The sequence below is a fragment of the Pelodiscus sinensis genome, chromosome 4, assembly GCF_049634645.1.
Source record: "Pelodiscus sinensis isolate JC-2024 chromosome 4, ASM4963464v1, whole genome shotgun sequence".
NCBI lineage: Eukaryota > Metazoa > Chordata > Testudines > Trionychidae > Pelodiscus > Pelodiscus sinensis.
The window spans coordinates 51,412,779-51,701,000 of NC_134714.1; the positions used below are offsets into that span (position 1 = coordinate 51,412,779).

At 41.6% G+C, this 288,222-nt stretch overlaps 4 protein-coding genes and 1 long non-coding RNA gene across 7 annotated transcripts; 2 read left to right on the plus strand and 3 right to left on the minus strand.

Annotated features, from left to right (window-relative positions):
* Window positions 1-5,450: 5,450 nt before the first annotated feature.
* LOC102461144 (opsin-5-like) lies at window positions 5,451-24,088 on the minus strand. Its single transcript, XM_006116384.4, has 6 exons — window positions 20,609-24,088; window positions 15,536-15,741; window positions 15,029-15,128; window positions 14,574-14,678; window positions 13,736-13,959; window positions 5,451-6,760 (listed from the first exon to the last, which is right to left on the minus strand). The coding sequence occupies exons 1-6, from the start codon at window positions 20,700-20,702 to the stop codon at window positions 6,293-6,295; spliced, it is 1,197 nt and encodes a 398-aa protein (XP_006116446.2). The 5' UTR covers window positions 20,703-24,088; the 3' UTR covers window positions 5,451-6,292.
* On the plus strand, window positions 13,849-19,215 carry LOC112544691 (uncharacterized). The gene is made up of 3 exons (XR_003088020.2): window positions 13,849-13,978; window positions 15,829-15,932; window positions 19,108-19,215. It is a non-coding gene; the product is annotated as an uncharacterized LOC112544691 (long non-coding RNA).
* A 1,717-nt stretch (window positions 24,089-25,805) lies between the features above and the next one.
* On the minus strand, window positions 25,806-131,235 carry SCFD1 (sec1 family domain containing 1). Of its 2 annotated transcripts, none has more exons than XM_075926991.1 (25): window positions 131,095-131,235; window positions 127,468-127,538; window positions 126,283-126,371; window positions 125,432-125,522; window positions 124,447-124,569; window positions 122,908-122,995; window positions 120,863-120,952; window positions 116,839-116,894; window positions 115,203-115,288; window positions 105,510-105,609; window positions 96,293-96,432; window positions 94,786-94,876; window positions 90,439-90,512; window positions 86,904-86,985; window positions 81,137-81,233; window positions 75,963-76,030; window positions 72,058-72,137; window positions 71,046-71,108; window positions 66,203-66,278; window positions 51,830-51,883; window positions 42,377-42,429; window positions 35,355-35,388; window positions 33,930-33,995; window positions 27,141-27,209; window positions 25,806-26,051 (listed from the first exon to the last, which is right to left on the minus strand). In XM_075926991.1, the coding sequence occupies exons 1-25, from the start codon at window positions 131,123-131,125 to the stop codon at window positions 26,028-26,030; spliced, it is 1,896 nt and encodes a 631-aa protein (XP_075783106.1). In that variant the 5' UTR covers window positions 131,126-131,235; the 3' UTR covers window positions 25,806-26,027. The 2 variants fall into 2 exon arrangements, with proteins under 2 accessions (XP_075783106.1, XP_075783105.1); XM_075926990.1 differs by having other exon boundaries at window positions 75,963-76,033; window positions 131,095-131,233.
* A 1,163-nt stretch (window positions 131,236-132,398) lies between these two features.
* On the minus strand, window positions 132,399-196,068 carry G2E3 (G2/M-phase specific E3 ubiquitin protein ligase). 2 transcript variants are annotated; one of them, XM_075926988.1, is made up of 17 exons: window positions 195,911-196,068; window positions 176,669-176,755; window positions 172,744-172,807; window positions 170,202-170,299; window positions 167,369-167,470; window positions 166,364-166,488; window positions 165,190-165,355; window positions 164,372-164,478; window positions 162,318-162,434; window positions 152,965-153,089; window positions 152,716-152,848; window positions 147,450-147,581; window positions 145,934-146,244; window positions 143,873-144,054; window positions 143,365-143,537; window positions 142,191-142,390; window positions 132,399-141,927 (listed from the first exon to the last, which is right to left on the minus strand). In XM_075926988.1, the coding sequence occupies exons 3-17, from the start codon at window positions 172,778-172,780 to the stop codon at window positions 141,695-141,697; spliced, it is 2,241 nt and encodes a 746-aa protein (XP_075783103.1). In that variant the 5' UTR covers window positions 172,781-172,807; window positions 176,669-176,755; window positions 195,911-196,068; the 3' UTR covers window positions 132,399-141,694. The 2 variants fall into 2 exon arrangements, with proteins under 2 accessions (XP_075783103.1, XP_075783104.1); XM_075926989.1 differs by lacking the exon at window positions 147,450-147,581.
* On the plus strand, window positions 180,487-183,696 carry LOC142829039 (uncharacterized). The gene has a single exon (XM_075926109.1). The coding sequence runs from the start codon at window positions 180,487-180,489 to the stop codon at window positions 183,694-183,696; it is 3,210 nt and encodes a 1,069-aa protein (XP_075782224.1).
* Window positions 196,069-288,222: the final 92,154 nt, after the last annotated feature.

Genomic DNA, 288,222 nt, shown 5'->3' on the forward strand with positions numbered 1-288,222 from the left:
ATACATCGAGGCAATGTTGTCTGTCAATACCCTGAACACAGTGCCTATGATACGGGTGCGAAAGTGCTTGCATGCATGAAAAATAGCTCTCAGCTCTAAGAGGTTTATGTGGAGAAGTCTTTCAGAGTCTGACCACCTGCCCTGTACCTTCCTCTCATTCATGTGTGCACCCCAACTGATGAGGGAAGTGTCTGTGCTTATTTGGTAGGAAGGTTGCAGCCGATGGAATGAAGCATGAGGTTGTGAGGCTTCATCCACCATGTGAGGGACTTGCGGACGTAGGCTGGAGGTGCTACTATCTTTTGGATGCTGTGTCTTGAAGGTATGTATATGGATGCTAGCCAATGTTGGAGGCATCGAAAATGTAGCGGTGCATGAAGAACTACAAAGGTAGTAGCGCCCATATGGCCCATCAATTTTAGGCAAGCGTGTACTGACACCGTGGGAGCATTGATGAGCATGGTCACAAGGTCTTGTATTGCGTGAAATCTTTCCACTGGTAAGTACGCTCTCGCAGTAATGGAGTCAAGTGTGGCACCTATGAACTTTATGGTCTGAATAGGATCTAAAGTGGACTTTTTTTTGTTGATTATAAGGCCCAGGGAGTTGAAAGTTTGAACGGTCAACATAACCATGAGTGCTGCCTCCTGTTGCATTCTGCCCTTTACGAGGCAATTATCCAGGTAAGGGAATACCATGACGTTCATCCGACGAAGATGTGCCGCCACAACCGCAATTGTTTTTGAAAAAACCCTAGGAGAGGCTGCTAGACATAAGGGTAGAACGTGATATTGGAAGTGATCGCTTCCTATTGTGAAACGAGGGAATCACCTGTGTGCTGGGTGTATGGCGATGTGGAAATAAGCATCTTGCAGGTCGAGGGCTGCAAACCAATCCCCATTGTCCAATGATGGGATAATTGAAGCTAGCATCACCATCTTGAACCTTTGTTTCCAGAGGTAACGATTCAGTCCCCACAGGTCTAGAATGGGTCTCCATCCGCCTGACTTCTTTTGAGTTAGGAAATAGCGGGAGTAAAACCCCTTTCCTCTGAATTGTTTCAGAACTCTCTCTATTGTCCCAATGGAGAGAAGACGGTGGGCTTCTTGTCATAAGTGTTCCTCGTAAGATGGGTCCCTGAAAATGGACAGGGTTGGTGGGGTAGTAGGAGGAATGGAGGTAAGTGGAATTGTGAATCCGGATGCCACAAGTTCCAAAACCCATCAGTCGGATGTTATTGCGGCCCACTGATGGTAAAAGGGCCGTAATAGATGGTGGAACAAGGGAGGAATATGATGTTGGTTTATGACAATGTGAGATGTTTGAATGCCCTCGACTGAGGAGTCAAACCTGCTGCTTCACGGAAGGTGGATTAGTCGCTTGTACAGGTTGAGGCTGTCTACGCTGGGGTCGCTGTTTTGGATGTGTCTGTTCGTATGGGTGCGCTGTTGCCTCTAATACTGGTGTCTGTATCTTCTTGGGTACAGATAATACTCCTTGCACCTAAATGGAGTGGTGTACATCCCTAAAGTGTGTAAGGTTGTACGGGAATCTTTTCCAGAGTGGAGGACTTCATCCGTTTTCTCTGCAAAAAGCTTTTTGTTTGTCAAACGGAAGGTCCTCCACCTTGCCTTGCAGCTCTTTGGGGACTCCAGCTGTGGCTAGCCAAGATGCCCTGCACATGGAAATAGCTGTGGCCGTGGAGCATGCTGCCGTGTCCACGACATCCATTGCAATTTGAAGTCCTGCCCTAGATGCATTATAACCTTCATGTACCACTGACTTTAAGATTGGCTCCTTGGAATCTGGGAGATAATGAGCCAACTCCGTTAATTTTGAATAATTATTGAAATTATGATTGAAAACTAGGGCAGCATAATTTGCTATACACAGAAGTAGGGTGGCAGAGGAGTAGACCTTCCTGTCTAAGATATCGAGTTTCTTTGCATCCTTGTCTGCACCAATGGTTCTGAATTGTGACGCCTTCAACCTTTGTTGAGCCGCATTCCGAACCAGGGAATTAGGTTGCGGGTGATTAAAGAGAAACTCAAGGCCTTTGGATGGGATGAAATATTTTTTGTCTGCCTGTTTACTAGTTGTGGTTGCAGAAGCTGGGGTTTGCCATATTTCATCTGCGGCCTCCATGATTGCCTCGTCAATTGGAAGAGAAATTTTTTAACATTGTTGTGGATGGAGATTCTTCAGCAGGCGATATTGCTTGGTTTGCACCTCTGCCAGCTGTACCTCCTGAGACCTCTGCCAGCTGTACCTCCTGACTCATTTGAACAGTTCTTGAAACTGTTTCAGGTCATCTGGGGTGGGGAACATATCCTCAGGGAAGACTGCCTCATCGGGAGAAGATGAAGACTGGTCTGTCGGTGATGTCTGCTGAGGTTGATCCTCAGCTTCAGATATCTGTCCTTCTTTGGGTTCAGACTGTTGTGCCTGAGGACTGATTGAAGGTGAGGGATTGTATTCCTTCTGCTGTGTGTGAGATCCTGCTGGAATGTGTCAATAGTCCAGGGAGTGGCAGCAGCATGTAGGTTGGACATAGGAGCGGGACCTATAGTAACTGTGAGATCTGTGGTAGCGATCATGGTAATGGTCAGAGTAGGCTGGGAAAGAACTATAATTTGATGTCTATAATTATGATGTCTATAATAAACTGTGCAGGGAGAATGCCTTGATGAGCATGGTAAGCGAGGCGAACATCTTGCAGATAATGGAGGTAAGTATCTATAATGAGGCGACCTGTGGTGCCTCAAAGATCTGGGACTGTGTCGCAGTAAGATCCCTGAGTGCTGCGGTACTGTCTGCCCCCATGTATGGGGGAATAGTGCCTAGGAGGCGAAGGAGATGGTGCCGGGGAGGAAGTTGGAGATGGAGAGAGAGATGACAGGCGCATGGTTGTTTTACAAGCAGCTTTCCTCGGTGCCGCAACTGCGCCACTGTCTGGCTCGGCATGGTCTCCTTTGTCATGCACTATCAGTGCTAGAGACTGTCGTGATTCCCCGTTGTGTGGTACCAGCAATATACAGTGCCTCCAGGGTAGCTGTTCCCCGTGGTGCCGATGCCTCCAGTGCCGCCAGCTGTGCTGGTGGTGTCGCGCCGTCTCTATGCGCAGCTCTTGGTGCCGGTGTCTGCTGTGCTTCCGGTGCCCCCAGCTGTGCTGGTGGTGCCGAGCTGTCCCTGCACTCGACTCTCGGTGCCGGTACCGATGCTGCCCTCCATGCCAGCATGGCACTTGCCAGGGTGGCTGATTTTTTTGCCATAGCTCCGGTAGTCGTTCTAGGGGCAGCGGATCCTGACATGCTCAGCTTGTCCCCTCTGCTGACCCTTGTCGAGGGTGCAGCAGGTAGTGAGTGAGTGGGAGATGCTCTCGCTCTTTTTGAGGATGGCCTGGGGGACAAAGTGCTTCTCTTTTGTGCCCCCATAGCCTTTGAAGCTGGTGGTGGAATGCCGCTTGAAGGCTGCAGGGCTTTATCAAATAAAAACATCTTCAGGCGCATTTCTCTCCCTCTCTCTGTGCCCTGGTCATTAGATTTAGGCAGTGCTCACATTTTTGAGGGATGTGAGCTTCTCCCAGGCAGCGGATACAAGCTGCATGCCCATCCAATGCCAGCATAGCTTCCCGGCAGCGGGAACACTTTTTGAAGCCTGAGGAGCCAGGCATGTCAGTTTCACTTGATCAGCGTGAACCCGTAGTCAATTTCAAAGTCCTTGTTTTTAACTAAATAACTAACAACTAACTAACTACTGTTAACTATTAACCTAACATGAAACTCTATCACTTTTTAAAAAAAAAAACACAGAAGCTGCTTCAGTGAGGAGAACAGGGAAGCTCCGCCAGCAACTGAGGATGGTTGAAAGGAACTGGCGGGAGCTGGACCACGAGATCAAAGGCACGAAAGCTGCAAGACACTGACAGTGCATGCGTGATCCGGCTGACAACTGCTACTGAAAACCTCTGACCAGTGACGCTGGGACAAGCTCGAGACCAAGAGTGGAGCACCCATGAGGACCACTCGAAGAAACACCACCACTTATACTGCCTCATTCATCTCCTTTCCCTTGGGCCATGTTTTTGATCCTGCATCCTTCAGGAGGTGTGTAACCCACATATCTGGTGTGGCTCGCTATTCCATGTTGGGGCACTTAGACCAATTACAGTGAGAGACAAGAACAAAGGAGCTCTGCAGCCTAAGCTGAGAGCCAGCTGACTTTATCACTCAAGCTGTAGAGCAGTGATCTCCAACCTTTTTACACCCAAGATCACTTTTTAAATGACAGACCAAGCCAAGATCTACCACCCCGCCCCTTCACTGAAGCCCCTCCCTCTTTATTCTCCTCTTTTCCATCACTTGCTATCCCCAATCCTTATACTGCTACTTAAAAAAAAATTCCCACCATTCCTCGCAGCTCCTCATCTGTGCTGTTGCTCAGTGAGTAGCTGCTCCTCAAATGAGAAAATCTAATGTAAATGTATTGCGCAGGCGCACAGTTCAGAGGGGGCTCAAGAGCTACTCTTAGAGCCTCCGAGATCTACTGGTAGATCGCGATCTACTGGTTGGTGACCACGGCTGTAGAGGCTCCTACACTAAGCTCCAGAGATTCTAGGTTCAAATCCACCTAGTGGTGGTTACAGATGCAGCACAGAATCCAGCTGCAGGTCTTATTGAATACTCTCTTGCTTTCTTCCTCACTTCAAAGACAACATGATTTGGGCAGCCATGAGGAGAGACTGAGGGATTTGGGTTTGTTTAGTCTGCACAAGAGAAGAGTGAGGGGGGATTTGACAGCAGCCTTCAACTTCCTGAAGGGAGGTTCCAAAGAGGATGGAGAAAGGCTGTTCACAGTAGTGACCAACGGCAGAACAAGGAGCAATGGTCTCAAGTTACAGTGGGGGAGGTCTAGGTCTATTTCACTAAGAGGATGGTGAAGCACTGGAATGGGTTACCTAGGGAGGTGGTGGAATCTCCATCCCTAGAGGTTTTTAAGTCTCGGCTTGACAAAGCCCTGGCTGGGTTGATTTAGTTGGGATTGGTCCTGCCTTGGGCAGGGAGTTGGACTTGATGACCTCCTGAGGTCTCTTCCAGCTCTATTATTCTATGGTCTGCTAATGAGTTAAACTAATATTTAGACACTCTAAAAATGGATTGTGAGGCGTCAGGGCTTTCAGGGAGTGGTTTCTGAGACACCAAAGGTTACAAAATAATCATATTTAAATACCAAGTAGGGGTGCAATGAGGATGAGACAGAGAGCACTACCTTCCCCTTGACTTCTAACTGGACCTGGAAATTTGGTCCAGCTGCTCCACAATCATGATGCCAATTGGCATTACAACTTTGACTTCCTACTTGCCTCCTCCCTTTGTGGTTCTTCTGATGCCCCAATTCCTAGGGAAAAGCAGAGATGGGGTACCAAGGTGCTACTCTCCAGAAGGGCAGGATCCAGTTTTTTGGTACTTCTTGAAAAAGTGGAAATTCACGAAGAGGTGAGGATCTGGGGCTCATAGAACTAGTTGGCCCATGATTGGAATGGAGCTCTTTTGCCTTTCTGGGTAAGTACTCAGGGCTGGGTGCAAGATGAGGACAGCACAGGGATGGGTGTTGGAGAGGTGGTGGAAGGAGGCATATATGGGGCTGGGTTTAGGGCAGTGAAGGATCAGCTCTGGGTCCCTTATTAGGAAAATTCTTGTAAACTGTGTAGCAACATATCTAAGATGGAATGTGCAATGATCTTGACCTGTGAGGCTAGTAAAATCCACTTTATATTTCACTGAAAATCTTCATCTTCATCTTTGTGGAGTAGTACAAAACATGTGTCTCCCTGTGGCAGTTTAGGAGATAGTGGATCTTGGCCTGTCACTGGCTTCTAGCAGAGCTCAGCATATTTAGCACTAGTCTTAGGCTATATACAGTAAGATCCTGGGTTCTGGACCAGTATGTAATCATACCACAGAGGGGAAAAAAAGGAATACAATAAAATAGGAATAGAATTGGGATCAATTTACAGGACATATTCATTGACAGTCACAATTTGCCAGGAATAAACAAATACCTTAATTATAGTAATGTGCTATTATTTTTTTTAAAGGAGAAAACTAGGCTTCATGAACCAATTTTCAATTTTGCTACTTTTTTATAGTATTTGGAAAATTGTACATGAGAAGTTTTAAATATATGTGAAATATTAGCTGATTGATGAGGACAAGGGACAAAGGTCATTTGCTGTGGAAATCTAATCTTCAGTGAAAGAAGTAGTCCTTATTTCACCTTCTCCAGATCAGAGTCATCCTGATCCACTCTGTTTCCTTTGAACTGGTTTTATTTCAAAAGTGGTAAGTTGGTTAGAAACAGGAGAACAAAATGTAGGGTTCTCCTGTGCCAAATGATTATCTCTGGGCACTGAATCCATTTCTAAGCCTGGTGCTTCAGCCTCATAAACTTTGGACACAAAATCTCTCTGTAGGTTTAGGAGCACAGCTGCCTCATTTCTTTGATTGAATATCAATACTGGCATCTGTAGACTTGAGTCCTTGTTTCGGCTGAGACACTGGAAAAGGTTTCTGATGTCTTTACGGAATTTACAGCTCATGCCCATGTAGATGAATGGATTGTAAAAACTGGCAGATTTGGCAAAAAGGCTGGCTAGGATATTGGCGAGTGTTGGCACTTGAAACCCACATGCTGACCACATAGAGATGACTGCATATGGAGACCAAGCCAGGAAAAAGGCAAAACAAATTACAAATGATACCTAAGAAGGAAAAAGAACATGAGAGCTTCAAAACAGCACGTCTGTATGTCATGATTTTAGAACTATTTCAGCTTTTGGAACCTCTTCTGCATTTTGTAACTACTAAAATACCTAATTAGCCAAAAGGCATTTTAATAAAGCCATAACCCTTATATACCAAAATTAAAGGAAGATTCTGCCTCTCTTTCTCTCAGCTAAGCACAATCAATTAAAAAGCTATGGAAGAGTATCTGAGTCTCCTACAAACACAATTGGACTATAATTTTGGTCATTCATTAACTGGAAAATGGGTCTGGAAAAAAGACGACAAATTAAGTGTAAACTTCAATGTACAGGCAGTCCCCGGGTTACGTACAAGATAGGGACTGTAGGTTTGTTCTTAAGTTGAATTTGTATGTAAGTCGGAACTGGTACATATTGTAGGGGAAACTCTAGCCAAACATTTCTCCAGAGCTGTTTTATTCTCTCACACGTCACTTCCCTCAGTCCTTTATTGTCAAGCTGAGGTGTCTGCTGAGAAAAGTCGCTCTGCGTCTCCCTGGTCTGCTGGGGGGAGGAGGAGGAGGCACTAGCTTCGCGTCTCCCTGGTCTGCTGGGGGGAAGCAGCTAGTGCGGGGTTGCCTCACCCCATTTGTAAGTAGGGATCCGATGTAAGTCGGATCCATGTAACCCGGGGACTGCCTGTATAAGAAAAAAGCTTCCATCACAATAATTCTCCCTTTATGTATCAGTTAGGTAGAACACCATTGACATGGTTACAAAGTACATGGACTTAATAGACTTATGTGAGTATTCAAATGTACCAGGTATTTCTTTTACAGATACTATATTTCATAATCAAAGTGATCTAAGAGAATGAAAATAATAAAACAAAACCTGTATGATGGAGACTTTTTTGGTTGACTGAAATGATGTACGGCCAGCAAATTGTCGTCATTATTTGAGAAATGTCTCAGAGATTATAAGAACATGCAATGTGGTGGCAATAAGAGCAAAGCAAATCTTTAATCAAGTACAAAAAACATTGAAAAGTCTAATTTGAACCTGAAATACATGAATTTTCAGAGGCTGGGTAGGTTAGAAATGCCCATTCATAAAGAGCTCTTTGCATCAAAGAAATGAAATATAATTTAAAATTTCCAAGACATTTAGTTAATTTATGGATTTTTAGTATGGTCAGCATCATACTATCTAAGATATTACCCAGATGGAGGTTTCCTTATTTTAACAGTCACACCAATAGAAGAGGGTCTTGATTTTTTTCTACCCTTGCTCCTTGTCTTCAAGGATATCTAGCTTTATTATTCATTATTATTATTTCTCTCTATATATAAAAAAGTTTTTTCTGCTAGATGGCTGAATGTTCCTGCTGGGTGACAGAATGATGTCATCACATCATCAGCATACTCAGCGTCAACAGCAAAATGGAAAATGAAAGTGGCCAGAGAGAATGGATGTAGGTAAGCATAGCAAGCAGAGGGTGCAGCCCCCTAGTTAATTTATTAAATTATATATGCTATGATATATGATTATTTGGGGGATGACGTTTACTAAAGATTAGTTTAAAAAAATCAAAATTTAGTTGTCATGTGTTTGTACCTGCTCCCATCTTGAAGGTGCATTTGGGTTGGTCTTGGCCATACCAATGAGAGAGGCAGCTGGAACATTTGATATGAACCACGGCCATTCTGTGGTATATAGTTCCAGTTTCACTGCTACCATTGATGAAATGGCAGATTCTCAAATTAGGGTGCTTTTTTCCATTTTTCTTGTTTCTATCTTTTCTTCCTTGTGCCTGACCTTCCTGAAGACTGACTGGTTCCTTCAGAACTCTTTGTTCCCTAGATTGTATAGCCTGTCACCATTACTTCTGCCATTTGTCATGGCCTCAAGTGGCAAAAGAAAAAGTACACCTGCAAAAAAGCCTCAATATTCTCTGTTACCATAGGGATCAAGATAGCTCTTGGGCTACCTCCAGACTGCATCCCTCTGCCAACAGCAGGATGCAAATCAAGCACTTCGAAAGTGCAAATGAGCCTGGGATTTAAATATCCCGGGCTTCATTTGCATACTCACGTTCGGGCACTGTGCCAATCAAGCGCCCTTTCGAAAGTGAAAGTAAAGTCTAGCCGCGGCTCTGCTGACAGCGGGGAGATCCTGTATTCCTCTGTCAGCAGAGGGGTGTAGTTTAGACACACAAGAAGCATACGCTAGTTTTGCAGGGGATGTTTCTATAGAAATACATTATTACTGTTTATGTATAATCTTCATAGCCAGAGAAGTGCTGTGGGATCTTATGATTAAATTTGTGGGCCAGTACATGTTAAGCCTCCATACAAACTCTACAAAATAAGTGTCGTCGTTTTTTCTGATATTTCTTATTTTTGGTTGTGGGATTCAATCTTATCTGCACCTACTACCCTTGGCACTATTTACTACATCACAACGGTAGCTTCCAGACTGTTGGTGATATAAATCCAGGAGAATGGAGAATGTACCCAGTTTTGTATACCTACCAATCCAGAGATTCCATGCTTTTGTGGAAAACTTGCATATCTTCCTCATAGTCCAGTGTTAACTTCATAATTTCTGCTTTTGAAGAACTCACTTGAACATGGTGGCAAGTGATTGATAGCAAATATAGTATGTATTGAATGGGGAAGCCAAACATATAGCTAGAATAATAGATTCAAAAGACTGGAAGGGACCTTGAGAAGTCATCTAATGCAGTCCCCTCCTGTCATGGCTAGACCATCCCTGACGGTTGTATGTCTAAGTTGCTTTTAAAAATCTCCAGCCTCCCAGGCAATTCATTCCAGTGATTTATCATCCTGACAGTTGGGAAGTTTTTCCCAATGTCCAACCTAGACCATCTTTATTGCAATTTAAGCCTATTTCTTCTTATCCTAACCTCAGAGGTTAACGAGAACTATTTCTCTTCCTCCTCCTTCTAACAACCTTTTATCTACTTGAAAACTGTTATATCCCCCCTCTGTCTTCTCCAGACTAAACAAACCTAGTATTTTTAATCTTCCCTCATAGGTTGTTTGCTACACCTTTAATCTGGCACCCAGACCTGAACACAATATTCCAGCTGAGACTTAATCAGTGTATGGAAAAGGGAAGAATGATTTCTAATGTCTTGCTTACAACATTCCCTGCTAAAATGCCACAATGTTGTTTTGGCAACACTGTTCCACACTGTTTACCCATATTTTGCTTGTGATACACTATGACCCCTAAAAGCCTTTCTGAAGTACTCTTTCCTATGCAGTCATTTCCCATTTTGTATGTGTATAATTGTTCCTTCCTAAATTTAGTTCTTTGCATTTGTCCTTATTGAATTCCATCTTATTTACCTCAGTCCATTTATCCGATAATTTTGAATTATAATCCTGTCCTCGAAAGCACTTGTAGCCCCTCTCAGTTTAGTATTGTTCACAACATTTATAAGTGTACTCTCTATACCATTATCTAAATTTGTGATGGGAAACTTGCTGGTGAGTGGGCCACATGAGTGGTCCTCCTTCATCCCAGTGGCCACAAGATTGTTGTAACCAGGACAGTTTCTCTCATCGGGTAGTTTTGCAAACTGCATTTGCATACCTAAAATTTGCAGGGCATGCCAACTGAAACATAGCAGTGCTTTGATCAGATGCAGAGGGAGTACATGGCTCTCCCAGTCACTGTTATGTGCAATCAGCACAAACTTCACTTCACATGACCTTGCTTTACAGGTGTGTCACGTTAGTAATACCAATAGGAAAAAACTTATGTGGATGGAAACCAGCAGAATCTGAGAACCCTGTGTGTGTGGGCAATGGTAAACAAAATGTCTCATGGGCCAAACATAGAACCCCATTGGTCTAAATTATTGACAAAGATATTGAATAGAGGTGGACAGAGGGACTCCATTAGCTATGCCCTTTCATTTTGAGTGTGAACCACTGACAGCTGCTCTCTGCAAATGGTTATAATAGCTTCCTCTAGGAAGTATTTCACTACTTAGATAATGAGAAGGGTATGTGAGACAGTATCAAAAGACTTCCTAAAGTCAAAAGATACCACATCTAATTCTTCCCCCATTTACAAACCTTGTTACTTTGTCAAAGAAAGTTATTAGGTTGGTCTGACAATTCATTGTTGACAAATCCATGCTGGCTGTTACTTATCTTATTATTTTCTAGGTGTTTGCAAACTAATTGCTTAATTATTTTGCTCCTTTATCTATCCAGGAACAGAAGTTAAGCTGAGTGGGCTGTAATTCCCTGGTTTCTCCTTCTTTCCTGTTTTGTAGATTGGCACTGTAATTGCTCTTTTCCAGCTTGACCTTATCTGATTGAAATATTAGTCATAGCTAGAAAGGTTTAATCAGCTCATAGGCTGACTGACCCAGGGTAGACCTTTAAAGACTTGTTGGTAAGTCACATAAACGACAAGTGGGCTGTTACATTAGGTTAGAGTAGAACGTTGAAATGTAAATGTGTACATCTAACCGGGGGTGGGCAATAATTTTTGAAGGAGGGCCACATCAAATATTTTTGTAATGGTTGTGGGCCACCCCAGAAGAGGCCGAGTCTTGGACGGGAGGGGCAGAGCATCGGGTGGAAGAAGAGTGCTTTTAAATAGCAGGAGTTGAAAGGGCTTGAGCTTCCTCTGCAGCTCCCAGGCATCATGTTCATGGGGGACGGGAGCTGCGAGCCCTTTCAATTCTTGCTATTTAAAGGTCTTGTTGCCAGCACATTGCCTGGGAGCTGAGGATGCTAGAGCCCTTTCAATTGCTTCTATTTAAAGGGCTTGTGCCTTCCCTGGGGCTGTTGAGAGTGAGAGTCCTTTAAATAGAAGCAGCTGAAAGGGCCTGCGCGTCCCTGGCTCCCAGAGGGCTTGCACCTACTGGGTGACTGCCAGGCAACCCAGGCATGAGCCCTTTAAATAGAAGCAGTTAAAAGGGTTGTAGCTCCTGGTACCACTAGCACATTGCTAAGGAGCTGGGACTTGCAAGCCCTTTTAACTGCTTTTATTTAAATGGCTCACACCCACAACACTTTGCCTGGCAACTGTGAGGAAGGTGTAAGCCCTTTAAATAGAAACAGTTGAAAAGGCTCGCACATCCTGGTGTCTAGGCAACAGCCTAATGCTTCTAATTAAAGAGCTTGTAGCTCTGACATCACTAGTGCGTTGCCAGGGAGCCAGGACCCGTGAGCCCTTTCAACTACTTCTATTTAAAGGGATCACACCTTCCCTGCAGCTGCCAGGCACTACGTTGCCCAACAGGAGTGGAAAAGGTGCGAGCCCTTTAAACAGGAGCAGTTAAAAGGGCTCGCACATCTCTGGCCCCCATGCAATGGGCTAGGGAGTGGGACCTGGAACTGCTGTGCAGGCCAGCTCAAAGCCCTAGGTGGGCTGCATCTGGCCCACTAAGAGGCTTTTGCCCACCCCGATCTAACCTCATTTTCACTGGCATTTGCCATATTACATGTCCAATTCTTACTAACATTTTTAATGAAAACTGATACAAAAATTCATTTAGCACTTCTGCCATTTCCACATTTTCTGTTATGGTTTTTTTCCCATTTAATTTAATAATGTGTATACTTGTGTTTGGTCTCCCTTTTGCTTAAAATGTATTTGTAGAAATTCTTCCTGCTACCCTTTATGTCTCAAGAGAATTTAATCTCGTTTTGTGCGTTGGCCTTTCTAATTTTGAGCCTACACATTTGTGTTATTCTATTTATAGTCATCCTTTGTAATTTGATCTAGTTTCCACATTTTGTAGGACCCTTTTTTTTAGATTCAGATCACTGAAGATCTGAGTAAGCCAGGTACAGTTTCTTGCCATACTACTTCTCTCTCCTGAATAGTGGGACACTTTGCTCTTGTGTCCTTAATAATGTCTTTGAAAAACTGTCAACTCTCTTGAACTATTTTCCCCCCTTAGAACTGCTTCATATGGGATTTTACTAATCAACTCATTGAGGTTGTTGAAGTCTGCCTTCTTGAAATCTATTATCTGTATTATGTTTTCCCTTACACCATACCTTAGAATCAAGAACTCTTATTTCATGATTTTACCATTTCACTCAAGCTACCTTTCACTTTCAAATTTCTCAGCCAGTTAGTCCTTATTCATCAAAATAAGATCTAGAAAAGCCTTTGCCCTACCAGCTTTCTCCACCTTGTAAAATAAAAAATTATTTCCAATACACTCCAAGAATTTGTTGGATAATCTGTGCCCCGCTGTGTTATTTTCACAGCAGATGTCTGGGTAGTTGAAATCCTTCATCACCATCAAGGATTGGGATGATTATGCTTGAGATAGTTTTGTTGTTTTAGAAAACCTCATCCATCTCTTTTTCCTGGTGAGGTGGTCTGTTAGTAGACCCCTATCATGATATTATTCATGTTTTACCCCATTTATTTTTATCCAGAGATTTTCAACATGTCTGTCTCCTATTTCCATTTCAAACTCAAACCGAATGTATGTATTTCTAATATATAAGGAAGACACTATTTCATTTGTGTCATTTACAAACACTGTAAATGTTAGGAATTGGCTGGCTTAGGGGGTTTAATAATTATCTACCTCCCATCTAGGTCACCAGTTCAAAACTGATCTGAGTCAATGGAAATCAGGTCTGCTCAACAGTCTACGTGAAATGAGGTAGTGGTTTCAATTTGTGTTGCTGAGAGGAGTATGTCACAACTTGTACTCATTAATAACCGTATTGGCAGACTCAGGAAGATGACTGAAAAATGAATGAGCAATGAGACCAACTGTCCTCTCATCTTTAAAAAGATTATTGTATGTCGGTAGGGAAATGTGGTAAAATTGCAATACCAGTGGTGTGCCTGTTGCAGAATTGTTAAAAGGATTTTGGTTTTCTTTTCTGTCAAATCTAGCATTTGTTCTAAAAATTAAATTACATAAAATATGCATGTAACATTCTATATTGTAGGCAAAGATTTATCTTTTACCTGTGTAATATTTCGTTCCATGTGCTGCTGCCTTTGGCTAATTTGTTTACCTCTTGTAGTCCTATGACTTGATTTAACAGCCTTTATTATTGACATGTAACAGAAAATTATGATGGAGACAGGAATAAAGAAGCCACATATGAAGACTCCAATCACATAAGACTTATAGACAACAGAGAATGTTGCCTTGATCCAGTCTATTTCACATGTTCCATATTTGTGATCTGGAAAAATTGAACATAAGTAAGTATGATGAAAATCTTTTTATGTGAAACAATTATGGATTAAACTGATGTGCTCTTTACAAAGCCTTTATAGAGGCATATACAAGAAAAGCTATGTTTTCCTCACTTTTATGCTTGGTGACTATTTAAAACAAAATTGATTCCCCATTTAAGATATACAGACTATATTATTTTTTAATATTAACAAACTTTTTGGAAAACAAAATTCTAATTTACACTAAGGCAGTATGTACTCCATTCTAGCCAATGCCTTAAAGTGGGCATAAATTAAGTTCAAACTACCAGACTGTTCTAAAGGGGACTTCTTCCAAATGAGATTCAGACACATCTGACTTTATGAATAAACTATTACGTACAGAAATGTATATTAATTCCTTGTTTTTCTATTCATTAAGCACACTGCTTAACTATCAAAGGAATGTGGCATTGAGAAAATAAATTAACTATTGGTTTCAGTATTACCTGGTTATTCATTCTCACACAGTCCAGTAACATTCTGTAGAGTTGCACAATGATTACTACTGTTTTTAGTGGACACACATGCTATATAAAATTTTTCTCCATTTGGAAATTCTGTAGAAATGAACACTCACCTGTATAGCTACCCCACCCTAGAAGTGGTGCACTGGCCCAGAAAAGAGCAGTTGCCCATATCACAATCAAAGTCAAGGTAGTATTTTTTCTATCAATTTTGTGAGCTGTAGGTAAAAGATAACTAAATTAATCTCCCTGGAAAATCTGGGATTCATGGTCAAAAACACACACACAACTCAACATAGCTGTTGCTACCATATCTCCTATAAAAAGTGTTTTTCAGCAGTGGGACAATGTTTAGATTTTCATAAAAGAACAAAGCTTAGTATGTTAATGAATGCATCTCAAATTATACTGGAAATGTGAGTTTAAACAAGATAAAAAAGACAACTGTTCATACATTTTCAATTTAATTCTTAGGCTTGATTTTAATTATATCAAGTATATAATATTGTCAACACATTTAATAAAAATATACATGTGAGGTGTATATTTGTCAGAGAAGCTAACATACCTTGGTGAGGCTGGCATCCTTTAATGTATCTGATGACACTGATGGCTGTCAGAGTATGAATACTGATTAGACCAAAAAAGAGTATTATAAATCCATCCATCTGACAACAAAAAGGGGTGGAGAGAAGGAGAAAAAAAATCCAAATTCCTGGCATAAAGGGCATATCTCAAAGGTAGAACACACAGAAAAAAACACGACACTGAGTATTAATATTGAGTACGTTCCTAATGAGTATTTTCTACAGGATTTTGTAAGATTATTTTAAATATTCACACTGATTCTAGGTTAACTATGTTCTTGCATGCACAGAAACATCTTGCTTAAGGACAGCAATTGAAAAGGATTATTATTTTTTTCCCACAGGAAAAATCCAGCAGCAAGACTAAAATAAACCCAATTACCAAATTAATTTTTTTAATAGAAATCCTTACATTCTCCTGTCACTAGATTAGGCTCCCGGTGTTCAGTAAAAGATTAAGACTCTGGAACTGTAAATAATGCAGTTACCTTGCATGTCCATACTGAAGTGATTAGAAAGCCGTCATCTCTCAGAATATTAAACAGCTCTACAATGCCCCTTGAATAGCCAAATAGAGAAATGCCTGCATCTGAGACTGCAAGATTGAAGGTGAGATAGTCCTGAGGATCCAGGGAATGTCGTTGGTTGTACAAGATGAAGATCACCACTCCATTGCCAAGCCAAGAAAGCCAACCTGTGCAATTAAAAGTAAGTTCTGTAGGACAACTGGAGAACAATTTGAAACAAATGTTAATTGGTATTTTGCACTTCCTTTTTGCAGGGAAAACAGGGGCATGTCATTGACTCATCTCATTCATTAAGTTTTATCATTGACTTGGAGTCCCATCAGTTTTGAACTACAGGATAATGACTGTGACAGAACAGGTAAGAAATATATTGAACAATAATGGAAGGAATTTCCAGAAGTCTGACAAGAGCAGAGAGAGTCTCAGGTGGCTGCAATTAGTAAATTAAATCTTCATTGCAAATAATCTCCAAATGAATTTACAATTTGTGATGAAAAGTCAAGAGACTCAAGCAGACAATGTGGTCAGACTAATCTTCCTAAGATCTCTGTGCTTTTGGGAGTTTCCAATAGTGCACACATCTTCCCAGCTAAGTTCCCTGTAAGCTGCGTGGCTGTGCAGCTGTTTTCTGAACCAAGCTCAGAGGTTCAGAACTCCTGTGCAGACAGGGAGCTCAGCTAACGGGGGACCCTTTCGTTGTCCACAAATCAACCGGAGGCCCTTTCTGGTGCAATCAGCTGTGCCTTTTATTGTCAGTACTAATTTCGCACCACCTTCTATTTACAGAGCTTTTATGTTTGCAGCAAACTCAGCTAGCCTCTCTGGTTGGTTGGGGAGCACATACAGCCACTCTCTGGCTCCTCCCCTTTCACTTCCCCTCTGGCTGTCTTATCTAGCCCTCTAGCTAATGAGGCCTACAGCTGCTTCCCATTAGACCCTCAAGCATTGTCTTGATCAGCTGGTTTCCATTGCCCTTTTCAGCTAGTTTGTAGTGACAGAGCTCTGGCTTAGCCAGCAGTCTATCACAGATTCTTTTAACAGATTTTTTTTGTATTATTTAAATTCCATGTTAATTAATTAATACACATCATATTGTATTGCATTAAGGCTAGATCTTTGCTATGTGGTAGAGTTCTGGCTCTTGTGAGGGTAGGGAGAATACGCAGAGCCCCTTTTAACTGTGCTATGAAGATACCAATCCAGGGGCCGATAGAGGTGCTCTATGGATACTGGTAGGGGAAAAACTTCTGGCACCAATGTATGCAACAAGCACGTACACCTGTTGTGAAATGGACATGAGCAAGCACTAGAAGAACAGCCTGTTTTTCAGATTCACAAACAAAATAGCAATTGATCCAAGATCTTGTCCAGGAATTAAGGAACAGAAGCATAACAAATTGCCAACACTGTATTTCCAATTTCTACATTTATGGAGCAGAGAATTCACTGTTGCTAAAAAAAAAGCTTTTTTGTAACATTGAAAATGTTCAGAGAGGAGTTATCTGGAGACTTTTTTTAAACAACTAACAATATAATCCAAAGTCCAAGATTTGGTGGTGATGGGGGACTTCAACTATCCAGATACATGTTGGGAAAATAACACAGCAGGGCACAGACTTTCCAATAAGTTCTTGGACTGCATTGGAGACTTTTTATTTCAGAAGGTTGAACAAGAAGTTAGTTTAACTTCTGTGCCAGGGAAGATAATGGAGCAAGTAATTAAGGAAATCCTCTGTAAACACTTGGAAGGTGGCAAGGTGATAGGGAACAGCCGGCATGGATTTGTAAAGAACAAGTCATGTCAAACCAATCTGATAGCTTTCTTTGATAGGATAACAAGTCTTGTGGATAAGGGAGAAGCAGTGGATGTGGTATACCTAGACTTTAGTATGGCATTTGATACGGTATTGCATGATATTTTTATCAATAAACTAGGCAAATACAACTTAGATGGGGCTACTATAAGGTGGGTACATAACTGGCTGGATAACCATACTCAGAGAGTAGTTATTAATGGTTCACAAGCCTGCTGGAAAGGTATAACAAGTGGGGTTCTGCAGGGGTCTGTTTTGGGACCGGCTCGGTTCAATATCTTCATCAACGATTTAGATATTGGCATAGAAAGTACACTTATTAAGTTTTCAGATGATACCAAGCTGGGAGGGATTGCGACTGCTCTGGAGGATAGAGTCATAATTCAAAATGATCTGGACAAATTGAAGAAATGGTCTGAAGTAAACAGGATGAAGTTTAATAAAGACAAATGTAAAGTGCTCCACTTAGAAAGGAACAATCACAGTTTCACACATACAGAATGGGAAGTGACTGTCTAGGAAGGAGTATGGCAGAAAGGGATCTAGGGGTTATAGTGGACCACAAGCTGAATTTGAGTCAGCAGTGTGATGCTGTTGCAAAAAAAGCAAACATGATTCTGGGATGCATTAACAGGTTTGTGGGGAGCAAGACACGAGAAGTCATTCTTCCGCTCTACTCTGCGCTGATTAGGCCTCAGTTGGAATATTGTGTCCAGTTCTGGGCACCGCATTTCAAGAAAGATGTGGAGAAATTGCAGAGGGTTTAGAGAAGAGCAACAAGAATGATTAAAGGTCTAGAGAACATGACCTATGAAGGAAGGCTGAAAGAATTGGGTTTATTTAGTTTAGAAAAGAGAAGATTGAGGGGGGCATGATAGCCATTTTCAGGTATCTAAAAGGGTGTTATAAGGAGGAGGGAGAAAACTTGTTCATCTTGGCCTCTGAGGATAGAACAAGAAGCAATGGTCTTAAACTGCAGCAAGGCAGGTTTAGGTTGGGCATTAGGAAAAAGTTCCTGTCAGGGTAGTTAAACATTGGAATAAATTACCCAGTGAGGTTGTGGAATCCCCATCTCTGGAGATATTTAAGAGTAGGTTAGATAAATGTCTATCAGGGATGGTCTAGAGAGTATTTGGTCCTGCCGTGGGGGCAGGGGACTGGACTCGATGACCTCTCGAGGTCCCTTCCAGTCCTAGTATTCTATGATTCTATGACTCAGCAATGCAAATTACACTGAATGGACTTTTCACATCTCCAAAACCTTAATAAAAGAATCAAAGCCACTTTGAACAGTTTATGAGAAAACTAGAAACAGCATGAGAAGTCTTTCCATCAGCCATCAGTCTAGACAGTCACTCTCCCAAAATACAAAGAGAAAAATGTTTCTAGAAATTTGACTCAAATGTATTGGACTTTTAAATACTGTGGTGTTGCCCCTACCCAGAATTGCTGGAAAGTACAGCCTTCCATTGGGATCTCATAATATATGGTAACTGTGGGAAGATATTGTTTATAGGAGAAGGGAGAGGAATGTCAAACTAGCAGCTTGTTGCCGTTCAGAAAAATTAAATCACATGATTTATGGTGGCACATATACCATATTCTGGCCTTGTCTGAAACTGTTGGGGTTTTAGGAAGGGTACAATTTTAGTGTTACTTCATTATTGTTGCTGGAAATTAAATCCAAATATTTAGCATACATTTTGGTTTTTTTTGCAGAATATACGGGTTTCCATAAATTAGAAATTCTCTGTTTGCTGTTGCTTGCAAAGTTTCTTCAAGTGTAATGGCCTGCGTGTGATTCTCCCAAACCTGATCAAATGGCTGTCAAAACTGTTCCAGTTTGGGACTTCAAAAATTAATACATTTTAGAGATTGTTTCCCCAGCACTACTCTGTTTAAGGAAGACAGTGAAGACACATTAATAGTTATGAAAACTTTGGCATGAAAATAGACTACATTTAAAAAGTATTTATGGCTAGACTAGGTAAAAGAATCCATAGGGGCACATATATTATACATATCAAGAATCCAGGATCAAAATTGGGCAGGTCAAAGTTAATTAAGATTCTAAAAGGCCTACTTGAGGTCATTTTGAGTCTAGCTCATTCATATTTGGCATCGAGGAAGCCATGATGTAAACTAAACAATGGCTTCACACACATTTTGCACATGAAACTATTTATCTTGAGTTAGAAAATAATCCTACAATTCCAATTCACCATTATAGACTGTGTGCTTTTAAAGACAATGAATAGATTTCTCTATTCAGTCTACATAGGAAGAAGACGACCTTGTATATTATTCTTAATTTCAAAATCCTGTTCTATTTTCTGTGATTTTTTTTTACTCATTCCGTGAATTAAAGTAGATTTAGGTTTGCTATTTTATAAAGCTATTCATGCATGTAGCTATTATTGTACATAATTGAAACAGAATGTAAAAACTACTCAGTTCAGGTTTAGTAGTAAAGCTTTTGGAATCCAAAATGTTTGATTCATATCTCCAGCAATAAACAAAGATCTTTCCTACTTAACAGTATTGTAGGTTTGTGGCTTGTATTCCAGACCAAAAAAGAACAGATGTTTTTGATAATCCTCCCAGATGGTTACAGATAATGTGGAACAATCCCAGCAGTTTTTGATAACTACTTATTCTCAGGGAAAGGAAGAAAATTCGATTTTCTTATTGTGAAATCCTATGTAGTACTATGCTATGAAGCAGCAGTGTAGCACCATGCTATGAAGGGCATGAATGTAAAGAACTGGTCTTCACTTTTCATTCCCTTACCCACTCATTTCAAGTTTCTATTTTACACTACTGAATACACTTTTAAATTAGACTTTCAGACTTTCTGAAAGCTATTAATTTCTCATTTATTTTTAGCTGGATTTTTATAGTGATAAAGTAAACAACTTGAAATATATCCAACAAAATTTAACAGCAGCAACAAATAACAATAAATAAATAAATTATGAGTTTCAAATTGTGAATTAGTCTGTAGATAACAAATATACAAGCATGATGATTGGTAAAGTCTGCTTCCTTTGTTTTTAAATAATTGCAATTTTTCAAATTACCTAAGAGTCAACTTACCCTTGAGAAGGCACAAGTATTCTGATTTACAACAAACTCATAATGAGCAGACTGCATGTCTCTCTTCAGAGCAAACAACAGAAAATAAAATTTGAAACGCAGCATAAACCTGCTTTTTACTTACCCAGCACAAGTAAGTAGACTCCAATGAAGGTTTCCCAATCCTCTGAGACAGCAAACCCAGACTTGTTACTATGCAATAAGCTGGAGCTGTCCATCAGCACCACTCCCTCAGCGTCTGAAAAGTTGTAATTCAGAAAACAGTAGATTTTTTCCTCTATATTTTTTTCCTCTCTCTTTTAAATAAGTGTCCCACAGAAATTCCTTTAAGTTTTCTTTATGGTGTAAGATAGCAGCAGCAAACTATGTGGGAAGTGCTACAGAGGAAGCTGAGCAAGAACTGGTCTGACATTTACGGAGCCTCAGCTGCCACTCAGCATCAGTGTAATTAGCAAGATCAAAAGTGCTGAGCTATTTGGTTTAAAGTCTTAGGGTCTTATCCATTCATGGCCCAAATCTGTCTTTCACATAAAGGGCTTTGAAACCGTAAAGGATGAGGTGACTGCATGGAAACTGACTGTGGTAAGGGGCTTGTGCTCTCTCAACCTCAGTTGCCTCTAGAATGAAGGAGGAGACTAAGTGGTTTCCCTGCAGGCTCCCTTGCATTCCTTTTCTGCTACTGATCTCTTTTGGAGACGGGCTGCTGAACAGGAACAAGAAATATTCTAGTGATGCTGGAAAAACCAATAAAATGCTGTAGGAATTTTCACAAAGAGATGCCTCAGTAAAATACAGTAGAATCATAATGTTACAAGCAACAGTTACAAATTGATTGGTCCTTTGGAACTGGAAATACACAATCAGGCATCAGCATAGAGAAAAAAATGCAAATTCATTGCAGAAACATGTTAAACGTACTCTAGTTTAAAAAAAGGAAAAGTTTAAAAAAGATTTGACAAGGTAAGAAAACTGCTTTTTTCATTTAAATTAAGAAGGTTAAAAGTGGTATTTTTCTTCTGCATAACAAAGATTCAAAGCTGAAATTAGTCAGTGTTCAGCTGTAAACTTTTAGAAGAACTGTAGCATTTTGTTCAGTATTATGAACATTTCAGAGTTACGAACCTCCATTCCTGAAATGTTCATAACTCTAAGAATCTACTGTATGTGGGTTTCGATACTGACACAGAACGTAAGGTGTGGAATATATCAAACATGAAAATCACACTGTGTGCATTTTGGGGGAACAATACATTTAGTTAGAAATATATTAAAGCTTTATTTAATAATAAAATATATGCACCACTCAAGTAGCAAATCACCAAGTATATACAGCAAAGCTTTAAGGGGCAGCTGTGAAGTTGCTTGTAGATGCTTGGAAGATAGGAAATGAATTTTGCTGAGTATTTGACAACCTGTCCCATGTCTAAAGAGTTAAACATCTCCCTTTTCGAACTTTTTTTTTAAATGAGGGAGAAAAACAAGTTAAGGAGAGAACAGGTGACGACAATGAGATATCCCATATGGTTGATTTCTATTGATCCTGGAGAGCAACCAAAGAGAAATCAGAGATTATAAGGTTGCATAGAGATGAAAAGATATCAGAAAACTGGATACAAGTGAAACCACAACTTTGGTGATTTAGACAGTACTAGTCACTGTACTGTTGGAAGCACGTAGCTTAATCATACTCAGTTTGGCCTGCAAAAAGGGATGGTAATTATAAGGAAGGGTAAATTTGTCTTGGTTAACTGGGTTCTACATAATTAGGAAATAAAATGACTACGTGAATCACTCATGGAACAACAGATAACTCCAGAACGTGTGAAATGGAACTAAGTTTGCCTAAATTGTGGTTTAAATATTGAACAATATTTGAAATTAAAGCTGCTTGACGCATATATATAAATTGAACACTGTCCTAAACAGATTTTAGCCCATACATAAGCAGCTATTCATAGCTGGACACATCCACCCCCACCCCAGAAAATAAGGCATTTGCAGAGTTTACAGTTCCAGTCCAGTGTCTTTTGAAGATACACAGCCACAATTGGATGGTTCAGTCCATAGTTTAGGAGTGCTCCTGGATTATTTGCTAATGCTAAATGTTCACATAACAGCATCCATGAATAATGCTCTTTGCCAGCCACAGATGCTAAGAAGGCTCTGTCCCACTTTGGCATATCACCTGGGATCAATTATACATGCCTTTGTTACTTCCTGATGTGAACACAACCACATCAACTCTGCGTGAAACCATAAGGACCGTAGAATGCAAAGCACATATCCTCAACAATCTGGGTTAAATGATCACAAAGAATGTAGTTGAAAAATTCAAAGGTTGTGGGGAGAAGCAATCCTGAAAAATTTACACCTTTAAAACAAGGAATCACACAATCTCACAGTTCTTAAATAAAAATATTAAAATATGCATGCGTGCACACACAACACATGTAAGATATAAGATAGTTGCCTCCTTTCTCCAAAGAACTCCACTCAGGAAGAACCACCTCTAGTTTGATAAGTCGTGTACTTATTTCATTTGAAGAAATTGCCTCCTCTCAAGTGCCACTGCTTTGGTCAGAGAGCATTCAATTCTCTGAGGTAGGGTAGGCTGAGAGCTACCTCTTGTAGAAGTATTCTATTTTAGGGAAGTGGCAATATTAATTCAGCCATTACAGGCTGCTCTAATTAAGAAATTCCCCTATGTATTCTGTGGCTAAGCCCACCTGAAAAATTTGCATTAAAAATATTCCCTGAACCAACTTCTCCCATTAAATGCTATAGTTATAATGTATTTCAATTTTAGACTTACACAGTAGTAAGAGCTGTTTTGTGATTTTTGAGTATTCATGAAGAAGTTACATTTTAAACAGTTTTTGTTACAATATCCAATAAAAACATCTACACATTTAATGATACTACAAAAAAAGATAAATATGAGTTAGGAGGAGGACCATGTTTCATGCTGAAATTTTGACTGGACAGGCAGATTAATGAGCAGGTTAACAGCTGAAAAAAAATGTCAGAATCTTAATACACAGCCAAATGAACTGCATTGAAGACTTCTGAAAAACTAATTAGCAAAGAGTTCACAAACACAAAGGACCACATCAGAGACTTATGACTGGAGCTACCTAACATACACAACTACCGGGTAAAGCAAAAGATGGAACAAAGGCAATTTAAAAAAGCAGATGATATTTGTGAAAAAATGAGATAAGTTTTTGTCTGTAATTAAGACTACTGTAGATGCTAGAAGGGGAAGCAAGGAGGCACCAAAGAGGTCGAGGATCTTAAAACTGCTAAAACGAAAGTTTTTACACAATGCACAATTAGCCAGCAGAAACATTTGCAACAAAATATTGTATCTAAGATTCAGAAACTGATGGGGTATTTATATGGATAAGAATGTCTGAAGTTATAATATTCCTATATATTTTAGAAATGTGTGTGTGTGTGTCTGTCTGTCCATCAGTCTTTGAATCCATTTGTTCAAGAACTCTTCCTAAATGGCACCACCAAATTTGATATGATGCTTCCTTTTATCATAACTAAAAAAGCAGAAGCAAAATACAGGACTATGTAGCACTTTAAAGACTAACAAGATGGTTTATTAGATGATGAGCTTTCGTGGGCCAGACCCACTTTTTCAGATCAAATAGTGAGTCTGGCCCATGAAAGCTCATCATCTAATAAACCATCTTGTTAGTCTTTAAAGTGCTACATAGTCCTGTATTTTGTTTCAGCTACACCAGACTAACACGGCTACATTTCTATCACATATACACCAAAGGATACAATTTAAATAAATGAACACATATGAAAAGGACAAATCAAATTTCAGAACCAAAGAGGAATGGCGGGGGGGGGGGGGGGGGGGGGGGGGAAGGTAGATGTCTGTGAGCTAATGATATTAGAGGTGATAATTGGGAAAGCTATCTTTGTAATGGGTAAGATAACTAGATTGTTTGTTGAGACCGAGGTGTGAAGTGTCGAATTTTAGCATGAATGACAGTTCAGAGGATTCCCTTTCAAGTGCAGATTTGAAAGGTCTTTGAAGCAGGATGCAGGTGAGTAAGTCGTTGAGACAATGTCCTTTCTGGTTGAAATGGCAAGAAACTGTTTTTTCTTTGTGATCCTGTCTAATATCTGTTTTATGGGCATTGATCCTTTGGTGAAGTGTCGGTTCTGAAATTTGATTTGTCCTTTTCATATGTGTTCATTTTTTAAAATTGTATCCTTTGGTATATATGGTTGTGACTATTTTCTTCCACTATTTGATCTGAGGAAGTGGGTCTGGCCTACGAAAGCTCATCATCTAATAAACCATCTTGTTAGTCCTGTATCGGAGGAGTAGCCGTGTTAGTCTGAATCTGCAAAAGCGGCAAGGAGTCCTGTGGCACCTTATAGACTAACTGAAGTTAGTCTATAAGATAGTCCTGTATTTTGCTTCAGCTACACCAGACTAACACAACTACATTTCTATCACTAAAAAGCAGAGTAAGGTTTTGGCTATGCCAAGACAATGGGATGTGCTTGGAATTTGATTCTTTCTTATAAAACAGAAAGGGAGGAGTCTGGTAGGAGGGAGTTATATTGTAGAGAAAGAATATATTTAAATGAAGAAAAGGAAAACTTATTTAAGGACCCAAGCAACTCCAGATAAATCTTCTAATAAGAAATATTGTAGTTTTGGAAATTCATTTATTTCAGGGCAAAAGCTGATCTCTAGCATGGGTTGATAGACCGAGGCTATAACCTTCTGTAGAGTTTGTTGTTGCCTCCTTTGAAACATCTGGTTCAGGCCACTGTAGGAGACAGGATGGTAGACCAGATGGACAACTGGTCTGATTCACTATGGCAATTCTTATGTTCATATGAAATGTTTAAAAACATCTAAAACATTTTTCATTTGTTGGTATCACGAAGCATATCCATAAGGTTCTTATGATTTTACTATTTCCCTTTCTTGAGACATTGTTACTGGAATTCTCCTGATTTTCATGATAAACATACTTGTCTAAAAATGCAGTTTGGACTTCTTCCATTCTTTTATATAAAGATGGCTTTCAAAAGGAGAATATATTTCTTTAAGTTAAGCAATTTTCTCGTAATTTTTCAATTTTTGTTTAAAACTATTATGACAGTTACTGTAACAAGTAGTAAGGGATACGTATGGTACTTGATAAATGATATAATCTGCAGGGAGGTCTTGCTTCTACTACATTTGCTATTGCACTGAAGTCATACACATACCACAATTACATATATTTGCAATCTAAAAAATGTAAAAGGCACCAACCACACACGTTAACAGCAGATAGAATACACATTAAGTTTTATTTTTGAAATGTTATTCTGTTATTCATATACATTACATTAAGTACAGTCTTTCCTTAAAAATTATCAGATTAATGGAACGGTTTAAGTTTTAATGTTATAACAAGTTTATAGGTATGAAGGGGTCATCTGATTGTTGTCATGATCTTTTTCTTCACATTTCCACATTGCCAGGTAGTTTCAAATAATGGTGTTTTTGAATCCTATTTCTGCCCAAGTTGGGACAGCTAAATACAAAGAGACAAAAGAAAAAAATGTCATGTTGCTAGGATTATTCTTTTAGCCCAATAAATTCAGTTTACCAAGCACATTTTGTTGTGTTACAATTTTGCTTACTGTTTACAAACAAAAGCATGCCAGTTAAGAGAAAAATGTAAGGTATAAAATGCATCAGTTTATTTTGCTCTGAAGCTATAATAAAAATGAACGGCTCTGGAATGTCTATTAAACAAAGCCAATCATTCCTAAAACAAAAAATGTATAGTCACACAATTTAGTACAGTGGTATTGGCTTCATAGTGTACACTAAGTTCTCTCATCCCTTTGCAGCAAGTGTATGCTTAGGTCTGCTAGACATGTATTTAAATATCAATTCATTTGCTTTAACAACAATAAAATGACTAACAAAGAAACCCGAAAAACTTTAAAAAAAAACCAACAAAGAGACTGGTAGCACTTTATAGACTAACAAAACATGTAGATGGTATCATGAGCTTTCGTGGACACAGCCTACTTCTTGAGATGACCCTTCTTCAGAAACCTAGGTGATGGGTGCTACTGCAGTACTAAGAAATGTTCAACAGGGTCAGCTTGGCTGGGTAGTTGTGTATTGTTGGAAAGTGATATTACTCTTAAATCTCACTGTCATTTATGGCTGATTCCAAAAGATATGGAGAACCTGCAACACCCACTGAAGTTCATGGATGTAGCACTCTCAAAGTCAGACACTAACTATGCAAAGTTTAGGACAAAGCTTTCAAAACAGTGTCAGATGTTGATGTTTACCCAATTGGAATATTTCAACAGCTAATATGGGCTGACATTTATAACTTGGGCTTCTTATTAGAAGTTTTTACTTTTACCAATTGATCTATATTCAACTTGTGTCAAACTGTGTCTGTGCCCATGAAAGCTCATGATACCATCTACGTGTTTTGTTAGTCTATAAAGTGCTACCAGACCATTTGTTGTTTTTTAAGTTTGTGTGTTTCAAATAGTTCAATTTCTAAAACTGAATCCAATAAAAGCAGTGATGGGATATTAAAGCAATTAACTCGAAGTACTGAAAGTTTAAAATCATGTTAGTGGTAACCTACCTGTTTTATAAACTGGGTAGCATTAAAAAGTTCACTGCAGCCATATAAGACGTGTTTGCCTTGTTTGCCCTATGCAAAGACAAGATAAAGAAAGATCAGTTTTAATAGAAAATATTATAAAGATATTTTGGATAAGATGGCTTTATGCACATTAGGTCTTATCTACCCAGGTACTAAAAGGTGAACATTTAAGAATTAAACTAAACCAAATTAAGGACATTTTAAATCTGAAGAGAATCAATGTAAGGGATTGAGGTAGTTTAACTTAGTATTCCCATGTAGACAAGCCCTGAAATGAATCCACTTCCAAAATGGACTAAGCAAAATTAGTATAAAGCCTTTTAATTTTGGAATAAGAATACTCATATAGGGACCAATTAATCAGACCCAGCTTCTCATACACACCATCCCAGAGTCTAATTACCAGGCCTTTGTTACAATTTTTAAAAGGATATAAAATCTCCATCTAAAGGGCTTCCTTTCTATCTCCCATGGAAAAATCATATATCTCTGTTTTATAATATAAGAAGGCATTGCTCTAAGAATGGTAGCAATGCATATGCATAGCAATATATTACAGTGAAGCCTAATATCCCCTCTCTCAGTCTACAGCCTATTTGCATGACAGGGAAAAGTCTAATTACAACAGTACACTGATGATACAATCTCTTACCCAAGACCAGAGATACCACACTTATGTCAATCCACTACACAAGTCTTGTTCATTTAGATACAGTAACTATGGGTAAAACATTTTCAGTTTGCAATGACTATGAACTGTTTTTGTTCCAGCAATATTTTCCTAATAACATCTAAGTCTGCAAACTCATCCGGACTCTTTATAGGCAAACACAGATTTGAGATCCTCCAGTACTTTCCAGTAACGGTATTGATGTTATTTTGCTTTCTCTCAATTTATATCCAGTTCACAGTGACTAGGAGGATGGGTCTACTTCAGTGTTGTCTCCCACCTATGAAAACATGAAGGTCTACTCTGCTATTAGAAGAGAGGTCTGCAAAACCTCAGGCTCTCTCTATACTGGCAATTGAGGGACAAAGCTTTTGTCTTTCACAGATGCTTAAACTCCCACCCCAAGTCCCTCTAAATGACAAATGACAGAAAAGGCAAACACAGCTCCTGGGGCGGTGGAAGTTTTTTGTTAGCAAATGAATCAACAAACAGCATTTACACTACCCAACTTTAAAGCTGTGTAGTGTAGACAAAGCCTTAGAGAGGCGGCAGCCTGCTTTCTTGCTCAAACATTTTATCATTTTTAAGACAAAGAGATAATGTATTATGTCTTCCTGAGAGAATTAATACTGAATTTAAAATCCAGTACTTTCTTTACTTGTTCAATCCAAGATTTTACAGCCACACAATTATTGGAGATGAATTTCAAGTCAAATAGTTTGACTGCTTTTCACACTAAATTCCAAACTCATCATGGCAATCAAACAAAATCTAAATGTAAAGTCATATGGAAAACCACACTGGATTTAAATCTCCTGTGATACAATATACTATGTGACTTGTGTAAGGACTTAGACTTAATGGCATTCAATCATGTAAACAGGGATATAGTCTTAAGCCATTTTAAGGTACTAAGAGCTTTATTACTAATACTCAATGCATAAGGTTTTGTCTTTTAAACAGATCACCAATATTAGTGATCTGCAAAATCAATGACCAAAAAGTTTTTCAATAGAAAACACAATTTGTCTTTTTATGGTCTTGAAAAGAAACTACGAACAATGCTGTGTTTATGCTAATTAACCTTATGCAATCTTTTCTTCTATTTCCATATATGCATCAGATTACTTTAATTCTCCTTAATCCTCAAGGTCTGATATTAACCTTCTTTTGCAGCTTAGTTAATATTGCTACAGGCAAATCAGATGAGCAAGGCAAAGCTATCCCAGAACCATTGGTTTAGTCAGTCTGCAACTTTATTCTTACATTTCTGGGAGTACTTGACAACAGTGCAGGTAATTCCACAATCACTTACATATACCAAGGGTAAGAGAACTGCTGCTAGCTCTCCCTTTTACCCATCCAGCTCCCCAGCCAGCCCACTACTGGGACCTTGCCATTCCCTCTTCCCCAAAAAGGGATTAAGAGTTACGAAGGAGGGTGCCTTGGCTCCCTGCTGTACCAGTCATGGGAGGAGGCCCCAGGCCTTCCGACAGGGGAGGGAGGAAGAAGGTGGCAACTGCCCCATAGCCTGGGCTTGCGGCCACCATTGCTATAGTAATGGCAGCAGCAGTGGCCGGGAGCCCTGGGTCTTTTAAATTGCCCCCATAACCTCAGGGGGCTTTAAGGACTAGCTGGAGTGGGAGGGCATAGCTGGGTCTGGTTGATGCTTATGGCTGGCTGCCCTCAGCCCCGCCCCTTTTGCCCAAGTTCCCACTCCTCCCAGGAATGCAGAGCCTCCTTCCCCAACTTGCCCAGGGGCCTGGCAATTCTGTTGGCCCCCATTGGAGGCCCAAACCCCACTTTTACTCCCCACATTCTTTACCAGTTCATTTTACCTGATCACTGTATCCCTTTTCACGTTTTACTACACAATATTTGAGTTACACATTCTCACCTGCAGGAGCTTTAGTAGTAGAAAACGGTTTTATTTTTCTAATTCTATCTGCTCCTTGCAAATTAAGGTAGCCACACACAATGATGTATTTATATCAATCAACCATATTCACCAGTATGGCTGGAAAGTCTCACAAACATGCAGGATTGATAGCCTCTCTCATGAGTTGTCTTTGTGGGGGGTAGAGGTAAGGCTATGTTTTAGTCACAGGTATTTTTAGTAAAAGCTATGGACAGATCACACACAACAAACAAAAATTCACATTCCATGACCTATGACTTGTACTATGTACCCCTAACTAAAACATGGTCTAAGAGTGCTGTGCGGGGGTGGCCCTGGACTCCTCCTGGTGCTGGGAAGGCGGAGGGATGGTGGGGCTGGAAGGCTGACTAAGGCTCTGTGCAGTTCTCCTGAAGCGGCTAGCATATCCCTGCAGCTCATAGTAGGAGGGATGCCTGGGGGGGGGGGGGGGGGGGAGGTCCTGCTTGTGTTGCTCCCGAAATAAGAGCTGCTCTGTAGCCACATTGGCTGGGAACCATGGCCAATGAGAACTGCGGGGGCAGAACACAGAGGAGACACCTTGGCCTCCCCCTAGCAGTTGATGATTACTCCCCACCCTCGAGAAAAGTGTCACACTGCACCCCACTCTTTTGGCCCAGCCAAGTCCCCTCCAATCCACAATCTGCCTTAGCAGTGGCCAGTCCAACTGGCGAAGGGCTACTTAATCTGCCCAGGAAGCCCCATCTGCTGCGGAATTCATGGAAAGTCATGTAGCCTTAGTTATAGGATCTGTTGATTGATATACCAGCTTTATATCTCTAAGAGTGTACTCGGTCTTTCAAGATGGCTGATTGTTCTTTATCACATTTTCATTTGATAACCATAGTAGTATCTGAAAGCATTTGTGGTGATTCTCACTTAAATGTGTTTCCAATTACCACTTTAAACTTAAAATTAAATTTCTGCCAGCACCGCAATCTTCTGAACAGTGACTAAAGCATGGTTTCAAAGAAGCCTTCTTCCAAGGAAGCCACTGTTCCCAAACTCCCAAGGGATTGGCAGCAAGAACTGGCCTACCACTTGGGGTGATAGCTGGGTTTCAGAAATCAGCTGAGAGGAAAATATGTATAGCTCATTTTCTTTTAAAACCTTCAGAGTAAAAGCCCAAGTGATGGTGCTTCCTCCCCTTGATTTGAGGTAAGTAGAAAAGTTAGGAGAATCTCAGCTTTGATTTGAAAACTCGTTTCTAGCTTCTGTTTGAGAAAACAGTCTTGAACAAGGTGTATTGCTAAACTAATCATTATTGTACTCTAGTTCTGCAGAAAGTAACTGGGCTGAGTTCCAAAGATATGCTTTGCCCATTCAAGATACCTTACATAAAATGAGTCAGTTTAGGTTATATCTTAGAACAGTCCTATTTTATACCACAGACCAGCAAACTCATTCAAAAACTTTTGGTGGACCAGCGTGGAAAGATTTGCATACTTATTATGGTAATTTATTTTAAGCGGTCGTGTGTTATTTTACATTACAGCTGTACACACACAATACATATCATTGTGTGGATGGAAAGATCAAAATCATACATTGTTAAACAGATGGCATGCTTTGCAGAATAGTTCTGGTTGCCTCTCCAAAAATGAGTGAAAAAGTGCTACAGCAGTCAGGGCAGGAAAAGAAGAAGAAGAGAGGGAAAGAAAAGAAAAGGGGGACCAAGCCAGGAAGAGGCTGGGCTGAAAGTAGCGGGGTGCTGACCCCAGCTCCTGCTTTGACCCCTCATTCCTTCCCACCCACTTGAGAAGTGGAGGCCCCTGTTCAGTCCCAGTCACTCTGCCAGGGATCGCCAAATCAGCCCCCAGGGCTCATCCCAGCCCAGGTGGCCCTGCTCTACCATGCAGCCCAGCTGCCTCCAGAGCCGTCCTGCTCTGCCATGTGGGCAGGTTGTCCCCAGAGCAACCCTGCTCTGCCATGCGGCCCTGCTGGACAGGACACCTGGCTGCCGTGGACGTGCTTGTTTCTCAGCAACTTGTGGGACATGACTGATCCAGTTGAGATGCACATTCAACAGCAATGCCTATATTCCAGGAAGTCAAATGTGAATCAGTACTGTTTTATTTTAAATTTCCTTTTCCAGACTGAAGCAACTGTCAATTAGTTCATGTCTTTGTAGCATATAGTACAGATGGAAAGCTATCCTATCCTATCCTATCCTATCCTATCCAGTTTGTTCTTTGGCAAAGGAAAATATCATGCTGCTTTTCACAAAATCATACAAACAATCCAATAAAGTTTACTGGGTAAATGACTTCAGTAAATTCTTTAGGATTTGTCTACACTACTAAGTTTGGTCACCAAAAACTGCCTTTTGGTGACAAAACAGTAAGTGTGTACACACCGCAGTGCAACTTTTGTCAGGGGAAAATTCCTAGTTTTGTGACAAAATACTTCCACCCTACAGAGACTTTTGTCTTTTCCATTTCATTCATTATTGACAAAGTCAGTGTAGACACTACATCTGCCTTAATCACTTTATTTGACTCCAGAAAGTGTCTCATAATGCTCATTCTGACTGCTCTGATCAGTAGTTTGAACTCCACTATCCTGCAGCCAGGTAAACCATCTGCCCCTCCCCCATACAAGCTCAGAGAATTTTAAATTCCCTTTTCTGCTTGCTGATTCAGCGTGGAGAGGTTTCATTGAGTCTTTCCAGGTGACTAAAGCTAACTATTGCACCAAACACTCTCCTGTTTGGACCGCTGCAGAGCTGGTGGATCTGATAAGCAAATGAGGAGAGGAGGCTGTGAATAGGGTTGCCAGGTGTCTGGTTTTGAACCGGACAGTCCAGTATTTGAGCTTTTCTGTTCGGGAAACAAATTGAGAAAATATAAATGAGAAAATATAAATGTCTGGTATTTTCTAAGTAAGATGTAATGTAGGTGGTGATGTAATAGCAAGCATGTCTGGTATTTTTGTTGAAACCATCTGGCAACCCTAGTTGTGAAGTCCCAACTGCACTTGAGCTGTAGGAACTGGGATACCAATGGGCACATATCTTAAGGCTTGCATGAAGAACAGCTACAAGAGGGACGTGCTGCAGTGCAGAGTGAAGATAAATGAGATGATGCAGATAGACCATAAGGTGAGAGGGGCAAACCCTCGCTCTGGTATTGGCACCTAAGGCCTGTCATTTTTATATATAAGGAGCTGGACTATCTTTGATGGTAACCCCCACCCCCACCACAAAGTGTGCTTTTGATAGGCACAGGGCAAGGAGGCAAGAAGACTAAGCCAGAAGATGAAGTTATGGATGAAGAGGTGGAGTTATTCTTCTAAGGTGAATTAACATCAACACACTTACGGATGTACTGTTAATCTCCATGTATATTTCAACAGTCAGTTTGGTGTTTGTAATATATTCATGATTTGAAACATTAACTGTCACCCCAAAATGAGGCTACTGTAAAACAAAATGCCATTATCTGCAGTCCTTGCTCTGAATAGATTACAAGTGCAGAATCATTCGCAAAGCGCTGTTTGCTAATAAGCACTTCTATGCCTGCAGATTAAAGTTATTAGAGAGTATTTCTGGTTGGTAGCTAATCTTTACTCACAGGTGGCTACAACTGCTTTAACTACTACCAATACCTAGTACTTCTGACAATTACTAGGCAATAAATATTCTTTTAATATTGACGTAAATGAAAACTGCACTGTGATTCAAAGCATCCACGATAATGGTCAGCAGTTAGTTGATAACTCTTGACAACATTGTCTGTAATCAAGATTTAAGTAATTCCTCTACTATTATAGTTACTCTTTGAGCCTTTGCAGTTGTAAAAAGGTCAACATTTAATTCAAACAGTAAAGAGAAACAAAGTTAATAATCAATTCATCTTCTTCACAGATTTAAATGTTTCTATTATGTAAAATATCACTCTAGGTGAAACAATGTGCCATTATGTAGCATAGTACTCATAATTCTCAGCTATACTGCAAGTTTAGCGGTAACAAAACTGCACTTAGAGCTAATAAGCATTCAACATTTTAAGTCTAAAAACCAAATTTTCTACTTTGTATAAACTAAGGATTTCAGATGAATTTAATGTAACAAGCTCCTACAAGATTGGGAAGGTAAATTACATAGGCTACAATTAGTTATAATCAATTAATTACAGGATATAATTGGCAAAATGTACTTAACCTTTATGTAATCAACAAGATTTTGATATTCAATGTAGTTGCCTCCTCCAATCACAAAAACAATTGCCTAAAATATAAGCACATAGAAGAGATAATTAGAATATGCAATCAATTTCCTTTAGTATATTGAGTTTAAGGTAAACCAATTTTTAAAACAGCAACTCTTTTTTTTTAACACGGTGATTTCAAAAGCAAAAAATAAAGTGATAAATAATTTTGTCTGTCTGATATTCTTACAAACCTAACTCTACATAAGTATCTATTACTAAGGGTATTACTTGAATTTCCAATACTATAATTACTGTCATTTAGGGGACAGAAAATCACAGATTTCAAACACAAAACAGGATTGTAAAATTTTCCTCATCTAATTTAGCTTTTCATATGCTTTTTCACATTTCAAATATGTCTTGATAGAAGAAAATGGACGACTGTGAGTCAAGGAGTTACTAATTTCTACTGATATAACCTTTCACAGTACCAAAACAATTATTAAAACTATTTTCACTAGCTAAAAATTAATTTGATAGCGATGTCTATATTCTATCACTGCTGTTACTTTTAGAATTTCAATTAATATTAGTAGGTTCAATAACACCAAACAACTACCTGTTCAATAAAACTGCTAAGGTGGATGAACTAGTAGCCTTTTTTTCCTATTCATGAATGATCAAAGAACGGATTGATTTTTAATAATTTGTTCAATATTCAAAAATATTTGAATAATTTATGTGAACATAGCCTGTAAGTTATATGCAACATTTTCACTTTGACAATTTACTATTTAATGTATGGTTAGTGAAGTCACATAGTATTGTTTTTGGTTTCCAAGTGAATATAAACCAAAAGAGAAGAAAAACCAAAGACATTTCAAGATGGCCGTGTAAACATTTTCATCACAAATCTTAGCATTAATTATTAATGTATTGTAATAAATAATGAGTTTTTTTAGAATAATTTCTACAAATATTTGTGCAAAATGAATTAAAAAGGCAGCAAATAAATAAATAAAATTTGAGTTATTATTGGAACTACTGTTTATGAATACTTTTTTGCAATATTGAGCTCTGTAAGGACTTACGGACAACTAAACTTAGAAAGGCAGTGTGTTCTAAAAGACTAAGTATGGGACTGGGAGTTTAAAACTGCTGTGTTCTAATTATGGCTCTACCATTAAATCCCTAATGATTACCTTGCAAGGGTAATGTAAGAGTAGTTAATGCTTATAAAATCCTTTGAAGATGAAAGAAGCGCTTCAGTATAACTGCTAAGTATAATTAATAATGAATATAATTAGATTAGTGATTTCGCAAACAGAATCTCCCAGTTTCTGAAGTCATGATGATAAAGCGATGGAACTTTTAAAAATGCTGTTAAAAGTATGCAGACCCTGATTTGAAGAACACATGATTTCTGCATAACTTACCTCCTGGAATGGATTTTTGTTTCTTGGAACTGAGCTGTAATAAAAATGAACTGCATTATAATGAAATCATTATGGTATTAACATTGGAAATAATGTCTAGATAGATGGTATTTCTGAGCCATACTGGGAAACACAACTGAGGAATAGACTGTGGTTGAGTTAGTAGGTCACACTTTTTGAGCAGCTGTTTATGATGATTTATACATTCAAAATATACCCAGTCAAAGGTTGGGTGAATGTAATCAGGTTTGTCAGTGCAGAGAAGAGAACACAAAGAAATAAAGGGGTGGACTTAAAAACCAAAGGCAGCAACTTGATTAGCCTTCTAAACTTTAGGGGTGTGTGTGTGTGTGTGTGTGTGTGTGGGCGCGCGCGTGCGCGTTTGCATGACAAAGAGAAACCCTCGGGGATTTACTTCAGTTCAGTGTGTATGTTAAATGGCCTGCAAGCCAAATAACCAATATTCATGGCTGGACCCCTTTAGCTTAGGATACAGCCCACTTCATAATCTTCTTACCCCCACTCTCCAAAAGAGGGGATGAGGATAAACGTGAAGGGTATCTCCTTTTTTTTGCTACAGGCTAATAGTCCCTACAAGTTATCTCTGGGGCTCTTGCTCAGGTTGATCTGTGGGAATTGTCTCTTTGAACTTCTTATCCACACAGATCATCAACAGCACAAGCTCCGCTTATAAACTTACAACTTTTAAATTCCTGTCCTTACTCTTTGTTGTCTTGAACCTAGCCTCCAGACTGCTGCAAGAAAGGTAAAAACAACTGCTAGACACCTTGTGACTCTTGCCATTGGGGAAAAAACCACTCCTGATCCCTAAATGTCAGACTCATAGCATGCTGGAAAGGCAGTGCAAACTATATTTTCATTACAATATAGTGAAAGTGGGGCTGCTACATGTTCTGAAGGCTTCAGGGACAGGGAAAGGTGGGGAAAGCACACAAGATTATCAACTCTATCTCCTCCAAGTTCCTAGACAGTAGGCAGCTGGGAAAATGAAGATATCTTTTTTCTTTTCTGAAGCCCCTTACATGTACTTTTTGAGGGAGGGTGGAGGGAAGAGATGGCTCTGGAGCATCAGAGTCTATCCTACTTTTTCTCACTCTTATGTCCCGAGGGCTTAACCAAACATTCCCCTTGAGGACTCGCATGTAAGCTGTGATACGAGGACACAGTTCATGGAATGTTGACCACATGAATTGCCTATCTTTCAAATATTCATTTTCAATAACCCCAGGGCTCTAATTATGTTTTGAATAAATGCCCTTTTTTACAACAAGGGTACAATAACCCTTCTGTCTTTTGATATGGATATATGCAAAACACCACAGACAGGAACAAGAGCCTTATCCAAAGTCAATGGAATCACAAACATGCAGATATTGTAGTTTTTAGAAACCACAGTTATAAGGATTCCAAGTGAGGTTTGAGGAAAGAAATATCAGACAAAGCAAGATACAAGTATAAAGGAAGCAAAGAATGAATTGATTTCTCACTCACGCTTCAGAGGTAGCCGTGTTAGTCTGTACAGGATAAACTTAAAAAACAACAAATGGTCTGGTAGCGCTTAATAGAAAACATGTAGATGGTATTATGAGCTTTTGTGAGCTGTTGCTCTTTGTCTGTGTAGATTCTTGCGTTAGTACCCTTCCTATGTAACTGCTATCCTATGATCCTTATCTGCTTCTTTTAACTATCCAATCTTTAGGTTACTAGTTCTGCCTACTTGTTTTTCCCTTTGATATTTTCATACCCTCTGCTCCTTGTTTCCCCACCCACTTTCTTTTTTTCCTTCCCCTTTCTCCCCTATTTATTTTGGCTCTGCACATCCTAAACTCAAAATTCCAGTCATCTGAAGAAGTGGGCTGTGCCCACAAAAGCTCATGATACCATCTACATATTTTGTTAATCTATAACGTGCTACTAGGCCATTTGTTGTTTTTTAAGTTTATCATTTTTTCTATAATTCTTTGCAATTTCCTTAAAATGGTTGAATAACAGTTCAATCAATATTGCCATTCTTCATTCCTGTATACTGGAATTAATCCTTTATTACAGTTGACATTCTGGAATGAATGCAGTAGCCTCTTTATTCTTAGTGTTGCTAATATAATTCTCCCTTATTTAAATATGATCTTTAAAGTCACACATATTCAACTTTACTCTTCTGGTCAAGCCTCACAAATACTGATAGAGGAATAATGTTGGAAGAGAAAATTAGCTTTTCTGTGAATGGATTAGTATAAAATAATTATTGTATACATTTAAAAGGAATAGGTAGAAACTCCAACAGTCCACATAATAGAAGGATATGTTGAAATGAAATTAGTCTTGTGTTAAAGAATATCTCAAAGATATATTAATAACAGCCTTTCAGTAATCATACTGCTGAATAAATTTTTAAGTTGAGTTTTCTGGCAGCTACCTGGGTTGGTTTCTTGAATCATTTTCAGCTGTTGAAATAATAGTGTTTGATTTGTGCAGCATTGTTCAGAAGGCAAGCATGAGTATAAACAAAAGCCTCTGCAGCCATACTTATTCTGCTGCCTCTGTTATTCTACTTGGTTGGGTAGTCAAGTCAATACTTGACTAGTCGCTCCCCACCCCTTGCTGCCTCTCTCAGTGGTTCCCCTCTGCACCATCCCCATGGGAAGGTAGGGGAGGCAGAGGTGCAGCGAGGGACTGGGTGCAAGCTGATCTCAGACTCTGTGCCTCTGCTTTTTAAATGTAGGAAGAGCTGCCAGGCTCTTTCTACATTTAAAAGGCAGAGGCGCAGCACGGGACGAGGAACAAGCCGGGAATCAGCTGTCCCAGCTCGCACCAATGTCCCAGACACTGCACCTCTGCTTTTTAAATGTAGTAAGAGCCACCAGGCTCTATATTTAAAAGGCAGAACTGCACCGAGGTTTACTCCTGGGGCAGTGTGAGTGGGGACTGCTCAGTCTCAGCTTGCACCACCCCAGGGAGCTAACCCCACTGTGGCTCCTACTACATTTAAACTGCAGAGCTGCAGCAGGGTCGTGAGCGCCCCCCCCCCCCACACTTTTCAACTAATTGAGTAGTCAATGGAAATGTCATCAACTCCTTGATTAGCAGATTATCTGCATTTTAGTATTCCTACTGAAGATCATTCCTGCATGCGTCATGGAATGAAGAAAAGAGACAAGAAGTTGTTTCCAAAAATTAATTTTTCTGAATTATATGCACAAAATCTTGCATCTGCACTGCATGTTGCAATATGATGATGCATGAAAGCACATACTTTCACATACAAATTGTAGTATGATTGCATAGAAGCTGTGATATCGGTAGGTGCAAATTCGGTACTAAAATCAATGTATTTTTTGTTTCAGCCAAAAATAATAATAATAATAATAACAATAATAATAATAATAAGTTTGGCTTGATTTTAATAAGTTAAACTATTTTTTCTTATGCAAAACTGCACTCAAACCAGATGTTTCAGAGTAACAGAATAAAACAGTCTGAAAGATGTTGCTATATTTAAAAAAGAAAATAAACAGTGCTGCCAATTTTTACTGACAGCTTTCAACACTAATTTTTAATCCTTAAAGCTTCTTCTGAAAGCTCATGTACAATGTATAAAACAGATACTTATACGCTGAAAATCATTTTTCATTATTGTAAATGTGCTTGTCAGGAGTGAAGAATACTGGAAAGAGGACAGCAAAACTCTTACTGAATGCAAATGGCCAAGGACAACATTGGCCCTGCCTTCCCTTTATTATTCCAATGATAAATCCCACAAAACAAATGACCTTGATGTATTCCCAGAACCAAAATGGATTTTTTTAAAAGTACATTAAAACTAAAGATCTCTCTTTCTAAAGAGTGTTATTGCTGAGATTAGCAGCTACAGATATTCATAAATGTAGCAGTTCAGGAAACAACTTATGACATTTTTGCTGCAAGTTCTGCTGTTTCTTCCTTTTTTCTTTTTGAAAAAATTGTCTAGACAATTCTCCATTTCATTGAATAAACAAGGAATCTCTATCTTACTGTCCTTGCAGTTTACATAACTACTGTACAATTACATCAAATTGCAGGTTAAAAATGGATGGAAATATTTACCTTTTTAGTAACAGGTTAGGAAATTTAAGTATATTGTTAATGACCTACAACTTAAGAAGTTAGAGATGAAAAATTCTGAGCAAAAATAATATTTTTGTAAATGATTCTAATACTCCAGATTAAAAAAGTATCACAAGAATTACTGCTTAAATGTTAGACTTCCTTCATCTGTGCAGGTTATTTGTAACATATTAGTTGTGTTCTCAGGTGAGGGGAATAAGTGTTTTAAATGTAGTACCACAAAAATCTATGACCGCGATAGATAATCAATAAGTAGGAAAAAGCTGAATTTAAAATGACAGAAAAGTGTACCAAAACAATAAAATTGATAGTGAACAAAACACCCAGAAATAATTTTAAAATATACATCTTCCATCCAAAAAACAATATACTTGTGATTTAGAGCATTATGTAAGTGCACAAAAATATAGACTATAACTGCAAAAGATTCTGTAGATTTTAAGAATACTTTTCTATAAATTAAGTTAATGGAGTTATTTTAAAAATGAGTAGTCCTGTAGCACCTTAGGGTATGTCTACACTACAAAGTTAATTCGAACTAACAGACGTTAGTTCGAATTAACTTTGATAGGCGCTACACAGGCAAACCGCTAGTTCGAACTTAATTCGAACTAGCGGAGCGCTTAATTCGAACTAGGTAAACCTCATTCCACAAGGACTAACGCCTAGTTAAAATTAAGTAGTTCGAATTAAGGGCTGTGTAGCCACTTACTTCGAACTAGTGGGAGGCTAGCCCTCCCCAGCTTTCCCTGGTGGCCACTCTGGGCACCACCAGGGAAACTCTTCTGCCTCCCTCCCGGCCCTGGAGCCCTTAAAGGGGCACAGTCTGGCTACGGTGCCCGTGCCAGGTGAAACCCTGCCAGCACCCAGCCAGCAGACCCTGCACGTGGCACGGCACGAGCCAGCCACCCACTGCCACCCAGCCCTCCGCCTCTTCCCGGGACCAGGCTGGCAGCTCCCAGGAGCCTGCCCGGGGCCGCAAGAGGCGGGTGCCCACCTGGTCTAGTGCGGACATCGTGGATCTCATCCACGACCTCCGCACTAGGCACAGGAAAGTGGCCGTCTAAGGCAGGATAGCTGCCAGCCTGGCCACCCAGGAGCAGGTTTGCATGAAAATCAAGGTGGTCCAGTGAGACTCCCGACCCTGAGCCCTGAGCTTAGAACGGCCATACTGGGTCAGAACAAAGGTCCATCTAGCCCAGTAGCCTGTCTGCCGACAGCGGCCAACACTAGGTACCCTGGAGGGGATGGACCGAATACAACAACCAAGCCATTTATCTCGTGCCATCCATCTCCAGCTTTCCAAAACAGAGGGCAGGAACACCATTCCTACCCCCTGGCTAATAAGCACTCCATGGATCCAACCTCCATGACTTGATCTAACTTCTCTTTAAACTTTGTTCTAGTTCTAGCCTTCACAGCCTCCTGCAGCAAGGAGTTCCACAGGTTGACTATTTGCTTTGTGAAGAAGAACTTTCTGTTGTTAGTTTGAAGCCTCTTACCCATTCATTTCATTTGGTGTCCTCTAGTCCTTCTATTATGGGAACTAATGAAGAACTTTTCTTTATGCACCCTCTCCACACCACTCATGCTTTTATAGACCTCTATCATATCCCCCCTCAGTCTCCTCTTTTCTAAGCTGAAAAGTCCCAGTCTCTTTAGCCTCTCTTTATATGGACCTGTTCCAAACCCCTGGTCATTTTAGTTGCCCTCCCCTCTCCCACCCTCTGTCTTCCCCTCTCCCACCTCCTTTTCCCAGTCTCCCCGAGTTTTGTTCAATAAAGAGAGTTTCTATTCTTGAACATACGTGTCCTTTATTTTGTACATCAGGAAGGGGGGCTAGGGAGGGGAAAGTGGAAGGAGGTGAGGGAGGAATGGGGTCCGAACCCCCAATGGGGAGGACTGGGGTGGCTCTGCGGGCTCCTCGGGGTGGAAGCTCTCCTGCAGCCCCCCAATTGACCCCACCCCCGCAGATGGCAGCCTCCGGCAAGTGCAGCCGGGCTGATGGCTGAGTGCTGTGATGTGCCGAGAGTGGGCACTCAGGGCACTCCAAGCAAGGACTGCTTTGCAAGCGGGGAACCCCTGAGAACTGTCTGTCCGGGATAGGGGTTGGGTCCCTTTGAGCACAGCCCTTGGCTAGCCTGAGACAGCAGCTCCACGCTCTAAGTCCTAATCTGATGCCCTGCCGACACTGCTTCCGGCCATTCTTAACCTCGGTTCAGGGTCCACTCAATGTGGACATGCTAGTTCGAATTAGCAAAACGCTAATTCAAACTAGTTTTTAGGTCTAGATGCACTAGTTCGAATTAGCTTACTTCGAATTAACTAATTCGAATTAAATTAGTTCGAATTAGTGCTGTAGTGTAGACATACCCCTAGAGACTAACAATAATATATATTATCATGAGTTTATATGGGTAAATCCCACTTCATCAGATGAGCTGGAGTGGAAATAACAGAAACCAAGATATATATGATAGCAAAAAAAGTACCTGTCAATTGTAAGACCAGTACTAATGAGGCTAATTAAATGGGTTGGAAATGTCCCATTCTTAGCCTTTTGATATAAAAATGAAGTTGTTAAAGCCAGAGGGCACTGTTTTATAATGGGGACATCCAGTTAATGTCTTTGTTCAAACCCAGGGTAACAGTGTCAAATTTGTAGATGAATACCAATTCTGAATTCTCTTTCAGTAATTGGCTGGTGAAATTCCTTTGTAGAAGAATGGCTACTTTTAAATCCATGATTGAGTGACCAGGCAGGTTAAAATGTTCCCCTATAAGTTTGTGTGTGTTAACATTTCTGAATACAGTTATGTTATGAATTAAGTACAAAACATGTACTAGCAATTCCAATATATAGAAGGTAACAAGAAAAAAAATCATGGCAAACTTACCTGTCACTGCCTCGCAACATCTTGGGGTCAAAATACCTGTAGTCATCTGTTTCCTATTAAAAAGAAGGATTATTCAAATCAGTACATTTTTATCTAAAATACCATAACACTTTTGATTTTTGGGGGGGTAAAAGTTTTCATTAAACCATTTTCAAATTAAAGTATTTTTACATTTAGAAGCTACATTATATAAACAAAGTTAATTATGGGACTCATGTATTTTCAAGGTTTGCATTTCATTAAAAAAAAAACATGGCATAAATTCTCATTCTCCTTTGGCTATAAAGATGCTATGAAGGGTGCTAGGAAGCTCAGTCTTTGTTTTTTACTCATTTGAACGATCCAAAATACACAGGTTGCATAATATGTCCCAACACCAAAAGCAACATGCAAAAAGAAAAATGAAGGTGTGACTAGCCTTAGAGGTCACATACTATAGTTTGTTCCAGAAGTTAAAAATGTTCTTGGTCACAATAGGATCTACTATCTATTTAAAATAATAAAAAATCATTGTGGCACTGAATTTTAAAATAGAGTATAGATCAGACCATCAAGTTTCCATTATGAGACTTATGCTTGTACAATTTCATGGTATGATTTATAGCTACTATTAAAACAAAATTAAGTTTTGGTACAAATAAGGGTTTTGACTGGTTGAAGTTATTATAGGAAAGGATATTTTCTTCATTCAAAGCATTTCCACACCATAGCCAATGTTTTTATTGGCAGTGAGCAAGACTTTTGCCAAATCTCACAGGGGAAAAAAGAGAAAAACAAAAATTCTACTTAACTGTTTTTGACAATTAATTGGCTTTCGCCAATTTCCACACTAGCTTTCATCCTGATACTGCAAAGTTTAATGTGTAGATAGAAAACTGTGCCAGGAAGGACCCATTAGTTTCACAGAAGCAACATACAAACATAGCAGTCTACCCATATGGTGGTACACATTTCAGGATTGGGTTTTCCAAGTCTTGTTGATTCACTAAAGCATAACAATTCCTAACTCCCTCCTTCCCCCCCCCAAAAAAGATAATTACACGAGCTTAAAAAAGGGCATTTTATTCTTAAGAGTAGGGCTCTCAAAACTCAGTTGAGATCTAGTGTCACAATGAGCTTCTATACAGAGGTTTAATATATTCTACTGGGAATGTTAGCAGCATGTGAGGAAGCTGGCAAGATTTTATGATTCTGGAAGGCTTATATACAGTAAAACTCCAATAGCCCAGCATCCAATTGTATGGCACTCCTGATAGTCTGGCATCAAAATGGCAAGAACCTAGTGAGTGAGCTTCGGCAAAAAAATGAGTCACAAGGCAACAGCGGCAGCAGCTGAACCAAGTAAAAAGGGTAAAAAAGGATTAAAAAAACTAAAACATCACAGTATATTGTATACAGTATGTACAATAAAAAGTTAAGAACACTTTATATACAGTATATAATGTATACAGTATATATATATATATATATATATATATATATATATATATATATATATATATAAATATAACCATCCTATAATACCTCCTGATAGTCTGGCATATCCGATAATCCGGCACCACCTACGTCCCAAAGGTTCCGGATTATCGGAAGTCTACTGTACCAACTTTAAAGTAACAACATTCTCTATTAATATTTGTCAATGCCTGATTTTAAAATTGAAACTTCAACCTTAAAAAAAGAATTTCAGGTTTGTGCTAATTGGAACTAATTACTGATTAATGTTAGGTAAAAAAAGCATACTTAAAAATCAATGTATAAAAATTCTCAGTGAGCTTATTATTGCTGTATTTGTAGTGTGGTGTTCTAAGATAAAATAGCTGATGAAAAATCAAACATAAAAAACAAGCTGGTGAACTAGAAACAGGCTGGCTAAAATAGTTTAAATATTTACTTGAATATTGCTGAAATCAGATCATAGCCCGAGAAAAACATTACTTACCCTGTGCACTAATTGTGACTCTTTGAGATGTGTATTCCTACAGGTACTCCACTGTAGATGTGATAGTGCCCCTAAACCTAGCATCGGAGCTCTTTAGTAGCAGCTGCACCATGCACTCCACATCTCATATTGTAAGAGGAATCGATATAGCACTGTGTGGTCCAACCATCCTCTGTTCCTTCTCCACTGCATAGCCTACATTTGAACTTTAAAGCATAGGGGAGGAGGCAGATAACAGAGCACCCACAGGGACACAGCTCAAAGAACCTTACTTACTGCACAGGATAAGTAACCTTCTCTTCTTTGAGCAGTGTCCTGATGTGAGCTCTACTGTAGGTAACTGCAGAGCAGTGCCCCTAGAGGGAAAGCTGGAGCTTCAGAGTGATGCATACCAAAGATGACCATACGGTGTGTCCTAGTAGGGCATATGATGCCTCATTGTGGGAAATGGCATAGTGTTGGCTAAAAGTATCTGTGGGCACCTGGTGATATCAGTAATCGACATGTTTAGAAAGGCAACTGAAGCAGACAGCAAATTAGCGGAGTGTTCACTTTGTTTATCGGAGCATCTGCAAACATGGCCACTTGCAACTGCCAGTAATCAAAGTTTTCCGTTAAGGGTGATGCTGAACAGTTAACTGGTTAACTTTTCACATCCCCACTCACCAGAGGCTAGCCCTGGCAAACCACATCCGTCCCATGGGCCGCTTATTGCCTAAACCTGGTTTAGATACTTGTTTCTCTAAATACAAAGTAGAATTAAGGAAGTTAAAAAGAGGTTAGTTGATACAATATTTATCGACTACACGATTAGTTAATGAGGGCTGCTCTGCAGAACTATAACGTGGGTAGCTCCTGGAGCCGCTGTGAGCTGGGACTGCTCAGTCCTGGCTCGCACAGGCTCTGGGACCACTGCACTTCACTAGGCCCACACTACATTTAAAATGCAGAGCTGCAGCACAGGCAGCTCTCGCGCAGGCCACTTCAAACAGGGGCTGCTTCACATCATAATAACTGCTGTAGCCATCGTATAAGCCAGAGTCCACGGTGTCTAAGGTTGCTTGCAGCACCATATACGAAGCTACCTTACCCTCTTCAGACAGGGCCCCAAACTCCTGTGTAGACTCCTGTGGAAGGAGATCTTTAAACTTGTCTCTGGCAGACGATGTGTTATAAGTATCTGCTCAGCATCGCTTGCTGACTGGTGATGCGCAGTTGTAGGCCCCCAATGGAATAGGTCTTCCTGCCCAGCAAATCATGGTTTTATGGGTGCTTGCTCTTTAGTGTATGCCCAGGCAGACCCTGCCTCTCCTGCTGCTTGGACCACCAGGGAGCCTAGGGCATCATGTGCAAAAAGGTGTTTATGTTGCAACTGCAGGACAAAATAGCACCTTTCTACCCCTTTTTGGGTAGGTGATATGAAGGCAGGTGTTTGCCACAGAGTTTTTACAATTTTTGCCACTGTCGTGTTGAGTGGTAAAGCAATCCTGGCAGTGGCATCTGCCATTAATATGTCCATCATCGGGTCTGAGTCCTCCAGAACCTCCTCCACTTGCACCACTAAAATGGCTGCAAGCCAGGGAGAAGATCCTGGTGTGCCCTGGCATCCAGCACAGGCATGGGCCAGTGCCTTGTCCGGCGACAAGGAGGAAGACTCCATAAACTGGCAGCTGTTCGTAATGTGCCTCTACCACCTGCAGTGGTGGCACAGCCGAGGGTGGAGCCTGAGCTAGGTTACCCTCATCCTCCACTGGGGGAAGAAGGGTGGTTTCACCATATCCTTTTAAGAGGAATGGATTAGATCTATATGAAGAGGCCTTGGAACAAACAGGCTCAGTCTCTAATTTGGATGAGTAGTCCGAGGCTGACCATGGCAGTACCAATGACGGTTCCGGAGAGCGGCCTGATGAACCTATATTGAGCCATTGCTGCCAGTTTCCCCAGGTGGGTTGGTGTTGGTATTGATTATGAAGGCGGTGCCTTGGTTGGCAGAGAAGCAGCCTACACTGATGGTATCAGAGATGCAACTTGGACCAATACACTCGGTGCTGAGGGGTGTGACATTGCTGCAGAGACAGGATCTAATAGAAGTGGTTGCTCTCAGTGCCAGGCAGTCAATGCTGGCATTGGTGTCCAAGCTGAAATCCGCCCATGCCAAAATCTGAGGCTGTACCAGATAGCAAGATAACAATGGTCGGACTGGTTCTAACCCCATCAAAGACCTGGGGTGCATGGCGTCAGCCCCTGGATCTGGGCCTGGAGAAGATGTGAGCTCTATGAGTTCACAAGCCAAGTCAAAGGTTTCAGGGGTTGACAATTGCCGGAACTCTTCAGTCTCGATGTCTGGCACTGGACTCTCCATGCACATCAACCTCAACTGGTACCTAGCCAACATGGCAGCATCCTGGCACATTGCTGCAGATGAGTGCCCTTCCCCATGGCACACAATGACTGTGTTTTGAAGGGGATCACCCCTTGTGCTGCCTCTTCTTCCTCAGTGTTGGGGACTGGGATTGGTGCCTCGGGGCCAAAGACTTGGCCGGTGCCTCGGCATGCTTTGGTGCTGCTGCTGAGTTCCTGCACCGAAGTCGGTGCACTCTGTACCCCCGGTGCAATGTCTGGTGCCACGAGTTGGAGAGCAGCCTCCAACAGAATGAGCTTCAACCAGGAATTGCATTCTCATTTGGTTCTTGGTTTGAAGCTCCTATAGATCTCGCAGCTGTCTATGAGATGGTCCTCTCCTAGGGTATGTCTACACTACCCCGCTAGTTCGAACTAGCGGGAGTAATGTAGTCATCCGCAGTTGCAAATGAAGCCCGGGATTTGAATTTCCAGGGCTTCATTTGCATGAAGCCGGCTGGCGCCATTTTTAAATGCCAGCTAGTTCGGACCCCGTGCCGCGCGGCTACACGCGGCACGGACTAGCTAGTTCGGATTAGGTTCTAATCCAAACTAGCTGTACGCCTTGTGGAACGAGGTGTACAGCTAGTTCGGATTAGGCTTCTAATCCGAACTAGCTAGTCCGTGCCGCGTGTAGCCGCGCGGCACGGGGTCCGAACTAGCCGGCATTTAAAAATGGCGCCAGCCGGCTTCATGCAAATGAAGCCCTGGAAATTCAAATCCCGGGCTTCATTTGCAACTGCGGATGACTACATTACTCCCGCTAGTTCGAACTAGCGGGGTAGTGTAGACATACCCCTAGACACTTTAGACAAGAATCATGTGGGTAGGGCATAGGTTTCAAGCACTGAACACATGGCTTGAATTTGTGTGGACTGGGCATCCCCTCCACAGGAGGGGAGAGATAAGAAGGGGGAACTCCCCTAAAAAGAACGACAAACTATTAACAACTATTTACATTAAACTAAGAACTTCAACTAACACTATCTATAGAAGGCTAAGGGATAAACTATCTGCATAGTCAAGCACTCCAGCTAAGGTCATGGGCGGTAAGAAGGAAATGAAGGGGTGGAGGACCAGCAGGGGTATATTTGTGCCGATGTAGTGACACCACTCCAGGGGGCTGCCTGGCTGGCCCAACGGATACTGCTAAGGGAAAAAAGCTCCAGGATCCCTGCATGCAGCATGCACACACTTAACCGGAATGGACATGAGCAAGTACTTGAAGAAGAACATGTTTTAAACCATATTACCTTTTCTTAAGATTAATATTTTAACAAACTTTGTAACACAGATTACACTTGCAAACATTAAAGCAAATTATCCCAAAACAATGAAAAGTAGCTACTGTGCACTAAGATACATACATTATCAAGAATTCACAAACAAAATCCTGAAGTTATGACTGTTCATTTTCACTTAGTGTAATATGACAAATGCAAAAGTGTTTTAAATCCTATTTTTGATCAAACAAATGTTAAGACCCAAGACAACAGAATAGATCACACTAATTTTATCAACAAACAAAGTTACTGAACTAATGTGCTAAAATATTCTAAGGAAGAAGTGCCATTATAGTCAACCAATCCAGGCATAAATTAAAAACATTACAGAGTAGTTTTATTGCCCCTAAGGATTGCTACTCAGTTCCTGTTTCAGTTGAAAGGACCAGAAACCACAGATGGAGCTCATTTCTCCTTCATAGCTGTTCCTTCGGGAGAGGAAAAAGAGCAGGGAGCAGACTATTTGAGCAACATATAATATCATACTGATGTGGACTTAAGAGAACTCTATCTATTTTGCTCAGCAGTGTTCTGAAAGTCCAAATGGGAAAAAAATTGCACTCTGAAATGTATTCCAGGATAATTTTAAACTACAACTGACAAAGTAACTTGTGAATACTGGAAGTAGAAAAGCTTTTACATTTCACATTACTTTAATGTAGCATTTTATATTTTGCATGTTATTTGAATGCAGCTATATAATTTGCAACAATTAATGTATAATTTCTATATGAATAGTATTTTACTTGTTTTCCTATACAAGACATTTATATCTATATACGTTTCACACAAATACTCTGGGGCCTAGCAGGTAAGAGCCCAATGCACTACAAAGGAGTTTCCTCAAGTTCTGTGGAAAAGGCCAACTTTTCAGCTTTCTTTTATGTATCTTATCTTTTGCTAGCAGGGCAACTGGCTATTTTTGCCTGTTTTGGGGATAGGAAGGACTCTATGAATAATGGCCATACAGGCAGTCCCCGGGTTACATGGATCCGACTTACATCGGATCCCTACTTACAAACGGGGTGAGGCAACCCCGCACTAGCTGCTTCCCCCCAGCAGACCAGGGAGACGCAAAGCTAGCGCCCTCCCTCCATCCCAGCAGACCAGGGAGACGCGGGGCAGCTTTTCTCAGCAGACACCTCAGCTTGAGAATAAAGGACTGAGGGAAGTGAGGTGTGGGAGAATAAAACTGAGCTCTGGAGAAATGTTTGGCTAGAGTTTCCCCTACAATATGTACCAGTTCCGACTTACATACAAATTCAACTTAAGAACAAACCTACAGTCCCTATCTTGCACGTAACCCGGGGACTGACTGTACTAATGTAATTTCATATTTCCTTCCAGACACAATTTTACTTTTCTACAATTTTCTCTCCTATTGCAAGCCCAAATATTTGACATTCCCCAAAGGCTACTTCATGCCCCTCTTTTAATTAGCCAAAAGGGAGTACTTGGTCAGCAAACTACCGTCTACCTTTCACATAAGGGTTAAAAGAATTGCTCTTTAGGGCTTGCCTGGCTTGAAGAATGAGATTTCTGACATTGGTTCTGAACCCTAATCTCCAACATCGAAGCAGATCATGTTGCAATTCTCCAAGTGAATGAATCAACAATCCCTATGTCTTAATATGATCTAATGAGAATGTCAATCTATGCCTTGAAATTATCTTAGTGATCTTGGCTATTCTCCATGACAATACAATGTGAGAATACCAAGACAGCATCAATAAAGAATATTCAGAACTTTACAGTTTTTGTTTTCATTTATGGTCTGTGAGCCTCATTTCTTAATTCAGGTTCTCCACTTTTCTGCTCTGAGTAACACCTTCTAGGAGATTACAGAAAAATTCCATGAAGTGTTTTGTCTTTAGAAGTTACTAAAACATAACCTATATCTTTCATGAGAGACAACCTTCTAGCTTGGCTTCATTCACTGAGTGACAGCCAGAGAATTGGCTTTTATTGTTTGTGATTTAGCTGTCAATTATATTTACAATGGGCTAGTTTTTGTATTCAGTTATTTCCAGGTTTGTTCTAGTTATTTCCCTGCACATCCCCACCTGATTGACATTTGTGAGAGGAGAAAGGTTACAGAAAAGTAATATGATGTTATTTTCCTGGGTTTGCCTAACTAACCACCCTGTGCAAGAGGTGGAGATGGAATGGTGGTTGGAAGTGGCCCAGTTCTGAGTATCCCAGAACCTGTCAGCTAATTAGTTGAGAGGGACAATGTTTCTGCAAAGGGTAAAGAAACATTCTACGTTGGATTTTTTAAAGCACATGGTTGTTTGGGAAATCTGGTGTATTCAATTTACAAAAATTTGGTCTGATATCTCTAGATAGGATTACTTTGCAACATTTAGAGGACATGAAGACTAACACCGACAAAGAAATACCTCTCATCTCATCAGTTTGAACAATGTTTTTTATGAGATATCAAAATTGTATAAATATATATTTCTCTCTCTTTTTTAAATAAAATTCCACTGGGCTTAATAAGAGGAAAAAAGTAGAAATACACATTTTTTTTTGAAAACACTAACATTTCCTAAAGTAGTTGGCCTGTAAAAACATATGGTATATACAAAATAGAATGGTATGGTATAGAAGTTCAATTAACATTGGTGAGTAATACAGGACTCTGTCAAATTCATGTTAGCACAATACAGAAACTGAATCACACAATATTATCACACACTACTTATATACAATAATGGCAGATTCCATGTTATGGAATTCTTTTAAAGCAAATACTGCCACCAGTGAGAGTCATTCTGGGAATAGCAAGGCAAAGAGGCAAATTTTATTTTGCCCTTTGAATACTGTCATCTATGGGCTTGTTCTCATTTTTTCCTAGTTCAGAACATGTTGAATATTTTTCTCCTTCGCTTTACTCCTTTCATTTTTGATTGTTAGCTTTGGTTTCTTTACCTCAGTCTCAGCATCTCTTTTAATTTCTCTCTAGTCACTATCTTTATCTTTACTTTCCCCCTCTTTCTTCTATTGACTTTTACCTCTATTCTACTGAATCATCATGCCTTCTCTTCCCCAAACGTTCTAATTATCCCCTCTGCCAATCAAAAAAGGGGCTGCTGGTGGTCAGAAGTTATGGTGGCCAATGTGTTCAGGCAGGAACTAACTTGTAAATTGCTTTTGGACTTGGAAAGGTCAGGAATTCCAGTCACCATCAGAGGAAAGGAATGAAATCGAACCACAGGAATGTACTCTCTCTTTCAAGAATGAAAGGCCTCTTACACATTGTTAAAATGTTGTCTCTCCTTTCCTCCACTCATCACAAAGCTGGCCCTGCATTTTCTTTTTCCCTGTAACAGTGGGTGTATTTTGGGGAAGCTTTAGCCCCAGGATCCAGGAATCTGTGCTACTAATGCAACACTGAAATCTGTACTTGCCAAATTGGTAGATATGGTTACCGTTAGATCTATGAATGGAAAAAATTAGCTACACTATTCCAAGGAAAAACCCCACCTATGTTAAAGAACATTGAGGTTTCAAAATTAAGCACTCAAAGGTTAGGAAATGTCACCTGTGAAAACTTAATTTGGCTCCCTTGTGCATATGTATCATAATATTGTCTTTAAATACATCACAGATTATTGAATATGATCAAATTCTTTTTTGACTCAGGACCCCTATAGAAACAACACAATTGTGAAAAAATGTGTACTTTAAATCAGTATACAAAGAGACCAGAATTAATTGACACTTCATTATTAACACTTTGTAACAGAAATATTATGTGCAACACAAATGAAAAGATCTGGTTTTACATTTCTCTCTGCCTAAAATTAATACAATTATACTCACAGGATTTGACTTCATCTCCAAAAGGTTGTCTAGGATACGTGTGACTGGTAGATTCTGTGGAAGAGAATTTGAAACTAGTTGCAATAATGTTTACTAAGAAATATGCAAAAGCTATTCTGTAGTTCAATTATATTATGTACAATGTTGAATTTTGTAATTTACAGCACATTGAAATCCGTTGAGTTGCTTTACTAGAAGGTTATGTGGGGAAAATAACTGTTCTATGTTATTTTCTATACAGAATAGTTAATAGGTCCAGAAATTTTAAAATAAATGTCAATCATATTTTCAAAAAAATAGGTAAAATTGCTTTTTTTTAAAAGAGTAACCGTACTTGCAGTATAAATGATTTAAATTAAAATAAAATGAAACAAAGAACTAAAATAAAAATTGCCATAGAAGAGTATAGTGCATCTCCTCTAGCAGACTGTATTTTAAAAAAACATGCTCCTTCCCTTTCCTTTGCCTCCAGCAAAGAAAAGACTTAAATTTCCAATATATTTCAGAATTCCCACCCCCCTACACAAATCATAACATTTACACAAATACATGTACCACATTCTTGAAACTGTTTGCCAGACCATAGGCCTATTGAGGTTGATCGTATTTAGCTGTTTTTAAGCAGTGCAAGGTCATGCTTTATAAACTTGATTTGTTTAAAAAAATCTGCAGTTCACTTCTCTAGATATACAATTTTTTTCAAAGAATGTGGCTGAATCCTTAGCTGTAATCAGTAAACTGAGGCAGGAGCTATAAAGAATCCATTTGCAAAGTTCTGGATCCTAGGGCCAGTTTTATCCACTGCATAGTTTAGGGCAGTCCTAGATTGCAAGTAGGCAAGAGATAACCTTGGCTTAACCAGGAAATCTTCAATGATCAAAAAGGAGTCATATAAACAAAAGATGAACATAAACAACACAAGCATGTAGGGGCAAAATTAGAAAGACGAAGGCACAAAACAATCAATCTAGCTAGAGACATAAAGGATACAAGAAGACATTCTACAAATATATTAGAAGCAAGTGGAGGACCAAATATAGGGTAGGCCCATTCCTGACAGAAAAAATTGAAATGACAGCGGTGCTGAATGACTGTTTCAGTTTTCACCAAGAAGGTTGTGTGAGTGGATGACTAACACAATGAATGCCAGAAGTTAAAATAGGAAAAAAAAGTTAAAAATGACGTAGGAAATTTAGATGTCTTCAGGTCACCAAGGCCTGATGAAATGCATCCTAGAATACTCAAGGAGCTGATAGAGGAGGTATCTAAGCCATTAGTTATCATCTCTGAAAAGTAGTTGGGAGATATTCCAGAAGAAACTCTCCCAAAAGAAGTTAGGAGAGATTCCAGAAGTAAAAAAGAACAAATATAGTGCCCTTTTATAAAAAGGGAAATGAGGACAATCCAGGAAACAATAGACCAGTCAGCTTAACTTTTGTGCCAGGAAATATACTAGAGCAAATAATTAAGGAATTCATCTGAAAACATTTGGAAGATAATAAGGTCACAGGTAACAGTCACCATGGATATGTAAAGTACAAATCATGTCAAATCAACCTGACAGGTTTCTTTGACAGGATAACAAACCTTGTAGATAAGAGGGCAGTGGTAGACGTGGTATACCTAGACTTTAGTAAAGCATTTGATACAGTCTCACCTTATGATCCTATCAAACTAGAGAAATACAACCTACATAGGGCACTATAAGATGGGTGCATAACTGGTTGGATAATCATTCTCAGAGAGTAGTTAATAATGGTTCACAGCCATGCTGGAAAGGAAGAACAAGTGGGGTTTCACAGGGGTCAGTTTTGGTACCAGTTCTGTTCAAAATCTTCAACGATGATTTAGATAGTGGCTCAGATAGAACATTTAAAAGTTTACAGATGATACCATGTTGGGAGATGTTGCAACTGTTTTGGAGGACAGGGTAATAATTAAAAATGATCTGGACAAACTGGAGAAATGGTCGGAGATAAGTAGGATGAAGTTTAATAAAGACAAATGAAAAGGACTTCACTTAGGGAGGAACAATCAGTTTCACACATACAAAATGGGATGAGATTGTCTAAGAAGGAATACTACAGAAAGGGATCTAGGGATCATAGTGGACCACAAACTAAATGCGAATCAACAGTGTGACACTATTGCAAAAAAAACCCAAACATGATTCTGGGATGCATTAACAGGAGTGTTGTGAGCAAGATATGAGAAGTAATTCTGTTCTACTCTGTGGTGATTAGGTCTCAAATGGAATATTATGTCCATGTGGAAGTCTGAAAGAAATGGGATTGTCTAGTTTGGAAAAGAGAAGACTGAGAGGGCACATGATGGCAGCTTTTAAGAACCTAAAAGGATGTCACAAGGAGGAGGAAGAAAAATTATTCTCCTTAATCTCTGATGATCGGACAAGAAGCAATGGGCTTAAATTGCAGCAAGGGAGGTTAAGGTTGGACATTAAGAATGAGTTCCTAGCTGCCAGGGTGGTTAAGCACTGGAATAAATTGCCTATGGAGGTTGTGAAATCTCTATCATTGGAGATATTTAAGAACTGGGTAGACAAACATCTATCAAGGATGATCTAGATGGTGTTTGGTCCTGCTGTGAAGGAAGGGGACCCGATTTGATGACCTCTCAAGATCTTTTCCAGTTCTAGTTTTCTATAATTCTATGATTATTTTGGCTTGAAGTAGTCCCAGAAACTGATACAAGGTTAAGGATGGCAACAGCCCCCCTCCACTTTGGCACAAACAGAATTTTCCTGAGGAGGGGGTCCAGAGCTTTCCCTCTACTGTATCTATACCCAGCCCTGAACTCTTCCCTGTCACTTCTTCACACCTAGACCTGAACTCTCTCATGCTACCTCTGCAATCAGAACCATGCTCTCTTAAAGTGCTACATTGTCCTGCATTCTCTTCACTGCACACTGCTTCATAATACTCCCCTCCCGCTGCCTTTCACTCTTTCCCACACATTATCCAGTACCCAGCTCCAAACTCTTATACAGACAAGCTAATCTCCTTGTAAGCTGCGTGCCTGCATGGCCAGGCAACTGTTTCTTGTGCTCTGCTCAGAGGTTCAAAGATCCCGCGCAAGCAGGGAGCTCAGCTGACCAGCGGAGAGAGGGGCGTTGTCTTGCTGAATAGCAGCTAAATAGAGTTGCTTCATGCTTGAAACTGAGCAGCTCCCAGAGCACATAAAAGGAGATAAGGGGAGAATAATAGGCTAGATCAGTGGTCCCCAACGCGGTGCCCGCGGGCACCATGGCGCCCGCCGGGGCATTTGTATGCGCCCGCCGACAACCCGGGCTGGCCCCGCCCCCCGGCACACTGGAGGCGCCGGCCCCAGCCCCGGGGCACATGCGGGCGCGCGGCGCCGGTGCCGGCCCCAGGCGCGCAGCTCGGGCGGCGGCGCCAGCCCCGGGCCCACAGCACACGGGGCTCGGGCGGCCCTGGCCTTGGCGTGCCCCAGGACGCGCGGCCCCACCCCCAGGCGCCCGGCGCGTGAGTGGCCCTGCTCCCGGGCGCCCGGGAGTCCATAAAGGTTGGGGACCACTGGGCTAGGTGGAGGAGGAGGGAGAAAGGGAGTGAGTAATTGGCTGAGGAGGAGGCAGGGGGATGGGAGTTTGGAGAGTCCCATCTGCACTAGGTGAGAGAGGCAGAAACTCAGCACTTTCAAGCCTCTTGGGAAGGGGGAGATAACGGGCTGACTGCATAGGTTAGGTGGGGGAAAGTGTTGGGTGCTGGTATCTGTGCAATGAGGTGGAAGCTATGGGGGGAGGAGTTTGTTTGAAATGTCCCTAACTCACTTGCTGCAGTCCTCTCTCGCTGGCTGGGATGTGGAGGGGAGAGGGAGAGAAAGCAGGCATCATGGGGTGTGTGTATGTGTTCCAGGAGGACATTTGCAAGATTACATTTCAAACGAAGTTTACATAGGTCAGGGTGGGCAATAATTTTTAAAAGGGGGCCACTTCATAAATATCTGAAGTGGCCCGAGGACACCTGAGAAGATGTGGGGCCTAAGGCAGAAGGGACAGGGCCAGGAAACGTCTCGTGCTCCCCCACCCTCCCCGGGGTGGGGAAGTGTATGAAGTCTCTCTCGGCCTCCTAGAGAGAATCATCTGCTGTTTTAAAACAGCTGGAGGTTCCTTCTAGGTATCACAATGGGAGGAGACCTTGTGCACTCCCCCGTCTCCAGGCCAATCAGGTCCTGGGGGTGGTGAGAGTGTGCAAAGTCTCTCATCCCCTACCCCTGCTCTGCCAGGGGTGTGTGGCAGCTAGAGAGAGGCTGCCAGCTGTTTTAAAACAGCTAGCGTTTCTAGTTGCCGTGCACCCTTGGTGGGGGGAGGAGACCCCATACGCTCCTCTAGCTCCAGGTCTGGATTGGCCTGGGGTGGAGGAGGAGCAGAGTGGCCATGGGCCGGATCCGTCGGCTTGGCAGGCTGGATCTGGCCCAAGGAGACCCCCTTTGCCCACCCCTGACATAGGTGTTAATGGCTTAAGGTAAGAAAGAAAAAGATTCTTTTAACATAATTTTTTTTGAGTTTTGCAGATGTCTAAAATTCCAATCTTCATTATTTTTTTAAAATCCTGTGTTACAATTTAAGACATGGTTTGTTGTATTGCATTAAGGCCAGATCTGTGCTATGAGGTAGAGTTGTAGCTCTTATGTAGTAGTAGTAGTGGTAGCAGCAAGTACTAGGTGTGATACTAGTTGTTTTGTAGGATGAAACCTTATTTGCAAACTCTTTGAAACATCCATCTGTCTACAAACCCTGAAGCCACGTGTTAATTTTTTGTGGAGCTTCTATTCTGAGTTTTGTTAGTCTCTAAGGTGCTGCAGGACCATTTGTTGTTTTTTCAGTTACTGACTAAAATGGCTATCCCTCTGAATCTTTGAGTTGGTGACACACAGAAGATGAAAGTTTCAAACCAGGAGAACTTGTATCTGCTCTTACAGCATGGATCTTAAACATTCCCCAGATAAACTGTATAAGTCTTAGTGAATGCCTTTTACTTTACTTTCCAGTATCAGTAAATATTGTGTTAGTCATGCTCTCCTTGCAAATATTATTTCTAGTTGACTCACAGATTTCTTTAGCATCTTAATGCTGAGCTATGTGTGGATAATATGCATTTTGGTGTGTTTACTAGCTTGAGTTCTTAGAAAGGATGATGATACATGTACTCCAAGGGTCGTAATAATTTTCTTTTGTACTTCATTTCATAGTAAATATTATAAGCCCTGCTCCTTGTTAATTATCCTTTGTTTTAATATATTTTTCTTCCACAACATGGACTGCTTATGTGCATGTGCATTTTGTTTGTATTGGTGGTACATATCCAGATACTACCTCAATATTGGTGTTGCACATAAGAAATTTCTGCCCACCCAAAAGAAAATTAATCTTGCCAAGGATAGAAAATGTTAGAGGAAAGATTGCAGATAAGTCCTTCCATGCTCCTGTTTCCCTCCGTATGCTTCTCCCCAGGGTTTTTCAGTGCCCACAGGTGCTGAAAGGAGTACAAGAACGTGTGTGTGTGTGTGGGGGGGGGGGGGGGAGGAGGGGAATGCAGGTGCATAGATTTGTCATGCCATACAAATTTATCCCGGTTCTCCTGTGTCATGAGAGAGGGTTGGCCAGGACATATTTGAATGATTGGTTTGAGAGCTAGTACAAAGGTTTGCAACACTGAATTTGATCTAGAAGGCTCTCTGTCATTCCAGCCTGGATTCTGTTAAACACCTCAACTCCAACTGCAGCCCCATGGCCATCCCCCTTCCTTCCTCTTGTTGTATCCCTGCTCCATGGAGTTAAAAAGGGGACAGTGGAATAGAACATCTTCTCATGCCAGAGAAATCCTCATTTGCCATCTTAGGATAGCCTTGTGACAAGGAAAAGGCTGACATCTTCTGTTAGGAATTACAACATTTAACAAAATATATTATCAAGTTTATGAAAGATATTTATTTCTTAATATTGGGTTCTTTCATCAGTTATGTCACAGATGTATAAAGAACAAATTTATATGAAACTTCTGTCTGAAACACTGGCAGATGATATAAAAACCAAGCGAAGACAATGCTGATACAATAGATGGTTAAGACATTTATGAAATGTGTGCTGCTTCTGAGCTTCTCCTATAGGCCAAACTGGTTGAATTTCAGGAAATGTGTTCAGCCAGATGAAAGATATCATATCCAAATGTATTTACAAAGTTCTTTTCTAATGGCCAACACAAACAGAAGTCTGGAAGAGAAACTCAATGAGCTGCTTTAATTCTACTTTCCTGGGACTAGATAAGAAAGAATTTAAATATAATCATGCAAATAAGATCCCAGTAATCTTCCTGATAGACCTTTGACACTAGTCCTAATTCTATTTCAATGGGAGTGTATTATATAATGAGCTACATTTATGTATTCAAATATTAATTTTCTTAATTTAACTCATTTGTAAAACATCCACTGAACTTTTTACCATTACTCTACTATTGCATCATTATCTTTACCATATCGAGTAGAAAGCTCTCAATAAAGCCAGAGGGTTTAATTATGTATTTATTAATCATTATATTATTATACAATATACCAAATGAAATACCAATTGAACAACATAGGATGGGATTCTCAATGAAATCTACGATCCTTAGCCAGTCAATATTAAACAATTCAAGTTTTAACTGTACTTATTTTCTGTAGTGCCAAATTTGCCATAAACACATCACAATATACTGTTGGCAACATACATGTGGCATATAAAATGTACTACATGGTTCTGCACTTTAACATGTAATTTTGACTGTGTCATCTGCATTCTGCTCAACAGTCCCTAAAACTGAGGCATAACGAATGAAACAGAGGCAATGAGACGGGCAGGAGCAAGTGACAGGGAACTAGAAAAATGGGACAAAATATTTCTTCTTTAAACTAAGTAGATGTACAAAAGCTTCAGAGGGGTAGTCAAGGTAGTCTGTAACTGGAAAAACTTAAACAACACATAGTCCTGCAGTACCTTAGAGACTAAGAAAACATGTAGATGGTATCATGAGCTTTTGTGGACACAACCTACTTTTTCAGATGAATGCAGTTATTAAAGGTCCAGTTTCTAAATAAATAGGGGATGGGATGGGATGGGATGGGATGGGATGGGATGGGATGGGATGGGATGGGATGGGGAGAAGGAGAAAAAAAGGGGGAAGAAATGGTGAATTAGGGTGTCCATGCCACATGAAGCTGATAGAGAAAGTACTAATTGTTCTTAAGTACCTATTGTATCATTAGGATGTGGAATGTAGTAGGTCATCCAGCCAATGTCTTTGTTCATACCTCTATGATAGGAATCAAAATTGTGAATGAAGTTAAGTTCTAAGGTTTCCCTGTGGAGTTGACTTGTGGAATTGGCCTGGAACAATACAACGACTTTGAGATCCATTAATGAGTGCCCAGGCAAGCTAAAATGTTCCCCAACAGGTTTCTGTGTGTTGCCTTTTCAGATATCAGATGTGTGTCCATTAATTCTCTCTCGTAGAGACTGTCCAGTATGGCCAATATACATGGCAGAGAGGCATTGCTGGCATAGATCACATTAGTGGAGGGGCAGTTAAATGAGCCTATGATTTGGAGGTTTATGTGGTTAGGTCCTGTAATGATATTACTAGTATAGATGTGTGGGCAGAGTTGGCACTGGAGTTGACTGCAGAGGTGGATTACTGGATGAGTATGATGGAGGTGTGTTGTGTGGTTACTAGAAAAAAATTGTTTAAGATTAGGGGGTTGTCTGTAGGCGAGGACTGGCCTGTCCCCCCCATTTATTTAGAAAATGGACCTTTAATACCCCCATTCATCTGAAGTGGGTTGTGCCCACGAAAGCTCATGATTACCAGCAACCACAGGACATACCACACTAATACCAACCCTGGTACCTTCCCTTGCAACAAACCCCGTTGCCAGCTTTGTCCACATATTCACTCTGCTGATACCATTATTGGACCTAACCAAGTGAGTTATAAGATCAAGAACACATATTCCTGCGCATCCAGAAATATAATTTATGCTATTGTGCCGAAAGTGTCCGTCTGCTATGTACATTGGACAAAAGTCTCAGACACTTTGCCAAAGGATTAATGCCCACAAAACAGATATCAGACAGGATCACAAAGAAAAAACAGTTTCTTGCCATTTCAACTAGAAAGGACACTGTCTCAACGACTTAACCACCTGCATCCTACTACAAAGACCTTTTAAATCTGCACTTGAAAGGGAATCCTCTGAACTGTCATTCATGCTAAAATTTGACACTTTACGTCTGAGTCTAAACAAAGGATCTTGTTATCTTACCCATTACAAAGACAGCTTCCCTAATTATCACCTCTAATATCATTAGCCCACAGACATTCACCTTCCCCCCCCCCATCCACCTTCTGTACTGAAATTTGATTTGTCCTTTTCATAAGTGTTCATTTTTTAAAATTGTATCCTTTGGTATATACGGTTGTGACTATTTTCTTCCACTATTTGATCTGAGGAAGTGGGTCTGGCCCACGAAATATCATCTAATAAACCATCTTGTTAGTCTTTAAAGTGCTACATAGTCCTGTATTTTGCTTCAGCTACCCCAGACTAACACGGCTACATTTCTATTACTATTCTCCATGTTTTGTTAGTCTCTAAGGTTCTGCAAGACTATTTGTTGTTTTTTAAAGTAGAATGTACAGTAAAACTCCATTAGTCCGGCATCCAATGCTCCGGGACTCCTGATGGTCCGGCACCATCAAGAACCCGGAAGTGCTGGGGCAGCCGGACAGGCTTCCCCCATTCAGCTGCTGCTGAAACTGACCAGCAGCTGAATCGGGGAAGCCGGGAGCAGAGCACCTGGGGTGCTGCCGGATTGGTCCCGCAGCGTCGTCCTTTGGCGCTGCGGGACCAACCCGGCAGCACTCCAGCTGCTCTGCCCCAGGCGTCCCCAAGAGCAGCTGGGGTGCTGCCGGGTTGGTCCCACAGCCCGTAGGGGCAGCGTTATGGGACCAACTGGGCAGTACCCCAGCTGCTCTGTCCCAGGCGTCCCCAAGAGCAGCTGGAGTGCTGCTGGGTTGGTGCCGTAGCGCCGCCCCTTGCCGCTACGGGACCAACCCGGCAGCACCCCAGCTGCTCTATTGCAGGCATCCCCAATTCAGCTGCTGCTGAAACTGACCAGCGGCGGCTGAATCAGGGACGCCTGGGGCAGAGCAGGACTATCGTAAGGGGGGGCTATGAGGGTCTGGGGTGGCATCCCCTCCCACCCCACTCCAGACCCCTCATAGCCCCCCCTTCTGATAGTCCGGCATATCTGATAGTCCGGCACCCCCTGGGTCCTAAAGGTGCCGGATTATCGGAAGTTTACTGTAGTTTGTGAACATTTGCTACTACAATTTTATAGCATCTAGAAAACAGTGAATCCCAAAGTTAAAGATACAACAATGTTTTTTCCAGATTTTAATCTTTTTATTGTCATGGACCCCAAAATTTTAAGAACTACCCATCTGAAGGAAAAAGGAATGAACAAAGTGGTAAAATTTTAAGTAAGAGATTGGAAGTCTGGAGATGGTAAATGCTTGCTCTATAATTGAACAATAACAAAGTCAAACTAAAATAAAAACATGGTAATCTAAGGCTAGGAATATGGTAAAACAAATTCAAGAATGTAGCCTTATACTGTCAAAGGGTGAAAAAAACAAAAATGCACTCAAACATATGGTGCTGGAAGAGAGGCAATAATTCCATTTGGAGATTTGCTAAGAGAAGGAAGATCAGAGGTGAAGGCTAGTCCCATGGTTAAAGCACTAGCCTAGGACTTGAGAAACCTGTATTCAATTCCCTGATCCACTAAAGAGACTCGTGGGTGATGCTAGGCAAGTCACTTGTACTCTCAGTGCCTCACTTCCTCATCCATAAAATGGGGACAATAGCACTTTCCTCCCTCACAGGGAAGTTGCGAGGATAAAAACATTAAAACAATGAGGGGGTTATATAAATAGCTGCATTGCTTTCTGAGGAACAAATGGCAGAAAAACATTTGAGGGAGACAGAAAGAGAACCAATCCCACTGGAATGGACTGATAATGATACCAATACAAAACAAACATGAAAAGGCAAGACTTAAACTGAGGTTTAAGCAGTGGTCTCTTTTGAGGAAATATATTCTGTACAACTCTCATAAGAATATTTGATTTTGATACAACTTAAAAGACATGGTTTGACAATGCTCAAAATTCCTCAAACTCCAAGTCAAATGTTTGAGATTGCAGGAGTTGGAATTAGAGGTGCAGGTTTATAGAGTTTGGTTAAATGGCCATCAGCACCCCCCGCACCTCCATTATAAAAATTGTTTGAGTGCCTATTTTGAGAAAAAAAAATCTGAAGTGGGTTTGATATCTGGACATGAGAGTTCTGTTCCCAGCTATGCCTCTGACTTCCTGTGGGTATTTTTTAGTTTTAGTTGTGCTTTTAACATCTTACCAAATCCTTCTATTCCTTTTAAATAAGTATTAAAATTAAAAAGGAAAAACAAAAAGTTTAAGAACAAAGGACTTATTAATTATTGTCTTCACATTAATTTTACTAATATTAAAGCAACTTTTGTGAATTTTTTTGTTATTTTAGCTCTCTGTTATTTAAATGGCACTAAAGATATTAACATAAAACTTGTAAACAAATTCCTGCTTAAGACAGTAGTTAGGCTGCAAAGTTAGGTTTACTGTAACTCTTAAGTGAGGTAATTTTATTAACTCATGTTTTCATTTGATTACATTTAAATTTGTTGTGCTAGGGATTATTTTTTACCACTGAATAATATGGATGAGTTAAAACTTGTAATTTACTTTTTAGCAGGTGCAGAGTCTTTTTTTTCCAAACACCATAAGTAAAGTGGGATTTTTATTATTATTAAATATTTATAATACAGTAGTACGCAGAAGCTGTGGTCAAGATCAGGAGCCAGGTGCTGTACAGAGATAGATAAGAGGGCCAGCTCTGAAGAACTTGCAATCTAGGAGGGCAAGTAGCACATTAATCTTGGGAAAAAGTAAGGCATATATACAGAATTATGGTATAGAGATTCACATTTACTTTACTTTTTTTGGCTTTATAATTATTTAAATATCAACTTTCATCAGCTTCTCCTGATCCTTGTCATTCCATGTGGCTGATTTATTTTATGTGTTGTGGCAGAAGCAGGTCTTGAGGGGAAAAAAAGGACAGTAGCCTTACAAGTCAATTCAAGGGTGAGGGTGCTAATTATTAGTAAACATTTATTTTATGGTAATGTCCAATCCCCATTATATTGGGAACTGGACATAAGTAAGAAGTCATGACTGCTCTGGTGGGCCTTCAATCTAGAAGATCCCAAAACATATGCACATGTTGATGAATTGGCACAGCTTCATTAATTACATTGTGTTGTTTTTATTTTACTTTTCAATGTTTTAAATTGGGAATGCAGGTACGGTGAATGGCAGGAATGGGGAAGTTTAGTAGGAGTAATGGAGCAGGAAATGGAAGAGGGACAGTCATAGCTTATCACTTGCCTATCCAGAACTGGACAGCTGTATAGATTATATCATAGAGCTTCCCATTCAAAAGGGGCACATGGAAATAAATGTGCAGATTTTTGTGGGAGGTGCAGACAAGGTTGTTCTCACTTATGAAGCAAGAAGCTGAGGTGCGAGAAGGAAGCATAAGACAAAAACAGAAATGCGAAAGTATGGGAGAGAACTGAAGATGTGCAGATATTATAATGATGAGCAGGATATAAGAACCTATATGTAGAATAGAATGCCTTGAAGGTTAGGACAAGAAGCATGAATTCGATTTAGTGGAAGAATGAAAGTTAGCAAACGAAGATGATCTTAGCAACTATGCTTGAGTAGACTGGAAGGTAGAGATGAGGTTGTAAGGGAGAAGTGGTTGCAGTAATCAGGATGAGATGAAGGCCTAAGAAAGAGTTACGATGAGCTCTGGGAGAATTCCAGCAATGACTGAATTGTCAATCTCTTACTGAAAGAATATACATCAGAAAAGGAAATTCCAAGGCATTAGTTAGATACAAATTAAATTTAAAAGACGTTGAACAAAAAATGTCAAATCCATGCTTCCCAAGAAAAACCGTGCTTCCAAAGAAAAAAAATGCTCATATTAAAACAAATGCCACAGACAAAAATTGCAGCATGTTTAAAAACTGCAAAAAGGCATCTTATTTGGCTATCGGAAGGAGCCTTAACATATATAGTACTGGGCACAAGCGTTAAAAGCCAGATCAGAAACCTTATAAACTTGCATTTTATAGCTTCTCAGTCAATCAATGAATCAGACAACAAATTCTGTTTCAATTTTGTTATCAACAAAGCTATTAGATTTTAAAGCCAGGTATGTGTAGAAGTTTATGTAATTTCTCTCAATGAGAGTCAGTCACCGTGGCTCTCTCAGAGTATCATTATTAGATACTATTGGAAGAAATAAATGTTTTAGAGAGATCTTCAGCAAACAATGTAAAGCAGCACTTTAAAATATTTTGTTAATTATAAATATTTTATGATTTCTTACTGGCATAACCTCTTCACAATCACATTCCAGCAGAATTAACCTCATAAAATGCTTTATCTTAAAGCTATAACAGTTCTTTGTGATAGCTGATATTTTTGACGCACAAAAGGTATTCTGATCATAAAGCAACAGTATGAAAAAATACTTATAATCAGAATAGAAGTCAAACTTATTTTTTTTCCACTTTTGCTCAGCTATTAGATGAGCCTTTTCAAAGACCTTCTATTTGAAAAAAAGTTTTAATTTTATTTAGTTTTTAGTTCTTGCAGAACTAAAGTTATTTAAAACATAATTTGCATTACTAATTTAGTTTTATTGAAATGTGTTTATTTCATTCATTCATTTATGGTCCATCATTGTTAATGGTATATTGCACCATTTTCATCATACAATGTTCGGGACATTTTAAATTAATGTTTCTTAAAACAATTTAATCAATCTACACCCCCCCCAGGAGTTGACTTTTAACTTGTGATAACCTTACATTGAGTTTAAGATTTCAGCCAACAAACCAAATTTACATAGAAACTACATAAAGGCATTATTATATTTTATGAACCAACTCATGATTAGCAGAATCACAAGTGAGTTATACTCAGGGCTCGCCGAACCGCAGCAAGCCCCGCTCGCCAGCTGCGCTGTCCGGCAATCTGCGCATGCGCAGATCGTTCTGTGCATGCGCAAATCACCGGAACCCGGCTCTTCCAGGTTACAATCTACTCGCCATGGGCGAGTAGATTGTATAATTTGTCGAGCCCTGGTTATACTATACAATATTTTTCCTCTTAAGTGAAGCACAATGTTGTAAGATAAGCCACTGAGGATAACACACTAAAGTGGCACTCAGGAAGCCTGGCTTCTGTTCTAAGGTCTGCTGCTGGTCTGTTGGATGACTTGGTGCAAATAATTTAATTTCTGTGTGACTCAGTTTCCCCAAAATGAGGATACTGATATTTGATCTCCTTTATAATGCACTTTGAGATCAACTGTTTAAATGCACTAGATAAGACATAGGTATTGTTATTACAAACTTGTTACTCTTTTCCATCCTACAGGTCCTTCAAGGCTGAGGTTGTTCTGTATTTTCAATGCACTAAATTAAGAAGGGCTTTATAGGCGAATGAACAGAAGGATCAAAATAGTGTTACACTTTCAATAACTTTGGAACAGTTACTGTCAATGACAAAACATGAGATAATCTAAGGAAAAGAGCAAAAATGCATATATTCTCTGTGTTTATGTGGGTTTTGGGTTTTTATTAAAAAAATACCTGAAGAGACATATATACTGTTTTAACCGTGCTTAAATTAGTCTGCAGAGGGAACTGTTGGACTCAAGATATTTATTACACTTTTTGGGGAGCATATTGCCACTGAAAATAGGGCCTCACAGAGATCACTCAGGATATTATTCATGGACAATAAAATTCTCAATAGTGAGAAAGAATTTGTTTACAAATTAAAAGCTACGAATATTTTAAAACATACTTATAATATATACATATGGAATCTTAGAAAACATCTACAGGTTGAACCTTCCTCGTCCAGCACCTTGGGGACCTTATTGGTCCTGGATAAAGGATTTTGCCAGACCGGGGAGGTCATTTCTGGCCCCCCTGCCTTGCCAGCCCGTGAGGCTTCCTGGCCTCCCCCTTCCCCACCCTGCAGCAAGCCCAGCTGAGCTGTGCACTAGCTCCTGGCTCCCACCACAGCCAAGCTGGTGAATTGTTTTTCTGAAATGTGCCATCAAAGCAGTCTAAAACTATCATTAATTGTACTTTATGCTTAAACTCACTTGTTGTTTCAATACCAAATTCTTCACTCCTTCCATCACAAATTGTGAGCCAGTATTCATAACACGTGAAAACAGGCTGAAAAAACAAAATAAAGACAACACAATGTATGAATTTCTATCTTTCAAAAATGATCAAACTAAGAATGCTCATTGTCTTGGCTTCATTTTTACTTAATTGAGAAGGTCTTTGAGCAAATTTGTGTTCAGAATTGTCATGTTACAAGGCTGCAGAAGTTTCATATATTTTTCATATATTTTAGTGGTTCTTGAATCTCAAGCTCCTATAAAAAAATTACATCAAGCAGAGAGGGTGAGACTGAGATGCTTAGCCTGCAGCAGGGGGTGTGGGAATATGGTAACTAGTGTCCTGGAAGGATTAATACTGGGATCAAACCTATTCAACATATTCATAAATGATCTAGAGAAAAGGGTAAACAGTGATGTGGCAAAATTTGCAGATGATACAAAACCGCTCAATATAGTTAAGTTCAAAGCAGACTGTGAAGAGCTTCAAAGGGAATCTCACAAAATGAGGTGATTAGGCAACAAAATGGCAAATGAATTTGAATGCTGATAAATGCAAAGTAATACATTTTGGAAAACAATTACAACTATACATCCAAAATGATGGGGAGTAAATTAGCTGTTACTACTCAAGAGAGAGACCTTGGAATCATTGTGAATAGTTCTCTGTAAACGTCCACTCAATGTACAGCAGCAGTCAAAAAACCAAATAATGTTTTGAATAATTAAAAAAGGGATTGAGAATAAGACCGAAACTATTTTATTGCCTCTATAAAATTCATGGTACGTCCACATCTTGAATAGTGTATACAGATATAGTTGCCTCATTTCAAAATAGAGATGTTGGCATTGGAAAAAATTCAGAAAAGGACAACAAACATTATCAGAGCTTTGGAAGCACTGCCATATCAGGGAAGAGCTAATAGATTGGGACTTTTCAACTTAGAAAAGAGACTAAGGGAGGATATGATAGAGATTAATTAAATAATGACTGCTGGGGAGAAAGCAAACAAGGAAAAGTTATTATTTACTTGCTCCCATAACAAAGGAAAGTAAAAGGTAGCAGATTTAAAACAAACAAAAGGAAGCATTTCTTCACACAACACATAATCAACCTATGGAACGCCTTGCCAGAGGATATTGTGAAGACCAGGACTTTAACAATGTTCAAAATAGAACTAGATAAATTCACTCAATTATTACATGTTCTGTTGATTCTCTCTGGGGCACCTGGCATTGGCCACTGTTGGAAGACAGAACACTGGACTAGATGGACCTTTGATCAACTCAGTATGGCTATTCTTATGTTCTAATTTTTTTGAACCCTCTTCCTGTAGCATCGTGGTTCATAGGGTCGGCAGTGGAAAAAGAACTGAGCCCTATTTCTAGGTCTAAATGATGGGCAGTGAAACTTCCTCTGAGGGGCAGGCATGCATATCCCTGGTGAGCGACAGTAGCTCTAGAGCCCTGCAGGAAATGGCAGAACTTAACCTTGTTTTGGTTAAAGACCCACAATTAATTGAAGAGGATGCCCTTGATGGTTTTCTGGACTTTCTTAGGAAAAGTCTGATGCATGGGCCATGAGTCCTCGTGCATGACAACAAAGCAGCCATATATTTGGAGGAGAGATCAGTGGCATTGACTATGGATTGGAGAACATTTTGGCTGCATCTATCAGAACTTAGAAATGAGCTCTGTCCTGTTGTCTTGCCTCTGTCCTGTTGTAGAAAGCTATCAGTAAACACAACAAAGATAGTATAGTTCAGGAAGTTGTATTTAGCTATTAGTGCCTGGCAACTGGCTATCCTAAACTGAAGACTAAAAAGATGACGAACTTTTCTTCTCAACATATGCAGGTGTTTGTCCTTTTTATTCGTAAGAGTAGACTGTGGATGTTGCTATCACTACCAGGGCCTTTTAGAAGCAGCCTGGACCACCAGTGAGTTAGGAGTGGGTGAGAAAAACAAAAATTCCACCCCTTTTCTGGGACTTAGTAATGCTTCTGTGCAGGAAGGCTGAAAGAATTGGAGTTGTTTAGTTTAGAAGAGAGAAGATTGAGGGGGGACATGATAGCTGTTTTCAGGGATCTAGAAGGGTGTCATAAGAAAGAGGGAGAAAACTTTTTCATCTTGGCCTCTGAGGATAGAACGAGAAGCAATGGGCTTAAACTGCAGCAAGGGAGATTTAGGTTGGACATTAGGAAAAAGTTCCTAACTGTAAGGGTAGTCAAACACCGGAATAAATTGCCCAGGGAGGTTGTAGAATCCCCATCTCTGGAGATACTTAAGAGTAGGTTAGATAAATGTCTATCAGGGATGGTCTAGACAGTATTTGGTCCTGCCATGAGGGCAGGGGACTGAACTCGATGACCTCTCGAGGTCCCTTCCACCAGTCCTAGTATTCTATGATTCTATGCACTCTTGAGGAAATGCACTCTTGAGGAAACGCATATGGCAGGGCAATGCCAAACTGTCCTAGGCAATTCCAGCATAACTTCATTAACAGGGAGAGCTATTCTGTTGCATCTGGATAAGTAGAGGATGTCTAAGAGTCTGTACTGGGAGTCATAGATCTCTTCAAAAGGAATCTGTAGTTGTCCAGTAACTCTCTGACGATGGTCCTGGTACTGTCATCAAGAAAAAACGAATTAGGGGTCATCATTTTGTATGGAGACGAGAGTGGTAATCTTTCTGGCTCTGACAGAACTGCCTGATCTAGTGTGTAATTCTCCTTTGCAGGATCAAAGGACAGAACAGAGAATACTTTAGAGGGGAAGCAAGCGATGACTCCCTATCAGACTAGATCAACTCTGCAGGGGACAATTGACCCTAAAGTCCCTGATATGGCTGTAGGACAAATCAATACCTGGTCTTGGAGGACCCCACATGAGGGGATATCGATAGCTCTGAGTTAGAAGAGATAGAGATTGGTCCCAAACAGGTGCAATCTTTTGGGCAATTGAGGATACACAGGTTATGGAAGGAAAAGGTTCACTGGGTGGTGCAAAATCTTCCAATGAAGTACAATTTTAGTTCCAGTAGTGGTACTCTCAGGTTACGTCTACACTACAAGTTTTCTCGGCAAAAAATATACTAATGAGGAACTCATCTGTATGAGTCACAATCTCATTTGCATATTTTCTGCCGATCTGTTTTTGTGCTGGGGTTTTTGCGCAAAAAGAAGCAGTGAGGATGTTTTCTTTTTGTGCAAAAACCTCTTTTTTCTGCAAGATCCTTATGCCCCAAAAAAGGAGGTTTACTAATCTTGCAGGAAAAGGGGTTTTTGCGCAAAAAGAAAACGTTCACACTTCTTGTTTTTGCGCAAAAACGGATTGGCAGAAAATATGCAAATGAGATTGCGACTCATGCATATGAGTCCCTCATTAGCATTTTTTTGCCGAGAAATCTTGTAGTGTAGATGTAGCCTCAGCGCTGTTGAAGGAGAGTTAGATTCTCTGTTTGGGATGGGTGAAAATCTCCTTCTAACAATGGTTTTATCTCTCTGGAGATGGGGGAACACAATGAAGGAGGGCAATCCAGATCTGGGAGAGTGAAAATGTCCCGTGGAGTGGCAACAGATTCAGATCTCTCTGGTGTGAAGCAGACTGTACTTGTTCAAGCCATTGGTGCTGGAGCAGACTCTGTAGTCTATGCTGTGAATAGGCAATGCTCATAATGATTGATCTTCATTGGTTCTGTCAGACCTCTGGGTTTGGTAAGTGCTGACAATGATGGTACTGATGGATCCTTATCCATTAACAATGTAGCCCAATCATTATGGGCTTTCTTGTCATGCCTCTGGGACTTAGGATGTACTAAGTCTTCATGAGCTGAGCTGATGTGCTTTCTTAGTGCTGAATTTGACTTCTTTGAAGTGGATTTAGAGGAAACTAATCTCAGGCTTATGAGATTTTCTTGAATTCTTAACAAGATCCAACTAGAAAGTCTTGGGGGTGGGTTCTCTTGCGCCAGAGTCAGATTTTGCAACAGGAGGCACACTCCTTGCTGAATCAGAGTGCTGTACAGGGCTAAGGGTTTCCCCTGGTCTGGGTCCAATTCAGGCCTCATGACCTTCTCCATGAGGTATTTTGGGAGATAAAGTTCTTGCTCGTCTCAAATATGATGGGGAAACAATTGGGAGATCCTGTATCTTGCTGTGAAGTGGGCTTTCTGTAGGCAGAATAGACAACGGTGGTGGTCGTTGCTGATTGAGGATTATGGGCAGGAAGCGCAATTTGAAGCGTGAGTCCTGGGCATAGGCTGATACCTGAAGGGGTGGGGGTATGCTGATGAGGAGAAAGTGTATCCCCAGAAAAAAATCTAAAGAAATCTATAAAACACTACATTTTAATCTGTAAAAACTGTACAAGATGTTAATACTATTTACAAAACTAAATCTAAGGTGTCATTTTCTAAGCCAAAAGCTATGAACACTGGAGGTTCTGACCCAAACCACAGAACAAGGAGAAGAAGCTGGAGATACAGTTATTCCACCTAGCCTTTTAGCCCCCTGGATGGCGGCACATGTGCAGACTAACGAACACTAACTTTAAATTTTCCAGTTCCAGACACATGCGTAAACCCACACTGAAATACATAGGATTCATCATTCAAAGGAGAATTAAAAGATTTAGCTTATATTTTTTAAAACTACATATAACTAAATTAATTTCAACTGTAGTTTCAGCTTTATTAGGTGGAATCTGATAAAAACAGTTGCTTTAAAGCTTATTTATTACAGAACGCTCTGAGTGCTTATAAAATAAATCAAAGAATAAAAGGTTTACTAGGAATTTTGGTAGATGAATTAAAAAACTTACCCCATTGGTTTTGCTGTAGCATTTCCATAGCTGGTAGGAGCTGAAGCCATCTTGGCAAAAGCCCTATGAAACAAATGTTATAATCAAGTGCTTAATTTGTTTTCATTGTTATAATATTACATCTTCTTTTCCTATGAAGACCACCGTGGAAGACCTTTGGGTCATCTGAGAATGGAAATGGCTCTGCCTCTAAAAATTTGTCATCAGGTAATAGCACAAACTATAAACATCTCTCTCCCTTTATTAAAAAAATGAATCTCTCTCTTTCATAATTGTGACAAGGGCCCCTCTTATCCAGGCTACCGCCAGGGCTTGCCTCTCACTCCCAACCCCAGAGTTTGGGGTTTGTAGCAGGTCTTTGTGGTAGGGAGCCTGGCCACACCTCCTTGGACTCCCTCCCTAGCTGTTTCTGTTCTAGTGCTGGTATGAAACCTTTTTGGGCTGCCTTTCCCCCCCTCTGCAGCAGGCTCTCTGGCTTGACCTTGCCCGATAATATTCTATCTTTTGCCAATCTAAAGCCTATAGCTATGAGTTACAGTTAGAAACCCAAAGGAATTAGCGAGTAGTACCTAGAATTCAGGGTCAGGACAGATAAAAGATAGATTTCTCTTATTATAAGATCTAAGCTCTAATATTTCATAGATAAAGAAGCAGGTTGGTCCACGAGACTGAACTAAGGATATAAAAACCCCAGGAATTCTGAATTTGAACTAGGCTCTACTGAATTGCCATCAGCAAATTACTTAATTTGTATAAAGAAAAACTTATCAAACATACTGTTCAAAATCAAGTTTGATACCATTCTTACATATTAGAATTTGGTTTAGAAGTGTTCACATGTATTGTCAAATTAATGAGAATCAATGAGAGCAAAATTATGTAAGAACCACAATTTATCAGATGTAAAAAGTAATTATTTCCACAAGTCCTGCTTGCAGTAGTTGTTTATGTATCTGTTTTCAACTTCCCCCCTTAATGTCTACAGTTCTATGGAGAGAAAAAATTAACTTACTTCCATTGTTTTATGTAGTTCAAGGGAGTAAGATTACATCCTGCATCCATCAATGCTTTTTTGTATTGCTCCAAATCAGCCTGAAATCATAAATAGGAGAACTGCAAATGCTTTGCACTATTCTAAATCAAACTAGCCTTGCACAGAGAAATGGCAAGCAGATACTTTTCTCCTCTAAACATGTTCAATAAGCAGTATGAATGCAAGTTATTTTTGTTATTGAAAAGACAATTTAAAAAATTCAAACTAACTTTAGAAGCTGGCAAACAAACACTATGTGTAGAGTTGGTTAAGACTGTACCAGTACACACCCTTAAAATTTTCACTTCCATCTCCAATGGACACCCAAAAGCAATACATATTCAACTTAATCAAGCTTGCAACTTGCAAGCCTGAAATTCAAATCTAACCATGAGTGTCCTCATATGTTTCCTATCAATTATATCAAGGCATATCTAAACCGATTCTTTGCATTTGTGACATTATTTTGTCTGAATTAACTAATACAATTTTGTACTAGGGTGCAAGTTTGATAGGAATTTCATGCAACTAGCATACCATTTCCCTCCACAGATCAGCCATACAGCTTCCCAGCTGGAATGAATGGCTTTTTCTTGATCTTATTCAATACCCTCTGAATCCATAGTATCATAATTAAGGATGTGAAGGAGTAGTCGAGTAGTTGACTACTCAATAAGCAGAAGCTTATTGGGTAGCACTATCGACTACTCAATCATTCCTCCCACCCCTGCACTCTTAAAGGGACAGAGAGGAGCCAACGTCCAAAGACGCTGGTTCATTCTCTGATCTCCTGCCAGGTCTCAGGACAATCCTCACGCTGCCATCCTACATTTTTAAAAGGGACATAGCAGCTGACCTCCCCTACCCTTCCTAAGCTGCCCCTCTGCACTTTTTAAAGGGATGCAGCAGTGGCAGCCTGTTCACTTGTCTGTCTCAGCACAAGCTGGCTGCTGCTGCTGCAACCCTTTTAAAAATGCAGAATTACAACATAAGGGTTGTTCTGAGACCCAGCAGGGGACCAGAGAATGAGCCGGCATCTTTGCACACTTTTAAGTGCAAAGCGGAAGCTGGGAGTTGTGCTCAGATGCGGCCTGAGCCGGAAGTGAGTACTTTTAAGCACCCTTAACAACTAATTGAGTAGTCAATGGAAATCGACTACTTGACTAGTAAATGAATTGATACTTAACATCCTTAGTCAGAATATATGCACAGAAAAAAACCTTTATCCAAGGAATGATAAAGGCATCTCTGAAAGATTGATGACCCAGACCTGCTCTTCAACAGAATTCCTTGCATTTTCTGTTGACAGCGGTCACAAATAGGTCCACTTCCAGAAACTCCTAGGTATGGGAAGTGTGTTTGAGGATTTGAGGGTCCAGCTCCCACTTGTAATATAGGGACCAAAATGTCCTTTCAGATTGTCAGCACTTATGTTTTGCATGACTGGAAGATAAGAGGTTAACATGAAAAAGTGGCTAAGCCTGAGTTTCACTGCTTTGTTGCTGTTGCAGAGACGGAGGTATTGCATCTCCCTGACAGTTTACATGGAACACACAGGCAACATTGTCTATTATGACTTTCACAATGTGGCAGTTAAGTAATGAAAGGAAGTGGATACACATGTAAGACTGCTCATAATTCTAGAAGGCTGATATGTAAATGACTCGAGGCTACCATTTGCCTTGGAAGGTATGTTCCCCAAGGTGAACTGCCCATCCCACAAGTTGTGTGCTCAAAGCTATGGTAATGAGGTTGCGGAAAGGAACTCTTACACGGATTTTGGACAGGCCCTTCTACATATCCAATGACTCTAGCATCCAATGAGAAAGTCACCAACACCAACCTGTCTAGACTGTGCTTGATCCAAATTGTTCTGAGATAACCCTGGAAGCAGTGAAAATGTAGCTTGGTGTATTGTTTTATAAAAGTACAAGTTGACATAGCACTCCGAAGCTGAAGGCTTATTTGAATCTTGGCAATAGGTCTTGTCAGTGTCATAAATCTATTTACAAGGCAGTAAATGCTGATGTCACTGCATTCAGAGAAACTCCTAGAAAATCTACTCGTTGAATGTTAGTTACAAGGCACTTTCAATATTGAGTTGATGGCCTAAGCCGTGGAAAAGGGACATGGCTGTCTGTATCACAGAGAGGATTTGGATGTAGGACCTGCTCTTGAAAAGCCAATTGTGAAAGCAGAGGAAGATGATTATTTCCTGTCCATAAAGGTGAGTTGCTATTAGTGCCAGGACTTGGGAAAATATTCTTCAGGCTAAGCCCAGCAGGAGCTCTTGTTATAGATGATGATCCTGGCTGACTGTGAAACAAAGAAACCTCTTCTGAGAGTGGTGAATGGTGACATGAAAATGTATATTGAAGTTCAAACCAATCCCCAGAAACTAAATATGGAATTATAGTTTTGAGTTTCCATTCTGATTTTCTATGATTTCACAAAGTTGTCTAGAAATTTGAGATCTTTTTAGAATCCAGAAAATACCTGGAATAAAAACCCTTTCCTTTGTGCTGGACTGGAATTTGTCCCATGGATGTTATATGGTCTCTTATATCAGCAAATGTTCATGAAGAGTCCAAAGAAGGAACTCTATTATTTCATGATCACTGTCCCCTATACTGTCTTCCACTTTCAAGTTCTCAACTAGTTCCTCCCTATTTGTTAAAACCAAATCCAGAACAGCTTCTCCTCTGGTATCTTTTTCAATCTATACATGAGAACATCACCTCAATCTATTCCCTTCTTTTTTCATAAAAGGGCAAAAACAGCATAAAGAGACCCTATAAGCCCTGAATATGGCCGGGGAGATTTCCTCTGGATGTCAAGCTGAGTAATATAGCGGTAAACCTGCCTGCTAAGGATTCCTTTGCAAGCCCCAGTGAAAGATGTGTGCTGAGAGCTGCAGCACTCAGTACAGCAGAGATTTGGGGCAATGCTGTGGTTTGTAGGGTATAATTAAGGTTGTCTAAATTATGCTTGGAATCTGGCCAGACCATGGAGCAACCCAGGATCAGAAGTGTACAAGGTATCTTAAAGTCACCATACGCCTCCACAACTGCTGGGCTGTGGGTTTTGTGCTGAGCCTCAGACATAGCGTAAGAGCATAGGATTTTAAAATGTCTTAAAACAATAGGCTGAGACTTTCAAAGGAGCCTTGGGAAGGCAGACACTCAAATGGCAATGAAATTCAAGCTGCCTAACTACCCTGAACTGTTTTGAAAAAAACCTTAACTTTAACTATTTCATTATTTAATGTTATATAAAAATCGAAAATTAAAATTTAACAAAAATATTATTTGTAATTCAGGCTGGATCTATTTTAAAACCCAGTCATACTGAAATTCGATGCAGTAGATTTTAATTACATTTATTTCACAGGAGCTGTATGATTAAATCCTGCATACTAAGAATTAGTAAATGTGTCAGATAAAGATTTCATAAATAAACAGCATAATACTAGATTGTACTACTTAGAACAAAAATTATTTAATAATATTCTTACACAGATTGATTTCAGAGGAAATATATGCAAAAAAAAAAAAAGTTTCCTGAATTACTCAGGGATCACCTCAATATTCCAATAGCAGAAATTGTACCAAATGTTGCTGGAGTAAACTTGATTTAAATATTTTGAAAAGTGATATTCTTACTATTTGAAGCATATACACATTATCGTGATCCAAGTGTTTAGCTATATTTCATAACTGGGCAGAAATATCCCTGGTAGTAATAAATAATTCTTTAAAACTTTAACTGTAAATAAACTCAATCCTACAAGACTATACTGTATTTTTTTAAAGTAGATGTTTGACAAAGGTATTCACAAATATTGCACACAATTATTTATTTTTATTAAGATGCAAAGAACATACCTCTGAGGGTGCCTGCACTGAATTTATGTAATAGATAAGAAACAATCGCATCTTGTCTTCCGGAGTGCCTGCTGTGGAGGAAAAAAAGAAAGAGTTCCTTCTTTTCAAATCAAGTTATAAACTACACTAATACTATTCTGTATTTTATATACTGAATCCATCTTGCAGAGCAATTAGCAGCTTGCAAATGCTCTATAGTAAGGGTATCCGCAAGGTGTGCCGGATTCAGCCCAAGGCGCTTGGCAGGCCAGATTCGGCCCACTAGCCACCTCTTACCACCTTGCTCTTTAAAAAATAATATACATTTCATATAGACTGGAAATAGTACTACAGCACATTTATAGAAGTAAAACAAATTTTAAAAGTGTTACAAATTTGCTGGTAGGTTAACTACCAATTATGTATACGTATGTGCCAATTCTCAAGTCCACTGCAGTTTTCTCTGGGAAAAATTACTGACACTATGGAAGTTGATAATAAAACACCACCTGGATAATGCCTTTATGGATACATTATTATCAATTGCACTCAAATGCAAGTCTTTGAGGGGGAAAATAAATGATACATGGTACAAACTTCTTCCTTCCCCAACGTTTGTCAGTCATTGGTATTTCATTTCAAGCTACCTGTAAACTTAATGCACATTGGATTCAAGTCTTAGCATCTGCATCATCTCCACATTTTTGTGCATATATTATCTTTTAAAATCACACATCTAGCATTTATTAGCATAAGTTATTTATGTGCACAAATATGATTATTTTTGAAGTACAGTTTAGGAATCCCCATCAGTGACCGGACCTCAATTGTATGAGACACTGCAAAAAGTTCCTGCTCCAAAGAGTTTACAATCTATAGATAAGACATGACAACATGTGAATATGGACAGATAAGGGATAATAGGAATAGATTATAGCCTAATTTCTTTATCTCAGCAAGTTAAAGCATGGCAAAGTGCTTTACAGAAAGACATATTACCGGTGCTCATTATCAAAATGTAGTTCCAAAGTATCTCTGATTCCAACACTCCCTCCCCCTGGTGACACTCTAATAGCGTTGATATCTGGCTGCTCAAAATCAGCAATCAGGTGATCTGCCTCTATGCTCCACTCCGGGGAAAACTTTTCACTCTTAACTCTCACAATTATGATGCAACACACAGAAGGATGCTATGGAAATGGGTCTGTTTTCCTTGTTTAAGGTCTAATTTACCATAAAGGCAACACCAGCATGCTTTTAATCTGCCATTTGACATTCATTCTCCAGCAGATCATCCTATTGGTGAGGTGTGTTTTGCTGCTGTCCAGGCTTCATGAGCCACGGGAGTAAGGGGTTTCCCAGGATCACAATGGGCATTTCAACATCCCCGCACTAGAATCTTCATGGCCTGGAAAGAAAGTCCATGCTTGGATCTTTCCAAACAGAAGATGTGTAGATTCCTGAAGATGTGTATGTCATTCACTTACTCAGACTTCCCTCCATTTACATCAATGAAACATCCATGGTAATCTACCAAGCAGTTGCAGTTCCCTTTTCTACTAATATATTCTGTCACAAGATGGTATGGGGCCAAAACTGGGATATGTATGCCATTTGACACTCTGCTGCAATTAGAGAATCCCACTGATGCAAAACCATCCACTATTTCATATACACATTACCAAGAGTCATAGTCCTTTGTAACAGAATGCAATTAATGGCTTTACACACTTGCATTAACACTGCCCCAATGGTGGACTTCCCAACTCCAAACTGATTTGTGACTGACCAGTAGCAGTCTGGAATTGCCAGCTTCTCCAGTGTTTCTCCATGTGTTTCTTCACTGTGAAGGCAATTGTCATGTGGCGTCCTTGCATCACAGTGCTGGGACGAGCTTCAAACACAGTTCCTGGAAGGTGTCTTTCCCTATCCAAAAGTATTGCTGTAACTGCTCGTCATCCCAATCCTACATAACAATGTAATCCCACCACTTACTGCTTGTTTCCTGAGCCCAAAAGCAACAGTCCACTGTCTGTAGTTGCTCTGTAAATGCTAAAAGTTATCTGGTGGTGTTTCTTGCCCATGGCATACAGCTGGCAACTCTGATCCTGTTCAGACTGGAAATTCATGATATACTGCATGACCATCCACAATATGTTCATGACTATGATCACAATAGGAGAGTGCAATGTGGGATTCATTGTTTCAGACAGAGGTGGCAGGCACAGATAAGCAGTAGTTGAAAAATATAATGAAATACTGATGGAACATGCTGGAATGATCGAATGGATAACACTATATCATGGGAGGTTAAGCACGCATCATAATACACTGCAATCCACTCTGCCTTCCCATAACTCCTAGGGTACATCTAGACTACGTTCTTTTTTTCGAAAGGAGATATGCAAATTAGTGCCAAATTTGCATATCTTGGTCTGATCGCTTTTTTTAAAGTGTTTTTTTCCTAAAGTGAAAGCAGGTTTTTTTTGAAAGAACCCTGTATGCCTCATTTTTTAAGGAAGAAGGTTCTTTCGAAAAAGGGGGGGTTCTTTGGAAACTCCCCCATCTAAACTGCTTTCACTTAAAAAAAATGCTTTTAAAAAAGCAATTGGAAGATATGCAAATTAGTGCTGAATTTGCACGTCTCCTTTTGAAAAAAGAACGTAGTCTAGATGTACCCCTAGCTACAGAAGATGGTTAGTAGCACAATGTAATAGCTACCCACAGTGCATTGTTCTCCCCGTTGATGTTAGAGCACCAACTGTGGATGTGCTCTGCCAACATTCATAAGTGATGCAATTATACTGGTTTTTGATCACTTGTCGAACTTGCGTTGCCTGTGTGGTGTAGACAAGTCTTCAGTCTCATTAGCTTTCCCTGACCCAATGACTATTCATTATCATTAATCCTGGTAATGCATAGTAATTCATGATTACATGAAATAAACCAACAGGCTAAGATGGAGTGACAATTCCTCTTTAGCTATAGCATTCACCTTAGATTTGGGACATCCAAGTTAAAGTACCTGCTCCAATTACTATTTATACAAAATATAACTGCTCCAGTAGGACAGACTGAGAAAGGTGCACATCAGAATAGCCCACTGCATAAAGCATTACTGCAATGTGATACACCACCTCTTCCTACTGCTGTTTTCCTTTCGAGTTTAGTTCCTTCCTTATCAGGTGCTGAACTGCAAACTTCAAAAGAAGCTTTTGCTGAAGCACTACAGGTCGAAGCTCTCTAGTCTAGCACTCTCTGATCTGGCAACATCCATGGTCCAGCATGAGTTTAGGTTTAGTTTATTTTTCATGGGTGTAAACAAGTTTCCTGTGGTCCCATAAAATGTGTTTACAGATACCAAGTTCTGGCTCCCAGTGTTCTGTGCTGATATTTAGCTCTAATTTATCCCAAATATAGAAGTGTTGGTAATGCTGCTAGACAATATTGACCTCCTGGGTCTGATAAATTCTCTGGTTTGAACCAGTGAGGTCCCAATGTTGCTGGACTAGAAAGGTTCAACCTGTACACTCTCACCAGTTATCACTTTATAATCCATAACTCGACTCCACTGAGATTTCCTCACTAACCCCTTAGCAATCTGGCTTCTCTTTGCACTAAATATCGGCTAATTAAATTATAGATTAACTTCATGAATTCTTATCAGTTAGCCGACTATTCTATAATCCTAAGGCAGCCCGTTTGCAGGGAGAAGTCTGAGCTCCCGGACCTGGCACGAGCTGAAAGTGAGCCAGGCTGACTGCCAGCCTGGCTCCCAATACACTTTAAGTGCAAAGCCGCAGCGGGGGTAGGTCCAGGGCCCAGGGACTGAGCTGGGCTGCTGGCCAGCTTGCTAAAAAATTTACTGGCAAGTGGTGGTGGGGCAATACATGTAGTCTATAGCATTAACCTATAAGCTTTTGCTTATCGGTTAATCGACTATATTATTATAGCCCTACTTTGCACCAATGATGTACATAACCAAATGTTTCCCCTGTGGAAGCATTTACCCGTTATCATCCATTGGTTGGCAATATACATATATATATTTATACACACACACACACACACACACACACACACACACACACACACACACACACATCTAGGAGCACTTTCTCTTCCTCATTCACAGTGCCTAAGTTGCATTTGCCTAAACACATTTCATTTTTTTGGCTATGCAGGACACTGCTTTCCACCTCACTTTGCTCTAACCACTAGTTCCCAACCTTTCAGAGGACTGTTCAGATTCAGCTGCCAGGCTTGAGGAAGGCAAACTTTTGTCATGGGGTGAGATGTCCTCTCACTGTTAGCAGTAGTTGCTGGTAGGCATACAGCCCAGACTCACCCCTCCTTATCACTAGTATCTTACTTATGTCCTTGGACAACTTGATCTTGACACACACACACACACACACACACACACACACACACACACACACACACACACACAAAACACCACACCCTTAATGCTTGCATTGCCCTAGTCACCTTGCACTAGACCTATATAATGTGTCAGTTGGCATGTCTAACAGTGTAAGACCACCTTTTTTCAGTTGAACTTAGGGCTTCACTATGCTACAAAGTTAAGTGAACATAAGGCAGCTTATGTAGACCTAACTACAGATGTGTACATAGAGCAATGCTAGTCTAATGCTCCTGCTACGCTGACACAATAAAAATAAATCTTGATGAGAGGCATAGAGCTTATGGTGATGTAGTCAGAAAGACACAGAATCAGGGTAAACATTGCATTGCTTATGTCATCCTAAGTAACCTTCACAATGCACCATGACAACTCTGTTCACCATTTTGATCCCTGCTGCCCTCCAGTCAAGTACCCAGGCATATACCCCTCCCCTTCTATAGCTCAAGAAAATTTTGAAATTGCTCTGTCTGTTTGGTATGGAGAGCTCACATAGCAAATGCGCTTCTTCCTGGAGTACACAGGAGGTGCTGGATCTCCTAGGTCTGTGGAGTGATGAGGCTGTGGGTCTGTGTCTAGAAATGAATAAATTCCCTAGCTGTTGTAAAAACCTCTTCTCATTACACATCTAGTGTATTGTATATGCACTTGAGTAATCTGACTGATCATAATGTGCTATAGAAATTTACTCAATGAATGGGCCTACTTGATTCGTTATCAAAACTCAAAGAAAGTTAGTTAATACCAAATTCAGATTTGCAGTACTTACCATCAGGGTCAGAAATCATGTCCAAGAGAGATTTATCAAGAGTGGACTTGCTCATTATTTTTTCCTCATACTCAAAATACACATCCAGTTTCCGTGCCTGTTCAAGAATAAGTGTTATAAATAAAATGATTCAACTGTGAATATATACTTCTCTATTTTAACAGACAGATTAATTGATTAAAGCTACTTTCACATTATTCACTTTTCCTACTTGGTGAAGGAAAAAAAAATCAGTCAATCAGTGATCTAAACACAAAAATACTCCTGTGCCACCTTAGTGAAGAAAATGAACCAATCCTCTCAATAATCTTGTCCAGTATCAGTATTACTCCTTAGAACCAATATATTAGGGTACAGAACACAAAAACTTAAAAATAACCAAAAACTACTGGGTTGGGCAAAATCCAGACAAACTTAAGCTGGACAATAGGAGTGGATCAGAGAGTGCACTGTATTGTTACTTATGGTGCTTTATCACAATCATCTCAAACAAATCTATCAGAATGTTGCAATATATCATTGTGAAAGATTAGGTTAAATCCACAACACACTTTAAATGAGTCTGTCAACAAAGCAGTTATCTAGTGTGCTATCCACAGGCCTGCCAAAGGGGGGTGGGAGAGAGAAGGCAATTGCCCAGGCAATTTGAAAGAACCTGGAGTCCCTGGCTGTTCCCACTGGCAGTGCAGTAGGAGTAAGGCAAGCTTTCTGCCCACCCTTGCTCCACACTGCTCCCAGGGTGGCCAACATGTCCCTGCAGCCCTGTGGGGGGGGGGGGGGGGGGAGTCTCTGTGCCCTGCCCTGACTGCTTACTCCACAGCTCCCGTAGGCTGAGAACTGTAGCCAATGGGACCTGCGGAGGCAGTGAGTATGGGGCCAGCGCAGAGACATCCTGGTCCTCCCACTAGGAACCACAGTGAAAGGGGTGTGCTGGTCACTTTCAGAAGCAGTCAAGGTAAGTGCTGCCCCCCTATCTCAGCGCAGAGCCTGAATCCTGAACTCAAACTCTCTCCAAGAGCCCAACCCGTCACTCCCTCTGCACCAAAACTTCCTCCCAGAGGCTTCAGTCTCAACCTCCTGTCTCAGTCTGGTGAAAGTGAGTAAGGGTGGGGAAGAGCAAGTGACAGAGGAAGGGGGAGGGGGAAAGGAGGGAGTGAGGCCTTGGCGAAGGGGTGAGACAGGGCATGGCCTCAGGGAGGTGGCATAGTGGAGGGTGGGGCAAGGGTCTTTGCATTTGTGTAATTAGATAGGTGGCAGCCCTACTTGGCTTGGCGTGGAATTGCTGTCAGTGGACCTGGCTATCCAGATAAACATAGGAAGTCTCTAGACAGAAAAACATGAATTCCCGTAGTCTTCCATATAAATCATGAAGGCTAGCATTAAGAAAATTATGTCACCTGACCGTATATCAAGACTTCATTAATATTCAGGCACAAGACTTGGAAATAATGTTGTTTGGCTTCATCTGGAAAAGGTGTTTCTCACTATTCCAACACCAAGTCTTTATATAATCATTAGGACAAATTCTGGTTATCCTTTCTTAGGGAAAAACAGGCACCCACCACTTGCACTGAGCAATGCTAGTGTCCCATGGATAAAACTGTATGTTTTGTGATCATGTCATTAAAGAAAATATCACATGTTAAGAATGAATAGGAAACCATACAACCAGCATTTTGAAAATTGAAAATATCTTCTGAGCTATGCTGTGTATTTTTAAAATGGAAGTGTTTGACTCAGTCCCATCACTACAGAGAGAAGGGCAGGCTGCACCATCTTCTGCCATTTTCTCTGGAGCCTTACTATCAATCTATATACAAACTTCCCCATTGAAATTAACATGTAAAAATAGATACCAAGATATGACCTCATATTAACACAATTAATTAATAAAGTATCTTCTTTGATAAGGGCTGAGAGTTTTCAAATGGCAATTTAATACTTTCTATTATTCAGAATGAACATTTTATTCTTAATGTTATTAACGTCAGGCTATCTTCCTTAAGTCTCCAGCCTCTAAAATGAAAAAATAACGAAAGCAAAACAAGTCTTCATTTGTTCAGAGCTTCAGCAATAAATATTTGCCAGTCTACTCTGTGAAGAACTGATGCATTCTTTCCAACTTTACACTAAATACTCAGATGCTCCAGAAAACTGCCAAGACATCAGAGCAGGTGATTAATTTCTGGTTTCCTCTTGGTGTGTTTTAGAAAATGATCCAAGGCAATGGGGAAAGCAGCTGTAACTGGACATCATAATCATGAACACTAAATATCATAAAAATTAAACTCATGAAGTATACTAGCAAAGAAAATGTGAGCTATACATTTCGGACTGTATAATTATTCAGAGGAGTTTTCAAACTGATTTTCATTAAATAAATATTTATAGTAGATTAAAGATGAAACAAATTCTGTCTCCTGCATCTTATTTTGATTAGGTTTAAGATATTTAAACTTAACACAGACATTTATCACTGCCAGTTATTTGGAGAGCAAGGAAACGGCTCCATCTGGATCTAACAAAAAGGACACACAGAAAGAAGTTTCATCAGCAGATTGATGATATTGCATGTCATGATATTATTTCATGAATATCTCCAGCAGCTGTGCATACAAAAGAAGGCAGTAAAAAACTTGAGATTCTTGAAACCTCATACCTGAGAACCCTTTAAGAAGAAAATAAGTCATCTATCATCATTCTCTGGGAGCTTACCAACAGGAGAGAGAGGGACCATCCTATGGTAAGTCCTTCTACTTCGAAGAAATTACACAAGTCAATAGCACATAACACAGAATTAGCAAAAACATGTGACTTCTGTCCATTGCCATGAGGGGAGAATCAACAGACTAATGTTATTTCCATTCTACATCCCTCTCTGAAAGCTGGTTGATTTCCAGAGAAACAGAAGATGTAAAATGCCGTTGGAACTGGCTTGCCACCACCTTTTCAATTATCCTTCCAATAAAAAGGAAGTTTTTAACAAGACGATCATATGAAAAGTCAACGTTGCAAACTATCATTTTCTATAGCACTACTGTACTGCTTTTCAATTATTGAGTATGAAAGCTGGCATTTAAGACTCCATGCCAGTTTTTGCAAGAAAACATAATATAGGTCACCTGGTTAGTTGAACCAAATTCAAAGAAACATTAAAAAAAAAAATCAACCTAGCAATAACTAATTCATTTATAGATATGATATTTAATATAACTTGAATATCAACTTTCACTCAATGTTAGTACAGGGAGTCACCACAATAAATCCCCCCGGTATACATATGTTTTGCACTGAAGTTGTTGACACTTGTGTTATAACTGATGCATTATAAGCCCTCCCATTCCCCGCTCTTAAGTGTCGCAACCTCCCCCATATCAATTTGCGCAAATGAAAGTAAGCTGCAGGAAAAAAAATTCCTCACTTTAAGTTGTTTCGCTATAAATCCGTTGTTATCTGAGGAGTCTCTTGGGAGAAATCCGTAGATTGACTGGGGACACTGCAGGGGTCTCCCCTAGAATCTCATCCAGCTCCTCATGGAAGCAGCATGTTTGCAGTACTGACACAGACCGTCAATTTGCCTCCTTTGTCTTCTGGCATGCCTCCCTGAGCTCCTTTATGTTTATGCTGCACTGGTGGGTGTCCCTGGTGCATCTTTTCTCTGCCATGCCCTGTGCAATCTTGGCATAGATATCAGCATTTCTTTTGCTGTTTCATAGTGCTGCTTGAACAGATACTTCTCCCCACATAGCAGTGAGGTCCAGGATCTCTTGCACACCCCACGCTGGAGCTCGTTTGCGACCCTGGACATTCATAGTCAAGTGTGCTGCTATGTTGGCGAAATAGGAAATTAAATTCAGATTTTCCTAAGCCTTTTCCTATGCACCTGGGGAGCAACAGAGTTGAAAGTGCTAACCAGAGCAGTCACACTGGGGCACTGTGGGACACCTCCCAGAGGCCAAAAACATTGACTTTCACAGCACTGCATCTGCACTACTCTAAAGTTGACCACGTAAGGTTGAATTTACTGTTACTCCTCATGAAAAGCAGGGTTACTGAAATTGACTTTAACAACCCTTGAAGTTGGCAGATCAGGCTTGGTGGTGTAGATGCGGTGTTTAAAAAAAAATCAACCTAATGCAGCTAAGTTTGACCTAAATTCCTAGTGTAGATCAAGAGATTGTGGATTCTTTATAAGGCAGTCTTGAATTTCTTTCTGTAGGGATTTAATATAGTGGGCATTATGACCTTGTGTGACCTTGGCTAAGGCATTGAATTTTTTAGTAGATACTGGACCTCCCTGGTCAGTCACCCTCAGGATCTGACCGGTCATGGATGAGGGATTTTGACAGACCAGGAGAGGTCATTTCTGGACCCCTGGTTTGGCCAACTCCCCACGTCTTGCCAGCCCCACTGGACAGCCATTGCTGCAATGGCTCTGGGACCCACTGTGTGGCCACACATGCCATATTGGAGTTCTGGGACCTACTGAGCAGCTGCACGCACTGCACTGGAATTCTGGGACCTGCTGGGCAGCTGTATGCGCTGTGTTGGAGCTCTGGGACCCGCAGGGCAGCCATGCACCACAGCTCCCAGCCCCACTGGGCAGCCCCACTGCCACATATTGGGTGTCCCCACTGTCAGCTGCCCACTGCCCTGCCTGCCCCACAGGGATGCTTGCCACTGGCCATCCACCAGGACTCTGGTCCTGTACCATCCATGACAGACCATGGATGTTGCCGGACCAGAGAATCCCAGTTAAGAGAGTTTCAACCTGTAGCAAATCCCTAAAAAGTTTTTTGGAACGTACTTTGGACTTATAGCAAGGACAGCCTGTAGAAGCAAGCCTCAAATCACTTTACCCCTTGTGAGGCAGGTAAGTGTATGGGATAACATTTTCTGAAGTGCCTAAGAAACATGGTACCTTACTGACTTCAATTGGCCCAGGCAGATGTCATAGGATCAGGAACCAAGTGATTCAGTCAACTCGTCTATGGCAGAAACAGGACTAAAACCAGTCTCCTGAAGCATTGGTCCACACCTTAACCACTTTTATCACCACCTCTCTATAGGTCAGTTTATGATATAGTTATGAACTTCTTTCATATCAGCACTTTTGGATAAAACACATAATATAAATTTTTTTGAGAAAATTAATTAATTAATTAATGACCTAATCTTAGGGGCTAACTAAAGCATAGCAAACACATGCTTTAAAATACAGCCAATCCCTGACTTACGAACGAGTTATGTTCCGAGCACTTGGTCGTAACTTGATGTGTTCGTAAGTTGGACCCCATTCATTTCAATGGTACCGAGCTGTTTGTAAGTGTGGATTGCCGTTCGTAAGTCGGGGCCATGCTTAATGGGAGGCAGGTCGTAAGTGTGGTTGGCCATATGTCGATCCATTTGTAAGTCAGGGACCGGCTGTATCATTTGTACATGCTTCTTCCCACATTAACATTTCAACCCTAGAACTTACCCATCACAGATAAATGAACTAAATCCGTGAGCAATTCTGACTCAAGATTGCCATAATACATTTATTTTACCCATTTGTGCAAACACATTGAAATTAAAGTTCCTCTCACTGTTACATCTTTCAAGACCAAACAATGTCATACAACATGCAACTCTTTCCAAGGTATTATTTTTAAAAGACATGTCATTCTGATGTTTCTCTCCTGTTTTATGTAAAGTAAATCATATAATGGTTTAACAGAGATAAGATGACTTATAAAGGAGTTCTATATTTTATAAGTGGTGGTACCTTTATATGCTCCAAAACAGCAGTTGCAACATTTGTATGAAGATCAATGAGCCTTTTCTTTTCAAGTAATTCGGGAAGAGAACTGAAAAAATTAAATATAAGCCTGTTGAGTTGCATATTCTAGTAGAATTCCATATTCATTATAATAAATGTATAAGTTATACTATGGTGAAGATTACAAACTGAAAAACAAAGGAGTCAGGAAATACAAGAGTTAAGGTTCTCTTATATCAAAGAATCCTGTGGCACCTTGACCTAACAGATTTATTAGGGCTTTTGTGCATAAAACCCACTTCATCAAATGAATTAGAATAGAAGTTAAAGAACTGGAGTTATATATAAGGAAGTAGTTATTTGTTTTAATGAAGCTAATCAAGTCAGGATAGAAGTGGGTCATTCAAAGCATTTGGTATGGCGATGTGAATATCCAGAGAGGGGAAAGAGATAATCACTTCTCACAGAAACATTTACAATATATTAAATGTGGGTAATTTAAATAGCTGTTGTTTAGTGATAGAAATCAACTAATGTATTATATGGTACAGGAAAGTAATACAGCTAAATATAAATGTACTGTATACATCTAGGAATAAAGAATGTTCCTTAGTAGATCATACTAACAAGATGGGGGAACACTAGTCCAGGAAATTAGGTTACTCTGAAAAAGGGGATTTTTGGGGGCAAGATAATCAGCCTAACATGAACATGAACGTATGACAAAAAGGGCTAAAATGATCCTTGGATGCATAACCAGGATTATCTCAAGTAGAACTAAAGAGATCATATCACCTCTATATTTGGCACTGCTAGTTCTGTATCTAGTTCTGGTGTATACAATTCAAGAAGGACTGATTAGAAACACTGTACTGGTGATTCACAGACATGTTGAAGGTGCCAGGTACTGGAATCTGAATAATCACTTAATTAAAGAGATAGCCAGTAGAGATCAGGATCTAATTATCAATAGGAAGTGGGAAGAGTATGTAGCCTCACTGCAAGCATAAATTTAGGTCTCCACAGGAGCCCATTCTTGAACTGAGAGCACATGAGAGAGCAGAAGCAATTGAGTGAGATGTCAACATAAGGAAAAGTTTGGCTTCTAAGAGACAAGATCAAGGAATAACAATCAGAAAAGCACTGAATCCCCCCAAAACCTAACTTACAGAAGAAACAAAAACCCTGCCCCCCTCACCTAACATACATACCCTAAAAGGCTACATTAAAAAAAGGCACAAGAATTCCCTTCCTCTCTCAAACACTGTAAGTATATCAGCAGCAGAGCAGAAGCCCCAATTTATCGTGCTGAGTGCAACATGTATGAATACCTGTCTTGGAGGCAAGTGATGAATGTATATGTGCAGTGCAAGCAGTTCAAAGCACACAGAATACAAGCTCATGATCCCAGAATGGCAGAACTGGAGGAGCAATGAGACAGTGGGATACCCAGAAAAGACAAAGTACAGTGGTCCCACTTCCAGTTCAACAATCCCTATTCTCTTACGGAAAAGAAAAGTCTTGGGGCAGGAGACCATTAAGCTAGAGCAGAAGGAAACAATCCCATAGCTGAGATCCATATTCTAGATGTAATGATATCCTCTGGCACCGAAGATATCCCTCTGGGGGAAGGGTCTCTACTTATTAAGAAGAGACAGGCAACAGTAGGGGAGATCTGATTACTAGAATCACAATTAGTTGGGTTTATGTTGACCATGAGAACCGCACAATGAATTGCCAGCTAGATGCAAAAATAGCGGATCTCATGAGACACTGAGACAGCCATATAGGTAGCACTGGGCAGGAACAGGTGACTGCTGCATGTCACTATCAATGACTTGGGAAAGATAGGAGAGAGGTACTAGATACCATAGTTAGGGTGCTAGGTAAGACATCAAAGTTCAGGACCACCACAGCAGCATTTTCTGAATTGCTTTCATTTCCACAAGCAGGGCCAATAAGACAGGCTGGACTGCAAAATCTCAATGCATGGGAGAGATGATGGTGCGACAAGGAGGGAGTTAGCTTTATTAAGAATTGCGGAATCTTTTGAGGAAGAAGTAGCCTAAACAGGAGGGACTGGCTCCACATAAATCATTATGGAACCAGACTGCTGGTATATAAAATTAAAAAAGCTTGTAGTGGATCAAAATCTGGGAGAGAGCTGAAAAGTGCAGAGAAGCATACTGTTCAGGCAGATATCCCTCAGGAATTTTCAATGAGGAATTCTATATCCTGTTGTACCTCCTCCCCTCCCCACTCCCCTTCCATGGCTGTGCTCTCTCAAGTTGACAGGGTCATGGACAGGTGCTTCTTACCTAATTCCAGGCTGCTGTGATGAGAGAGGGCTGGAGTTGTCCTCTCTCCCCAAGGCAGCTTGCATACTGAACCTCTCTTCTCTAGCCCCACCCCAGAGCAATGATTTAAATGAAGAAAAACAAAACTCATTTGAGGTTAAGAACCTGAGCAAAATTGGATAAATCTTCTAGTAGGTCCCATAATTGTATATGCATAATTGGTATTACATTTACTTTGCATTTGTCAACATTCAATTTCATCTGCCATTTTATTGCCCACTTAGCAATTTTGTGAGATTCCTTTGTAACTCTTTGTGTCAGCTTTGGACTTAACTATCTTGCGTACTTTTGCCCTGTCTGCAAACTTTGCTACTTCACTGTTTACCTTTTTTCCAGATCTCTTATGAATATGTTGAACAGCAACGATCCCAGTACAGATCCATAGGGAACTGCACTATTTGCCTGTCTACATTCCGAAAACTAGCCCATTATTCCTGTCCATTTTTTTCCTTATCTTTAAATCAGTCACTAATCCTTGACAGGATTCCCTCTTATCCCCTGACTGCTTGCTCTGTTTAAAAGCCTTTGGTGAGGGACCTTGTGAAATTTAATATTTTTGCAATTTCATATTTGAGTTCCCTCAAAACTCTTGGGTCTCCCTAAGCATCTAAGTACCTGTTACTGGGGGTAACTTCATACTTAAATGGAATTCCTAGTGATTAATCTTATTATTTTGCCAATAGTTGTTAAAACTACAACAACTGTTAATTACACTAACTATTCAAGTATGATAAACTAGCTTAACAACTAGATGAACAGCGTGCAGAGTAAAGTGTGTTGTTCAGTATCAAGCCCATAGGTGATAAAAAGGAAGCTAAGGAACTTAGAGGTAGTTGGGCCCACTCTACCCTTTTAATCCTTGGGTAGGGGCATGGCATGTGATGATATCTTAGTTCCAATGGATTCTACTAGCCAAAAGGATCCAATCTCAAACAAATGGACTGCATGGGCTCTGGAAGTGGAATCCTTGCAGATAATCACTGAAAGAAGAACAATTTTCTCCTAAGTTTAATTTTTGAGGTTCTGCCATACTGAGCAATAAACACAAACATTTTTGCATAACATTGTGAAAGGTATTTTGAAAGTTGGTAAAATCATCAGGAGATATTAAAATCAGAACAGCAGAAAACTAACTAATGGAAAGCTATTTTACCTACACTACTAGTGCTTTATAAATTACTTACCTAACAGCTGAAGTTAGCTTAGCTGTATTATCAGAAAGCATACTTATTGCTCCTTCATCCTCCCCTTCAATTCCCTGTAGAAAGAATTTCATAAACGTATAACCATGTATATTCTAGACAGAAAACCATATTTATAAATATGGTTAATTTATTTCTTCTCTATTTTCTCACACTGCCAGTGTCTTCAGAATAATAATGCTATTGGGCACATCCACAAATAAATTATTGGCCAAAACATTTTAATTTATAATTATTAAGTAAAATGTTTAGGAGTTAGAAATACCATATTGTTCAGATGTCATTTGAAATAAAAAGGAAGGTGGGCTTCCTAAAGGCCATAATCCATTTTAGATAATAATTCAAAGAATTTCACATGAAGCTAACAGAGAACTCTCTCACTGAGTTGGATATGGTGCTACAGTAAGAAAATTAACGAAGTGTTTGGATCAAGGCCAAAGTCTGTCACCACCTTTTGAATGAATTTAGGAAGGGCTATTTTCAACATGTTTGTTTTCAAACCAGATAAAGAGTAAAAGTGCTATGCATTTTTGGAGGGGCTCTTAACATATGATCCTGTTTACCCCATATTACAATTTTTTTTCAAATAATTATTTAAGTTTCTTTAAAAGCACTGACCTCACAGTGTTTATAACTGATTATTTACAATAGACGTTCCATAACTCTGAGTCACTGCCTACCTTTATTAACCCACTCTTCTGAGACTCATTAGGAAATGCTGCAATGTTATCACAATAAATTTAGGCACACAATCATGTTTATTATTTACAACAGTGTATTCATTTAAGAGAATAAAGTGAAATTTCACAATGGCCTGAAATCTTCCACGTGCATTATCATTTATTAATTTAAATGTTCTTAAAACCTGGTTTTAAAGTATATCTTATCTAGCTGTATGTTAAAATGTTTATTTTCCCCCAACTCCATGGCATCTTTTGCCCTATCATCATTTTATATGCAAAGTGCTTCCCTTCTAAGAATGTGTCAGTCCAGCTAGCAAGACATGGCATGAGCTAAAAAGAAGGAAGTGACCTACTAGAATTGGAAACTCTTTGGGATTTGTGGTTCCTAGGTGGGTTCCAAGCATGGGTGCACATTTTTGCCATGTGCTGGAGCTGGAATTGTTCACAGTAGGGTCCACTGACCTGCGCATGCGTAATGCATGGTGTATCTGAAGCTTTAAGAAGTTGCATGGGTCAGTGTTGCTTCAGTTCCCTCTTATCAGGCAGTAGAAGAGCTCAGAGCAAAGGGGAAGAAGGGAAGCACTGGAATCCAGATAGGGACCATACACCTCAAAGAACTTTCAGTTAGCGCAGTGGTTCTCAAACTTTTTGGCCTGTGGCCTACCTGGCCGAATGCAAATCTTTCTGTGGACCACCAGTTGCTAATGGAAACTTGCCATTAATTACATAATTATGCCCAAGCCATTTTGCTAGTGCTGCAGCTAGGGAGAACAGTTTAATTTAACTAAGAAGAAAGGATATATTAATTTAAGTTATAAAACAGATTATGTGCTTTAAGTTTCTCATGTTAGTTTATCGAACTTCATTTTAAATAAAATAAAATATTCATTTTTGTCCAACACAAAAGGTTTCAATGTTCTATTTATGGTAAGGATGAAGAACCATTTTTGTAGAGGCCACTGACCTACAGAAAAATTAGTTGGGGAGCATACAAGTGAAAACAAAACCCCCCTCCAAGCCCCCTCCCCCCATCCTCATTGATATGGCCCCCAACTGAGACCTCACTCTGGCACTCCAGGTCCATGGGGTGAATGGGAGGGATAGGGAGGACAGAGGTTCAGGGCTTCCCATGGGCTGGATTTACTCTTCCGGCGTTCTGAGGTTAGTTAATTTTGTGGATGCCCAACTAGGCTCTGGGGTGGGTATAAAATGAGGGGTTCAGTGTGCAAGACAGGGCTGCCAGTGAGTGGGATGGGGATGCAGGATCTGGGCAGAAGGTGGGGGTGAGGGAGCAAGGTCTGAATGGGAGATAGGGTACAGGAGCAGTTTGGAAGTAGTGTGTCTGACCAGCGGGCAGGAGGCAAGAGCAAGTGAAGGTGCAGTGTGTGGCCAGGAGGGAGGATTCAAGAGCAGGGTGGGGGTAGGGTGTCTGGCCAGAAGGGAGGGTGCACAATCAGGCTAGGAGAAGGGTGACTGACGGGGGGGAGAGAAGAGGAGAGGCCGCAGGAGCAGGCTGGGGGTTGAAGGATAAGGGTTTATGGACAAAAGGGAGAGTGCAGGAGCAGGCTGAGGGTGCAGGATCTCAACGGGTGGCCGGTAAAGGTACAGGGTGGGAGCACTTGCTTTTGTGCCCCGTACTGTTCCCAGGCATTGTGTCCCAGGCCCAGCCTTCCACTGCTTCGATGAGTCACAACTCTGGCCTATGGGAGCAGTAGGGAAAGCCTCCAGTCTGCGAGTTGCTGTTTCCCCAGGCAGGGGCGGGGGAGTGGCAGCATGTGGAGCCACTTCTAGGTCCACTTCTTCCCCACGAGCCAGATGTGGAGGGGGGACTTGGGGCTTCCCCCCTCAGAGGAAGCCAGTGTTGGCACTCCAGCCAGGCAGGGTGCAGAATGTCTGCACAGGTGGAGCAGCAGTATGGGCTCTCTGGCTGTGGGGAGATGGAGGGAGGTTGGAAAAGGGGGGGACTGAGCTTGAGCTGCGGACCATCTGGAAGGCAGCAGTGGACCATTAGTGGTCCAAGAACCAGTTTGAGAACCACTGAGTTAGAATAAGTAACCTCCTCTTTCCTTCAAGTGATGATCCCTATGTGGATTCCAAACATCAGAGAGTAGCAAGCAAGACTCAGATAGGAGGTGTGCACAAGAGCTTGGAAGACGTGCAGAGAACATGGTGGCCCACTCAGCATCCACTGATGTGGTGGGGGCAATGGCATAATGTTTGGAAAAGGTGTGGACCGAGGCTCATGTGGTCACTGCCAGATGTCCTGCCATGGGACAGAAAGGTGGATGTAGCAGCATGAGTCTGCATGGAGTACAGGAGAGCATATAGCAATCTGTGATGCAACCAGAAATTCATTTGGAGAAGCAGTGTGATGAAAGGGCAACATTCTGCAATAGGGGAAAAAAACCCCAAGGAGATGTCCAAAAGTGATGGGTGTCCAGGAGGTGAGAGGCCAATGCCCAACAAACATCTATGGTGTGAAAAGCACATTCCTGGGGGAGGCAGTTGGTTTAGGGTAAAAGATAGGAAGGTAAATATAATGGAGGTGATTTTGGGATGGAGATGTAGGAAGATCTTGTCCTTGTGAAAGACTGTAAAAGGGTGGTCCACCATTCTGGTTACTAGTTCACTAACTTGTCTAGAAGAGTTGATGGCCACCAAAAATACTGCCTTCACAGAAAGATGCACAAGAGAGCAGGTTGTGAGTGGATCAAATGGCAGTTTGGTGAGGGCTAAGAGAATGAGCTTAAGAACCCAAGGAAGAGTAGGCTTCTGGATGGTGGGAAAGGTACCGAGAAAACCACAAAGGAAACATAGGTAGTGGGGTGAGTGACAATGGAGAAACCATCCACAGGAGAAAGGAATTAATGCTGCCAGGTGATGATGGGAGTGCTTTTTGTGCACATGGTGGGCTTCAAATGAGTGTATCAGTGCTGGGTGGGAAGGTTCCAGAGACGTTCTCATCACTGGCACTGAATGCCATTCCAGTGAATCTGTGGATCTCAAACCTGGTAGCACAGATGGGAGCATCACCTCTTCTATGGGGTGTTTTCAGAGATGAAATTCTCTGGCCTCCAGTGTGTGTAGCAGGAATGATTGGCAGATGGAGCACAGTAAGTAATGTGAGCCTCGCCAAGGTAATAAAGACAACATTACTTAGTGCTCACAGAGGAGGAGTGTGGGCATGAAGTGCAGTATTTAAACCCAGCTTGCTAGGCCATATTCCCCAAGCAGTGGAGAACTGCAATAGAAAGTAATCAACCAAATGAACAGACAACTACTAAAATAAAGAAAAATGGTGCAACAGACAGAAGCAGCTCTTTTAGCAAGCTAAGAGCACTGAGGAAGAGGGGTTCCGCCTGGCCAAGCAGTGGTAAGAGAACTGGAGTCACATCGACCTGCACAACCTCTTACAATTTCAAATGTGTCACACAGCCAATGCATGTGCTGGTCAACAAACACTACTACGAACAGTTCTGGCTTCGCAGATGGTGAGCATCTAACCCCAATCCATATTGGGACCATCACTCGTGGAAGAACATTTGTTGGTGCAGATGATTTCAAAGCATGAAGCAAAGCCTTCCATGAGTATTCTCATACTTTATATAAAGTTAAACAAAAAATATGTATGTTAAACAAACCTTACCATAATACTTTTAAGCCTCTTGACTTCATCTTCTTGGGCTCTGTAAGATTCTAGCTCTTGCTGAACAGATTCTGCTACCTCTGGGAAAGGACTAAAGCAATATTATATATCAGGTTCTGTTAAACAGTCAAATTTAAGCAGTTGAGCCATTTGGCTTGTATGCTCAAAATAACTGTCAAAATGCCTTTTGGAAATGTTTATGAAGCACCAACACACTACTATAATAATGAAACCTCAAATACACAGAAAATAATTAATATGCCAAAGTAATCAAATATATGATTAAGCTTTCAGTACAAATATTCATTACTTTTTATGTGCTTTATTAAATCCACTTATAAAAATAATATGTAGTGATGGCACCACAAATGCATACTCTGTATATAGCAAAAAATATCCCCCCGAAGTCCTCTATTTCTTTATGATTACAAAGAAATAAAATGACTAGCATACCAGATCCACAAACATCAGTTTTTTCAAATTGTTATATAGATTCAATATATTTCCACAAAATCTTAAAAGTAAAGCTACTGCAATAGGTAAAGACTAATATAAAGCAATTCTTCAACTATTTTATCTCCATGCACTACATCTGTAGGAATTAAATCTATTAGCTGTGAAGATTCCAATCCTAAGGAATTTCCTTTTCATAAACAATAAAGTATTGGGTCTCAGAAGTATAATCGTGTTAGTCTGTAACTTTAAAAACAACGAGCTGTCGTGTGGCATCTTAGTTAGATTCTAAGGTGCCACAGGATTGCTCGGTGTTAGTAAAGTTCTGGAATATCCAAATGAATCAGAGGACATCTTTCCTTAAATCTAATAATCTTTAATATGACCAGAATATATAATATAACAGAGTTTGTTCCTCTAGAGCTGGCTGCAGACAACTTGGCTTTCAATTTCCATTCTTTTATAATTTGGTCACAAAGAATTCTTTCTTAGCATGTCAAAAGCACTCTACTGCTCTGTTTGTCAATCACAGAAAGTAAGAGTGATTATGTTTAATTTAGTATTTTCCATATTACTGAAGAACTCCATTCTTATCCAATCTTATTTTTTCCTTTAATTGAGAGCACATTTAAAGTTTGTTCATAAATGAAATCTTATTCCACAGATACATAAGAAAGTAGGCTAACGGGGACTTTACAATTAAATAAAATGTATGTACTAAATTTGCAAGCAAATTTGTCACATGTATACTTTATACTTGAAGATTCAAAGTAGCTGTCAAACATCCTTAAACTGAGAAAAATTGCTAGTGAATCCCTTAAAATTAGATTAATTTCTTTACACTATTTACATAGATTGAACTATACCAGACATACCTAATTTTATGAAAATACACAGACTTCTTTGCGTAGAGTACTGTGGCTTACAACTCCCATTTGCACAAATGCTCTATCACACTTCTTCAAAGACATGGAAAAAATATTAGTATGTTAAGGGTAATTATTCAGTAGAAACAGATTCATTTACATATAATATCTGGAATTGTTCAGCTCACCTGCCTTTATGCTTTTGCCAAAATTTATCAGCTGGAGTTAAGTCATATGATTTTTTATTCTTTTTCTTTGGTCTAGCCCCTGCTGGAGAATTTTCCATTCCCGAGGATTCTTCTAGATTAACTCTGTTCAAGTGGAAATCCTAGAAAAGGGTAATCTTAATTAAACATTCACAATTTCTATCAACATTGATAATCAAAAGTATTTTTACCATTAACCTACATAACTAGAAGACCTTTGCGTATTATTTATTTTGAACTCCTGAGATAGATCTTCAAAATGAAACAGACATTTCAAAGCCTCTGTGAAAATCTCTAGGTGTGTGTATAATTTTTTTTCTTTAAAGAAAGATTATACTTTAAAAATCTACTCCAGTGAGCAAATATTTTATTTTACTATTTATTCTAGTACAGCAATTCTCAAACTGTGAGTTGTGACCCATTAGTTTTTCCATGCTGCAAAAAGCCCCACAAGACGGGCCCAGATGTGATCACTGGGAGGAAAATTCTAGGGTTACACACAATATTTTCAACAGTTTATTCTGTTTGAATAGTCGGTATGGAAACAGGAGAGATTCTAGCCCCCAAACTACAGATCTCATTCAGAGGACACGGCTGGCATTTTCCCACAAAGCCTCTTGTAACTCATTCTCCATTCCCTTGCTCGTATGGCATCTCTGCAGTGACTATGATGTCTGAATGGCTTGTCCCTGTTTGATGAGGTGGAAGTAGACAATGTCGGTAGCACATGAGCACACTCACTCCCTACAGAAAGTTCACGATCAAAATGGGCATGGAGAATGAACTGCCTTGTCATACCTTAAAAGTCTTGTCAGAACACTGTTGAGCTATAATGGCCTGCCAGTGTGAAAATGAATGCTTGCTGCTGCTCACATCTCACCTATTCTATTCAGAGACCTTAGTCTCAATAGCTACTAGTCAGGCACAATGAGGACAATTCAGTCAAAATGACTAGATTCAAATTATAAAACTATGCACATGTGTGTGCAGTTCCAGGCATCTGCCCTTTGAATGCCTGTATTTTATTAATCTGATTTATATAAAGGTACTTGCACAAACTTTTTACATTAAAATTACAGCTATACCATAAATTGGATGGACTCAGTTAGCATGATGTAATTCAAAGAAATGTGGTACTTCACCAGCAATTACAAATAATCTTTCCCCCTGTATATGTTAAAGAAACCATGATTAGTATTTAAAAATGATGTAACTGGTAATTTAGTCAGTAAGTTTTCGTGTCACAGTTGAACATTAAAATACCAGGATAAAGACTCAGTCATCAAACACTAACTTAGAAAAATAACTAGAAAAAAAAGAAAGTTAATTTTAATTTTTGTTTAGAACAAGTTTGAGATACTAGTGTTAACTTTTAAAAGTTAAATATCCTTTTATACATATTTTAATTTTGTTTTGCTGTTTTGTCTTCAATGAGAAGTAATGTCTTTGAATACTTTTGGAAAGTTAGCAGACTTATTTTGGAATAATTCACTATGAACATTTGATGCTTTGAAAATACAGCTGTGCAAACAACTTTCAATTTGTTGGCAAATCTGAAAAAAAATTGAGTTCACTGCCACAGTTCTTGAGTGCCTATGTCTTTAAGTCACCTTATCATGCCCTGCTTTTGGAAAGAAGGAGTTTTTCTTATGGCTGTTGCATGCCAACTTCTCAACAGAACTAACTTTTTAGCCACTCTAGCACTCACCTCTGGGCTATGCCAGCCCTAACTTTGCCTTGAATATTAACAGGTGCATCCCAATCTGAAAGTCCCTTTAAATCATTCCCCTGTGACATCCAGTCCTTGAAACAGGCCACTCTAAGAAATCCCAGATTTACTGCCCCCAATCTCAGATCCACCAGTGTGACCCAGTTTACCAGTTTTACTTTAAACAACCACTCCGCTAACCACACAGAACTTATGATAAAACAAAAATAGACTTAAGAATAAAGATTTAACTAAAAATGAGACAGTGGTAGAAACCTAGGATTACAATACAAATCATAAAACATAATCCTGGGCCAACATTTATCAGTAATGATCTTTCCTTTATAAAGCCATAGATTTCCCACCCTAAAATTTAGTTTATTGCAAACCTGGCTGGTTTCTTTGTTTTGATTCTAATGTGTTTCAATTATTTGTTGGTTCCTCTGATGGTTTTTCATTCATAGTTCTGGAAGAGGCAAAGCTAGTCAAACTGAGCCTTGCACTACCCTCAGTGGCTTATTAAGAAGGAATAACAAATTGCTCGCTTGGATGGGCCATCCCCAAGTTCTGTCACTTCTAAGGCACGTACTCTAAGGCCTGGTCCACACTCAGAAGTTAGGTTGGTAAGCTACACAGCTCTCCTGAACACCACAGTTAAACTTACCTACCTCTGGAGGTAGGCAGCACTACGTCAATGTGACCTAGGTATGGCATTTCAGTGAGGTGAATTACTTACACCAACAGGAGAAGCCCTCCACTGGGGTAGGTAATATCTTCTCTGAAGTGCTACAGTAGCACAGCTGATTTTTAAGTGTAGACAAGCCCTTATTCTGTAAAGCATACTTTCAGTATCAACATGTTATCCCTTAAATATTATCCTTACATACATCCTTCAAGGATTATGAGTTTTGACAAATTACAAGCTTTCTATAGCACCTCAGATGATATCCATTATGGATAAATATCCTGCAAAATACATGTTTGTTTTTACAAGTCTGAGGTGACAGTTGTTTACAAACAATGGGACCCTTTGTCAAGGAATGTCTGTTTTACATTCACCTCTAAACGAAATAAAAAATTCCAAAATATTCCAGTGAATCAAAAGTCAATAAAAATCCTTTGGAGTTCATCAACACCTTTTGTTTGACCTAAAAGTAAAAGCCATAAAAGCGAAGGAAATGAAGGGAACCACAACCTCTATTATAACTTTCAATAAAAGCAGCATTAGCGTTTTCAAGTGGGTTCAATTTCCTTCTCCACCTGATGTGGAGAAGGGATTTGGGTTTCCCATACTGAAGTATAGTGCCCTTATCATTGTGGCAGTATGATGCAGGTGCCTCAATCTCTCCTGTTAAAGTTGTTCCACGGTAGCTAAATAAAGAGTTATTCGAGCAAGGCCATGAACTTGAGCCTCCCATAGTCTAGTGAATGCCCTGACAACTAGGCTAAAGGGCAGTCTAGGTTGGGCGTGTCAGTCTTTCATGGTAAAGCTGTTCCACTTGGTATAAAATACCTGAACAGAGACCGGGACACAGAGAATGATTGTAGCCTTGCATGTTAAAAGAAGATTAATGACTTTTGGAAAGAGTAGTTTTAATTATACTGGAAAAGGTAACATGTGAACAAGAAGAATTAATCTTGTGATCTGGCTTTTTATTCTGTATGGGAAATAAAAAAAAAAAATCAGCATTTCTCTAACTCCACCACCATAGCACATCTTTCTCTTTCCCTTTCTACTTCATCTTCTAGTCTCTGCATTTCCTTCCTATTCCATTTGTAAAGCCCGCATTTGCTAACTCTGAGTTCCTTCTTTTTTCAATTTCTCTTCTGTCATTTATTTTTGTGCCTGTTTGGAATAGAGATCTTGAAGTAATTCTAAGCTGTTTGCCTCTGCAAGTTCTTCACATACTTGCTGCAAGAAGAAACTGACATGTACTACAAAGGAAAACAAAAAACTTTTTTAAATCAGTCTCTCTTTTACAACATACACAAAAATAGTTTACAGAGGAAAACTGACCAAAGTTAACTATTAACTACAGGGATCTCTGCTGAAAAACAAAAATCAAGCAAACCCTTGAGCCTTTTTCTGAAACTCCATTTTTCCTGGTGATCCTAATGGAACAGACCAATCCACTTCATTAGCAAATTTCCCTATTCCTCGCTTTCTAGGACTCTATCTGACATTTACAAAGATAAATATACTCTGTTTTGTTCAAAAACAATCACATCTTTGCTGTGAACCAAAAACACAACACAAAACAATCAATTTCTTATTCAAATACTTTCCAAAGAATTAGTTTCAAGTGTTTTAAACAAGAATTCTAAAATAATTGTAACTTGGCATTAATCATTCACTAGCCAATATTCTCTATCCATCACACATTACTGGAACAAAGGAACATTTTTTCCTGTGTTACCATCTTATTTACTTTTGTTTTCATCTAAATAGCTGTTATAATATTTTTATCTTCAGTGTGCCATGTTATAAACAGACTGTAGTCTACATGGAAGATGTTATTTCTAATTCTCTCTTAAGAACATATTATGCTTTTTAAAAAAATAGGCATTTGTTATAGGGACCAGACTGATTGTATTAAAACATCTTCATATTTTTGTATATTTTTCATGTAAATTACATTACAGATTTGCAGAAATTATACTATATAACTAGATATTCTTTCAGAAATTAAAGTACAATTAAGGAAAGCTGTGAAGAATTAATTTATGAGAACCATGTGTCCTGGAGTTACAGAACAGATTTTGTAAGTTTATACTTCTATTTTCACCTAATTTCACCTCAACTGGCCTCAGTATCCATAACGCTTGAATAAGTTTCCTTCCAATTTTTTATAGATACAATTCATTCTCAAAGCCCATTTTTATGGCTCATTTTCTTAATATTTTAATCACTATGGTTCCATTCCTGCAACAAATGCCGTCTAAATAGACACCTATGCATACATATGGGCTACGTCTACATTGGCCCCTTCTCCGGAAGAGGCATGTTAATTTCCAGCTTCAGAACAGGGAAATCCGCGGGGGATTTAAATAAACATGGCCGCCACTTTTTTTCCGGCTTGCGGAAAAGCTGGAAAAAAGCATCTAGACTGGCGCGATCCTCCGGAATAAAGCCCTTTTCCGGAGGATCTCTTATTCCTACTTCAAAGTGTAAGAATAAGAGATCCTCCGGAAAAGGGCTTTATTCCGGAGGATCGCGCCAGTCTAGACGCTTTGTTCCGGCTTTTCCCCAAGCCGGAAAAAAAGCGGCGGCCATGTTTATTTAAATCCCGCGGGGGATATTTAAATCCCCCGCGAATTTCCCTATTCTGAAGTTGGAAATTAACATGCCTCTTCCGGAGAAGGGGCCAATGTAGACGTAGCCATGTTGCTTATCTAACTTCATGATTGTGGTGATAATTATCAGAGGGGTAGCCGTGTTAGTCTGAATCTGCAAAAGCGACAAGGTATAAATATGCAGGCCAGAATAAGGCTAGAGATAATGAGGTTAATCCTGCCTCTTGAAAATTCCACTACATGCATCTGACGAAGTGGGTCTTTGCCCACGAAAGCTTATGCTCCAATACATGTGTTAGTCTATAAGGTGTCACAGGACTCCTGGTTGCTTTTGCATAATAATAATAGTCACTCATCTATCCATATCTACCTACTAGTACTGAATCTGTCAATAATCTAAACAAAAAGAACTCTATTATGGTTGCAGCTGCTTCCATTATTTCACATTGAAACCTAAACTGTATGTTTGAGTCAGAGTGATGTTTGGGCTTATTGGGTGTGCATTAGGAATGTTAACTAGTAGTAATTGTGTAAACGTGTAACTGATGAAATTTTAGTAGTTACACGTTTACATACTAGGGGTGGGGTGGGGGAGGAGGCAAGAGTCGGTGCTCACAGTGAGCTGGCTTTTAAGTCAGAAATCCCACAATCACCAGTTCTCGCCTGCCTACCTCTGCTGCCTCTGATAAAGAGGCAGCAGCATGGGAGCAGGTGGTTCCATAGAAGCCGATATGCATGGGGAGCCGGCTTGAAAGCCGCTTCTCTTGTGTACCAGCTTCTGCTTGCCTCCCATTCCCCACACCGCTTCCTCTCTATCTGCGGTGCTCATGAGGAGCTGGCTTTTAAGTTGACACTGACTCCCTCTTACCCTCCCATGCTGCTGCCACTGTGGGATACCAGGGGGAGAGAGGGGGAGGAGGGGAGGCGGTGCGGAGGCTCCACAGATCTGGCAAATCCAGAGAGCTTAAAAGCCAGCTCCCCATGGCACTGGGTCCCACCTCCCCCCTTGCTGCCTATGATACAGAGGCAGCAAGGGGGCAGCGTTTACTTGTTAAGATTAACGGATAAGCCCAGGCTTATCATTTAATCGTGTAAACAGCTACACACTTACATCCCAAGTGTGCATTTGTGAGCATGGCTACTAAATTGTGTGGGCTATAAAAAGTTGCTTAGTCTTTGGGCTTACTGTTCTCTTTTAACAGAGCAGCAGGATTCAGAGGTGGCATGAGGGAAACTAGCTGTTCCGGGTTCCCTTTACTTACTGGGTATTGTGAATGTCAGAAACACAAGATAAACCCCCCATCTAAATACCTGCATCAATAGGAAGATAAGATAACACAGACCTCCAAGAACATTTCAGCGGGCAGAGAAAGACACTCCCCCCAATTTAAATAGGAAAGATGATCAGAAAACACATTTTAATACCTGTTGATTTTGGGAAATAAGGACAATTGGTGCGCATAACATGGAAAAAGAAACAGCTGCCTAAATGGGAAGGAAGTGATCTGGGAGAACTTTAGCCAAACTCTAGTCCCTCTGGCTGCAGGTATTATCCATGTGTCTTCAGATTTAAAAAAAAGAAGAGGTTGTGTATGCCCTCTCTTCTCTTCCCACTGCAATTAAAGATATTTTAAAGGCTAAAACACTGAATGAAGCTTGTTCCTGTTTTAGGAAGAAGGCACTCTAAAGCTCCCCAAACCTCCACTAAAAATATTGTTAGTTGCACTCATATTACTGGTGTAATAGTAAAAGTTCACTACTTTTTCTTAAGAATAAAAGGGAAAGGGAAAGTCGTTCTTATCCATAATATATGTATTCTATTTGGCTGTTGTCATATCAGAGAACAAGAGCATGAATTGAAGTCTCAGACTGCTAACACCAAGAACAAACATTAGGTTACTGAGACTAGATACATTTTGTGTTGTTTCTCTAGATGCAGTCTGTGTATGGAGAGGCTCTCTTAGTATGTAATTAACATGAATAATGAAAATTTAGAATCAGGCATGGGGATTAAGAGGTTATATTAATCCATTATCTCTACACATTCGTATAAGGCCTTTGCTCATGGTTTCCATAAAAACATTATTCTGATGGACAACTTCATATGAGTGAATAAGTTAAAGGAAAAAGGGAGAGAACGATTACTTCATTAGCAGAAAATTCACATACCATTGCTGTTCAACGGGTCCCTCTCTGGGATTACTTTAGCAGCTTACCAATTACTCTAAAGTTTCCCACTCCTAGGTTGTTTATTCAATCAGAACTTGCCCTGATACGTACACGGCACACTAATCTCTCGACACCTTCGACTAGAATAGATTTTCACCAGTATAGGACACTTCAGATGAGCCTGTTTATTTGTAACATCAGGTTTATTATTACCTAAACAGACAACACACTCAGATTTGTGGTTAAACTGGCCTTTAGATTACCATCCAGCAGATTCCCTAGGCTCCTGTAGTTGAGAGTGAAATGAAAACTGATTTATCTGAAAGTACAATTTATGTAATCATCAACTTGGTAACTATGTTCCTGTTACAGCTTAGGGTCCTTTCAACAAAGTAATTCTAGACATTTCATAAAATGTTGTGCTCATTCTATGAAGAGCTTGACACACATTTTTTTTCAACTGGATACTGCGCCTGTTTTGAAATTAAACTTTCCCCTGATAGGAAACTAGAAATCACTCATGCTTCCAAGGGGTGTTGGCTCATGATACAAACTAGGCATCATTTTTAAAAAGGTGCACATTTAAAATATGCTGATGTTTATAAACAATCCTTCAGTCTCATAAAGATAGTTACTATCCATCAGCTGAAAAGTGCACATGCAACATACACAGATCATGCACAATTCTCTGTGCACAGTAGAATTCGATGAAAAAGATTTTAAATGATTAAAAAATGTGGTGATGACAATTTTTAGAAATTGCATATACCAGTCTATAACTCTCAGTATCTGGGCATGTAGGCATGTATACTGCAATTTATCATGACTACAGACAGAAGGTGCATATCACAACCTCAGTAACAAATACAAAACACTCTCAGAGAAGTTACACAAATAAATCACAAATAATTCATTTTAACTCATGTTAAAATGAACTGATATTCTGCCTGATATTTTTCTGTTCAGTTAAACTTATGTATCTATATTTCTATGTCTATATTTATTTCTCAATTTAGTAACAAGATTACCTTCCATACAAATGAATTTCCAAAAATAACACGCAACTGAATTAGGAAGTGGGTTGCATATAATTTTCCCCATTAATAATGGAGTTCTAAGACATATTAGATCAGTCGGTAATTTATAGAAGCATGTACCCAAAAAAAGCTTTCATTGCAAGTTGTTTTATAAAATCAGCTGTAGCAAAAGTAAATGTTCTAAGTTCCGTAAGACTTTCAAAACAAAATAAATATTTATAAAAGTTCTCTAGGCAAGTTCATTTACCAGATGATATTTCTCTATATAGGCCATCTGCACCATCTTGTGGAGTAGAATGGTAAAGAAATAAACCTCTTGAAAACTCAAACTGATACCAAGATCTATTTTAAAACTTAAAAAATAGTATAAAATATTTACATTTCAGAATAAATAGAATCAAACAACAATAATTTGTTAATTTCATAAAACATCCAAACAGCAAGATAGCAGCCACTTCCTATCATCACAATTTAGTGTTATAAGAATGTGTCTTTGTAGATGGAATGAAAGAACAGAAGAAGTTGTGCCCATGAACGCTCATGATATCATCTACTTTTTTTTGTTAGTTTCTAACTTGCTACATGACTATTCATTGTTTAAGTTTTTTCAGTTACAGACTAGCATGGCTGTCTTTCTGAAACATAAGATTTGTGTATATGATAATTAAAGAACAAACTTCAGGTATTCTTATGCTAGAAAGTGATGAAAAAGAAAATCAGTGACAAAACTTAGATCTGATTTATGACTTTTTTTTCATTAAGAGAAAGAGCTTACACAAAAACTTCTGAAAAATAGCCCTGCATAACTCAATTACCAGTATCTTAATAACCAGAGCCACATTTTAAATGTTAAATGTTTAAAAAGGTCCTGCAACATCAAAACTCCCAACCATTCACAATAAATCTTAGATTTTGATTAAGGATTTGCACTAAATCTAAGAGTAAACTGCAATTGTACTTTCAATGGTAAAAATGAAATTTATTCTCTTACCAGTACATCATGCACTAAGGCCTGATATGTCCAAGTATGGTGTAGAGGAGTTGCTATATCTATGTTTCTGTCAACAAGGACTAACAAAGGCCTTTGGAAGCTGTAAATAAAAGACACTGTGTCAGTAACACTTTATACACATTCAGAAGAGTCTCTCAGACTCTTCAGAAATATCAGATAGCATTTGGAGTTTTCTACACTGCCAGTCTCCTTAAAATCATACTGAGACCTCAGTGGTTCAGCAGTCAAATCAGCAATCAACATTACTACAGTACATATTCAAATTTAAACAATATGATAGGGGAAAGCGGCGAGGAGTCCTGTGGCACCTTATAGACTAACTGAAGTGTAGGAGAATAAGCTTTCGTGGGCAAAGACGCACTTCGTCAGATGCATCTGACGAAGTGGGTCTTTGCCCACGAAAGCTTATTCTCCTACACTTCAGTTAGTCTATAAGGTGCCACAGGACTCCTAGTCTGAATCTGCAAAAGTGGCGAGGAGTCCTGTGGCACCTTATAGACTAACTGAAGATGCATCTGACGAAGTGGGTCTTTGCCCAAGAAAGCTTATTCTCCTACACTTCAGTTAGTCTAATAGGTGCCACAGGACTCCTCGCCACTTTTGCAGATTCAGACTAACACGGCTACCCCTCTGATACTACGATAGTGGAAGTATTCAGTTTACATATATTATTCCTCACATCAAAATGATATTATGATTTTATCAGTTACAACTGGTTAACATATTAAATAATCAGAATACTTTTACTAATTAAATCACACAGTGTTTTAATACCATGTACTGCAAAGTGGCACAGGAGACACATTAAAGAGCCACTTGCAGCTCAGGAGCCTGAGTATCACTGCTTTAAATATTATTGTGCAAATTGTGCATACTACTGTGCTGAATTTACAACTTTAGAGATTTAGTCTTAGGATAAAATGACTGAGATAATTCACAAACATAAGATTCAGACAAAAAAAATTCAGCAGTATTAAAAAAAAGGACCAAGTTAAATTAATATTCTAATAATCCATTTAAAATCCCAAAGATATATAAAGCTTCATTTTTCAAAGCAAAAACCAAATCCTAAAAGATAGGTATTAAAAAGAAACTTTCTGTATAGGCAGATTATTTCATAATTTTCTATTACAGAGTATATTTCACCTTTCTCTGAAGCATGTTGAGGCTGTCCACTGCTAAAAATTGGATACTGATTAGACAGACTAGTGGTCTGATGTGATAAAGCAACTCTCACGCTCTGTACTAACTAAAGAGCTACCACACACAATTGTTAAATCCAAATCAAATATCCAGTAACAACCAGCCTTGTTAGTTAATAGCTTAGTCGCAGGGATTGATGACTGATTATTGAATAGAGGCTGTAATGGTATCAACCGGTTATAATCACCATCTACCAATGGACAATAAATATTCAGGATGATTATATTAGATTAATCAGTGGCTTCTGAAACCACTGACTCATCCACAGAAAGAAAGTGGTGAAGTGAATGGATAAAAAGATTTCTAGCCCCCACACTCCATAAAGGAACTCACATCTGTAGTCTCTCTCAGGGGGCCATGACATCACCTCTCCTGTTTGATTTATATATGAAGCCAAAAAGGCTGTGTCTAGAGTGCATCCCTTTTCCGTAAAAGGAATGCAAATTAGACACATTGCAATTGCACATGATGCGGGGATTTAAATCCCCCTGCTTCATTTGCATAAACGTGGCTGCCGCTTTTTTCCAGGTTGGAGCTTTGCCAGAAAAAAGCACCAGTCTAGATGCGGATCTTTCGAAAGATCCCTTATTCATCTTAAAATAAGGAATAAAGGATCTTTCGGAAAAGGCTTTATTTTCCGAAAGATCCGCGTCTAGACTGGTGCTTTTTTCCGGCAATGCTCCGAGCTGGAAAAAAGCGGCAGCCATGTTTATTCAAATGAAGCAGGGGGGATTTAAATCCCCGCTTCATTTGCAATTGTGATGTGTCTAATTTGCATCCCTTTTACAGAAAAGGGATGCAGTCTAGACACAGCCAAAGAGTGTATGACTTTTACTCATACATTGTCAAAATGGTTATACTCAAGCTCTCAGACTAAAATTTTCAAAAGTGCTTAGGTAGATTTAAACTCCTAAACAGGTGTTTGTTCCTATTTCTGAAAAGGAGACTTCAGCACCTTTCACATCCTTTTCAACAATGTAAGTGATGTAACAGTCATTATTTCCAAACAAAAAGCAAAAGAATGCAAGAATAGCCATATTGGGTCAGACCAATGGCCCATCCAGCCCAGTATCCTGTCTGCTGACAGCGGCCAATGCCAGGTGCCCCAGAGGGAGTGAACCAAACAGGTAATGATCAAGCAATCTCTCTCCTGCCATCCGTCTCCAACCCCTGACAAACAGAGGCTAGGGACACCATTCCTTACCCATCCTGGCTAAATGTCATTAATGGACTTAAATTCGTGGAGGTTATCTAGTTCTCTTTTAAACCCTGTTATAGTCCTAGTCTTCAAGAGGCAAGGAGTTCCACAGATTGACTATGCACTGTGTGAAGAAGAACTTCCTTTTATTTGTTTTAAACCTGCTGCCCGTTCATTTCATTTAGTGGTCCCTAGTTGTTATATATTGAAATAAGTAAATAACTTTTCCCTATTTTCTCCATACCATTCATGATTTTATATACCTTTATCATATCCACCTTAGTCTCCTCTTCTCCAAGCTGAAAAGTTCTAGTCTCTTTAATCTCTCCTCATATGGGACCCATTCCAAAACACTCATCATTTTAGTTGCCCTTCTCTGAACTTTTTCTAATGCCTGTATATCTCTTTTGAGATGAGGAGACCACATCTGTACACATCTGTATTTTCAGATGTAGGCGTATTATGGATTCATATAAGAGCAGTAAGATATTCTCCATCTTATTCTCTATCCCTTTTTTAATGGTTCCCAACATCCCGTTTGCTTTTTTGACTGCTGCTGCACACTAAGTGGACGTCTTCAGAGAACTATCCACGATGACTCCAAGATCTCTTTCCTGATTAGCTGTAGCTAAATTAGCGCCAATCATGCTATATGTATAGTTGAGGTTATTTTTTCCAGTATGCATTACCTTACATTTATTCACATTAAATTTCATTTGCCATTTGTTGCCCAATCACTTAGTTTTGTGAGATCTTTTAGAAGTTCTTCACCGATTGTGTAGCACTGGAATTGGAATTTTGTAACTAATAAGTCAGTTATAATAAAGGTACGTTATAACAAAAGGTTTGTATTAAACTTAAATACAAGATGTAGGCCTCAGACAGGGTCAGGCAGCTTTGTTAACTTCGCTCCAGCTCTGTTTGATGTTAGCATGTTAAAGTGAAAGGATGGAATATTGTAATATATTGTGATGTTAGTGTTAAAAAGAAGTTTAATGTTGAAAGACTTTGTAAAAGTGGCTAGAAATACCCCTTTGTTCCATGCTGCAATTCTGAAAACTTATTGTTTGTGTGAATATGAGAGACAATGTTTTAGGAGAGATAAGTGTGAAGGCCACTGCGTGTCCAAATGGTCAGAGGAGGGGCTGGAAAGTCAGTCAGGCACCAAACAAATCATCAATTAAGTTGAATACTTTGAAGATGGAAATTGGACCGGAGCAGAATCAACTAACCCTGACGTTAATGGCAACCTCCCTTTGACAGGGAACCAATAACAACTTTCACAAGAAGGGCAACACCCCCGAGGAGTTGTCAATATATGACTGTGAGAATAACTTCTTCCTGATAAGCACATGTCCTAGGAAAATTGATTGTGATGCTGAATGACTGATTAAGGCCTGATGAGGCAAAATGCATAGAATTGCATGAAAGGAAAGTCCTATAAAGGATGGGGTGTCTTGTATGATTCTTCGGATTCTGTCCTGCTAAGATCAAGACCAAGAGGGGCATCAGTCCGGACTGACACGAACCCGGCTCCTTCCTTGCACCCAACCTATCTGGCCAACAGGTTGGGCTGAGCAACAGATTGGTAACTATTCCATCAGCAGGATGTGTGTTTGTGTGTAAATGCATATGCTACTTTGTTATATTGTCAATAAATGTGGCTTATACCCCTGAAAAAGATCCTGTATGCTTCTTTTAAGCATAACATCTGCTCTGGTCTTAAACTATCTTGAGCAGTTTAGTATGGTCTGCAAATTTGCCACCTCACTGTTTATCCCTTTCTCCAGATAATTTATGAATAAGCTGAATAGGATTGGTCCTAGGACTGACTCTTGGAGAACACCACTAGTTACCCCTCTCCATTCTGAAAATTTACAATTTATTCCTACCCTTTGCTTCCGGTCTTTTAACCAGTTCTCAATCCATGAAAGAATCTTCCCTCTTATCCCATGACAACTTAATTTACATAAGAGCCTTTGGTGAGGGACCTTGTCAAAGGCTTTCTGGAAATCGAAGTACACTATATCCACTGGATCCCCCTTGTCCACATATTTGTTGACCCCTTCAAAGAACTCTAATAGGATTAGTAAGACATGATTTCACTTTACAGAATCCATGTTGACTTTTGTCCAACAATTTATGTTCTTCTTGTGTCTGACAATTATATTCTTTACTATTGTTTCTACTAATTTGCCTGGTACTGACGTTAGACTTACCGGTCTGTAATTGCCAGGATTGCCTGTAGTGGATTGGCATTACATTAGCTATCTTCCAGTCATTGGGTGAAGAATCTGTTTTAAAGGACAGGTTACAAACCATAGCTAATAGTTCTGCAATTTCACATTTGAGTTCTTTCAGAACTCTTAGGTGAATGCCATCTGGTTCCGGTGACTTGTTACTCTTAAGTTTATCAATTAATTCCAAAACCTCATCTAACACTTCAATCTGTGACAATTCCTCAGATTTGTCACCTACAAAAGATGGATCACGTTTGGGAATCTCCCTAACATCCTCAGCCATAAAGACTGAAGCAAAGAATTCATTTAGTTTCTCCGCAATGACTTTATCATCTTTATCACTGGCTGTTTAGCAGGCTTCTTGTTTCTGATTTACTTAAAAACATTTTGTTATTACCTATTGAATTTTTGGCTAGCTGTTCTTCAAATTCCTTTTTGGTTTTTCTTATTAAAGTTTTATACTTAATTTGGCAGTGTTTATGCACCTTTCTATTTTCCTCAGTAGGATTTTACTTCCACTTTTTGAAAGATGCCTTTTTATCTCTCACTTATTCTTTTACATGGTTGTTAAGCCACGGTGTCTCTTTTTTAGTTCTTTTACTATGTTTTTTAATTTGGGGTATACATTTAAGTTGGGCCTCCATTCTTTTACATGGTTGTTAAGCCACGGTGTCTCTTTTTTAGTTCTTTTACTATGTTTTTTAATTTGGGGTATACATTTAAGTTGGGCCTCCATTATGGTATCTTTGAAAAGTGTCCATGCAGCTTGCAGGGATTTTACTTTAGTCACTGTACCTTTTAATTTCTGTTTAACTAACCTCCTCATTTTTGCATAGCTCCCTTTCTGAAATTAAATGCCACAGTGTTGGGCTGCTGAGGTGTTCTTCCTACCACAAATGTTAAATGTTCTTATATTATGATCACTAATTCTAAGTGATATAGTTACCTCTCAGACCAGATTCTGTGCTCCGCTCAGGACTAAATCAAGACTTGCCTCTCCTGTTGTGGATTCCTGTACCAGCTGCTCCAAGAAGCAGTCATTCAAGGGATCAAGAAATTTTGTGTCTGCATTTTGTCCTGAGGTGACACGTACTTAGTCAATATGGGGATAATGGAAATCTCCAACTATTACTGAGTTCTTTATTTTCATACCTTCCCTAATCTCTCTTATGTGTGTTATGAGCAAGACACAAGAAGTCATTCTTCTGCTCTACTCTGAACTGATTAGGCCTCTGTTGGAGTACTGTGTCCCGTTCTGGGCACCACATTTCAAGAAAGATGTGGAAAAATTGGAGAAGGTCCAGAGAAGAGCAACAAGAATGATTAAAGGTCTAGAGGATATGAGCTATGAAGGAAGACTGAGAGAATTTGGCTTGTTTAGTTTAGAAAGGAGAAGACTGAGAGGGGACATGATAGCGGTTTTCAAGCACCTAAAAGAGTGTTATAAGGAGGAGGGAGAAAAATTATTTTCCTTGCCCTCTGAGGATAGGACAAGAAGCAATGGGCTTAAACTGAAGCAACGAAAGTTTAAGTTGCACATTAGGAAAAATTTACTAACTGTCAGGGTGGTTAAACATTGGAATAAGTTGCCTAGGAAGGTTGTGGAATCTCCATCTCTGGAGATATTTAAGAGCAAGCTAGATAGACATCTATCAGGGATGGCCTAGATGAGTATTTCTTAAACTTTTTAAGACTGAGAAACACCAAGGATTTTTTGTTGAGAAGAGAAAAAAAGGTAGGGGAGGAGAAGGGTCGGGGAGAAAGTTATTGAGAAAAAAAAGGCGCCTGCCCCTTTAAGGGCGGTCATTTTGAACTCTGTTCTCCGCAGCGCAAACAGTTTGAGAAACACTAGTCTAGATGGTACTGGGTTCTGCCGTGAGGGCAGGGGACTGGACTAAGTGACCTCTCGAAGTCGCTTCCTGTTTTAGTGTTCTTTGATTCTACTAGGTGTGCAAGGCTTTTTTAAAACTAACATAACCATTCAAAGCACAGGACTTGGTAGTGATGAAGGACTTCAACTATCCAGGTATCTGTTGGGAAAATAATACAGAGGGACACTGATTATCCATCAAGTTCTTGGAATGCATTGGAGACAATTTTTTATTTCACAAGATGGAGAAAGCTACTAGGGCAAAGGCTAAGCTAGATCTGATTTTGACAAATAAGGAGGAATTGGCTGAGATTTTGAAAGTGAAAGGTAGCTTGAGTGAAAGCGATCATGAAATGATAAGAGTTCAAGAACAAACCACATCAAACCAACTTGACAGCTTTCTTTGATAGGAAAGCAAGCTTTGTGGATTGGGGGGAAGTGGTAGAGATGGTACATCTACATTTTAGTAAGGCTTTTGATACAGTCTCTCATGACCTTTTCATTAACAAACTAGGAACATATAACCTAGAAGGAGCTATTATAAAATGAGTTATATAACTGGCTGGATAACTGTTCCCAGACAATAGTTATATCTGTGGTTCACAGTCATGCTGGAAGGGCATAACAAGTGCGGTTCCACAGGGATCAGTTCTGGAATCTGTTCTGTTCAATATCTTTATTAATATTGGAGATAATGGCAGAGAGAGAGAAGTTCTGAGGATGACAACACGATGGGCTGGGCTGTAAATACTTTGTAGGATAGTAAATCAAAATTCTCTGGACAAACTGATCTGAAGTAAACAGGATGAAATTCAGTAAGGAGAGATGCAAAGTACTCTACTTAGAAGAAACAGTGGGTTGCATGTATAAAAACATCTTAGTAAGGAATACTGCAAAAGGGATCATAGTGGACCACAAGCTCAATATGAGTGACACTATTGTAAAAAAGTAAACATCATTCTCAGATGTCTTAAAACTATTGTAAGTAAGAAACTAGAAGCAATTCTGCTTGAAACCACACTGATTAAGCCTCAAACTGGATTAGTGTGTCCAATTCTGGGCATGTCAGGAAAGATGTGGACAAACTGGAAAAAGTTCAGAGAAGAGCAAGAAAAATTATTAAAAGTCTAGAAAACGTGCCCTATGAGGGAAGATTGAAAGACTTGGGTTTGTTTAGTCTAGAAAAGTCATACTAAGAGGCACTTGATAACAGTTTTCAAATATCTAAAAGGTTGTTACAAGGAGGAGGGAGAATTACCTCTGATGATAGGATAAGAAGAAATGGCTTAAACTACAGCAAGAAAGCTTTAGGTTGGACATTAAAAAAGCTTCCTGTCAAGGAGATTGAACACTGGAATAAATTGACTACAGAGGTTGTGGAATCTCCATCGTTGAAGATTTTTAAGGGCTGGGCAAACACCTGTCAAGGATAGTGTTTGGTCCTACCATAAGTGCAGGGAATTGGATTTGACCTCGAGGTCTCTTCTAGCCCTATGATTCTATTTTATGCAAGATGCTAATGTGAGTTGTTATAAAAAAAGATTACAATTTACGAATATGATTATCGTACTTGCATGTACGCATCATTTGATATGTGAAATTAGGAACACTGTCTATGTAGCTATTACAAATGTGTTTACACCTGGGGAACAGGTAGGCAAAAGACTGTCAGTCTACATGGCTGGCTGAGAAGGGCCATTAGGGAGAACAATAAATTTTAGAAGCTGAACTCCCACTGGGGAGCCTTCCTGAGGAAATGACAATCTCTGACTTATGGCTATTACGACACAGTGGGGTCATATGACCATGTCATCTGGTACTCCGTCTTGGAATACCAGTGTTTTTCCACAGAAAGGCACGGGAACCAATCTTGAAGACAATGGGGTCTTGCCATATGTTAAAACTACTTAAGGCAGAGGAGTGACCTCACCAAGGTTCTTCGCTGCTTCCCCACCAAAAGGAGACTCTTGGAGACACCTGAGGAACAAGGACTGAACAGGAAGGAAGCATTGGACCCAGCCTAGAGAGATTTCTAGCCTATGAATGGAACACCTGGCATTTCAAAGCTGCAAGCCAGCACAGTTTGCCCCTTAATATGCAGACTGCATAAATCATCATTTAGGGTGAGGATTTGCTATTCAGATCTTATCTGTGTTGTATACTGATCCTACTTTGAATGTTTTATTTATCTGAGAAGGTAATCTGTTTTGATCTGTTTGCTTTCCTTTATAGCAGGGGTTGCCAACCAGTTAGACATGAAGAACCAAAAGAGCTGTGGATAGTAGAGCAAGGAGCCACACATCTCTCCCCCACAGCCAGGCACCCCCAGCTCTCCCCACTCTAACTCAATGCTCTCCCTCTCCCCCCACAGCCAGGCACCCCCAGACTCCTCCCATTCTAACCCAATGCCTGGGTCTCACTGGAGCTGCCACCCCCACAGCCACACACTTCTCCCTCCAGGAACTGGGGTGCATGCACAAAACAGGCATGCATCTCCGAACGAACCGTAACCCTGAGAGCCACATTTCTGTGAGCAAAGAGCCTCATGTGGCTCAAGAGCCACAGGTTGGCCACCTCTGCTTTATAGTCACTTAAGATCTATCTTTTGTAGTTACTAAATTTGTTATTGTCTAAAATCAATGTGCATGGAAGTCATAACTAGGGGCAAAAATTATGTATATTCCTCTCCAAATTAAGGGAGAAGCTGAATTTCACAAGATTCACTGTGGAATGCAAGATGATGTAATTTTGAATTGGGTTGAGCAACTAGATAATTCTTTAGCTAAAGCTTGCCCATGAAGAGCTGATCTCAGAATTTGCACATCGCTGAAACTGGGAGTGACTCGTATGTGTGCTGGAGGGGGCTTGAGAGCCTGTTACTACAGCACAGTGTACAGGGAACCCAAGATGGAGGGAAGGGGGGGGGGAGGGGTCAGGCAGGCTCAGTAATACCTCAGTTCCTAGAAAAGGAGGGAACCCACTACATTATTTTCCCTAATATTTCTGAAGACTTCATAAAAGCAAGATACTCTAAGGCACAAACCATGTCTCTGTATGTGCCTGTACAATGTCTAGCTCAAGAGACTCCCAAGCTCACTAGGACCCTTTAGTGTTAATGCAATAAATACATAAAAATAATGAAAAATACAGTAGCACACTACCTGAATTGTCCAGCCCCAAGCGTATCGCCTGTGAAAAGACTGTTTCTGGCATCTCTTAGGTTCTCTCGGAGTTTCTTATCTAGTTTCTAAAAAATGTAAAGTATCTTTTTACACACCTGTGAGATTAGCGATTATCTCAACCATTTTATACAATAGACAACATTTAACACAGATGTGAGCTTTTACTGATGTCAAGACAACAATTTTCTAAATTTTAGTATTTCTGTTACTCATGCCACAGCTTAAGTCACACTAATTTTTGACACATTTATCTTACTTGCCATATTGCTATCTTAACAGTTCTGGGCAAATTCCTGATTTTACTACTAATCCAAAACCATCTTCAGTGGAGATTCTCTCTCTAAGCACATATTAGTTAGGTTTAAAAAAAGTGTAGAGAGTCATGCAGTTTTCAAAGTCAGACACTTGAAAGTTAGAAAATGCTGGATTTAAGATTACCCATGCAAACTGAATTCTGCCTCCTTTGTGTCCAACTTGTGCACTGCATGAAGCAGGGCTCCTGTGGAAAAAAATGTGATTATGTAATTAAAGACTGTATTATAATGCACGTGTACAAGAAGAAGAATTAAGTTTGCATGGACAACTGTAAATATGGCATTTTCCAGCTTTCAAACAGGGTACGTGTTCCCACTACAGCCTGCTACTTTGTATTTACAATGTTATTGTTTTGGCATTCTGCCAAAAAATAGTCCTATGGACAGGAAATGAGAGAAAAGAAATGCTGATTTTTAATAGTTTCTCTTTCAACAAAAGCTGAATGAAAGGAATTTCGTGGGACAAACAAAAGGCAATTCTCTAGCCTGAGACCTGTTTTCTGTTACAAATATTAAAGATCTGCTACTGTAAATAATTGGGAAACTTAATAAATTATGTTAATAGGCTGATTTTTTCCATAGACTTTTCATAAGCCAAATGCAGATACAATCTTTTACCACAATTTTATCATTTATAATAATGTGTCTAATTAGGTCATATAAACCATATTTAAACAGGGATATTGTAGTTCAAATTAAAGTTATATTAGCTTAAAGGGACAAATCTTTTCCATTACTAAGCAATATTTCAGCGAATGAAGGCAGCTTTCTCTAAAGTTATCAACAAAGCAATAATCTACTGTACTTATTCTCCAATTACTTTGTTTACTATTAGCTCATTCCCCAATTTACACACACAAGAGCACTTCATTCTATGATCACTGCACAAATTCTGCTGGATCCCGAGAGCCAAACAAACTCATAAAAACTATAACCATGAACTAAAAGGTATGACTACAATTATTTACACATACATTTTACAAAATTCTAACTACTGTCTGAAACAGTAGCCAGGGATCTATTCCTTGAGTGCTGTATCTAGTGGAAAAGGAGACAATGAGGGTCTGTTTGGGCTAGAGAGAGACATGTGCACCTCCACTCATCAGAACCTGTTTTCAAAAACATCTCTGGATGTGTGACACATGGCAGGGCTCTTTGGAAGAAAAACCAAGAAGGAGAACCTAGACATTTTCTTTCCGTTTTCTTTCTGATATTATAGTCACATTTGTAAAATACAGAAATAAAAAGCTAATAGGATATTTATTTTTAAAAATCAGATATTTGATGTTTAAAATTCTTACCACTGCCACCATTTCTGCTGCAGTTCCTCTTGAACATCTGATTATAGGAATAGCCCCTATTAAAAGATACATTTACTTCCATTTACATTACAATTTCCAGGTCATAAATAATTATACTGCATAGTTGTGGTTTTAATTTTTTTAAAGCAACTGATCTGGGTGTCAATTTTTCAAAATACACTGTCTGGGGTGGGCAATAATTTTACAGGGAGGCCACTTAATGAATTTTGGTAGGTAGCCGCAGGTTAGTTCCATTCCCAGAAGGTGCAGGGCTGAGAACTAGCCTTCCCCCAGAGTTTTCTGGGGCCAAAGGCTTTGAATTAAAAACACAGCAAAGGGCTCGCGGCTCTCAGCCCTGCCACTACTAGGCTGCCTGGCATTGCTGCCAGCATAGCATCACAACCAGGAGTTGAGAGCCATTTAAATAGGATCTGGCTGCCTGAGCCATCACCTAAAAATTCGGTATAATCGGCAGCAAGATATAAACAGAAAGCTGCCAGATGCAGTCTGAAGGCCAGATAAAAGTTTTAGGAGAGTTGGATCACAAAATGGTTTATATCAATACATTTAAACAAAGTATTATAAAATCACAGTAAGAATGATAAATATTTAAAACCATGTTAAAAATGTATACTAGCAGTACATTGAAAAATCTATTAAACAACTAATAGTCTAGAAGCACCTTAAAACTAACAAAACATGTAGTGGTATCATGAGTTTTCGTGGGCGCAACGTCTGTGTCATCTGAAGAAGTGGGTTGCATTCACGAAAGCTCATGATGTCATCTATATATTTAGTTAGTCTTTAAGATGCTACTAGACCATTTGTTGTTTTTAAAGTTTTTCCTATTACAGACTATCCCTCTGTAGCAGTACATTGAGAGTCATAGGGACTGTTACCTAAAATATTAAAAAAACTCAAACAGTTCTCTTACTATTCCACATGCTACTATTAAAAGTTAAGAATTTTTACATTATTTATGTTGATCATTTACTTTTTTCATTTCTCTCTCATTAGACAATCAAATAGATTAGTCAATTTTGCTTTTGCTTAGTTGTTTTTGCTTTTGGGTCACAGGGTCTCTTCTGTTATAACAATACAGCAAGAGCTGGGCTACAAACTCACTGCAGGGGAATATTTATTTTTCATTTGGATTTTCAGGCTTCACCTGTACTACAGTGAATTTTTAAATACAGGTTACTTGAAATGTTGAATTTTTAAGGGATTCTACTAGATACACTTTACTTCTTGTCACAAACTAGAGCATTCAACAGGTTCAAAGGATCTTCCTAATTCTGAGTGCCCCGGGGACTGCTAAACTCTCCTCATCAAGAAAGTTGCAGTTTTAAGGCAGTGAAAAGGGAAGTAAGTCTGAGAACTGTCAATTTAGCACGTCAGGGCTTGTAATTTTATACATATTAAATGTTACGCATGCAGTTGCTATTAAAATGGACATGTACACCCTTCAACAATATATCTGATAGTTATCTTGTATGTTATTTAACAAAATTACTGCATATTAGCAAATATTCAGACAGACAATCTCTCAAAATTTCAGAATAAGGGAGATTTTAAATTGTTGGTTGTCATCAAGATTGGCTGTCTATCATGGCAAAAATGACCATCATTTTATTATAAGCAAAACAGAAGCCAGGAAACATAATATTTTATTTTATAATATGAATGATTTATAATATTTAACTAATATTTTCATAAAATTAAAAACACTCCATGATCAAGCTAGTTATGGTGTTATCACGAATTTTTACAAAAAATATAAAGGGTGTGAATTTCAAGTGTGTTCATCAGGCACCCAGCTCTTTTCCTACTATGCAATTTCCTGAATGAAGCACTGAGGCAGAAGCATTTTTACTGCTGACCTAAAAAGCAGCAGATTTGTGCCAACAATAAGCACTTTTGAAAAGTCCACCTTAAAAGTTATGGTTTGTATCAGAGGTTATGACTATGACATACAGAGAGGTTTAGAAATAGTTAAAAGTTGTTGTGAGCAAGGTTCCTTGTAAGCTGCACACCCAGGCACACAGCCTTTTTCTGAGCCCCATGCAGAGGTTCAGAGCTCACCATGCAGGTGGTGAACTCAGCTGATTGGCTGGGGAAGGGGTGAGGCAGGGCACTCGCCCTCTCAGAGGAGTAGGAGCAGCAGCAGCTGCTGCTGCTACCTGCTATAAATGGAGAAGCTGGCTCCAGCCTCTACTCTAGAGCTGGGCAAAAGATGATCTGAAGGCTGGATCGGGCCATGAAAGCCTCAGCTAGCTCCTTGCCCGCCCTGCTCAGCACTCTGGAAAGGTGGATTCAGGGCCATGTAAATGTTTCTGAATGCTGAAAGCCTAGAGGGAGGAGAGACAGGCTTCTCATGCTGCCCCTGCCCCAAGTAGCTCCCACTGAACAGTTTCAACCAATAGCAGCTGCCTGTTTGCAGAACAGTCAGCATGTGATGTGCCCCTCCTCCCTTGGGCTCACAGCATTTAGCTTAGAGCAATAAACATGGCTCCTGCAGCTCACCTGAGCGCGTACAGAGGCTGAAGGACAGGGACCCTGGATAAGGAACATGATGGGCTGCTGGCTGAAAGGCCGTATCTCTAGAACCCCCAAGCCTTTCCTCCCCCAACCCTCTGCCCTCTTCTTTCCTCCTACCCAGCATAACCCAAACCTTCTGCACCCCTGCTCCAGTCCCCATACACCTTCCCAGACACTGCATAACCTCATACACCTCCTCCCCAGGTCACAAACCCCTCTCAGATCTTGCACCCCAATCTGCTATCACTGGTCATAGTCCAAATCCCTGCACCAGATCACAACCCCCTCCCAGGCCCTGCACCCATTCCTTAGCCCAGTCCACTGATCCAGGTCATGATCCCCTACTTCACCCAAATCCCCTCCCACATACCACACCCCAATCCCTTACCCCAACCTGCCTTCTGCACTCAACCTTTATCCTAGACCCCTGTACCTCCTCCATTAATAAAATGAAAGAGTGTGGCCCTCAATCACTTACCAAATTCTTGGAGTGGACCCTCATCAAAAATTATTGCCACCCCTGTGTTAAGATTCTTTTAACAGAAGTGTTTTGAGTATTGCAGATATCTAAAACTCTGCTCTTAATGACTTTTTAAAATTCTGCGTTACTAATTAATACATGGTAAACTGTATTGTATTAAGGCCAGATCTTTGCTAACCGGTAGAGTCTTGCTCTTAGAGTCAGAAGTCGCAAGTACTAGGTGTGATGCTAGCTGTTTTGTAGGATGAAACCTTATTTGCAAGATCTTTGAAACATGTTAGAGTACACATGAACTCCAAGTCTCAGAGGGGTAGTTGTGTTAGTCTGTAACTAAAAAAAACCATAAACAACAATGGACCTGTAGCAATTTAAGCCACTATCCACTTTAGCCCAGGGTAGTGTTAATTTTATTTTTATTTAATTTCAAATTAAACAATCATAAGCATTGCTCCTTGTTAATTATCCTTTCTTCCGCAGCTATAGACTATTTAAAATACGTATTTATATCTATAGTTTTTGTTTGTACTGGTGGGTGCACATCCACATACCACCTCAATATTGAAGTTGCACATAAAAAATTTCAACCCTCCCAAAAGAAATTTCAAACTGCCCAAGGATGGAAAATCTTAACGGGAATGCTGGTTGTGAGCTAGGACTTTGATTTAAAAGAATATCTAGTTTTCAGTGAACAATATTAAACCAACACCTCATGATTCCTAAAGCACCTTTCATCCATCTCAAAACTAAATTTTTCAGACACTAAGACTCCACTCTTATATCAGGTGGGAATTACTCCCTATTCAACACTTTTTTCAGAGCAACACAGGGGTTTAGTGACAGACCATAACTTACATATCAAGCACAATCCACAAATCTTGCATTGACCCTACTTCCTCTCCTGTGATGCATATGTGGAAGTTTAGAGTCTTACTATATGTAATTGAAAATGCTGTTCCCTGTAAGAGACCTGCAAACTGAGAAATATACCAGACCGTATAAACTTACCAAGTGTAACAAAAAAGCAGAAGAGACTGTCAACCACAGTGTCCATAATGGCCTCCATTTCAGTGTCTGTTATATCTGGTCTGTTAATGGCTGAAATATTGTAAAACAGAGGGGGAAAATGGACTTACAGTCTAAAGCAATCTCTATAATATACAAAATTCGCAGAGAGGAAATCTCTTACAGCAGCTAAACAGAAATTATTAGTCATCAACACTGAATAAGTGACCAAAGAAAGAAAGCCGTGATAAAGGCCCCACATAATGTTTCCATCCTGCTGTGAATTTTTCTTAAAATCACGAACAATGGAAAAAAACAAATAAGAAATTAGTTTTACTGGTTAGATCAAACCAATATTCTTCAATCTCCTTCTACATCTCTCAACCAGACCTGACACTGTAAGTACTGTAACTATGAGGAGATGGAAAAATCAAGCCAATATGTTGTGGTGATTATGGACTAACATCCACTTGGAAACCAATTTTCCAAGGTGGAAGCCACTGTGTCATCTAGAGAATAAAAATTCAGTATTTGTATAACTATTACACCGTGTTATTTTATATATGAAGGAAGTTCCAACTAAATGGTCTGTAACATATATAATAATTTCTCCATTAATACTTTAAAAACATTTTACTATCAATTGCAATCTGCATGGCAATTTTCTGATCCAGGGATAATTATGATGTGTTTTTATATACGTATGGAGATACACATATACACAAGTTTAAAACAGAAACACAAATAATCCTTCCCTATAGTTGCTCTACAGTAGAAGTAATAACATTTAACTTTAACTATTATTTCTGGTTCTAATATAAACTATTAGACAAGCCAGGCTATCAAGTTCTGTTCTGTTTGTTTAGGATACTGTGGTAACCATCCTCATTTTGCACAACTAACCAAAGTTGGTTATGTGTATATTTTTTTTGGTGGGAGAGAAAAAGATGAAGTTAGTTTATTCTTGAGCATAATATCTTAATAGAAATCTATGAATATTACAGCATTTGAATTTTGAAAAACGTATTTGTTTAAAAATTAAACAAAAACTTGGGTGGATCTATGCTAACAAGCTGTCAGGGAAAAAGTATGTACTGACTGGGTCATTACTTAGATGACCCGAAGTATCTCTGTCATAATTATAAAACTCTCTTCTCTCATATTTCCAACCTCCTTAGAAGATCACTTGGTACAAGGAAAAAGCAGAGCTAAAATATCTGCATCTCAGATTTTTAGGTGCTTCTGTTCCAAAAAATGATGTTCTTTGTAACTAATACTAGAATAAATATGCAGCATGCACATGTTAACAAAACTAATTAAAAATGACTCTCTATATTCCAATACTCCACATCTTTGAGAAGAGTCATGTAAGTTGATGGGAAAGCATCTCCCATTTACGAACTCAGCAAAGATACCACAGTAAATTGACCTAAGATATGTCAACTCCAGCTACATTATTCATGTTACAGGAATAGGGTATCTTAGCTCGACTTACCCCAGCAGTGAAGACAAGCCCAGGTTGTCTATGGAAGGAGTTATTCAAGAATACCTGTTCCTGAATAACTCCATATATAAATAAGCCCTGTGAGAGTGTACAAACCTATATTCTAAAACCTCAACATTAGATGTTGCTATTTGGAGCACTAATTTCAAATGTATTTATTTATTTTTAGAAATGTTCAATAGTTTTTAAAATATCTAAATTTGAGACAAGTACTTTTCTGTCATTTAAGCCCTCCCACATATTTACACTCAAGATCAGAATAAACAAGTGGTTAAAGCATTGGATTTAAGATCCTATTAATATGTATCTGTATGATTTCTGAATCCTACTTCTAGAACATGTTTGTGAGGTCAGATTAACTCATAATAGACGTCTCTTCTGGGCTTAAAACAGATTAAAAAAATTTAGATTTATATATCGGCTAAATTGAAAATCTTCAATTACAGAACAGAATTTGTTTAAGATTATCATTAGACATTTTGATTTCAGAGTAAGATTACATTTTCAATTATAACAAATGTTACATAAATGAAATTTTACCTACCACGATATGAGATGAGCTCCTTATTTTGATTGCACAATATAAACATATCATCTTCCAAAGTAATAAAATTGAGATATTGATCGAAGACCTACAAATTAAAGGACAAAAAAATGTGGTAACTTCATGGAGTTTAGTTCCACCAATGGCTTTTACTCAAGATGGTCAGGAATCCAAACCCATCGTTGGGATGACCCTAAATCGTTGACAAGCAAGGAGAGGAAAATAGAGGTGAATGACTAACTGGCCTGTTCTGTACACTACTGTGAAGCTCTAATACTCGAGGTATCAGAGACAGGATAATGGTCTAGCTGGATAACTGGTCTGACCCAGAATGGCAGTTCAAATGAAAATCATTACAATACGCTAAAAATAAATTGTGAAGCTGTCTTGTCTTACATATATACATATTAATGACCTATTAGAGCTTTAATCTGAAACCGAACAATAATCAATTTCTATCTATAGTAACTACAGCATAATTTATAAGGTATGATATTCAAATAAAGAAACTGAGTAAGATACAACTACAGCTGAATTATCTTAGAGGATGATGTTCAGAACAATTAAGAGAAAACACATTTTAAATACTTCTATTTATTAGTAAAAACTATAATATAAAGATTTGGCTTTACCCGTTGTTGAAATGCTTAGCACTCAATCTGGCTGAGTTGAAAGATGTTCAGCTTCACAAAATGATGAAATAATTTCAACATTACCATGAGCTTGTTCTACAACACCTTTTGTTTATTCACATGGTCAGAAAAAAAATACAATACACAAGTATCTGTGTAATGCATAAAAGGGCGGAAACAGATACTGGAGCACAAAGCCTATGTAGATAAATGAATTTATATGAACTGAGGCAGTGCCCTGGGGAGTTTACTGGTATTTCTTATTTGAGCTGAAGTAAAAATGAGATAACTTTCCCACTCTCCAATAGTAAACTATAAAAATAAGATGATAAAGTGAATAATGTAATCTGAAATTAAAAAAAAATTCTTCAGAAATATACAACTTCAATATGTCTGCTGCACATGTAACAAAGATGTTGGAGTATCTAGAAGATGTCAGTCTTTACTCTTAAGTTTCCTAGTCTTATAATTTAGCAGACAATTTTAAATAGCATTTGTACATAGACTGCCTAATCTAGTGGCACATTCTCCATTTGCAACAAAGATTGCAATCACAAGTTATGTATGTCAGTTTGGGAGCAGAAAAATGGAGCTAAAAGGATATATAATATTAGGACAGCCCAAATGAAATCAACATTTACTTTTCATTACCAGGGCTCGCCGAACTGCGGCGAGCCCTGCTCGCCAGCAGTGCTGTCCGGCTATCTGCGCATGCGCAGATCACCTGAACCCGGCTCTTCTGGGTTGCAATCTACTCGCCATGGGTGAGTAGATTGCATTATTTGTCGAGCCCTGTTCATTATAGTTTTAATGCTAAATGCTTTGTGAAACATTAAAACCCAAAGCAAACACAGAGTGTTTGAAAGAGAAGGTCCTTTAATATCAAAGCCTACAGAAAATTTCTTACCTTTGCTACTTGTGTTACTGCACTAGCCCCTAGGGCAGCATTTGCAATATCTTCCAGTTTACTTCTTGAAATGGCAGATATAAAATTTAAATAATATGATTCATAAAGCTGATTTCGAAGATCCTGAAAGGAAAAATTTGTAGCTTTTACTCTGAATAGGTACTAAAGAATATCTTGCTAAAAACAAAGTTATTTCTTAAAAATCTGAGTCTTTATTATGTAGTGTTCTAGTTATCATTGAAATTAAATGATTCTAGTGTGCTTAGATGACTGTGGACACATAAAAACACTGTACTGCATATTAACTGAGATTGCTATGAAATTAAAGAAATAAAGTTCTTAAGTTTGCTTTAAAAATAATATATTTTCAGGTAAGTAGGAAAAAAGCCCTAATGAAAAAGACATGAATGTTGTGTGCAAAGGATGTATAGTTAAGAAAATGTAATAAAATAAAAGGCTTCAGTAAAAACAAAAAACAAAAACAAAAAACAACTTGTCTTAATAAAAAGCAATCACAAATCTTCTCATTGTCTGCAGATAACCAAGAAGGGGAAAAAAGTAAAACAGGAAGACCTTGGAGAAAGAGAAGTATCAAAGTAACTACTTCAAATTTAGGTTTTTACTAAAGGTATTAATTTAGTTAAAGCACAGAAAGAGCTATGAATCTGAAGATTCTTTGTCAAAACCACACCAATTTTGCAGAGATAAACCAGGATGAAAGAACTATTCTCTGGTTTGGTCCATCTATGAGTGATCATATACTCACATACGTGTTACTCTATTGCTCTCTCTCAAAATTCTGGGAATTCTTAAAACAGTTTCACAAATAACAATTTGGATACAACAGTATTTTTATAATAAAGAATTTCTCTTTGTGGCAAATATTAATGTATGGAGTATGTTAAAATTTGAGAAAAGGTGCACTCAAACTCACATAAATGTACTGTAATATGGACTTAAACTTAAAAGTGTACAAAGTAGCTACCTGGCACATTCTGTCAATATTTTCTTCTGTTGGCATTACGAAGTATATTGCTGGAACATCTGGAATAGGATCTCGATCAGAATGCAAAAGCCTAAAGGAAAAAATCAAAACTAAATTAGCTTTCTAGTTACTGTTACTACTATTCTTATTCTCTCAAAACTATGAACATCAGAAAACAAATGCTTTGGATGATCTAAATTTCTAGAATTCCTCATTACGTCTTATGAAGCTTGATTTAAGCAATATTCACACACGCAATTGTAAATTATTTCAAAAATTAAAAAAAAATTACTTTCTAGACAAACAATAATGTAACAATTAAAGAGATTCAGGGTAGTAGATGGACACTGCTAAGCTCTCTCGCCCTCTGCTATGGAGGGTAAGTAGTAACTGAGAGATGTTAGGGCGCACTTAGTCCTTTATGAGAGCCAGAAGGAAATGCAAGCCACATATGATGCATGCACATCCTTAATATACCCTTGACAAAAATATCCTCTCTCGTAAACATGCAAACTTGCAGTGGGATCAATGGGGATAAATACCTGAAGAAGAATATTGAGTTATTTTATTTTAAAGTATTTATTTGAGAGGCAGCTCATCTTCAACTGTGTAGTAAATTCTTCTGACTAGTTTTGATAACTTTGCTCATCCTTTAGCCACAATACTCCACTGATTTTGAGCAGAGGTAAGAAAGGAATATTCAGTTAAAATTTTAAGAGCATCTTTGAACTTTGTGTACCGATTCAATAGATTTTGTATGTAATTTCTTAGAATATAAACATCTGGAGTTTTTATATATGGTTTGAAGTATAAACAAACAGATATAACAAAAGTATTCACAAAGTACTCACAAATGCAAGGTGATGCCCATGTCTCTCAGCTCTTTCACTGATAGCAAAGGAGAGATGATATCTTGGCCAAATCTGTCATAAATGAGAACCTATAAAGCACAGAATAGAAAACTGTAAAATATTTATTAATATGAAAATTTAATTAGAAGTTGTGATTTCTTCCATTCCTATCATTACTGTTTACTAAAGAGACAATAAAGCAGGACAACACTCTAAGTGATCAGAAAAAAAAATAGAGACATCTTGCTAGAATCAGTGCTTCATGACAGTCAAACAGGAGAGTAAGTATTGTGACATGCAAAGTGTCACAAAAAGAGGAACTCCACTGACCTGAAAAAGAGAAAAAACTGAGGAAAAAAAAGAAGGAAAATACCATTTGGGGGAATTAAAATTATTCCAGAAATGCCATAATGAAAAAAACAGCAAAGCAGCAATCATGGGCTCTAACTGAATTAGATTTCCTATTTAAACAATTCATGTCTAATAGGTTTTCCTAGAACTTTATTTAAATACTGTCTACCTTAGGATGCTGCACTTTTAAACATGTATCTTTTTCATCAACTAAAATGTGTAATTTTCCATATTAACAGCGCACAGGATAAAAACCCTTATAGAGGAAGAGAATTAAAGTACAAAAACAGCACAAAGACTATTAACAACACAAAGGAAAAGAGCATAGCCACTGTTTAAAAATAACTAAGCAGTCTACTTAGGTTGCTCAGTTTTTCTTGTTCACATCTTAATTATGTTTGTCTCTGGAAATGTGGCATTAAAGAGGTATATTTTTGTAACAAAATCTTCAGAGGATAATTGGTGAAAGTAATCAAACTGTGCACAAAACTAAAACTAAAACTTTAAAAAAGGAAACAAACACTTTCAATGATGTGTTACTATCTCCTCCCCATCTGTTCTTTTGCTTCAGTACTATAGTTTGTTTCCAAATGTAAAGAAATTAAATTATTTTAATAATTTAAAGTGTCAGCTCAATGTAAAGATAAAGTGCCTATAAAGATTACTTTTCTCAAGGCACGAAAAGTATCAGAAATTGCAGATTACTACTACAATATGTCAGAAATATGTCTGATGTTTACCGAACAGTTGCAAGTTTTTTACCTCCAATTGGTTAAAATCTGATCATCTAACCTTTTGGACGTGCTTCAGAATAAGACAAATAGGTTCTCTTACCTTCCATACAGGCTCTCCTGTGCTGTTTTTAATAGGAGGAACATTAAAATTCAACATACGCTTCAAGGCCACTGAAAAATAGTGAGATTAGAATATCCAATTACTACTGTGCTAGTTTTACTTTTTAACTTCATAACTGTTAAGACAAAATATGTACTGTTGAGACAAAATATGTTTCCAAAGATGATAGGTACTTTGGGAGGTTAGTTCAGTACTGGTTTTGACCAAAGGTCCAAAGCAAGACAACACAATCTGCATGTTTCCCCCAAAGACTCACTGACTTTAAAGTCACAAGGGACTATCAGGATCATCTAATATGACCTCCTGCACATGAAGTCCTCAAATCATGATTTAAACACTTCCACCAAAATCCAGAAAATCCACCATTTACACTAATTTAAACCTGCAAATGACCAATACCTCATGCTGCAGAGAAAGGGGAAATCCCCCCAGGGTCTCTGCTAATCTGACCTGTGGGAAAAATTCCTTCTCAATCCTAAATATAGCATGAAAACATGGGCAAGACCCACCAGCCAGACACTTAGGAAAAAATTATCTGCAGTAACTCAGAGTCCTCTCCAACAAGTGTCCCATCACCAGCCTTACAATCTTTGAGTTAAGTCAAGAATAATAGCTCTCAACACGAAACTATTAAGTTCTATTAAGTTCAAATAGCTATTGCTGACAGAAAATTAAAAAAGAGTCTTTAAACCTGAAAATAGAATTTATTTTTCTTATCAATGGGACAAAATGTAACGTAGTGACAATTTAGTTTATTAAAATATCTGCCAGAATGTTTCCTATACCTCAGCTCAATTCTGTCCATTAGACCTCTAGATTCCCAGGCTCTTAGCAAGTTTGCATCTTTTCAGAAGGAAAATTATTTTTCTATCATTTCCTATAGCAGGAAGAACACAAAACATAGGGCCGAAACGTTTCTGAAGACTAACTCACAAACAGATGGTGGGCACTGCCATACTGAAAAGTGGGAGCATACCTGAATGTGTACGCTTTTAAAGAACATAAGAATGGCCATACTGGGTCAGACCAAAGGTCCATCTAGCCCAGTAGCCTGTCTGCTGATAGTGGCCAGTGCCAGGTGCCCCAGAGGGGGTGGACCAAAGACAATGATCAAGAAAACTGTCTCCTGCCATCCTTCTCCAGCCTTTGACAAACAGAGGCCAGGGGCACCATTCCTTACCCCTGGCTAATACAGGCAGTCCCCGACTTACGCGGATCCGACTTACGTCGGATCCGCACTTACGAACGGAGCTTTCTCGCCCCGGAAGTCGGGGCGAGAAAGCCCCGTTGATAAGCTGCTCCGGTGCCCCTGGTCTGCTGGAGACCGTCTCCAGCAGACCAGGGGCACCGGGCGGGTTCCCGCGCTTCTGAGGCTTTGCCAGAGCAAAGCCTCAGAAGCGCGGGAACCGCTGCTGCTGCCCCTTGAGACCCGGTGCCTGTGGTCTGCTGGGGACGGCCCCCAGCAGACCACAGGCACCCGGACTGAAGCCGCAGCCGCGGGGGGGTCCCGCGCCTCTGAGGCTTTGCCAGAGCAAAGCCTCAGAGGCGCGGCACCCCGCTGCTGCTGCGGCTCTGCTCCCCGTGTCCCTGGTCTGCTGGGGGTGGGCGCAGCTAGTGTGCTCCCCCCCCCCCCCAGCAGACCAGGCTTTTGTTTTGGACTCTGGGGCAGAGCAGCTGGGGCGCTGCCGATTGGTCCTGCAGCGCCCGTGGGCACTACTGGACCAACCCGGCAGCACCCCAGCTGCTCTGCCCCAGGTCCTGATTCAGCCGCTGCTGGTCAGTTTCAGCAGCGGCTGAATCAGGACGTCTGGGGCAGAGCAGATGGGGTGCTGCTGGGTTGGTCCAGTAGCACCCCAGCTGCTCTGCCCCAGGCGTCCCCAAGTCAGCTTCTGCTGAAACTGACCAGCGCTGACTACAGGAAGCCCCAGGCAGAGTTGCTCTGCCCCATGCTTCCTGGAATCAGCTGCTGATCAGTTTCAGCAGCAGCTGACTTGGGGACGCCTGGGGTTCTTAAGTTGATTCTGTATGTAAGTCAGAACTGGCGGTCAGTTTCAGCAGTGTCTGAATCTGGATGCCAGTTCCGACTTACATACAGATTCAACTTAAGAACAAACCTACAGTCCCTATCTTGTACGTAACCCGGGGACTGCCTGTAGTCTTTTATTGACCTAACCTCCATGAATTTATCTAGCTCTTTTTTAAACTCTCTTATAGTCCTAGCCTTCACAGCCTCCTCTGGCAAGGAGTTCCACAAGTTGACTATGCGCTGTGTGAAGAAGAACTTTCTTTTATTAGTTTTAAACCTGCTACCCATTATTTTCATTAGTTCTTATATTATGAGAACAAGTAAATAACTTTTCTTTATTCACTCTCTCCACACCACTCATGATTTTATATTCCTCTATCATATCCCCTCTCAGTCTCTTCTTTTCTAAACTGAAAAGTCCCAGTCTCTTTAGCCTCTCCTCATATGGGACCCATTCCAAACTCCTAATCATTTTAGAAAAGGTTCAGAAAAGAGCAACTAATACCAAAATATCTTTTTTGAGGTGAGGAGACCATATCTATACACAGTACTCAGGCATATTATTCACATAGCTGAAGTTGCATACCTTAGGTAGACTTACTGAAGTGGTACAGATTTAGCCTAAGAAAAAAGTTGATGCATTAGCCCTATTATCAATAGTAGTCTCCCTAATGTTCATCCTATTTAACTTCATTTTTTTCCCTATCTCCTTGACTCTCCAGGACTCATATACTTCCCAGGTGTTTTGTTTAATGCTAATAGCAAATACATGCACCAAAGACTCATATTTCTGTCTTCACACCTTGTTTTCAGCCTGCTCTTGTCACAGAGTCACAACAAAGAGAAACAGTTTCCAGAAGTCAACAAATGTACTAACCACTTTCTTTTGCATAATTTGTGCCATCTCACCCATTCACTTGTCTACTTAGTTTGCAACAGGAAAGCCAAAGTCTGGGGATTTTGGTGCCCTGGGCTCTATGTAATTATGATTTTTTACATTCCAGAAGTCTCTGCAGTGCAGTCCTCTATCACAGTAATGGTTCCAGAAAGCCCATTCTCAACTATTTCCAGACATTCTACTCGCCCGGATCGAGTAGGACTAGTCAGGTGAGCGCCAACTCGCAGCAGAGTTGGGGCCTCTTCTAGGAGAGCGGATCAGGGGCAGGCGGAACTCAGTGGGGCGCTAGGGGCTTGACGAGGTGGGTCAGCTGATGGCCAGTGGCTGGGGCTTCTGGGCGAAGTCGTGCGAGAGCCCCCCCCCCCCCGCGGGCGGGGCTTCAGAGGGGTGGGTGGAGCAAGAGTTGACAGGCCCCCCCTCAAGAGGAACGCCCGGACGGGGAGGGGGCGCTTGTTACAGGCCCCGCGCTGCTACCCTTTGCCCGCGGGAGGGTGAGTGAATCCCGTGCTCCCGCGGCCGGAGCGCTGGGCAGCACAGCTACCAGCCGCTGCACATCTTCCTGTAGCCGCAGCCAGGTGCGGCCCCGAGTCTCCTGCTCACGCCCCCGGGCTGGGGCGGCAGCTGCGGCGCGAGCCTCCCGTGACACGGCTGCGCGGCAGGACTAGACAGGAGAGCGCCTCACCTGTCTGCTTCTCCCGGATCCCGGCCGCCATCTTCACGGCCAGCCCCGCCCACTTTCGCGTACGCACCAGCCGGCGACGTGGCGCGTCTCCTCAGTCGAAGCAGAGCGGGGGGCGGGGACAATTGGCGCGCCGCAGCGTCACGCGCCGTGCCCTGCCCCTGAACAGCAAGCAGAGCCAAGGGGCGGGGCTTGGCGGCGGTAGCTTCTGCGACTGGATGGATAGTGAAAAATTGTGACGTAAGCACTACCGATAAATAGGACTTGTGCGCAGCGGGTGTTAGGTAGTTAAATACTTTTGAACACCTTCACTGTAGGCATTTCAGATCTGCCACCGTGCTCCTGTTACTACGGTAGCTGCTACACTAGGAGTGGCCAATAATTTTTGATCGGGGTGAGCCTGCCAAGAATTGAATAAGTTAAGAGACACACTCTTCAATTATATTAATGGAGGAAGTGCCGGAGGGCTGGAAGACCACCAAGGTGCAGGAGGAGGTAGAGGATCCAGGAGGGGATATGAATGCAAGAGGGGCTTCTGACTTGTGCAGGAAGGAGTGTATGGTGTTAGAGGGGGTTGAGCCCTAGGGCAGGCAAGCAGGAGGGTGTGCAGGTGGGCTGTGACCTCGGATAGGAGATTGGGGTGCAGAGCAGTTGAGTTACATAGGGTGGGGAGGGGGGGAAGAGAGGAGAATAGGGTTGCCAGGTGTCCAATAGTGGCAGCTTATGTCCTGTAAAAAAATCCAGAAAGTACCAGGCATGTAAAATGTATTTTCTGATTTTCTTGGACAGAAAAGTGCTTGGGACATTCTTCCCCTGCCACTTTTGGTAGGGGCAAGGAGGAGTATGATTCTGTTTTTGTGTGGTTGGTTTTTTGCTCGATTTTGGTCCCTGGGTTTTTTTTTTGGGGGGGGGGGGGAGTGCTCAACAGCTTTGGTCCCCATCTTTATTTTTTTTTTGCTATACCAATTTTTTTCCCCCACCCTGTTTGGCATTTTTTGTGAAACTATCTGGCAACCCTACAAGAGAACAGAAGGTTGGAGAGAGGGGCTGAGGTGCCAAAGGCAGGCTCTGGCCTAGAGGTGCTTACCTAAACAGCTCTTGGGCAGCAGCCCAGCACTTCCCTCAGGCAGGCTCCCTGCCTACCATGCTTCCATACAGGGCTCAGAGCTGCCCCTCTGGCGACCATGTGCTGTTCTGACTGACCATATTTTGCCTGCCCCTGTGCTACACCCTGGATGCCACAATCACTTCATTTTCTAAATGAAGTTTAACTGCTTTTGAAGAAAATACACTTTTAATACAATTGCTTACTAACTGAATCAGTTATTTTATTGCACTTCAAAAGATTTTATACACATGACAGTTGTCTCCCACAATTAATGTATTTATTTCATGGAGTAACATTGACATAGATGCTAAGTATGGTACTTGAAAGCTGCAACAGATTTCAGCTACTATATACTACAATTATGGCAAAAAAACAAAGCTAAAACTAGTTACAAAATTCCAAAGTTCTGTAATGTGTATTTTAATAAACATGGATGTTTTTCAAACATTCACTTTGTGTTACATAACATGCTAAATGTTAGTTTAACCAGAAGACATTAATTTCCACAATTCAGATAGTCTTTAGGAAAAACAAATATATACATGCTACTATTCATAAACTAGTCTTTGATTCCCGTTTTGCTTGTATGCAACTGACAACTTCCTTTTGTTAAACCAATAACAGTATCACAACTTTAAATGATTTACTATATACCAATAGAGGGAAACAAAGCTACCCTTTAAAAAAAAAATAAACCTATTTGCAGCTTTATGCATCTATTCAATTTATTGCTTCTCTAGTTGAAAAAAAATACCAGTTTATATCAATTGGCACTTTAAAAGTATAAATCATAGAACTGGAGGTAGATTAATGATCCTACTCAGGGCATTTTATGCTGTCCATATTTAAATACTTCTTCTCTTCAAATATTGAACTATGTGGCTGCATCTAGATTGGCATGATTTTCCGGAAATGCTTTTTGGAACAGAGCGTCTAGATTTGCGGAAAAGCGTCTGTGCCAATCTAGACGTGCTTTTCCGCAAAAAAGCCCCGATTGCCATTTTCGCAATCGGGGCTTTTTTGCAGAAAACAAATCTGAGCTGTCTACACTGGCCCTTTTGCGCGAAAGCTTTGCGCAAAAGGGACTTTTGCCCGAACGAGAGCAGAACAGCATTTCCGGAAGAAGCACTGATTTCTTACAGTAGGAAGTCAGTGCTTTTGCAGAAATTCAAGCTGCCAGTGTAGACAGCTGGCAAGTTTTTCCGGAAAACTGGCTGATTTTCTGGAAAAACTGGCCAGTCTAGAGACAGCCACCCTGTATTAGGGATGTAAGAGTTTAACAAACAATAAGCATTAGCTTATCAGTTTCAGTTGCGCTTAAACTCTTCTGCTAGTGTGTGCTGGTTCCTGGAAAGCCGGCTGCTGCGCTGAGCTGCAAGCTCTGATATTGTGGGCTTTGCAGTATGGGGCTGGCACATATCAGCTGCCTTCTAGGGAACTGGCTACGCTGCAGGCTCCCACAGCGCATGAAACCGCTAAGATTTTTAATGGTTACTTTTTAAAAGCTTTTTATATCTGTAGTATATATTCCCTATTGTAAGGAAGAACTGTAAATCTACTTTGTTGAAAAGATCTGCATTGCATGTAATGCTGTGGTGCTGGAAGTAAAATATAAGGTTGGTTACTTCACACACTGAATATAATTACAGGCAGTCCCCGAGTTACGCGGATCCGACTTATGTCGGATCCGCAGTTACGAACGGGGCCCTCTCCCTGGTCTCCAGCAGACCAGGGAGAGGAAGCAAAGCGGCGGAACACGCGGGCAGCGGACAGCCCAGACGCTTCTGGGCTGTCCGCTGCCCGCGTGCTCCGCGGCTTTGCTCTGCTTTGCTCCCCGTCCCCCTGGTCTGCAGAGCAAAGCAGAGCAAAGCCGCGGAGCACGTGGGCAGCCCAGACGCATCTGGGCTGTCCGCTGCCCGCGTGTTCTGCCGCTTTGCAGCCCCGTCCCCCTGGTTTGCAGACCAGGGGGACGGGGAGCAAAGCAGAGCAAAGCCGCGGAGCCCGAGGGCAGCAGGACAGCCACGGCGCGTCTGGGCTGTCCTGCTGCCCCCGTGCTCCGCGGCTTTGCTCCGGACGCCTGTGGTACAGCAGCTGGGGCGCTGCCGGTTGGTCCCGTGGCGCCGCTCTGGGCGCTACGGGACCAGCCCGGCAGCACCCCAGCTGCTCTGCCCCAGGCTTCCTGATTCAGCCACTACTGGTCAGTTTCAGCAGCGGCTGAATCAGGACGCTTGGGGCAGAGCAGCTTGGGTGCTGCTGGGTTGGTCCAGTGGGGGCGCTACTGGACCAACCCAGCAGCACCCCAGCTGCTCTGCCCGAGACGTCCCCAAGTCAGCCGCTGCTGAAACTGACCAGTGGCTGACTACAGGAAGCCCCTGCCCCGGGCTTCCTAGAATCAGCCACTGATCAGTTTCAGCAGCAGCTGACTTGGGGACGCCTGGGGTTCTTAAGTTGAATCTGTATGTAAGTCAGAACTGGCGTCCAGATTCAGCCGCTGTTGAAACTGATCAGTTTCAGCAGTGGCTGAATCTGGACGCCAGTTCCGACTTACATACAGATTCAACTTAAGAACAAACCTACAGTCCCTACCTTGTACGTAACCCGGGGACTGCCTGTATAACTAACACTTTAAAAAGAAAAAAAAATAGGAAGTTTTTTTTTTTTGGCAAGACTTCCTCTATCAGCTAATTCTGACTGATGGAAGTTCCAAGCTATCTTATTTGACTTGATTATTCCTATGTTTTTAAAATGTAGAGCCAAAGTTAAAAAAGCTACAATGTTTTAAAAATCTGTCGTCTATTAAATTAAAAAAAATTTTTTTTAATTAATGGAGATTGCCTATTTCCTAGAACTGGAAGGGTCATTGAGTCCTGTCCCCTGCCTTCACAGCAGGACCAAGTACCATCCCCAACAAATGTTTTGCACCAAATGGCCTCCAAATCCCTAAATGGCCTCTGCAAGGATTGAACTCACAACTCTGGGTTTAGCAAGCCAATGCTCAAACCACTGAGCTGTCCCTCCTCCCCAAGATTATTTGTAATAAAATTTAAGATTATTTGTAATAAAATTTCTAAGAAAAGCAAGTAAGTTGCTTATAAAAGATGACAGATCTAAAACAAAAGTTATGGCCTTAATGCAGAATTTAATGGGTGAGGTATGATCTGTGTAGGATTCGGATGAAGAATCATTCTTAATAGATGATGCTTACCAGGTAACAGTTAGCCTGTACCTGGGAGCGACCCAACTGCGGGCACAGGGCTGCTTCAGCCCCCGTGCAGGGCTGCTGGAAGCTACAGCAGCAGTGACAGCCCCCCCGGGGGGGGGGGGGGGGGCGGGGAAGATGAGAAGCAACTTCTTCCTGTAATGGGGCTGCTCTAGCCCAAACCCCTTTAAATCAGGTAAACATAGTGCCAATACTACATTTAACTTTTTAATTAAATGGAATTTTACATCCCTAGTGTATGAAGGTGAGACTAGATGACCACGATGGTCCCTCTTCTGATCGGAATCACTAATCTCATCCAAGGAATGTTTATTATATAAATGGTGTACTAACTAGCTTTTCTATTGTGTGTTTAACAGATAGCACTGGCTAATACTGGAGGTTTAAAATAAGCAGCATTCTTAACTCCTAATTTTGCTTTCATGTAATATTTATTTTTTTTGTATAATGGTAAATTACTGAGCATATGCAATTTAAATGACCAAGTTCAATCAATTAAATTTTAGGAGTTGATTGACATAGAAATAGTGAGAAACTTATATCACTACACCATAACTTTCTAATGAATGAAACAATTTTGTACTTCACAAAGATAATTTACTTTTAAATGTAGTAAAGCCATTTATTCTGGGAATATGAGAAATTAAGTTGAAAGTGATAATGTAATTTTTATATATATATATATGCTGGAAAATAAGCACAAAAAGGACCAATTAATCTCAGTGTTAAGTTCTTAGGAAGAAACAAGAATTGAAGCAAGGATTAATTTGGGTTTACAATGCTTAATTAAAGCAAAATATGCAATACAAGAAATGCTTTATTTTTTTACCAACTTTGCAAAGTCATAGTACAAGAATGAGAACACACACCATTATGAAACTTTCAAAAACTAAATCTTTCAAAGCTATATTTAGGGCCCTGAGTATTATAAAGTTGTAGAATTCTTTAGTGTGTCTACCTTTTGCCACACAATTGTGCATCAGAATCTCCATATAAACCATAGTGAAAAATTCTTTTGCTTATAAGATAGCCTTTTAAGTGAGATAAGCTATTTACCTGTTGCCTTAAATCATCAGAAAACTTGAAACAGTAGCACCCAAAAAAGTCAGATGTATATTGCTTCCATTCATTTCAATTTGAGGTAAAAATTCAAATTCTAACACTTAAACGTCATTATCCATATTATTGCTGATCTTTTAAAAGAAATGACAGAACCACACCACATACCTTGCATTCAAGTGCCTAAAGCCCAACAGTTGTTCTTTTGATAAACCACAAACTCTCCCGTCTTTACATTTGCCCCCCTCCCAATAAAATTAAAATAAAAAACCCCTGAAACCTCAAATTAAGCAACAATTAACAAGGAATACTGCACTAGCTGCTGCATTTCTTGTTTAGTTCAATGTAAGTATATGTGTTTGCTGCAGAATTTTAAACAAAAGGAGCACCACACAAAATGAGCTACTTTTCCATGAAAGTTAAGAGAGTTACCAGAACACATAGGCCTTCATTGGTAGTAGACATTTCTGAAGTCACTTTTATATATTATTACTCATCTCCACAGTTAAGATCATCAGAATAAAGGAGAGGAAAAACATGGAATAGTTTGAGGATACAGAAGAATTAAAATCAAGAACACTGTGTACAGTAACAGAAAAACAGAATAATATTTTCTAATAACTAATCAGTGGAACTCAAGAGATACAATCAGCTTTATTTAAAAAAAGAGAGCTTACCAGACTTTTTGGCCCACAACTAGAGTAAGATCCTGTCCTACTAAGTATAAAACATTGTTAAAAGGGACACTACTTTTGAAGTACTTAAAGAAATAATGGTGTAGATAAATACAAATAAATGTCTATACTTCAGACATTTTCAGAGATTCTAAAATGTAACATTAAAGACTAACCACACCCTACAGACTCCTCCCGATAAATCTGTAGTTTGAACAACTGAAAAAAAATTCAGGGAGAAACTTGAATAAACCACTGTAGTAGTTACAAGAATCTTGAGAAAAGTAGACTTTTTTTGTAATGGCTAACAGATAAATCGTACCAGTTATTAAAATACTTTTCGGCTATCCTAAATGTTTAATTAAGCCAGTTTGAGCCTGAGCATTGACTTTTTTTTTGGTAATGTGCAATTTCAGATTCCAGTCATATTTGCAGAACACTTCAGTGGCAGGTACAAATCATGAATTCAAGATACTTATAGTATTTATGTACATTTTATATGCATTTTAATACAATCTAGTAGCTGAAAACAGAGGAAAGCTTGCAACTAATTAGCTACAATTTACATAATAATCCGTCCTCAGTAAGTTTGAAAAACTGCATCAGTTGAGCTTCTTTAAAATTCATCCATCCTTTGGATTGCTTAAAGGATTTTCTTTTCCACAAAGAATTTCTTTGGCCCGGGGTGGGCAAGAATTTTTGACGGGCCACTCCAATAATTTGGAAAGTGGTGGAGGGCTGCACTATTCCATGATATTAATGCAGGAGGTATGGGGTCAGGGATGGAGGTTAGGTGCAAAAGGGAGCTTGGGATAAGGAAGAGAATTTGAGTGAAGGAGGCAGTTGTGACCTGGGACAGGGAATTGGGGCACAGGAGGGGGTCCAGGAATTTGGGTTGTGAGCTAGGGCAGGAGGGGGACTGTGATCTGGGGCAGGGAATTGGGGTGCCAGATCTGGGAGGGGGTATGGGTGCAGGAGGGGGGCAGAGGATTTGGTTATGTGGAGTAGGAAGGCAGAGAGCTGGGGAAGGGAAGGGCTGCGGCGCCAGAGGCAGGGTCTGGCCAGGAGACTTCCCAGCATGTACCTCAATCAGCCTCCCTGACTGCAGCCACGTGCTCTGTGAATAACTACAAGCCCCTTGTGCTTTGTGGTGCCTCTTACTGAAACAGGCAGCTCCCATTGGCCAGTTTCTGATGAGAATCTGGCCAATGGGATTGTACGGGGGGGGGGGGGGGGGAGAGGAACAGCTCCTAAAGCTTCCCCACTGGGCTCAGATTTTAAAGTGAAACTGCCCCAAATCTGCGTTTCTGAGAGGCAAGTGTGTGGAGCAAGGCAAGTGGGGAGTCTGCATGGGGCTCCCTGCAGCATCTGCGGGCCAGATCTGGCCCATAGGCCATAATTTGCCCAGACCTGCTTTGAACTACATTGCATTTGTGAAGGTTTTTTTTTTCGGGGGGGGGGGGGGGGGGGAGAAGAGGCGTATAGCGCTTTGGTTTTATTTTATTTGTTTTTAGACACAAAGTGTTGGATCTTGCCTGTAATCTACAGGCAGTCCCCGAGTTACGCGGACCCGACTTATGTCGGATCCGCAGTTACGAACGGGGCCCTTCCTCTCCCTGGTCTCCAGCAGACCAGGGAGAGGAAGCAAAGCGGTGGAACACGCGGCCAGCTGACAGCCCAGATGCGTCTGGGCTGTCAGCTGGCCGTGTGTTCCGCCGCTCTGCTCTGCTCCCCCTCCCCATGGTCTGCAGGAGGTCAGACCAGGGGGAGCAGAGCGGAGCACGCAGCCAGCTGACAGCCCAGACGCGTCTGGGCTGTCAGCTGGCCGCGTGTTCCGCCGCTCTGCTCTGCTCCCCCTCCCCCTGGTCTGCAGACCAGGGGGAGGGGGAGCAGAGCAGGGCAAAGCCGCGGAGCCCGAGGGCAGCAGGATAGCCACGGCGCGTCTGGGCTGTCCCGCTGCCCCCGTGCTCCGCGGCTTTGCTCCAGACGCCTGTGGTACAGCAGCTGGGGCGCTGCCGGTTGGTTCCGTAGCGCCGCTCTGGGCGCCACTGGACCAACCCAGCAGCACCCCAGCTGCTCTGCCCCAGGTGTCCCCAAGTCAGCAGGTGCTGAAAATGACCAGTGGCTGACTACAGGAAGCCCCTGCCTCGGGCTTCCTGGAATCAGCCGCTGATCAGTTTCAGCAGCAGCTGACTTGGGGATGCCTGGGGTTCTTAAGTTGAATCTGTATGTAAGTCAGACCTGGCGTCCAGATTCAGCTACTGTTGAAACTGATCAGTTTCAGCAGCGGCTGAATCTGGACGCCAGTTCCGACTTACATACAGATTCAACTTAAGAACAAACCTACAGTCCCTATATTGTACGTAACCCGGGGACTGCCTGTATTTGTTATGAGTGAGCTTGCTTCAAAGTGGCTAATATTTGATTTTTTAAAATATTTCTAGGAATCAGAATAGTTAAGAATTCATGTTTTAATATAAATAAGATGGTCTTTGTTTGAGATATAGAGTAGATAATCAAATTAATAGAAAAAAACCTAAGTCACAAAGGACAGCTGGCAAAGAATAAGATCTACAATCTATTTTCCAATGATTGAATACATTTAAAAAAAAAAAACAGCTTTAAGAGAAATATCCAAAAAGTAAAACAAATCAAGTAACTTTAAGTATACAATCTTATTTCTCGTCAACATATTTCTGTATAGATACATTATAAAGTTACTCATCCTCCTCTTAATTAGAAAAAAAATTAAAATTAACATAAAAATGTTTCCTGTACTATCTTAATTGTGAGCTACAGTGCATCTCAGTAAAAATTAAACATGAATTGATCCAGATACCCATGGCAACTGCGGTATATTTGAGTAGAAAATGGGATTATATGGTACCACAATTTACTGTAGAATTGTAAATATTAAGTTTGTTAAATGTATCTTCTATAGTTGATGGTGTTCAAAAGGCAGTAACAGTTGAGAAAAAAACAGTGTTTAACATGAGGGCAAAGAAAGGAAGTGTTTACTTGACTAATGGAGTTTTGGGGCAATGATCAGGAGAAATAATAATAAGCAATTATGGTGCTAATTGTTTTTAAAATTACTCAATCCAGTGCAAGTAAAATGTGAACTTCTTGTTCTAATGAGCAACATTGGGAATAAACTGTAGAAATAGCTGTAAGGCTAAGAATTTCACATTTAATTTTTAAATCACAATTTTTAAGAGTCAAACTTTCAGATTTTCTTCATCAAATTTTATTTCTTTGATTCTATATTTTATAGTGTAACACTGATATATTAAAAAATCTATGTGCAAATGACAAAAATTTAGTTCTCAAAACTTCATTATTTTGCCTCAGTCTTCCTGGAATTATGATTCATTCTTACAAAGGTATAATACCCTTAAACGCCACATTTTCTGTCTTTTGTGTACTTAACACATCATTAGTATTTTAAAAGGAAAATATTAATGTTATAAAACTGAAAAAACATGTATAGAAGTGATGCAGTGACCCATCACCATTATTTCAAAAATATTATAAATGTCTAGAGTGATCACCATAAACATGTGCCTGCTTTGATTTTGATAAATCATGTAACTTCAAAGTGTTAAGCATACTTACATACAGGATAAGGTTATAGCACTGAAAATACTTAGGTAACCATGTTTATCTACAGCAAAACTGGCAATTTTTAAGTGCTAAGCTGCGAGTTCCTTTTGAAATCAAGATCAAAAGGAACATGACTCAACAGATATTAAAATGTTATACCCCATTTGAGCTTAAAAATGTCTTCATATCAATTTTAATTTCTACAACTTGTAATATCATTATCAAAAGTTCGGTACACAAAAGTAAGTACTACTGACTTTTCAGATTTAAATTATTTTCAGCCCATTGCTCTTGTGACTTGTTTTTTTTCTTGTAGAAAAACATAAAAATAAACTCAGAACAAGTTTGATTTGTAAGCATATGGATTAAATCAGTGTTTCTCAACCAGTGGTACGAGTACCCTTAAAGGTACTTGAGAGAAGTCTGAGGGGTATGTCAACAGAACTGAAATTTGGAGAAAACTGAATTTTTGTTTTGTGTTTTACAGCACTTCATTATTTTTGTACTTTTTACACACAAAAATTTCATCGCCTGCTCAGCTACGATTAAGTTATTTAAACAAATGTGTTGCAATAGTAGAAAAAAATTGTGTCTGCAACTGTAGGTACTGGGGATACTTAATTTTTTTTTTTAAAGTGGTACTTTATAAATAAAGGTTGAGAAACACTGGATTAAACAAATACAACTTGGGCTCCCCTCGCCCCCAGTTTTGTAGCTTAAAATGACCAGTTACAAAAATATTGTAAATATCTGATACTCTAGTTTGGAAGTTAATATTATGGCCAAACAACAAAAGCAATTTCATGTAAACCGGGGGAAAAAAAACTGGGACGGGAACAGAGGCCATCAATACTCAAATGTAATAGCAGCTTGTAAGAAGGTACATCCCACAAACAGAAATATTGAATTTGCTATATAGGCTTTAGTAACAAAAAATATTTATACTCCTGTTAGTCTTAGTGCGCTGCTGATGGCAAAGTCCATTTTGTTTTTAAACTGTTCATATGTCTTTGTTATTGGAAGTTGTAAGCAGTTAGGTTGTCTGTTTCCAACAGGGTATTTTATATACATAAATTCAACTGAGGGTTCAGGCTCAAAACCAATAGGTGGGATAGAACTGGTACCAGTTGCAAAAACCAGAATGTCTTCTAGTGTTGCTGCAGACTCCCCACCTAAAAGAAAAAACGTTGAATGGTATACAAGTCAGTCATTCTCAGTTACTCACAAATTACTTAGACATTGGCATTTTGGTGAAGAACAGCGATTAACAAGGAATCAGTGTTTTGCAGAGAAATAAACTGAACTAAGAGACAAAGATAACATTTTTCTTTCAGTGCGGAAAATCAGAGATGGTGATGCAGAGCAAAGATTGAACCAAAAAAACATTCCTGTGGCTAACTGGATTGACTATGGTGGAAGAACGGAGTTTACTTACCTTCCACATCTTGTAAATAACCCATCCAGAAATCAACACCTTTCTCTCTGTTTAAATTTGATACGCAATGGATTGTGAAGAGATCACCAAGAATTTTTGCTGAAAGTCTCTCAGGTTTGTGACATAATATGCTAGAGAATGCATCTGGATGAGACTGTAATTTTTCCAATACACCAAGAGTTTTCAAACCTTGTCTAAAGCTGGAATAATAAAACAGGTGGCATTAGAAGGTCTCTACAGAACAAATTTTGCCATAAAATGTTTCACAATACCTTTTGTTTTATGGAATATGGTACATACATAGTTTCTGTGGTACATACACATTTTCTGTAATTATGAGATTCTTGTCTATGAAATAGGTTATTTTTTTAATGAACACTTGTATTTAAATTAGAAAAACACTATGTTGCCAACACTAGTTTAGATTGTTTAAAATGTAACAGTTTTGAGAATCCTATTACAAGTAGAAAGGTTTTTTCTGTCTCTCTCTTAGCTTGCACAATAAAAACCACAATGAAATCTGTCATTTTCAGGTTCCTTGACTGCCTGAGAATATTTGCTTTTAATTTATTTTTTTCAAAAAATTGAGGGGACATCTGTTCATCTTAGGTTTTATAAAATAATATATTTAGAAATTTATAACTTTAGGGGATTCATTCTTTTAGGAAAAGCTATATAATTCTTAAATATTGAGCTTCCTTAATTTCTTCCATAGTGGTCTCTCTCGTTTTCTTTGAAGCTATTACTAGATAAGAGAAGTTTATAGTGATTGACAAGTTTACAAATCTGAATTTTCTACTATACGTTGACAGATTATGTTTCAAACTTTGGTTTTAACTGAATATGATAGGTATATAAAAATCTAAAGTAAGTTTCAAGGGAGGGGAGTTGGGTGGGTAGAAATCCAATATAATTAACTTTATTTGGCTACCCAAAACAACTTTAGAAAAATGGATAATGCAATGCAAAGCCTAACTTTCAGCGTGCATGGTTCCATGCCCAAAAACGTACATGCAACTGTACACAAAATCTGCACACACAAATTTGCATACACTACTCTCCTACATCGAGTAGTTCCTTATTCCACAACTAAGTATAGCAGTTTCAATGAGACTTCTCAATAGTTTAAGAAAAAGTAAAAATGAATACTTTAAATTTTCACAACCAAACAAACCTTTCAAAAGGTGAAAGAACTCGCTTAATTACATGATAGATCAGTATGTCGTTCACCAACATATCCTTGTCAGACAAAGTTGTCATAGGTCTTAAACATCCAGTAACAGTAAGATATTCATAGCAGTCACTTATTGTAGATTGTAAGTGGGCCAGAGTTCTTGATGATTTTATCTACAATAGGAAACAAAACAATTACTGGTTTTTTTTTTTTGCTTTATATATATTTCATCATTAAATGTAAAAGGCAGAAGTCCGGAATCAATAATCTCTCCCTAGCAAGTACTTCTATGACTCCTATCATGTTAGTTTCTGAGCATCTTTGGCTGAGGAATATGTATTGCCAACAAGATACAGATTATGTTAAAAGAATCATCATGCACTGAATTTGATCAATCATATGCTATTTGTCAATACTTGCCAGAAACACGCCTATCCAAAGTCTAAGTCCAACTAGCATATCAAGGCTCCAAAGCAAGAGAACACTATGGGTGTGACAGTTCATTTACCATATTTATTGTTTGTGCTACATCAGAATCTGCAACATCTTCCTCTGTTGGTTTCACATTCTCTGGTCCATAAGCAAGACAATTAAAGAGAGTTTTGGAAAAGAAGCCAGGAGGTGGACCACCGTGAACCAAAGAAACTGCAATCATTTTGCCAGCTTCATAGTATAAATTCTCTTTTATAGCTGTAAATAAAGTATATTTGAATTAATAATGACCTGTGATCTGCAACAATTATCACTACCCTCTGATATTAATATGCATACAAGACAAACTTTTATACTGTAATTAAGTTTCTCTCAACACAAGGAGCACAGCCATCAGGTTGGTCACATCTCAGAGACAGAAAATAGACAAAAATTCATGGAAATGACCAGATGAAGGAGGAACTTGCTCCCTGCCCCATCATTCTGCCCCCACTGAAGCCAAGCCCAATCACAGTGGTGTGCTCTTTCCTTCTCTCCCTTACACAGCTGTCAGTACGGAGGCATGGAAGAAGCACTTCAGACAGCTGTGGAGGAGTAATAAACAGAGTGGAGGGGAGAGAAAGAGAAATAGAGGGAAGGGAAAGTGAAAAGAAGAAAGGGTACCTGTTTGAGAAAAGTTCCATTTACTCAGGTCCAGAGAAGTTTCAAGTTTGATTGTAAATCTACATCCATATGGAAATATTACTACACGTTGAACATTTAAAACCCGGGACACTGATTCTGTAACAGTCGTGGTCCTACAGGACCACAAATATTGTTGGATCAGAGAGCCCTGGCTGTCCAGGTTCAAAAGCACAGCCTGGGCTGGGCTAGTAGTAGGGAGTTCAGCCCCAGTGAGGCAAATGCCATGGAGAGCACAGCCCTGGCTAGGGCTGGCAGCAAGGAGCACAGCCCGTCAGGGCTGGAGCCAGCGGGGCTGGAGGACAGGAACCCAGCCTAGGCCGGGGTTGTGGGGAGCAGGAGTGGAGTCCTGGATAGGGCTGGCGGTGGGGAACTCAGCCCCAGTCAGGGCTAGAGTCAGCTGGGCATGCCACCTGGGCTGGCGCTGTGGGGGAGGAGGTGCAACCCCTGCTGGAGGCAGCGGGGTCGGCCCCTGTCCAGGGCTGGCACAGTGGGGGATGTAGCCCTGGCCAGGCCTAGTATGGTATGGAGGAAGGAGACAGCAGCAGACAGCAGGGAGTGCAGCCCTAGCCGGAAGCAGAGCCTACAGCTGGGTAGGGGAGCCTTAACCTCCCCTCATCTGGCAAACTCTGTTGTTCAGGAACACTCAGATCCTGAGGGTGCCATACAAGGGAGATCTGACCTGTATCAAATATTCTGGTCACACCAAGTCAATACAGGTTGGACCTCCTTCGTCTAGCACTCTCGAGACCTGACAGGTCCCGAACAAGAGGGTTTGCCAGACGAGGAAAGGCCCATCTGAACATGAGTTGTATTGCCCTGCTGCGCCCGGCTAGGACTCCAGCCCAGCTCTGCTGCTGCCTGCATGGCCATGGCCTCCCAGGCTGGAGCTCTGTGGCTACCACCAGGTCCAGAGCTCTGTGGCTACTGCCGCCACCTCCAAACTCCACAGCTGGAGCCGTAACTTCACAGCTGCCATTGCTGGACCCCAAGCTCTACGGCCGGAGCTTTGCAGCTGTCGCTGTCGGTCCCTTGCTACTGTTCAGCCACAGGGGCTGGAACTCCCTGCTGCTCCTCTGCCCCGCTCTCCATCCCTACGAGGCTCCCGGCTGAGTTGCCAGCCTACCCTGCTGCTCCTGCCCCACAGCCCGACCTCCCTATACCTGGGCTCTGTGGTCCAGGAACATCCGTGGTCTGCTAGACCACAGTCCTAGTTAAGGGAGGTAACAACCTGTAGGAAAGAACTCAGACAACTTTTTTTATTGCCCAGTTCTCACCCCAAAATATACATTTTAAAAAGAGTAAAGAAAAATTAGTTTGGTGCACTTCTAATTCTATTTTGTGGGGCTCCTGGTCATATCTTATCAGAATTAATAGGATTTTTTCAGTTGTTTATTATATTGAAAATTACTTTTGACAGAACTATGTTTTATTGTAAAATTCATGCTGTATTTACCCTGAGAATCAAGAGATAAGTTCTTTGAGGAAGAGCCCTCAAATAATGACGAGATCTTAAGATGAAGCATTAGTAACTGGAAAAACTCATGCTTTGATCCATGAAAAGTGTATGTCTCTGTTTTATCCTTGCAATTTGTGAATTTTATTTCCATAGTGTTTGCAGGATTGAAGTTTCGCCCTCTGAATCCTTTTAAGGCACTACTCCAAATATCGTCTCTGTTGATGTTCAGTCTTGTAGTTTTTGTATTAATCTGTGACTTTAATTCCCTCAAAATATTAGAAGCTTCTCTTTTTTGTATTCTTAGTTGCCTACAAGACACAAACACACATTTGTGAATGAAATACAGGATATGACTATTGACAATTATAGTACAAGAAACCTCAGATGTTTTCTGAATCAGAAAGTTTATCCATCACCCTATCTGTGGATACTGACATTTTAGCACGTTTCTGTCACTCATTACAAGCCAATAAGCAGATTCACCACCTGGAATAGTCAAAATAAAGCCCAAACATTCATGTTTAGTGCCATGTCTCTTTTCTCAGGGCTGATTTTATTAAATAACAAAAGAATCTCCAAGTAATACAAGATACTGGGTAATGGAGGCTTGTCTCACTTTCCACCAGGGAGGTAGAGAGAGACTAGACCCTTCCCTCTTGGTAGTTCTTCTTTACAATCTTCTGAGGGCATTTTCTCAATTTCTGTTCCCCTGAGAACAAGCCAAGAATTTTCCTTTATCTACTCTCCAGCAAGCAGTCACATTATGCTTGACTGATACTTTGCTATCATGTGCCCTACTTGGAGACTATAATTCCCTGTCACCTCAGTGGTACAAAAAAGGGAAAAAAAGTTCATCTGAGCTGATCCTGAGCCCCTGAAACTGGACAACTAGTCATGTATACCAAACACACTTGGAAATTTCTCAAGACAGCTACCTCAAAAGGATGATTTCAGGGAAAACCTGGACAAGTGTCAACCCAACAAAGGATCACAGACTTGGAATATATTGTCCTGATGGAAGTTATATGAATATTTTGGAAGCTAGTAAAGATAAACACTTTAATCACATACTGATATTGGGGAGTGGGGGGAGGGGAAGCGGGGAGGAGGAGGAGGAGAAATCACACTAAAAAAACCCCTCCATTTCAATTATTTCTTAGTTACACTAAAAAAGTTTCCAATGTTTCATAAATGTTGTTTTTTGAAATGTGTTGCTCACGCTGATTTCATTCTAGCATGAGCGTGGCCATCAGAGATTTTTGCCTGAGCAGTATTTAATAGGATCAGCTGCGATACCCCATTGAGTGCCATTTTCATGCATTGGTATATTAGGTGCTGGTGACTATGCCCTCAGTTTCTTCTTGCTGGCAACTCTGACAGAGGGACAAGAATATGGGTAATAGAATGGACATGAGTTACGGATAATGGAATGGGCAATGGAATGGACATCTTAAAGAATGGTTACAAAAGGTATTTAGAGAGTCTTGTTCAATATAAAAAATATTAAACTTACATTCTTCTTACTGATAGACTCCTTGATGAGGAATTGATCAGGGGGGATATGGACATAGCCATCTTATTAGATGCTGGGAGGTCTAATAACGTACAAGGAGTCAAGCTGTTCTGGCACAACATCTTTGTTGATCTGGAAAAGGAAAAGCTATTACAAAATATTTTCATTCTGAAGTTAACGTAAATATTTTCAAATGAATGAATAAGAGTAGATCTGTTTACCTTAAGTGTGATTTAAAGAATGCTACACTACTATAAACTACTACTATAATCTAGCTGGTTTTATACTACAATTTTCAAAAACAACAAGGAGTCCTGTGGCATAAGATTTGTTAGGGCAGAAGTTTTTGTGGGTAAAACCAAATGATTGCCTCAGTGACTAGAAGATACTGCAGTAAGTTGTGTCATCAGTGATTTACCTTGCATTCCTCAGATTCTCCTCTCATTTACATAATTTAATAGTTGTAGAACTCTATAAATGCTCTAAAGCTTCAGAGGGGTATCAGTGTTAGCCTGTAACTGGAAAAATTTAAACAACAAATATTCTAGCAGTACCTTAAAGACTAACAAAACATGTAGATGGTATCATAAGCTTTTGTGGGCACAACCACATTACCATGACCATTCAGCACTAGGAAAGGGGGGGTGGGGGGGTGAAAATCTGTCCCTAGAAATGCAACTTTCATTTTTTACAGTGCCATTCTGAGGTCAGAGCCTTGATCTCCAACTCGTTTCACTGATGTCCCAACCACCAGATAGGAACCCTTCCAGAACAAGTAGGAAAGAGAGCAGGATCCCAGCAACTGAAAGGGAGGCTCAGTGAATCCGGAGAGGACCAGGGTCATGTCCCATTTCAGGCCAGGGTCTTGTATCTATGGGTAGAACCATTCAAGACCTTTTAGGAATCTGACTGTCATGTCATGGGAGAACACGGTCTGCCCCTGTATCTGCTTGTGGAATGCGGAGACGGCTGCAAGATGCTCCAGACCTTGGTTTCTGAACCATAGCAGGTAGTCCAGAAAGGATTTCACTGGAGAGCATGAGAAGATGCTGTGATCTGATGCCCAGTGAGAGAACCATGTCCACTTGGCTAGGTAAGTCTCACGGATAGCTTCCTGCTTCCCTGAAGGGCCTACTGGCTCTCCACCCAACAGGTGCATTCCCGCTGGGTAAGCCATGGAGCATTCACAGTGAGAGGTGCAAGGACTTGGAAGTTGGGGTGCTGGTCCCATCCGCAGTCCTTCAGCAGCAGATCCAACCTGTTGGAAAGGGGCCAGGGAAGATACAGCTCCATGTTCATGAGAGTGCTGAACAAGCATTGGCAAGGCCATGTTGGAGTACTCATGATAACCTAGGCTTTGTCTCTCTTGGTCCTTACTAGGACCCGGCTGATAGAGGAATTGGTAGAAACACATACATCAGATCCTTGAACTACGATAGAAATAAGGTGTCTGAGAGGGAACTCCTGCCCTGCCATGGTTAGGAGCAGAACTGATGGTGCTGCCTCTTGTGTACGAAGAGAAGACCCTATCTCTGGAAGATCAAATGGGCCATCTTTGAAGGGACTGACCACTCATAGTGACAGAAGTCCATGGTAAGGTGATCTGCCAGGACATTTTGGGCTCCAGAGGTGACCTACTTCCAGAAGGATGTTGTGGCTGCGCCTCTTGGCATAGAGCCGACGAATGCATTCCTTCTTGCCTACTCATGTAGAACATTGAGGCTCTGTTGTTCAAAGACTCACATTAATCTGTCTGACAGATGCAGCAGGCAGACCCCGCAGACCAACCAGACTGCTCTGAGCATGCCCATAAAAAAGAAGCTCTGCAGGTATTGCTACGTCTCTGCTGACAGGAGCAAACAGATGCATAGATATGGCTGATGCTATCATGCATTACAGAATCTATCATGTCTGATGCCTCCTCGAGAATTGCTTTAAACTCCTCTCTGGAGTCTTCAGGAAACGATTCCTCAAACTTCACCATGGTCCTACTCATATTAAAATCATAGTTGCCAAAGAGGGTTCAGTGATTCACCAGCCACAAATGGAGGCTGGAAGACTAATAATTTACTAATAATTTTTTTTTGCCTGAACAAATCTTGTCTCTTGGAGTCTTTGTTCTTTGACATCATCCTGGTTGACTGCATCTACCATCAAGGAGTTAGGGGCTTGGTAAGTATAAAGGTATTCATGACCCTTTGAAGGCACAAAGTATTTCTATTCAGCCCTCTTAGAAAAGGGAAGCAAGGACAAAGGAATTTGCCCGAAGATAGTAGAGATTTTCAAAAACTCCTCATTCAGGGGATAAAGCCATCTTGGAGGGCACAATGAAATTGAATACATCAAATAGGGCATCCGCTGTCTCCTCGAGTTCCTCTGCATGCAGATCCAAGTTAAAGGAGACCCTTTGAAGGAATTCCTGGTGCCGTTTTTTATAGTCTTGTGGTACTGGATAAGAGGAACACACAATAGCATCATATGGGAAGGACGATGCCAGTGTCATGAGTTCTGTCCTTGTTCCTGTGAGGCGAGTTATTGATCTACTAGATTTCCTCCTCAAAGGCCTGTACCTACTTGGGAAGGCCAGAACACCAAAGTTGATGATATTATAGACACCCCCAACATCAGCTGGGCAGTCAGTGTAAACACACACAGATTTCAGGGATAGGTAGATACCAACCACCATCCCTGTAGCCATGCTAGGAGATGAGGTGCCAAAGGGAGGGGCATCACTGTTGGCATCCGGTGCCTGACCCAGTGGCAAGGAGTCCTATTCTGTGCCAGCTTCGGAGGTCTCATGCCCCATTGCCAACGACCAGGAGAGGGAGGGCGTTAGATACCATCATGTGGGAAACTAAGTACTGCAAGCTGATGAGGATCCTTTTGTGCAGGGTGAGTCTGCCGCGGGACCTCTGAGAACACTGGGGCAGACAGATTGGCGATGGGAGCCCACAACCCTGAGCGAGACTAAGAGTCCAAGTGAGTCTGGCGGCCTGAGGACTGTTGAGACCACCAGGAGTTGTGTGAGAGAGGACCAGTCCTGGTGCAACTGTGACCTATGACATTGTTTATCTGAATGATCCTGGGAACAATGCCAAGGCCTCAGAGATGCAGGGGACCCATCTCAGTGCCCATGCCAAAGAGTGTACGCCTCAGTAGGTCTGCTCCATGGATCCAGCAAGCATCACTGAGTACTGCCTTTGACACCCATAATTTGGGGACTAAAAGGGCATTCGCAAAGTCTGCCTCCCAATGTCTAAGGCCCGGTGCTTTGAGCAAGGGTCCACTGGTGGGATGATCCCTTAGTCAGGGAACTGGGCTGCCTAAAAGATGCCTGAAAAGATCCAAATGTGAGGTTGCCCTAGAACCATGACACCACCAACGCTAGTGCCATCAGCACTGGTAAAGCCAATATGTCCTGTGCTATCTACAAGGTGTCAACGGCACCTCCATTTGTCAGAAGCCTTCATAACTCCTCAGTGTAACCAGCCCAGGTTTCATCTCATTGCCATTGGTGGTAAGTGGGAACTAATGGTGAATTGTGGACATTTTGCCCTTCATACCCTTGTATGGCACACAACATATTTGCAGATGACACTAAAATGGGTGGAAAGATAGATAAGCTGGAGGATAGGGATAGGGTTCAGAGTGACCAAGACAAGTTGGAGGATTGGGCCAAAAGAAATCTGAGGAGGTTCAACAAGGACAAATGCAGAGTCCTGCACTTATGATGCAAGAATCCCATGCACTGCTACAGATTGGGGACCAACTGGCTAAGAGGCAGTTCTGCATTAACCTGGGGATTATAGTAATGGAGAAGCTGGATACGAGGAGTCAGCAGTGTGCCCTTGTTGCCAAGGAGCCTAATGGAATAGTGGGCTGCATTAATAGGAGCTTTGCTAGGAGATCAAGGGAAGTGATTAATCCCTTCTATTCAGCATTGGCGAGGCCACACTAGTGTACCATGTCCAGTTTTGGACCTCCCTCTGCAGAAAGGATATGGACAAATTAGAGACAGTTCAGTGGAGGGCAACAAAAATGATTAGTCACAAAAATGTGACTTATGATAAGAGGCTGATAGAACTGGTCTTATTTAGTTTGCAGAAGAGAGGAAAGAGGGCAGATTTGATAGCACCCTTCAGCTATCTGAAGGGGAGTTACAAAGAGGATGGAGCTAGGCTCTTCTCAATGGTGGCATATGACAGAACAAGGAACAATGGTCTCAAGCTGAAGTGGGAGAGGTCTAGGTTGGATATTAGGAAAAACTATTTCACTAATACAGTGGTGAAGCACTGGTATGGGTTGCCTATGTACATGGTGGAATCTCCATAGTTTCGAAGGCCAGGCCTGACAAAGTCCTAGCAGTAATGATTTAGTTTGGGTTGGTCCTGCTTTGAGCAGGGGGCTGGACTAGATGACCTCCTAAGGTCTCTTCCAACCCTAATCCTCTATGATTTTATGACAGCTCAAGGGACATGTATGACCTTAATGGACACTGCTAGGCAAAAGAATCTGATAAGGCATGTGTGCCCGTATAGTGGGATTCACATGAATCCATTTGAAAACAAAACATATTCCTCCAGCCTGTCTGATCTTTATAAGTGCTTTCATTAATTGTTTAGAAAACAAGCAGACAAAATATCATGACATACTGCAGGCAAGAGATTCTTAGAACTGCCTAAAGAGTAAATGAAAGCACTTTATACATTCAAAAGTAATAAAAGCAGTCCCATATTTTTGAGCTACAAGCCCTTATAAACTAATATTTCAGTTGCTACGAGAACCATATCAGTTGCATTTATTTTAATTTTGCAATGGAACTATGACATATTACTTTATTAGTAAAGAAATTCTGTATATATTTTAAGAGCTAATTTTCCATTGTAGTATTAAAACGTATGTGAAATACCGATCAGCTAAAAATGTCCCTAACTTAAATATTTACGTTTCTTTTAACAATGTTTTTGTGGAGGAATATAATTTAATGCTCATCGAAAGGATTATTAACTCTAAAAAAAAGACAAATTTGCATACCAGCCTCTGGTTTGTGAACTAATACTAGAATCTTATGGTCAATTCATGAAACACGTACCACAACTGACTACTTTACTCAAATATGGATGCATAATTGTGCAATTCAGTAAAGAAAGTATTTGTTGCAGGATGATAAACAGACTTCATAAAACAAATTCTCTCTTCTATTTCATATTATAAATCACTCTAAGTTTTTCAAGCAGCTGCTTCCTCCCCATGCAACATTACACACCTGAGATGAAAGCTGTGCTGGGATCCAGGTGATTGTCTGGGGCACTTGGGAGAGGGCTCTTCCAACAAACGACCAGTAACATCTATTTTTTCTGAGTTAGTCAAGGAGCGTTTTTTCTGGTTTTGATAATACCCTGTATAATTAAATCCCCATTATTTTTCTGAAAAATATACTCGTGTCAAGTTACCCCAAGACAAATGTTAAAAAAAAAAAAATCAAAGTAAGTAATGTCTCAGCATTTCATATTACCTGACTTAGCGAAGATACTTCTGCATTCCATACATTCCCAGTTTTCTTCCCATGACTGCATTGGAGAACAGGCCAAATGAGTTCCACAGGAACCACAACACTGACAGCGTTTGATTTCCCATTTACTAAAAGAAAAAAATATACTGTATTTAGAATTATCAGAGGAACGACAGAAATAAAAACGAAGGCTATTCAGCAGTAAGTCTGATCCACCAACCTAAACACAAATCCCATATTATTTACTGTACTCTAGTTAAATGATGCATAGTTATCTCCTTGGTTTGCACAGTATCCTCTTGCAAAAAAGGTTCACTCCCAGTTCACACTAAGGGTATGACTACACTAAAAACTTACGTTGACTTATATTAGGTCACCTGACAGACACCACTGGCGTACTTCCAGTGATCCAAGAGGTGCAGTCTGGAGAACTGAGAGCTTCTTGTCTTCCCATTCCCAGCCAGGAACAGGGCCCACTTTCCTGGGCTTCTCACTACAGCTCCCTACGAGAGTGGGCTCTAGACACACGGCTCTCCAAGGATCGGGGGCGGAGGGGAGGGGGAAGAAAGCAGCTGTGCTCTAGATGTAGGTCTTTCTTGTCAATTTCATGGCTAACAACTCAGGCAAATATCACAGTATTTGTACAAGAATCACATCATCCTAACTACATTGACACCAGTCCTATGCCTCTCATGGAGGTGGAGTTATAACAACGTAGTAGGGCACTCACATTGGCAGGACAAGGCTGTAGTGCAGACACATCAACTTAACTGTTTAGTGTATAGATCAGGCCGAATTCTGAATGGAGTGATTAGAATGCTAGTCCCCATTTCAGGATATCCTTTTTTTAAAGAGGCTATGTAACATTTTAAGCAAACCAATTTTCACAGTCAGTATCCCCTTCACTACTTTCTGTGATCCATGGCTCAGCTTTTATAAAGTCCTCTGGCTGTTATTTCCAAATCGTATTTTGGAAGATGCAATATCTGATAACCTCACCACTTTCCAAAAGCTGGGACTGTTCTGTAAAAAACATTTAGCCATATTTTTGTTAAGTATCTGCCTAGATCTTTTTTGTTTGCAGTAGTGCCCATAGTGTACTAGAGCAGGGTTTCCCAACCTATGGGTTGGGACCCAAAGATGGGTCGCTGTTACATTTCAAAAGGGTCACCAAATGTCTCCCCAGGTAGCTCTGCCCTCCATTTTTTAATTGCCTTGGGTCACCAAGTCTTCTTGAATTGTCAAAATGGGTCCCCATCTGGAAAAGGTTGGGAACCGCTGTGCCAGAGGCTTTCCAGACAAAAAAACGGAAAAGCATGCTCAACAGAACTACAAAGTAAGACAATTACAAAGTAGTGTATATATAAATAGAATAAGTCAGCATTGTATTTAGCTACATCTTTACAATTTTGTCAGTTTAAGTCAAGTATATTTCCAATAGGTAGTATAACATAAAAGGTTTTCCAGAGGAATTTAAATGTGGAGAGGGGAGGGGCCGTGTTGCTCAGCTCAGAAAAGTTCCATACTGATGGGAACTGTGGATGAGAATACTGAGACATTTATGAAAGAACGCAACAAGTAGACTAAATAAGGCAGGCATGTCCAAAGTCCGGCCCGCGGGCCAATTGCGGCCCGTGTTCCGGTTTAATACGGCCCCACAGGTAATTTGGCAAGATCTATCTTTTATGGCTCCCAACGAATCCATATGTATTGAGATGAATACATTGTAAAATCTCAGTTAATGTCAGTTGGTCTAAATCAGTTATAAATATATTTGGACACAACATGTATACTTGGTGTTATGTTCCTGTTCATATCTTTTGAACTTAAAAGTTGACAGACAACCTTTATTACCAATAATATGTAATGTACTTTACAATGTTCCTGACATATTTCAGCTTCCTGGATTTTTTTTTCATTTGGCCTTCAGATATGAAAGGCAGAGTGATTTAACACCTGTTTAGATTTGTCATCCATGTGACGAAATGAAAAGTATGCCGTTTGCAATAAACTTTGCATAAAATAGTTAATTTGCATTTAATTTTAATGGTTCAAAGAATGTCAGGCAAAATGGTCGGCCCTCACGCATGTTCACTTCATCAAATCTGGCCCTCTTTGAAAAAAGTTTGGACACCCCTGAAATAAGGTAAAGCAGAAGGTATATGGCTGGTGATGAAAACTGATACAAAAGCAAATAAAACAGGAATTTGTAGGCAGAGATAAGATGCTTGAACATTGTTGAGTGATGAGAAAGGGTGAACTGAAAAGTAATTTGGAGGAAAGAGATGGAATTGATTTAGGAATTTTAAGTTATCACAGGCTAAAGTATGAGAATGGATAGACAGAGACAAATGGGTTGACAGGCAGATATGAGAATAAAAAGAAGGCAGATAAAACAAGTATAAGCAATTAAACTTTTTTCTAAACAAAGAAAAAAAAAAGGACAAATTCCTGGGGCTAACGGAAAAAGAAGGAAAACCCATTGAAATAAATTCTGAACAAATGGTCAAACGTGGGAGGGAAACCGAGAGGAGAGTATCGTGAAGGCCCTGTAAAGAAGATTACCAACAGTGCTGAAAACAGCAGGCAGTACTGACAGAATTTTATGCGTCTGTGGGTTCACAGAACTCATAATTTGCATATGTATTTGCCCACTTCCATGCAGAAAAATGTGAAAATAAATTTATGGGGAGATACGTGCCTCTTTCCCAACTGCCCAAGCAGTGCATCTGTTCCAGCATGCTCAGAGCAGCCTCAGAAATGCAGATCACTATGCTGGAAAGGGGCTTGACATTGAAAGAGAAAGAGACAGAGACTCTGTTTGTGCCTACACTGGGAAGTTTTGGCGACAAAAGTGCTATCAACATGCAGAAGTCACCAACAGTAAAAACTGGTCAAACTTTTTTTCTGCCTCCCATTGTCAACGTTGCATAGAGAAAAGTAATGTGGGTAAGTATTCCACAGTGCAGTGTTGTAAGCAGGTAGAACTGATCTCTGTGCTGCTTAGGATTCCCCTGTAGCTCTGTGAGCTCTCTACGCTGAGGAATGTCAAAGCAGCATAGCACTCTCTCCAGCGCTCCCACTGCAGTAGCAGTCTGCTTGTTGCTGTATTCGCAGTGCACAGCAGAACGAAGCATTCCAATGATTTGCTTGTTGTTTTCCAAAGGGAGCAGCTCTCAGCAGTTAGGGTATGTCTACACTACAGCGCTATTTCGAATTATCTTATTTAGAAATCGTTAATTCAAAATAAGCTAAATCGAAATAATGCATCTATACACAAAACCTATTTCAAAATAGTGTTTTGCTATTTCGAAATAGCACATCCACAGAGTGGACCCTGAACCAAAGTTAAAGCTGGCTGGAACCAGTGCCGGCAGGGCATCAGGTTAGTACTTAGCGTGTAGGGCTGCTGCCTGAGGCTAACTGAGCTCCTTGCTTAAAGGGACCCTCCCCACACCCTGGGCAGACAGTTCTCAGGGTTCCCTGTAACCTTGTCTACCTTGATAAGGGACAGCAAAGCACTCAGCCACATGGAGCCACAGCTGCCCCTGGACATGACGTGCATCCTGTGGGGTCGTTGCCATCAGCCTGGCTGCACTCGCTGAAGGCTGCCATCCGGGGGGTCCAGCGGGGACTGTCAGGATCCAGGAGGCCCTGCGGGAGAGCGTCCACCCCAAGGGGCACTAAGAGCCTCCCCAGTCCTCCCCACCAGGGGCTCATGCCTCATTCTTCCCTCACATCCTCCCATTGACTGCTCCCTAGACCCTCTCCCCCCTTCCTGATATCAAATAAAAGACGTGTATGTTCAAAAATATGAACTGGGTTTATTGTAGAAAACTGGAAGGGGGGGGGGGATGAACCTCTGGGGAGACTGGGGAAGGGTGGCAAGAGAGGGAAGGGGAAAACTTGGAGGAGGGAGCTAGAAGGGGGAAGCAAGGGGAAGAAGGGGAAAGAGAAGCTCAGCGCTCGGGGTGGGGGGTCTAGCCGGGCAAACTGCCTCCCAGCACCATGGGGCAGGGGGCCTCGGTGTCCCTAGGGGGATGGGGAAGAGGGTGCAGAGGTTGAGGTGGGGAGTGTGGATATTGATGAGGAGGGTGTGGAGGCTGAGGAGGGAGAGGTGGGCAGGAATGGGAGGAGGAACAGTAGGTGGGAGGGCAGCAGGCGCTGGGGCAGAACGCTCTGCAACAGGGCCTGCAGGTGTGAGCACATGGCACAGCCATGGACAAGCAGATCACAGCAGAACTGCAGGTCCTCCTGTACCCAGTCCTGGATGGTGCAGGGCTCGCAGGGCCTCCAGGTGCTGGTCCCAATGCCCCTGCCATGTGCTGGTGGTCCAGAGGAGCCCTTGGGTGCAGGAGGCTGTCCTGGGTGGGTTGGTGCACCCTGCATGTGTAGGTGGTGCGGCTATGGAGAAAGAAGGGGAGTGGTCAGTTCTCCCTGGGGACACAGTGAATGATGCCCAGCACCCCTTACAAGGTGAGGACAACCATGCCCTGTACCGTCAGAGCGGATGTGCTTGCACAGAGGCCACTGTCGGGATGTCTGGCTCTCCCCGAGAGTGGGAGCTGCCAAGACCACACCCATTCCCCTGTGCCGTGTATAATGCGGCCAAGGCAGGAGGGGAGATGTTCCCTGCCTCTGTGTAGAGGGGGCATGTGAAGGGAGGGCATCCTGCTGGGTCCCACCCCGGGGTCAGAAGCATGTCAGGTCTCTTCACACATGCGTGTGGCTATCAGGCCACGGCCTATGTGGCACACAGCTGCAGCCACCTGCCCAAGGGTGGCATGGCACGTGACCGTATGTGCACAGGTGGCTGCGCAATCCATGGCCCACGCATGCAGTCCCTGGTCTCCCTCCCCACTGGGTAGGGGACAGTGAAGGCACTTACCTGGTGTGGCCTCCCTTGATGACGCTACTGACTCCGGTGCTGGGACAGCTCGGGGGTCCTGCTGGCATGGCACCCTCCGTGCTGGCCCCTCTGCCGCATCTGTGTCAGGGACCTCCGGTCCTGGCTCGTTGCCCCCCGGAGTGGCGCAGATCGTCCCGCCCCCCAGGATGCGGTCGAGGACAGGGAAGTAGCAGGTATCAGCCCCTGCTACAGCGCCGCCCCTGGTATACGCCTGCCGCAGCTCCTTTATTTTGAGGCACAGTTGCTCCTATGTGCACCTGTGGCCCTTTCTGGCCATGGTGGCCACTATGCGGCCATAGACGGCCACGTTCCTCCACCTGGTGTGGAGATCATGGACATTGGGGGCCACCCCCCAAACCTCAATGAGGTCCATGATCTCCGCACCAGTCCAAGTGGGCGCACATGGTCTACAGCCCCTGGTAGCTGAGGAACTGAGCAGGGGACACCAGGCTGGCACTGGCTGCCCAGCTCATGACGGGGCCACTTGGTGCAAGGCTGGGAATGCTGGCTCTCTGCAAGCAGGCCTCTGGCTCGCACATGCCCAGTAGCCAGACTCTACCCCTTTAAGGGCCCCTGGGCTGGGGGAGAGGAGAGGATTTTTCCTGGTTGTGCCGAGAGTGACCACCAGGGCTCCCTGGGAAGGGCTGGAGGTCCCCAATTTCGAATTAAGTGACTACACAGCACTTAATTCAAAATAGCTATTTCGAATTTGGCGTTATTCCTCGTACAATGAGGTTTACAAAATTTGAAATATGTGCTCCGCTATTTTGAATTAATTTCGAAATAGCAGTTTGCACGTATAGACACTATTAAAGTTAATTCGAAATAATAGCAAAGTTATTTCGAATTAACTTTGCTGTGTAGACATACCCTTACATATTTCCCAGAGCTTTGAAAGGGAAGTGGTGCATGCCTGCAGGTCAGCAGAGATCACAAAACACTGAGCATAGCCATCAGGGTAGGCATTGTAGGATACTGGCAGAAGCCAGCACTCAACAAAACAGGGGTGAAAGTCTCTGACAGGGGTGGAAGTGTTTTGTCACCAAAACTAGGTGTTTTTTTCTGACAGAAGTTACATTGCAGTGTAAATACACTATTTTGTTGCCAAAAGGCAATTTTTAATAACAAAACGTACCAGTGCAGACAAGGCCTCTGTCCCTCTCACTTGCTACTGTGGCTCATTGGGTCTGAAGGGGGATAGATCCATTTACCATGCGCAAGCAAGTCTGTTTCCAGGAAAGCAGAAAGTAGCAGCCTGCCTGCTAGTTAACTGATCTCATTCTCTGAAGCAAAAATATAGCAGCCTGCTAGCCTAGTAACTTGTTTGTAATTTCTTGAGAAACAAAAAAACCCCCTAAAAATAGCTTTTGTAAAAAAATATTTTGTTAATGTTGCTGTTGGTTAATTTGTTTCATTCTCTAATGCAGAAATGTAACAGCTTGCTTGAATACAAAAAAGCTTCAAAGGGGTAGCTGAGTTACTCTGTAATAGGAAAAAGCTTAAACAGCAAATAGTCTAGTAGCACCTTAAAGACCAACAAAACATGTAGATCAGGGTTCCCAAACTTTTTGACACAGGCGGCAATAAATCCATTCACGAGCTTTTGGAGGACCAGTAACATTCATTTGCATATTCATTAAGCAAATGATGAATATGCAAGTAAGTTGTTTCTGGTCCTCCTAAAGCCCCCAGTGCCAGTTTTAGCAAAGCTTTTGATACGGTCACCAACAATATTCTTGCCAGCAAGGGAATATGGATTGGATAAATGGACTGTAAGATGGATAGAAAGCTGGCTAGACCAGGGTTTCCCAAACTTTTTACTTTAGTTGGAACCTGTTTTTTTTCAGTACTGTTATTTGAAGCCCAAAAATATAAATGCATATTAAAAAAAAAGAATGAAAAATGAATAAATTTTCAGTTTCACACAGCTGCATCCTCCATCCAGCCTGGGCCAGGGTTTGGAGGACTCGGCGCTGCACGGGCACTTGGGGAGGTGGGAACAGGAGCAGATTGGGGGTAGGGTATCTGGCTAGGAGGAAGGGTGCAAGGAGAGGACTTCAGTAGGAGTTGGACCTCCCTGGTCCCAGAAGAGGGATGTTTTTGGACCAGGGGAGCTGATTTCAGGGCTCCTGGTTCCCCACATCCCCATTAGGCTTCTTTGCACCTCCCTACCCTGCAACCCAAGTGAGCTGCCCACTCCCACTGGTTCCCTGCACCTCCCCCAAAACCATCCCCCACAATCCAAGGGAGTACAGCGCCAGTTCCCTGCAGCCCCTCACAGCCCAGATGAGCTGCCCTTCTGTTCCCTATGCCTTCCCCCATCCAGCTCAGCCATGTTGAGCCCGGCACTGGTTCCCTGCATGCCTCCCCCCCAGCACAGCTGAGCCCCGTTTCCCTGCACCTCCCCCCAAAACCTCACAGAACTGCTGAGACCAGCTCTGATTTCATCCCCCTCTCTCCTTCCTCTTGAGTCTAGCCCCAGTTCCTGGCACCTCCCTCCTCCTGCATCCAAACTGAGCTCTGCACCTCCCTCCAGTGCTGAGGAGGAGCCAGCTTCTAAGCTGGATCCTCACAGCTCACACTTCCTCACGGGCACTGGTTCCCCTTCCCTCACCCCCACTGCCTCTGATACAGAGGCAGCAAGATTTGGGAGGAGGGGGGGAGGCGGTGGATGCATGTAGTCAACAAGATTCACCAATAAGCAGGGACTTATCAGTTAATCATGTAGTAGTCTACGTGTTGACATCCCCAACAAAAACAGATTGAATAGGATTGTTTTTGTTCTGTGCTTATATGGTTGTGGACCTGAGCCAAGCATGATGGAATTAGTTAAGATATTGTCTAAAGACAATATATAGTAAAGGACAGAGGCAGCATAGACAGGAACAGCAGACTGGACCAGAAGGAAAATCGGAAGACATTGTTTAGCATGCACATAGCTCCTTATATTCCTCTACACTTTTGCCACAGAAAAACTGTCATGGCTTCTGAATGTACGAGAAAGCCTATCTGGGAATATTCTGCAGGAATGCCTTCCCTGAGAAAAACAGAAACATGTGTAAGGAGTGCAATAAGATACAGGGCCTACCAGCAAGAATAAAACATCGTAAGGAAAACTGCTTATTCGGAGAAAATGATGTGGTTGAAGATGTGGCTATGTCTGAAAAACCAATGTGGACTGACTTTACAATGCAGCGTTCTTCAAGACACTCTCTCTCTGTCTTTTAGTATAAGTAAATTCCCAAGCTGTTTGCTATATTGGATGTTGCTAGAAAAAAAATTTAGCTTGATAATTTTTATAGCTTGTTTAATTAGTTAACTAGGTTTAGAATTCATCACTCAAGTATATGATGCTGAAACAAGAGAAGTCTCAAGTTGCCAATTGCTACTTATATCATTTTCTTATTTTATACTGTATAATCCATGCCTTCTTTTGGAACATCATTGTCACAGACCATAATAGTGATGTCATAAATCTATTCCCTATTTTACATCAGCATAATTCAGTATTCCCAAAGAAACTCCATCTTATACTTGTTTTCAATTAAGCTTACCCCAATATTTAAGTGCACTCTAAGCAGTCAGTCTTTGCCTTTTTGGCAATTTGGAATCAGATCCACATTAAAATGACAGCAGCAGTGTGGAAGTGCTCTGAGAACTTGTCTGTTAGAAGCTTCAGGGGGGTAGCTGAGTTAGTCTATAAAGTGCTACCAGACCATTTGTTGTTTTTTAAGTTTATCCTGTACAGACTAACAAAACATGTAGATGGTATCATGAGCTTTTGTGGTCATCTGAAGAAGTGGGCTGTGCCCACGAAAGCTCATGATACCATCTACATGTTTTGTTAGTCTATAAAGTGCTACCAGACATTTTGTCTGTTAGAGTTAATAAAATTTGAAAAATGTTTAAAGAGAGAGTTTAAGGCCAGCCATTAGCTGACAACTCAGACTGCTGCAATAGCAAATGTGAAACATTTATGTGACATTTAAGATTTAGTTTAATAAAATATAAGTGGTATTGTGTTGGTGTTTATGATTTAATTCTTACCGTTTCTAATGTACTGCTGCTGCGTCTGCAGCTTGACACAGGTAATCAGTATTATGTGCTATTTCCTAAATGAACAAAAATCAAGTTATCTTAAAAAAACCCGCACAAAGTATATGCTCTTAGATGTTGTAAAATGCTATGCCAAGGTGCAAAATAACTTGTTTTAGTGATCAGACTTGCAACATTGTTTGCAGAAATGTGAAGTAGTATTAGTGGCAAACTTGATTTAAAATCAATTATTTGTTTTTGGTGATTTAAATCAATGATTTAAATCAATCCACTTTGTTTATTTTTAAAAAGACATTTCAACATTCTATGTGTCACACGTTCACTTAATATACCATACCCATCATATTACATTCAACATATCTGTCCGGAAAAATTGTGTGTATATTAATACCTATCAGGTTTACTATAGTCTCTCCCATTCTTGCACAGACAAGTTCTAGCGTCACAGTGTTGATAACGCTGCAGAAGATCTTGATATGCATTCTCCTCAAGTTCCCAGGATGCATCTCTGTAAATATTGCAAACATGCATAAAAACATTTTATATTTATGTACTGAAATAACTTTATTTTCCTTAGGCACATAGTAAAATTGGAGTTCTTAAAGCATGTACATATGCTTGACATGACATAATGCAAACATCCAGCATGTAGTAACATTAAGATGAAGGAGAAAGAAGAACCTTTTTGGATTAACCACAGGGTTGTTAAAAATAGTGTATTAGGGTAATGATATAGCTGAAAACCTTGCTAAGCTTTATACTCCAGAGCGCAGAGTGAAGCCTCCCTGGGAGCAGGGCCACCAACCCCTTCTAGTGGCATCGATCAGTATAAACAACACTGTTAACTGATAAGCATCCACTTATTCATTAAACAGTTAGTTGTTTACACTCAAACATCCCTAATTAAGAGTCTATTTTTATTCAAAATTGTCCTCTGAACTAAGTCCATGTTTTACAGAATTTAACAACTTTAGAGAAAATATCTAATTTTTTTGAGAAATTATTCCAATATTTTAGCAACCTTAGTTTGAACCTCTCGTTCCCAACCTTTTGTTTTCCTTTACGAATTTATGTGAAAGGAATTTAGATTCTATAGTGACGCACAGAAGTACAAAATCCTAAAATAGATTTCCTAGCGTGCATGGATTAATCATTGTTAAACACTAAAAATAATATTTTCCAATTCTGGAAGTAGAACTGATAGTTTTTGTAGTAGTACTCTTAAGGGTTGAGTTAAGGGAGGAAAAAAAAAAAAGATAAAAAAAAAAAGAGCAAAGTCCTCAGCAGAGTCCAGAGAGTGAAATGAAGACAGCAAGGCCCTGGCTACAGCAGAACTTCTGAGTTATGAACACTGAACAAAACATTGTTCTTTCAAAAGTTTACAATTAATTTGACTTAACACAGCATTGGAATATCACTGTGCAGAAGAAAATGCTGCTTTTAACCATCTTCTTTAAATGAAACAAGTACAGAAATGGCTTCCTTATCTTGTCAAATCTTTTTTTAAGTAGTTTGTGTTTAACACAGTACTGTATTTACTTTTTTGTCTCTGCTGTGTCTGACTGTGTACTTCCAAGTCAATTGAAATGTGTGGTTGACTGGTAAGTTCATAACTCTAGTGTTCATAACTCAGATTCTACTGTATAAAGGGAATGATAGCAAAGGTTGGCCAGACCAAAAAAAGTGAAGAAAATACAGCATGGAGTGGATACGAGAGAAGTTCTGGGCACTGCAGCTGCTTTCCCGTATTAAATTGAACTGCCCATATTTTAAAAATATCTTGGTCATTTAAATAAGTTTCTAATGATAACACATTACACTTATCAACATTAAATATTATCTCTAGACTTTAGTAGTAATATATCTCTATCCTACACATTTGTAGCCTCTTACTTTAGTACAGGTTGGATCTCCCTGGTCTCATCCCATAGAACCTGAGCAGTCCTGAACAAGGGAGTTTGCTTGAATTTTCCTAGGGCTCCCCTCTTGGCTGCCAGCCCAGGTAGTGCATTATTTCCATCCTGCTGGTGGGGCTCCAATTTGGGCTGCCAGCCCTGCCCCCAGCTGGCAGAGCTCCTTGCTCCCATCGGCTGGCACACTGGCCAGGCTCCCTGTCCCAATGACACTGGCCCTGAGGGCTGCCTGCTATCAGACCAGCTGAGCTCCCAACCGTTGGTGACCTCTGTGGCTGGGGTTTTCTGTTCCAGAAACATCTGTGGTCAGGATGTTGCCAGACTAGAGAGATTCAACCTGTATTCCGCAAATCTGAAGACACAGATCGTATCTAAGAAAAAAAATAAACTGCTCTCATTGCCAGAAGAAATCCACAAATCCAATGATAATTGAATTATGCTGTGTAAGCAAATACATGGTTTTGGTTGTGTTATCCTAGTTAGGGTGGAATATACAATATGGATATTTGCAAAATTTTTGGAAGTTACTTACTTTTCGGGAATGTGTATTCCCATTCTCAACATTTCATTCTGAAATTTGTCTTTATTATTGCACACTGTACACCTAAAGAAAAATATCCCAGCACTCAGAGCTTGATACTGTATCAGAAACAGAAAAGAAAATTAGAACTATTAACATTTACTCTGTTTCCATCCTTTTGGAGCTAATGAGGTCATGGTATCTATTGAAAATTGGGCATTGCATTCATATATGCTGTTTTGGCATGGACTTCTTTAGTGCAAGGATCACTGTAGTTGGGTCTCACCTTGAAGCTAGAGGTGGTCTATTTTATTTTTTCACAAGGGTAAATGGCTGATCCAGAGGCTGGGCCTGTAAGACCATCTCCAGACCATGTGGTTTCCTTTCAATGACTTTCTCTCCAATTCACTCTAGATCTGGAGACAAGATTTCTACACCCATATCTAGTCATGGAAATGAAGGAAAAGAAATAACTAAGGCCACGTGATCCTTTTAGGATATAGGCTCTGAATGTTCAGGGCTGAAAAAGGGCATTTGTGCAGTCCCAACAGACTTTTCTTTCTACAGAAGCTTCCTGAAGATGAAGAGTAAAGATCTGAAAGGTCTTTAAAAAAAGTTTCTTAGATACTGCAAGATTGGGAAGATTCTTTTAGTTATTTTTTTCCCAGACCTCTAAATCAACAGAATCCCTAGATGAAGTTAGATTTTATTGTTGACGTTGCTTTAGTACATTTATTGAATATTAAAATAAAAATGTAAACTTTAATTTGTTCTATTACTCCAAGTACAAAATAAAACGTTGTGAGAATCACAATAAAAGGTTGTTTTACCTGCAAGCAGTCTCTATGAAACCAAGCATTTTTACAACAAGGACTCTTCAGCACATTGTACAGTGGAATGCGCTCAACAAATTCCAAGCATATTGTACATTGTGAAGAGCCTCTAGATTCACCAGATGGAAGTTTCTGAACTGGCCGATGCTCCCAACAATATGACCTTAATTAGAAAAATCAAAGCTTTGCTTAATGACACTAACCTTCAAAAACAATCTATTGTTATTAATACTAAAGAGTAACTTCATATCCTAGATCATAACTGCAGGCTTCACTAATTTTAGTTTTTCACACATTTAGTTTAGAAATACTTTAGAAGTTAAAAACCTTAAATTCAACATGCAAAAATAATCACGCACAAAGTAATATAAGAGCAAGAAAACAGATTCTGATTCCTGATCAGTTGTTCAAAAAGATTACTAAAAACACCAAAGATTTTTCATTGGTCCACTAAAGCATTTCTGGTCCTTAAAACAGTGTTGCGTACTCAAAATAACTAAATTCATTGCTTTGTTATTGTATTTTAATTTTTTAATCTCTGAATTCCAGAAAGCCCACATAACATAAAAAAAAAACATGATACAAAACAAAAACCAAGATTTAACAGAATTTGAGAAAGAAAGAAAAAAAGAAATTTTAAAAGTGAGGGTTTACTCTAAAAACACCTTTAGGGTTAGATTTTAAAAGTGAGGGTATACTCTAAAAACACCTTTAGGGTTAGATTTTAAAAGTGAATCTCACTGGTTCCATATAAAAATGTGTTGTTTACAAGTTATGTAATTCTTCATGTTCTTATAGAGAACATTAAAGTGTGTGCTAACATTTAGTTGCACCCTAAAATCATTGAAAAGCTATTTCAAAAATATAGTAGTACTGTAGTAAAGGGATGGCTATTAGAAGATCCACTCCCTGCTTCTTGGTTCAGGCATTCCACTCACCTCAGGCCCAAGCACAAAGTGAGAAAAATGTAAACAAAATACAGTACACTTCAAAATGTGATCCTCTGAACTGTAAGAAAAATAGCAGAGTTCTTTCTTGTCCAAAATAGAAAACTAGGAGACCAATGACCACTCCCCTTTTTAGTAGGAAAAAGAAGAACAGGTGTATTTCAAAAAGGAGCACTTCCAATTCAGTAAAAAATATAAATTATACCTGGCAAGAAAGTACTTACCCAAAGTTTTCCATGAATTGGAAAATGCATTCCCTTTGAACCCCACAAGGGAAATGATAACTTCGCTTGCATTTGGGTGCTACACATCCAATTGATGCACCTTTTTTCTTACAGATATTACATGTCTAAGAGAAAGTTTTACAAATGAAAGCCTATTAAAACTCAAGTCCAACTAAAATTGCAGGAATTATAACATTAACAAAAGAAATTTGACAGAGTATAGAAAAAGGGAGTGGTGCTATACTGCGGGGGGAGGGGTTTAAGCTAGAACTGTGGCATTATTAAATTTATTTCTATTTTATTTACTTTTCAAAGACTTAAAGAAACTGACAAATAAGTTGGCAGTGTTTTAATCATGGTATTGAAGGTTGGTGTACTAGTGCAGCGCCATTATTACAATATGTTAATTCTATCAACAAAACAGTTTGGAGCTCAATAGAAGCCATGGAGGTAATCTGCCTATTTTAGACCACCCGTTCTAACTGGCTCCTGCTTAGCTATTCAAGGAAGACTTCCAAAACAAATGTTTTTGTTTCATCCTCAGTGTTTGTTTTATCCTCTGTTTTATCAGTTATTTGTATTTAGTCCTCAAAACTCTGATCCATTTTATACCTAACCTGTTGGAGAGCTGAAAATGAAATATTCCTATTGCGTCTCAATCACTGTCTCTTGCCTTTTCTGTAACAATTATCAGTCAAGTTCCACTGTCAATATTTTCTATATATCTAGACACACATACACTTGCCGATATATACAATCATTTATAAATAAGAATTCAAGCACTTGAAAGTAGGATATAAGGGCCCAGACAATGTATCAAATATAAAACATAGCACAATAGGTAAGAATGGAAAATATAATGCTTAGTATTTTCCATTTGTAAAGAAAAATCATTCTTTAATTTAAAAAATAAAGAAATCTATAGATTCATTACAAACCAGATCTATTAGAGTTTAAAGTATAAAGTAAGAGTGATTAACAGTAATACTAGAGCTTGATTCTTACCAGTTTTGCAGCTCTGGTTACTTCTTTCCTAATGTCATTGATTAAGAAACCATGAACTCCTTCATCTTCTTCACCTCTCTGCCAAATTCCACTTGACATCAACTACAAACACAGATACAATTTTAATATGCAATTCCAAGACATTATTTTAAATCAACTTTAATGTCTAGGACTGGACTACTGTAATTCCTCATTTAACACTATAGCTATGTTTCCGAAAATGATCATGTTAAGTGAAAACATGTTATGCGGGGTCAATTTTCCCACTAAAAATAATGGAAAAGGCAGGGGTTGTGTTTCAAGCAGTGGTGTCTATTGGGACCGGGACATAAGTTTGGGGGAGAAAGGGGACTGGGTTACAGCAGGGAGAGGAGGCGTTTGGCTCTGGGGAAGGGAAGGGGAGAAGAGGGGAGGCGGTTGGGAGTATGCCCCTGTGACGGGTCTGCCGGGACCCGCACTGTGTCTAGCCCGGGGGGGGGGGGGAGGGGGGAGGCGGGTTGCCAGGGAATGGCGCAGCAAGCGGCGAACCCTCCGCCGCTTTGCAGGGAAGTGGGGGAAGCCCCGGGCAACCGCCGGCAATGGGCCAGCTGAGGAAACCCAGCTGCTGGCCTGCAAGCGGGGGTGGAGAAGAGGGGGCAAGGCCTCCGGAGAGGGGAGTCAGCGGGGAATGGCACGGCAAGCGGCGAACCATCCACCACTTTGCACGGCCAACTGGGGAAATCATGTTATTCCAGGGATGGTCATGTAATTCAAAAAACGTTCCCTAAAAAAAATCATGCTATCGTGAAAACGTGTTAAGCAGGCATGTGTTAATGAGGAATTACTGTATAAGCATTTGTTCATTTCAATACAGAAAACCTCCTTTCCTCCTACCATACTGGTTCTAAGGAACAGCAGGAATCTACATAACTGAATGTACTATAGGGTCCAGGAGACTATGACCAACGACCATGCAGAACGGCCAACTCTAATTTAGAAACGTTTTAGGATGCATGGATGGGCAAGAATGAAAAAATAAGTTTTATCCTAAGCACTTAAACTCACCAGCTTAGCAATGAGGGTTTTAAATTAGGTTCGAAGTGTGCAGATGGTTAAAGCTAACAAGTAGGTATATTAAAAAAAGGTGACCCTATCAGAGGGCTACATATTAGGGGAAAGAGGAAGGACAGAGAAGGGGAAATTACAGTGGGGTCATGGAAACAAGAGGGAAAAGAGAGGGGAAATTTGTTCAACATCTTAGATATCTGTACACAAATATGAGAAGTATGGAACAGGAAGAACTGGAAATACTAGCTCATAAGCTAAATTTGACTTATTTTGTTTCAGAGACCTGATGGGTTAAATCTCATGATTGTTAATATTCGTATAGAGGAATATAGAGCAAGAGACCACAGGTAGGAGGTACTGCATTATATAATCGAGAATATATACACTCTGAGGTCCAAAAAAGGTAAGAAACAAACCAGTTGAAAGACCCTGAGTAAATAAAAGGGGGAGATCAATAGGTGATATTTGGTCATCTATAGCAGATCATTACTATCAGGAGGAAGTGGTGAATGAGACATTTCTTGAACAAACAAATATTCAAAAACACAAGACCTGGTAGTAATGGGGAACTTTAACTATCCAGACATCCCTTGGCAGAATAATACAGCAACGTTCAAAATGCCCAATAAGTTCTTTGAATGTATTGGTGGCAATCATTTCCTTCAGAAGTGGGAGGAGGATACCAGGGAGCCACCTTTATTATCGCTACTATGGAAGGCATCTGAGGTACAGAGTTTACTCTGGCCACCTTACATGGCCAAAGCAACGTATGCTCTGGTGACAGCCACAAACTATATCAATACCTTAAAAGTAATCTACAAAGAACAACAATGGGCTTGCACATTTTTTTGCATCTTCATAAGATAAGACTATTCAGATAGTAGGTTTTCCTTCCTCAGATTTTTATATTGGAACTTCAAGTCTTATATGCCCAGGAAGGAGGACGACAACTGAAGAGCTAATAAAAGAATAATACCACAAGAAAGAGCAAAAGAAATTTTGGGGCACGTGTTTAAAATGTTTTATTTTTAACACTATTTCACTTCAAAGACAATTACCAGAGACATTTATGGAGTTCCTGCAGCAAGAACATGAATACTAGACTTGATATTCCTACATTAAAAAACAATTGTAGCTGATGATATTCTTATCACAGCTAAAAACAAAAGTCTAATTAAACTGAGAACAAACAACTAATTCAAATTAAAGTTTTATTATTAAAAATGGTTGAGTTACTGGAGTTGTGACCTATGTTGAAAGAACTACTATATTGCTAGGTCTAGTAGCACTGTAATGAAACCAAATGAGGTAGAATGAGGAATACCCCATTGTGAACAAAGTAGTAAATGTATGCTGGTAAAAACAGAATTATACTGAAAGGTATGGGGAAATATTTTAATGAATGCTTGAGTTCTTAGATCTTAAAATTCTGAAATTATACCTTCATTTAAGATGAAGAGCTAGATGGGATAGCATTTTTAAAAATTGGTGGTAATGGATCCATGTTATCAAGCTTTTATTATTTTGGAACGTGCTATTTGTTAACGTGACTATTCAAGAGTGAGTAGTAAATGCACTGTCATGTGTTTCCTTTCCTTTGTTGAGCCTTTAAATAAACTGAAAACAAGATCAACTAATCTCCTTAAAAGCAAATATTTTGGAAATTTGAAAAGAGATCTTAGAATTCTGCAGATGAAGAATTGCAGGTTCACTGCTGTTTACTTATTCTCATCAGAAAATAGGTAAGATCCTGGAATTTGGTTCAGGATCTATATGAAATACTTACCAAGCAGTAGTAATGAACAGTGAGATTGTATTCCTTGTAAGTTCTCTTTTCTCCATATTTTTCTGGACAGTCATCAGTTTGTTGACAGAGGACACAGGCTAAAATATTGAAACACAGTTTAGAAACACTGAATGGAAATGGCCTATTAACAGAAAATGCTGGTTTATAACCCTTAAATTAAGCATGAGCTAGGCTACTGGATAAGTGTAATAAAGCCAGTACCACCCATCTGTTCTTCAACAGATGGAATTCCATGTTGTTTGTTTACTACACTCCACTTAATTTAAAGCAGCTGTTGTTTCTCTCCACTTTTTGCAGCTGCTTTACACTTCCATGCCTTAGACTTCCTTTTTTCATGGGTAGGCTCTGAAGTACACAGCAGAAATAGCAATGGAAGAGAGATTGCAAGCGGCTTCTTCCCTGGCACCTGCTGGATCCCAAGGACCAGTGTCCCCTTTAACATTTTCTATCATTGAGCAGGCTGAATTTTCTTTTGAGTGGGTTGAAATTTCTTATGTGTAACACCAATATTGAGGTAGTGTGTGGATGTGCACCACCAATACAAACAAAACACATATATAAAATTATATATATTTTAAACAGTCCATATGCGTGGAAGAAAATATATTAAAACAGGAGATTGTTAACATGGAGCAATGCTTACAATATTTAATATGAAATCAAATAAATAAAATTAATATTTACAGTACATGCATCATCTTTCTAACAACTCACGCTAGTAAACACAACAAAATGCATATTATTCCCACATAGCTCAGCTTTAAGATGCTAAACCAATCTATGAGTCAATCAGAAATAGTGTTTGCAAGGAGAGCATGACTAATACAATACAATATTTAGTGACACTAGACAGTAAAGTAATAGGCATTCACTAAGGCTTATACAGTTTCTCTGGAGAATGTTCTCTGGAGAATGTTGTATAAAAAAAAAAAAAAAAAAAACACAACAGATGAAAGTTCTCCTGGCTTGAAACTTTCACCTTGTGTGTGTCACCAACTCAAAGGACAGCAACCCCAGAATCAATGAACACATGGCTTCGGGTTTGTACACAGATGCATAATTCCAAGAGCTTGCAAATAAGATTTCATCCTACAAAACTAGCATCACACCTAGTACTTGCTACTTCTGACTCATAAAAGCCAGAACTCTACCTGATAGCAAAGATCTGGCCTTAATGCCCAGGAGGCTTGAGGAGAGTGCTGGGTTTCAGTTTCTGCCTCTTTCTCAGTATGCAGATGGGACTCTCTAAACTCCCATTGCCCCTAACTCCTCCCCAAGCCAATTAATTAATGACTCCCTCCCTCCCTTCTCCCAGCCTCTTATTCCATCATCTCGCCTGCTTACCTGCTATGGCAACTCCTCAATTCAAGGCCACAGCTAGCTCTGTTTAGCTGCTGCCTAGCTAGATGTCCCTCTCCACACCAGTGACCTGAGGTTCCCTGCCTGCGAAGGAGCTTTGAACCTCTGAGAGGGGCTCAGAAAACAGCTGTGCCGCAGTGCAGCTTACAGGGACCAAGGGATTTTACTGACCCAGTAGGCATCTCTTGGAACCTACCAGCAAGCTGCACCCCTTCAGTTAAAATGCCCATTTTAAGGCATTTCAACTAAGCACCTAAACACTGTGATTTTAAACGTGTAGAGTAATTGATATCTGAATATAAACATATTGTACCCAACTTTTTATAGACATATAATAGATATATTGAGGATCCCAACAGCACAATATTAATGGAAAGAATGGTTACTAGTAACTGTGGTTCTTAGAGATGTTCTAAATACGTGGATCCCACTTAAGGTGCACATGTATCCCAGAAAAAGTGTTCAGAACATTTTCACTAGCAGTGTACAGTAGGGGTCACACATGACTTGAGAGCATAAAGGGCATAGCAACCCCTACTGCTATTCAATTCCTTGATCACCCAGAATCCTCATTTCTAAGACTCTGAGCTGCCAGTATGAAAGGCAGATCATGGGATCAAGATGTGAAAAACATCTTGAAGAACCCCAGATACTAAAAGGTAAATAACTGTTCTTTAAGGAGGTGGAAGCTAGACATTATCTGTAAGGAGACTGCAAAACAATGCTTCCAAAATGGAAACAGATGTTGAAACTGTCACTTAACACATAATTTTTTAATAAGAGACCTGGTAGCTGCTTTGCATTTTTCTGATATTGGAATACAACTTCATCATGCTACTGAGGCTGTTTGCATTCTGGTGGAGTGGCATGGCTTTCCCTAATTCTAGTCCTGGCTTTTATATCCAGAAAGAGTAGTTGCAACTCGGATAGGCCATGGAATTTTTATAGCATATTGGGGGACAAAGGGAAGACTCAGATTTAAAAAAAAAAAAAAAAAAAAAAAAAAAAGGTTGAGCGCCCCTATTTTAGATCACTGATTTACCAAACCACGTACTGGAGTTATAGTACTGGATTTAAATTCAATCTTTTGTATTGATGTATATACCAGTTCTGTAAACATTTAAATACAAGTTAGCTAAATCAATTAAATAGCCTTACTTACCTGGGCTTTGAAAGCAGCAGAGGGTATTTTCATTCATTCTAGTACCTTTCTTCTAAATTTTTTACTATGAAATTAAAAACAACATGTCAAAAGTACTCAGTTTTTTGAGGTTGGTATGCAACATTATACTTAGCAAAACTATCCTATCGTGGGAGACCATCTTGGTTACGACAATCTTGCAACTCACTGACATGAAGGAGGGCCACTCAAGTGACCCATCAATAGCCTAGGTTGCCCCTCACTTCCATACAGCTTCTCAAACCAGGGGTCCTGACCCAAAATGAGAGGAGGGGAAGACAAGGCTATTGTAGAGGGGTGGTGATACTGCCAACCGTACTTCTATCTTGTCTTCAAAGCTGGACAGTCAGAGAGAGGCAACTGCTGGGCAGGCACTCAGCTCTGAAGGTAGCACTGCCGCCAGCAGCAGCACAGGAGTAAGGGAGGCATGGCATGGGTTGGGAGGGCAATCACATTTTGGAGGGAGAAGTCCATCATATGTTTTACATGTTTACATTTCTTCAAATACATATTCATGTTTTGTTACAATAACATGAAATTTGAGATTTAAATACCTGAAACCACGAAATTTAATTTTTTGTAAATGCTGAGACTGACATTTACAAAAATGGACTGTGAATTTGATAAAGGCCCTAATAATAAGCCTTCATTAATGCAATTTTCCTCTTACTTCCCCAGCTTTGCCTCTTACTTCCCCAGCTTTTTGGAACCAAATCATCATCAAGAATTTTTATTTTGTCCTTCCAAAAGGACCCTGCAGTTTACCTATCAAACAAATGTTCATTTACAGACAAGATTTCAGTTTCCGCAAAACACACCACTCAACATAGTGGGCCCCATTTTTCCCTAATGTAATTCACTGGACTGTAGAGAAGTTACATCAGAAAGGATGTTTTGTTAATATTTACTAGAGCATTTCCCAAAATGTGGGATACAATGCAGCAGCTGCAGAGGAAGGAAGGGTATGGATAGGCCTTAATTATTCTCCAGAACTTTTAGCTATTATGCTTAGACAGAAAATGTAATCCAAATATAATTGATGCAGAGTCTGGATTAGATTTAAGGTATGAACTATCCCAACCATTTAAATCAGGGGTGTCCAAACTTTTTTCAAAGAGGGCCAGATTTGATGAAGTGAACATGCGTGAGGGCCGACCATTTTGCCTGACATTCTTTGAACCATTAAAATTAAATGCAAATTAACTATTTTATGCAAAGTTTATTGCAAACGGCATACTTTTCATTTCGTCACATGGATGACAAATCTAAACAGGTGTTAAATCACTCTGCCTTTCATATCTGAAGGCCAGATGAAAAAAAAATCCAGGAAGCTGAAATATGTCAGGAACATTGTAAAGTACATTACATATTATTGGTAATAAAGGTTGTCTGTCAACTTTTAAGTTCAAAAGATATGAACAGGAACATAACACCAAGTATACATGTTGTGTCCAAATATATTTATAACTGATTTAGACCAACTGACATTAACTGAGATTTTACAATGTATTCATCTCAATACATATGGATTCGTTGGGGGCCATAAAAGATAGATCTTGCCAAATTACCTGTGGGGCCGTATTAAACCGGAACACGGGCCGCAATTGGCCCGCGGGCCGGACTTTGGACATGCCTGATTTAAATTATCAAAATGTGAGAAAAACCAGGGAATATCGCATTATGATGGTTTATACAGATTGACCAATTATTTTTGATAGATGTGTTCACTATTTACACCACAGTAAAACTAAAGGGAGTGCAATTGATTTCATTTTCCTTTCTAAAGGCTCAGCTTCCAAAAATTTGGGACAATCTTTTTGAAGAACAATCTTTTTGTTTGAGCATGAGTCAACAGTGTGACACTGTTGCAAAAACAAAAAAACAAACAAACAAGTAAACATGATTCTGGGATGCATTAAAAGGAGTGTTGTAAGCAAGACACAATAAGTCATTTTTCCGCTCTATTCTGCACTGATTAGAGTTCTGGGCACCACATTTCAGGAAATAGAGAAATTAGAGAAGGTCCAGAGAAGAGCAACAAAAATGATTAAAGGTCTAGAAAACATGACCTATGAGGGAAGACTGAAATAACTGGGCTTGTTTAATTTAGAAAAGAGAAGACTGAGAGGGGACATCATAGTGGTTTTCAAGTATCTAAAAGGATGTTATAAGGAGGAGAGAGAAAAATTGTTCTCCTTGGCCTCTGGCGATAGGACAAGCAGCAATGGGCTAAAATTGCAGCAAGAGAGGTTTAGGCTGAACATTAGGAAAAACTTCCTGTCAGGGTGGTTAAACACTGGAATAAATTGCCTATGGAGGTTGTGGAATCTCCATCACTGGAGATATTTAAGAGCAGGTTGGACAGACATCTATCCAAGATAATCCACACAGTGCTTGATCCTGCCATGAGGTCAGTTCTAGGATTCTATAAGAAACAAGTAACAACCTTACAACTATAGCCACTCTTGAAGGATCTGCTGATAATGTAGACAGGGTGAAAACTGTATAACATATCTTAGAAGCAGAACTGAGTCGCAGAAGAAACATATTGAGTAATGTAATACATTTGCTGGTACAGGAATATCTATAAAAGTGAAGGATTGTGCTTGGAATAATCTAAAATCACTAATTATCCAAATGTAATACAGATGCCTTTTGGTTCATCTAATTTTGTTTTAGTACCTTAGGACAATTTTAACTTCCAATTTATATAGGAATGACAGGGTCAGAACAGAAGGCTATATAAAAAAAGTAATGTATGGGAGATGTATAAGATTCTGAATGAGGAGAGCTTTGCTCCCAGGCTATATCTACACTGGCGTGTTCTCACGCAAAAACTCTTTTGCGGAAGAGTTCTTCTGCAAAAACTCTTCCAGAAGAGAGCGTCTACACTGGCACGTGCTTTTGTGCAAGAGCATCCATGCCAGTGTAGATGCTCTTTTGTGCAAGAAAGCTCGGATGGCCATTTTAACCATAGGGCTTTCTTGCACAAGAAATTCATGTTGCCTGTCTACACTGGCCTCTTTTGGAAGAGGTCTTGCGCAAGAGGGCTTATTCCTGAGTGGGAGCGTCAGAGTTCTCGCACAAGAAGCCCTGATTTTATACATTAGAACATCAGTTTACTTGCACAAGAACACACGGCCAGTGTAGACAGGCAGCAAGTTTGTGCGCAAGAGTGGCCGCTTTTGCACGAGATCGTGCAAGTGTAGACACAGCCCCAGAGTAACAGGGAGGGGCTGTTTTAGAACCAACAGAGGAAATCAGTGGCAGTGAAACACCTGGGCTAATTGACCAGGCCTGCAGAGTCAGTCTGGCCTAAGCTATTTAGGATACCTGGGCATAATTAAGAAAGCCAGTTCAGACTAGCTATAAAAGCTTTGCCTACAGTTAGGGTGCATGTGCAGCTGAGAGGATGGAAGAGGGCACCACTGGGAGTAGGAGGAAAGGAGCCAACAACTAAACACTAGGAAGATGAATCAGTGAGAAGGAATGTACTGGGGAAGTAGCCCAGAGATTGCAGAGCTGCCTTATAGCAGGTGTTGGGGATTCACACAGGCAGCTACTATTATAAAGCCCGGGTCTCCACCCCCTTCCAGCACCCACCTCCCCATTTCCACTCAAGGAAAAAAATGTGGAATTTATTCTCCATTTTACTATACGCTGACAACGATGAAGAGCTTAACAAATATCAAACTAAAGCCCTACATGTGAGGGCTAAAATTGTGGCCTGCTGTGAGCCTCTGAGGCAAGCAAAATCCACCAGGAAGCACAGGACACACTGAGTTTTCATAAGACATTTGTCACAATATATATAATGCCTTAAAACTGCTAATCAATTCAACTTAAGCAAAGCTGACATTTGATATTTGGTAAGAGAGTCAAGAATAGAGTAAAAAAAGTATTTTACCTCTGGAGTTCTTCTCCCACCCCCCTCACTCAGAAATGGCCTCTTCAAGGTCTTCAATCTTCTAGAGCTCTTGAACAGAAGGACCATCTGTACAGGCAAAGAGGACCTTTATGTAATGTCAGTACACTATGGCTTAGTGAAATGGTGAAAAATCCTGATAAATGGAGGGAGCTTAGATTCAGCTGGCAGTGAGAAGCACAAAGGTCAGAACCTAACATTACATTCATCCTGCGCTTGTCCACAAAGGCTACTAACTCCACACAGGTTCCATACAGATTCAAAGGTTTTTCTGCATAGATCCAGTTGCAGGGTTGGGGCCTAAATTATTGCTTACTGGGTACAAGAAGTAAGACAGTTAATCAACTGTTTTGCCCGAGTTATGGTTTACTCAAGTCTGCCACCAATTTTGAAATCAACTGGTGACTAAATGTAGGTAATACTTAAAGTCTATAAAAATGGGAACTTGTAGGCAATCATTAAGATAGCTCCTACAGATTATAGAATCTGTAATATAAAAATAAAAGTTGTTATAAAAATGAAATGTATTTATAGTACTTTGCAATTGAAGTCTACTACATAGACTGCATACTTGAAGAAAAAACAAATACTAGGCAAGCTAGTAGGTAATACATGAATTAATGTGTTTTTGTGCTACTGGCCTTCCAATATTGTAGTGTCATCATGCCAGCTTACATTTAAATATATATAAAAGCTCACAAACAGCCCATGCCTACGTCATCTGTCTAATGTAGTGGCTCTCAAGCTTTTTGGCCCATGGACCATCTGGCTTAGTGTAAACCTTTCCCTAGACCCCCTCCCTCCCCAGTTTCTAATGGAAGCTCATCGTTAATTACATAATGATATTGGAGCCATTTTGCTAGTGCTGTAGCTTGGGAGAACAGTTTAATTATTATAAAGATTAAGCATTTTAACTTTCTCATGTTAGTTTATCAAACTTAATTTTAAATAAAACAAAATGGTATAGCCAACACAAAAGGTTTCAATGTTTTCTTATTTATGGTGGGGTGGAAAACCTTTTCTGGGGTCCCTTTTTTCTGATCCACAGGAAAAAAAAATCAGTTGGGAGCCACACATTTGAGAAGCAAAAAAACTTTTCCAAAAACACCCAACCCTCACTGATGTGGTCCCCAACTGAGACACCTCACTCCTCTGGTGCCCCAGCCCCTACGGGATGAGGGAAAGGCACAGGAAGGCCTGAGGTTCAGGGCTTCCCATAGGCCAGATTTACTTTTTTGGTGTTCTGGACTTAGTGGATTTTATGGACACCCTTAGGTTCTGGGGTGTGGACAGAAATGAGGGGTTCATTGTGTGGGCCAGGACTGCCAGCAAGTGGGATAGGATGGAGGTGAAGAATCTGGGAAGGAGGTGAGGTGCAGAAGGGGGAAAGATTGCTACATCTGGGTGGGAGGTGGGGTGCAGCAGCAGATTTGGAGTAGGGTGTCTGGCCAGGGAGAGGGAGCATGAGCAAGAGAGGGTGCAATTTGTGTCCAGGAGGGAGAGTGCAGGTAGGTGTCTGGCCTGGGGAGAGGGCACTGGAGCAAGCTGAGGGTGCATGGTCTTGGTGGGGGGGGGGGGGGGGGAGGAGGAGGGAAGGGAGTGAGAGAGAGGGATTGGAGTGCAGGGGTCTGGGCATGAGTGGGGACACTTATCTAGCTTTGTGTCCCCTTGCAGTGGGGAAAGCCTCTGGACAGCACACTGCTGTTCCCCGAGTGGGATGAGGAGGGAGCTCAGTCTCCCCTCCCACAAGCAGCGGGAAGCCTGTGCAGCCATGTGGCTGCAGCACCGGCTTCCTGCTCAGCGGGCACACAGGGAGGGGTACAGGTGAAGAAAGCCCCAATCTTCTCCACTATACCCAGCTCATAGAGAGTGACAGAGCACAGGGTGAGGAGAGGCAGAGGTGAAAGCGGCAATGCATGGAGTCCCCATCAGAGCCTGAGTGCATCCTGCCCTGCAGAGTCCCAGCCAGGCCTCTGCTGGGGCTGGCAACAACTCTAAGAAGCTGGGGTCCAGAAGCAGCTCCACCAGCTTTTACCTTGGCCCCACCTCAGCCTGTCTTCTCTACTATCCCTTCCATTGCCCCACCCCTCGCCAGTCTCCCAAACACCCATGACCCTACTGGTCTTTTGCAGCTTTCTCAGAGGGCCCTAGGGGGTTGGAAACTCTCTCCCTCGCCCGTTTACACAGGCCAGGGATCAGAGCTCATTTCTAGCCAAGCCCGATTTTGTTTTGCTTCTGGTCAGCCCCCAGCAGCAACTGTTCCCAGTGCTGGCAACCTCTGTAACCAAGAAGAAGCAGTCTTTATTCACTGTATATACTGGTTGGGGCTGACATTCACAGATAATAGCATTAGATGCATTTGTCATGTTGTTTTACTGCATACCCACCATGCAGTACAAGATTCATACTGGCAAGTACAAGATTCATACATAGCAAGACACATTCTGTGCTATTCAAGTGGTCTTTCAAAGCATCCCTCTTATAGCCTTGGTATCTGGCTGCTCAGAATGAGCAAACAGCTGTTCCACCTCTACGCTGGCAGAAACTTTTTAGTCATTAGCTTCACAGGTATTATGAAGCACACAGGTGGCAACTATAACAATAAGATTTATTTTTTAAACTAAGGTTTATTCTCCTGTGAAGACAGTGTCATCAGTCTTTCATATTATCAAAGGCACATTAAACTGTCAATGTGCACCTGCAGAGCTTGTAGTTGAAGCGTTCCTTGCTGCTGTTGAGGTGGCCACTGTTTTATGAGCCATACAAGTAAAGGGGTAAAATGGGTCTCCCAAGATCACTGTTGGCATTTAAGCATCCTCAATAGTAATGCTCTGGTTTGGAAATGTTAGGCCCTAGGGAAAATAGGCCTAGTGCAGTTATGCTAAAGCAAATGTAACAAAGGTTTCTGGGTGAGTCCCTGGGCAGAACTGGAAATAGGTTCAAGCAGGGACGCATCCTACACGCTTGCTCAAGTTGCAAAATGAGATAAGCAAGAAGCTGCATTTTTGTACCTGCTGTGATAAGGAACAGTTTGTTTTGAGAACTGATAAGGAGCCTCCCTGTTTCTGCTCTCCCCATTTGTTCCAAACTCCCTGTTTCTGTTCTCCTTTGGCCATAACGAACTGTCTCCTTATTGCCCAGTACCTGTCTTTTGGGCTGATAAGAAATTGCTGATGCATTATGAATTGCTTAAGGCCATGATGTATAGTTGGCCAGGTATGCATGGGTATTAGAGGTTTTTAACTAATAAAGGGGGGTTGGTTGCTTGGGCGAATAGTCTATGACGCGACGGAACTGTCTATATAAGCCTACCTGTAAATGAAATCGGGGCTGGTTCTCTTTGGAAACGGGCCGCTCTCTATTGTTGTGTGCACCATTCAATAAAGAGCTTGTAATTGAATCTTGCTGGTGTTGCCTGTCTCTTTGCGGTCAGACAACGAACAGAGGCCGTCCGGGTTCAAGTCCCCAACAAATTTGGCACCCCAGATGGGACCCGTCTGACTCTCCGGTGCAGAGGATCGGACTCCGAAGCAACGCAGCGCGCATCCTCCGGTTTTGAGGAGCCTTGCCAGGTGGCCTGATCCCTGCTCCGGCGATAAGGCGTGTCCTGTGAACCAGCTGAGGCCCGCAGAAATCCAGCAACATCACCTACCCGTTGAGTAGGATCCAGGACCTCGGGGTTAAAGTCCCTGAAGTGTTCGGGGTTAAAGTCCCTGGAGTGTTCGGGGTTAAAGTCCCTGAAGAGGTAAGCAAGCGCTCGGTATTGAGAAATTGGGTTAAGGATCCTTTGGCTGGTAAAGATGGAACAGGGCGGCAGTAAGTGCCCGGGGAACGCCCCGTTGACCCTAATCCTAAGGGATTGGAAGGACATTTCTGAAACGGCCGGTCTAGCAAAATCTAAAATAAAGGATTTGTGTCAAACGCAATGGCCTTCACTCACTGCTAATTTGTCCCCGGATAATGATTGGCCAGACTGCGGGACATTTTCCGTAGAAAGAATGAATGCCCTGAGGGACATACTGGTCAATCTTAAACCCGAACAAATGGAATATTTATTTGTATGGTATAATTACAAACCAAAGGAATTTGAAAGGGCTCTGCAGGCTGTGTGTGTAGAAAAATCTGTTAAATCACCCCCACCCTATGCCCCGGAAACCCAAACAGAAAATGATAAATACTTTCCTACAGCAATGCCACGAAGGGTAAGCCTAAGATTGCTTGGGGAGGCTGGGAAAGCAATAGTTGAGGAGCCGAGAAAAATTGGGATGGCATCCCCAGTTCAGGGGGAGCCCCCTGGGAACTTTATAACAGCTTTTGGGAAGTTACCAGGGACTCCGGAAGCATACATGGCTCCTCTGCAAGCTTACCCAGTTCCCCAGAATAATGGGACATTTGCAATAGCGTACACCCATGTCCCGTTTATGGCAGCTAATTTGTTACATTGGCAACGCTCCACGCCACGACTCCGGAATAACCCGGAGGAGGTGGAAAGAACGTTTCGCACTATCTTTTCCACCCACTTGCCAACTTGGGCTGATGTAAACCAATTGCTGGATACTCTCCTCACCGAGGATAAAAAGCAAAAGGTTAAAGAAAAGGCTAGGACATATTACGAAACTCAGAATTGGGAAAACCTGCCCACTGCTAAGCCCAACTGGAATCCGAATGTGAATGTGGGTAAGACTAGATTGGCACCAAAAGGTAAAATAGAAAAATGTGTTGTGGGGGTTACTGGGAAACCTAAACGCCACTTCATGACCAATGATTGTATGGCTACATTGGGTCCTATCTCTGTTCAGCACTCTTTTCTGTTAATGGATGGTCCCGTAAATCTGTTAGGAAAAGATTTGTTGTGTAAATTGCATGCACAAATTTTTTGTACCCCTGAAAGTATTTCCCTTCGATTCCCAATTGAAAAAGCTTATTTGTTAACACAGCTCATTGGTAGCAATTATAACACACTTCCTCTCCGAGTCCAAAATAAGGTTAACCCTATAGTGTGGGGAGAAAAGCACAATGTGGGCTTGGTAAAATCTGCTTCACCCTTAAATCCAGTTGTAAAAAGCAATGTGCCTCCCCCTGCTCAGAGGCAGTATCCTCTTAAATTGGAGGCAATAAAAGGACTTGAACCTCTTGTACAAAGTCTTAAGAACAAAGGGATCTTGGTGCCATGTGTTTCTCCTTGTAACACCCCCATTCTAGCTGTAAAAAAACCACAGCCTGGTCCTGATAAAAATCCTGTGTATAGAATGGTGCAAGATTTAAGACTTATCAATCAGTATGTTATTCCTGAACATCCTGTGGTGCCGAACCCAAATACTATCTTGGCAATGGTACCACCAGAGGCAAAATGGTTTACTTGTATGGACTTAACAAATGCCTTTTTCTCCATACCGGTGGCGTCAGAAAAGCAGTATCTTTTTGCATTTACGTGGGGGGTCCCTGGTACTGCGGGGAAAAGGGATAAAGGGTCTGAACCTCCGGGACAACTTACATGGACTAAAATGCCCCAGGGCTATGTAAAAGCACCAGGTGTGTTTGCCAGGGTTTTGGCGAAAAATTTAAAGGATGTCCAGTTGCCAGCTGCTTCTACTCTGGTGACTTATGTTAATAACATTTTAGTAGCTTCAAGAACTCGAGAGGATAATGAGCGTAACTGTGTTTATTTGCTTAATCAGTTGGCACTTAAAGGACATAAAGTCAGCCCCACAAAGCTGCAGTGGGCACAGCAAGAAGTAAAGTACCTCGGGTATACCTTGGGTCCTGGGATACGTAGTCTGGATTCCAAACGGATTGAAACTATAGTTAAAATCCCGTTTCCTACCACCAAGCGAGGTATACGGGGTTTTATTGGCATGATTGGATTTTGTCGTCCTTGGATTATCTCGGCTGGGGAATTGCTAAAGCCTTTACATAAACTGACAAAGGAGGGGGCTGAAGAACCTTTACACCCTAACTCTGAGCAAATACGAGCCTTTAAGGCATTGAAAGAATCCCTCGTTCAAGCTCCTGCGCTAGGACTCCCTAACTATAGCAAGCCTTTTGATTTGTATGTTCATGAAGTAAAGGGAGTGGCATCTGGAGTGTTAACACAATCTTTTGGCAGTAGCCCCAAACCTGTAGCATACCTGTCAGGACAGTTGGATTCAGTGGCTAAAGAACACCCAGGTTGCCTTAAAAATGTAGCAGCAGCTGCACTATTAGTTGAAAAGGCTCAAAAAATTGTTTTGGGACATTCCTTAACTGTTCACACTCCACATGCTGTAGCTAGTTTGTTGAACTCACAGCAGCATAAACATTTAACTAATCAGAGACTGTCAAAGTATAAGGTAACTCTGCTAATAACCCATGGGGTTACCCTAAAGAGATGTGCAAGTTTAAATCCTGCTTCCTTGTTACCCCATGAGGAGGGGCAGGAACAAGTACATGATTGCTTACAGGCTTTGGATCAGGTATCAACTCCGCGACCTGACCTCACTGATGTTCCTCTATCTGATCCGGAGTTGGAATTGTTTGTTAATGAATCTGCTTTTGTCCGGAATGAAGTTCGGCATTCAGGGTATGCGGTTACAGATGGTCGTATAGTGCTAATTGGAAAGCCTTTGTCACCCGGAACCAGTGCTCAGTCGGCTAAATTGCAAGCTCTAACAGCAGCTTGTCTGTATGCTAAAAAAAAAAGGGTTAACATTTACACAAACTCTAAATATGCTTTCGGGGTGTGTCATGCTACTGGAGCTATTTGGAAAGAGAAAGGATTTATTACTTCCTCGGGATCACAGATTGCTCACGGAAAAGAGATAGCCGAACTATTGCAGGCTATTCAGGCTCCTAAAAAAATTGCAGTTATCCACTGCAGGGCTCATACTAAACAAACTGATCCTGTGTCAGTGGGAAATCGCTTTGCGAACGGGGCTGCTAAGGCAGCTGCTTTACAAGAAACTCAGTTGAATCTATGTTCCCCTTTAGTAGCTTGGCAGCAACAAGCCCCAGATACTAAAAAGGCGATCTGAAAGAAATGGGGAGCTCAGCCCAACTCAGTAGGAATGTGGAAGTGCGGTGGTCGGTTTGTGTTACCTAAAAGTCATCAGAGCGAAGTGGTGCAACAAGTTCATAACAATACTCATTTGGGAGCAAATAAGATAGCCCAAATCATCTTAAGGCAGTTTGTTTCTCCAGGACTTCATAAAGTGGCCAGGAGGGTGGTGAAAAAGTGTGCCTTGTGCCAGCAATGCAACCCAAAAGGTGTAATCAAACTAGCACCGCCTGGGGGGCGTAGCTGGGCTCACAGACCTATGCAGCATGTACAAATTAATTTTACAAATTTACCTCCCTCTGAAGGAAAACGGCACTTGTTGGTTATAATAGATCAGCTCACTGAATGGGTGAAAGCATTCCCCACCACTCGAGCTACTGCAACTACAGTATGCAAGGTATTACTTAATGAGATCATACCACGATTTGGCCCTCCTAAAATAATCAACTCTGATCAAGGCACTCATTTTACTGCAAAAATTTGTAAGGAGCTCACTGAAGCCGTAGGAACCCAATGGGCTTTTCACGCTCCCTGGCACCCTCAAAGTTCGGGCCAGGTGAAGCGAATAAATGGAACTTTAAAAAATCTCCTAACAAAGCTATGCCAAAAACTTGGGTTGAAATGGACTAAGGTCCTCCCTCTAGCTCTCTACATCATTCAAACAACTCCAAGTGCTAGGACTAGATTGGCACCTTATGAAATTCTGTTTGGACATGTACCCCCAACCTTTGCTCCTTTAATCTCAATTCCCAATGACACTGATTTAACAAATAAAACAGAAGTTTATGTAAAGAGGCTGCAGCAACATCTAATAACACTGCAGCAATATTCAGCACAATCTCAATCCTTACCGTTGTGGGAAGCTGTTCATTCTATTTTACCAGGTAATCCTGTCTGGGTAAAAGCATACAAGAAGACTCCGCTACAGCCTCAGTGGTTGGGACCTTTTGAAACTCTTCTGGTGAGCCCCACTGCAATCCGGGTAAAAGAGCTTCCCACTTGGATACATCATACCAGGGTCAAGAGGAGCACCGCTAGGAAACCCGACCTGGTAAAGGGTTCCCCAGAAGCAGACGACGTCGAACTTCAAGGGAGCAGCGCACGTTCACCCCACCGCAAAACGGGTGAACCAGAAGCAAACGATACTGGTGTCCAAAGCAAATAAACTGCTATCCCTTTGGACGACCTGAAGCTTCGGTTAAAGAAAGCTTAAATCGGTGGTGCCCCTTTGCTAAAGAATCTAAAAAATGGCCTTGTTATATTCTCGGGGCCCTCTGTGTGTTACTCTGTTTTTTGTTAATTGCTTTGCTTTTTTGGTGGTATGGAATATAAAAGCATCAAAGGCTAATACCTTCCTGCGCTTTGCTCATAAAATAAAAGCTCGCATGCCTGCATTACGCAATGTGTCCTGCTGGGTTTGCTCCTTAATGCCAATGAATAGTCAAAAAGGCCTTCCCATGATTCCTATTGCACTTAGCGCAGCAAATATAACTTAAACTCCATCATGAAGAGATCCTTTGGGCACCCAAAATATAACTTGAAAAAATGCTAAAATCCATACAAACAAATATCTGTTGGTCTGGCAACGACCCGGTAAATGGTGTCTTCTTAAGGGATCCTCTACGCTTAACACCTTGTGGGTTGGTGAAAGTGAGTGCGAAATTTATTATAATATCTCACATATTGGGTATCAATTTAAAAAGATAGAAACACGATATAACTTTTCACGCCATAAAAATCAAGTGGAAGGGAAGAAATTAAAATATCTAATCCCCAATAAAGTCTCTATCTCACTTCTCCCTACCTGAATAACTATAAACCCTTCCTTGTGTATCCCATTTCAAGTAAATAATTCCTATAACTGTTCTCCCTTAAATTGCACTCACTGCAATCAGGAACCTAATCACCAATTGCTTTGTGCTTGTTATTTTCCTGATAGTCCTCTAACACCGGTTGCACCCCGTAGTTGGGCACCGTGAAACACACCCTTATTTGGAGTATACTGGGTGTGCGGTAACAAAGCATATTTAACCCTTCCTCCTTCATGGAGTAAATCCTGCTACTTGGCCTGGTTGAAGCCACCTGTTGTTTACCGCCCTCATCTCCCTACTGAAAAAATTAAAAATATAAGGAACGCTGAGACAGATGCTAAAGAATCTCGCCCTCTTACTTGGCGGGCTGTGAATGATTGGACAGGTGTTTGTGCGGCATTTCCCAATGCTTGTGAAGGGGCCTTTTATCAAATAGGAGAAGGAGTAATAAGGCTTCAAGAAATCTTGGAAATAATGGCTAATACCACTGCTAATGCTTTAACTAATCTGGCTACCAAGCAAAAAAAGATCCGGCAGATGGTTCTCCAAAATCGCTTAGCACTAGACATTCTACTGGCCTCTCAAGGAGGAACATGCGCCTTGATAGAACAAAAGTGTTGTGTGTATATTCCCGACGTTTATAACGCCACTTGGGAAAAAGCGCATCATCTTATGCAGGTAGCAAAAGATCATGGAGGAAAGAAAGGGGATTCTTGGTGGAGCGACCTGTTTAGCTGGTTTCCAAATGTCGGTGGTTGGCTCCATAACTTACTTCGTAGCGCTGTCATTGTTATTTGTGGTTTGGTAGTTCTCTATGTCCTAATTCGTTGTGGATGTTGAATAGGCACTAAGGTGTGTTCCACCAAGTAGTAAGTTGTTACATTGTGTCCCAAGAGTCCCTTCATGGTACTCTAGGGACAAAGGGGGGACTGTTAGGCCCTAGGGAAAATAGGCCTAGTGCAGTTATGCTAAAGCAAATGTAACAAAGGTTTCTGGGTGAGTCCCTGGGCAGAACTGAAAATAGGTTCAAGCAGGGACGCATCCTACACGCTTGCTCAAGTTGCAAAATGAGATAAGCAAGAAGCTGCATTTTTGTACCTGCTGTGATAAGGAACAGTTTGTTTTGAGAACTGATAAGGAGCCTCCCTGTTTCTGCTCTCCCCATTTGTTCCAAACTCCCTGTTTCTGTTCTCCTTTGGCCATAACGAACTGTCTCCTTATTGCCCAGTACCTGTCTTTTGGGCTGATAAGAAATTGCTGATGCATTATGAATTGCTTAAGGCCATGATGTATAGTTGGCCAGGTATGCATGGGTATTAGAGGTTTCTAACTAATAAAGGGGGGTTGGTTGCTTGGGCGAATAGTCTATGACGCGACGGAACTGTCTATATAAGCCTACCTGTAAATGAAATCGGGGCTGGTTCTCTTTGGAAACGGGCCGCTCTCTATTGTTGTGTGCACCATTCAATAAAAAGCTTGTAATTGAATCTTGCTGGTGTTGCCTGTCTCTTTGCGGTCAGACAACGAACAGAGGCCGTCCGGGTTCAAGTCCCCAACAGAAATAAAGCTCTCACTTGCAGCTTTCTGCGTAGGGATAACATATTAATGTATTAAAAATGTGATTCCCCCAAATGGAAGTGACTCCCCATAATTTGTTCCCCACAACTTAAAGTATTTAGATTTATTATTAATTCTTCTTATTATTATTAGTTAAGATTGTTAAATGTTTAGATTTATTATTATTATTGCCCCTTTAGAATATAATGTATTAGGTCATGTAACTTAGAACTGTTAAGAATATAATCCTATGTAACCAGAAACAGCCCCCCCCCCCCCCCCCAGGGCATGCTCAAGTTTGTGCAAGGGGCTGCCTGAAATTGACATTGCAAAGATACATTGTAACAATGCATTGTCAAACCACTAACTCTGCTATGGGAGCCAAGCCATGTAATTGACTAAGGGCATTGTTACTTAATTGACGCCTGTTCTCTTTAAAACATTGTAACTTTACTCAGCACTCAGAGAATGTTTTAAGCAATACCACCCAGAAACTTTTTGTACCTACAACTCTGATATATGTAAAGTTATTATTACCAGAAACGTTTTGTAACTACAACTCTGATATATGTAAAGTTATTATTATACAAAAACATTGTATGGGAAACATTAATTAAGGAATGTATGTAAGAGAGAGAGAGTGCTTGGATGATGAGTGAATGGTTCTGAGAGGTGCCAGCCTGAGAATACAGCAACAAAGGGCTGAAGAAGGCGTCAGGTGCCAGTGCAACCAAAAGGTGTCAAGTGGAGAAACTGGAGGTCCACCCGATGAGATCACTGACGAGCACCTGGCAGCCACCCTGGAGACATCAGCATGATGCAGCAATTTCCATAGACTGGCATAGGAAAAAATTCCTATAAGAACTGGACTAAAAAACTATGGAATCAGAGTCCAAGGTTCTGCTGCCAGCCCACCAGGAGCTTCAGATGCGCATCTGATCAGGACTTCGCTCCCCACTACCATCACTTGTGTACAGAGTACCTGGCCAGTATTCTGTCACAAGCAACTTCCAGGCTGGTAACTATACACAGAACTTGAATGAATGGATGTATGAATGAATGGTTTATATATATATATATATATATATATATATATATATATATATATATATATATATATATATATATATATATATATATATATAAATAAAAGTGTATAAGGGTTAAGTAGTGATAGGAATAAGTAGTTAAACAACGTTGTTTGCTTCTATCTTTTCTTTATTTTTTATTATTATCTTTACAATAAATGTGGCTTTTTGCCTTATCCCCCTCATAAGATCCTGCTTGCTTTTATTTGGTACAACATCTGTACAGGCTTGTGTTCTAAAAAGATGCCTGCATCTTGCAACCTCTCTGACCATTCCATGCTGATGTCAATAAAATGCCCCTGATGATCCACCAGCACTTGAAATACTGTAGAAAAGTAGCCATTTCAATTGATGGTCTCTGTGGCAAGAAGGTTGGGTGCCAAAATAGGGATATGCATGCCATCTGTTGCTTCACCACAGTTTGGGAAACCCACTGTTGCAGGAACAACGAGAAGTCCTGTGGCACACCTTACAGACTAACAGATTTATTGGACAAAGACACAGGTACTGATCAAGCGATCTCTCTCCTGCTATCCATCTCCACCCTCTGACAAACAGAAGCTAGGGACACAATTCCTTACCCATACTGGCTAATAGCCATTTATGGACTTAACCTCCATGAATTTATCTTGTTCTCTTTTAAACCCTGTTATAGTCCTAGTCTTCAAGAGGCAAGGAGTTCCACAGATTGACTATGCACTGTGTGAAGAAGAACTTCCTTTTATTTGTTTAAACCTGCTGCCCATTCATTTCATTTGGTGGCCTTTAGTTCTTGTATTATGGGAACAAGTAAATAGCTTTTCCTTATTCACTTTCTCCACACCACTCATGATTTTATATACCTCTATCATATCCCCCTGGTCTCCTCTTTTCCAAGCTGAAAAGTCCCAGTCTCTTTAATCTCTCCTCATATGGGACCCGTTCCAAACCCCTAATCATTTTTGCCCTTCTCTGAACCTTTTCTAATGCCAGTATACCTGTTTTGAGATGAGGAGAACACATCTGTACGCAGTATTCAAGATGTGGGCGTACCATGGATTTATATAAGGGCAATAAAATATTCTCCATCCCTTTTTTAATGATTCCTAGCATCCTGTTCGCTTTTTTGGCTGCCGCTGCACACTGAGTGGACGTCTTCAGAGAACTATCCACAATGACTTCAAGATCTCTTTCCTGGTTAGTTGAAGCTAAAATAGCTCCAAACGTATTATATGTATAGTTGGGGTTATTTTTTCCAATGTGCATTACTTTATATTTATCCACATGAAATTTCATTTGCCATTTTGTTGCCCAATCACTTAGGCTGTGTCTAGACTACATGCCTCTGTCGTCAGAGGCATGTAGATTAGACACATAGGAAAAGTCAAATGAAGCCGTGATTTAAATGATCGCGACTTCATTTAAATTTACATGGCTGCCGCGCTGAGCCGACAAACAGCTGAATAGCTGTTTGTCCGCTCAGCGCGCTAGTCTGGACGCTCCCCTGCCGACATCAAAGCCCCGTTATTCTTCGTGGGATGAGGTTTACCGGGGCTGCCGACAAAGGGCTTTGATGTCGACAGGGGAGCGTCCAGACTAGCGCGCTGAGCTGACAAACAGCTGATCAGCTGTTTGTCGGCTCAGCGCTGCAGCCATGTAAATTTAAATGAAGCCGCGATCATTTAAATCGCGGCTTCATTTGACTTTGCCAAAACAACAAATCTACATGGCTCCGTCGACGGAGCCATGTAGTTTAGACGTACCCTTAGTGTTGTGAGATCTTTTTGAAGTTCTTTGCATTCTGCTTTGGTCTTAACTACCTTGAGCAGTTTAGTATCGTCTGCAAACTTTGCCACCTCACTATTTACCCTTCTCCAGATCATTTATGAATAAGTTGAATAGGATTGGTCCTAGGACCGACCCTTAGGGAACACCACTAGTTACCCCTCTCCATTCTGAAAATTTACCATTTATTCCTACCTTTTGTTTCCTGTCTTTTAACCAGTTCTCAATCCATGAAAGGAACTTCCCTCTTATCCCATGACAACTTAAATTATGTAAGAGCCTTTGGTGAGGGAGCTTGTCAAAGGCTTTCTGGAAATCGAAGTACACTATATCTACTGGATTCCCCTTGTCCACATCTTTGTTGACCCCTTCAAAGAACTCTAATAAATTAGTAAGACATGATTTCCCTTTACAGAAACCGTGTTGAATTTTGCCCAACAAATTATGTTCTTCTACGTGTCTGAATTTTATTCTTTACTATTGTTTCAACTAATTTGCCCGGTACTGACATTAGACTTACCGGTCTGTAATTGCCAGGATTGCCTCAAGAGCCCTTTTTAAATTATTGGCATTACATTAGCTATCTTCCAGTCACTGGGACAGAAGCTGATTTAAAGGATATATTACAAACCATAGTTAATAGTTCTGCAATTTCACATTTGAGTTCTTTCAGAACTCTTGGGTGACTGCCATCTGGTCCCGGTGACTTGTTACTGTTAAGTTTATCAATTAATTCCAAAACCTCCTCTAATGACACTACAATCTGTGACAAGTCCACAGATTTGTCACCTACAAAGGATGGGTCAGGTTTGGAAATCTCCCTAACATCCTCAGCCATAAAGACTGAAGCAAAGAATTCATTTAGCTTCTCCGCAATGACTTTATCGTCTTTAAGTGCTCCTTTTGTATCTCGATCGTCCAGGAGCCCCACTGGTTGTTCAGCAGGCTTCCTGCTTCTGATGTACTTAAAAACATTTTATTATTACCTTTTGAGTTTCTGGCTAGCTGTTCTTCAAACTCCTTTTTGGCTTTTATTACATGTTTACTCTTAATTTTAAAGAAGTAAATGAAGAAACGTATTCCCATAATATCTACTGGCAGAATTCTGCACCAAAATTCTGCTCTTCTACTTCAGAGCCCAGCCATGGCGCATCCCCCAGACGTCACTCCCTCCCGCACCAAGCCTAGCCATCCTCAAGGCCTTTACTGCCTCCAACTTCTTTATTGTCCCACTAGGGAACATAGAAAAGATATAAGCAAATAGTCATGTCAACTAGTTGCTTCTCCCACCTCCCCTCTGCTGCCTTTATCAGAGGCAGCCAGATGGGAGAGGAGAAGCAGGTGCTGGGGCTTGGGGGGAGGTCAGCTTAAAAGCCGGTTCTCCCCAGCACCGTTTCCACAGGGGTGGGAGAAGCAGGGGCACAGCAGGAGACTGGGCGCGAGTCAGGACTCAGCTGTTCCAGCTTGCACCCAGTCCCAGACACTGCACCTGTTTTTTAAATGTGGTAAGAGCCAGGCAGCTAATCCTGCTGCAGCTCTGCAGTTTCCCCTTTTATTGACTAATTGAGTAGTCAATAGAAATTCCATCAACTACTCGATTAGCTGATTAAATGCAATTTAACATCCTTAGAGTATACTGTAGTGCAGCTCTGCTCTTCCTCCCCCTTTGCCAGAGTGGCCTGTGTCCTCCCAGAAGGATAAGGAAAAGAAGAGCATGGAGTCTCCACTCACAGTGAGCCAGACTCTGCAGAATCCACGGGTCTCCCTATTAGCAGTAAGAATATTGTGTCTGGGGAAACAGGGAATTATGCAAAATTAAATTCTGCAATGGTGCAGAATTCCTGCAGAAATAAATATCAAAGCAAACTGAATACTTAGCAGAGATTCCTTTCCCTGCATCGTGCTTGCCCATACTGGACTGGCTCAACTGTGCCATGGGATGCCTCAGTCACCTATTCCCCATATTCCTCCTCCTTAGTGTTCACTCCCGGGTCCAGTGACTCCAACTCCCCAACATCCCTGGAACATTTGGGGTGTTGGTAGAGCCTCCACTGAGGATTGCTCTTCGTAAAAGTGTCTGTGTACCAGTGTGACTGCTAACCTTCCTTGCCTTCTGGTATACTAGCTGCAGGTCCTTGGCTTTCACACAGCAATGGGAAGGGATGCTGTTGTAGCTTCCTTTATGCCCTGAGCAATCTGCTCAGAGTTATTGATGTTTCCACAGCTGGAACGGAGCTGTATCTGCACAGCCTCAGGAGGATCTATCACCTCCAGCATACTCCAATCAGGAGAGAATTTGCAGCATAGAGCTGGCATTATCAGCTGGCACTGCCAGTTATTAGGTGAGCTCTCCATACACAGCAAACAAGAAATGGAATTTTAAATATTTGTAGGGCTTTAAAGGGGAGGAGCATGTACATATGTACCTGCTAAGGATGCAGGAGTTAACAGGTTAACTGATAAGCTGATATTTACTGATTCCAGTTACTGGTTAAACTTCCATGGGGCCAGCCACCCAGGAAACCCACAGGGCTGGAGACATTTAACCATGTAACCAATTGATAGTAAAGGTTGCACAGTTAGTAATTTATAACCCTATGTACATCCCTAGTATTTGCCCACCTAACAGCAGAGCAATCAAGTATTAGGGAACTAAAGTTAGGTATACGCTGACACTGCATCACCCTATCTACATCAACCTAAGCATCAACACCTCTGGCAGAGGCAGAGTTAAGTTGGCATAGCAGGCGAGTTTCATTGGCAGGAGTGACATTAGGCCAGAAATTTGATTTAAGATACACAGCTCCAGCTACAAGAATTGCATAGTTAGAGTCAACGTATATTAAATTTAATTTCTCCAGCAACTCCACTGTGCAGGTCAATGGGAGGAAACTCTCCCATCAACTTCCCTTATTCCTTCAGACTCTGTGGAGTACCGGGGTTGATGAGACACCCTCAGCATCAGATTTTGCGAATCCTTACTAGACCCACTAACTCGAACCCCAGTACATCTCTGGAGTGTCGATCTCTGCATAACTATAGACAAGGTCTTAGTAGATCAATAAGCTGCCTTGCATCAACTTAACTCTGTAGTGTAGACCAACCCTAAGTGTCTAGCTGTTATAGTTGCAAAGGAAACCTTAACCAAAAAAATATACATACTAAGTGTAAACAGATAGTTTGGAATAGTAGCTCAAAGGTATGAACTGAGCCATTCATCTCAGTGAGGAGTAAACTTAGATGCCTGTTGATAATTACTACAAGACTTCTCAGATTTCATTGCATTGAGATCCACTTGTAACAAAAACTGCTATACAACCTAAGGATGTTAGGAAACAAGTAATTAGCTAATCGTGTAGTCAACAGAATTTCTATTGACTACACGATTAGTCGATGAGAGGAAACGCTCAGTTCTGGCTTGCACCAGGTCCAGAAGCTATCCCCGGCTGCAGCTTTGCAGTTTAAATGTAAGCGCTCCATTTAAACTGCAGAGCCGCAGCAGGGGTAGCTCCTGGATCTGGTGCAAGCTGGGACTGAGCAGGGCTTGCTCAATGCCAGCTCATGCTGGGTCCAGCAGCCCCCTGTCCACGGGTAAGGGATGTTAAAACGAAGTTAATTGACTAGTCGATGGAATTTCCATTGACTACTGTACTTGGATAGGCACTTCTGCATTCCTCCCTTGAAATGTACTGGGCTCTTGTACATTTCAAGGGAGGAATGCGGAACTCAGTGTACAGCCCGGGGCAAGTCCTGCTGATTCCGGACCACACGCAGGTGCCTGCTTTGAAATGTACAAGAGTCCCCAGCGGGGGCTCTTGTGCATTTCAAAGCCAGAGAGCCTGGGGTCAGCTGAGGACTCCCCAGCTGACACTGGGCTCCATGTACCATTTCCCCAGAACCCGGGATCACCAGAGGCGGTGTTTTAAAGGGGCAGCCACCACACTGCTGATCACAGGATGTGGAGCAACACCGTCCTCCCCGCACTGCTGCCTCTATCAACACCATGGAGCCAGTGCTGGGGGACACCAGCTATTAAGCTTGCTCCCCCCAACACCTCCTGGTTCCACCCCTTTGCTACCTCCCTCTATACAGAGGCAGCAGAGAGGGAGGGGGAGAATACGAGTAGTCAACTAACCGATAAGCCTAGGTTTATTGGTTAGTTCAGGGATTCTCAAACTTTTTGATACCGCGACCCCGCTCTAAGTTGCTCACGACCCCCCAGGGGGTCAGGACCCACAGTTTGAGAAACGCAGGTTTAGTTATCAACTCGAGTATTAGCTTACATCCCTAATACATTTCATCTCCCAGGAAGGAGACTGAAACTTAAGCCCACCGGAGCCCAGCTATCCCGGCTGAGGTTGGGAGAAAAAGTCAAAGCCTGCGGAGGCAGCTTGTAACCTTGAGCCTAGTAATCAAGGGTTGAAGTCTGTTGGCTTGGGCTTTTGCCCTGGGCAGTGGGGCTCAGGTTTCAACCTATGCCCCAGCAAGTGTAATGCTAGCCCTGGTGACATCATTTAAATGTAATCCAGATGCACTCTGAGCTCCTAACTCAGTTTGAGAACAGCTACTTTAAATAACAACATTGTTGACAACTTCCTCTCTCACATAGGAAAGAAAGCAAAGATAAGGGAGCTTAACTGTGTTTCATGTAACATTTTGAGCAGCTGAATGGTATTTGGAAGATACTGTTTCTTTTTCCTCTCTGAATCAAGAAGCAGCCAAGATCAAGGAGCCTAGTTTACTGGAACGTTTAAGTACCATATAATCTTATATTGGATATTTGCATAGCATTCTGTGAGTGGCATCTCATTTTGGTAATTCAAGTGAGTTTATTCCTTAAGAATAGACTAGAAAGTGCATTACAACTTTGTGCATGGCAATTCCCCCTTCCCTACTGACATTTGTGTGAATAGAAGTAACATCACATTTGCATTTAAAGCAGCTGCTGCTCAAGACAGCTATTATCAATGGTCACATTCTTGCACCTGACTGACAGGGCTCCTCCTGAGGAAAGCATTCATTCAGAACAAGATTCAATGAATCTTTTGAAAAATCAACAAAGTTTGTTCTCTAATTTCTAAAGTCTTTGTTTTAAAATAAATATCAACAAACAAACACAGGGAAGACGCTTTCAGGTGCATGCTTTCTATGGTGTTCAAACAACAAAGTACTATTTGGGTCTTTCAGAGATGCATTTCTGTTCACACTGTGTACCCTTCATTTACATATGAAAGGGCCTTATGTTCACATTGTGATGCATGACAACATAGTGGTAGGTCCTGAAAGAAAGCCAGTAGGCTATTCGTTCAACAAATGATACTCAGACTTCAAAATGCTTCATGGGCATTTATGCTGAAACTTAACCCCAACTCATCTAATATTAGTCAGTCCAAAAATGCGCACACAGACCTTTAATCTAACAGACCTCACGATACTGAACATCTTTTAAAAATAGAATGTGAAGTACAGCTTTACTCCCTGTAGTATCGTATACAAGATTCAATTTTCCTCACACATGCTTCACTGAAGTTACTTAGGTGCACGGGGGCCCCCAGAAAAGCGAATTACTTCCCCTGGGGCTGGATTAGGCGTTTACAATCTCGCTCTGTCTGAGGGGCAAGGGGAGGAGGCTGGGCGCTCCCGGGGACGGGGATTTTGTTCTTTTCGGCCCGTTGTTCGTATTCCACCGCACCCTGCCCGCCGACGCAGAAAGAGAAGGGCTGGGGTCGACACTGCATGTTACACCCGGCCCCAGCCCGCGGCACGAAAGGGCTCTTGGCACAGAGCCGTGGCTGGGGGGCAGCGCGGACGAGCCCGGCGAGGCAGCTCCCCGCCGCCGAAGGCAGGGTCGGAAGGAGGAGAAGGGGCCGGAGGCGGCGCCCCCAGGGTCGGGTGGGCGTCCCGGAGCTGGTGGCCGGGGCAGGGCGGGAACGCAGGTCACGCAGCCCGGGGGGAGGGCTCCGTTACTCACCAGAACGGCGACTCCGCAAGCGGCATCCTGACTCTCACTCGCGACCAAGGCTCAGCACGGTTCTAACCGACAGGCGATTCAAACCCCAACATCCGCTAGCGTCCCGGAAACGAGGCACTAAAACCCGCCCCGAACCTGGGGGGGGGGGGGGGAGAGGGGGCGGGGAGAAATCACGTCGGCACTCTGCTGCTTGCTCCAGAATGGTGATCGATGTGATCGGCGCTCGCTGTCGCCGCCTTGTAGCTGATCTCTTTGGGGCGTGCTCCTGCCAGGCAGAGTCTGAGGAATCGGGGGGCGGGGCACGGAGAGGACGCGAGGGGGCAGCCGGCGCTGGGCGAGACGTGGTTCCAGGGGATCCCGGCAGACGCAGGCAGAAGTGAGACGCAGAGCAGCCTGCACCGTAGCTCCCAGGCTCGGGGTTGGCTCCACTCTCTGTGGGCTTGGCAGTAACCCACGCTCTGTCACTGATGTCTGTTCCGTACCTTCCCCTTGGATAGTTGCACCGCCCTTGTTTTTGTAGCTGAAAACATCTGTACCTATGTATCAGTGAAATAAAAATGAATATTCAAAATGTGTTTTGTAGCTTTTGGAGAATTTGGGGGAAGGCTGTAAACTCGCTTGCATGTGTTGATGAGCGGCCCCTGATAATAACATTTCCTTCCTCCTTGCTATTCCCTGTATCTATCTAACTAGGTCATATTAGATTTTCTTAACCTCAGCATCACACTAGGAGCTGATTTGGTTACCCATTGCGAATCCTAAATTCTCGCCAGAGTTACTGTTTTCCAGGCTACAGTTCCCCATGCTGTAAATATACATTCTTGGTTTTTAGAAGTATGACTTTCATTTGGCTTTGTCAAAATCCATGTTGTTTAACTGCAGGCAGTTTACTAAATGATCCAGATCACTCTGTATAAATGGTCTGTCCTTATAATTATTTAGTATTCCATCAATCTTTTTGTCATACATGCAAATCTTACTAGCAATTATTTTGTATATTCTTCCTGATCAGAAGTATGGCTATTGATTAACACTGGACCAAGAACAAATTCCTTGTTGGACCCCATCTGAGAGATCCATATTTAGAGAGGATTCTTCATTAATAATTACATTTGGGGAGCTATCAGTTAATCTGTGTAAACCCCATTTAAGGCTAAAACAAAGCTTTTAAAGCCAGTTTCGTAAAGGTATTTAGGGACCTAGCTCCCATTAGATTTTTACCACTCAATTTTTCTCCTTGCTACCTTCTGTTTTAATCACTGTGGACAATACGCTACCCTACTGGACACTTGGGCGATGTCTAGACTGCACGCCTTTTTCGACAGAGGCTTTGTCGACAGTATCTGTCGACAAAGTCTCTGTTGAAAGAGTGTCTAGATTACATTATGAGGATAGAAAAATCGATCTGCTTTTTCAAAAAAGAGTGTCCAGACAGCCGGATGCTCTGTTGACAAAAGAAGGCACCTGGAAGTGCTTCTGGTAGGGCATGGGGCCAGCCTTTATTTCCAGGTGCTGCTGCCTGCCCTTTGCAGAGACGTGTGCTTAAGGGGATCTCCCTGGATAGCCGTTGCTCTGCTCCTGCTTTTGGTTTGCCTACCTCCTAGAGGTAAAGCAAAGCTGCTGCAGTGCTTGCTCTGGTTGCCCTGCTTCCTCGGACACCACAGCAGTTTATTTATTTATTTATTTATGCTTTTCACCTTTTATTTAGCCATGGAGCCTGAGCTGCCCCTGGGCAGGCAATGGCCCCACGCTGCCATACTGCAGCGTCTGCTGCATCTGCATAACTCTGTCATGAATCACCTGCCCCATATGGACCTGAACCGTATCGAGGAGACCCTCCTCCTGGATGCAGGAGCTCTGCCCTTGCCCCCAAACTTTTTTGGGGACAGGCAGATTTGGAGGCACAAAACGAGTTCGGACTGGTGGGACCAGCTCGTTATGCAACTCCGGGACGACAACTACTGGCTCCGCAACTTCTGGATGCGGAAGGCCACATTCCTGGAGCTGTGTGCCTGGCTCGCCCCAGCTCTGGAACAACAGGACACCCACCTGCAGCCGTCCATCTCCCTGAAGAAGTGGGTTGCAATCACCCTGTGGAAACTGACCATCCCCGACAGCTACCGCTCCGTGGGACACCAGTTTGGCATCGGGAGGTCTACCGTCCGGGCCGTCTTGACGGAGGTAAGTCACTATCGGGAGGACAGGCCCTGCTGAGTGGAGGGTTTGAGAAAAGGGGACTGCCAGGCAAGGGCAAGAGGGAGTGGGGGATGGAATGGCACTCGGAAGCCGCTCCTCAGCCACCTCTGCACTGATGTGGGGGAGGAGGGCATCCTGACAAGGGAAGGAGTGGGTTGTGGAGGGAGGATTCTCCTCCCAAGTGCTTAGGTAACCCGTCTAACTCCCTGGTTTCTGTCTATTTGTCTCATGCTGCAGGTGGTGAAGGCCATGAACATGGAGCAGCTGAAGAGGCTCATCCATCTCGGTGACCTGGACAACATCATTGCCGGGTTTGCCGCCCTTGGATTCCCAAACTGTGGAGGAGCCCTCAATGGGACACACATCGCAATCCACGCACTGCCCCATCGAGCAGCCCAATTTATAAACCAGAAGGGCTACTATTCGATGGTGCTGCAGGCCATGGTCAATCACCGGGGACACTTTATGGACATTTGTGTCAGGTGATCGAGGTGGGCACATGATGCTCGCATATTCCGGAATTCCTACCTGTACTGCAGGTTGTAGGCAGGAACATTTTTCCCCCAGGGGCACCTTGCACTCGGGGACGTGCAGATGCCGGTTTGCCCTCCATAAGCTGGTGGAGAGGAAAGGGGAGGCCTTCCTGCCAGGGTGGGAGACGTGCTGCTGGCGAGGACAGGCCATTTCAGCAGCCCTGGATGGCTGTCATCCGCCAGGTTCACAAGGCTGGTGTCCAAATCCGAGAGGTACTGAGGGGGAGATTCTTAGAAGGAGTCCACTGACTCTCACCAGGGCGTTCCCTATGGGTGTTCCCCACCCCTAGTTGTCCCTCCACTACCCTCACCCTCTTCCCATAAAGAATACATACACACCCGGTTTTCTTTGTACACAGACATTAGTTTTTTATTAGAAACACTATCAGTAAAGAATATGTGCTGTTTAAAAAAAAATTCTCTGTGTACTGTTCAAATGTGTAAAGGTAAATCTTTCACTCAAAACTAAACATTTTGTTATATAACTGAAATGACCTTTAACTGGGGTGCTAGGGGACTGAAAACCTGGAGGGGGAAGGGAGACTGAAAACCTGGAGGGGGAAGAGGGGCACAAGTAGGCCATTGCTTCCCTGATAGTAGGGTCCTGCCACCTTCCTATGTCCTGGCATCGCCACAGCCTTGGGATCGGGTGGAGCGAGACCTAGTCCTGGCCTGGGCAGGAGTGGGGGGCAGCTGTTGGGCCTGTGAAGGCTCGGGAGCAGGTGGGGTTGGGGGAGCTGGAGGAGCTGGGGGAGCAGGGACCTGACATGTAAGAGGAGTGGTGCCCGTGACAAGTGCAGGCAAGGCGAAGAACTCCCTCAGTGTGGCATAGATGGTAGTGCGCTGCTGGACGAACTGGTCCAGCTGCCTGGTGCGCCACTCAGCCTCTGCCTTCATCCTCTGCTGGAGGGTCCTGTTGAGGTCCTGCAGGGCCACAACGAGCTCCCTCAGCAGGTCCGTGTACACATGCCAGTGCCTGCAGGTGCCACAGGTCTGGGACGGTGGTGGGGGAGGTGTGGTGCTCCCCTTATGGGTAGAGGGTCCGACTGTGGAGGAAAAGAGGAGACAATAACTGTCTGTGTGCACCCCTTGTCACGCGTGGCCCGTGTGTGCTTTATCAGTAATGTTCCGAGGCCGCTCGAGGCGCGGCTATAACCCCCGCTGGCAGGGTGGGGTCCAGGCCCTCCCTCACTCCCAGACCCGGGCCCAGGGCCCTAACACCAGGAGCTTGGCTCCATGTGGAAGCAGGTCGGGGCTTGCCCCTAAACTCGCCTGCTCACAGGCTCCGCAATGCCCCCTGGGCCTTACAATCCCGCCAGTGGCAAGCCTGACCCTCTCTACCCCAGTGTGGTCGGCCTGGGGTTCTCTCCACCCCGGTTCCATGGGGCCTCCATTATCTGCCCGTTCTTCCCTTCCGCGTCTTCCCCTGTGCCCTCGCTCGCCCGGCTCTCTTTATCCCTCCCCATGCCATCCTCCCCCGCTTCCGGGTGCCCTGCCCCCTTTCTCCCTGGCGTACTGATGACGTCGCCACTTGGCGTTTACCCCACCCTCCGGCCGGCCAGCCGCTGCTTCCCATGCCCCTGTACGGGAGCTGTCTGGTGTTGGGCTCCCCCGCGCCGCTGGGGCTGGACCCATGGCTTCCTCAGCTGTGGTCGATCCCTCCGTCCGCGGCTGGTGGCAGGGTTGCTTCGCCCCGTCACACCCCTGCTGTCCCCGAGGGCATGCCGTGGCTGTCAGGGGCCCTCCTTTGGACAGGAGACTCAGGGGTGTTACACGTGACACTGCATGTGAGTTGGGCAGCAGCCTGAAAGCCTCACAAGAGCCCCACAGTGGCAATGGGGCTAGCTGGGCCCCCACACTGCCAACCCACCTGTGTGTGGTGACCCCTCAAAGCACTCACCTGAGGTTCCCTCCCCGATGTCCACGGACGCCTGGGAGGCCACTGGGGTTTGGGTCCCTGCTGTCTCCTCTTCCTCTTCCTCCTCCTCCTGGTGCAGCTCTCCCGCCTCTCCTGCTTGGGCTTCCTCCCTCAGGAGGGGTCGGTCCATGATGTGGTGGGGTAACCTGGACTCCACCACACACAGTGGAGTCTGGGCTTCCCCACCGCCCAGGATCTGCTCCAACTCCTCATAGTAAGGGCAGGTCTCCGGGGGGGCCTTCCCGGTGTGGGAGCTCTGAGCCCAGGCCCTTGCATATCCCTGCCTCAGCTCCTTTACCTAGGCCCTGACTTGTGCCATGATGCAGGGGTGATGCCCTTTGGTGGGCCAGGTGCTCATAAATGTCCGCATTCCTGCAGCATGTTTGCAGGGCTTCTTCCTGGGACCAGACCTCCAGGAGGTTTTTGATTTCTGTACCTGACCAGGCTGGTGCCCTCCTTTTGGTGGCCCTGGGTGGGTCCTCATCTCTTCCCAAGAAGGGCCGGGGGGCCTTGAGGCTGGGACATGGCTGGCACGGGTGCTTTGGCTAGCTGCCGGACATCAAGGCCTGTCTGGGTGCCCGTGCCTTTAAGAGGCTGCGGCCAGGAACCAGAGAGGTGCTGTACCTGTAAAGGCTAGACTGTCCACCAGGGCTTCTTCCTGGAGGCCTTTTTTGTTGACAGAACTGGCTCCCTGCATCCACATACACCTTTCGTCGACAGATCTCTGTCAACAAAGGCATTCTTCCTCCTAAAAGGAGGTTTACTGCTATTGACAAAACTGCTGTGTTCTGTCAACTTATTTGCAGTAGAGTAGATGCGGGTATAGTTTTGTCAACAAAACCCTATAGTCTATAGATACACCCTTGGGGCCATTACCTGGCCATTAACTTTGATTCAGACTTCTCTCGAGGTCAGGGGATGGCAACCTTTCTGAAGTGGAGTGCTAAGATTTAACCCTCTTGCCCTGGAGTTGTGATGGGGCTCTCTTCACCATGCACCCCACTTGATCTCTGGCTTTTCCTGTGATGGCTTTGCTCTGGCTTTTCCTGTGATGCTTTCACAGTTTCACTTTTTTTTTACATGAAATTATTAATATTAAACATAAAATAAGAAGTAAAAATAAAAAGAGAAACCCAAAATAAACACTCTAAATACCTTAGTCGATAATAAAGCAACTAAAACAATAAAAATAAAATTACAATACAAAAAATAAAATAATTAGAGGTGTTCCTATAAAATACAAAAAATAATACTTCTTACTTAAAATCTTTTAAAAGCTAAAAAGGAAAAAACCAGCTGAGTGGTTTAAAAACAAAAACCAACCTAGCACGTGCACATGCACACACACACAAATCAATATAAAACAACAAAGCCCAATCATTAAACTCCTATTCAAAATAGGGATGTGAATGGTTAACATCCTTTCTGAGTGATGCTTACTACTTACGGTCAGTGGGCTTCTCCAGTTCTGTGGATCTTGGTGTGCTGCAGGCAGGGACACTCCAGCCTGGCAGTATCAGCCCTTACCCTGGCAGGGGCCTCCACATCCTCCCCACCCTCCCCACCCACCATCCCCTCTCCATCCCCTGGGAGACGCTGAGGCCCCCGCACCCACGGTGCTGGGAGACAGTTGGCCCGGCGAGACCCCCAACCCTGAGCCCTGAGCTTCCCCTCCCCCTTCTTCCCCTTGCTTCCCCCTTCCAGCTCCCTCCTCCCAGGTTTCCCCTCTCCCACCCTTTCTCTCCCTTCTCCTGCCCCCTTTCTCCAGTCTCACCAGAGTTTCATCACCCCTCCCATTTTGTTAAAAAGAGTTTCTATTTATGAAAATATGTGTATTTTATTTTACAGCAGGAAGGGGGTTAGGGAGGGGTAAGTGGAAGGACGTGAGGGAGGAATGAGGCACAAGCCCCCAGTGGGGCAGACCAGGGAGACTGTTAGTGCTCCTCAGGGTGGAAGCTCTCCCGCAGGGCCTCCTGGATACTGACAGCCCCCCGATGGACCTCCTGGATGGCAGCCTGCAGCAAGTGCAGCCAGGCTTGCAGCAACACATCCCACAGAAGCACCAGAGTGCCCCGGGACAGCTCTGGCTCCATGTTGCAGAGTGCTGTGATGTCCCGAGTGAGGGCAACCAGAGCATGCCGAGACAAAAATGCTTTGCTGTCCCTCATCCAAGTAGACAAACAAGCAGGGAAACCTGAGAACCAGTTATCCGGGGGGAGGAGAGGGAGACCTTTAAGCACAGACCTCAATGAACCTCAGGCAGCCCCACAAAGTAAGTCCTGACTTGGTGGCCTGCCAGAACTGGTTCCAGCCAGCCTTAAATGCGATTCAGAGTCCACTCAGTGTGGACATACTATTTTGAAATAGCAATACACTATTTTGAAAAGCATTTTGTGTGTAGACGCGTTATTTCGAAATAACTTATTTTGAATTAACTATTTCGAAATAAGATATTTCGAAATAACGCTGTAGTGTAGATATACCCTTTCTGAATATCTCCAAGGTACAGTGTAATAGGGTTTACAGTGGGCTGGACAGCCTAATGATTAGCATACCAAACTTTCATCCCCTGGTCTCTCTATCAGGTTAGTAAGTCCTGATCTTCAGCTGGGGATCCTCTGCTCTCCAACACAGCGGGGCCTCACCCCATAAGGGGGTGAGTAGAAGGACTCAGGCCTATCCTCTCCAATGCATCCCAGTCCAAGCCCTTGCAGGAAGCAACACCAGCAAGATCCACCCTGCAGCAAGATTAAGTCTGTTGTACTAACCTACTTTCTACCTATCTGTCTCTTCAGTTGGAGGCATGGCCCCTACAGTTCAAACAGTCACTTATTTAACATAAAGAACCTATGGAAAAGAGCCTTATAAGGCTTGCTGGTTTTCAAAGGGGAAATTGGTGGGAGAGGGCATTGTGTCTGAGTGCCTTATCACTCTGTGGTCCCCTTCCAAGTTCAGCCCTTCATCTGACCTCCTGGAGAAGTATTTATCTCTCCTGCAGTCTGTTCACCCCTCTTTGCCTGGACTTCTGATTTTTTAACCTACCTCTGCAGGCAGAGCAGGTTTGGTAGCTCTATGTGCCCATGGTGGGGGAGGTTATATGGACCCTAAGACCTTTGGGCTCTGTGTGGGATATGTATACCTCTTTCCTGTCCACGTGCATTGCTTTAACTATCAACCAGGAAGTCTCATAATAACATGTCTCAATTGTCTCATTAGTGTCTGTGACCACAACTAATGCAATCTTGTCCCACTGATCCATGGTTCAGATAGCTGATGCAAAGATCATTTTCTGGCCTGTTGCTTGGACCATGTTCTCCCTCTCTTTGCATCCCCTTTCTCTAGCTTATCAAACACAAGCTTTTTTGTCTTCACTTTCAAGGCCCTTCATGACCCATCCCCTTCCATATTTATCATCTCTCCTTCAGTATCAAAAGATCAGCTACCACCTCTGACTGGTCCATGATGACAACCTTCCTCATCACCTAGTTAAATTTTTAAACAAGCACCTTCATACATTCTCCCATATCGTCCTTCATATTTGGGAGAAGCTCCCTATAAAAATCTGCAAAACTAATGCATTATCCTCCTTCAAAACTCTTCTTTACCATCAGGGCTACAAAATATTTGATAATGGTTAGGATGATGGTGCGCTGAGACCACTGTCTATCATGCTATTCAATATTGTTTTGTCTCATTGCTTCCTTGTGCTTACCAATCTGTTTCACTGTATCCAGCTATTTTCTCTTGTTTTGTACTTAGATTGTGAACTCTTTGGGGGAGAGACTTTCTGTTTGTTCTGTGTTTGTATAGCACCTAGCACAGTGGGGTTCTGGTCCATGATGGGAGCTTCTATATGCTACAATAACACACATTACTTTTTTATTCATTAATATGCCACACTGATTTTGTATAATGCTTTTTAATTAGAATGCCATGCAATTGTAAGTCAAATGCCTTACAGAAATCCATGAACATTATATCAATATATTTATTTTTATCAACACAAACTGTAATCTCATAAAAAATGATGGCAAGTTTGTTCAACAAGATCAGTTCTCCATACAACTACGTTGATTGGCATTCATTTTATTACCTTCATTTAATTCTGTACAGATTGAATCTCATTTCAGATACTGGTGATTACTGAGGCAGTGCATTAACTGCAGTAGAAACTCCCAATTAAAAACGTGCATGGTGTGAGGTGCTTATGTATGTGCCCATCTATGTGTTTAGTCAGCTTTACTGTTTGTCTTTTGGGGGTTTGGGCTTGTCTGTAAAGGAGGTGCAACTCCATAGGAGGCAACTGTATTTTTTTTTTATAGCTTGTAAAATGTAAAGGTTTAAAAAAAATCTGTTTCTGTGTCCATCATTGCTGCTCTGGGAATTAGAAATTAACCCTGTAGAGGAGATTGGGAAGACTAGTTGAGTACACCGTGGCTGTTTGTGGTCCTGTCCTGAATAGTAGGAGGCTTGTGGGCAGAGCAGAGCAGTGAACAATCAAGTACCAATTTAACATCTCTCAGCCCTGTATCCAAACAGCTTGACAGGTGACATAATTAGTTCAATAAGCCATAAAAAATGCCATTGAAAGGGCAAGAGAATCATGGGATTGCAGCATATGGAATACAGACAGTCCCCAACTTACGAACGAGTTATGTACCAAACACTAGGTCGTAACTCGATCTGTTTGTAAGTCAGAATACATACACTACAGCCGCGCAGTTTGTAAGTGTGGATTTCATTCGTAACTTGGGTTCTGGCTGTATAGGAGGTTGGTCGTAAATATGAACGGTCGTAAGTTGATGCATTCGTAACTCAGGGACTGGCTGTAATCGTTCTGTTGCTACTCCTGTACGAGTGCTGGCTGTGTACAGTGATGCCACTACAATGCAGGATGGCACAATGGAGATTTGTTCAGAGCAAGTGCATCCTCCAAAGTGGTGTGAAGGCATGTACACAACTGGTGGACTCTGTGTGTGTTTGTAGATGTGCTAGGGGATTAAAGTAGCATTTTGCAATATCAAAATTATATTGAGATGGCCGATTTGTACTACAAAATGTCAAAACTGTGCAGCTGTAATACTCATAATTAACTGAGGAAGAAGGTTCTTAGTACCTTTGGGTACTAAGTAGGAACCAGAGGAAAATAAAACCCCAACAAGACTGGGTAGGATCCCAACCTAAGACACTGCAGTGAACCCCATGAAGAGTTGTCAGCAGAGGCTGAAATTAGAACTTCAGCACCAAAAGCAAAGATATCTACTACAGTACACTTCCGATAATCCGGCACCTTTAGGACCCAGGGGGTGCCGGATTATCAGATATGCCGGACTATCAGAAGGGGGGGCTATGAAGGGTCTGGGGTGGGGTGGGGGAATGCTACCCCAGACACCCTCATAGCCCTCCCTTCTGATAGTCCGGCTGTAGCCAGACAGGAACCCCCTTTGTAACATCCATTTTTGCTTGCCTGGAGCATACAGGGCACACAGAGCAGAAGGCCCAGGCTGCTGTGACCGTGAATGGCTGTAAACAGAGATATGCCAATTGCTGACCAAGAGGCTGCCAAGGAGTGCCCTTGACTCAAACCCATATTGATACGAACACACATCTGTCCGCGGGGGGAGGAATCTCTCGCCCAGTAAAAAATGTCTAGTATTCACAATTTAGTTATCTCTCTTGCAAGTGTAAATTAACTTGAAACTTGCTTGTAAGAACTGGCGCCACAAAACGGACCAGTACAATTCGGCATCTTAGATAAGAAAGAGGATACGGGCCGCCAGGGGTATAAAGATGGGTTCAACAGCGCATTTTCTCTGAGTGTCAATCTACCATCTGTCTGCTGGTCGGATTAGGTGTTTGATATCCCGAGGTTCCAAGGGGACGCCCACCTCGTATTCGTCTTTCCTAGGAATTGAGAGACCAGCCCTGGCCTGACACGCTGGAGTCGAGAGGCACAGAAAAGGGTAAAAATTGTACCTGGATGTGGTCCTTTGCTTAAGTATATATATATACATAGTGTTAGAGCTCTTTAAAGATTAAGCTGTCATTTGGTACCATTATTTCTATGTTCTATCTTTACCTTTTTCCTGTAATCATTTTTAAGACCTATATATATATATATTTGCTAGCACTTAAGAAATAGAGCAATAGCCATTGTAACCATATGATTTATAAGCTTCTTTAATAAACCTGTAACTGTTTAAGCTTTAACCTGACTCCTTCAGTTACTGTAACAGAACCAAGCACAATTTAAAAGAACTTCAGCCGGTCATAAAGGGACAGACATAGGGAGAGCTTGGGCGTTTGGATCTGTGTCACTCCCAGGTGACAAGATCCGTTGGGGCACCTTTTCAGCCTTTCCTAGGCTGCCCACTGCGAAGGAACTTTGTGTTCTAGCAGCTAAAATCTAAGGTGTAATAAGCTCTTCCTATATAACAGGGAGTCTGTTGGCCTGCTGGCCATCCTCTGCGACGGGACCCCGGTTCTAGCAGTAAAGACACGGACGTTAAACCTTTTCTCGGAAACATACACACACACACTGCCCTGACCGTCGGCTGACACCGGCTCTGCCCCAGGAGTCCCCGATTCAGCCGCTGCTGGTCAGTTTCAGCAGCGGCTGAATCGGGACGCCTGCAGCAGAGCAGCTCGGGTGCTGCTGGGTTGGTCCGGTAGCACCGACCCTTGGCACCGTGAGACCAACCCGTCAGCACCGCAGCTGCTCTTGGGGACGCCTGGGGCAGAGCAGCTGTGGTGCTGACGGGTTGGTCCCACAGCGCCGCTCCTCGGTGCTACTGGACCAACCCAGCAGCACCCGAGCTGCTCTGCCCCAGGTGTCCCCAAGTCAGCCGCTGCTGATACTGATCAGCGGCTGACTCCAGAAAGCCAGAGGCAGAGCTGCTCTGCCCCGGGCTTTCTGGAGTCAGCCCTGGTCAATTTCAGCAGCGACTGAATCAGGACGCCTGGGGCAGAGCAGCTGGAAGGCTGCTGGGTTGGTCCCACAGCGCCGAGGAGGGGTGCTACTGGACCAACCCAGCAGCACCCCAGCTGCTCTGCCCCAGGTGTCCCCAAGTCAGCTGCTGCTGAAACTTATCAGCGGCTGATTCCAGAAAGCCAGAGGCAGAGCTGCTCTGCCCCGGGCTTCCTTGAGTCAGCCCTGGTCAGTTTCAGCAGCGGCTGAATCGGGACGCCTGGGACAGAGCAGCTGGGGTGCTGCTGGGTTGGTCTGGTAGCGCCAAACCTTGGCGCTGCGGGGACCAACCCAGCAGCACCCCAGCTGCTCTGTCCCAGGTGTACCCAAGTCAGCTGCTGCTGAAACTGACCAGCGGCTGATTCCAGGAAGCTGGGGCGGAGCAGCTCTGCCTCGGGCTTCCTGGAGTCAGCCGCTGGTCAATTTCAGCAGCGGCTGAATCCGGGACAGCTGGGTTGCTGCTGGGTTGGTCCCGCAGCCCCGAGGGGCAGCGCTACTGGACCTACCCAGCAGCACTCCAGCTGTTCTGCCCCCTGCTTCCCGGATTCAGCGCTGGTCAGTTTTAGCAGCGGCTGAATCGGGGAAGCTGGGGGCAGAGCAGCTTCAATGGTCCGGCTGCCCGGAGCACTTCCAGGTTCCTGATGGTGCCGGACCATCAGGAGTGCCGGATTGTCAGATGCCGGACCATCGGAGTTTTACTGTACTTGGACTAAAAGAGAAGGGCTCAAATTGTTTTGCTTCTGTAAATTGAAATCTGTGGCACTACACCATTTTACCCTGACTCTCTTATCATGTACCATTAGTAGGATCTTATCCTTTATATTAACAAGCTACTAATTGGGAACATGACACAGCATGTTCCATTTATTTAAAGCAGAGTCTTGAAAATTCAGACAATTTCAGCTTTGGTTCTATTTATATAAAAAATTGTTACTAATAAATACTAGTTTTGTAACAAATACGTTTTTTCTGTAGCCATATTGGAAGGTCTAAAGCCAGATTGAGGAGCTGCAGCCATTAGCTGTAAAACTTGGAGTCCCATACTCACATTTCATCTAAATTTCATTAAAATAGTGTTATGCCAGGCTGTTAAGAAATAGATTCCATCCCAATGGCACCCACTATCACCGGATAAAGCAGTGGTGGGGAACCTAAGGCCTGGATCCTGCTCCCCCGAGGCTTGGGGCTCTCCCTACAGTGAGGTGCTGATGCTGGCACTCTAGCCCTATGGCCCCTCTGTAGCTTCCCCCCACAGGGCTGAAGTGGGTAAAGAAAACTTAGTTTAATTATCAGTAGTTGCAGTTGTGGAATCCTCATTCTATGATCATGGTCCTCACTTTCCTATTGTTCGCCTCAATGGTTTTGAAGTATTTCTGTCTGCTCAATAAATTAATTTTTCTAGATGTAAATCAATAAGGTGGAGGGGTATGATTTAGGGCTGTCAAGCAGTTAAAAAATTTAATTGCAATTAATTGCATGCACCTCCCCTTTGAAACACTGTGGCAGCATTTTAATGGGGAAGCGCCGCATGGAGCCCGGGATCAGCTGGAGTCCTGAGGTGACTCTTGGTGCCATGTAGCACTGTCCCTTGGAAGTGCTGTGGAGGTGTTTCCAAGGGGCAGCGCATTAGGAGCCTGGGATCAGCTGGAGTTCCAGCTGATCCCCAGCTCCGCTGAGCAAAGCCTGTTTGAAGCGCCGGAGCAGCACTTCAAATGAGTTTTGTAATGCAGAGCCGAGGATTAGGTGGGCTCTGCTTGCGCTGTCCCTTTGAAGTGCTGTTTTGGCGCTTCAAAGGGGCTTTGCAACAGTGGAGCCGGGGATCAGCTGGGGATCAGCTGGACTCCCCAGCTGATCCTCGGCTCCTAATGCGCTGCTTCTTTAAAGCACCAAAATGGCACTTCAAAGGGGCAACACAAATGAAGCCGGGGATTAGCTGGAGTCCCCAGCTGATCCCTGGCTCCCCATTACAAAGTGCTGCTCTGGTGCTTCCAAGGGGCAGCATAGCATTAACACCTGCCCCTTTTTAACACTTTTTAAAAGTTAATCCTGTCCTGCTTTAATCACAGGCATTAATGCAGGTCAATTGACAGCCCTAGCATGATTGTTTAGGTAATTGTGTTACAGTATATTAAAACTGATTAGTAAAATTTTAGTAAAATAATTGATTAAGCAAACTCACAGGAAGTTACGCCCTGACCCTAGGAATTGGTGTGTGTCTCTTGAGTGTGGGAGTGACAGAGAAAGCTGTGTGGGTAACAATCTCTTATATGCACCCTTTGCACGACTTGTCATCCCCAAGTTACTCCCATCTCCATCCTTTAGTTTTTTCTGTTCAATATTTATATGCAATCACTAATAACAGTAGCCTATCAGTATACTGAAAGTTATTAAAGACACTTTTAAACTCCCTACACCCACACTAAAACATTTATGGAATTTACTTTGCCTCATTCCTTTTATCTTGGTTTCTCCTTTCCTTTGGAAAACCTGCCCATCCATCCTTTAGAACCTATGCCGCATCCTTGCTCAGTCAATTGACTGAGGCTGTTCTGTGTCAGTATAATACTTCGTAAACAGGAGGAATCTTCAAGTTATCATGTCAGCATAAACCTGGGAATATCTCAAAATTGTTGTACGTGGATTTAATGCTTGAGAAAGGTAAGAGACTTGAGTTCCCAGAGGTACAAATCCTCTTTTCTACAGGATAAATGGAGCTTGGGCAGCGGGAGTGCAAGCTTCCGTTGCCATTTTGCCATGTTGACTCAGTCCTATCCTAGAATAAAGGGGAGAGGTAGTTCAAGTTTTCAATCAGTGTGTGTTATCTTTTGAGACTGTCAACCAGTGTTTGCAACAGATGTCATAGTGGTTTTTGTGACGTAAGCTTATTCGTTAGGAAATGACCTAAAGCCACCACTTCACTTCACATATCATGGTAAGGAGTTTCAGTTATACTATTTTAGTCTGGGTTTCAAATAATGACCCTGGCCTGAGGAGAAAGCCTCCATCTTCTTAATCAATTCAGTTCTGAGATGTTTTCCCAGCAAATTAAAATCTAATAGTTAAAATTGGCATATTTTTCATACTATCAAAAAGTATTAAACAACTATTTACATATCACTCAAATTAATTGCTGTTATCCATCTAGATGGTGTTTGGTCCTGTCATGAGGACAGGGGACTGGACTTGATGACCTCTCAAGGTCCCTTCCAGTTGTAGTGTTCTATGATTCTGTGAGTGTTTCTCCAAATGTAACAAATTAGAACCAAAGCCTGGAACATAGCTCATCAAGCAAGTGAAAATTACAGATAGTTACCACTAGATGGAGATAATGATTTTCTAAATTATTTTAGGTAGATACATTTATTATGCAGAATTGCAAAAATGATTATGATCACTGTTGCAGTTGTTAAGTGGAATGTGATAATTTAAATAGATCACCTGCATTGTATATGATCACATCACTCATTCTTCTTCTGACTTTTTTCACAGTTTTATGAAAATTTTTCCCCCTCATAAAATTTACACAATTTGATAGAAACTTAAAACTGTTTCTTACAATACTGCCAATGAACCAACCAAAAGTGGGACCCCATTGGAATAGAACCCTATTGCTTACATCCTTATTACATTCTGAAGGATTTTCTCCATGAGGGTATTACAAATGTGAAACAAGATAAAAACATAGCCACAATCATATATTTTAAAATGGTATTATACACTGGTCTGAAAAGTAACTTGTAATTACGGGACTCCTTGTTTGTCAATAGCTTTGAGATAGAATGTGGTCTGGTTAGAAGCAGAAAGATGCTGTCAAGCCCCACAAATTTCATCTGAGATCTTGTAGTCAGGATGCAACATCTATATCTGACATGTCATGTTCAAGCCTAGCCAAAGAGTTTGTGGGGCCCAAGGCATCACACTGCGCTATGTAGTTGGGTGGCTGCCAGCCAGGGAAGTAAGGGTATGTCTACACTACCACCCTAGTTCGAACTAGGGTGGTTAATGTAGGCAACCGGAGTTGCAAATGAAGCCCAGGATTTGAATTTCTCGGCCTTCATTTGCATTTTTAAATGTCCGCTAGTTCGGACTCCGTGCCCGCGACTACACACGGCACGAACTAGGTAGTTCGGATTAGGCTTCCTATTCCGAACTACTGTTACTCCTCTGTAACTGAGAAAACTTTAAAAATAATGAATAGTTTTGCAGCACTTTAGAGACTAACAAAACATGTAGATGATCTCATGAGCTTTTGTAGGTACAACCCACCTCTTCAAATGAATGGAGTTAAGGGGTCCAGTTTAAAAAAAAGTAATAATGGATAAAACAGATGTACAAAAAGATTATTTTTGTCAAAAAACATATCTTGATGGAATGTGTATCCTGGGCAGTGTTCTCTGGCCCTCTGCTTTTAGACCTGGCCTTGTATCCAGCATGTATCTGGGACATAGCCACTAAAAGTTGTCACAGTGGTTGGAGCCTGAGACTCATTATGCTGCAGATATACTATGTTTTATCCTTTTGTGCGTGACCACTAGTTTATGCTCCCTTCACACTCCCCTTATTAGCTCAGACTTAGTTAGAGTTTGTTGGAGAAAGCCACTTCAGTTCTGGCAAAATGAGTGAAACTATACCAATTGAAAAGGGAGCACTTTTACCATGTTGCAAATAATCACTATTAGTGGACAAATCTATTGGCAATACTCATCTTCTCTTTAATAATAAAACCCAGTTATTCTTAATGTTTCTGGTTCCAGGTAAGCAGTTTAAAATAAAGCCATAAAAGCATTATACTATAGTTCTGACTATTCCTTTATTTTAATAAAGCAGAACTCTTAGTTAAAATGCATTGAAATGAAATTAAATGAAATTTTGGGATTTGTCTTATTTAATATTTTTAAAAAGCAATCTTAGGAGCAATTCATAGCTTAAATGGTAACAGGAAAATAAAGATAAAGGCTGAGGAAAATACAGCTTAAAAGTCTACTAATGAACATGACAGAAATGTGTTTTGTATTTCTATTTGAATAAATATAATACTATAACATCAGTCTTTAATTATCCCAGTGCAAACCTGAAAATATTGAAAATATAAAAGAAAAGGGTTATTTAAATACTCGTTCTTTTTGCTTTCTTTCATCTTTTATATCTGCTGAAAGAAATTTAATCAAAATCAGCAAATAAAAGCAGAATAGAAAAACAGATTTTTTTCTTGAGTCAAAGAGCCTACACTTTATTACACAGTCTAAAGTCCTGGGTATATTATTCTTGCAAAATATTCTCATACAATCCAAATGTTCATTTGAAACCTTTTTATACCCAGTGAAGTGCATGATTTTTCTATTCAGGTTGCTGAAAGCCAGATTGAGAATTTATCTAAATTCAGCTAATTATGTTCGGTCAAGTATTGTCCTAGGCACAATTATTCTGCAGACTCTAAATTCATGTTCTTTTAATTAACTATTGCTGCAGGGCCTTCAGTTTAAAAATATACAGTCTAATTACTTCAATACACACTGATGTAGCTAAGACCATAATAGTTTGTGGTGTCTCTTCACATCTAAATAAATAGATGGGTTTATGCAACAATTCTATCATAAAGAGGTAAAACATGAACAAACAATGTGGAACATTTCAGAATCAGTAACATGTATGTCAGCTCAATTTTGTAATGTTTACAACTTTATTTTTAAACCACAGGTAGGCTCTGATAGTCAGCTATATTGTGTATCTAATGAGACAGTATTCATATGGGTTGCTTGGTTTCACCACCCAATTAATTTCTAAGTTATACCACATGGAATTGACATGTTCTCTTTATGCATTCATAGCTGTGATCAAGAGCTTTAATGGCTCACTAACCCCCACCTGTGAAAAAAGCTCTCTCCTTTGTAAAGCTAGGAGTATGTGGCAGAATAGAAGCAGGCAGACTTTTCACACCTCCTCCTGTCAGTCTAGATGATTCAGTAGGCAGGGTAGGCTGTGTGCCCTGTATCAATACAATTACATAATCAGTACCTGTAAGTTAAATCACTCCTCACACCCACTAGTACAAATATGACAATAAAGCTATTCTCATTATGGGTTTTTTTTTTGCCTTGAAAGTAATTATATATAGTTTAGAAACTATAGCTTCAAGCTTTATCTTTCCTTACCTAAAACTTTTTGTTCTCAAGAGGCAATATACTGAAAAAAGAAAGAACGCATATCTGATGAGGCACAGTCTGTAATTTTTTTACAGGAATATAATAAGGCAATAAAAAGTGGTAGGAAATTCTTTGATTAATTAATTGATAGTCCTGTAAGTGTAAGCAGGGATTCTATAAAAATGAACTTTGAGGGCTAGTTGTACCATGCAAACAACAATAAGGTAGCCATATAAAGATTTTTAAAGTGAAGAACTGGTACATTTAAATATATTTATTCTTATGGATAAACTGTAAGACAGCATAATATCCAGATCTTTGAACTAATTATTTGTTGTGGCACAAGTTCATTGGCAGTCCCCTACACTTTGTCAGCAGCTGTTGTCAGGCCTGACTTACTTGCTATTCCTAACACACTGTGGTCAGAATTTGTATCTAAAAGGTGGCATGTAAGATACCATTGCAAGACTAATACAATTGCCATTGATATTCTTGATGCATGTATGGGATGTGTACAAAGAACTATGGTTGTGTGCTAGAATTATATTCTTAAAACCTGTTAGCAAGCAATGCATAAGCACAATCTGCCCTAGACAAAGGAATGTGTATTTTCTCGTCTGTCTTTGCTTCATCAGCAGGCATAGGCAATGATGGCTTATGTATATATAAGGTAAACAAAGCTAGCAAACGGTGGAGAAGACAGCATGACATCAATAATCCAGTAAGAAAGAAAGTTTATCTGGACTGTGAAGACAGGGGGTCTGAACCTCAAAATAATAAGCAATTGAATCAATTGATTATATACAATATTGCTGTATTATAAAAATCTCAAGTAATATATGTATTAACATTATCCGAGAAATTAGGAATACTCATTTATGTTATACATTAAAGTTTGTGACTAAAAAGGCCAATGGTAGTTGATAAACAGGTTTTCTCTCAGATAAGTGGGAAACTATTTACTGGTCTCCAGCAATATTAAGCCAGGTGTGGAATAATGGAAGCCCAATTAACATATGAACCAGCGGAGAGATGAGAGCAGGAACCCATATGAACCAACAGAGAGATGACAGAGCAGGAAGGAAAGAACAGCATGAGACCACTCTGAGTCTGGGAACAAAACAGTATGATTTAGAAGATATAAGGAAGGAGAAGAAGGCATTTAGAATCCATCAATAGACAGACACCATGGGTTAAAGCTCTTGCAAGCAGAGGCAGTTGTGTCATTCAGCCATTAGGGTTGAAGTCTCTGGGAACTGAGTATATGTGAGAAAGCATCTTAGGCAAAGATCTTTCACCTAAGAAGAGAAGGGAAACCCTCACCTTGTACTACCAGGGAAGACCCTATCTGAGAAAAAGTCAGCCATGGATAAAAGGAAAAAGATTTATATGAAATCTACTCTTCAACCAAACTTGTAGTGTGTAAAGTTAGGTCTTAGCCATTAGAAAGCATATTTTACTTTAATTTGCTTGTAACCCATTTTACTTTAAATCTCTTCTGTTTAGTATGACAGTCCATGCTCTTTTGTTAATGCACTTGTTTTACTTTTACTCTAAACTAACTGTGCTGTGTTTGAACTGAAGTGATTGTTGCCCCCAATTAAAGTTGTAAACTGTGCTTTGGTCTCTTTAAAGGAACAACTAATATTACTAATTCTCAGAATTTCAGGAGTGGGTTGAATATTTTAAGAAAAAGGGTGATGGGGAAATTCAGGTCAGAGGGTATGCTGAGGTTACCCTGCAAGTAATAATCAAGGTTAGTGGAGATTAGGGTGGGATGTTGTGTTGTAGGCAGGTTGCTAGGGTCAGAGCACTGAACCAGGGCTGCATATCACACAGACCTTTGGGGAACTGCATGCTTGTTTGCTTGCCATTGGTATGCAAGCTGCTGTGAGCCACAGAGGCAGAGCATTTAAGGCACTGAGGAGTACAGGTCAGGCAGTGACACAATCTTTCATTGGTCTGGGATGCACCCCAAAATGTGACACTTCTACAGGTTCTTGACATATCAAAGGTTCTGGTAATATCACATAAAGCCTATTATTAGATTTTTGTCACAGCTGGCGCTGGGAAGCAAAGTTGTTACCATCTAATGGCTGTGATACAGCCTATATGAAATGAGCTTTTATCAATAAAATAGATAAATACCTTATCACAAAAACAGCCACATGCAAATATTTCAATGTGCTGCAGAATTTTGTATTTTGTGAGCTGTTTTTAATTTGCTACATATCCCTCTTGGATCCAAATCATAAAGACTTCTCTGGTTTCCAGAGGACCTGCTGTCTGTATTCTCTTCTCTTCTTTGGTCAAGAGCCTTTCTCCTTGGAACCACAGAGACACTTAAGATATGCCCCATCTTGTCCTTTACCATATAGCTGGAACAACTTGTGGAGTAAAAGGGAAAGACAGAGTCAGAAATCTGATGTGTTCTGTTAGCCAAGGCCCTTTGATTATACTAAGTCAATGTTTCAATGAATGCCAAGCCCACTAGGTTGGCACATCTACACTGTCTATTTCCTATAAGTTCTGTGAGCCCCCATATCCTATGGCATCCACCTGGTGATTCTAAGGGGTTGCTGGTATTGGTTGAAAGAGAAGAGCCCCTAGGAAAAGCTGAGAAAGAAAGGTCCCACCTCTGCAGCCCCCACCCCTTCTCCTTTACCTCCTGCCCCCACCAGCCCTGGGCCCTTCTCCCTCCCTCTCTCCTGCCCCCACTATCCTGGGCTCTTTCTCCCTTCCCCACCCCAGCCACAGCAGCCTGGCCCTTTCTCCGCCCCCCATGCCTCAGCTGAAGCCTAACCCTAATTCCCCCTCTCCCAGCTGAGGCTGTGCCAGGCCCAGCTCTGCCCCCAGCAGCTGGGGAAGGCTGAGCCAAGGCCATGGTGCACCAGCCCCAGCTCTCCACGTGGCCACCAGAGAGGGCGGAGTTGGAAATGGCTCCAGGAATGGGGCCTTGGTAGAAGGAGTGGAGCTGGGGGTGGTGCTTTACCCGCCCATGCCTAACCCCAGCGAGTGGACACTGTGATGTGATTACATCACTTTGTTGTCTCATAGGATATTTATATATATATATAGAGAGAGAGAGAGAGAGAGAAAAGAATTTCTGGTCCAACTGAATTAATATAAAAGAAGTTACTCCAAGAGGGGAAACAATAACATGAGCAATAGGCTGTGAGGTTGAGAGAGGAAATCTTAGCAACAATGCAGTAAAATCTGGGCTTTTATTGAATGAAGTCTGAAAATGAACAATAGAATGAATACAGCATTCTTTTTTAGAATGTAATTAAGCAAGTTCATCTTATTTTACATTTCAATATGCTGCAGAATTTTGTATTTAAAATACATCACTGTACTATAGGTATTGTCAGTGGGGTGGGGATGGGAAGTAAGGTTTATGATACAGGTGGCCTTTCAATACCTTGGAAAGTGTGGGAAATTGTTTTGCATTATGGGAAAGTTCAATGCCTGGACATTTATGCTAACACGATTGTCACTTAAAGTTGATATTGACATTAATATTCTCACTTTTAGGCCGTGTCCATCTAGACTACAAAGAAAAGTTGGAAAAAGATATGCAAATTGCAAACTGCAATTTGCGTATCTTTTTCTGCTTTTCTTCTGAAAGAGGATTTTCTGACATTTGGCCCATATATGCTAGGCCAAATGTCAGAAAAAAAGCTTCTTTTAGAACATCCCTTCCTCCTTGTAGAATGAGATTTACAGAGATGCTGAAAAAACGTGTGTGCTTTTCTGAATTTTTTTTCGGAAAAGTAGATGCATTTCTTGGATGTGGCAGAGCTCTTCTGGGATACCTCAGAAATCCTGGAAAAACTCTGCAGTCTAGACATACCCTTAGCGATCACAGTTCACATCTCATATTAGATGAATGGAGGAAGTTAACATATCGCAGATATGTTTATGACTATCTACAGAGTCAAGAAAACAACTACATTCGCTGCTTTCAGTTCTCGTTTTGAAAGATTTTTGCACAACCAGAAGAGCTAGAATTTTTTTAAATTTATTTTCTGAATTAAATTTTGGCACGAAAGGTTGAATCAGTGGCAAATTTAATGGCTGATGAATCTCATAATAAATGGGTTCTGGTACTGGCCAACTGGCTCTTACCAACATAATTAGAAATTATATTATTGTAACATTACCTGGTGCCAGCTGGATAAATGGTGACTAGTTTCTGTTATAGCCCTTATGTTGCAATGAGTTCTGCACAGGCAGCTCCCTGTGAAGTCCTATTTTCTAGACTGTCTAGAGCAATGTTTCTTAAACTTTTTAAGACCGAAGAACACCAAATAATATTTTTTTAATGGGGAACATCAAGGATTATTTTGTTGAGAAGAAAAAAAAAAGGAGGCTTGCCTCTTTAAGGGCAGCCATTCCCCAGGAGAAAATTGTTGACAAAAAATAAATAAAAAAGGCCCCCACAGAAAAGTTGTTGAGCAGATAACAATAAAAAAGGGAGGCATGTCCCTTTAAGGGCAGCCATTTTGAATTCTGTTCTCTCCACAGCACACCTCCGACTGCCTCGTGTGCTGCAGAACACACTTTAAGGAATGCTGGTCTAGAGTCTAGACCTAGCTTAAAGTGGGCCTTTATTTTAGAATTATTCTTAAGCAGCTTGTTACATGACTTTTCCAATAACAGGTGTGATGGTTTGGGACCCTTTGAGATGCTCACTGAAGTGCTGATGATACTACTCAGCCAGCCTGGGGCCCCCTTTGCTGAGCTGAGCAATGCTCTTAAGCCTCTTCCAGCAAAGCACACAGGCAAGGCCCACAACCAGCTGCAGATAATGACGCTGATATCAGCTCTGAAGCTTTGTCTACACTGCAGTGTTTTTGCACAAGAAGCCTTTTGTGGAAGAGTTCACAGAATGGCCATCTGAGCACCTGTGCTTTTTCTGATAGACTCTTTTTGTACAAGAAACCCCATGAGAGCGTCCACACATGCCTTTTTGTGCAAGATCTGTAGTGGAAAAAGGAGCTATCCCTTGTAGCAGGAGGTATACCTATACCGCAAAAAGCCCTCTGTTCTGTTGATTGACTGTAGATTTTCTAGTGCAAAAATGTACTTGAGGTATGGACGCTCCGTGGGTTTTTGCGCAAAAACGCCTGGTTTTGAGCAAAAACCTTGTAGTGTAGACATAGCCTGAGAGGACTCTGCTTAAGGGTTTTACTACAGAACCCAGATGCTCACTCCCCATTGTGGTACAAACTCAAAGTTTTATGAAGTTTACTTCCTTCCTCAGTGTGAATGAAGATATGCACAACCTCCCCTCCCCCAGTTAGAAATTACATAAACTTGGTTATAAATATAATATAACCCAGTTAATGTAATTTCTGAAGGGGCGAGAGGCTATGCATACCTTCCTTCACATCTAGGAAAGAGGCAAACTTCATATAACTTTGAATCTGTATCCCAAAGGGGAGTGAATATGTGGGTGCTGCAGTAAATCCCTGAAGCTGACTCCTCCCAAAGCTGATTTCAGTTTCTGTACCTGCAGCTGGTTGTGACTCTGCCTGTGTGCTTTGCTGAAGGAGTCTTGAGAGCTTGGCTCAGCAAGACTTGGTAAAAGGGGGGCCAGGCTGACTAAGAAGGTGGGCTCAGTGGTATCTTCAGCTGGTAATTAGATTTTTGCTGACAAAAACCTAGTAAATGTTTTATACACAAAGCCCAAATCACCACCTTCTCTTCTAAAATGGAATATGTATGAATGGTTAGGCTTATTTACTTTGTGGCCTGTTGAGTGGCCTTCTGCCTTATTGGGAGTTATTTTTCCTCATCCTAGACATAATTCAGGCATACATCAACAAAACTTTAGGTTATTATGTTTGTACCAACTCTTATACAATATGTAGGTTTTCTAAAAAAGTAGTCAATATTTGTCCAATTGGGACTGGAATGTGAAGGGATTAGACATTCATCAGTTTGCCTAACACAGAAAAAATAAACAGAATTGGCTTCTCCATATTTAAAGTTGGAAAGTTGCAGTAATTTTCAATTTAATCTTTCATTTATTTATTTATTCTACAGTGAACCATAGGTATAAGAATACAAATGAAGTTGCTTTTGAGCTTGATTCCTGATTGATTGATTAATGTTGCAAGAGAAAAAAGTCAGTGATATTAAATAGCAGGTTTTTTGGTGTGCAGTGCAGGTGATATTTATGAACACATAGTAGGTATGCATAACTGAGTATGTTTGTGTGCATGCAAAGTGGTATTTTATTGAAGAATGTGAGGAAGGTTGTCATGGAGATTAAAAGCCTTGAAGTGCTATTCATTGGTGCTAGTTATGGTTGCTGGGCACAAGGATATTAGTTCTAGCATCCTGAATCTTCCATTGTTGTAAAAATTACACTTTTATCTTCATTGCAAGGGCTATTTAGTAGGTTAAATAAATATAGGCACATAGACACATCTAACTTAAAGGGGAATACAGTAACCTCACAACTCATCTTAGATCAAAATTATGGTTGTAGTTTCTGAACCATTAAAATCCTTGTTTTTCACTGCATAGTCATTCAGGCAGTTTACAAGGTGTCATTACAAAATGTACACAATTAGCATTTGCATCAAAAGGCACAAGAAGAACAAAAAAGCCATCGACACTCTGTATAGACATTGGTAAATACAAAAGATCTCTTTAGAAGGAAAGAAAATAGATATGAAAACTGGTAATGTGTTTTGTTACAATTTGCTTGAAATAGAGTATTTATATACAAATTTCAATATCACTTAGAGTTCTGTGTAGAAAGGTAAGCAATTTGTGACACTTCTTTCTTGATTGATTAGAGAAAAATGCTATTGACAAGTTTACCTCTGTAAGAAACTCTATATTTTCTGTATGGGGACACTGATATTTGGCAGCATCACCGTGGCTAGTTTTTCATCCAGTAAATCAATAGATAAAATTGCAACATAAGCTTCACACATATACAACACAACATAGATATTGAGTGAGTAATACAGTTTTCAAAACTGACTTGAAGTGATGATTATTAACTAGAATTATATATATATTTATATTTAAACTGACACCACAGAATTCTTTTGAGTCTTGACAGATATGTGGAATATTTAAATACAGTAATTGCAGTTACCAGACCTCCTGGGATTAAGCTGCTGGAAAGAAAGTGACATTTTGCAGAGGGAAAAATGAATTTATAATGTGAAAAAAAGCTAAAATGAGGTTATTCCATATCTGTTTATATCCATTCAATGGGGGGAAAAGTTCACATAGTCATTAATACTCTGTACTAATATGCATCACTTAAAACATCTTACTGTTGATTGAAAAACATTTTATTGGCATTTATACTTCCTGAAACAGCATAGTTTGAATGTAAGACAAATCAGAAAAAAAAATCAACTGTTTCAGTTGATTCCTGTTCTGGGTATTGAATCTGTGCCACGTCTATCTAGTTCAGAATCCCTATGAAATTAAACAGATTTAAATAAGTGTGAAAAAAATGATGAAAGAGATGATATCAGGCCCAAGAAAGGTAGTCCAGGTATTTTCTGGACAAATAAGGTGTTTTTCCAGAGGGACCGACAGACTTGCTGGGCCCCTGGTCAAGGCAAGTCAAGGGGAGTCCAGCTCCACGCACCCAGAAGGATGGAGCCTCACATGGAAGGGGTAGGGCTGGGGGCTAGCATCCTCCAGACAGTCCTCAGTACTGCCTGGAGTGTGTTGCTTGTGGTTCCGGTGGCAATTTAAATGACCTGGAGATCTGGCTGCTGCCTCTGCAGCAGTAGCTGCAGTACCAGATAGGAGCACTAGGCTCTTCTGAATTGTCGGGCACCAGAGCAACCGCACCCTTTCTAACCTCCTCTCCTCCCCCGTCCGCAGGCCTGTACCCTTTAGTTAAAAGGAGGAGTTATTCTTTCAACTTCTTTTTAAAAATAAGATCTTCTTGGAAACACAGCTTGCTAATGCTTATCTGAGGTTTTCAGTGTATGATTCTGACAAAGTGTCCCTTCGTTGACAAGCTCCAGGCTGCTGTGTCAGACACCAACCATGGAGCTCATGTGCTTTTAAGTAAATATGTGTGAATAAAACCAATTTTTTTGGTTTGAGGGTCAACAATAAAAAAACCAACCAACCAACCAACCTCCAAAAAGGCCTCAAGTTGACCTGAAAAGTTAAAAAGAAATCAGTTAGGATTGAAAAAGTGTTTTATTTGCCCTTTACAAAACCTTATTTTACATTTTAAAAATAAAATAGAAATAAATTTCAGATAAAAATCTCAAATGAAAAAAAATAATTCTTTTGGGGGGATCTTTTTCAGTTTTCCCCCTCAAGTAAAAATAATTTGGTGAATTTGACATGAATTCATAAAAAGTTTCAGTTGTCTGGAATCTGCATTTTTAATCATAAAAATGTGAACTGAATAAAGTCACACAGCTTTACTGGGTTTGGTGTCCGTACACTTTCTCTAACTATGCGCTTTCAGGCACACTCCTGGCATATAGATCCCAAATCTTGTGTTCCATGTTGGTAAGTGGGATCCTGCAGTTCTCACAACTTAGGCCTCAAGACCAGTGCTGACCCTCCAAATCTCCTCAGTAACTTAAGAACACTCTCTCCTGAATACCATTGTTGTGGGTACTTTAGTTTACAGTTTAGCACTTTGGGGTCTTTCAACAGTTAAAACAAATAACACATGAAGGAATTTCTAATGCAAACACATTTTACACATAGACAAAGCACAAAAATATATAGATGTATAGCAGCATAACAAACACCTACACACAAACCCCTTGTCACTACTGTTCTCTCCTCTCTTAACTTTGGGTCTTGGTTAGAGTCTTTTAAAGATTTCAGGAATCTCCTGCACCCTACATCTCCTGCTCTGTCTTCCTATTGTCAGCCAATACATGGCCAGTAAGAAAGCATCCTACTTGAGATGATATAGCTCTTAATATTCATGTCAGAGTATATACAGAGTACAGATATATTAACCATTTATTTCACTATCAGTTGTCCATACTAATCTCTGCCTTGGGTGCTACTCTTCCGCAAGAGAAGAAAAATTCCATGAGGACCTTCAACTATTCCCATAGGATAGAGATGGAGGACAGAAATAATGTGATAATTCATCCGTTCAGTTTTGCACCTGACCTGCCTATCCAATCCGGTACATGGACTCATCTTCCTTGAAAGGATACCAAGCAACTTTTGTTTTCATGGTCCTACTATCTTTCAGATTAGAAAACCCAAGGCTGAAGCAGCTTCAATCCCTTTCCTCCTCTATAGTGCTCCTCCCTCCCCCCATGTGAGAGAAGTGTACAGAAATGTGTGTGTGTGACACTGCTCTCTGTGTGTGTTTGGGAGGGTAGGAGCGTCTGTGTTACTCCTTACTGTGTGAACTCTAAAAACTTAAGAAGATAAATAAAAATAATCCAACTATGCACTGTTTCTTTTTTAACACGGGGCCTAATTTGAACATTTGTACAGCATGGTTTTGATTGATTGCCGCTGAACTTGCTTGAATGTGAGAACTTTTACCAGGTGTCCTGCATTCAGCATAAGGAAATATGGGCCCTCTAATTACAGAGCACAGGAATGATTACTTAAGCAGTATTTGAAAATGCAGTAACTATGGGGCAAATAATGTCTGAGTGTATATAACTGCAAAGGGCAAAGGAGCCCTCTCCTCCTTATTGCACACAGCCATGTGTGACATCTCCAGTCCTTGGCTGCAGATGCAGTATATAGGGATAGGCAGACAGTGTATACACACTATTGTACCAAAAACAGATGGGAATTGGGGAGAACCTTGGTATTTCCACTCTAGCTTTCCAGCCAGGACAGATGAACTGGCATAGGGGGATTGTAGTAATCTACTCCTGGTAAAGGCCAGTAGCTGAATACTATGGTCCTAGAGCATGAGGTAAGCAGAGAAAGAATTGTTTTTGAGACCTGCACATTGCTCCTATGCAACAGATCCTGCAGACACAATCTAGCCCTGAGCAAGCAGTACATTTTTTCCTCACATTGCATGTTTCAGGGAGGTTGGCAAATTATGAGAGCCAGACAAAGAATGCAGCTAATGTAATGAAACATAGCTCTAATATCTGAGGGTATGTCTACACTACAGCACTAATTTGAACTAACTTAGTTCGAACTAAGCTAATTAGAATTAGCACATCTAGACTTAAAAACTAGTTCGAATTAGCGTTTTGCTAATTCGAACTAGCATGTCCACACTGAGTGGACCCTGAACTGAGGTTAAGGATGGCCAGAAGCAGTGCTGGCAGGGCATCAGATTAGGACTTAGAGTGTGGAGCTGCTGCCTCAGGCTAGCCGAGAGCTGTGCTTAAGGGACCCGATTCCCACCCCGGACAGACAGTTCTCAGGGGTTCCCTGCTTGCAAAGCAGTCCTTGCTTGGAGTGCCCTGATTGCTTACACTCGGCACATCACAGCACTTGGCCATCAGCCCGGCTGCACTTGCCGCAGGCTGCCATCCGGAGGGGGGGGGGGTCAATTGAGGGGCTTCAGGAGAATTTCCACCCGAGGAGCCCGCAGAGCCAGCCCAGTCCTCCCCATTGTGGGCTTGTACCCCATTCCTCCGTCACCTCCTTCCACTTATCCTTTCCTAGCCCCCCTTCCTGATGTACAAAATAAAGGACACGTGTTCAAAAATAGAAACTCTCTTTATTGAACAAAACTCGGGGAGACTGGGAAAAGGAGGTGGGAGAGGGGAGGGCAACTAAAATGATCAGGGGTTTGGAACAGGTCCCATATGAAGAGAGGCTAAAGAGACTGGGACTTCTCAGCTTAGAAAAGAGGAGATGGAGGGGGGATATGATAGAGGTCTATAAAAGCATGAGTGGTGTGGAGAGGGTGCATAAAGAAAAGTTCTTCATTAGTTCCCATAATAGAAGGACTAGGGGACACCAAATGAAATGAATGGGTAGCAGGCTTCAAACTAATAACAGAAAGTTCTTCTTCACAAAGCAAATAGTCAACCTGTGGAACTCCTTGCTGTGAAGGAGGCTGTGAAGGCTAGAACTAGAACAGAGTTTAAAGAGAAGTGAGATAAAGTCATGGAGGTTGGGTCCATGGAGTGGTATTAGCCAGGGGGTAGGAATGGTGTCCCTGGCCTCTGTTTGTGGAAGGCTGGAGAGGGATGGCACGAGATAAATGGCTTGGTCGTTGTGTTCGGTCCATCCCCTCCAGGGTACCTAGTGTTGGCCGCTGTTGGCAGACAGGCTACTGGGCTAGATGGACCTTTGGTCTGACCCAGTACGGCCATTCTAAGCTCAGGGCTCAGGGTTGGGGGTCTCAGTGGACCACCTTGATTTTCATGCCAACCTGCTCCTGGGTGGCCAGGCTGGCAGCTATCCTGCCCTAGACGGCCACTTTCCTGTGCCTAGTGCGGAGGTCGTGGATGAGGTCCACGATCTCCGCACTAGACCAGGTGGGCACCTGCCTCTTGCGGACCTGGGCAGGCTCCCGGGAACCGACAGCCTCGTCCTGGGAAGAGGAGGAGGGCTGGGTGGCAGCGGGCGGCTGGCTCGTGCCGTGCCAGGTGCAGGGTCTGCTGGCTGGGTGCTGGCAGGCTTGCACCTGGCACAGGCACCGTAGCCAGCCCGTGCCCCTTTAAGGGCTCCGGGGCCGGGAGGGGGGCAGAAGAGTTTCCCTGGTGGTGTCCAGAGTGGCCACCAGGGAAAGCTGGGGAGGGCTAGCCTCCCACTAGTTCGAATTAAGTGGCTACACAGCCCTTAATTCGAACTACTTAATTTGAACTAGGCGTTAGTCCTCGTAGAATGAGGTTTACCTAGTTTGAATTAAGCGCACCGCTAGTTCGAATTAAGTTCGAACTAGTGGTTTGCATGTGTAACGCCTATCAAAGTTAATTCGAACTAACATCTGTTGGTTTGAATTAACTTTGTAGTGTAGACATACCCTGAATGTTTAGCACTAGTTTATAAAGGAGGCGCTTCCTTCCTTTTCCCAAACATAGTCCTCTTCCTTCTGGAGTGTGACTATGGAAAAGGTAACAATTTAATCAAAACCAGAAAGGAAACTTAGAGAAACACATTGTAATAGGACAGCTCTCCCTAGTGCACCCTCAAGGGACAACAAAATAGGCACACTTGTCTCAGTTTCCCCTCTTTCAGACTTCATGGAAGTTTTCTTGACTAATTAATTCCCTCCTGAGGACTTGTTTATTATTAAAACAGTATAAATAATCCATAACAAAAGTCCCAAACATAGTGCATTTCTCAAAACCTATTAATATAGTTCTTAAAATATCACAACCGCTAACCCGTCAACATAACGCTTCCGTGCTCTGTTATCAAGCTTTTCTTTGGTCCTTTCCTGTCCTTTTGTCATGACAGTCACCCCAACTCTTCCACAGCAAGCTTCACTTCCTCTAGCTCTCTCACTATACTCTTTCCTCCAGCTCTCCAGCATGAATATATCAGCAGATAAGCTTTTCTCCTTCCTTGGCTTCAGCTCTGGGCTTAGAAGTCAGGAGGCAACTCCATCAGTTGCTATCTCACCCTTCATCCTTCTCAAGCTCTCCAGCCCTGTCTCTGGCACAGGGAGGTCAATGCCTACTAAACACCTTTTACTGCTCTCCTGCTTCCCACACAGGCCACTTACTGGCTTTCATCAGCAATCTCCTATCTGTTCCCTGGTCTGTGGAAGCTCTCACCTGCCCTTCTCTTACTTCCAGACATCTTTCACTTGCCTTTTCCAGACTGACCCAGGCAGCTGTCACCCTCCTCTTTTCCTGACTTATTGTTGATGTGGCCCATTGAAATGCCTTTGAATAAACCCAATAAGGAGACAGAGGATGAGTCATGGGTGTACTGTTCTCTTCCTTCTTAAAAAGTCAGTGGTCACTCTATGACACACATGTACATCCTTCCTTCCCAATGACAGAGCTTTTTCTCTTTCCCCGGTGTAATCTTTCACATCATGCCACTATTAGTAGGAGGATTTTAAAAGGGGAAATAAAAAGACAAGGAGGATGGAGAAATATTTGCCTACTATGCAAGGGAAAGTAATAAAATGAGCATTCACTTGAGGAGAATGTCAGGGAACAACATTACCTTGCATAGCACTCTAGAAAATTGTAAAATGTACATAGGTTCACAACATATTGTGAAGTAAATTTGTTAGAAGTTGCTGTTATCTCAGAGGTAGCAGACATACCATATGCGATGTCTGGCAGTTACTATGACAACCACTTTTAAAATTTAAGCACAGGGGAAATCGTTGCCTAAAATCTCCATGACTTGGGGCCAGATCTTGCATGATGCAGAGTGGCTTTGGCATGAAACAGGACTTAGTCCCCAGGGTGCGTACTAATGAGGTTTCAATTTATATTTCTTATTATTTTTCAATTTTTTAATGTAAATTGCATCATAAGTGTGGGAAAGAATGAAGGTAGGTAAATCACTAGGTTGATATAAAAATGGTATCTAACGTTTGTGACAAACTTTGTATGAGAACACAGGGACCTTTGTCTTTATAGAAAATAGTATAAGGAGACTTCAATTCATCTGATGAAGTGGGTTTTACCCACAAAAACTTATGCCCTAATAAATCTGTTAGTCTCTAAGGGTATGTCTACACTACCACCCTAATTCGAACTAGGGTGGTAATGTAGGCAACCGGAGTTGCAAATGAAGCCCGGGATTTGAATTTCCCGGGCTTCATTTGCATCTCGCTGGGCGCCTGTCGGGGGGCTCGCCCCTGTCTCGGGGTTGCCACCCCCATCCGGGGCCTAACTCGGCCCGTCCGGGCCTAGCCCTCAAAGTACACTGCCCCTCTCGTAGGGGAAATACGGCCCACCGGCCTAGTCCCAAAGTACAATGCCCCTGTGCTAGGGGAAATACGGCCCACCGGCCTAGTCCCAAAGTACAATGCCCCTGTGCTAGGGGAAATACGGCCCACCGGCCTAGTCCCAAAGTACAATGCCCCTGTGCTAGGGGAAATACGGCCTCCCGGCCTAGTCCTCAGTTTGCAGGCCCAGAGGCCTAGTCCACAGTTTGCAGTTTGTTACCCTGCTCCCACGTGCCAGGGTCACAGGCAGCAGGGGTAGGGGGGTCCGGGCCCTCCCTCTCCACCGGACCCTGACCCAGGGCCCTAGTAGTTTCGGGTGGTTCCCACCACTGGCTCGGCGGGGGCTCCTCCCCGCAACGCCCCGAGCCCTCAGGGGCTTCTACAGCTCCCTGCCCTGGGTCGCTTCCTACCCCCTGCTCGCAGCCTGCCGCGGTCCCACCTGTCGGCGTCGGTCGACGGGCTGTAGTGGTCCTCCCCCTGGCAGCTGCAGAGTTGGCGGAGTCCGGTCCAGCACTCGGGTCGCGGGTGGTCGGTCGGCGGCTCCGGCGTTGGGGCCGAGCCCTGCAGAGGCCTGGCAGCAGCACGCTCAGCTCCCCCGGCGACTCCCTCTCTGTCCAGTGGCCGCTAGCTCCTGCTCGGGTCGCAGTCTGCCCTTTCTGAGCAGGCCAGCAGCCTTTTATACCTTGGCTCCCTTTGGAGCATGCCCAGTAGGGCTGTGTGGGTGGGGCCCTCTCTGCCCCCGGCCCCAGGTGGTTTCCCTGGGCTTGAGTGCGGGGCGGGGCCGCCCCGTCACACCCCCCCCCCCTTAAGTGGGTACCTATCCCCTCGTCCGTTCCCGTCTCTTCTTCCCCCACTCTGGAAAGGAAATCAGCATTCATGTGCGCCTTCCCTGGGCGATGGGTTATACTGAAATTGTACGGCTGTAAAGATAGATACCACCGCATTAAACGGGGGTTCGTCTCTTTCATGCTATTTAACCATTTCAGGGGGGCATGGTCTGTCACCACCTGAAACGTGTTGCCCAATAAATAATATCTTAGGGCGTCTATAGCCCACTTTATTGCCAGTGCCTCCTTTTCTATGGTAGCGTAGTTCTGTTTTCGTGGGAAGAGCTTGCGGCTCAAATATACTATCGGGTGCTCCCCTCCCTCTGCCTGTTGGGACAGCACTGCCCCCAAGCCTCTTTCTGATGCATCCGTTTGCAGTAGGAAGGGCTTTGAAAAATCTGGGTGGAACAGGACCGGGGCTTTAGTAAGCTGGTCCTTCAGTGTCCTGAAAGCCACCTCACAGTCCGCTGACCATTGTACCTTGTTCGGCTGGGTACTTTTCGTGAGGTCAGATAGAGGGGCTGCAATGTCCGCAAAACCGGGGATAAACCGGCGATAGTACCCCGCAACCCCAAGAACTGGCGTACCTGCTTTTTGGTTGCGGGTGTCTTGCACTCCTGCACGGCTTTCACTTTGTCCACCAGCGGTCGTACTGTCCCTTGCCTGACCGTGTACCCCAAGTAGGTTACTTCCCGGCGTCCCAGCTGGCATTTTCGCGGGTTGGCTGTGAGGCCAGCCTCCTTCAGGGACTTCAATACGGCTTCTAAATGCTGCAGATGGGCCGTCCACGTTGGGCTATAGATCACCACGTCATCTATATATGCGGCTGCGTAGGCGTGATGGGGCTGTAACAATCGGTCCATTAATCGTTGGAACGTGGCCGCTGCCCCATGCAGTCCGAATGGCACGGTCACGAATTGAAACAGGCCCCATGGTGTAGGGAAGGCCGTCTTCTCCTTAGAGGCTGGTGTCAGGGGGATCTGCCAATACCCTTTCGTCATGTCCAGGATGGAGAAGTATTCCGCTTGGCCGAGCCGTTCCAAGAGCTCCTCGGTTCGGGGCATCGGGTAGGCATCAAACCGCGAGATGGCATTCACTTTTCGAAAATCGATGCAAAATCGCGTCGTGCCGTCTGGCTTCGGGACTAGAACTATGGGACTCTTCCACTCACTATGAGATTCCTCCACCACTCCCATCTCTAGCATGGTCTGGAGTTCCCGCTGGACTGTTTCCCACATCTTCCTAGGGAGGGGCCTGTGTTGGTCTCGCACCTTATGGCCTGGCCGGGTAGCGATGTGGTGATGCGTGGTGCGGACGCGGCCGGGTCGAGTGGAGAAAAACGGCGCGAACCTCTGGGCCACTCGCTGTAATTCTCCCCGCTGTACTGGACTCAACTCGGGGCCCATCGTTACCTGAGCCTCCTCCTGGAGGTCCTCTACGGCTGGCCCGCTCTGGATCCGGGGGATATGGGGTGACCAGTAGTCCTTCGGCGGTCTTCCACTCCTTCAAGAGGTTGATGTGGTATAATCGTACCTCTCTCCTCCTCCCCGGCAGCCTCACTTCGTAGTCCACCGTCCCTATTCGCCGGACCACCTCGAACGGGCCTTGCCATCGGGCCAATAGCTTGGACTCTCGAGATGGCAGCAGGACGAGGACGTGGTCCCCCGGTTCAAAGGAGCGGAGTTTGGCCCCTCGGTTGTAATAGCGGGCTTGGACCTCCTGCGCCTGTAGGAGGTTAGCCCTGGCAAATTCCCCTACCTTCCGCAGGCGTTCCCGCAGCTGTAAGATATAGGGTACTGTCCCTTGGACACGCGATTCTTGTTCTTCCCAACTTTCTCGTAAAAGGTCGAGTATTCCCCTCGGCTGTCGCCCATATAGGAGCTCGAATGGGGAGAAACCCGTGGACGCCTGGGGGACCTCCCGAATGGCAAATAACAAGGCTGGTAGGAGCTTGTCCCAGTGTCGAGGGTCCTCAGCCACGAACTTACGCAGCATCGTCTTTAGCGTTTGGTTAAAACGCTCCACCAGGCCGTCTGTCTGGGGGTGGTAAACCGTCGTCCTCAGAGGGTGGATGTTCAGTAGCCGCGACAGTTCTGCCATCAGCCGGGACGACACATTGGTCCCCTGGTCGGTCAGGATCTCCTTCGGTATCCCTACTCGTGCAAACAGTTTAAAAAGTTCCTCGGCAAGAGTGCGGGCGGTGGTATTACGTAGGGGAACCGCTTCTGGGTAACGGGTGGCGTAGTCCACCACCACCATAATGTACTGACAGCCTGAGCTGGCCTTTTCTAGGGGTCCCACCAGGTCCAACCCGATCCTTTCAAAGGGGACCCCTATCACGGGCAGGGCCACCAAGGGGGCTTTCGGCACCCCCTTTCTACTGGTGAGTTGGCACTCGGGGCAGGATTCACAGAAGGCCCTCACGGCGTGGTGTATGCCCGGCCAAAAAAACCTCATCCCTATCCGTTGCAGGGTCTTTTCTCGCCCGAGGTGGCCAGCCCAAGGCAGCCGGTGCGCCAGCCGGAGTACGGCGTTCCTAAACCTGTGGGGGACCAGGAGCTGCCAGATGTCTTCCCCCGTCTGGGGTTCCCGGACCACCCTATATAGCCGATCTGCCTTCACACAGAACCGCGGGCCTTGGGGCTTATGGTGGTCTTGGCTGGTCCCCTCCCCTGGGTCCTGTACCTGCTCCCAAGCTCGACTCAGGGTCTGGTCTTCCCTTTGCTCTCTCATAAAGTTGCCCTCTACTTCTAAGGTTTCGACTTCCTCCTCCCAGGCGGGGTGGTCTCCCCGGTTCGATGGCAGGCCCGTCGCTGTTCCTGGGTTCGGCCTCTCCTCCCCCCTTAGACTCTTGCCTTGGGCGGCTTCCTCCAGGTCGTGTGGGGGGGTGCCCTGCCCTGGCACTGACTGCTGTCCCCACTCCCGCAACACCCGGCCTAGGCCTCTCCAATCGCGGCCTAATATCACGGGGTAGGCGAGCGTCGGGACCAAACCCACGCTATAGACCCCCACCTCCTGGCCATCATCTAGCTGCACCCATGCTGTCGGGTACGCCCGTACGTCCCCGTGTATACACAACAACCGGATGGGGCCCCCGGCTGGCTCTGGCTCAGATATTAGGTCGGCCCTAACTAGGGTCTGGCTGCACCCTGAGTCCACCAGTGCCACCGTGGGGTTCCCTTCTACCCTAAGTCTCACCACCATTTTAGCAGGGTCCGTTGGCCCCCTACCAGGTTCTACAATCGGCGCTTGCCCAAAGGGGCAGCCCCGGGGGGGCACCGCCCTTCCCTGGGCCCCCAACTGGCTTGCGACCTCCCGCTCCCATCGGTCCTGTCGCTCTTGTAGGCCTGCCAACTGCCTCCGCAGTTCGGTCAGGTCCCCTTCATACCGCTGTCGCCAGGTCAGCAACCCCGGTTTCTGTCCCCGGGGTTCTCGCGGCCCGCATCTACCAATCCCCTTTGCCAGCCCCTCTGTCCAGGGGCGGGGTCGCGTGCCCACATTCTCCACTATGTGTCGGGGGGCTTGCCCCTGTCTCGGGGTTGCCACCCCCATCCGGGGCCTAACTCGGCCCGTCTGGGCCTAGCCCTCAAAGTACACTGCCCCTCTCGTAGGGGAAATACGGCCCACCGGCCTAGTCCCAAAGTACAATGCCCCTGTGCTAGGGGAAATACGGCCCACCGGCCTAGTCCCAAAGTACAATGCCCCTGTGCTAGGGGAAATACGGCCTCCCGGCCTAGTCCTCAGTTTGCAGGCCCAGCGGCCTAGTCCTCAGTTTGCAGTTTGTTACCCTGCTCCCACGTGCCAGGGTCACAGGCAGCAGGGGTAGGGGGGTCCGGGCCCTCCCTCTCCACCGGACCCCGACCCAGGGCCCTAGTAGTTTCGGGTGGTTCCCACCACTGGCTCGGCGGGGGCTCCTCCCCGCAACGCCCCGAGCCCTCAGGGGCTTCTACAGCTCCCTGCCCTGGGTCGCTTCCTACCCCCTGCTCGCAGCCTGCCGCGGTCCCACCTGTCGGCGTCGGTCGACGGGCTGTAGTGGTCCTCCCCCTGGCAGCTGCAGAGTTGGCGGAGTCCGGTCCAGCACTCGGGTCGCGGGTGGTCGGTCGGCGGCTCCGGCGTTGGGGCCGAGCCCTGCAGAGGCCTGGCAGCAGCACGCTCAGCTCCCCCGGCGACTCCCTCTCTGTCCAGTGGCCGCTAGCTCCTGCTCGGGTCGCAGTCTGCCCTTTCTGAGCAGGCCAGCAGCCTTTTATACCTTGGCTCCCTTTGGAGCATGCCCAGTAGGGCTGTGTGGGTGGGGCCCTCTCCGCCCCCGGCCCCAGGTGGTTTCCCTGGGCTTGAGTGCGGGGCGGGGCCGCCCCGTCACAGCGCCGCCATTTTTAAATCTCTGCTAGTACATTTAAAAATGTCCACTAGTGAAACAAGGAGTAACGGTAGTTCGGAATAGGAAGCCTAGTCCGAACTACCTAGTCTGTGCCGCGTGTAGCCGCGCAGCACGGAGTCCGCACTAGCGGACATTTAAAAATGGCGGCGCCCGGCGAGATGCAAATGAAGCCCGGGAAATTCAAATCCCGGGCTTCATTTGCAACTCCGGTTGCCTACATTACCACCCTAGTTCGAACTAGGGTGGTAGTGTAGACATACCCTAAGGTGCCACAGGAACCCTCATTGTTTTTTTCAGATACAGACTAACACAACTACCGCTCTGAGTATAATGAGGGGCAGGTATGAGTGCTCACAGCTCACCTGCCCACTTAGCAGGAGTACTGAAAACCACCAAATATCTTCTCTGAAAGATCCAATAAAGAGCAAGTAGCTACAGGATCAAAAGGAGTATCCAAAAGTTTTGACAATACCAAGTTTAGGTTCCATGAGGAAACACAATCTTGATATTATGTTTCCAGGCCTTTCAAAAATCTTATTGACTTTCTATTAGAAAAGACAGAATGATTATGCATTTGAGAGCAGAAGAACAAGATATCTGCTATGTGGACCCTGATGTCAAAAGATCAGTACCAGTATGCACAGTCAACCTATGGAACTTATTGCCACGGGTTGTTATGACATTATAACTGGGTTCAAAGAAGAATTAGTTAAGTTCATTGATGATGGTCGTTCAATGGCTATTAGCCAAGATGGTTAGGGGGACAATCCCATGCCCTGGACATTCCTAATACTCTGCCAGAAGCTGAGACTGGTTGACAGGGGATGCATTACTCAATAATTGGCCTGTTCTGTTAATTCCCTCTGAAGGATCTGGCATCGGGTTGGGGAACTATTGGCCTGACCCAGTATGACCATTCTTATGATACCAATCAAGATGGCAATGCTAAAATCCCGTAGACAAATTGTTCTTGTCAGAGCAGAAAATAGAGGCCCTCCCTTGTCTGGTGAGATAGAACATTGGCACTGTGTTGTCTGTGAAAGTGAACAGGCATTTTCCCTTGAAAAGGGAATGGAAAACCTGGAATGCTACCTCACAACCTTTGCAGATCATAAACCCTGTAACTGAAGGGAAACCAGATGAGTTTCCCCAACCCAGGGCAGAGGCATCTGTTACTAACAGTAGAAATGGTTGAGGGACAAATGAAACACCTCCACAAACTTTGTGAGGGTTTGTCCTCAGTTCAGAGAGTCTGAAATGTGAAGGGGCACCCTGAGCACAGTGTTGAGTTGGTGCTGGCTCACCCAAAAATATTGAGGCCTGCCAAAATTGTAGAGTCCTGACATTGGCATACAGGACTGCATACGTGTATGAGGCCATATGTCCCAGAACTCTCAAACAATTCTGAGCAGTTGTGATCAGTAAGTCATGAGATCTAAAACAGTGGATCAAATTGTCTGAAATATTGACTCTGGAAGGAAATTTCTGCCTTGACTAATATCCAATACTGCTGTTCTAAATTGTATCATCTGCATTGGTGAGAGAATAGACTTTTGTATGTTCATCAACAGTCCCCATGTCTAGAAGGTTGACTAGATAAGAACTTAAGGCCTGGTCGACGTTAGGGCTTTAGTCCAAAATAACCCCCCAAGTTCGAATTTGTCCACACTACCAAGCCCATTATTTCAGTATAAGGGGCTGCAGAATTCAAACTCTGAACTCCTGCTTTTCATGACAACTAATGCTATTCCTGAACGTGTAAGTCCAAAATAACGTTAGTGTGGCTGCTCCAGTGCCACCAACTTGAACTAATTGGTTTCCATGAGTCCTCCCACAGCTCCCTAGTGTCTTTCCTGGGGCTCTGAGTCTGAAGTAGCACATCCACATTAACAGAGCCTGCCTCAGCCTACATTCGATGCTTCCCCATAGTAAGGACACAGAACTTTGAATTTGTAAAATTGGGTACTCAGAAGTTGAATGTAGTTAATTCGAAATAATCTCCTAGTGTAGACATGGCCATACTGAATAGTACCTGAATCCTGAAACTGCCTTTCATAAGGCAGTCATCTAGGTAGGAATAGACATGTACTCCTAACTTTCTTAGGAAAGCAAACATTTTGTAAAAACCTGAAGAGACTAATTCTTGCTGCCAGCTCTTTTCTTTGTGGTTACGAGAAATTCAAATACAGTGTGAAAAAATAATGGGCTCTCAGAATGAAAATCAGCTAAAAGATCAGGAGAACAAAAGCTGCAGCTTTGTTGCCTTTTTTACACTTGAACATAAATAGTTCTAACCTTAACTTTGCAGGACTAAGTTTAACAACATTGTTCTGAATACTTGCAAATATAGTCCCCTAGTTATTCATTTCAAAACTTCCAAGCAAGTTCAAGTGGACTTTTCTGTTTCTTTATGGCTGGAGATGACAAGCACTTTGCTCTCATGAACGATTTTTGAGATAGCATTTCTGTAATGTGATTGTTAAAAGCAAGTCACTTAATTGTCTGAACTTCTTCCTTGAGGAATCTAAAACACTTTTATTAATATTCTTAAAATTGGGCAATTCAAAGAGTTCACTGCATACAGCCATTCCCCGACTTACGAACAGGTTACGTTCCGAATAGCTGGTCGTAACTCGATTTGTTCATAAGTCGGAAATACCCCATACAAAGCACTCAAAGCGTAACCAAGCACCAACAACACAGCAATCAACAACGAAAAATAGAAACACACACAAAAAAACAAAAAAACTACTGCAGCAACTGCAAACTTTATTCAACAAACATGAACATGAAATACAAAACACAATGCAGTAATTTAACCAGGCATAGTTTTTGCTTCCTTGTGTATGTAGGTACCGTCGGGCATTTTCTTCCAAAAGAGACCTGTCTCATCAACATTAAAGATCTGTTCTGGAAAATAATTTCCCTCTTTTATCAGCGTATCCAATTCTTCTTTGAAAGGTTCTGCTGCTTTCGAATCAGCACTGGCTGCTTCCCCATTTAATTTCACATTATGAAGGTTTGCACGCATCTTGAAACGGTTGAACCAACGATGACTGGCAGTGAAAGTTTGGTCATAGTTACACCCCTCCTTTTTCTTTAAGTCTTCAAAAAGACTACGAGCCTTAGCCTGTATCATCATGAGACTTAATGGCGTGTGTTTTTCAATTTGGTCGTCCATACAGCACTAAGAGTTTTTCCATTTCCAGGATGGGACCTGCTCTTTGCTTTGTTAGAATTTTTGATTTCATAGGAGCAGACCCTTTCACTGCTTCAGGAATGTGATCGCTATCCTTTATAATGGTGCTGATGGTGGATTTCGATAGGCCTGTTGGACATGAAGGACACTGTTTGACCCGCTTCAAAATTGTCTCACTATCGCTATTTTCTGTTTCAAATCAATAGGTTTTCTCTTCCTTTTCTCACCACCCTTATCACCCCCCTTATCACTAGCCCTTTTTCTTTTACTTGACATGATGGCCACAAACAAACACCGAAAACACTGTAAGGGAATGAAACGTAAACACGCTGCCTGACCGCAGACATGCAAACACAATGTGCTGCTGCGAGGATGGTTGTAAGTGTGGATGGTCGTAAGTCGAGGTGGTCATAAGTCGGGGAACGGCTGTATTACAAAATGTCAAAGGAAGCTGCTTCAAACATCTATTTGTGGGTTTTTTCTATGGCTAAAGGTATCAAATATGAAGGAAGTTCTGAACCTAACTGTGATGGGACACACTGACCTTTTGTGCGTACCTCTTGTCAGCTGAATGTGAACCTTCATACTCTCTCTGCTTGAGGTGCCCTCTACCAGCTGCTGCTGTTGTCAGGTGAGTTTTCAATGGCTCAGCATTCCAGCTAAGTCACACAATCTAAAATGGATGAACAAACCCCCTATTGGGATAAGTCCTTCTTTTTCTCAGGGAGGGCTCCATTGGGAAGCTGTGTCATTAGGCTCCCCCTCTGCTCTGTGTCACTGGAGCTGTGGACCGCAGATCTGTTCACCTCCAGTTCTGCCATGCAATTAATTCTGTTTTTTTTAATTCTTCCAGCTGATGGAGAATTTGCTATGGGCCTGCTGAGCCCAAAATAACCCCCTAGGTTCTTGTTGCCCAATGTGGGAGGTTGTATACCCCATCAGATATATCAGTAACAAAATACAATCACCTGTGAAATAAAATTACATATAATTATTTCAGAAATGTTCATGGTACATATTGGTGAATATTTTCCCTAGGTTTCAGAGGGGTAGCCGAGTCTGTAACAGGAAAAACTTAAAAAATAACAAATAGTTTGGTAGCACTTTAAAGACTAACAAAACATGTAGATGGTATCATGAGCTTTTGTGGGCACAGCCCACTTTTTCAGATGACTGAAGTATTGGAAGTTCTTGGTTCTGGACATCCAACACTCCGGTCATCTGAAGAAGTGGGCTGTGCCCACGAAAGCTCATGATACCATCTACATGTTTTGTTAGTCTTTAAAGTGCTTCCAGACTATTTGTTGTTTTTTAAGTATTTTCTCTAAGCTCTGCCTCAAAATGAGGTAGCTAAGGGTAGACCTGCAACCAATATGTGTAACCCACACATCTAGTGCAGTGAACCACACTAGGTGTGTGGATTACATACGCAGATGAGTTCTCCTACTAAATCAGTAGGATTATTGACAAGAGGAAGTATTTCAGGCTTGAACCTAGTGTGTCAGGCAGACTTACACTAAATTAAATAATTTTACAGGAAGTGAGTCAGTGCATTGCAGATTGGATCATGATTGCTGGAACTAGGAATGCTCTCAGCTGCATCACCCCTGGTTTGAAGTGGTTTCCATTATATCCATGGATTGTATTTTGGTTCAGTGGCTCTCAGGACCCCCACTATACAAATTGTTCCAGTACCCCATCCTGTATCCCTGTTGACTCAGTGCTAGACCACTCTGGCAGTGTTAAGGCTCTGGGTCAGTATGCAATGTAGTGGGTAGGCCTGCATCTCCCTTGCCACCCAACCTGTGGATGGTGATCTTTCCCTCCTTCAGGCTATCCGAAGGCAGGTCTAAGCAGGTTGATTCTATTTGTTGCACTGCTCTGAACGAGACCCTGGGCTGGTGTTTGCTGATCTGCCTGCATCTAAGCTGAGCTTTCTGACTATGGTATTCTCCTCTCTGAACCATAGCCCAGGCTGAAGTGTAGCTGCTCTGCCAAGATGAGGCCTGAGTAGATGACGTTGGTCTCCTGTCCTGCCTCAACCTCAGAACTGGCTATTAACTGTTGCTAAGCCTGAGACATACCACAGGTAGAGGATATCTCAACAATGAACAAGACCTGTACCATAGTGAAGTGGGTTGGCTCCCCACTGACTATGAAGGGAAATGGCGCCCTACCCTGATCAACTACAAGGATATTTTCATCTTTGGTTTAAATCACTTAATTCCAGAGATGTATTATATATTCAAAATCCCTAGACAGGCAGAAGCAATACAGAGATGCAGATACACAGAAAAAGTCTGGAACAATGCTTAATAAATGATAACATAAATGGCAGCAAAATACACAGAGAAGGGGAAAGTACATTACATGGCTGACAAATTACTGAGTATCTAGGGCCAAGAAGTGGAAAGTTTAGAGGCTTGAGGGAAAGTGGAGGAGGGTTTTTCTGGCTATCCTCCCTCTGTCTATAAAGAAATCACTTCCTGATACAGTGCTAAGAATTGCAAAGAGAGATACATGATTTTACTGAAGACCTGGAGACTCTGCATGGCACAGGAGAATATTTGCTTGGGGGAGCTGACATGATGCTGAGTATACATTAAGGCACTGATGTTCACAGGATAGCTGATAGCGGGTGGAAATGAAATAATCTGTATTGACACATTTGGAAGTTTCACATCTTTTTCCACTTAACATGCTAACGTGATAATTGCTAGACTGATGATTTTTCCAGTGACACGTCTCCTTTTGTCAATATTTAGACCTGTGTATAGAAAGCTTATCTAACACACCTGGCTAATTTTCACTTAATTTAAAAATAAATGGAACATGTTTAGCTTGCAGGGTTAGAAGAACAAAAAGAGGGTTTATAAACATTTTTTCTTGAAACAGCTTGGTAATGATAAGAAATTATTGGCAAAAAAAAGATACCAAATCCGACTAAGGAAGTTTGGTCCTCTACAAATTGTGGACTGGCCTTTACTGATTACATTCTGTTAACTCAATAATTAAGTTAAGATATTCATTGGTTTTAGATAATTTAATTTGTTTTTGACCAAAAAGATTTATAGATATTAGGTTTGATTTTTAGATGATTGTTCTGAAGTTAGTGGCTATAAGAGACATTAGGTAACATTTACAAAGCAGACATTAATATCTACCAGCTTTGTGGCTATTGTTGCATTTTCCTCCTCCAACCCACCAAATAAAAGGCAACCGAAACACATTATCAACTAAAAATAACAACAAACATACAATAAAGCCAATTATCAACCCCAAAAGGGAGGTATTTAGAATGGAAATCAGGATAGATAACCTTACAGATGAAAGGATTCTTCTGTGCATTATTAGACATTCCTCTGTAATGGCTAATTTTTGAATCTCCTTGACTTTCAAAAAACATGACCAATTTTTGTCCCCAGTGCAATTCTTTTTAATATGGTCTGAGGTGGACTACCACTCAGAGACTGTGTTTGCTTCTCCTCACATTTTTCACTGTCAGTGACTGTGAGTACTTGTTGTTTTGTCCAGGTACAAGCCCTGTCAATAGCATTCAGAAGAAGAAAGTCTGTGTGTCAGCCTTGGTTTTGTTTAGCTGTTTTCTGTTTCTCCTCCAAGACTGAATCTCTGGAGAGGTTAGAGTTATAACCAGGCTGTGGATGGATGGTCTTGTCTCAGAAGAAGCTGAGCCACTCTCCATTTTAAATGTAACATTCTCTTCCAACAGCAAAGAGTGTTTGGCAATCTTACCACTGTACTGTTTCTGTGCTAGATCCCTGCTGTATCATTTTAACCGGGTAACTGTGAGGTACCAGACAAAAATCTATCCTCTTATCTTTAATGGCAACATTTGTGCCTGGTCAGAGTAGGACACTTCGGACTCTATTCTTATAATAATCAGCACTCAGATGGGCACTGTGGATTATGCTTAGTGTTTGTCTCCATGCTGGGTGGTGTATTGCTAAAATGTTCTTTATACAGAAACCCCACATAAGCAGCAATTTCTTCTTTACAGTTTCCATCCCTACAAGTGTTTATACTTAGAGGTGCCTGGCATTTTTCTGTTGACCACTCATCTAAATTACTCTGCTATGCTTTTGTAAGGTTGACTCATCTGATGTTTTGCTTTTTGTTTCAGAAATGGTTGTGCTTTATGTCAAATTTCTCTTCCTGAAGCTGTCTGCTTCTGTGTTTTATAGGTGATTTTTGAAAGCCTGGCTACAATAAGAAAATCCATATAAAATCTGCATTTAATTATCATTTTCTAACATGTGGGCAGTATGCTACCTGATGTTTTTTGTAATATAGCTTTTAACAGTTTTATCATCTTTATCTTGACTGATTTCCTGCCCATAAACATTCATGGAACCACTCACAATTTAAAACAATAATAATAAACTTCATTCTGAGCATTGGTCTGTGGTGTTTTTCATCTTTATAAACTTATTATATGTGAGTTTGCATCAACTGAATTGTTACAGATTTTCATTAACTAAGATATATTGCAGTATAGGAGCTTCTCTGGCAACTTTTTAAATTTCCAAAATCTTCTCTTGTCAGTCACTCCATCATATTACCTGAAGTGGAGCATTTAACTGAGATAAATTAAGGATGAATTTGTTTAGACTTGTCAACTTGTCTGTGAAACTTACCTAAGACCTTTTTGGATCATTGTCTCCATTTTAATTTGGTGCACTCAAACTCCTTCATCAGTGATTTATGTCCTACATAATACATCTGATTCACCCTAAACTGACATTTTTTTCTTGTTCAATATCAGTCTTTTCACTTTCACATACTGCAGAAGATTATACAGTCTTTCTTTGTCCCGTTGATAATGTTTCATTGGATTATCAAAAATAACTTCTACCTCATCTTCACCAATGTGAGACACGAAGCTCTAGTACTTTTCAGGAGCTGTGATAATGTGCTTAAAATATATGTATCAAAAGAAAAATTGAGGGTGAAGAGTTTTACACTTTCTCTATTGATTTGGACCTGCTTTGTACCCAAATTCTGAAAATACTGTTGTATTTTGAAATTTCAGCATGACATCCCTACTGGTTCTTATAAGGTAGCACTCACATTTAATGGTTTTAATCAACTCTTTTGATCTATAAATATTTTAACTTGTTTAGTTTTATTATGGTGACCATAATGTTAACCCACTCAGATGGTGTCAGAATTCACAGAAGTTCAGCTTTTACTTTCTCAGTGGTTATGGGACTTTACATGAAACACATTTTTGGCAACATGGGGAATTGTATCAATATGATAAATTATGCCTTTCATGTGCTATAAACATTTAATCAAGTTAGTTTAGAATATCTTTTGATCTTCTTCTTCAGACAAGTCATAGCCCACTTGATTATTTGTGTTTGCAGATGGCTCTTCAACACAAGCATGCATGAAATTTCCAGTGCTATTATTTCAAACTCTGAATGGTATGTCCTATTAACTGACATGACAGTATGGGTTTACTACTTAGGACTTTTTTGTGCTTACTATATGAAAGAAGCTTAATGTTTGGTCAGTAGCTGAATGCCAGTGCTATCACATGAGTGTAATTTGCAAAGTCATGCGTGTGAAAATGTGTGTAAAAACATGTGCACCAAAAAATGGCAGAGAACTTAAAACTGAATGGTAACAGACTGCAAATCTGAGTGATGACTGAACTTGATGACATTCAGAACAAAAAGAGCTCTCAGCAAAGTTTATAGCTGTTTCCAACATTTCATATAGACTCGAGCCATTCTAGGCTTCAGAATGACTCAGAGTGACAATCCTGAAATCTTATAGGTTTTAACACTGGTTAGTTACTAATTTTTTTCCATGTGTGGTATGATTGTGCTTCTTTCAACTGGTATATCTGTTTTGAAGTTCACTTTTTGTTCATTTATTTCTGATGTCATAAACCCATCTCTTGTATAATCTTGATTTGTACATTTATTACAAGATCCAACACAAACTTTGTTTCTGCATGATCATCATCATCACTGTAGCTTTATCTCCCAGCTGCATGTTCATTAATATATTTTGCTTTTGTCTGTCTTCTGCCTTTGTAATTTGTGCTGAGAGAAACATATTTTTTTGCAAAATGGTTGCTTTTAGTGCATGCCTGACATCATACCCCTTGTGTTAGAAATCTTTGCATTGTGTTGTGATTGCCTTCAAATTTATTAGAAACAAATCTGGTCTCTGACATTTGTTTATTCTCCTATTCTGTCATTATGTTTGTATATGCATTTTTTACTTAGATGTATTCTATATCTTTCACTGCTTGCTAATTAGCACTTTTATTTGGGAAGCACAGTTTTCACTAGCACTGCAAGTAACTGCTGCTCTTTGCAAAAATCAAGTCAATTTTTCAGATGAACCTATCTGTGACCAGGTTATTAGCTGCATCACAAATAATTCACCCTTATTAGTCTATCAATCAGCTGTTCAATTCCGCTGTTCAATTCCACATTACTTCCCTGTATTATAAAGGTCTGTAATGTATTGTTTACTTGAAAGAAAAATATCATTTACACAATTGTTATTCCTATGTGAATTAAAATATTCTGGAATATTCTCAATGACTGTCTGCCAGTTTGCAGTCTTCTTAATACTCCTACAGAAATATTTCACAGGTCTCCAATACCTGTGGACTTGCCATATGTATCAGAGAAGTTTACCTCATCTGATTTCTCTTCAGTTCCACTTTCTTACATAAGAATTTGTAAGCACTAGCTTCACCTCCTTCAGTTTTCTGACAGGTTCTTTCCAAGCCAAGAGAGTCAAGTGGATCATTTTTGCCAAAGATTTTATTTTTCTATTGAAACCATGAAATAAATGTGTGTTTATGGGATTGTTGGTAGAACCTGAACTTAATTTCCTGGTCCTAGTCACGTAATAAGAATCAGAGTTACAATAGAATAATATCCCTGTCACATGACTAGAATCAGTGTCCACTGTCTCCTATTACATATGCCTTTGCCTTTTTCATACATGCACTGATTTACAGACCTCTATGTTTCTAACTCTAATGATGTTAGTAATGTGTTGTTAAATACAGGGCATTTCTTTAAGCCACAGCTCCTGGTGCCATTTGAATATGTGAAAATCTCAGCTTTCTTTTTTTTTTAAGTTCATTTTTAGCACTTGTGATTGAGAAGAAAACATTGAATCACAGTTAAGGGCTGACCTGAATGCACCTTAAAGGTTCAAAAATCAGAAGGGAAAGAAAAAAAAGAACCAAAAATTTATTATTTTTAAAATAACTCTTATGATATTTAAGCAAATCTTATAATTTGGGCAGGGGCAAGGAGCAGCTCACAAGTTGTAAATGTGAGAGGCTGGCAGTGTTGTTGAACAAAGACAAGAACTTGCCAACTCCATGTCTCTTTCAGAGACACTAAGTTTATGTAAAGATTTGTTCTCTCTGTTTTTCCACAGAAGGGGAATATTTGGGTCCTGGTAGAAGAATGAACAAAAGCAGGCAGAGCTTAACTTTTTCTTGAGACTAGATGGTGTTATAATCACCCTCCATTGCTCTGGGAAACAATTTTGCATTTAAAGGCTCAGTTTTGCATTTACATTTATTTGGCAATGTGCATCCTGTCTTCCAGCCACTTTGGCTGGTGGTCAAATTTGGAGCGTTGTGTGAATCTGAAATGCTTTGAAACAAATAGAATTGAATGGGGATCTTAAACTGTTTCCTGGCTGGTGTGTCTTCTAGCTTCTAATGTGCCTTTATAGTTCTCAGTTATTTCTTCTTCATAAAAAAATTGCTCTTAAAAATATCTGGCTAGATTTCTTTTGTGAGTGGAGCTTAACTGAGGAGTTTCAGGCAGATGAACAGGACTGTAGTAGTCTTGCTGTGCTTTGAAGAATGCTTTAAAATGTGGAATAGAGCTCTTCCTCCCTCAATTTTTACATGTGCTAACCATTTTGCTAGCCTTTTAATTTGCTGTCTTGTTGCATTAGAGTTCATGATCTTTGTGTCAGTTTAGTAATTCTGTCTGAGTTTCCATCCTTCTTTTCTCCCGAGTCTCTGTTGAAAATGGTAATACAAGTAAAAGAGCATAGTATACAAGTATACACACAGAAGATATTATGAAACCAGCACTTCTTGTGGGAATTCAATGCTGCGTCACAGAGTCTCTTTTCTCCCATCTTCAGCTAAATGTTCACTATTGTGAAATGAAGGTTACAGTCTGATGTTTTACAGTGTTTAGTTGTGCAGATTTGGAGTAAACCAAGTTGTAATGTGGTGGTTAAAACTGGGTTAGTGAGAATAATTACTTTGCACCTAGACAGTATCTCAGGGTATGTCTACACTACCCCGCTAGTTCGAACTAGCGGAGGTAATGTAGTCATCCGCACTTGCAAATGAAGCCCGGGATTTGAATTTCCCGGGCTTCATTTGCATGAAGCCGGCCGGCGCCATTTTTAAATGCCGGCTAGTTTGGACTCCGTGCCGCGCGGCTACACGCGGCATGGACTAGCTAGTTCGGATTAGGCGTACAGCTAGTTCGGATTAGGAAGCCTAATCCGAACTAGCTAGTCTGTGCCGCGTGTAGCCGCGCAGCACGGAGTCCGAACTAGCCGGCATTTAAAAATGGCGCCGTCCGGCTTCATGCAAATGAAGCCCAGGAAATTCAAATCCCGGGCTTCATTTGCAAGTGCGGATGACTACATTACGTGTAGACATACCCTCAGAGTGCTTTATAAATATGGGGTAAATATTACCCTCATTTTACAAATGGGGACTTCATGGAGCACAGCAGTTAAGTGACTTGCTTAAGATGACATTGTCAGACAGATCTTAGACTCAGGAGCAGAACACATTCCTAGTCTTTTCTACTAGCTACTAGACCAAGCTGTTCCAAGCGATTTACCATTTGCTTTATGAACACTCTATTTAAAGGGTACAGTCTCTGTCATTTTAACTCTATCAGTCTTGAATGCAGGGTGGGAGAAAGTCTTTCCATCAATGAAGTAGCAGTTGTCTCTAGCTGATCTGTACTTTTGCAGATTTCATGAGATGCAGAAAGGTGAGGAGGAAAGGCCTGGTTCTACACTCACATCAGTGTAGGTCAAGAACAACTTCACAGTCACTGATGGAGTTACACTTGTGGAGGTATAAAGGCTTGTCTACGTGAATGAGTTATTTTGGAATAGCATAGGATAAGAATTTAAAATGCTACTGCCATTCCAGAATAACTCCCTACTTGAATACTTTTGTCTGGTGTTTCAAAAGGGCCAATTTCACACAGCTGAAAACAATTAGGAACCAAATCAGCTGTGAGGAAGAATTTAATCAGAAAAATGTGAATGATAATTGGAATTGTTTAGGAACACTTTATTAGCAGTCCAAAAAGCCATAACTCCACAATCAAGGAAGAAGGCTGTATTTGTTGTGTGTTTTTTTTTAAATAGAACTGATGTAGAGGGGAAGTGAAGGCAGTCATTAAAAATAAAATATATAACACATGGAAGAAAGGAGATGTTGATAATAATAACTACAAATCAGCAACTAGGAATTATAATAAACTCATAAGGGAAGCAAAGGGACAGAAGAAGTGTTCCTTCTAAAATTTTCTATTCTTGGACAGGTTGAATTTTCTTATGTGCAACAGCAATATTGAGCTAGTGTGTGGATGTGCACTACCATTACAAACAAAATACCTAGATATAAATATATATTTTAAACAGTCCATACATGTGGAAAAAACTATATTAAAACAAGGGATAGTTAACTAGGAGCTATGCTTATGATGTTTATTTAATATGAAATCAAATACAAAGAAAATTAACACTAATCTTAGAGTACATGTATTATCATCCTTTCAAACAACTCAAGCTAGTAAGCACACCAAAATGCATATTATCCACACATAGCTCAGCTTTAAGATGTTAAACAAATCTATGAGTCAGCTAGAAATAGTATTTGCAAGGAGAGCATGACTAATACAATATTTAGTAACACTGGAAAGTAAAGTAAAAGGCATTCTTTAAGACTTATACAGTTTATCTGGGAAATGTTTAGGATCTATGCTGTAAAAACAGATAAAAGTTCTCCTGGTTTGAAACTTTCATCTTGTGTGTGTCGCCAACTCAAAGAGTGGAAGCCCCAAAGCAAATTAACACATGGCTTTAGGGTTGTAGACAGATCCATGTTTAAAGAGCTTGCAGATAAGGTTTCATCCTACAAAACAACTAGCATCACTCCTATTAATAGCTACTTCTGACTCATAAGAGCTAGAACTCTACCAGCTAGCAAAAATCTGGCCATAATGCAATAAAATTAATACGCCATGTATTAATTAATAACACAGGATTTAAAAAAATCATTAAGATCAGAGTTTTAGATATTTACAACACTCTAAAAAATTCTGTTAAAATAATATTTTCCCTTTCTTACCACAAGCCATTAACACCTATGTAAACTTTGTTTGAAATGTAATAATACAAATGTCCTGACAAACCCCTACCCCATGCAGCCTGTTTTTTCCCCTCCCCTCAACACAGACAGACAGAGAAGGACTCACTCTCCTATCTGGACTTCAGCAAGTGAAATAGGACACCTCAAACACATTCCCCCCTACCTCCACCTCACTGCACAGATACCAGTACTCACCTCTCTCTTCTTTCCCCCACCTAAACCTGTGTGATCTGCTCTACACAGTCTAGGCGGAGGCTGGGATAAAATCCTGCTTCTCAGACTTGCAGGCACCATCAGCCTAGTTGGGAGTCAGGACAGAACACAGCACAAATTATGCACTCCTCGCCCCAGGCCACATAGCACAAACTATCTATTTCACCCCACCACAATGCCAGCACCCACCCACCCACCCACCCTATGCAATCAGCTTTTCCCCCATCCTCCCTCCTAGCCCAGGAGGCTTGAGGAGATATTTACTGAGTTTCTGTCTCTACCTCTCCTTTTCCTCTAATATCCAGGTGGAGATGGGACTCCACAAACTCCCCTTCCCTTTTACTCTCCCCAGCCAGTACTCCTTCCCTACCCCAAACTCCTTTACCCCACAACTACCCCCCAGCCACTCGCTGCCTCCTTTCCTCCTTCATACCTGCTCTCTGAGCTCCTCTGTTTGAAGCAGGAAGCATCTGATGCTGCTCAGTGAGAGGTCCCCTGCCCCAGCTGGCCAGCTAAACTCCTTGGCTGTGTCTACATTGGCACCCTTTTCCAGAAAAGGGATGCTAATGAGACACTTCGGAATTGCAAATGCCGTGGGGGATTTAAATATCCCCTGCGGCATTTGCATGAACATGGCTGCCGCTTTTTTCCGGCTCAGGGCTTTGCCGGAGAAAAGCGCCAGTTTAGACGGGATCTTTCAGAAAATAAAGCCTTTTCCGGAAGATCCCTTATTCCTGATTTTAAGAGGAATAAGGGATCTTCCGGAAAAGGCTTTATTTTCCGAAAGATCCTGTCTAGACTGGCGCTTTTCTCCGGCAAAGCCCCGAGCCAGAAAAAAGCGGCAGCCATGTTCATGCAAATGCCGCGGGGGATATTTAAATAACCCCCACGGCATTTGCAATACCGAAGTGTCTCATTAGCATCCCTTTTCCGGAAAATGGTGCCAGTGTAGACACAGCCCTTGGCTACATCTACACTGGCATGATTTTGCACAAGAACTCTTTTGTGGCATGTGCCTTTTCACAAGAGATGTGCTTTTGTGCAAGAGCATCCTTGCCAGTGTAGAAGTTCTCTTGTGCAAGAAAGCTCTGATGGCCATTTTAACCATAGGGCTTTCTTGTGCAAGAATATTCATGTTGCCTGTCTACACTGGTCTCTTGCACAAGAACAGTTGCGCAAGAGGTCTTATTCCTGAGTGGGAACATCATAGTTATTGCACAAGAAACACTGATTTCATACATTAGAACGGCAGTGTTCTTGCACAAGAACTCGCAGCCAGTGTAGACAGTCAGCAAGTTTTGGCGCAAAAGCAACTGCTTTTGCGCAAGATTGAGCCAATGTAGACACAGCCCTTGTGCAGGAGCTCTGAGCCTCTGGTTTGGGCTCATTAAATAGCTGTGCTGCTTACAGGGAAACTTGGACACAAGGAAAAATCCATGACCAGCAGAATTAATACCAAATCAAAGGAGTTTTAAAAGTATATTAGAGTATGTCTACACTACAAAGTTAATTAGAACTAACAGCCATTAGTTTGAATTAACTTTCATAGGGGCTACACATACAAATCGTTAGTTCGAATTTAATTCGAAATAGCAGAGCACTTAATTTGAACTAGGTAAACGTCATTATATGAGGAGAAACGCCTAGTTCGAATTAAGTAGTTCGAATTAAGGGCTGTGTAGCCACTTAATTTGAACTAGTTGGAGGCTAGCCCTTCCCAGGTTGCCCTGGTAGCCACTCTGGGCCAAACCAGGGAAATTCTTCTGCCCCCCTCCCGGCCCCAGAGACCTTAAAGGGATATGGTCTGGCTACAGTGCTTGTGCCAGTTGCAAGCCTGCCAGCACCCAGCCAGCAGACCCTGCACATGGCATGGCATGAGCCAGCCACCCGCTGCCACCCAGATCCTCCACCTCTTCCCAGGACCAGGCTGGCAGCTCCCAGGAGCCTCCCCGGGGCTGCAAAAGACGGGCGCTCACCTGGTCTTATGCGGAGATCGTGGATCATATCAAGGTTTGGGGGGAGGCCTCCAACGTCCACAATCTCCGCAATAGGCACAGGAATGCGGCCATCTAGGGCAGGATAGCTGCGAGCCTGGCCACCAAAGGCCACATGCGAACCCAGGAGCAGGTTTGCATGAGAATCAAGTTGGTCCAGTGAGACCCCCGACCCTGAGCCCTGAGCTTAGAACATAAAAATATAAGAATGGCCATACTGGGTCAGACCAAAGGTCCATCCAGCCCAGTAGCCTGTCTGCCAACAGCAGCCAGCACCAGGTACGCCGGTGGGGTTGGACTGAAGACAATGACCAAGGGATTTATCTCATGCCATCCATCTGAAGCCTTCCACAAACAGAGGCCAGGGACACCATTCCTACACTCTGGCTAATAGCACTCCATGGACCCAACCTCCATGAATTTATCTAACTTCTCTTTAAACTCTGTTATACTTCTAGCCTTCACAGGCTCCTGTGGCAAGGAGTTCCACAGGTTGACTATGTGCTGTGTGAAGAACTTTCGCTGATTAGTTTTAAATCTGCTGCCCATTAATTTCATTTGGTGTCCTCTAGTCCTTCTATTATGGGAACTAATGAAGAACTTTTCTTTATTCACCCTCTCCACACCACTCATGCTTTTATAGACCTCTATCATATCCATCCTCAGTCTCCTCTATCCTAAGCTGAAAAGTCCCAGTCTCTTTAGCCTCTCTTCATATGGGACCTGTTCCAAACCCCTAATCATTGTAGTTGCCCTTTTCTGAACCTTTTCCAAGGCCAAAACATCTTTTTTGTGGTTAGGAGACCACATCTGTACACAGTACTGAAGATATGGAGTACCATAGTTTTATACTTCCCCTCCTACTTCTTCCTCTGGCTTCCCCCTTCCAGCTCCATCCTCCCAGGTTTTTCCTTCCCCTCTCCCACCCTCTCTCTCCCCCTCTCCCACCTCCTTTTCCCAGTCTCCGCAGAGGTTAATCTCCCCCTCCCCCAGTTTTGTTAAATAAAGAGAGTTTCTATTTTTGAACACGTGTCCTTTATTTTTTACATCAGGAAGGGGGGCTAGGGAGGGGTAAGTGAAAGGAGATGAGGGAGGAATGGGACATGAGCTCCCGATGGGGAGGACTGAGGTGGCTCTGCGGGCTCCTCGGGGTGGAAGCTCTCCTGCAGGGCCTCCTGGATCCTGACAGCCCCCCGACTGATCCCCCCGGATGGCAGCCTGTGGCAAGTGCAGCCAGACTGATGGCCGAGTGCTGTGATGTGCCGAGTGAGGGCACTCAGGGCACTCCAAGACAGGACTGCTTTGTTGTCCCTCATCAAGTTAGACAAGCAAGCAGGGAACCCTGAGAACTGTCTGTCCGGGGTGGGGGTCAGGTCCCTTTAAGCACAGCCCTCGGCTAGCCTGAGGCAGGAGCTCCATACTCTAAGTCCTAACCTGATGCTCTGCTGGCACTGGTTCCAGCCAGCTTTAACTTTGGTTCAGGGTCCACTCAATGTGGACATGCTATTTCAAATTAGCAAAACGCTAATTCAAATTAGTTTTTAGGTCTAGATGCACTAATTCAAATTAGCTTATTTTGAATTAACTAATTCGAATTAAGTTAGTTCGAATTAGTGCTGTAGTGTAGACATACACTTAGGCTTGTCTACACCTAAAATGCTGGAGACACAGCTGTGGCTCTTTAGCGCTTTTTGTGTTTTTCTCCCTCATTGGCATAGGTAATTCCCTTTCCTGAGCAGTGGTAGTTAGATCGATGAAAGAATTCTTATGTCAACTTAGTGCTGTGGGACTTTGGTTGCTATTCAGGGGTGTATATTTTTCACAATCTGACTGATGGAGCTATGCCAGCTTAATGTTCTTGTGCACACCAGGCCTTTCTACAGTGACAGGATTTTTTGTTGTTGTTGCTGTGGTAAAGCTACCCCTCATGAGTGAAAAAAGCTAGGTTGATAAAATAAATTCTTCTCTCAACCTAGCAGTGTCTACATCACAACTTAGGTCAGAGTTATGTACCAAATTGACCTAAGATTTAGGTATAGATTTAGACCTCAGGGTGAATCACTTGAAGTTACCATCTCCATTTATTTTTAGATTGTCCAGGTTGTTCATAGGGTATTCTCCTTTTGAAAAGGAATCAAAAAGAGCCGGGGGAGCATTAAGAGTTTTTATGTGCTGTGCAGTGAGTAGTTTGCCGCGAATGCAGTGAGAACTAGCATTTTCAGTGTATTAGGGAAAACAACGACATTCTCCTATGAAAAGGTTATCATTGACTCTTGTGTCATAAGGGTCTGATCTATAACACCTGCAAGTCAGTGGGTGCCTTCCCATTAACTTCAAGGGGCTTTGGATCAGGTTCTGTTGCCTTTTCATATGGAACATTGGAAAGAGGTTAAAAAACACGTAGGTGAGTTTTCTTTTAAAAGTGACAATATAAAACTTGCAAAAATGTAATCTTGACTTTCAATAAGATCTTGTCAAGTTTGCTGATGACAGTATCAAAAGAAGTTGATGCTGATAGCAAGAAAATGTATTTGTCTTTCTTTCACTCTTATATAAAATTTCTCAGGTTAATCAGCGAAGCAGAACTGCAACGATATGTACTATACATCTTAACCTTTGCAGTGCATTGTCTAAATGTTACAAAGGTTCATAGATGCAATTATGGCATTATGCCTCCTCTGGCATGACTAAACTGTTTGATATTTGATAGGCTTTAGAGAAAAAAGCTAGTAGTTATCTTAAATGTGTATTAGTAGTACTGTATAATTAAATTGAAGGTGTGGGTTGACTTTTTGTGATCTATGGCTCACATATTTGGTCATGTTGAGCAATGTTTAAAGGAGAGCAAAACAGGTTTTGAAAGCGAACAGGTAACCTATGGCGAATAGTGAGTCAACTCGGATGTGACTGAAGTTTACTTCATAAATTATCAGTATTATTGATATATTTCATGAATACTTTGGAAAGCTGCTGCCCTTTTCTGTAAAATATTTGCCTTGGTTTTCATCTGTACCACACTTTCACACATGTACTTATTTGTGCAGCCAGGTAGGAATATATGTGAAGGAGGCATCATAAAAAAATGTTCTCAAGATTAATTTTGGAGGAGTTCCTGGTACTGAAGCAAAGAAAATGCTTGTAACATGTTGATGGACATGAAGAGGGAACTAAAGCAACTTTATATTTTTAAATTTCTGCAGCAAGAGTAAAGACAATCTCTAATTTGCACACTTACAGGAATTTATTCTGAAGCTTTTTGGTGTGCATCATGTAACTTTCAGCACACAACTTGCACCAATAGCATGCACATGAAATGTTTGTTCTGGCTTCAATTTGCATGGAGTGACCTCATAGTTGCGGCTTGCTGTGAACAGAAAGAATAGTGTTCTTTGAGGGTTGGGGGGGGGGGGGGGGATCCTGCGGTTTGTTGTTTCACTGCCAAGCAGTATGCATCCTGAGATTGTTTGGGCTTTGAATAGTGGGAAGCCAGGTGGGTTCAATTTTTTTAAAATCCCATGTTTCCATTGTCTCCCCTTCATGCTTCCACTGTGGTTCATGCCATTTTCAAACTGCTGTCAGCTCACATGGATCCAGCAATGTTTCACGCTGCTAAGGTGACAAGCAAAAATACACTGAGGCTCTTGGGCTATATTAGTGTCAAAGCTGGATGACTTCAGAATAGGACTTTGTCCATTACACAACTGAGCATGTGGTGTGTGAGCAGGAGAATATTCTGTGGCAGCAGCAGCAACTCTTCTAGCAGCAACCGAACACTTTGACATGATGGCAGCAGGACAAGGGAGAGAAAAAGGATAATTCTGAATTGTTGGTACTAGAGGCCTAGTTCCTGGATCAGCTGTACAGTTGAACACCATTCAGAAACCTGCATGCATTGGTGGGACAAGATTATTATGAAGAGTATGGAGGGAGCACTTCAAGGTAGGGAGGGCTACCTTTTCTGAGATCTGTGCAGAACTGACCCCCAAATATAACGTACTAACATGCAGTGACCTTTACCCTTAAAGAAGAAGGTGACTATTCCCATCTGCTAGAATGTCACTGGGCTGTAGCCAACCAATTAGACATGGGGAGACCAATTGTTGGAGCCATTTTCATGCAGGTTTCCTATGCCATTGATGAGGAGCTGTCAAGCCAGGAAATAAGATTGTTGGTGGCTTTGCATGCACGGCCTTTCCAAACTGGATTGGGCAGTTTATAGAACTCATGTGCCTATCATCTGCCCCCTTCACCCTGCCAGGCTGCAGAATTTATAATCACAAAATGGGATATGGCATGTCAAAGGCTGGGTGACTCTTTGGTCGGTTTTCAGACATAAATGCCAGGCCACCTGACACAGTCCATGATGTGAGGATATCTCAAGGCTCAAGTCTATTTAGATTGATGGAGAAAGGACTATTCTGGGAGAGCTGCCCTGATGGTCTAGTTAAGGGGGCCATACAGGCTACATGGATAGAAGCAATATTACAGCTATTACCTAAACAGTAGCAAAATAGTAGTCCAGTATGCAGTTGACTATTTGAAAGGCAAAAGGGGCTGTTGACAGAAAAGGAAGGAAGTAGCAGGAAAAAACTGTTCTGACCATTATACTTGCAGACTGTGTTCTGTACAATATTCGTGAGAGCAAGGGGAGATTGGGAAGGAGGCTGAGGTCCAGATATTTGCTTGGATATTTGAATGGTCAGCAAAGCTTGCCATAGAAAATGCTAGCAGATGGGGAAATACTTCCAGGGAGGCCTATTGTTCATATTTTGAGTCTCATGTCTGAACAAATTTGGCTGTTAGCTCATGGGGGAGCAGGAGGAGGCACTGGGATGGATACATTATGAGCACTGTTCATGAGTGATGGAAGTAGAACATTCCCTATGTACCTTTGTAAAACCCTATGAATTATTTTAGCTTTATTGAATGGATTTTCTGAGCTAAATGCAATGATGACTCATAATGGATAGATTGTAAACAGTTTTTCTTATGAAAGAACAATAACATAACCAAAAATAAAGTTTTAATTGCACCAATGGAAAAATATTTTTATATTGTAAAAACATTTAACTAAACAATCTACTAAATAACTATAAATAAACCTTCAATTAAAGCAACAGTGCAAACAAAACTGAAAGCACAACAGAGAGCAGGAACCCTGCTGTGAGGGGGCCGACTCACCACCGCAGCGCCACCAGCCATCTGCCCTGGGAATTAACTCTTTCTTGCCAGCTGGGTGCCTTCCTTCTGGTGGTGTCTCTCCTCTTTCTCCCAGTCACGGCGTCCTCTTCGGGACACTGCCCTCCGGCAGTGCCCACATCAGTCTCTGAGCACCCCCTTCAGTTGGTTGTTTACTCAGTGTGCCATGTCTTAGGCCCACAGCCTGGGAGCTTACTCTGCCAGGCCTTCCCTGGCCCTGCCTTGCTTCCTCAGAACTGCTTTAGCTCCAGAGAACCGTCTGCTTCCCTGGCAGCCAGGTCCTTACTGCCCTAGGCCCAGAGCAGCAGCCCATCCTCCTCCTCCCTCCAGGAGTCCTTCATTATATAGCCCCCATTTGGGCCCTAATCAGTGAGGCTTGCCTCAGCTGGGGCTTTACTCCCAACCCTTGCTCAGGGCTGGGATTTGCCCTTAAAGGACCAGTGCAGGGCAAGCGCCCTGTCACACCTGCAAACAGAACAAGGTGTATGTGTGTGGAAGAGCTTAAAGTCACAGATGACTTCCCTCTCCCTCTTTTTGTCTGCCTGGGCTCTGAAGTTGAATGCCATGGATCAAAATTATTAGGGGCATTACAAAGCTTAGAAGCACGGGGCTCCCAGGAGCCAGTGTCCTTGGTGCCCAGCAACTGCTTTTGACAGAGGAGCTGCTGCTGGTCCCAGTACTCACTTTAGTCCAAGAGCTAAAGGACACAAATTACAGAACTTCAGGCTTTGCAGTTTTGGGGGAGAGCATTCTGTTTCAGGATAGAATCCATAACTTGCCTCTCCATCTCCCCGTTTTTTTTTTCTTCCATGCTCTCACTGACCTTGGAGATGCTGTCTCTGGCCACTCCAACTATTGGCCATGATCTATTGGGAGAACTGCATTTCTTCATCCCTTCGGATTCTGCCTCTACTTCACAGCTGTTTTGGTTCCTCTGGGAGTCTGCCATGTGCTCAGATTCTGTAATGGTGGAGTAAAGCTGGATATAACTGATGCCAATGATGTTTCTCTGCATTTACTCTAGCGAAACTAAAATAAAAATGCCCACGAATGAGTAAAGCTAATTTGAAAGTCTGGTATGGAATAACAACACTGATACCTGTAGACATATGTATCTGTGAGGGTACTATCAGTGCTGTAATTTAGCTACCAAAAATAGCAATGTGGTTAAAGAGCATAACAAAGTTAGGCAACCTAGGTTCTATTCCAGACCTCCTGTGTGACTGTGGGCAAGCCAATGAGAGCTGGATCAACTCTCCTCTTCTCTAAGCTAAGCATACCCTGATGTAACAAATCTTTTTTGGGGACTCAAAAGGGGCCAATTGGCAGGTCTGCCACATTATCCTCTCATTTCTCCTGGTTCAAGCAGAGGCTTCTCCACCAGAATTTTACAGGTGAAGGTTTTTGTGGGAGGGATGAAAATAGAAAACCACAGAATTCCATACAGGCAGTAATGCTGCTTACAGTAACCACAGCTTCCAAAGACCACCTCTCCACAGCTGCTACTTTGCAGTCATAGAGGGATTCAACAATGACAGCTCAAGGGTTGCCCACCACTAGCAGAACATAATAGTGACACTGATCCATATGGATGTCTCCTGCTTCTGTAGGGGTATGTCTACAGTTGGGATTTTGTGGTTCCCAGAGAGTCAGGTTCTGGGCAGAATCAAGGGTCTTCAATTCAATTCAATACTTTATTCAATGTGCACAAAGGGAGAGCCCCTGGTACTAAAATCAGCCAGAGCCCCTCGAGCAAGGAGCCCCTCCCCTTGCTGTTTTATAGCACATGGCAGTTACAGGTTACTTAACACAAACTTCTAAACCAATCAGATTCAACCTTTCCATATATGGCTTTGTTTGTCACATGCTTGTACTTCTCCACTCCACATGTTGAGTTCAACCCCCTCCCCTTGGCCTTTTCTAGGCTGTTGCTAGGGTGGTAAGCCACAGCATGCTTCTTTATGCCTACCTACTTTCCAAACCACATTTTGTTTAAAATGAACACATGCATACCCTTCATTACACAACAGAGTTTTTTTGAAAAACGGCGATTTTTCTGAAAAAACTTCAATTACGTCCACACTGCAATCACGTTCTTTAGAAAGAAAATCGAAAGAACAGAGGTTTTTTTTTCCTACATTGGTAAACCTCTTTCTATGAGGAAAAGCGGCGAGGTGTCCTGTGGCACCTTAAAGACTAACCGAAGTGTTAGAGCATAAGCTTTCATAGGCAAAGACCCACTTCGTCAGATGCATCTGATGAAGTGGGTCTTTGCCCACGAAAGCTTATGCTCCAACACTTTGGTTAGTCTATAAGGGGCCACAGGACTCCTCACCGCTTTTGCAGATTCAGACTAACACGGCTACCCCTCTGATACTTTCTATGAGGAAGAAGCCTTTTCCCGAAAGAGCTCTTTGGGAAAAAGGCGTGTGTGGACGGGGAAGAGGGAGTTCTTTCAAAAAAAGAGGAAAGAGGAAAAAACACAGGTGCCCTCATGGCCACTCCGTCCATAGTCATCACAGTTTACATGCGAGATAGTGTCCATTCAGTCTGGACGCTATTTTTGGCCGTGTGGACACTCTTTTTCGGAAGTCGTTTTTCCACAAAAGCTTCTTCCGATAGAAACCTGCAGTCTCGACATAGCTGAGATCTGCACTTGCCATTCCCCGTATATTCTCAAGGCGCATGCCGCTTGCCTCATCTATCCCCTTAAAAGCCCCTTTTTCCTTGAAATTGGAAATTCTGTACTTTCACACACAGCTTGTATTAATTTCTCCAAGCCTTTCTGTTCCCAAGCCTTGGTTTCGCCCCAAAGGAAACAATATAGCCCATTTCTGTGCCTTAGTTTCCTCCTTAGGAAAAAAGGGAATAATGTGCTATTTCACAGTGCTGTTGTGAAGATAAATGAATTCAGTAGGCTTAGATGGAAGGTGGTAGTCTGGCCTCTTGCAATGAGAGTTATAGGCCAGGGGTTCACCCGTAGGATTCTCAGGGCTAAAGCCCTGGTAAAGCCAAACCCTGAGTATTATTCAGTTGTATGTTCTATAAAGAGCCCTGCCCTGGTTTTGTTTAAAAAAAATACTACTGCATCATAATTACAGTTCCTGTAGGAGGAGAAGCCAAGCAATTAAATTCCCCATAGGTGTTACTTGTAATTGTTCCTAGCCAATAAGAAGATTAAACATGGCAACAATGCACAGCACAAGATGGCCTAAGTCCTGTTTTTCTTGCAGAATGGCAAATAGTAGCAAATCAAAATACTGTTCTCCTTAATTACCACTGTATGAGGCACCCGGCTAAAAGCAGGCTCAATCTGAATGTTTTCTATACAGCTTCAGTATGTGCATACAATGCATGCCTTTATGCACCATCTAATAGACAATATTATACACTCAATTATTGCCTACTTTCATTTTATAGGGAGAAATCACTGGTGAGTCTAGGACATTGGCCGCTCAGCTTCCTCAGCAAGAAATGTGTTGACTGAACTAAGGGAACAGTTTTACTTCCTGAAGCCAGTAGAGACTATTTATACTTAAACACATTTCTTCACAACTTACAGCATGTTGTAGTAGGTGAGATCCTGTGAGCTGGACAGGCTGCAATCTCTGTTTGTGTGGTTTGCAAGCTGGAGCTTGTGGTGTGCTTCCCCACATTTGCACATTTTCTCTTTCTCTTTACCCTGAAATCAGCTACCCTGCTGATCTGAAGTCTCTTTAGGATGTGAACTCATCTCACTAGAAGTCAGAGTGCTGCTACAATAAAACAAGCAGTGTTCCTTCTTTTTGAAAAAGTAAATGTTCCTGTAATTGATGAAACAGGTTATTAATTAGCATCCTGGGCCAAATTCGGCCTTGGAGGAAGCCAGCATATCTCCCATCACCTTCCTTACTGCTGATGCCAAGACTGAGCTTGGTCCTGTATGTTGTTCTTTCTTTAATCAGCATTTTAGTCAGAAAAAGGCAGCAAGCCAGCCTAATAATGAGTCTTTTCCTCCTGAAAGTTAACTACTTGTTGAGATTTCTATTTATTCAGGAGGAACCATCTCACTCTCTGACATGCTTTTACTGATTATCAGGGTTATCGGACACCTTGTGCGCTGAATTTTAATTGGCAGTAGGCTACAGCTTTTTAGTGAGAATAATGGGATGTGCTTCTTATGAAATCCTTGGGAATGTAAAGGCTGTCAGTGAGAGCAAATGACTCACAAGATTTACTGATTCACACATCTGAAGAAGATTATAAATCAACCTTTCTATTTCCGAAAAGCACACTTGAGGCATAAACAAAGAAAGGGGAAGTAATTCTGTGAAAATCTCTAATTTATTTAAATACCCAATTATTCATGTTGCTACAGCAAGTTTTTTTTAATTAATGTGGAAGGTCAACAGTAGGCAAATTGATTTAGCTTAAGATGCTGACCTGCTTTCAGTTATGAACAGAGATCTCTCACTCAGAGACAAAGAATTTATGCAAATTCTAATTGCAATTTTTTTCTTTTAGCTTTATTACATTCATTGAAGCAAATAATTATTTATAAATATTTCATAATTCTACACTTAAAAAAAGAAACTCTGGATACAAAATGAGAGGTCACATGGACAAAATTAATTTGGTACCTTCGAGGTAGAAGGGTGGGTAAGAATTTAGTTAAATAGATGTTTGCTTTCTTTAATATGCATAACTTCAGAGTGACAAAATCTTAAAGTCCTCAAGAATGAGGTTGAAAGGAATAGAGGGCTATGATAGAGAGCACTAAATATCATTTATTAACAGTGGCACAGTAAGTGGTCCTTTCTGCATAGAAACCTTAGTTATGAAGTACAGGTTAAACCTCTCTATTGCGGCACCTTCAGGACCTGACTGATGCCAAACTAGAGAATTTTCTGAACCCCAGGAGGTCAATATTGTAGTGAGGGGATCTCTTTTTATTTGTATTTTACCAAGGTGAATAAATAGAACAATGTCTGCCATGATGCTTAGTAATGTATGACTGTACAGATACACGCTAGATAAGCCTATGTCTAGCCAAGGCTTATTAGCTCTCTTCATAACAAAGTGTTAAGTGTTGTTACACAATTTTATTATATCAGCACAAGGAAATAAATGGACAAAGCATAAAAAACATGCTTATGTTTAGCAGCATTACCAGCCCTCCTACTACTTACTGGGATCTTAGAAGACATTTATGGACAATTTATAGACAGTTAGAGCTAAATAACAGCACAGAACACTGAGAGCCAGGACTGGTGGCTGTAAACAAACTTTATGGGACCTTAGGACTTGGCCACACCCATGATAAGTGAAGATCTGGCTAACTAAAATCATGCCAGACCGCAGATGTAGACAGACCAGAGAGTGCTGGAGTACAGAGGTTCAACCTGTTCCTTAGTTATGAAACTCACCTAGTTAAAATAGAATCATATGCGTGCATACCTTCAGATTAACACTGCACTATTGCCAGGGAATAGCAGAACTCACAGGGACTTTAAGGCCAGACAGCATCTTAAAAACTTAATTAAATGTAGACAGCTAGGTTTATTATTTTCAGTATCAGAGGGGTAGCCGTGTTAGTCTGAATCTGCAAAAGCGACGAAGAGTCCTGTGGCACCTTATAGACTAACTGAAGTGTAGGAGCATAAGCTTTCGTGGGCAAAGACCCACTTCGTCAGTCACATGCATCTGACGAAGTGGGTCTTTGCCCACGAAAGCTTATGCTCCTACACTTCAGTTAGTCTATAAGGTGCCACAGGACTCTTCGTCGTATTTTCAGTAGTAAAAGGCAAAAGTATGGTAAACAAGACACTATTATTAAGAAACTGCATTTGGGCCCAGTAAAACTGATCACATATTTTTGAGATCACCAGATTAATCATCTACTATCACACACCAGAAATTACTGATACATTTCAGACAAAAAACCTTTCAGCTGTACCTTATTCTTTCTAGAAATATTCTAAGCATAGAGTGAGAGGGAAATATTTTAAAGATTACGTGCAGTGGAACCTCTCCTGATTTACACCAAGTGATGAGCTGCTGGCCAGCCACAAACATCTTGCTGATCAGCAAGCAGAGGGAAGGGAAGTTGAAAAATATACAACTCTTTTGAACTGAACTTACTTCAGAAATGTGCTATACACTGGTTTTTCATTTTTTGAAAGCTTTAAAAAGGGGGAAAGATTGGGTTGTGCACAGTGTGGGGTGTTTCCCCCCCCAGGGGAATTCGCAGGAACATTGACAGGGCCATGGCCTGCCCTATTATGCCAGACCAGCTTCATCTCCAATCCTATTAAACTCCAAATCCTGCTCTGCCTCCAGATCTCACGTTGCTCTTACTCCCTTCCTTCCAACGCAGACTAGCTTTGCTCCCATTCTTTCTTTGCCCCCAGACCAGCTTTGCTTCTAACCCCAGCTCCACTCCCATCCTCAGTTCCATACCCAGCTCTAACTTCAGCCCAAGCTGTGCTGCTGAGGAAGCCTTGCTGTGTGGGGGAAGGGAGTGGACAGATTCCATTACTGGTAAGGGGGATGGGCAACTGGAAAATTTTGAGCACCACCGCCATTAATGAATAGTGTCTATGCTGACTCTTTACTGATATATCAGTTTATTTTCTCTCTCACACAGGGCCTGATTCTGAGCTCACTTACATCAGTTTTACATTGGTGTAACTCCATTTAGTTCACTAAAACACACCTGATTTACACTTAGTGTATGTGAACTAAAAATCAGGTGCTTACAGTGGTATAAGTGAGATAAGATTCTGGCCCGTGGTCGGCAGGGAATAAAAAGATAATTTTGAGAGTACTGAGGGAATATAACAGGGGAAATAGTCTAACTTGTGTGCTGAATAGCTATGTGGGAATTTGCTGCAGTAATTACCCTCCTATCATTAGTGACAAGTAATTGCCATAGCAACCCCACTGCCACCTGTCTCGCATACACACATATGCACGCACACATACTAAATATTCATAGTATTGAAAGAAAAGCACAAAAAACAGTAGCTTAATGTCATTTATTGAATCACAGGGTTTTTAATCAACGAAATATTATCTCCTCCTCCCCCGCCAACTCCCCATAAATATTTATTAAAAATAAAATGTTTGTGTTGTGGAAAATAGGGCTGTTCAAGCAAAGCACCTTTATTCAACACTAATTCTTTGAGGGAAGAAAAAAGAACTCCCACGTCCTCGTTTCCTTAATTTACTTTATTGCGTTTACTGGGCCTGATTCTGAGTCTTTCTTGCAAAAATTCTAATGAAGGCAACAGTGTGACACCTATCAGGTTAGCGCTCCCTGAACATTACATATCCACAGCATCATATTTCCTGCTTTGTCCTGCCAGCACCCAACATTCCTCATCACACTGTGTAATTCTTACCTGTCTCAGTTGGTAATATATGGCTTCTTTTAGCCTTGTTTATACTTGGAAAATCTGGGCAGATTATTTGAATTTGGCTAGCAATGATGGATGCTGAAAAGTAGAAAAGTGTTGTTACTACATTATTATCTAACCCGGTGCTTGGTATGTTGAAATCTTAAAAGACTATATGGTCATCAATTTCATTACATTCTAATTAATTACAGCAAATCACCTGTTTTTCAGTTAGCATCAAGTGAGATGGAAGGGAGATACCCGCTGTCCTTGGTTTAGAATATTCCTCACTATTTTTTTTCAGTTTTCTTGTTCTCACAACTAAAAGGATTGTTTCTAATGTGGGGATTATATTATTATAGTTCACTTCGAGATAAAATTTGCTATAAACCATATTTCCACTAGATGTCACCAAACTATTAATAAAGAGAGCTCAAATCCCTGCATTCTTTTGGAATAGGTTTCTTTAACCATATCACTCAGGACAGAAGAGGAAATGAGAGTATTTAAAACATGAAGAAATAGCAAGAAAATCCAGGAACATCATGCATTGACACAAATCATTTGTGCCCCATAAACTATTCATTCCAGTCCTTCGTGTCAAGTATTATATTAACATTATGTTAAATTCTTTCTTGTATAGCCAAGACACAGATTCTCATTCTCTGCAGGTCTATCTAATAAACTGCTCTTTCTCCGCAAATTCTTAATGACATTGATAAAAAATGGAAGATCCCTCCTAAAATATTGTGGTGTTCAATTTTGTTGAGATAAATCAACAATTTTTGCCTCTGGCAAATTTTGGAGGCAATCTATGTAATATTTCATTTAAAATAAGCTCTACTATTTTCATTATTTTGGTGAATTAGAAAAATGCAGTTTCTTACTGGGATAAAGTGGGGGAAATCAACAAAGGATAGGGATAAGATGAATGTTCCTTTAAATGCACTGAACAATATGGGCTGTACCTATTAAAAATCTGAATGGATTATTTGATTGGCTTAAATATCAATCAGAGTGGGAGGAAGGGAGAAAACTGTTTCCAATCAGCTTAGTTTCTAGCATGCAATGGTTGGCCAATCACATGGATAGGCTTCAACTTCCTAGAAAAAATTTAATGTTCTGTCCCCTGCATTATTTATATCATCTGTTTGTGATTAAATGATTCATTCTTGTTTCAGTATTCCATTTTGGGACAACATGACCTATCATAATACAATAGGATTTGCAAGCAGAAACTAGTATTCTTTTCTCCAATACTTGTGCTTCTTCTTTCTAGACCTTTAAGCAGCATACACTAATTATTTCACAATGCCAGGATTTTGTATATTATATCTCACATTTTGTTGTCCCACTGCCTTTTAATTGCTCTTGCTCCACACGTTGGAGATTAAAGGTCCATATTAGTTATTAATAGAAAGCTTGTGCCTGCATACAATGGAAATCATTTCACAGAAAAAAGAATAACAAAATGGAGAAGCAAATGTAAAATGAAATACTGGCTTAAAGAATAAGTGAGAATAGATCTAGCGGGACAATTTTAATAGCATAAAGGAGAATTGCATATCAATTCAATAACAGTGTATTCAAGCCTCATCAATTTACATGAGGATATTAGTTTCTTTTTCACTAATTAATGAGGCTATAATCCTCACTTAAAGATAGAATACTGAATTGCATCCATGTATGTTCTGCATAGGAACTATGAATTTTAGTGATCCTATTTCTGATCATTACTGTTCCTGTTCATAGTTAGGATGGAGATAGTAAAAAGCAAAAATCTTAAAACTGTCGAAGGCTACTTTTTACAGAAACTGCACCTCATAATTTAAATCCAGTCTAAAACAGTGCCCAACATCTACATTGCTTGCCGCTTTGGTAGGTTGATATTAAAGTGACACATTATGGAAATAATTCCTTATATTAGGAAATAATTTCAAATATTCTATAGATCACTTTCTATGTTTCTTATTGAGGTATGTTGTTTTATATTTTGCTGTATTCTCTTGGACCTTTTCAGATTTATACTAGAGATGGGTCAGACACAAAACCCTGGATCCAAACCAGGGCCACTAGTGTATGTGTGTACGTTTGGGCAAATGGGGCAGTTGCCCTGGGGCCTGGCAATTTAAAAGGGACAGGAGCCACAGGGCCTTTAAATTGCTGCTGAAGACCCGTGCAGCACAGGCCAGGCAGCACTGAAGGGCTGACTGGGGGATGCTAGTCCCTAGCCCCATCCCCTCTGCCTGAGGCCTCGCCCTAGCCAGGCCACCCTCCCATCCCCGACCTTGCCCAAAGGTTTGGCAATTCTGTCGGCAGTGCTGATCCAAACACTCCTGCACTTCGGAACATTCCAAACCTGCAGGCAAGTTTCCCTTCAGCATTTCACTGCCATAAATTCCCAGAATGAGAAAACAACAGAAATAGTTTTTAAAACCATCACAAGGAATGCTACTTCATGAGTCAGCTGCAGGGGCACATAGAAAGAAGCACTGCATCCAGCATGCTCCCCACAAACATCCGTTCTGTACTGCAAGCCAGTTAGTGCCAGTGATGCAGCTGGTAAAGTAACTAAATTCCATATTCCCTAAATCAGAAGGGAGTAAACACTATATCCATGTTTACCCTTGACTATACCATGGGCTAGTGCCAAATGCCATGAGGGACTGAGTACCTCCTGCAAGCATCCCAAATCAACTCCAATGGAGGTTGTTCAACACTGTCTAGAAGATGCTCAGCACTTTGCAGACTCAGGCCTCAGTTTCCAATATTCTAGGCAAAGCATCCAAAAATCTCCCATGAAACTTGTGGCTCTGCTTTTTAAGTGATAGAAGCAGCACGTATACTTTAGTGCACAACTAGAGACTAAAACATTGACATTCTGAGCCCCAATCCCCCCATAACTGGAGAAGACTACCAGGGATTTGCGATAACAACTGAACTTCTCTCTCACTTTCATTTACATTAGGAAGCTTGCTCCCATCCTACACCTGAGTAATATGACAACTTATCCCAGAGGAGAAGACAGAGCTTCTAGAGCTCACTCTAAGAGATGTCATTCTTGGAGATCTGTTGATCAGGAATTCTGGCCAGCAAACTCAATACAGTAGCCATGGTGTCCTTTCTGGTTATCATGAACTCACTATAGAATTTTTATTGGGCGAGAAAAGCGAGGTTATTTTTTTATCATATAATAGAAACAATTGAAGAAGGTGCCCCATTCACAGCTGTGAGTTCTGCAGAACTCTAGCACTCTACTGAAGTCAAAGCACATTAGCAATTGTGTAAACATTTTAGACACTGACTGTTCATGTTGCATATATTTTTATGTTTTCAGTTCTCATTGCAGGCAGAAATGTCAACACTTTTATTAGACAGTAAAGGGCGGACAGTAAAGAGTGCTACAATCTTGATGATGCCATCTGGTATCTCTGAGTGCCAGTCCTGATGGAGAGGAGAGGTGATATTTAAGAAGGATGCAAACAGAGAGACAGGAGGTGGTTTTGTCAGGAATTGTTATTTGCCTTTCACATTGACTTTTTTACAGTAATCGAACAGATAGATGAGCTCTCTTTTCCTAGATATGAAAAGAAAATTGTCAACGCCCCCCACTCCTCTGATATCTCCTCACTATCCTATGAAATCTCAATATTTGGTAATTCAAATACAAATAAAGGCTCCCTAGCATTTTCAACAACCTATACAGAAGGCATATTGATGGTGACGTATGAGTCACAAACAAACCGCAAATGTGAGAGCAAACTGTATTGAAACACTGCACTTTCTTCAAAGGTTGTTCTAGGAAGCTAAATACTAAGGCTTACTCACTGTGGAGGAAATTTCTGTGTTAAGTTGCAGTGGGCCAGATTATACGTGCTGTGGCTCTGGGGGAGTAAATCAGTCAGGATATCCTTTCTCCCTTTGCCCACATGAACGGGGAGCCCCAGACCCACCCCTTCCACTCAAGGCCCTTTCCCTGCTATGGACCTGGAGCTGGCCATCCTTCCCCCACACACCTTACCCAGGGCCCCTACCACAACACCTCAAAGAAACTTATCCTGAGGCTCAGAACCTCTTTCCTTTGATATTCACTTCCTGGCTTAGAAGAACCCATCTGTCCCCCATTTTACACCCCACCTACTTTTTGAGCCTCAAAAATTTAGAGCAGAGGCAGCAGAAACTAGTGAAGACTTTCCTGCATAGTGTCTGGAGGTTTATTGAATTAATTCCAAAGAAGTCCATTAGTATTTGCTCAGTACTTGCTCCTCCCTCTTCTACATAAATGTTGTAACCCGTCTCAGTGCTTTATGAGAATAAAGAATGCACAGATTTATGGGCAGAAGGACAAAAATGTTTAAGCAAAAATTTATCAAGCTTCTTAAAAAACACTCTTGTAATGGAATGCCAAACTGTATTATACTGCTCAATCACCAGGTAAAGCCATATGTAACATATCTCACTTACATACTCCACAGCTATTCTTGGCAGTGAATTCAAAGGTCTTATAACGAACACCTCTGGTGTATCTTTCTGGGAACAAAGCCCTGTGGTTAGTCCAAATCTGGTGCAAGATTCTGACCTGCTAGTAGCAGACCTGAAGCCTACAGTGTACCAAAGGTATATGCCATGATATCAGAAATAAAGGTAGCCTAACTCGTGCCAGAGAAGAGTAGAAATAGAAAGAAAACAGCAACAAAGGTTGTAGGATCAATTTCATCAATATGCAACTCTTCAATGCCCCAGAAAACTTCAGACAAACTGGAAACATTATTTTGCAAGATTTCATGTTGCTACAAAGCTCTACCAAAAAACTGGAAATATTCAGGTATTTTCTTCAATTTATTTAAATTTTGCCTTTATTAAAACACAGTCACAAAGATGACTCTGAAAGGGTGCTGGCTATGTTTGATGTATAATTTATACCCCAGAGAAATGCGATTTATGAAAGAGCATGTTGTCAGCAGAGAATTCAAAAATGAGGAAAAATGCTTAATTATTTTAAAGAGCTCTGTATACATTGGCTTAAAACTGTGATTTTAGGACTGAAAAACATGAAAATATCAGAGACAGGGTGGTTATTGGTTTAACACACAAAACCTTTCACAACAACTACAATTAAAACAGACTTAAATCTGCCCTCAGCTACACAGAGGCTATGTCTAGACTGGCATGATTTTCTGCAAATGCTTTTAATGGAAAAGTTTTTCCGTTAAAAGCATTTGCGAAAAAGAGCGTCTAGATTGGCATGGACCCTTTTCCACAAAAGCACTTTTTGCGGAAAAGCGTCCGTGCCAATCTAGACGCAGTTTTGCACAAGAAAGCCCCGATCGCCATTTTCGCCATCGGGGCTTTTTTGTGCAAAACAGTTTTCAGTTGTCTACACTGGCCCTTTTGCGCAAAAGCGTTTCCGGAAAAGGGCTTTTGCCCGAATGGGAGCAGCATAGTATTTGCGCAAGAAGCACTAATTTCAGACAGTAGGAAGTCAGTGCTTTTGCGCAAAATCAAGCGGCCAGTGTTGACAGCTGGCAAGTTTTTCTGCAAAAGCAGCTGCTTTTGCGGAAAAACTTGCCAGTCTAGATACAGCCAGAGAGTGAAGCAATCTGATCTAGAGCAAGTCAGGAACAACTTGAAAAACCTAAAACTAGCTTAGAAGCCATAAACAGAAAAAGCATGATTGCTAAAAGTCCTTACTGTGGGAGGCCCAAGGCTATAAAGGAGTCTCAGCCTAACTACAAAACATTTTTGACTAAATGCATAAGATGTGGAAAATTTCATAGCTCTAGGCACGTGTATCCAGCTAAAAGTGAAATATGTAATAAATGGACAAAATATAGACATTTGAAGCTTTTTGCCACACCAAAGCAGTCAGGAAGCGGATTGAGATTACAATCAACCCATTATTTCTGAGAATCTATCATATGTGATCATACTGAGTCTGACTGGAGAGTGAAACTGAACATTGGTGGAAAGGCTACTGACTTTAAAATTGATTCAGGAGCAGATGTGACCATCATCTCTGAAGGAACTTACCTTCAACCACTCCAGAGCTGCAATCACCTGACACATCCTTGATAGCCCAGCAGGTATTTTGAACAATATGGGCATCTCATCACAGAAACAACTTACAAAGACAAAAGCTTTAGCTTTGCATTCAGAGTGCACGTGATCGAAGACTCAAAGACCAACAAGTTTCTGAGTTGCAATGTGGTAGCCATGAGGCGCCTAAAGAGAAAGGTGAAAGAACTTGGTGGAGAATTTGGTGATATTTATGAGTGGCAGGTATCATAGGAAAAGGAAGGCATTGCCTTCCCAAACTGCCTCACTTGGCCTCATCCATGCTCCACCCGAATCCCTCAACCCTCCTCCCCCAGCCTGCTGTTTTGGTGCCAGAGACTGAGGCAGGCAGGGTGGGGGCTGTGCTGCTTGTCCTCCTGGTGCTAAGGCCACTCCGGCCACCCATTGCTGAGGCTGGTGCCTTGGGTGGGGAAGGATTCCTGATCAAAGGTCCTAGAGAGGCTGAGGCTACACATCCCAGCTCTCCTCTCCAACTCTCTGGGGCCAGAGGATGCTTGAGCCCTGCTCCCTGCCAGCTCTCCAGAACTTTGGAGAGTTTTCTGAAGCCTCAACTCTCTGAAGCTTCGGAGCTGGGGCAGGCTGGGGCTGCACTGCCTGCTGGCTCTCTGAAGCTCTGGGAGTAGGGGAGGCTGGGATCACATCATCTCAGGCTGGGGATACAGAGGGAGAGGGCAGCAGCCACATGGGGAGGGAGTTGGGCAGGAGCTAGCCTGGGCCACAGTGTGAGGACTTTGGATGGGCTCTGGTGGGCACAGAAGGGGTGTGGCTTCAGGAAGAAAGGGCAGGGCTGAGGGTCTTACCTCCCCAAGCCATAGGGTCACCCACTGCCCATCGCAATACTGAACTTTTGAACAGAGGTTCAGTACACATAACCTCAAAAACCAAAGAGCGTACAAACATCTCTATCAGACAGATATTGGAAAAGATGAAGCGCAGATTTAAAGGACATAATTACTTAGTTGCAGTGAACTTTTCTAGGTATACTGAAACAATGTGTTTGAATGACCTAACATCTTGCACTGCTATCAGGAAACGGAGGTGCACTTTTACTCATGTCATTATTCCTGAACAGTCAGTGATGGGCTGAACATATTACTCAAAGTGAAAACAGGATACCACATGGAGCTGGGCTCTCCTCCCTTTCCCCCCCCCGAGCAGGGTTGGAGTCCCTGCTTGCCCAAAGTTCCCCCCCCCCACACACACACCATACAGGGCTGGCTTCACCACTCACTCTCCTGATTGTTACTCCACACTCTACCAAGGGGCATGCTACTCTTTTGACAATACTGAGAATGTGTCCAGTTTATCAATAATTGATTGATAAGAGCAAATAGGACAAATGTTCAGTTTTGTCAAACAAGTCAGGATGTCCAGGACAGAGTTTATAAAAAGGGGCCTTTCCCAGCCTGTCAGCCCCAGCCCCGGCATCCGGGGCCACGGCCCCTTGGGACCTCTCCTACTTTTATTCTCGCCCTGCGGAGGTGGCTGCGCCTGAGATGTGGCTACCAATGTCCCCTCAGGTGGACCCTTCTCCCTCGGGTGTAAAGGTATGGTCCTAGGACTGGGGCTCACAGCTCACCCCTCCACCAAGGGGCTCCGGGTTTGCTTACCAGGGTCCCGTCTGCCCAGGCCCTGGATACCAGCAAGGGTCCACAGTTTGCCCTTTCTATATCCACACTAATAGGGGCTTGTGCCCTGGGTCCACAGTTCAGCCCTTCAATACATAAAGCTATAGTCCTCAGCTCTGGGGTTCACTGTTAGGTCAGGCTCTGGAAGGCCTCGAGGCTGCCTGAGAGCTCTCCCATCTTCTCCCAGGTGGAGGTAGGGGGACCTGGGCCCTCCCACTCCACCAGGTCCTGGCCCAGGGAACTAAGGGTAGGGACAACCACCGCTACTTGGTTGGGGGGGGGGCAGAACCCCGAAACTCACCAACCTCTTGGGTTCACGCCACCCTGGGCCACTTCCTACTGGTGCTGTGCCTACCTCTTGATGTCAGGTATGGGGGGAGGGCCCCTACTTCGCGCCCTCCCACGTCCATCTTCCCCAGTAGCATGAGCAGCCTTAAGCCCTCTGGGGGCCGAGTCTCTGGTGGGGCTGATCCGGGACCCTTCTGGTCTGGAAAACAGAGGTCACTGCTAGCTCCGGCATGTGGGGCTGGCAGCAGAGGAGACGCTGCCGGTGCTGATCCGTCCCCGCTTCCTTCTCCCCACCCCGCTTCCAGAGCAGCCAGTGTTTAAATCTCCTGGCGCATGGAGGGAGCATGCGCAATAGCACTAGGGGGGAGGGGGCTTGCTTGCACCACCTCACAGGCTCTTTCCCCACTCGAGTGTGAGGATGGAGTGCCCCATCACACAGTCAAAATGGGATATATGATCACTCAAACTAGTGATGGATAATGGACCACAGTTCACCTGAGCAGAATTTAAATCAGCCCATACAAATGCAATTTTGTTCTTATTACTAGCAGCTCACATTACCCAGCGTTAAAGAAGAATTCTCTATAAGCTTGAAACTTGTCTTGTTCACCAACAAAAGTTGGACCAATGTCACCCTTCTGCCAGGTAGTGCCAGCAGCAGCCAGGGCTGGGTTCAATATTTAGCAGTCCCTTTTCATCCATCTCACACAGAACTGGCTTGAGACCCCACCCAGTAACCTGGGAAATTCACACACCCCTGGGCGCCTCTGAGAGGCAATGCTTCCCCACTCACAACCACAGAGTCTGAGTGTAAAAAAGAAACTTTTAATGAAAGAGAGAGAAATGTTACATGGCATTAGCTCAGAAAAATACCACAAACATAGTTCCTAACCCCCCACGAATAACCATCCCAGCTCAAATGGATTGAGCAATGTCCTTTGCCTCTCAGGCTCACTAGTCCAACAATGTAAGGGTTCCATTTATTTACCCAAACTTTCTCCATACCCTACTTCAAACGCCCCGCTTACAGCTCTGTCCAGTCAGTGCAGACCCTGACACATTACACTGATGACTCTACTCACTGAGCCTGAGGCCATGCCATATTTGTGCTGCTCCTGTGGTCTGCTGGTGCTGCCTGTGGCCGCTTCTACCAGCTGCCCACCGGTCGTTCCCACCAGCCGCTCTGCTGGCCACCTGCTACCGCTCCTATCAGCTGCCCACTGGTTGCTCCCTCCAGCTGCCTACCGCCGTTCCTACCGGCCACCTGCCAGTTGCTCCCACCAGCAATCTTACTGGCTGCAATGGGTCTGGCTCCAGGCCAAACCAGTGACTTCAGCTGTTAGTGATTTCAACTCCTTAGCCACCACCTAGGCTGGCAAAAGATTCCAGCTTCCACTGGACTAGCAAAAAGACTCCTGATGGAGTCTTCTTTAGGTCTATCCTTAAAAGAAGGGGGGGAAAGGCAGGTTGAACCAGTTTTACAGCTCATGCCTGGCAGGCATGAAGCAGGCTGACTCAAGCCCTTTCCCCCCCAACTCAGTTCACTCCACTCTGGAAGGGGGAGGCTTGTTCATCTGAGACCTCTTACAATGATGGTGTCTCTCTTGCAAGAACTGGTGTCATATTTTACAGTTCCCACATTTAGGGGTAGCATGATTTGTGACCCCACAACAGCCCAAATTAGTTACAATATATCACATCCCATTCTAACAACCAATCCTCCATCAGCCCTGGCTGAATTGGATTTACATAACCAGACCCCGGATTCCTTCCCCATCTTAGCATGAGCTGTAGTTATATATCAACAGTTACTTATCTTGAAAGGCTAAACAACTTCAGCTTGCTGCAATTCAAGCAGTCCTTCAGACCCCTGGCTTACACCAATAAAATGTATTATGTCACCCACCTTGTTTGCCTCTAAATTAGTTTGTGGCTGTTGTATTTGGAAGATATTATATTTTATCTGCATTTTAATGGGTGGATCCCTGCAATATACCAGGCATATAATCATATAATAGGAGCATAAACTTTGGTATGATTTGACCAGTTGATAATTTTTAGTCTCTTTCCAGCACTCCTGGATGTCACATCTTTATTACATTGAGAACTAAAACATTGAATTGAACCCTGACATTTCCCAGTGAGAAGTATCATTTTTTTGACCAGTAAACAGGCTAGAAGTTATTTCAATTAATGGCATTAATTTGTTTAATAGTTGGCAACAAATGCAGGCCAAGCAGAAAAGTGAAGAATGGGAGATAAATGATCGTTTTAAAATTTAACGGTTTTACATTTGCTATATGAGCTCAATCTTCTAGATATGTTCTATTGTGGTTCTCTGTTCACGGATCAGGTAATGATGAAGAAAAGCACTGGTGAAGATTAGCATCCCAAATAGCAAAACCAGAAAGATTACTGGATGAAGCTGGGGAAATAGAATCTTTTCAGGCTTAGCAAAGGAGAGGTATAATTTAAACAGAAACTGTGTTTAACTAGACTCAGAATAAGTTAGTGGATTAAAATATACTTTAATTAGATTCAACTCTAAAAATACAGGGCTAAATTCACTCCTGGCATAAATAGTCTTGGTGCAGTTGGAGTCAATAGCAATGCTTCTACTAACATCATTCCTGAATTTGGTACACGCTGGCTACCTATAGCTAATTGCATACACCCTTTCCTTGAAAAGCAACTGTTTTTAAAAGAATGTTAAAATTGAAAAGTCAAGCATTCAGCAATTGGGAAATAACAGAATTAAGGTTGTCTTTGCAAGCAATAAAGCAAAATTATCAAAAAAAGTCCACCAAATTTTGGATGCACAATGTAAAACACCTAATGCCTGATTTTTTCAGAGCACTTTACATATTCCAGCATAGCTGATGCTCGGGGTCAGTGGTTCCTCCCCTTTAAATGGGGGAAGAGCCTTTACTTTTGTGTGGGCCTATACCCACCTATCTTGAGCACTTCAAATATTAAACATATTCCAACTTGTATAACTAGTGAGGTAGAGGTCTTACAGACAATGGGCACCTTCACTATACTTCCCTGATTCACTCTCACAACATGGCCTGTTCTGGACAATCAACAAGATAGGTGTCCTGTGGAAAAAGTACCTAGAGATCATGCAATTAAAGACTGTATTACAAAGTATATGTAAAGTGATAGAGCATGCTCAGTGCAGACAGAATTTATAGAGATTAATGCGGCCAAACTCTTCTAATTAGCATGTGTGTTTTGTGATATTTAGAAGCTTATTATCTGGCCAGATTTGAGTAGATTTTCACAGGAATGGTAAAAATCAATTCCTTTTGCCTAACCTTATGTAATGCCTCTTCCAATGCATGGAGGTACTAGAGCTTCTCAATAAAAAAGTTGTAAGAATTCACAGAAATGGTTGAAATGTTTTATCTTAAACTTAATAAGAAAATCAGCTTGAGGAAGTTACCTGACATGGAATATTTCATCCATGATGGCTAGTTTGGCAAATTTATAAGCAACTGAAATGAGGTTTTATAATGTAAAGTGTCGGACAACCTAAACTATAGCCATAGCTACTTTTCCATCTACAGTGTCTTGGTTGTGGAATACTGCAGTCGCAAAGACATTAATAAAACCGCATATGTAAAAGTGGCACTGCCTTTGTAGCTCTGCATCCTGTGACTAGTCAGTCAGTTTAAGACAGCATAGAGCAGTCTTTATGGCCCTAGGTCATATATAGTTTTCATACATCCACTTCAGAAGCAAGATAGAGAAGGGTTTGATTTTGTTTGTGAATCGTACCAGAATACCATGAATTTGTGACTGGGATAGCTTCAAATTGAAGAGAAGTAAAATCTTTTGCAACAATGGTGTCTTATTTCAGTAGACACTAAAAAGCAACATTGTAAGCAATGACTCTCTACAGAGTATCTTAGGGTATGTCTACACTACCCCGCTAGTTCGAACTAGCGGGGGTAATGTAGTCATCCGCAGTTGCAAATGAAGCCTGGGATTTGAATTTCCCGGGCTTCATTTGCATGAAGCCGGCCGGCGCCATTTTTAAATGCCGGCTAGTTTGGACACCGTGCCGCGCGGCTACACGCGGCATGGACTAGCTAGTTCGGATTAGGCTTCTAATCCGAACTAGCTGTACGCCTCATGGAACGTGTAGCCGTGTGGCACGGGGTCCGAACTAGCCGGCATTTAAAAATGGCGCCGTCCGGCTTCATGCAAATGAAGCCCGGGAAATTCAAATCCCGGGCTTCATTTGCAACTGCGGATGACTACATTACCCCTGCTAGTTCGAACTAGCGGGGTAGTGTAGACATACCCTTAGATATATAAAATCTCAGAGAAGTATCTGTATTAGTCTGTAACTTTAAAAATAGCAAGTAGTCCTGTGGCAACTTAGGGCATGTCTACACTAGAAAATTACTTCAAAATAACTAAATTTGAAAAAATAACTCCCGAATTAACAAAATCCAAAAAGCATGTTCTCACTACCAGGAGAGCCTTTAAATTAGTTAGAGGGAAGCTCTGTTATTGTCGGCGCACTACCTCAGTTTAGATCCCCAGGAAGCACTGGGGAGCAATTACTTTGAATTACTCTGGGGAGTAGTTATTTCGAAATAGCAGCAATGGAGTATCCAGACTACTGCTATTTCAAGATAGTGTTATTCCCCAAGGAAAGCAGGAGTACAGATTTTTGAAATAATCTGCCTGTTATTTTGAAATAATGGGCTTGTTAGTGTGGATGCGCTGCTTGTTATTTTGAAATAAGGGAAGGGGAGGGGTTATTTTGAAATAATTCCCTAGGGTACACCAGGACCTAGAGACTAACAAAAATATATACAGTATCATGACCTTTCAAGGGCAAAACCCACTTCTTCAGGTGACCTTGAATTTTAAATATATAAATTGCCTGCATATGAATAGCATTGAGCATTCCTAATGTTGTTTATTATGAATTTACTACATGATGTGAAGCGATTGTAACCTGGGAGAGAAGTTGGGAACAGTTGATAATTACCTGAATAATACTTAAAATGTGAACATACAATCTTTTATGTGTGTTTGCAATATAGTGACTAATTGTACATGGTCACATGTTATATTAGTCTGTATTGACATTTACAAATAGCAATAACATAAAGATGATCTGAATGTTAGGCAATCCGAGATCTTTTAAAAAATTAATTACTATACAATAACAACTAATTAAGTTATTAACTGCCATGCCAGTATATGAACAGAATTGGAGCATTATATAATATGCCCATCTAAATGTAATTAATTGCATAAAAGCATTACACTTTTAGGTCTGTTAAATGAAGCATAAATTTTAATCTAAGGGCCATTGTGCTTATGGAGAGGATTACTAGATTTAAACTGAAATAAACTACTTTATAATTAAATATATTGTATTATAAAATGTATGAGATATGAAATTTGAAAAAAAAATCGTATTTTATGATTTGTATGTATTTCTTAGGCTAGCAGCAAGAATCAATCTGAGCATGTAGAGGTAAAATAAAGTCATTTAAAAGTCTGATATTAAATATACACAAGAATAGAGGCTTTTGTATTGAGATAAATAGAAAGGTGTTACATGTTCACTAGTACTGAAATCCTTGAAGGATTTTTCTTGCAGTGACATGAAGGACAAAAAGGCTAATGGCATTGTAGCTCTGAAAAAGTGAAGCAACACCATAATTAATCACTCATTCATGACAGAAGAAGAATAAATCAAGAACCATTTTTTTTAAAATTAGCTCTAATACAAATGCATTTCTCTGTTCAAATATTTATTTGGAAAGTTTGGGTCTGTACTTTACAGTAAGTTTTGATTGGGAATTAATATCTCTAAGAAAACAAACATCAGTTTATGCAAGCTGACATGTCTCAGGAAATTTAAATTCATCAGGGAGACATTAACCTTTGTTTATTGCAGTTTTGGTTTATGGAATCCAAGAAAGGGAATACTGCATAAGTGCTGTTTGACACTTTTGATATGTTACAGTTATAAAACTGTAACCATGAACAGCTAATCTAATTTTTTTTTAAAATATCAGAAGTGATTATTAAGCTTCAAGGGAGCTGTGAACAAGTGTTAGAGATTGAAGACTATGTGGGACTTTCATTCAAACAGACAAATTAAGTGATCAGTCCCTATTTAGGAGGCTTTTTCAATATATTTGATACCCCAGGGAATCTAGATCCTACCAAGAGCCATGGCTTGTAGTTGCTCTGCCTACATTTGCAACAGCTTGAAGTATGTCATCTCACATGGTGTAGGGAAATTGCTGCCAGCATAAACCAAATAATTCCCTCCCTCTGGTCTTCAAGAATAGCTGGAAAGTGTAATCTCTCATTATCAAACCTTCTGCTTTATTCTGTCCTGCTGTAGCTCAGTGTCACTGGCCTTGTTCACAGTACCTTTTCATCTTAGCCCCAGATACATTTTTTGATGTGACAAAATTACATTTAGTAAGCAGCAGCATGACGGCTCCCTGAGGTTACAAGAAAAAACCTAGAGGAGGCAATTGGACAGTACCAGAAAATGTCACTAATTAAATCCAAAAACTTTTACATAGTCATCTGTGTAGCTCCACACATTTAAGTTGGTTGAAGGGACAAAACATTTATTATGTCCTATACATTTTTCACTTAAAGAGTGAAATGAAAAACTTGTATTTAAAAAAATCCTGTGTCCAGGGTCTGTCTGTCTCTCTCCTCATATGGGTAATAACCCCATTGACACATTCAGTACACTAGTTGGAAACGCCATCTGCCACAGAAGAAACAATGCCTTGAATTCCAGACTTGGCAGGAATGTTACTATTTTGCTTTCATGTATGCAGTAGCAAGTTTTAAGTCTGTGTGTATAAACAAACTTGACTATGGATAAATGGGTGAGTCCTCATCATTTGTCTGTCAGACAAATATAGCCAATCCATATGCAGGGTTTTAATTCCCGGTTGCTCTACTGTTTGGCAGGCTTTCCCAGTTAAGCAATTCCAGAGCTGAAGAAAAGGTGTTGTTAGCTATTCTAGCCACTTTGCTTGAATCTAATCACTTACAGGGTCATCTGGGATGGGTTCCCATACTAGTGATGCCACATCACAGAAAACAGTAAGTGAGGTAGGAGAAAAGATATTTTCCTTGATGTGATTGCCACCAGTGTGTACAAACAAGTACAAATGACCATAGCCACAAAGAGGATGAGTAACTATGGAGAAACTAAGTTGGGCTACATAGAAATTACAGGAGAGAAAAAAAAAATGGGGGAGGAAGGAATCAGTCCATGTCATGAAGGTGTTTGGACTTATGTCCAAAGGACAGCTCTGTTAAAGAAGGATGCTGTGAAGACCTATCCATCAAAGACTTCGTTAGCAGATGTATGCCAATCCAGATGGTTTGTTTTAAAAAGATGTGGACTGAATGCAAGGCAGTGTCCCAGTAAAGTCAGTCTATTCAAGCATCCACATGCTGACTAACAAAGTTACCACAGCTCTCAAGGCAGTTGCCACTAGGAAAGTAATTTAAGGATGGGTTTGAACAGAAGGTATTCAACACTTGGTTTAGGTTGCAAGAGGTGACAGGTGATTGAACAGGGATGGGCAGTAAGAGAGAGTCTTTAAGAACCTGTTTGCAAGGAAGCGGGGTCCTACTGGGAATAAAATCTATATACTACTGAGGGCAGAGACTTGGATCCTAAGGAAGTTAAAATCCGTTTTCAAATCTATCCTCATACGACTCTAAAATGAAGGAGATAGTGTATTTCTTGGCCAAAATCCTGATGGTTCTAAATCAAGAGGAAAAGATGCACCAGACCCTATTGTAAACACAGTAATTTCTGGAATGGAGAAAGGTAACAAGGACCCAGACATAGATCTCTAGCTTTGAGAGCAAGAAGTGTTCAGAATCCAGGCTCTGGAATTTAGATGAACTGGTGTGTAGAATAGACAATCATGCATAAGAATTTCTTTTCAGTACTCAAGAAGTTGAAACCATAGAATAGCCAAAGGATTTCCAGAACAAGGCTCTATATTTAGGCCTGTTTAAATTATGTTAGTAAGGATCTCACTACTGTTAAGGACGCATTTTTTCCCATGGTGAAAACCTGATTCTATTCTGCTTTTATTGAAAGCATTCTGTTTTATCGGGAGATGTGGCTACATTATGTTCAACTATGTTTTTGATTTATACATATTCAAAATAATGTAGGTATACTTTAGAGCCATTAATCATATGTTACCTAATTTGAAGATAACCAGGAGTATGTTTATCAACATGGAAGTTTTGGGCCAACTTCTGAGGCATTGGTCCAGAGAAAGAATTTATTGAATAAAGTCAATGCACATAAGTTCTGGGTTCTGGTATAGGATCCCTTTTATTGTAGAAAAGGTTATGTTACATTACATCTTCCAGTGACCTTTTTCAGAGCCTTCTATTTGGTTAGATATGTTAAAGGGATGGCCAGGTGGCAGTGTATGAAGCACTTGTAATATCCAGACAAAAAATAACATTTCAGAGGGGTAGCGGTATTAGTCTGTAACTGGAAAAACTTAAAAAACAATAAATAGTCTTGCAGCACCTTAGAGCATAGCAAAAAATGTGGATGGTATCATGAGCTTTCATGGACACCACCCACTTCTTCAGATGAATCATCTATTTATGACTTAACTGGACAACAAGGTTCTTCACTGTTTATACAATATCTAGAAAGAGCTGGATTTTCCTGTTCCATGTAAGTTATCCGGAGTATTTGGTTTCCTTCTTATCAAACTTATGCTTCTCTTAGTTCAGCCTCTCTGAGTAATTGCAAAATAGATGAAAAGGTGGGTGATCTCCAATATGCACTAAAATAACGATGTCATTCAAGTATGCAGCTACACAATGAAAATAAAGAGAACAAAATACGATCCATATGACACTGGAAGGTATCTGGAACTCCATGCATCTGGTAGCATGGCACTGAAATGAAAAAGCCCTGTAAGAGAGACAAAAGCAATTTTCTTCTTGGATTCATTTGGGAGGGGAAATTACTAAGATCTCTAAGATAAGACTAACACAGTAATTTGTTTGGCTTTCCTAAGCCTATTTGGTTGTGAGATAGGCACATTCAGGCATACAGCTAGTTCGGATTAGAAGCCTAATCCGAACTAGCTAGTCCGTGCCGCGTGCAGCCGCGCGGCACGGGGTCCGAACTAGCCGGCATTTAAAAATGGCGCCGGCCGGCTTCATGCAAATGAAGCCCGGGAAATTCAAATCCCGGGCTTCATTTGCAACTGCGGATGACTACATTACCCCCGCTAGTTCGAACTAGCGGGGTAGAGTAGACATACCCTGGGAGAGGTGTAGGGTTCAGGATTGGGGAGGGAGTTTGGGTGTGGGAAGGGGCCCAAGGCTGGAGATTGGGGCACAGGAGGGGCTGTGGTTCTGGGTTCTGGGAGGGAGTTTGTATGTCAGAGGGGGCTCAGAGCAGGGAATTGGACATAGGAGGAGTTTTGGCATTCCAGAGCTCTGTGGCACTCATCCTGGATGGCTCCTGCAAGCAGCAATAGGTGTGGCTATAGAACTCTGTGCATTCACAATGGTTCCTGGCCAATGGGAATTGTGGAGCCAGCACAAAGGGAAGGGCAGTTTCAGCACATGGAGCCTTCATGGCTGTTCCTCCACCTAGGAAGAGCAGGGGCATATTGCCACTTCCAGGGAGAATGGAAGCCTGCTAGCACCATACTAAATAGGCTCTAAACTGGACTTTCAATGAAGATCAGAAATGCCAGGGTATAGGCCTTTCTGGTTGGTACAGGTCCGAATAACACAGCTTTTACTGTACATATTTTTTCATGATATACACATGTACACTTATATATTGTGTCTGTAGACAGAAATACTTCTGTTTGTCTATATTAGACATATATGTTTAAAATGTAGACTGATGTAGGGCACATGCTATACGTAAGAGTACCTTTATTTTTCCTTTGTTTTTAATCTCTAACCAGCAAGGGAATTAAGAAAAAAAGTCTCTGCACTTCACAGTGTAAATAAAGCCAAACACAGCAGCAAGTATAAATATGTGTACATGGAAAGTTCATTCAGCTGTGATAGCCACATTTCACTGTTATTTATTTACCAGTGTGTGTGTGAGAGAGAGAGGGAGGGGGGATGATTCAGGGAACTAGAGGCACAGTAGGCAAATCCAGCTTACATTTTATAAAATAAACAAACACATACACACATGAATCCTTGTAAAGGGCAAAGTAGTGGAAAATTTGTTAAGCATGTTAACATGAGTGGTTTATATAAAGTGTCTAAGCTAGACGGTGAACAGTAACTATTCTGACTATGTTCTAATGATGACTTCAAGCCAGGTCTTGAGGTATAGCAAGGAAAACAGAAAGAACAATTGTTTTATTTCTTTCGATTTTATTATTTTTAATTCAAAGGGAAGCATCATGAATTGTTCAGGAGCTGACACAAATTAATAATAATGAACTCATTTCCATAAAGTCTGCTGAAAATTAACAGGGCTGGATTCTTGCCCAGGAAACAAGATTCTGCATACAAAAGGAGGGGTTGGTTGCAGAGGGAATCTTTTAGGGCCACTTTTCAGAACAAAAAGCCATTCAGAGAGAGAGGGTGAAAGGGTTTGTTTAGTTATTTACCATCTCTCTCTTTTGTTGGTATCAAAGGAAGCCGCCATGGAAACCAAAACACGGAAGAGAGAAAAGGTGCCGGATATTACGATGGGTGACTCATCAAATTAAACAGAGGTTTAAGGCAGGAAAATAAAGATGCGAAGGAAACCCCACACCACATGTATTCTTTGTAATGAGGAGAAAATCTATTATGCCTAAAAGTCAAAAATGACAGAAACAATCTCAGGTTCAGGAAAGATACTCTGATGTTCCTGTAGATTTTTAGCAAACACTCAGTCACTAAGGAAGTTCAGGACTTGCCCAAATAGATACTCTCATATGTAATGAAAAGGCAGGTCAAATAAACTATAGGAAGAATGATGACAACATAAGAATTGATTTCAGCATCCATATTCACCCTTACGTTGTATAAAGAGCAGAAACAGCACCCCTTTGGGGCTTTGATTGAATTTATTTTCACAGAAAGCATTGTGAATGTTCATTATGCCCAAATCATTAAAAACCACTCCTCAAACAATTAGGAAACAGAACTTTCCAAAGCTAAACATAATTCTTACAGATTCTATGGTGTCCTTTTCGGGTTCAAAGTGCTTAACAAATGTTAACTATTTAATTCTCAGCTCTCCTGTGAAACATAGAGTTTGTTTCATTTCCTAATTTGTAAAATTTGCAGTGGATCTCCCAGTTACTAGTGAGGTTCTTTTGCATAGAAACTGGATTTTCTTTTAGCTTATGTGGTCATTACATGTTTTGCTAGAAAGGGTGCACAATAGTCTTGTCACTGGGAAAGGATGAAAGCAGTTTGGGGAAAAGATTTTATACTTCTCAGGAGATATTAAAACAACAAAGGAAAAAAAAGAAACAAAACAAAACAAAACAAACAACTCCCTCCCCTCGTCAAATATAATAGAACATCATAATTTCCTTATCTCCTGTTTATTCAATCCTTCTTTGCAATGACTACCATTTGCTACACTACAAATAAGGGTGGAGAAGTTTTTTGGGGGAAATTATATAGGACACGTCTCTGAACAATACAGAACCTAGCTGTGTGGCATCTCTCTTGCATATTCTTCCCACAATAAGGAGTCAGAATTCTTATGTTTTATAGATGTATATAATATTTACCAGACTTGACTCCTCTTTCTTCAAACAATCACTGTGCGAAATATAGGAAATATTATGCAATTGATTACTTAGTTCAGTTTAACCTGAAGGTGAAGCTAATTAACTAATTATGTCTATTAATGAAAAAAATAGAATTTCTATTCTAGAAAGTATGACCATGCAGAAGTGTTATTTAGTTAATGGTCAGTTTAATGACAAGAAAAATCAATGGCATACAAAGGTGAGAACAGATTATACACAGGGAACTCCTGTTGATGTATCTGTGAACCAGGTATGGCCTGGTACCAATAGGCAGAGGGCCCAGGGGCACATCAGTGTTACAGGTGTTCTTTAGATCTGGTGACTACATACCAGTTCAGATAAATCTGCATCATACTGGTAATAATCCTTGCAAAATGAATGCATAGACAATATGTAAGGAGTTGCATATGCATACACTGAAAATTATGTTCTAAGGCCTGTGACATGGGGCCGGTTGCAGAAAAGATGAGAAACAGGTTTATTTTAGACATGAGATGTGTATCAATCTGTTCACATGTATATGACTTAACCACCTGCATTCTGCTACAAAGACCTTTTACATCTGCACTTGAAAGGGAATCCTCTGAACTGTCATTCATGTTAAAATTCGACACTCTCCAAAGAGGATTGAACAAACACTTGAACTATCTTACACATTATCAAGATAGCTTTCCCAATTATCACCTCTAATACCATTAACTCACAAACATCCCACTCTCCCCACCTCTAATATCGTCAATTCACAGACACTTACCTTCCTTCCTCCCCCCCCCCCCGCATCCTCCTCCTGTTCTGAAATGTGATTTGTCCTTTTCATATGTGTTCATTTTTTTTAATTGTATCCTTTGGTATATATGGTTGTGACTATTTTCTTCCACTATTTGATCTGAGGAAGTGGGTCTGGCCCACGAAAGCTCATCATCTAATAAACCATCTTGTTAGTCTTTAAAGTGCTACATTGTCCTGCATTTTGCTTCAGCTACCCCAGACTAACACGGCTACATTTCTATCACTATTCACATGTATAGTGAGTATGGCATGGTTCACCATATGCACCCATTTACAGGCTGAGTAAAATGCTAATCAAATGATTGCAAAGTCTTCAGGGGAGATCCTAGACAGGAAAACAAAAAGAAAGTGGGGAGGGATTTCCCTGCTTGCAAGTGAAGGTAAAGGATTATTTTGGACTGTAACTGTAGTGACTGAGACAAACACTGGGTCTTTCCATTGAGGAAGGAGGAGAGAAGCATGTTTGTTTCATGAACAGAAGATCACAGCCATGCCCGGCAGTAACAAAATGGGAGGATTTTTGGGGTAGCATTTGCTCATGAAGATATTTTGTTAGTTACATTTAGTCTGTAGTGCGCGTTATGATTTTATTTTACATGTTATTTTTTGTTTCCATTGTGGCCATGTGCTGTGATTTAAATCTTTATTCATTGTGAAATAAACATATACATGCTTTCTCTATAAAGAAACCTAAGTGGAGCAGTGCTCTACAGTGTAGCTGTTAAGTTGTAGGGCGCTGTTCCTTTCAGAACAGAGGATCTGGGAATTCTGTGACAGTCCAGTGGATCAGGGGCTGGACATTTCAGTGAGATGCTTAGGTGGATGCAGGGGTTAGAATGTACTTGACAACCTGTAAAGTGAGAGCAAGGCATGTGAAGGCCTTGAAGGTAGTGCTTGTGTTGCCTGAAGCTGGGGGTGTTTGGGATCTGACCCACACTGGGTATGGACAAGGCCTCCTCAGGTTAAGGGCACATGACAGTGAGGTGCCTCACAACCCTGGGTATGCTGGGAAGTGTCACAGTACCATAAAATGCAGGCCCCAATTCGGATCTTATTCACATTTGTGTAGAATTTGAAGACAATAAAGTGCACTGGTGTAAATCAGAAATGAGATTATAATCAAGCCTGTTCTCATCAACACCAAAAAAGAAGGACAAAGACTTGAATTAAATGAAGTTTGTCCCTTCTTATTCCACAAGGAGTAACAGTTAATTCGAACTAAGGAGTTAGTTCAAATTAATGTTTAACTGCCGCGTCTAGCCACGGGCAGTTAGTTTGGACTAAGGGAGATTTAAAAATGGCGGCGCCCAGGAACATGAAAATGAAGCCCGGGATATTTAAATCCCAGGCTTTATTTGCAACTCCTGTTGCCCTCATTTGCCTACCTAGCTTGAACTAATGAACTAGTATAGACATACCCCAACTTTCTTCTTGTATCAGGAAGGGTATCGATCTTCCAAAAGTTTGAGTAGAAGTCCACTGTGCCCCTTTTCCTGGAAGGATAGGTGGGCAGGTGGTATGGCAACAATGCCTCTTTCTCCTGGCATTTATCACACAACCAGCAGGTGTCATGCCTTACTATCAGAAGCAGAGTTGTGTATTCCAGCCAATAAACACACTCTTGAGCTGGGCTAAGACAGCTATCAATGCCCAGATGCAAGGCATGTATTTTTGCATCACATGCTTACGTAATGAGGCAGGGACGATAGCTCTCTGTCCTTGAAATATGATTCCATCCTGCATACTCAGCTCATCTTCTGTATAAAAATATGGTTCTGCTCCTCCCATACATGGCTTTGATCTTCTGGCCATCCTACTAGTATCACTATCTTGCCTGCCTGTAGTTGAAGTCCTGTTCTTTAGCTTCCTTGATTTCCATCAGCTTTGCTACTGGAACTAGGAGATAGCGCAGCATGTTAGTGGATTCTGTGTCCTCATGCCTTTCCCCCAACTTGTTGATATCAGGCATATATATGCCTGGAGTGTCAGCTCCTTTCTTCCAAAATGGACATGCCTGCTCTCTCTGCATTTCCTGGAAAAGAAAAGGTGCCTCCTTTTCCCAAGGTATCATAGGAGTTGTAGTTCTCAGGCTAGATTGCTCACACAAGATCTTCCCAACTGGAACACTTCTTATAAAGGTCAGAGACTCCTACAACAAAGGAGGCCTGCAATTTGATTTGGACTGCTCTTTATAATGAATGTGTTTGAGTCCAATTCACTTTACCACTCACACTGACGAAAGCCTGCACTCACAATGTGGTGCAGACCTCTCTGCCTTGTGCCTTAGGAAGATGAAATGACAGTTTTACTTTCCTGCTGTTGCTATCTGCCTTCACGGCCAAGTCTGTGTATAACTCAAACTCCTCCTTCTTCCTGCTCCTCGTCCTTGTCCTCATCCTCCTTCAGGCACTAGATTTGTGTCTGAAATATCCAGAAGTCTGGGGGCTTGTGACAGAATTCCATGACTCACGCTGCCAGTCGCTGCACTTCAGAGAATTCGCAGCTCTGATGCTGCTACCATGTTTCATTCGTAAAAAGTAAAGCTAAATGTTCGTTAAAGTTAAACAAATGGGAGGTTATTAAACCTTATACATGCTTTGTCCATGTAGCTGAGTTGCGTCCAGCCTTATTCCATGCCTTCCCCATTCCCCAGGTGTCTCCTCAATAACAGCTCCTTCAGGGAACATGGGCCTCTGACTCCACCAATCAAGATACAGTTGCCATTTGTGCCTCTGGAAATCTCCCATTGCATGATTGAAAAATGAGGAGGTACTGTATGTATTCCAGTTAGGAGTATACTTGTAAACTCTTTATCTGACTGAAAAATATGGGAGAGAACAGGAGCAGGCAATATACACAAGTGTAGACATTTTTTGCAGAAAACTCCCGTTTGCTTTGATGGAAATTCAATATGCACAGCAGTAGAAGAATTAAATCTTTATACTTAGCATTGAAGAAAGCCTTGTGCAATGTGGTGCAGACCTCTCTGCCTTGTGCCTTAGTAATATATCATTCCGATAGTAAAAATAGAGGCTTGTTCATCTAATTATTCTCTGGAACTGAAAGAGGAAATTATATATTGACAAGAATAACAAATTAAGCGAGCTCCTGCATGTACATCTCCAAGTGGTCCTGATTCTGATCTTACTTCGTTTTTACGCAGGTCTGACTAGAGAAGCAATTCCTAATTTATAAAATACAGGACTACGTAGCACTTTAAAGACTAACAAGGTGGTTTATTAGATGATGAGCTTTCGGTCTGGCCCACGAAAGCTCATCATCTAATAAACCATCTTGTTAGTCTTTAAAGTGCTACATAGTCCTGTATTTTGTTTCAGATACACCAGACTAACACAGCTACATTTCTATCACTATTCCTAATTTATGGCAGTGAACAAGCGATCACAATCAGACCCAAATAATCCATGGTGTGACAGCAGCAAAACAGACCAATCCGAAGCATGGGGCCTTCAGAATTCTCTGCCCAACATCAAGGCATGCAGACTCTTCAGAAATGTAAACAACTTTAGACCTCCCTCCCTCTTGTGGTGTGTATCTTCTCCATGCTTTGTACAGAACCAAGCATGTTGTTGGCATTCAATAAGTGATGAAAGTGATTACAACTACAGGTAAAATATATACCTATGAAGTAATTAAAACAATTTTTTATTCAGCTGTATATTCTTTAGAAGCCCAGCAAATTAAGCTTTTCCCCTTCTTCCAACTTGGCCCTTTTCAAGACAGATCTAAGTATGTAATAGCTAATAATCCATTTTTATGCTTGTAGAATGATGCTATCCTAGGCAATTAATTTGACTTAGCTGTTAAGTACCTTACTTTCAGATTTGTGTTCTGAATCTATAAAGGGAGGAAGACTTCAGCTCTACAACTCCCAGACATTTATTCCACTGGGCTGAACATGGCATTTACTGCAAACTCACATTCTAGCTAGGATTTCTTTGTGTCTGTGTATAGGGAAGTATTATCCCATTGACAATACTGTTACTAGCTTATTTAATTCAAGCCAGGTTTGTGGTATAAATTTATAAATATCAACCAGCTTATAAATTTCCCATTGCTCCTTTTCACCTTTTATACACACACATGAAGTATGATGTGACTGTAAATATTCATGAAAATACCTGTAGAAGTATCTAAGTTCTTGTCTAATCAAATGGTGCTGTAAAAAAGCTACATTTTGTGCTCATTTCTGTTGCGTGCTTTGAATTTCTTTCCACTGCTATTTTTCTCTCTTGTGTACATGAATGGCAGAAAGCTGCACACACTTTCAGTTGCCCCAAATATGATTGTACGGAAAATATTTTCAGTGATGACCTTCCAATGCCACCTAGACTTTGATGGCAACAGCTATCTTTTCCTCTCCTTTTGATGCTCTTCTTTGCTTTGTTCCTTTCTCATGGGAAAGTAGATGGGGAAATGCAGCAATTATTCTGTCTAGAAACTGAAGAGGATTTCTGAGCAAGCTTGCATGATAGAGCTGGCATATGCAAAACCTTTTTCTGACTCATTGAGCTGGCATGGACTGCAAAATCAGCATTGGCTGGGCTCCCCAGAGCCTGTCACCAACAATGGGTGTTGCGAGGAGCATCAGTTCTGACTACAGTAATAGGAGTGCAGTGAATCTCTCCTTGTTTGCTAAGTTAAGAAAAGGCATCATGTGTCTGTTCATGTTACATCTGACAAAACTCCAAAGTCTACAGAAAAGGTGCTAATAAGGACTGTGTATGAATCATTGGGAACCACTGAAAACTGTGCTACCAAAAAATGGAGAGAGCCAAACTTCCTCCAGTGCTCAATTCAGTCCTAAACTAATATCTTGCACTTCTATTGCACCTTTTGTCCAGGGATCTCAAACCACTTTGCAGCTAATAAGTAAGCTTCACAACAATCAGGTAAATAGCATATTACTATCCCCATTTTACACATAGGTAAACAAATACTGGGGAGCTAAATAACATTGCCAAGGCCACATAGTGTGTCTGGGCAATGAGAGGAATACAATCATCTTGACTCTGAATTTTACAAACACAGGAGCTGTGTATTAGATTTGCCAATATCCTGCATCCAGCAGTGACCAGTACCAGATGTTTCAGAGGAAAGTACACTTACATACAGCAAACTCTCACGAGATAACCTACCTACTGGAAAAATTACTCCCTAACATTCATCAGCTATCAACACGATGCTAGTTATTGGGACAGTTCCTCCCCTGAAGAGTTTGAATCCAATTATATTGTGGTCATCATTCATAGATTTGAAGGCCCGAATAGACCAGTATAATCATCAAGTCTCATCTCCTGTCTAGCATAGGTTAGGGAATCTCCCCACAGCAATTCCTAGAGTGTATCTTTTATTAAAACATCCATTCTCAGCTTGAACATTGTCAGTGGGGGGAATCCACCACAATCCTTAGTAAATTGTTCCAGTCATTAATTACTTTCACTGAACCAACTCCTGTGTTACGTAGTAGGACTAAATTGAAAATAGCTTTTGTTCTTCCTTACTCCAAACCTACCTGTTGCAAGAAGCAACCAGTTCAGGTGTTGAGAAATTGATTCTCTGAACCTTGTGCCTTTGTGGTGTTTGACCAGTCAAAATGTGGATGGTCACCTGGTACTGAAATCATCTGCAATTGCAGTTTCATTAGCCTTAGTTCCCTCTTTCATCTCCCTCGAGTTTGTGCACTCAGTATCTTTTTCCTGAGCAGGATGTTAGTAGTATAATCCTATTAGTATATATGTTTTAGGGATTTTTATATTTATACAGATTATATTGTACTGCTCTCTTTGAGTCAGAGATTTTATCTTATTGAATTCCATGTAATTTCTTGTATTACTCCCCACACCTCTGTGGGTAAAGCTATCCCAACCTGTGAATGTATAACTAGGCATTTGTCACTCTACCATGTTTAAATAATCTCTTCGGGTATGTCTACACTACCCCGCTAGTTCGAACTAGCGGGGTAATGTAGGCATACCGCACTTGCAAATGAAGCCCGGGATTTGAATTTCCCGGGCTTCATTTGCATAAGCCGGCCAGCGCCATTTTTAAATGCCGGCTTGTTCGAACCCCGTGCCGCGCGGCTACACGCGGCACGGGCTAGATAGTTCGAACTAGCAAGCCATTCCGAACTATCTGTACACCTCATTCCACGAGGCGTACAGATAGTTCGGAATGGCTTGCTAGTTCGAACTATCTAGCCCGTGCCGCGTGTAGCCGCGCGGCACAGGGTTCGAACAAGCCGGCATTTAAAAATGGCGCCGGCCGGCTTATGCAAATGAAGCCCGGGAAATTCAAATCCCGGGCTTCATTTGCAAGTGCGGTATGCCTACCTTACCACCCTAGTTCGAACTAGGGTGGTAGTGTAGACATACCCTTCTATACTAAAGGGTTTTTTCCAATTGTCAGTCGGAGCTCACCTGATTTTGTTTAAGTATCTCACTTTGCTAAAAGAACATTTAAGCCAAGATTTTCAAAGTATAGGTGCCTAGAGTTAAGCTCCTGAAAACATATGCATGT

Excerpts from the sequence above, each read along its gene's own strand:
- SCFD1 (XM_075926990.1), bottom strand. The coding sequence starts at position 131,125 with ATGGCGGCCGGGATCCGGGAGAAGCAGACAG. Across the intron at positions 124,570-125,431 it reads ATATTGACAGAATGTGCCAG|GATCTTCGAAATCAGCTTTA; the intron begins GTAGCTACTTTG and ends TTTTCCTTTCAG. Across the intron at positions 26,052-27,140 it reads CTACCCAGTTTATAAAACAG|CTGTCCCAACTTGGGCAGAA; the intron begins GTAGGTTACCAC and ends CTTTGTATTTAG.
- LOC102461144 (XM_006116384.4), bottom strand. The coding sequence starts at position 20,702 with ATGGACAGCTCCAGCTTATTGCATAGTAACAAGTCTGGGTTTGCTGTC. Across the intron at positions 15,742-20,608 it reads AGTCTACTTACTTGTGCTGG|GTTGGCTTTCTTGGCTTGGC; the intron begins GTAAGTAAAAAG and ends TTAATTGCACAG. Across the intron at positions 13,960-14,573 it reads AGGGTGGGGTAGCTATACAG|ATCACAAATATGGAACATGT; the intron begins GTGAGTGTTCAT and ends CAATTTTTCCAG.
- G2E3 (XM_075926988.1), bottom strand. The coding sequence starts at position 172,780 with ATGAATGAAAATACCCTCTGCTGCTTTCAAAGCCCAG. Across the intron at positions 162,435-164,371 it reads GGAATACACATTCCCGAAAA|AGATGCATCCTGGGAACTTG; the intron begins GTAAGTAACTTC and ends CAATATTTACAG. Across the intron at positions 146,245-147,449 it reads AGTCTATCAGTAAGAAGAAT|GCAACTAAGAATACAAAAAA; the intron begins GTAAGTTTAATA and ends TGTGTCTTGTAG.
- LOC142829039 (XM_075926109.1), top strand. The coding sequence starts at position 180,487 with ATGGAACAGGGCGGCAGTAAGTGCCCGGGGAACGCCCCGTTGACCCTA.